This window comes from Vidua macroura, chromosome 15, assembly GCF_024509145.1.
Source record: "Vidua macroura isolate BioBank_ID:100142 chromosome 15, ASM2450914v1, whole genome shotgun sequence".
NCBI classification, from domain to species: Eukaryota; Metazoa; Chordata; class Aves; order Passeriformes; family Viduidae; genus Vidua; species Vidua macroura.
The window spans coordinates 3,567,412-3,851,340 of NC_071585.1; the positions used below are offsets into that span (position 1 = coordinate 3,567,412).

Below are 283,929 nucleotides of genomic sequence, written 5' to 3' on the forward strand. Positions count from 1 at the left end.
TGTGCCAGCGCTGGGACAGCGCTGCCTCCCGCCCCGAGTCGGGGAAACACGAGAGGCTACGCCCCATGCCTGGGACGGGCTGGGCACAGCGGCTCTGCTCCTTTCCCATTTTTCCTGATGGTTCTGGCTACGCTATGTTAGATGGAAAGCAAATCCCGATCCTGCCATGTGTGCTCCTTTGCTCTCTCTGATGGGCTCAAAGACCCAGCTCTTGTCATCCCTTGAGGTTTGCTGAGGGGTTTCCCTGGGGCCCTAAAGGCCCTGCGGCCATTGCAGTCTGTGCCCAGAGCCATCGTCCTTCTGCCTCCAGGTCACCTCCGTGGGATGGGACTGTGGCCGCTCCCCTTCAACACAGAATCCAGTGCAGCAACCACCGAAATCCCCTGCTGCTGCTAATTGAGCATCTCAGCTCCCTTCCGCACTGCCTGGGCAAAGCGAGGCTTTGGGAGTGCAGATGCTTCAGGATCAGCCTCGGAAATAAACCCAAACAAGCACCTTTTGGAGCTTAAAGCGACTCCTCCTGGAAGCCAATGCAGGGAAAAGCATTTGTTTATTAACGAGAGGCAGCAGGAATAGGGCATGAGAAGCGGCTTTGTCTCCTCGGCCACTGCGTGTTCCGTTTGTCTCTATGTTAATGTCTTTCCTTCAGGTGTGCAGGGAATCTCGGGCACAAATCTCCCAGCTCCATAAAACCATCGGGAAAAGAGGAATCCCCGGCTCCCAGGCCCTGCGCATCGCGGAACCCCCGTGTCACCTGCAGCCGCCCCCAAATGAGCGCATATTTGGTCGCCTCTGCGGGGAGAAGGGGGGTTCTGCGAACGCCTGGGGGCCTGCCGAGGGGTTGGCTCCATGGCTGGATGGAGGGAACGCGGTCTGCCTCCATCCCCGGGGGGCCCTAGGGACGCGGGGATCCCCGCCGCAGCGGGCATCCCCGGGGGGGAGTCCCCGGGCAGGGAATCACCTTTCCGGGGGGGTGCGGGGGTCAGCATCCCGGGCGCAGGGGCAGCTGAGGGATCATCCCGCCTCCTCCCCGCGCCGCGCCGCGCCGCGCCAGTGCCTGTGCCGGTGCCGTGCCGCGGCCGCGCCGCGCCAGGCCGTGCCGGTGCCGTGCCCTGCCGTGCCGCTCCGTGCCGTGCCGGTGCCGTGCCGCCCCGCGCCGTGCCGCCCCGCGCCGTGCCGTGCCGTGCCGTGCCGTGCCGTGCCGTGCCGTGCCGCCCCGCGTCGCGCCGCTCCGCTCCGCCCCGCCGCGCCCGCCGCGCCGCAGCCCCGCAGCCCGGCCCCGCAGCCCGGCCGCCGCCGCAGGGCCGGCGGGCAGCGAGCGGCAGCCGGCGGCATGAGGCGCGACCCGGCGCCCGGCTTCTCCATGCTGCTCTTCGGCGTCTCCCTCGCCTGCTACTCGCCCAGCCTCAAGTCGGTGCAGGACCAGGCGTACACGGCGGCGGTGGTGCTGGAGGGCAAGGTGCAGTCCGTGGGCCCCCCCGCCGGCGGCAATGACAGCCGCGGCGCCGGGCCCGCCGGGGGTGTCCTGGTCAAAGTGCTCGACCTGTGGCCCCTCAACAGCGGGGGGCTGCAGCGGGAGCAGCTCATCAGCGTGGGCTCCAAGGCGCCCTGCTTCAAAGTGAAGCGCAACCACCGCTACATCTTCTTCCTGGAGCCCACCGAGGAGCCGCTCGTCTTCCGCACCGCCTTCGCTCCGCTCGACACCAGCGGCAAGAACCTCAAGCGGGACGTGGCGCGGATCCTCTGCGCCGACTGCGGTACGGGCCGCGCCGCGGCGGCGGGGGGCGGCGGGGGGCGATGGCGGAGCGGCGGCGGGGGGCGATGGCGGAGCGGCGGCGGGAGCGCTGGCCCGCGTCCCGGGCAGCCGCGGGGCGACAGGTCCGTACCACTGGGACCTATGGGGGACAGGTGCCCGGCGATCATCCCCCCACTTCGCCCCCGGTGGGCCCCGGGAGCCGCGCCTGCACCGAGTGAGATGCAATGAGATGCGATGCGATGCGATGCGGTGCGATGCGATGCGATGCGATGCGATGCGATACGATACGATACGATACGATACGATACGATACGATACGATACGATACGATGCGCTCCGCGCGGCCCGGCCGCCGCAGCCGCGCTCCCCCCATCCCCCGGCCCCGGGGCTCCTCGCTCGCCCGGCTCAAGGTCCGGCAGCCCCGGCCCGGCGCCTCGCCAGCAGCGCAGACCCGGGCCCGGTGCGGGGAGCGCCCGCAGCCCGCGGCCGCCCGGCGCTCGGTGATGCCGCGCGGGAGCCCTCGGTCTCAGCGCGGTCCCAGCGCCCCGGTGCCTCTCCCCTCGGGGGCCTCGGCCGTGGCAGCCCTGCCGGGAGAGCTGCCGGCCTGCGGGGGCTCCGGTGACTCCGGCCGCGACCCCCGCCCCGGGCGCGTTCCCTGCTGCGGAGGGGGCCGGGATGCAGAGCTGGGACAGGGGCAGCGCTCCAGGTGTGCCCTAAGAGCCGGGAAGTTTTGCGTCTTCCAAAATAACGGCCTCGCGGGGGGGGAAGTTGTTTTTTCTTTTGTTCGTTCCGCGCATTTCGATGTCTCCGATCACAGCTCTCTCGCGGTGGCTTGTGCTGTTCTTCCAGCACCTCTGGAAACGCGGTTATGAAATGACTTCAACGGGAAGTGCCCGCCGGAGCGTCCCTGCTTTTGTGCCTGGATTTTCCTTGCTGTCTTCTGGCAGGTGAACACCTGCGAAGGGCTGGGCGGTGGGGACCGGGCGAGGACAATGCCTGCATTTTCCCAGGGTTTGGATCTGAGCTGACAAAAATGCACGGCTGGCCCTTCATCCAGCCTGAATGCTGGATACTGTGTCACAAAATCTGGAGAAGGACGGTGTTAACCCGGAGAGCTCTGAGTGCCGTGCCGTGCCCTCAGCAAGGGTTTGAATTCCTCGTGTTTGGTGTGTTATGAGGATATACAGGGTGTATCTCCAGGGAATCCAGGCTCCCCACTCAATGTCAGTACACTGCATTCTCATCAGGTTAATTGGCCTTTTGCCTCATTAAAAGCAAGGTACTTTGTCAAGTTATACTTAGCTCTGTAATGACCATATGTGTACTGCTCTGTGGTGGTTGTTGTGGTATTGACTGGGTGTTTCTGGGGCAAATACTCTGCCGTTCGGGACTGCTGACCCCGCATTGTGAAAGCTAGACCTGTCTCTTTTTTTAGTTATCCAGAAGATAAATTTAGAAGCTTGCGTTTCCTGGGAGAAAGGTGGAACCTTGCATATCATAATATGTTGTTGAGGAAAATGGGCTAGGACTGTGTGCAAGAAAACTAATTTGGGAGACACTAATTTCATGTGCATCTGTATATGGGCCATCGTGGACAGAGAGGATTTAGTGAAAGAGCTGTGGTAGAGACAAGAGGAAAGTAAATGGGGGAATTTCTCAGGACTGTGGTCTCATTGTCAGGGGAAAACACTGCAAAAGGTACGTGGCTTTTATTGCTTTTTGTTTTTTGGTTATTTTTTTTTTTTAATCAAAAAGGGTTCTGAACTTGTGCATCTCTGAGCAGCAGGGTTTGACTTTAAGGGGAATGGAGGCTGCTCCGTGGCATCCTGGCTCAGGCCCAAAGCGTTAATGTGTGGGCTGATGTAACAACAAGTTAAGGGTTGTCATTCTGTCGTGACACCTCCTCGGAGCTGATGCTTTTGTTTCTGTGTGGCTCTGATGGGCTGATTCGGCTCCCTGGCTGAGGGACACTGCAGATTGGTGGGTGCCTTGTCTCAGCAGAGCTCGATGGCAGATTCCAAAGGAAAAATAAAATCTGGTGGTTGGGAAATGTCATTGCTGTGGTTTGCTTTGGTGATGAAGATGAAATGGGAGCCTCATCTTGCTGAACTGGTGGTTCCCTGAGCACTTCATGCTCTTGGTCCAGCTGGGAGGTTACTTCTGAAGGTGACTTTCCTGGCAGGATCTTCTGATTTGTAGCACCCGAGCTGCTGGAAAGATATGTAAACTGGGAAACCACGGTTTGCCTTCCTGCTCTGTGGTTTGTGCTGGGAGGGGAGATCCAAAAGGGTGCAGGGGTATTTCCCATTCTTGCTGCTCACGGGGGTGGTGAGAATTCCAGAGCTGGCAGGGGGTGAATGTCCAGGCAGGAGGAGCACTCTGAGGGACAGCTGGGCTGCAGCTGTGTGAGGGATGTTACAGAGCTGGGGGACAGATGCTGGGGTCACTTCTGAGCGGGAAGGGAGGACCTTGTGGCTCTGATCACTCCAATCCCCCCACTCCCAAAGATGGAGGCCTCACAGGACCATCTTCTCCCTGCTCTGGCTCTGTGCCTGGGTCTGTTTTCCAGTGATTCATCCCCTTCTCACCGGCTAAGATGCTGTGTGTCTCCTGCTCTTGCTGCGTGCCGAAGTCCAGGATGCGATGCAGGACTAGAGTGTGATGGGAGCATCCATGTGTCTCTCCAAGGAGCAGTCTCTGCTGTTTGCACATCTCACTTAGAGGAGAGAAAGTGGGTGCTGAGACTCTGCATGGGACCCAGCCCCTCTCTGAGCAGAGCCAGGAGGACTGAGGTGAGAGAAGGATGGCCTGGGACGTGGGGGACAGAACAGGAATGCCAGTCTGCGTGCCTGGTGTGTGTGGGGTCTGAGCTGGCTGCTCCTTGTGTGCCCCCTGAGCAGAGATCCAGGGAGGGGGATTCTCACTTTGGCCATCTCACTGCTGGGCAGGCTCTGAAGGTTGGATCTTCCCCACCTGCAAACCCCAGAGGGGTGCAGTCTCTGCAGCTCTGCCCAGCCATGGTTTTCATCCCTCTGGCACACAGGGAGCAGCTGGTCCTGGGGCCTGGCATCCTGCAGGTCTCACCACCCACTTGTCCATCTTAAAACCTCTTTTGCACTGGGAGTATTATTGGCTTTTTTTCATACTGTTATATAACGATTCCTGTTATTGCTTCTCCTCCTGTCTCTTTTCTTTGTATCTTCTAGCTCCTTAATTTTGGATGGTCTCATATCTCCTCTGTGCCTACACACACAGATCAAGGAGGAGGAAATAGGTGCAAGACATGGTGCTGGCTCTCACTGGTGAAGGAGCTGGTGGCATTATCCCCACTGGAACAACTCCTGATCTGAATCCAGAATGGGGCTTGTGGTCCTCACCTTCCTGGTCTTTAGGGGTAGCTTGTGTCAGCATCTGCTTCCCACTCTGTATGAGTCCCCTCTACTTGTGCAAAAGATTTATGTGCAGATATTTTGCACACAGGAGAGTGGGGATTTAACCTGTCCAGGCTCTGATCTCTGCTTTCACAGAGGAACAAATGTCTTCCTGCCTCCATATGCAGCGAGTTGCAAAGTAGCTTTAATTAGAGCTTGTACGTCTCCTGAAGCACCTCACCGAAAACGCTGCTGAGCTCCAGGACGAGGTCTGCCACTCGCCTGTAGGATTAGCTAGCTTAGCCTGGGCAGGTAATCTGGTGGTGGCAGATCCCTGGGAGGATTTGCAGGCAGAGGACCTGTTGTTGTAGCTGGTACTTCTTGTGAGATGAGGTATTTATTTTATTTCCAGTCCAAAGGTGTCTTGGTCCCAGTGGGAATCAGGAAGGTGCTGAGGCAGTGGCATTGGCCTCAGTGGCCACATAATGCTGGGAGATGTTTATCCTGGAGCCAGGTTGGTTACAGCTGGCCTGTGAGGGGAGGAGGGAGGCCGGATTTTGAAGTGCCCGCTGGAAAATACAGCCCTTTGGATTACAGTGTAGGTGTTGCTGCCTGAAATAGCACAGGCAACTTTGGACCAGCAGCTCATGCAAAAATATCCCTCTTCACTATCCTGCAGATCATTGGAAGCCAGGCAGGCACAGGGGAGGGGTGTGGGTGGGCTCCAGCTGCTGGTGATGGTACTCTGCCTTCATCCCAGGACAGCTGTGGAGCACAGAGCAGTAAAGCTGGATTTTCTCACACACCACCTTGCTAATTAGAGCTGTCTGAAACTATTTCTCACCACCTTCAGAAAATCACACTTCCTTGGGTTTGCAGAAAAGCAAAAACTTGTTTCCTTCTTGCCTTGAGTTTCTGCAGATGGGGAATGGTCATTGTGCTGCACACAGCTTTGACCTCTCGCAAGGGTGGCTCAATTCTGGGCGCTCTCTTAAATCCTCTCATACAGGATTTAGTCTGGAGTGGACCTGGGGTGGCTGGGTCCTCATGGCCAGGTCAGCTCTTTGTCCCTCAAATGAGCCATCCAGGAACTGGCAACTGGAACTTTGCTCTGTCGAAGCTGCAGGTCCAAGTGACTTCAGTGGTGCCTGACACAACAGAGATTTTCCCTCTCAGACATGTGCCATGTGTGGAGCAAAGCCTGGCTAGTTTCTCAGTCCCCCTTTCAGAAATGTTTGACTAAATAAAGCATCTCCCCAAGGATCTCCATGAGTAAGATGAGACTAAAACAGCTTCTGTGTGATCCCAGCAGTGCTGATTTCTCTATCTAGGGCTGCTGCATGCCCAGCCCAGGCCCCAGCTGCTGCTGGTGGCTCTTTGTGCTCCACCAGCTGACAGCCCTTAGATATGGGCCCTGAGGCAGAACGCCCTTTCTAAATCACAGGCGACACCTTGACTTGGGTTTGGATCTGGATCAGAAACTGGTGCATGCTTGGGAGCACAGAGGCAATAAACTGCATCACCAGGCAAAAAGGGAGCCATGCTCTACCACAGCTGAGCTCCCCGCTTCGTTCGGGCTGTGTAAGGTGCACCATGGGCACCAGGGCCTGGAGCCTTTAGGCACTTGGCACACCCCAAAATCTGCTGCTAAGTGCCACAAGGGATGGGTTTTGGTACCGTGCTGCTGGGCTGAGGGTGCCTCTCCCAGCAGACTGGAGGGGGTGGCCGGTTCCCCTGCTCATGTGACACGGCTCCTACAGAGCGGCTGCTGCTCTGCCAGGTTTGGGGCACTGGATGCTGCTGCTGGAGCCGCCTCATCTCCATTCCTGTCCTGAGTCAATGTGTGACGCTGCTGAGTGTAACTGAGAGCTGTGCTGGCCCTGGCACGGCACCTGGGCTTCCCCAGGTCAGCTGTGCTGGCCCAGGGCAGGCGATGGTGCAGATGCAGGGAGAAGCACAGAGCTGAGTGACGCACTCGGCCAGGAGGAGCTCCCGGAGACTGATCCGTGGGGGCAGCAGGTTTGGGAGGCTGCGAGCCCGTGGGCGACTCTGGTCGTCTGAGGAATTGTCACTGCAGAGGAGCCTGAGCGACAAAGTGCTGGGAGGTGAGGAAGTGCCTCCGCTGAGCCGGGAGCTGCCGGGGCTGTCTGGCAGCTCCTGTCGGCGCTCCCGTGCCCGCTCCGTGCCCTGTGCGCAGCCTGGTCAGTGCTGCCGGCGCTGGTGGGAGCTGGGCTGGTGCAGCGGAGCTGTCAGCACATCCTGCCCCTCTCTGCTGCTCAGAGGAGGCTGCCAGGATGCGAGTTCACCCCCGCCCCAAGTGCTGGACCGCCCTGTCGTGCCCAAACGGTGCCGCTGGAAGGCGAAGGCTGTGCCCCGCTCCCCGGTGAGGCGCTCTCCGCGCTGTGAGCGGCTCTGTCCGGTGCAGATGGCAGAGGACGCGTGTCCTCGGCGGGGGCTCGGAGGATGCGTGCGGCGAGGGGAGGCTCTGGAGGAAGCTCATCTCCCTGGAAACTTTGGCAGCCAGGCGTCTGCTTGCCTACCGAATTGGGTGTGCAGCAGTCGAACCCCAGCACCTCTCAGCACTTAACGTCTCTGCCCTGGGGGGTGGTGGAGAGGTCTGCCAGATGCCCAAAATTTTGGGGATAGAGTACTGAGCTGGCAAGGGTAGTCTAGAGATGAAAAGGAAGATGAATCACCGTGCTGTTCTTTCTCTGCTGAATGACCATGCTCCCAGAGCTTGGCTGCTGCAGCTTGGGGCTGGGCTGTGTGCTGCAAAGGCTGGGCTGAAGGGCTAGTAAAAACTGCTCTTGTTGAATCCCCATGGTCCAGCTCCACCGTGGATATGACCCTGACCAGTCTGGAGGATGGAAAACATAAGGTACCCCAGAAGATTGGTCCTAGAGGGGAGCACATGATTTGCATCTTGAATGTTGTAGCTTGGGGACAAGGTTCTTCTGCCCACAGCAACTCTCCCTGGCCTGGACAGTCCTTGAATTCTCTTTGTTGCAGTTGGTGGCCAAAGTGGCTCTCTCTGTTCCTCCCACCTGCCCCACACCCATTGCCTGCAGCAGGACAGTGCCTTCCTTCCCTGTATTTCTGTCACTGTTTGCTGGTCTCTGGAGGGTAACTGAGTTCATCCTTGCAGGCTGTAGCATGTGTTCTGGTTTTGCAGGAATAATACTTCATTTTTGGTGACCTCTGGGGCAGAGCTGGCTGCTGTTGTCCCTGGGCACAGCACCTCTCTGCGATGGGACACACGTGCCTGATGAGTAGAGATGTGTCACACTTGTGACAGAGCACTCAGCTCCCACCCTGTTCCTCCCTCTCTCTCCCTGTTCTGATGTTGGGGAACTGTCCTTTGCTGTCTTGATGAAGGTGAGAACTCTGGGAAAGCCTTCCCAACGGGCTCAGGTGCTGGAAATGAGCCTGTAGGATCTGCGGGTGAGAGCAGAGCCCCAGGGCTGATGGAAAGCAGATCTTGGATGTGATGGTTTTCTAGGGCAGGTCTAGATGGGCAGTGCTGTGCCTGATGGCTTGTGGAAAGGCTGAGGAGGATGGGAATGCTTTGCAGAGCCTGTGGAAGGACACACTGTACTACTTAGTGGGAGAGCTAGTCAGGTCCTGCCAATGTGGGGTCGGAAGGCAGGTATTTGCATTCATTATAATCAATCACTGCTCGTCCTCTTTCTGTAATGGCTCGGTAATGACGGAACGCTGCTCAGGAGCCTCTCGGTGGTCTCAGGGCAGGCAGATGGCTTGGCAGGAGGGTAGGGACTGGAATTAGGTCTGTTTTCTGGGCTGCCTCAAAGTTGGCAGCGACGCACGAGCCCTGGCTGCTGCCCTGGCCGGAGCCTGTCCCCGCCGGACCCTGGCTCCCGCTGCCGCACCGGCCGCTCCCGCTGCTCGGGGTGGGCAGCCTTGGGGCAAGCCAAGGGGACGTCAGCATCAGGCACGGCCTTTTCTGCCAGCCTGTGCCAATGGGATGTGGCCTTTGCCGTCGTGCAGAGGTGTGTGGGTGTGTGATTAGCAAAAACACTCATTAGCCCTGGGAGTGTGACAGGGAGCAAGCGCCATAGGTCAGGATGCCTTGCCTGGGGGTCGGATCTTCCACAGGGGTCCATGGGATGGTAATAACAGCAAGGGTAGGAGTGAATGCTCCTGGCCCTTGTCTGGACCTGCTGCTGTAGGTGTTCCTCTCCCACCCCTCCAGTCCTCCTCAGCTGCCCTTCCATGTGTCTTGGTGCAGAGGAGAAAAGGAGCATGGTTGTGTTTGGCTGAGTCTCCCCATGGCTGCTCTCAGCCTTCAGCCAGGCTGGCACGTGCTGGGAGTCCAGCTGAAGTCACCAGCATCCCTGGGAAGATCCTCTGCCAGTGGGGTCTCAGCCACCTTCTCCCTGTATCTCTGCTGGGAGAAGGATCTGTCTTCCCATCCTGGCTGCCAGGCTGGCTCAGCCCCAGCCCTGGACTCCATGGGGAGCTGCCTGCTGAGGCTGGTGGGATCTGGGGAACATCAGGGACTCCTCTCATGGGGTGATGGGACACTCACTGCTTGCCTGGGTTGGAAAGAAGAAATTTCTGTCCTTGGAGGATCTGGCATGGACAACTTTGAGACTACCTAGAGACACTTTCTTACAGAACTGGAAAGCCTGAATCTCACAGATACATCCCCAAATATGCAGAGCTGAGGCAGCAAGAAGGAGCTGGAGGAGTTTCCCTGCCAGGTCCTTCCTGCAGCTCCTGGCTTGTCTTGGCACTCTCTGTGTGCAGCAGGAGGAGGCCCATTCCAACAGCAACACTCTCAGCCCTGCTGATGGGCAAACATCAAATGAGTGTTCCCAGTGATGCCCTGACCTTGAGCATTCCCAGAACATGCCTTGGTGTCAGTAAATGGGGCTGCAGCTGGGGTGGAGGTCTGGGGTACACCAGGATTGCTCTGCTCTGGCACTTTCTGCCTAGGTTGGTGATTTAAGCTGGTCCTCCTGGTGTGGGGGACACAAGAGGCTGGATGGCTGTTGGTTTGTGGGATGGCTGTCATTCTTCCTTGGACTTTCAGCAACTGCAAGCTCTGGCAAATGCTGCAGAACCCACAGGCCGGATGATGCCCAAGTAGGATTACAGGGAAGGAGGGGAAAACCTAGTAGAGGTCAGGTCTTCTAGTGGATTTGGGAGGCTCAGATGCAGCTGAGATTCTGGAAAAAGCCTTGAGGGTTTTGAACATTGGGTAGGATATAGCAGTGGATGTAGGATGGTTTGGATGGGATTAGGATTTTTTCTATATGTACAGAACTGTGGTGCTGATGGGAGGCAGCAGGCAGGGGGTCACCCAAAGGTCCTTCTGACACACAGAGCCTCACTGCAGGGTGCTGTGGGGCACGGAGGGGAAGGATCAAAGGGTCTCTGAGGCCATGCCTGCATGTACAGCAGGGTTGGGGTGCAGCTGCTGATTCTGCAGCTCCCCAAATACCTCGATGCTAGAAGGGATGGGCTGCACTGGGTGCTGAGGCGGTGCTGGGCGTTAGCCCCAGGAGAGGCGTGCTGTGATCAGTAATTTCTCAGTGCAGCCTGATCTCCATCACCTGGACCATGAGAAGGAGCTTTGTGGCACATCCAGCCCGTTCAGCGTAGGGATGTTCTGGGTGGGGGCTGCTCTCAGGGTGGGGGTGCTGGCCACACTCTGCAGCCAGGGGTGTTTGTGTGGCTTTGTGCTCTGAAGAGAGCCAAGGCAGGCAAGAGGGCTGTGCTTGGAGACTTGGTTCAGGTCCCATCTGTGCCACTGATCACAGGAAAGCTTCTTGGCATCCCCACGCTGTGATTCCCTGCCTGACAAGCAGGAAAGATGCTGCTTTGTATGTTCTTCTAGGGAGCAGGCAGAAACTGGTGGTGTGCTGGGTTCCCAAAAGTGTGTCAGTACCAGAAATCACCAGAAATGGAAACAAAACCCTCCCCTCCCTCCAGCGCTGGTCACTGATGCACCTCAGAACTGTCCTGGTGCAGGGCTGTCCCTCTGCCAGCTGCTGCTCTGTGGGGCTGGCAGACCTGGCTATAAAGGAAGCAGACCCTGCAGGGGTTCTCTGTGCACTTGGGAGCATCTGAGTTGGTGTTTGGGGTTGGAGGCCACCTGCCTTGTCCCTGAAAAGGGTCTGCAAGAGACGTGCAAAGTATCAGCCAGCAGAGTGTTGTCTCTCCTTGGGTGGCCACCTCGTTCGGGATGTTTCCCGGCCCAGCTCAGCTCCCAGCAGAGCTGTTAGATCCGCAAGGACAGAAACTCGCGGTGCCCAGCCCTGCCTCTGATCTGCAGCAGCACACTCCATCTGTGTGGGGGAGCTGTGACGTGTGAGGAGACGATTTCTGTCAGTCCATTCCTGGTGACATGCAGGCTTCTGGCATGCAGGCTGTTTTCCTGGTGCTCAGCACTAGCTGGGAGTACTGGCAGCAAGCACGGATCCCCGAGGGCACTTGATGCTGTATGATGGTGTGGAGAGAGGATTTCCCAAGCTGCTGGAGGGCTGAGCAGCTCTGTGGTGCTCGCTGTGATGAAGGATGCTCGGGTGAGGCAGGCGGAGCGGCTGCTCTGCTGATGCCTGAGAACTTCTGTAGCTGCTGCACGGAGCTGAGAGATCAGGGCTGTGTTTTGTGGCTTGAAATGACCCTTAGAGCTGCCAGCAGCACCCATTCCCCAGTCCTCTGGGATGCCACGTGTCAGTGTCCCTGACAGGTGATCCAAACCCATCCAGGCAAGGGTTTTCTTCAGCAGGCTCTTCCCAGGGAGAGGACAGACAAGTGCACTGTGCGCCCGTGCTGAGCCAGCGAATCCAGGGGCCCTCCTGCCTCGGGTTGCAGACGGCTCCCGGCCTCTCCTTCCTTCCCAAGCACTGCAGGCTGGATCACCTTCTGCTCCGTGTCGTCAGGGCAGGGGCAGGGAGCCCCGAGCTGTCACAGCAGGACAGCACAGGTGCGAGGAAGCGGAGGGAATCCTGCCTGCAGTGTGATACACCTGTGGAGAAAACAGCTGAGCGTGCCAAGAACACACATGACGTCACTGCAACCAGACAGGTGACAGGGAATAAAATCACTGCTCCTGCAGGAAGGAGGCTCCGGATGTTGCTTTGAGCAAGGAGAGGAAATGCCTTCCTGTGGTGAAGTTTGACACTGGCTGACGGGCGATGAGACCAGCAAACATCATATTTAGATGTTAAAGCATCCAGAAGAGGAGCTGGTAACTCCCAAACCATACTTACATGAAGAAGGTTCTGGCTTCAGAAGGGCAGATGGGCACGCTGGAAGGTGCACTGGGAAGCTGTGACCTTTTGAAACCTTCCTGCTGGGATAATGGCTGGGGTTTTCCCTCACGGGCTGATGCTGACAGTTGCCTGTTGTCCATGTTGGATGTTGGCTGCAAGTTTGCTGCTGCCAGCAGGAGCTCCTGGGGCTGGAGGAGGCTCCTCAAGCCATGGCACCAGAGAGCTCTGAGCTGGGAGAGGGGGCTGGTGCTCTGCTCTGCTCTGGATGCCGGGGAGGTGTGTGCTGTGTGTGCTCTGGAGCAGGGTGGCACCTCTGGGAGAGGTCACTCTGTCCTTGCCCCTGCATAGATGCCTGCAGGTCTTGTGACTGGGAAGAGGGATGCTGAGGCCTTGTGGATAGAGCTCTTCTCCAGCTGGGATGTTTCCTCATGTTGCACAAGACTTACTGAAAGCCTCGTGTGAACCTGCTGGGAGGGGCTGCATGGATGAGGTCCTTTTCCCATCATCTCTTCTGTAACTCAGTGTCCTTTCCCATCATTCGGCCTTCAGGGAATTTCCCACCCCTCGGGCTGTGTCCCAGAGCCAGGAGAGCAGCACTAGCCCCCTCCTCCCCTGGGCAGGCAATCCAGCCCTTGGTGCTTCCCTTCCTGGGCTTGTGGGGTGTCACATTAAACCTGACCTGGAGTGCAGCACAGCTGAGCTCTGATTCTGGCCCAAGGAGGCTGCAGAGCCCAAGGTGTCTCGTTCCAGTATGAAATGGGTCAGTCCAGGGGCCTTTCCAGAGATCCCAGCAGCGTGGGCAGAGCCAGTAGTGGAGCTCTCCTTTGGGCTGGGGTGTGAGGAGCAGGGCCAGCCATGTCCCACTCTGCCAGCTCTGCTGCCTGCTGCCACCAGAGGCAAAACCTGGTGCCATGGCACAGCTGCAGGCACAGAGCACCTGCAGCCAGGCTGGAGGAGGGACGAGTGGTCACAGGGGTGGGCAGTGCATGCGTGGGAGGACCACGCACTGGGCATCTCCTGCTAAACACTAAGTTGAACTGGGCGTGTGGTGTTCCCAGGAGAATTATCAGATCAGTGTGGAGCCTGTGGAACACACATCCGTGTCCCTGGGGCAGAAACCTGCCCAGCAGTGGGGCCTGGAGGTTTGGAGATGTTTGCTGTAGCAGACACACACCTGCCAGCAAGTGAGGCTGGGAACAGGATTTTATCTGGAGCAGTTTTATGTTGAACTCATCTTCTGTTGGAGAGTGGGGGAACAGCAGAAAGGGGGCTCATCTTCAGGCTGCTGCACCTGAGGGGAACCCTCCTTGAATTCTTATTTTCATGGATGATATTCTTCAAAATAATGGATTTTTTTCTCTTTCTCTCTGTAACGGATGACACGGGAAACCCTTCTGCAAGGAAGTAAATTCTGCCTGTCACGGTGGCTTTCATTTGGCAGTGTTGAATTTCCTTCCATGCTGCTGTTGTCTTTCTCTTTTCCCCCTTCTCTCCCGCCCACACACACTCTTTTCCATCGTGCATCCTCAGCTTTCAGAATGATAATTGCAGCTGAGTGAAGAAAACCCTAACATGTTTTGAAGGATGGCTTCAGTGCCTTTTTCTGCAGTGTTCTCTGAATCTGCACCCTGTTTGAAAATGTGAAGGTGTTTCAATGACCTTTTTTTCCATTTAGACCGATTTTTTGGAGGATATTTCCCACAAGTTCCTGGAAAGCTCCTTCTTTCCTTTTCCAAAAGCAGCTGAGTGAGCTGTGGGGGCTCAGTCAGGAGAAAAGGAGGCTCAGGGAGGACCTTCTTGCTCTCTGCAAATCCCTGACAGGAGGGGTGGAGCTGGGGGGCGTTGGGGGTTGGTCTCTTCTCCCAGGTAACAAGCGGCCTCAAGGTGTGCCATGGGAAGTTTAAATTGGGTATTGGGGAGAATTTCTTCGCTGAAAGGAAGGTCAGGCATGGAAACAGGCTGCTCAGGACAGCGGTGGAGTCATCATCCTTGGAAACGTTTAAAAAATGCATGGGTGTGGCACCTGGGAATGCGGTTCAGTGGTGAACACGGTGGTGCTGGGTTAAGGGTTGAACCTGATGGTCTTAGAGCTCTTTTCCAACCATGGCAATTCTGTGGTTCTTCTCATGGTGGGACTGTGAGCACAGCGATGCTTCTGCCCATGCACCGTGTTCTGGGACGAGCAGGACAGAGGAGCCTTGCCCAGCCTAAAGCTGCTGCTCAGACCTCTGTGAGCAGCTGCTGGGCCCAGGAGGTTTGTGCACAGGGGCTGTGCCCTGCTGACCACCATTGCCAGCCTGTGAGCTGTTTCCCCAGATGTTCCTAAGGCCCAGGCCCTGGGCCACGGGCTGTGTGTGCCCTATGCTGTGTTGTGGCCAAAGCAGCCCTTCCCAGCCCAACACAGGGGAAGTGCTTTGGGGAGCTGCCAGGCCAGCAAACCCACACTGGCCATGGCCATCCCGCACTCAGCAGCTGAGTCTGGCTTGGCAAAAGGTGCTGGATGCTTCAGAGAGGAGCTGGAGAGGGAGAAGTGGGAGGGGAGAGGCCATGCCAGGAAGGTGGCTGTGGTGTCTCAGTGCACGAGGGCTGCCCTCCCCTGCCACTGACCCTTCTGTGCCTCGGTGCTGCAGTGTGAGCTCCTTGGGGCTGTTGGCAGAACTGTGGCTGCTGCTTTGGCTTCGCATCCCTCTCAGTGGAGATCAGAGTCCTTGGAGAAGCCTTCAGAGTCTCATCAGTGTCACTCTGCTGGTAGCTGAGACAGCTCTGTGCTTCAGGGTGAGACGTGCTCAAAGGCAAAAATACCCTGGGGCAACCTGGGGAACAGAAGCCACCATCAGCTGGAGCTCTACAGTGTCGGGTGACCTTTTCTCTCCCTTGAGCAGTCTTGCTCCGAGGGAAGTGGAGGACCCTTGATGCTGAGATGGTGCACTGAGGCACCCAGCAGCGTGTTCTGTGTGTCAGAAGCTGCCTGCAGCGTGCGCGGGTGTTTATGGCAGGGAAATGAGGCAGCTTTGCCACAACCTGTTCCCAAACCTTTTCTGGTTCCACCTGGCTGCTTACCCAGCCGGCAGAGGCAAGGGAACCGTGCCTCCTGCCCATGGATGCGGGGATATTTCCCTCCCCTCCCCCTGCAATCAGATGCTTGCAGAGCAGAGCTTGCACTCCATCAGACGTGGGTGTCTATAAAAAGCCTCCCTGGGGTTGCGATTGGGTGGGTTGGCTGTGCCACGTGGTTTCTCGTAAGGCCTGTGTTGCTGAGCAAGTGGCATTCCGCTTATTTTTGGCATTAATAGTCTTTAGTTAATACATAAATTCAGCTTAAATTCTGGATGGAAGATAAATCCCAAGTGGAGGCTCTGCTAATAAGACGACAGACGCTTCGGGGAGCCTGGGACGCCTGTCAGCGGAGCGGCCGCGGCTGTGAGATCCGAGAGCAGCAACACCAGGGCCTGAAGAGTTACCACCAGTTGTCTGACTGAATTACACAAGGATTAGGCAGGTGCCTGAGGTGAACTCTAGCTTTAACTGCTGGAGCTGGACTCATTACAGCAAATGCCCCGGTGAGATCCCCCATCCCACCTGGCATGTGGAGGGAAGGGAGTCAAAGCCTCAGTTTAGGTCTGAGCACTGCAGAACACCCTCATCTCTGCAGTCTCCTGACAGGCAGACCTAGCCTGGGGTCCTCTGCTCTGCTTCACTCTTGCTGACCCCCTGTCAGTCCTCCCAGGCTTCCCCACATGCTGGTGCATCCCAGGGGACCTTTAGCCCAGATCTGGGTGTGTTGAGGGCTGCATCCCAGTGGCTGTGTCCTTCCAGGCTCATACATCCCTGTGAGGACCTGGCAGGGAAAACCATGGCCAAGCCTTGCACAGTGTGGGACCTTGGAGCTCTGACCTTGGCCTTTGCTCCATGGCTTGGTGCTGTCACCTGAAGGAGGGTCTGGAGGTGCCAGCAGGCTGTCCCAGGGTTTTGTGGCATTGTGTTCCCCAGGGCTGTGTCATGGGGCTCTGCAAGTGTGGCAGAATGGAGGGTCCCAAGCCTGAATTCACCATTCCCATGATGGTTTTGAGGGTCGATGTTGGAGCTGACTTGTGTCCCTGCCCCAGCAGGCCCCGTTCAGCAGCACCAGTGCCTGGTGCCTTGCTCACCCTCGTGCTGCCCACCACACCTACACAGGGGGCTGCTGATGGCTCTGCAGCCCGGCAGGGGAACAAACCCCTCCTCATGTCCTTCCCATGACCATGCTGGAGCTGTTTTGTGCCCGTCTGTCAGACTGACATGCCAAGAGGGATGTGCTCACTCCCATCACCAGCTGCCTCCTGAGCTCCTCCCCACTTTTATCTGACTGCTGTGAGATGAAATCCAGAATACTTTCCATGCTTTTTGAGAAATGCCCTTGTGAAGAAGCAGCTTTCCAGGAACTTTCCCGGGGGGGTGCTGCACTGATGGTCTGCCAGCCTGTCCCACTCCAGCCCTTCCCTGCCCCGTCCCTTCCCTTGGAGTTGAGGTGCAGGGTGTACACCACTCTTAAGGAGAGGTGTCCAGGTGACTGGGCCACAACCACAAACCCCATGGCTAAAGGGTGGCTTGCCAGCTCCTGACAGGATCCTTATTGTGTTTTCATGAATTTCAACTCTTACCAGAGCTAAAAAGGGAGGTTATCCAGCATTTAGAAGAACACCAGTTTGTCCCAGTCTCTCCTTCCTTACCTTGTGCATGAGGTCAGCCCCTACATGTGCAACACTTTAACCCCTTGCAAAGAAGCAAAGAGTTTAAAGAAATTTTTAAGCCTCAGATCTGAGGAGCTTCAGGTTTCAGTTGCAGTCAGGACTGATGTTCCAGCACTGGCCTCATAAAGTGGGGAGAGTCAGAGGGAATTCCTTTCCCCATGTTCCTTCCTGTGGATTTCCATCTCTTTCATCTGCAGTTTCCATCTGAAGGAGTGACAAGGGAAACCTCAGTTATTTTGTTTCTGGGCACAAGGGTTTGCAGCCACATGGTTTTCCCATATTTTTGGTTCAGGGGAAGCGGGGCTCATTTCAAAGCCTGTGTGTTGCAGCTGGGAAAGCCCTGGCTGGTGGGACTGGTGGTTACCCCTGATGCACAACACGAGAGGGTGAAGTCCCAGCTGCAGCCTCTGGGCAAGGTGTAACAACCACGAGGCTCTGTGCAGAGCTGTAGGTGGATGCAGCTATTCCTCTCCTCTCCTCTCTTCCCCCACATCTGTGTTCCCATCTGGGACCTGCCTTGGGGACGCATCACGCTGCAGTAGAAGCTGCAGCATGAGATGATGCGGGGGCGGCCCTGGGATGCTCCTCTCTGGGAGCAGGGGCCTCAGGGAAGTAAGTGTGTGTGTGTGTGTGTGTGTGTGTCCCTGTGCTTGTGCCAGAGGCTTCCTTTGGAGCCAGAAATGATCAATGCTGGAGGCTGGGGGGGTGGGAGGGAGGAATCCCAGCATTTTCCTACCCAGTAGCCAGCAAGTAGACTGTCAGGATTGGCCGTTGCTAGGCACAGGGCTGGCCAATGAGTGCAGAGTGGTCCAGGCACGGGCCGGGACATCCTGGCTGGGACTGGTGCCTGTGTCCCGAGAGGACAAACCGTGGCAAGGGACAGCAATGCACAGGAGGGAGCATTTGGCACGCAGAGCGAGTCCAGGCTGAGCAGAGCTGCGGGGTTTTGTGCCTTGGTTTCTTGCCCCCCAGCCACTGCTGCCCTTCTGGCCCCTTTGAATCCGAATCCCTCCATCACCACCCCGTGTATCCCGAGCCCTTGGGAGGGTCAGTGTCCTCCCCACACCTCTGTTCTGCCCCAGAGAGAGCTGACAGCAAGGTGGTTCTCACCTGGAAAAGCCCAAAAACAACTCTCTGAACAAACCAGCACTGAATAAGGCAGGATAAAGAGAGTACCTAGTGAGTAAATAAAACATCCCTCCAGATGATGGGCATGCACATTTGTGCAGCATCAGACAGACTCTGGGCAGATTTCTCCCATGTCTCAGAGCAGATCCAAGCCAGGGAGGGAAGTTCTCCCTTTTGGTCATTCATTATATAATTTCCTTCCAAGAAAACAGCTGTCAAGGGTGTTCTCACAAGGACTCCTTGCTGCACTGTTAAAAACAGGCAGGGCCACACAGGTGGTTCATCTGCTGTGCTTGAGTGGGAGCTGCCATGGGCTGCAATAGCCTGCTGAGCTTTTCCCATGGGCAAGGGATGTGTGTGGCACAGCCCAGCCTGGAACGTGCTCAGTTGTCCAGCACAGCCCAGCACAGGGCATGGGTGTGCTCAGCTCGTAGGTGCACCATAACTCCTCAAGGCACAGTGGTCTCCTGCTCAGCATCAATGCACTCCAGTGGCTGAAGCACTCCTGAAATGTGGGATCCCTTCTGACAAATGCTGGAGAGGGATTTTGGACAAGGGTATGGAGTGGCAGGATAAAGGGGAATGGCAATTGGGATGGAGTAGAAGACAAGCAAAGGATGGGAAAACAGCTGACAATTTTGGGAGAGAGCAGCCTCTGTGGCAGCCCCACTCCCAGCTTGTGATGGGTTTGGATTAGCCATGGAATCAGGGCAGGGGATGTGGGGAGACGCTTGTGCACAGGCAAGGCCAGCCAGTCCTGCTCTGCCTTCGCTCTGCCACTGTCCCTGCTCCGTGGGGCTGCACTAATCCCCGCCAGGAAAAGCAGGGAGGGAGCTGTGCTTTGATGGAGACAAGGAACGGTTTAGAGGGAATTAGAAGGGATTTATGTTGGTGGAAGAAAACACAGTAAGTGTGGCTGGCCTGGCCTGGGTCAGGGCACTGGGCTGTGCAGGGGGCTGGCCCTGAGGAGTTGCTGTGGTGGCAAGGGGGCTGCTCACCAGAGTTCTCCTTAAAGCCACCCTTCCCAGAGGTGTATGATTGCACATGAATCTTAATCATCTTGTAGAAGTTTTATGGCGACTGGAAGAAGCCTGAGAGGATGAACAAGCAAAGCTTATCCCATCTGGAGATGAGTGAAAATGTCCCAGCATTTATTTAGTATCTTTTCTGCGTGCTTGAAATTCACCTCCCAGCTTTAGGTTGTCCATCTCTCAGTTCTGAACTGCTTTGAACTAGCTACAAGAAGAACCCAAAAATATCTGTTTGCAGGTCTCACTGAAGGTTTCTCCCAGTTAAAGCTTGGTTCCAATTAGACCATGGAATGGGTGCTTTGGGTACCAATTCACCATTGGCAGCTCACAGTGTGCTGTGCCAAGGCTCTCCCGTGCAGCATTGTTCCTCCTGGCTGGCAGCTGGCTCTGCTGCATGTGATGAGGCAGGATGTGGGATGGACAGGCTGCAATCCACCGTTCTGGGAGCCTCCAGGGGCTCACAGGCATCATCTGTTCCTCTTGACTTGCCTGGACAGGAGGCAGAGGTGGTGCTGCTCCCGAGCGCTCCGGTTGCTGATGGTTGTGGAAACATCCTGCTGGCCCAGCAGGTCCTGGCTCTCACCCCCAGCTGTGTCTCTGCACCAGCAGCTGGGCCGAGTTGTTGGAGCAGTTTCGCTTCACAGCTCCGAGAACGCCAGGACGTGGCGGTGTCTGGAAAAACACAGGCAGGCTGCTCTGAAGGATGCAGGGACCCGGCGGGAGGCTGACAGCGTCTCAGCTGCCCTCGGCCTGCTGCAGGCACCACTGTCACCTGCCCGGGCAGAGAACTCCCCGCCTGGCAGGGAGACGTGTCTGAGCTCCCCGTGGTGTCTGGCAGGACTTGCTCACTCAGAAATCACAGGCTTGGTTGGTCCTAGCAGGCAGGGATTTGGGATGCAGCTGAACTGTTTTGGTGGTTTTTTTTGGTTTTTTTTTTTTTTTTTAAGGTTGGGGTTAAATGTATGAGATGGTATTTTCTGTTTGGACTTCGATGTTTATTAGTTTTTATTTACGTTACAGTTTTATAAACTGTGAGTTCTATCGTATTCTAATAAACTAAAAATGGAGTTGTGTTTTTTTTAATAAGGTTTTTTTAAGGATAGATTGTTTAATTAAGAAATGATACTTAAATTATTTTTATTTTTAACTTAATAAATAACTATTTGTGGTTTGTAAGTGGTCTGGGCTTGCACCCCAGTTTTGTGGTGCAGGGGCAGAGTCTGGGGGGTTCCCTGTGTCCAGCTGCTGGACAGAGCTGCACTGCAGAGTTTTCCTCATGCACTGAAAGGGATAGAGAGGGGAAGGGCAGGAACCTGCCACCAGGGGCAAAATCTGCTGTCATCTGCAGTGAAAGCTCTGACGAGGTGCTTGGAGGTGGCCCTGTGTTCTGCTCTGAGCACGAGGAATGCCCCTGCTCTGCTTCCTGCTGCTCTTCAGGCAGCAGCTTTGGGAAGAGATGGCAGGACAGGAAGGAAGAGAAAACGGGACAGCACATGTGAGGAAGCAGCAGAGACAGGGGTGCAGGAAAGCTGGTGGAGATGTGGTGGCGGAAGACATGGGAACCCAATGATTATTTTGGTCATGAAAATGATTTCCCCTGATTCTGCAGAAGGGTCAGCCAGGCAGTTGGAATCCTGGTGTGGCTCTCCTCAAGGTCATGAAGCCAAGGCTCCTTTAGAGGAAGTGCAGCCCTGGAATGCTGCTGGGCATAATATTTGGCTGAGCCCAATGCAGAGGGGCCTCTGCTTCCCTGAGCAGCCTCCTTTGAACACTTGTGTCCAGCACAGAGCCTCTGACAGAGCTCCAAGGTGACAGAGTGATTTGTCAGTGGCCCTGTCAGATGCTGAGGCCTTGTTCCACTGAGAAAGGATTTTAGGCTGTGACATGCACTCAGATTCCCATTTAGCTGCCAGCTCCAGCTGGCTGTTGTTTTCCTGCTGTTGGAGAATAGGGTGAGGGATGGACTGACCTGTGTTTTATTGGATCTACCTAATTTTTAAATGATTTATTTGCTGGAGAGAAAACAAACTGGGGCAGGAATTGGGCTGCTCAGATAGACACTTCTCATTTTTATTGCAGACTGGACTTGCTGGGGTTCCCTATGCTTCAGGATGATGGGGAAAACTTGGCTCTCCTGTCCCACTGTCTTGCTGTGGCTTATCTCAAAATTCCTCAGCTGCATTGCTGTGGGATTGCTCTCTGGCACAGACACCAACACACAGCTGTGGAACAGGACCATTGAAACAAGGCTACCTGCAGAGAAGGGTTCTTAGTCCTGTCAGCTTGTGAACTGTGACCAGGAGGTCTTTCAGCCCAGATGAAACAGTGTCAAGGCATCTGCAACACTGTGAGAGTGCAGATGCTCCTATTCCCATGCAGTTCAATTTACTGGTGTTGCTGTGCCTTGGTGTCTGGCTTTCAGGAGATCACAGCTAAGAGCAGCAGCAAGACTGCCCTGGGAGATGATGGGCACTGGCAGAGAGCAACAGCCTCTCCCAGCACATTCTTCTGGGCTTCCCTTCTGTGGGAAGGCTGTGGAAGCCCCAGACTGGGTCTTCCCTCTGCCCTCATGCCACAGGGCTGCAGGAGGGTGGGAAGCTGTGGCAGATCAAGGTGCATGGAAGGGCTTTCATGGAAAGGCTTCTCTATGGTGAGGACTTCAGAGTCCTTCCCTTCCACAGGGTCTGATGGAGGAAAAGCATCCCTGGGAGGGACCAAATTCTGCCAACAGGCTCCACAGGAGTGGTTTGCTGTGGCCAAGACAGAGCAGGAGCCTAAAGCTGACTTTGGGGGTGCTACAAGCTGTGCCCAAGGAGGAGCTGGATCTCCATCACATTCAACATGCTCTGAGGAGCTCACAGCTGGAACACGCTGTCCTAGAAAACGGCGCACGTTAGTCCCAGAGTCTCCAAGGCTTCGCTCCCGTGTAGTGACATCCAGCCGCAGTAAAGTGGGACAGGAGAGACCTGGTGACAGCTCTGACGTGGTGCCAGCTCGGCTGGGAGGAAGTGACGGGCCTGCCAGCTCCTGTTTGCTTGCCGGTCTGAGCCTGACGTGGGTTTTCCCAACGGAAAAGTCCCCATGGACTTGGAAAAACATGGAGGGGAAACCAAGGTAGAGAGAATGAAGGCCAAGCTCTCAAGCTCGGCCAAATGGTTTATTTTTCTATGCTTAAAATTTTTTCAGATCCTAGTTAAGGACCATTTAAGTGATTAGTGTCACTGTGTCTTAATTAAGGTTAAATAGGCTGTGGCTGTTGCTAATGGTGGGCCATGATGGTCTTCTAAAGTGACCTGTATCACCTCTGACCTGCTTGGGGTGGGGCCACCTTGCTGTGGAGGAATAATCTCTCTGAGATGGGATGTTCAGCTGTCACACAACTGCCACTTGGTGTGGGAGGGGACTCTTGGATTAAAACCATACCTGGCAATAATGACACGTTGCTTTGCACTTGGTTGGAGCAGCCCGGGGGTTGTGGTGAAGATGGGGGCACTTGTCCTTGCTCTTATCCCACCCCGTGGTACTCCCTACTCCCTCGGGAACAAATCTCTCCTCCATGTCCTGCTCTTCTTCTGCAAACCAAAACCACCAGGATGCCTTTCAGCTGGGGTAAAACTATACATCCCTAACACTCTTTATCATTAAACTGTTTGAGTTTTATGAATGTGTGGGAAATTGAAGCAGCCCTTGTGCTATTTCGATGGGAGTTCGTGCACAGTACTGTTCATTGCATCACTTTTAGCCCAGCTCTGCTTTGGCAGTGCAGACACCAAGAATCCAATGCCGGATTTTTGGCTTGCCACAGAAAAGGGCTGGGCACAGAACACACAGCTGCCTGCTCTGTGGTCATGCCAGTGCAGACCCCATAAATCTATATATTTTAATTATCATAAACAATGCCTTCGGGGAACACTGCTGACACTTTTCCTCCCAAAACTACGCTTTCTACTCTTTGTGTGGTTCCAAGGAATTTCCCATGGGATTGTTTTCCAGGGGAGGGAAAGCCAATGATGGGCAATTAATGTGCTGTCAAGAGCTTGCTGCAATGTCCAGCTGATTTCCCATTCCCCTGCTGTACAAAGTGGCCTTTGCTTGTCTTGATCGTCAGAGATATCCCATGCAGGGATGCTGATGAGTGTCTTGGTAAAAGACAGTGCTCAAATAAGTTGTAACAACAGAGGGTCTGGAGGCCTGAGAGGGCCCTGCCACAGCAGAGCAGGGCTGCAGCCCTCCTGATCCCCACTTTCACCCGGATACATGGAGGCTCCTTAGGCTCTAAGCTGCTACAAGATGAGGAACCCAGCTCAAAGCCAACTGTATCCTCTTACACAAACACCAGTGCTGGGAATTGCAAGGGATCATGGAGGATTGAGAGTGGCCAACTGAGGGAAGCAATGAGCTGGGACAGGGACTTGCAGGGACAAGGGGCTGGAGGGACCTGGAAAGGCAGCATCTGTTACAAGGGATCTCCCTGGATGCAGTCCTGTGAGAGGAGCTGGGAGATTTTGGATGGAATTCAAGAACGGCATGCGTGGAAGTGTTGAAAAGGCATGTGGATGTGGCATTTGGAGATATGGTTTAGTGGTGAACAGAGTGGTGCTGGGTTATCAGTTGGACTTGATGATCTTAGAGGTCTTTTGTAAACTTAATGGTTCTAGGATTCTATCTCTTAGCAGGCCAGACACTTCTCCTAAATTCAAGTTCAGTGGGGAAATAATCTGCAAAATAGGTGTCAAAAGGGATCTGAAGGGCTCCAATCCAGCCTCCCATCAACAGGTGCCTGGTGCAAGGTACAGCATCAGCTGTATCTCAGGAGAAATTAATGTGAAAACATTCACGTTGCTGGCCACAGTTGTAGGGTTTGTGCAAAGCCATTTGTACAGCCTAAGGATTTGGTCTGATAAGTTAGGGGAGACTTTGGGCATGGAGTAATAGCAAGTTGTGACCTGGGAGAAGCATTTTCCTGTGCTCTGGGATCAGGTGGAAGCTGCCTGGTAGGCTGGAAATACCTTGAAGTGTAGGGTGGTGATGGTGCTGTTACCTCGGACACCCTTCTTTTCCGTGCTGGGGTGGAAGAAGGTTTGGAGATAGGCTTGTCTGGGGCCCACATGCCTCATTTCTGCACATCACAGCAACTTTAAACACCCAAGCTGGGGCAAGGCTGCAGGACCCCTGCACAACCCATGTGGGAAGGCAAACTGCTTAGCTCCAGCTCCAGACAGGAGGTAAATCCAGGGCCTTAGCAGACTTACACCCTTCAGAGGCACAATCCCTAACCAGGGCCTCTTCTGCGGCATCTGCCGAGTCTTTCAGAGTTCTTGAAGAAGTCGGATCAAAAGGTCCCAGCTCTCTGGAAATGCTTGGACTGATCTGGTGCAGTGTTCCAGCCCTGTCCTGGTGGATGGGCTCCATCCACCCTCTTTTCCCCTCCCTGCTGGCAGTGCCCCCGGCCAGAGTTCCCCTGCTCCGGCTGCTCAGGCAGTGCTCGGGTGGACGTGGCAGCCAGCCCTGCCCTTTGCCGGCCTGGAGTTGCCAGACACGGAGCAGATGGTTCCATCTGCACCCAGACAAGGCTCCGTCTCCAGGGCTGACATGGGGGACAGGAGGGATGTGTGAACAGCTCCACGTCCCCTCTGCTGCTGCCTGCCTTCCCACCACTGTGCTGCAGCCGCTTAGGACTTCTGAGGGATAACGTGAGGGGGAAGCCTGGGGGTGGCTGAGGAAGCAGAGCCCCTTGGGCCCAGTCCAGGCCCGTGGAGGCCCGGCAGCAGCAGGGGAGAGGAGCACTCAGTGGCTGTGCTCAGCAGGGACTCTGTTTGCAGGGGTTGCCGGTCACACACTGACCGCGGCGTTCGCAGCTCCCGAGGGAGGGAGCAATCTGTGTCATCTCGCAGCGGGCTCCCTTAAATCTCAGCCTGATTAAGCAATGGCAATATGGGCCTGATATGAAAGAGCCTTCCCTGAAAAGGGCCGATTGTGTGGGCAGAAATAGCCTGTTTAATTGTTCCCAGCGCCCTGCAGTCGGAGGCACAGGAAACCACCGGATCCTGCCTTCAGTTGAGCAGGAATCTGGAGATGAATAGTGTCCATCAGTGGCTGGTGCTGCTTTGGGTACAGACCGACCCTCTTGGCCATTCACCTGAGAAAGCTGCGTTTGAACACTCAGGGTTTTGTTTTCAACCTCAAGATGTCTGAGGGATTTGGGGAATATCGACTCAGCTTTTGACCTTTTGTTTGTCCTTGAGAAAGCAGTGTGTGGCTTTCCACGGTGAGGCTGTCGACTAAAACATCTGTGGGGCACAGGGGAGTGCTGGGCCTTGCAGGGTGGCACTGCTGGAGGAGGAGGAGGTGGTGTTGATAGGTCTTGGGAACAGTTCCTCCTGGATTCCTGTGCTAGATTTTAGACCCACTTGCGAATGTGGCCAGTGGTTTTCCATCGACACATTTGCCGAGAGCTGTGTCAGAGCAGGTCTGAAAAGAGTTTGATACTGAGACATCTGATGAAAAACTGCTGTGTGTAGTTACGTCAGAGTTATTTATTCATTGCATAGAGATAAAAGCTTTTTTGATGGAGTGCAGTCATCTTAGCTTGTGGCTGTTGTTTTTCTTAGTTTCTTGTGTATTTTAGGAATCTAATTAATTATAGGGAGTGATTGATGCTCAGAAAAAATACACTTCAAGCTGAGCTGTAGTTTTCTTCATGATTTCTTTGACTTGATGCTCAGAAAGCAGTAAGCTAGGACCTACCTTGGCAGCAGGTCTTCAGTATTCAACAGGCAAGAATAAAACATTGCCAATTGCAAGAAGAGCAAGAGAGGGAGCAAAGCTGTTGGGTAGTGCAGGCATATCCACAGGGAGCTCAGCGATGCCTCAGGAGATGTCAGAGGGGGTTGTTTGAGCCCCTCTTAGCTCATAGCCTTGCCTCCCTGAGGAGCATTGCCCTGGACTGCTTGGGCATGTAGGTCTGAGGAGCCCTCTGTGTCCTTGGAGAGGTCTAGTTTGAGATCCCAAACTTATTTTGATGCAGGGACAAGGATCCTCTGTCTGGCAGCGGGGAAGCTCCTTCCTGCTTTTGAGTAATGTTGGGATCACCTGCTTCATTTCCCAAGACCCTTAAAGCCTCTCTAGAGCCAGATGGACAATTTCAATACCTGTTTTTGGGATTTAGATGATGATGTGTCCTGCTGAGGGACCCTGCATTCCATGCAGATGCCAGCTGTCACATTCAGGCATAGTGGCCCAGCCCTCTGGGCTTTTGCTGAGGGATGCAGGCTGTGCTGAGCTTGCAGCACTGGAGGCCAGCTGGGCTACCTGGCCTGGAGGAACTGCAAAGCCACTCTGGCCTCACTTATTTCTCTTGATTCCCTCTGCCCTGGGGACAGGCTGTGCACCAGCAGGGCTTGATTGCTGTGACCATCTGGGCTGCTCAGAATCTGGTGGGTCTCACTATCTCTGGGTGTTTCTAGGACCTGATAATCCCACCCCAAACACACCTTTCTAACAGCCTAAGCCCTGTTATGGTCACATCTTCCCAGTCTCCTCTGTCTTCTCCACATGTCCTGCCCACCCCTGCCTGCACCGAGCCTACCTGCCCTCGCTGCCTGCCCAAATCTCTCTGCAGCTCAGCACTGCCAGCATCTCCTGACAGATTGGCAAAATCTGCAAAATGAAAATATCTTCTACCACATTTTTCAGTTTTGTCACCAAATTTTGACAGAGCCAAGAGCCTGGAGCTGCTTCTGTTGCCCTGCGTGTGCTGGGTGACCTGGAGGGGACCTAGCCAAGTGTCTCCTTGGCAGTTCCCAAGCTGTTCATTCTCTCATGCAAGTGCTCTTACAAAAATGACCTGGTCCTGAGCAGCTGGAGGAGTTCAGCTGTGGCATTGATGTCTGCCCCCATCTCTTTCCCTTCTTTCAGACTGTGTTGCTCTGGGAGAAGAGGGCAGCTCTTGGAGGACACTAGTCCTGAGGAAGCCTGTTGGATAACCACGGCTCATTGGCCAACCCCAATCCCAAATCCTCCTGTTTGTAAAATAGGCAGTAGGCTGGCAGCTGGGATGTGTGAGAGGGAGGAGGTGAGTTCCTGGGAGGAGGGCAAGCAGCTCAGGGACCTGGGAATCAGCTGGTGTTTCCTTGGGACCCTGTGGATTTTTGCTGTAAATAGATGGAGCTGCCCCAGAGAGCAGGAGCTCAGGAGGCTGTGACCCCATAAATCTGTGGGATTGTCATTCGTCTTCCTGGACTATACCTGAGCTGCTCATCTGGTGTCTCAGCTTTGCACTGGGTTCCTGTTTGGAGAGATGTACCCAACCTGTTCATTTGCCCAGGCCCTGGACTGTACCAATACCCTCAATGACAGGAGTTTTTGGCAGCCCCTTCCTCCCCGTTTCTCTAAACTCGGTGCCTATCACTTTGTGCATTTATTTCCTCTTCCCATTTCTTGACTTGTCTCATGTATGACTGCCTAGCTGAGATCACCACCATGATGGGCCTTTGCCTTGATTTCAGGGTGGATAATAGAGCATCCAGCATCTGATTTAATTTTTGCAGGGATTTGAGTTCCCTGGGAAAACTCCCTGGAGAGATGCTCAGCTTAATCATGATTAAGGCCAACAAAAATCTGGTGGCTGATCCTCTGAGAAAAGAGGGGCTGTGCTTGATCAATAGGTGAACCTGGGGCATCTGCTGGAAACTGAGAGGTTTTGGGGGCCTTACTTGGTCTGCTTTCACCACCTGGGCTGTCCCACACTGGGAGACCTGCTGGAAATGCTGGTGTTCATGAGGGTGCTTCGATCTGCAGAAGGCTCCATCTATTCCACAAGGTGTCATGGTTTTCTCTTCAATATCTCCGGGATTGTTTTCAGGCTGGGGATGTGTGTGGAAGAGCCTGAGGATGCAGATGGAATGGAAGAAAATCTAAGTGATTAAACGGCTGTAGATGAGTAGAGATATGGCTTAAGAGATTGATGGCCCCCTGCTGGGTGGAGAGATGGAAGGAAAGATTGGATTCAAGTGCAGCAGGATTGCAAATCTGCCCCCCCTCCATGTTAAATTGCATTTGTTACTGGTTTTTAGCCTTCCCCTGGGTAAACTCCACATGGCTCTGTACCACACCTTTATGGCCACATCTGCTTTTTCCACCACCCAGAGTCTCTGGTCTGTTCTGGGGGGAAAAGCCTATAAAATAAACCTCGTGCAGCCACACAAGCTGTTTGCTGTGCCGGTGTTTTCTTTGCCTGATGTGAGTGCAACGCGTTCTGGTGTGTCCATGACTGCCTGTGTCAGTGAATGTGCACAGAGGGGGGAAGGTTGCAGGTAAAAAATGCATTGAGCATTGGTGTGTACCCCTGCAGATGCAACACTTTTGACTTTCTTACAAGAGTGGCTTCAGTGGTTTCTGGAGGCTGCAGCTCACGGCAGAGCTGTGGCTCTCTGACCAGCTCTGTGCTCACCCTCAGCAGGGTGAACACCCAGTGACTCGACAGGACTGGACTTGATGTGATTAACGAGCTGTACCTGGAGTAAATTCCTCCGTCCCTGCCCTGGTGGTGCTTTACACAACCTCCAGGGATGAGCGGGCGTGGGAGGGGAGCTGGCAGGTGGTGCCGGGCTGCTGCAGGGATCGGTGGGGATGGGGCTGCTGGAGGCAGGCCGGAGGTGGGGGAGGCTGACCGGGCTGGGAAGGTCTGCGCCCCCGCAGCACCCGGGGCTGGGGGACGAGTGGCCCCCGAGCGCTTGTTGTCCCCCACTAGGTGGCACTGGGAGCCCTGCGATGGTGTCCCTGTCCCCCAGCACACCCGGCCTGCCCCTGCCCCAGTCCAGGAGCAGAGCACAGAGGGACCTGCGCACGACGCTCCATCCCGTTCCCACCGGGAGCTGAGCACAATCTGGGAGCTGGGGTGACACAGTGCCAGTCATCCCAGGAACGAGTGATTCCACCTGTCCTGCGCTCCACATGCTGACCTGGCCACTCCAGGAGTCATTGCAGGGCGTTGTGTCTCCCGTGGAATTGATGTCCTCAAAAACCTGGTGAGAGTCAGAGCCTGGCATGTGCAAGAGCCAGGGCATCACCGGTAGCTGGTGAGTGCCACTGCACTGCTCATCTCCTGCTGGGTGTCACTGCATCCCCAGTGTCCTGCTGGGGTTTGGAGTGTCATGTGTCCTGTACTGGGAGCCACTGCATCCCCAGTGTCCTGCTGGGAGCTGGGCTGTCACCGAGAGCCTCGGCACTGCTCGATCCCTTGTGTTTTACTGGGAGCAGGTGCATGTTATGGGGCTCAGCCCCGCTGGGAGCTGGGGTCCATTCATCACATCGTCCTGTTGGCAGTCAGGGCTGGGAGCTGGTCCTTGCCCCATTAGCCCTGTCTGGCTGGCCATGTCACATTGTCCCCTCCTCTCTCTGCCAGGCTGTCACACAGAGCCCATTCCCCCAGTCTGGCCTTCTCCCACCAGCCCAGCAGACCTCCTGCTCCCGGGATAAGGATCAGGGACACCCAGCCACAGCTTGTTCTGCTGAAGGTCCTGTCTGCAGTGGGCACTGGAATGTCGTGGCACTGTGATTATGTTATTTTAAATATCTGTAGTGCTGAGAATGAAATGGCATTACATGAGCACGTCCCACATCCCCACCATCCTCTGCTGCAGTTCCCAGCAGCAGCAGCAGCAGGATTACAGATCTCACCATGCTGGTGTCTGCCTGTCTCTCTCCCACCCACCCAGCATGTCCTGTCTCTGGATCCTGCCCTGACAGCACTGCTGGCTCGGCACTGTGGCTGCATCCCCAACTGGCTGGGGCTTCCCCAGCCCTAGGGGATCCTCTGGGTCTCTCTCTGGGCCCAGCACTCCTTGCTGTGTGAGTGGGAAGGGATGGTGAGCGTGTTACTGTTTCTTACACAGGGAAGATTGAGTGCTTCAGGTTGGTATTTGCAAGGACATGACCTCGGGCCGATGAGAGGGGCTGGCAGGATGTGCAGACAGCTCAGTGAGGTGCATGTGTGTGCTCCAGACAGCTCTGGAAGGGGCTGCCAGGCATTGCTCTTCCACACATGGCTGAGCTCCTGGGCCAGGGGAGTCTGGAACCTTGGCAGGTTATTTGTTTGCATTGGGCGAGACAGGTAAAGCAGACATCTGGGTCCTCAGTACTGACAGCTGCTGGATGACTCCCCACAGTGGAATGGGGGGAGAATTGAAGGTAAAAGTGTGATAACTTGAGGGCTGAGATAAAGGCTGTAGTAGTCAAAGCAAAAGCCATACATGCAAGCAAAACAAAGCAAGGAATTCATTCACTGCTTCCCATTGCTGGCAGGTGTTCAGCCATCCCCAGGAGAGCAAGGCTCCATCACACCTAATGGTGGCTTAGGAAAACAAGTGCTGTAACTGTGAACATCACCCTCTTCCTTCTTCTTCACCCTGCTTCATATGCTGAGCGTGGTGCTCTGTGGTTTGGGATATCCCCTGTGCCAGTTGGGATTGCTATCCTGGCTGTGTCCCCTCCCAGGCTCCTGTGCACGCCCAGCCTGCTCACTGGAGGAGGAACGCCTCGGCACTGCCAGCACTGCTCAGCAGTGTCTCAAACAGCCCAGCACAGAATTGTTTCCAGCACAAATCCAAAGCAAGCCTTACACCAGCTACTGTGAAGAAAATTAATGCTACCCCAGCCAAGACTGGGGAAAATCAAGAAATAAATGACCTGTCTCCTCCTCAGTTATCTTCTTATGTTTATTCTTCATTGGCGAACATGAAGCCCTGTGCAGAACTGTTATGCACCAGGGTCTGTAAGATGTGAAGTGGTTGGAGTCTCTGTTTTCACCTGGAGCCCTGGGTAACCTCTGCCACCTGATGGTCTAGACTGAATAGAAAAGTGATGGTTATGCTAACTTCAATGTTCCTTTTGTTGTTTGCCCAGTTAATTTGCTTTTCTTACCCCATGAAGCTGTACTATCCATTTTTGCTTCTAGCTTATCCTGACTAGACACAAGTGTAACAATCTTCTGCCATCCCTAGAATGAATGCAGGAGCTGGAATGATGGTTTGAGCTCAGTTTTCTGTTACATAGCTGTTTTCAATTCTTCAATGTGCTTTTATTTGCTAAACGAGCACCAGTTGCAGAGTGCACACGCGATGACCCCGCTCAGGTGACCGCAGCTGCCCAGTGCTTTTACTTGAGGTCACTCTCAGCTCAGACTAGATTTTCAGTGGTGACTGGTGAAGCTCTGCAGATCCTCTTAGCAGCCTCTTGAGCTTGGAGAGACCTGTGTGTGCAGAGCAGCGGCCTCTGAGAGAGCAGCTCAGGTAGGTTCTGGTGTGCCCGAGGCATAAGAGGAAGACTGAGGTGACAGAAAGTGGGTCCTCTGTAAAAATGTTGCCTGTTGTGCCTAAAACCAGCACTTGGAGGGATGTTGCAAGTCACGGCCAGGCAGCTTAAACGTGCTCAGGTTGTCACTAGAGGGAGCAGCGTGTGATTTTTTTTTTTATTTTTTTTTTTTTATTTTTTTTTTTTTTTTTTTTTTTTTTCTTTTCCTAAATCTTGAAAAAATGACAGGATGCAGAGACTGAGCTGGTGGAGCGGTTTGGCAGGAGGGATGTAGGAGAGATGCTGCAGTACCTTTGACTTAATAAACGTATGTGTTTCTGTAATGCAAGGGGATCTCCTGTGCCACTCAGCCAGCGGGGTCTGCGGGGAGAGGCAGGAGAGAAGCACTTCATAAAGCTCAGTTTGCTAAATCGACTTCTTGGCTCTCCTTTTGGCTCTTGGAAGTGCCAAATTTTGAAGGTGGACAGGGCCCTGCCAAGTGCAAGCACTGTGTGCCCTGCAGGGGAGAGGGCTGAGTGGCAGGGATGTGGGATTTAGTTGGCTTTGCTGCTACTGTGAATTAACTGGCTTTGCTGTGTCTGTGAGGGGCCTGGTCTGACGCAAGCAGCTGCTGGAGACCTTCAGGAGCTCTGTTCCCAGATCCTGGTGCCACTGCAGGGCTAAGCTGTGTCTCTGTGCCCATCAGAGGTACCTCCCAGGCCCAGGGTCTAAATACAAGATGAGGAGCAAGGGATTAAGAGACAAAGCAAGGAAACAAAGAGCCCATAATGGTATCCTGCCTTGCCTTGAATTGGACAATTCCCCTATGACTAGTTGGTGGGCAGCAGATTACTCAGTGGGTGGAAAGGGGTCTGGAGTCAGTCCTGTGGACTTCATTCCCTCATTTGTAAAATGATGTTGTGAACATCTGGCTCACACATGGAGCGTGACACTTGGCTCACAGAGGCATATAAATGTTTTCAGATCCTTGAATGGCTGTTGCTGAAATGCGAAGGATCATCGTTAATGAAGTCTGCAATAACACTGACGGAGCATTTGTGTTTGCTGCAATTTGTAACCATGTTCTAACACTTGTTAACGAATGCTATTGTGGGTTGCAATGCGACCAAGGAACACTTGAGGATAAACATGACCAAGTGGTTGTTCCTGGTTTGTGCTACTATTTATCACTGCAGGTGTTGAAACATGTCATGTCGTGCAGCAGGGCTTTAAATGGGTGAGTATGGTGAGAGGGGAGACTCAGCTACCGTGACTTCCTTTGTGGTTTTTCCATCTGCTCCACTCACACAGGCAAATCCCTCCATTGCCCGGTATAAGTAGAGTGGCAGGGAGCTGGATATCCACATGAGATCAGGAAAATCCAGCTGGTGGACTGGAGGTTTGTTTTAGACAACAGCTTGGAGTAGTGACACTCTCAGACGTGCTGGGATTGTTGGGGCTGTCCTGTGCAGGATCAGGAGTTGAACTTGCTGATCCTTGTGGGTCTCTCCCAGTGCAGGGTATTCCATGACTGTGTGAATGCAGCTACTCTCCATCAAGAGACCTCACCTAGGTGAGGGCAGGAAGAAGCAGCAAATGTGTAAAGTCAAAAGCCTAGAACTGAGATTAACCAAAGGCCTTCATGGATGAGCAGTTTGGAGCTGAACTAGACATACAAAGGAGGCAGACAAGAGGTAGAGGCAGAGGCAGATGATCTAGGAGGAGTACAGAGCTGCTGTCTGATTTTGCAGGGATAAGATGACCTGGAGTTGAAGCTGGTGAGGAGTGTGAAGGGTGACAGAAATGATTCTGCAAGTACCTAAACAGCAAAGGGCAGAGTAGCTCAATGTGGGCCTGCTGCTGAACAATGCCAGGGACCTGGTGACAACAGCTGTGGAAAAGCTGAGGTACTTGGTGCCTTCTTTGCTTTTGTTAAAATCAGGCTTCAGCAATCACAAACCCCTGAGTCCAGGGGAAACATGTGGAGCAAGGAGGACTAATCTTCAGGCTCAGACCACTTAAGCAAACTGGGATCCTCAGTGTTTAGGTTAAGCAAGAGCTGAGAAGCTGGGACTGTTCAGCTTGGAGGAGAGAGGGCTCAGGGGCACCTTATCTGCGTTCTAGGTGCCTGAGGGGAGGCACTGAAGAGGAAGGAGTTGGACTCTTCTCAGCAGTGTGCAGTGACAGACCACAGGCACTGGGCACACAACACCTGAACAGAATGAAAGCCTTTTCTGTTGTGAGAGTGACCAAACTCTGGAACAACTTCCCTGGAGAGGATGTGGAGTCCCCATCTGTGGAGTTATTTAAAACTCATGAGGACTCCTGCCCCTCCTCCCCTGTGTCCATCAGTGGACATGGATCCTGTGCAGACTGTGACCCACAATTCCTTCTAGACCCTTCTTTGTCCCTTCTTTGCCCATGGGGATGACTGCCCTGACTCACTTGTTCCTTATTTCTTATTTCTTTTCCTGACTGCATCTCCCAGGTCCTTGAGATTGGTCTGAATCCAGCGCCTGTCCTGTGATATTCTGGCAGCTTCTTCTGTGCTGGCATCATCCATGTGGTGAATCAGTCCTTGTCTGTTGTCTGCCTGTGAGGAGAAAGGCTAGTTAGGACTGACCCAAACTTCATCCTGTGATCTCTCACTTGATTCATCTTCCACCAGACAGCAAGCCATTTATGTCTGCCCTTTGAACATGTCTTTTCTAGATGTCTTCCCATCATATGGACATTGAAGCTCCCTTCAGTACCCTATGAGACTGTCACCAAACAAATGTCACAAATCTTGCTAACATCAAGAAGTGATAACCATTGTTTTTTATTCATCTACAAAGTTCTTTTCCCTGGCTATCCAGAGAGATGGGTTGTCTGATGGAGTTGTGTTTGTTCCTGCACCCTTCCTTGCTTGCATCTCATGCTTATGGTAATGAAAGCTAATCTAATGGGTCTGTATAGGCCCAGATTTTATTTTCTTCCATTTTCTTCCTATTTTCCACTTCATTTGCCCTCTCTGTGACCTTCTAAGCCTACTTGGTTGTCTCTGGAGCCCAAACCCCAGAAACCTGCATCAGTGCCCTGAGACAGACTCGTCAGGCACATCTCATTGGAAACCCTTCCCACAGAAGAGCACTCCTTACTCTGCTCTTGCTGTGTCTGAGGGTTAAATCTTGTCTTCTTGCAGACACTAATAAATAGCTGTGCTGCACCTGCTGCTGCTGTCTCGCAGTGATCTTTGTGACCTTCTTCATGTATCCAAGACAGCTGATCTGAGCTTTCCAGCTCTGAGAGGTGGAAATGTCATGTCTCTCTCTCAACTGATGGACTAAGAACAGTTTCCCACCCTCCCTGTTCCTCCAGAGCGCAGTGTCTTGCCATTTCACTTTTGTCCTTTTGTGCTGCTGAGATTGCTTTTAGCTGCTGGTGGTTGTAATCCAGCCTGGAGTTGATTCCTACTTCTGCACTCCACAAGGATCTCATGGTTCAATGTCCTGGGCCCTTCCTTTCCCTCCTGCCTCGCCCTGGCAGCCAGAGAGCTTGTCCAAGGCCCTGTTCTCCACTAAACCAGCAGATCTGTTGCTGCTCTTTGTTCCTGTAGTTCAGCCTTCCAAAACATTCATAACAAAGCTCAGGGCTTATGGTTGTCTGCCTTTCTGAAATCAGCATTTTAACTTTTCTGGTGCCCCTCTGAAGGCTCCTCAACCCTTTTGTCTCAGTCACCCCCACCCATGTTGCCTTTCATGTTTGTGTTCTCCCCAGCCCTCCACACTGAGTCACTGCTGAGTGTGGGTCTGCAGTGTTCCTGTCCCAGCAGATCCTCCTCAGTGTGTTCCAGATTGTCCTTCTGGCCCCACAGCTGCTTCTTTGCACTGCTGGGACTTTCTGTAGGTCTGAGTTTTCTGTTCTCCCTGCAGCCCATGCCTGTGTCCTCACAGCACATAAACAGCATCCCTCATTCTCCCAGAACAGGCTGATACTTTTCTGGGTTCAGTTTGAGTTCTCCCAGACAATCTGTTGCCTCTAGTAAATCATAATTCTGATCACTTATAAAGTTCTCCTGTTTATTTTTAGCTGGCATCTCCAGGGCATTTGGCAAAGTGGTGCAAGGTTCCTTCTGCTCCTTCTGTGGCATGTGGGACTCCTCCATCAGCCTTTTCCTGTTGTCTGGACCTGTTGCTACAGCCACCCATGCAAAGCCCTTCAACTTTTTTTTTTTTTTTTTTTTTTTTTTTTTTTTTTTTTTTTTTTTTTTATCCTATTGTCCTTTGTATGAGGAATACCTGAACGTTCTCCCCTTCCTGGTTTACCCTGTGGAATGTAGTGGCTGCTGTAGAGCTGGCACACATCACTTCTCCAAACCATGGTCCTTTCACTGTGCTGACCAGATGACCTGCAGGATATTTGGGCTCCTTGTATGCACCTTCTCAGTGCTCCAGAGGATGCTGACATCAGGCTTGTGGCACTGAAAACTGCTCAAGGTCCCTCTAACCGTGCTGAAGACTTGACATGAAGATGTCTGGATCATGTGGCACAGTCATGGACCCTGGCTGGCACGGGAGGGCTGTGGTGAAACCCTTTATCCAAGAAATCCATACAAAGACAACTGGAGTTTTTCTTTTTTTTTTCCTTGCATTGGTGCTTCTGTTTTTATTCCAGTGTAGTGGCTATGAGGCTGGAATGAAGGGATGTTCAGCTCTGTGGGATTAGCAAAGACATGAACTGCTGTGCTGGTGTTAGTGGATCAGAAAGGCTGCTCTGCTGTATGTGGAGGGAGTAGAGATAATAAAAATCCTTCTCTTTTTCCTGGCTGTACTTTTTCTTTGAAAACCTGCTGGACCAGGCCAGGATATTCTGTGAGAGGATACCCAGACCAGTATCCTGGAGAGTGGTGATTACAGGGCATCTCATAATTTGCATCTTGGATACAGTGGAGACTGGAACACTGGGGGGGACCCCTGTGCTACAAGGATGCTTCTATGTGCAGTTCTTGTGTGCCAGCATCTGGATTTAGAAGTCCAGTCTGTGTCCCCACAGCAAAGACTCACAGGAGATGGAGCTGTCTGTCCCAGGGATGTCCATCTTGTGCCACTGCCTTGCTTTTTTCAGAAGGATTTCCTTCCTTTGAAGTCATTCATCCCTTGAAGCAGAACTTGTCTACTTGCTTTGACTTTCCTCTTATTTCATGAGCACTTAATGCATTCTCCTTCCAGGATGCCAAGCAAATTTAAAGTATGCCCATTTAGCTTGCTAGGATGACTCGATCCAATAGATTTTCTCTTATTCCATTAGACCATTTCACCCTCTGCCCTTTTCCTTGATTGAAAGCTTCTGAACCCTTCTTGCAGTTTTCAGTCCATCCCTTTCTTCGTCTCTGTGCAACATCCTGTTCTCTGTGAAGGTGCTAAGCACTAGGAATGCCATCCCTCAGATCCACAGACTCCAGGCTGGTGAATCTGACCCTGACCTGACTCCACATAAAGAGAATTTCTGCCCTTTTGTTGGTTGCTCTCCCTGTAAGGGACCCAGTAACTTTCAGTGCTGCTTTGGCTGCATACATCCCTAAGTTCCTGGGCATGACATCATCTAATAATGATAATAAATGTATAAAAGAGGACTGGTATTTTAGTGGAGGTGTAAGTGATGAACTTTTGTTTGGCTCTTAAGGTGGTTGGAGATGTGGCTTGTGTTCCACCACAAGCCATGGAAGTCTAGAGAAACCACTGCCCAGGGCCAGGGGGAGGATGAAGCTGCAGAGGAGATTCTATGATGAAAAGAGACCACTGGGCTGTAACTCCCAGGCTGGGATGGTGATAGAACAGGCCCTTCCCAGCACCTCCACAGCTCCTCACTGCACACTGCAGGGCTGATGCTCCTTGCAGTGTGAGCTGGAGGGGTTAACACGATACCCTGAGCTACTCCAAAGCAGTGTGAGTGATAATGCAGTTCTGACATCCTTAACCATAGACCTGAGATCAGGGCACCTTCTCTGCAGTCAGACCTAGGGATTGCTGGTACCAGCCACAGTTTATAAACTAATTCTGGCAGTTGGCTGTAAAACTGTTCCTTCCCATGAGACGCAGAGGCGTCTGGTGTCAGCCTGACACAAAACATTTCACCAGGGAAAGGCCTCTCTCCTGGTGGGATTGCAAAAGGGCTGGTGCTCTTAGTGAAGCCAGAAGTGTAGAGAGAGGGGCTCATAACCCTGTGCTAATATATATTAAATGCCTGTTATCAGGCCTGGCATTTGCTTTGTGGCTCCAGCTTTTTTGCCTGCTTTGGAGGTTATCCACTGAAGGCAACAGGTTTATCAGCAAGTTCAAGCATGTTTGGACTGCAAAGTCTCTCCTGGTGTCTGGCACGTGAAATTATCCTAATCTGCCTTTAATATCCCAGCCTGTACTCTGGGTGCCATGACACACAGTCTGTGCCCTGCACTTCTGGTTTGGGTTACTGCTGCTCACAGAGGGCTTTAATCCTCTCTCTCCATCTCTGTAAACATTGCAGTGTGCTTAGTCCCCCCCATCAAGGCAGGGTACTCCAGCCTGGGGGCTCACATGGCAGCAGAGAGTGAGGGGCTGCTCCGGGCTGCAGTGGGGGCTGTGCTTTCAGGGTGAATGGCAGCCCACAAATGAACGTGGTGGTGTTTCATCCCTGTGCTGCCCGTGCTGCCTCAGTGCTGGTGGCAGAGACCTGTGGAGTTGTGTCCTTCCAGCCTGAAGGCTCCTTCCCCACGAGGGTGGGATGGGGGTCAGCAAGGACCCCAGGGATGTGGGCATCTCCATCACTGGGGTGCAGGAGAGGCAACAAGTCTGCTGCAGTGTGAGGAATCTGAAATTCAATGAGCAGTTGTTGTAGAATCCTCTCTGGAACGCCTCTCCTGGGCCCTGAATCACCATGTGCTTGTGGATAACAACAGGAGTTTTGCCAGAATAGAAAAGGAAGGATCAACCCCTTTCTGACCTCTTGGCTCTGAGATGTTGAGCAGCACCCTGCTCAGGCAGTTCATTTACCTGTTTGCTCCCCGGGAATGCAGCTTCACTTCTCATCTCCAAACCGGGGACTGAGACCAGTGTGGTGGTTGCTGTTGGTCCCTCTCATTTCAGCAGCTTTAAAAAAGGAAACCAGGGGGGAAAGATCATATTTTTGATAAGGTTTTGTTATTTGGGTTTTGGGTTTTTTCCCCTGGCTTACTGGCACAAGAAGGCAAAACAAACCAGTCTGGAGAGTGGTAAGGTGACTTATTAAAACCCAAACAAAGTGACAGAACCCCACCAAGGCTAACAGGTCGCTAGTGCAGCTTCCTGTCTGAACGTGACTGTGCTTGTCTGTGGCAGGGCACTTGGAAGGGATTTTCATTGTTTTCCCTTCTATCTGCTGTCAAGGAAGATGGTGTTCTTGTTTTGCTCCATCTCAGGGTGTGAAGCTCTAGGAATGCTTGGGAGAACTCTGCCCTCACAGCCAAGGCAGCAGTGGTGGCTCCCATCTCAGCCCAGAGCTGCTGAATGTGCTCTGTTGAGAGGATCAGTGGCTCCTAGGGCTCCCCACCAGGAGAAAATGCTCTCAAACAGGGCCAATAGCCCACTGGAACAGACAGAGCCAGTTCAGAAATGACTCTGTGCTCTGCCAGAAGAGTTCAGTTGGGATAATTGCACCAGATCGTTAGAGAACAATAGGAGTGGAAAGTACAGATTAAACCACCACTATTTCTACTGTGCTATGCACAGAAGGGAGATAACAGTGTCAGAGGGACTCTGGTAGAAAATGCTTTTCAGACTGGCTGTGGGCAGCAGAATATTTGGACAGAACTGCTCAGAGATCCAGACTGCTTTGAGCCCAACAAGGGGCTGTTTGGAGCTGGTCAGGTGGGCAGGGGCTTTGTCCTTTCCTCCCAAGACTGACACTTCACTGATGCTGCTTATTCCAAGAGGCAAACAACTCAAACTTGATCTGTTTTTTTGTTTCTTTGCTAGACACCCCCTTCCCAGCTGGCAGAACAGAGTGAGATGTCTCCAGCTGGTTGTCAAGGTGCTCTCAGTATTTGCTTTAGTCCCTTCCCACGAGCTCCTCCTCCCCACCACGGCTGGGGATCTACACTGTGGATGTGAGGGTGTGAGGCTGTGAGGAAGGGTTTTGGGTCCTGTGTATCTCATAAGGGAAGAACCTTAACTGTGTGGAGCAAAGGAGGATCTGGTTGTCTCCTCAGAAGATGGCAGGACCTGCATTTAGCACTTTATAGTCCTCCTGCAAGGAAGCCTGGATTTATCTCAAGCTGAAGCATAGCTCAGCCATTAAATTACATACCAGAATCAGAGTCCAAGGCATGAAGAACATGTTTATATGTGCTCTGGCTGGAGGGACATGGCACTGGTGCTCAGACATGGAGGGTGACACCTGTGTTTCACCCCTACCAGCTCACCCTTATGCAAGACACATGCACCTGCAACAATGAAAAATACTTTGATTGCCCTTATTCCCCATTTCCAGGCCTGTCTTCTGCTCCTGGCTTCTCCCCATATCCCAGATGCAGCAGCTTAGAGAAGAACACATATCTGCTTGCCTGCTGTGCTGCCTCCAGAAGAGCTTTGCCTGTTTGTTGGGCCTCCTGCAACATTCACATGCCCAGCCACCCTCTTCTTGCAATGCCTCTTTAGCCTTGTCTGCTGCCCAGGACTTCCAGGATCTCCTGGGGCTGTTGCTGGTAGATCACAGTGCTCAGGTTGCCTCTTCCCATCGGATATCCTGGGCATTCTGCAGACACCTGTGCAGAGGATGAGTCTCAGTTCATTCTCAGAGATATAAAGAAAACTCTGTGCATGTCCTGTGCATGTCCCACGGAGCTGGGCGATGTCTCAGGGCTCTGTCTGTTGGCTCAGATGCTGAGCTGTGTCTGCTCATCAGGCACCACGAGGTACAGTGCAGGGGAGACAGTGATAAGTTTTACTGCAGGATTTGTCCCTTCAGGCCACTCCAAAGGGCACAAGCTGTTCCAGAAGCTCCCAGGGCATTACAGTGGGGGGAATCTGTACTCCTGAGGGCTGGATAAATGATTTCTGCTTTAGCTCAGCTCAGTACTCTTTTGCTCAGACCAAAAGAAGAAGTTGTGTCCCATACAAACAGGCTTTGACCAATCTCTTATTTCAAGGCAAAGCAGGAGTCAGCTGGGAAGAGGGAATGTCTGGTGATCTGGAATTCAGCATGGCATGGACCACTGAGGCCTGGCTAGCCAGGAAGAAGCAGAACAGGGAAAACTAGCCCCAGCTTTCCAAGGCCAGATTCAATGGAGTGACGGTGTGACAGCAGAGAGGACACAACTCTTCCCCATTGACTCCTTGGTCCATGTGATCCTGAGATTTCTTGTTACATTCAGTTGGCCTATGAGCGCAAAAATTATGTCATGGTAAAGGAATTGCTAGACCAGAACTGCTGCCTCATGTGAAGTTATTTAAGCGTATCTTATGATATATTTTTATGCGCTGGTAATTATCATCTATACCCAGATTGCCCTACTTATGCTTTCCTCTTGTGTCGTTACTTGTTCATGCAGGAGTGTTTTCCCCAGGGGGTGTCATCAAATACCTTATAAAAGTAGAAGACACTGAATTGTGTTACAGAGAACATTTTGCATTTTTTTTTTTTATAACTCGCTTGTATGCAATTAGTGTAAAGTACTTTATAATCAGAGGTTTCCTGGTGGAAGACATCAAGTGGCTTTGAAAAGTCCCACTGTCCCAGGCAGAAGTTCCACCAGGGGAGATCACACCAAACAGCCCCATTCTGCACAAACCTGGCATGACACAAGTGCCTGGCTCTGGAAAGTGCTCCCCGAACTGGGTAGAAGATGCAGGTGTCAGAAGAGATGCTCCCATTGAGAAAGGAACCAGAAAGAAGCAGAAGATACCATGGGAGAAGAGATGGTCTGCTCTGGGGACTGCAGGTCCCTTAGGATTGAGGAGAGGCTGCTCCCTGTCTGGCAGCCCTGCGAAGGCTCTCGCAGGCAGATGTGGATTGTACAGAAGTGCTGTTATTCTGTAGGTGTCAGGGTGCAGGTCTGGAAACACATTCCCCAGCCACCAGAGGCTGGAGAGGGTAATGGAGCATGTGGGGACTCTGCAGAGGCCAGTCCTGAGGCAAACAACACAGCTGGGAGCTGTCCCGAGGAGTGACAGAGTGGACAATCTCATTTTGTTGCACTTCTGGGCTGACAGGGTTGTCAACACATTAATATCTCTGTCATCCAGCTGTGAGTCCAATCCAACATCTCCGTGGCATTCTCACTGTTCCTGGCCTCAGCATCCTTCTCCCCATGCCTGCAGGTCTGTCTTATGGGAGAGAGACTTTTCACAAGGGCTTGGAGTGACAGGGCAAGGGGGAATGGCTTGACAATGACAGAGGGCTGGTTTGGATCCGAGACTGGGGAGAAATTCTTCCCTGTGAGGGTGGGGAGCCCCTGGCACAGGCTGCCCAGAGAAGCTGTGGCTGCCCCATCCCTGGAAGTGTCCAAGGCCAGGCTGGGTGGGGCTTGGAGAAACCTGGGATAGTGGAAGGTGTCCCTGCCCATGGCAGGGGGTGGGACTGGATGAGCTTTAAGGGCTCTTCCAATGCAAACCATGTGGGGATTCTGTGACTTCCCAGATGGCTGCACAGGGCTGCAATGGGTACACCAGCAGCTGAGAGACTGAGAAATTGTTCTGTAGGGTTGGGCACAAGTCCCTCTTTCAGTGGCTCTATTGACTTTGGTGTGTTGTGTAGGTGGTGGGTGTGGGAAGAAAGTCACCTAGAAATTTGTCCCAGAAGAAACTGTTAATGAGCACTGGGGCCAGTGGAGCCTGGCTTGCTCCAGGAAGGTCTCATGTGGGATGAGCACTGCAATTGGTCCTCAAGAAGGTTTCTCCATTAGGCAGAGAGTTGTTATTGGCTTTAATGAGCAGTGGTGTCATGGTGAACAGCTGCAGCACCTTCTCTCTCTCTGCTCTCCCTTGGTCCTCTCCAGAATGCTCTCTACAAGCTCCTTCTGCCCTGGTGAATTCCACGGACTGGGTACAGGTTTTTGGCAGAACTGGGGTCAGGAACCCAGAGATGAGAATGGATGAGGGTGTGTCACCTCTGGGGACAGCTCATCACTGACAGCAGACCCTGCTGGTTTGGCACACGCAGCCTCTGCCTTCACACCCTGCAGTAAATACCAGGCCACTGGACGAGTTGGAAAATCTCCTCGGATTGTTTTTTCTTAGTCCAGTTCAGGTGTTAACCATGAGCCTATGCAAACCCCCAGAAATGGGAGGAGGCTGCTTACCACTGGCTCTCCTGTAATGGTTTTGTACTTATAAAAGGTGTCAGAGCCAATCTGGGAGTTCTCACCTGTGGGAGGTACAAAAGGAAGAGAACAGCACTCCTTGGCTTCCTACCCCAGCTTAGGAGGGAAAAGCTGGCAGGAAGGCACTTGCCCAGGTTTCTGACTGGATGGGATCACACAAGTTGTCCTAACCCATATGGATTAGTGACATGCCAGATCCCCACAGCACAGCACAGGGACTGTGGGGAGACTGTGAGAGCTGCAGTGGGTGGTGGGAGCACAGACTGCTCCTCTGAATGGGACTGGCTTGTTAGCACCCCTGTGGGTGACCTCTGAGGGCCCTTAGAAGGGGAAGGCACGAGTGGGAAAGACAGGAGAGGTGCCAGAAGAGATTCTGGAGTAAATTGGCCGGCACAGAGGGAAGATCATGATGTGTAGAAAGGGATGTGACTGCACTTTTCTCGGGTTTCTGGACAGTAAATGGAGTGAACTGAAGGGGGCAAGCTTAGAGCTTGACTGCACAGTGTGAAGAGAAATCAAAGTCCTGGGTAGAGAAGGGGCCTGGGCAAGAGCTTTCTAGGAGGAGGGAGAGAAACTTTCCACAGTGAGATGTGTAGTGGATGAGAGCCAAGATTTTGAGGAGATGTTTAACTTGTTTCCCATTTGATAATTCAAAATATTTATTTCCAAATTTAAAATTTAAATTGTTCACATTTAAGTATCCAAGCCTTGGATAATCTCCTTCCTTAGTTTTTGCAAGCATCAAGGCCTGTCTTGTTTTCATCAAATCTCCCTTTCAGGCCACCACCTGGAAACTCTGCTTCCAAAATCCCTCGCTGGAGGTTCCCAGTCGAGTCTAGAGCACCTGCAAAGAGTCTAAATGTGTAACCATGGCTCTCCTCAGAGCAGACCCACATCCTGGGGCTCTGGGACCTCAGCTGAGGGGCTGAGGGGGGCTTTGGGCCCACGTTAAGGATGCTGTTGTACCAAGCAGAGCTGAGATCTGATGCAGAACTGACTCATTCCCTGTCTGGGGCATCGTGTGAACCTCAAGGTTACAGTGCCAGGAGGTGTCATCCTGCCATGACAGGAACAGGACCTCATCCCTACACCTGCTGACCTGAAGGAAAAGGATTTGCTGGTGCCTCCAGTTAGCACTGACAAGGCTTTTTAATGCACCTGTTAAAGAGGGTCTCTAATACTTTATGAATTCCTTTAGTTCATAAATCTCTCCCAAAAGAACCCATTAAAAAAAAGGGAAAAACTGCAAACAAGTATTTAGTGCTGAGGAGAGAGCTGTAAAACAGGGAAAAGTCTAAGCTAAAGGGCATGTTCTCTCCTTACCATAACAGAATTTTGTGCCACCAACCTCTAAAAGTCTAGTACAAGACTCCCAGACTTCTGCAGGAGTATCTTAATGGATAAGTACAGAGGAATGCATTCAGGTATTTTTATTGGAAGGTTGGGAAAATCCAGTCCCGAGGCATTTGAGAGCTATGAAGGGATTTTGCTTCTATGGTCTGCGTGCAGGTAACTGGGGTGGAAGTAGTGGGACAAAATCCAGTGGGAACCTGGCAGAGGAAAGAGAGGTCTCAGCGTGTCAATGACCAGTGGATGCATCACGGTGCTAATGGTTGTGTCTAATGTCTCTGCACACCTGGACCATGTTCAGCAGCGTATTTGGACAGCAGAAAATGTATCCTGGCAACTTGCTTTATTTAGCTACAGTGTGCAAACGTGAGGCTGTTCCTGCCTTTCACTCCTCATATGTCAGTGTGACTTTGAAGTGACAGATCTCTCCAAGATAAGGAAGTGTCAGCATGCCACGAGCAGCAGCCCAGAGCTCAGATGAAGCTGTGGGTGGTGATTTTTCTCAGCATGGATTTCTCTCACTGCAGAGAAACATTTCTTACCCTGTTCAACACATTTTGAAACAAGAGGCTTTTAAACGAGAGGCTGAGCATACTGTTATGGGAAATCCCCTCACAGACCTCTCCTATGCAGGTAATATTCTCTTCTCCTTTGTTTTTAAATCTCCTATGCCAGAGGTTTTTTCTGTCTTCCAGTCTCCTAACAGTGCTGCTCGCAGTTATGAACACTCAGCTTTGCCACTCCAAGGTTACAAATTCCGTGCTTGGGGGTCCTTCCTGAAGGAGACAAAGAGGTTTTTAGTTTTGCTGCTTTGGCCAGAGGTGGCGAAGAGCCAGACCTCCCCGAGGTGCAGCTTTTGGGAGGCTTCTCCCCGCGGGGCAGGAGCTGATGTTCACCCATCCCTTGGGCTCTGCTCGTGTGCGTGGGAGCCCCAGGCACGCTCTGCTCGCAAGGCAGGCTGGACGGGACACGCGCTCCCAGGCACAAGCTCCTGCTTGCTTCGAGGCACGGGAATGTTGCTCTGCGTGGAAATGGCCCTTCTTTGATTTCCTAGCCCTCCCCTGCCGCTGTCACGCTGGTTGCCAGCTCCTCCTGGCTGGGCTGCTCGGAGGAGCCGCTGGAGGAGGCAGCCCGGGCAGCCTGGCACCGCGGCAGCGGGGCTGGCACTCGCTGTGCCAAGCGCTTTTGTCTCCATGGCTTGGGGAGGTGCTGTGATTTGTGCTCTCGGTCACTGACAGGTCTCAGCTGACAGCTCCCTCCTCCTTTTGTAAAAATTACTTGCAGAGCAGCTAGTTGAGACATGACAAAGTTTTGAAAGAGGGAATTTCGTTTCCCATACGGTTTCATGGGAAAGGTCACTGTTCCACCCCCAGTGCCACTCTGGGTGAGCTAAACACACACAGCTGTGCTCGCTGCACAGGGAGGGAGCCTGGCACAGGGCACGGGATGCCGGCCTGGGGACATGGGACAGGGGGTTCAGGACAGGGGGCACAGGGCAGGGATGGGGCTGGGCTGGCACCAGGGGCTGAGGAGTGCAGCTGGGCTGGTGCTGCTGCATGTCAGGGTGGGCCTCGTATGGCAGCCCTGGGCAGGACTCCAGCAGCACATCAGCCCTGTGTGGCATTGGGCACCTCTGGAAAGGCTCTGGACTAAGTGGCACCAGATCCATGTGGTGCCCTGGCTGTGTGCAATGGAGACTTTACCTGCACGGTATCTGAGTGTCAACAAAGAGCCTTGAAGCTTCTCTCAGCTGGGTCAGCATCTCCATAAAAGCATAGCTGTTTTGAATGCTTGTAACCAAAGAGGGGAAATGGTCTCTGGTGTTTGTCCCCTGTACCTGGCTTGTTTCCTGGGTCTGTACCTGAGCAGAAGTCTGTCAGTGTAAATCACAAAGTGCCTTTAGCTTGCACGTGTAAATGGTTCCACTTGTGGGCTGCTGGTGGGGCAGCTGGTTCTGCTCTGCCCCACTGTGACTCGCAGTGAGCAGACCTGGCCTTTCATGGCTGAACTGGCTCCCAGAGATCGACTGGACATCAATAGTTGTTAGTCACTCACTCAGTCTGGCATGGAGTGAGTGATGGCTGCAGCCCTGGGCTCAGTGGCCAGGAGGGAAGATTCCCCTTCTCCAGCAGAGCTGGTCCCAGCAGGTATCCATGACACATCCCTGGATGCAACAAGGGCATCCACCCAAGGCAGCAGAGAGCCTTTGAGCTGAGGTTCTTTCTGGCCAGAAGGCCATTGCTTGAAACCCTGCTTGAGCAGGGAGGCTGGACCTGATGGCCCACTGTGGTCCCTTGGAACTGTCCCCATTCCGTGATGGCAGAATCTGTGATTGTGTCACCCTTGGCTCTGGGGAAGGCCTGCTTGCTTTGCTACCCTGCTTGAGGGAGGAAGGCTTTTTTCATAGTTGCTGCCTCCATGGCAAACCCACAGCGGCCACAACGCTCTGTGCTAGTTTTGAACTTGCTGCTTTTTCTGGTGGTGGCACCAAGAAAGCCACATTAACTCCAAAATGTGTCTGCCAAGTCCCATCCTCTAAAACTCTGCTACAAGCCCGTGGTCTCTGGGATGGTGTGGATTGGGGCCTGTGGTGCCTCCATGTTCATTGTACTCAGAAGACTTTAGATTGACCTTGGCTGGAACATGGGGGATAACATCAAAGACTCTGCTTGCAATTTTGGTTCAAATGGTTCTCAGATGCTCATGTGCTGCCAGCTGCCTCTTGCTTCCAGTTGCTTCAGTTGCCTAAAAAGGCAGCAGAAAACCCTCTGTTCTTTCCCTATGGCGCATTTTCCAGGTAAGGTGTGTCCAGAGGGCCATTAGCCTTCTGTCAGTGAAAGCAAAGGGACCTGCTGCAATAGGAAGCAGATGTTCTGGGAAGTCACATCGATTCAAGGGAGGCTGATCTGAGACCCAGTCCCACGTGTGTTTGTGCATGTGTGTGCCCTCTGCATGGTTCACTCTGTTGTCAAGGAGCAGGAGCTGAGATGAGCACCAAGGCTCCAACACATTGAGTTGGTCATGTTCCACAGCTGAATGTGAGGAGAAATCTCTTTGTCTTGTTGCCTTGAATGCACGGCCAAGTGAAAACAGCTGTGTCTCGTTGGCTAATCCCAACCCAGGTTCCCCAAGGTGATTTCTGCCTTTTGGTGTGGAGCAGCTCAGCTTTCCTTCTGAGGGAATTCTTGTAAGGAGGTGAAATGTGAACAAAGGAGCTTGGCTCCTTCAGCAGGACTGGAGCAAAGGGATCGCAGCGCTTGGAGAGCTGGTGAGTGCAAAGGGGGTGTGGGTGAATCAGAGAGCTTGGCCCCGGATGTCAGGATTAGAAGTGACTTTTATGCAAAGGAGGGGATGACTCAGATATATTTGAATGATCAGTTAAAAATTGTTTTTTTCTTCCTTATCAGGTACTGGTGTTAAAACACAGCAGGGCTTTAATCCTGTCACTCCTTTGTGAGCTGTACTACTGTTTTTTGTCCTTCTCACTGGAAAAACCTCTCAGTTTACATGTCCTTAGGACCCAGGGTTGTTAGAACTCAAAATAATTCAAGTCTGAGACTGAAATTGGCTTCCTCCAGGAGAAAAAGGCTTTTTTAAGACTTCTGAGCCAGAGTGGTGCAACTGTGGTGTCCCGGTTTGGAGAGACAACTCCTAGTGTGGAGAAGCTGCCCAGCAGCTCCTCTGGGCATCCTGGACTGTGAAACTACTCTTGTCATTGTTAGGCAAATGAGAGCAAAACATGGGTATGTGACTCCATGCATCCTTCTTTCTCACTGAAACAGCACTGTTGAGTAAAGCAAATACCCTCAGAAAGGGTGTCTGCTCTGGACAGTGGAAGAGAGATAGATCCATAGAATCATGGAGTCATATAATCACAGGCTGGTTGGGCTGGGAGGGACCTTAAAGCTCATCTCATTCCAATCCCCCTGCCATGGGCAGAGACACCTTCTGCTAGTCCCTATTGGCCCTGAACATTTCCAGGTATGGGGCAGCCACAATTTTCTGGGCAACTTGTGCCAGGGCCTGTGCACCATCACAGTGAAGAATTTCTTCTTGATATTTGATCCAGATGCCCTTGTTCATCCAGCTGGAATGATCTGGCTGAGCTCTGCAGTGCAGGGCTGTGCTGGGGGGAGATGGAGGAGCAATGCCCACTGGACTGGAGCAGGGCTTGGTGCTCTGAGCTGCTTGGCCCCTGGTCACCCCTGCCCACACAAACCTGGGAGCAGAGGCAATGGTCCGTTGTCCACTGCCAGCCAAGTGGGAGCAGGATGGGAGGTGGCTGAGCAGAGCTGTGGGTATTGTCACTCAGGTGTAACGTTACAAGAATTGTGTGGGCATCCTCACATCCCGCCGGGCATGTTTAGGCAGATGGAGAATTCAACGAAAGGCAAATGGAATTCCAAAAGAACATGTAAATTGCAGCACAATCCTCATAAAATGAGCTCAGCAGAGCTCATCAGAAATGCCCTGAACTCAGCTGCACATGGCTGGCTACGTTTGGGTTTTGTGTTGGGAGCATTGCAGAAGACATTGTCTTGGAGGAGTCAGTGATTTTGAACGTGCCGTGTATGCTCTACTGCGCCTCGTCCTCAGGGCTTGGGAAACTTGTATGTTATTAACATAATCTGTAACTTATCATTCCTCTGGACAGGAAAACTGCATGTGGATCAAGGGGTGAATGCAGTGATCCTGATCAGGAGTCACTGGAGAGTCAGTGATCCACGTGGAGAGTCAGTGATCCACGTGGAGAGTCAGTGATCCACGACAGAGTGACCTGTGCTGGGCTGTGTGGGGTGGCCAGCGTGGCCCCAGGCTGGGCTGTGCCACACAGATCCCGGGGCTGCAGGACAGGCACAGCCAGCTCCTGGTAACGGAGGAGCCCATGGGCAGCTCCATGGGGAACCTGGGATTACGCTGCCTGTGTGGCAGTGAACATCTCTTCTGTTTGGCAAGACACGTGGTGAATGGTTTTCATGTAAGAAAATGTAGCTCAGATGACCAAAAAGGAGATTTCCTCCAGGGACAGGATCTGTGCAGCCTTGTAGGAACATCCACCTGGGCTCTGTGGGATGATGCAGCAACGCAGGGCTGCCAACATCTGAAGGGATGTTGGATTTACTCACTAGCAATATTTCTCTTTAATTCTATCTTATTAAAGCAGCTGTTTAATTAAGGGATTTACTGTTGGACTTTTCTTATTGAACTTCAGACAGAGCCCTGCGTCAGCTCTCCACCTCTCACCTCACCTTGTGCAGAACAGGTTTTATAAGCCCCAAACATAGCTTTGCTATCAAGCCTGGAGGGTCAGCATGCACTGAAGGCTTGGGGGTGGCTCAGCTCTGGCTCTGCAAAGTATGTGTTTCAGAGGATTTGGCCATGCAAATAGTGGAAAGGAAAATGAGACAAGTTTGAGTGAACTTGGGCCTGGCTTTGTACTTTGCATAAAGTGAAGCTCATCTGGCTCGAGGAGACACAGGACTGGGAGTGTTTGGCAGCCCAGGTGAGAGGGGACAGCCAAGTTATGATTCCCTGCAGAAGGGAGAAGGAATGCTCTCCTGGTTGTCTGCTGAACTGAGTGGGAGTTTCCAAACCTGATGAGAGGACAAATGGGACCCTTGCTAGCTGTAGGAATTCCTCACTGGCACAAGGAAGGTCCTGAGAAAGGGGCTGTTCTCAGAATCTGTCCACTGCTTGTCACCCATGTTCCTGTCTGGGCCACGCAGCCTGCCCACCCTCGTGTCTGTGCAAATCCCTTGGGCCTCTTGTGTTCTCAGCAATTCCTCTGCCACTTCAGCTGTGCCCTGCTTCCCTGGGCTGAGGTTTCACTCTGTTATTGAACCAGCAGAGAGATGGAGTGAGGGCTCAGGAGGGGTCTGGTCACCAAACTGTCTGCAGCCACTCCTTGCCCTGTGTCTCCCTCCCCTCCGTGTGCCTGGGGAAGTGACACAGGTGCAGAGAAGCAATTTAAAGCAACCTCTAGACACTAAACTAACCACCCCCACATGCCCCAGCCTTGTGACGGTCACGCCTCATGTTGCAGCTCACAAGACGAATAAGAAAGTGTTTGGAACAGGCACCCTGGTCCTTTCAGGCTCTAGAGAAATCAGCCTGCAGAACCACTCGAGCCAGCATTGCCAACTCAGCCCATACTTAGCTGGGGAAGCACGAACTTGCCAGAGAAAGGCTTTGGTCATACCCCCCTTGCCTGGGTAATGTGCTCTCGGCGTTGAGCTGAGGCTGAAAGCATCCTGGGGCTCCTGGTGTGAGCATCCATCCAATGCTGCTGTTGCTTGTTAATTAGAGTTTGACTGGCTGGCTGCTCTCAGAGTGACTCTCCTGTTCATTAGTAATTCCTTCTTTGTGGTGGTTTGGCTTCTTTTTGTTGTTTGTGGGCTGCCCTACAGGGAGAAGATGCTGGCAGCACCATAAGTCAAGCTTGAGATGATTTACAGAAAGTTCCATGTTGGATCTGTAGCTGATGAGGATTGAAAATGGATTGTTCTGTCCTGTGCTAAACATAGTCTCTCCCAGCCAGATTTTCTAATTCTTCGTTTGACTGCCCTTGGACACCTTCACCACTCAGTGCAGTGTGTGCTCTCAGTGTGGGATGTGGACACGACTCCCAGCAGGCCTGCAGAGCCCTTGCACTGTCAGGACAGCACACCCTGATTCCCTTCCTGCCCTCCAGAGCACAGGCTGAGCTCTTCATAGAATCCCAGAGTGTTTTGGATTGCAATGGACTTCAGAGCTCACCTCATTCCACCCCCTGCTGTGGGCAGGGACACCTTCCACTGTCCCAGGCTGCTCCAAGCCCTGTCCAGCCTGGCCTGGAGCAGTTCCAGGGATGGGGCAGCCACAGCTTCTCTGGGCAGCCTGAGCCAGGGCCTGCCACCCTCACAGGGAATGATTTCCAATCTAAAAGTCCTTCTTTTACCTGCCTTATCTGTGTGTGCTGTAAACACACTGGATCTACACAGCCCCACTTGAAATCAGAGCTCCCTTGGAACTCTTAGATACTCCCAGAATAAACCTATACCCTGGTAGCAGCACAGTTCTCCCCAGAAATTATTGCTGTTTGCCCAAGCTCTTCCCAGGGAGTGCATCTCCAAGCCCAGTGACTGACTGATTTAAAGCTTTTCCTTAAGTCCAGGTTCCAGAGTCATCTCGTGCTGTAGTCAGTAGGAAGTCCAGGGGAGTCCATCGCTTGTTCCTGTGATGCTTTGGGGTGTGTGCAGCTCTGAGACCTACACAGGTGATGAACTAGTGTGTGAATAGACCTAGGGCAGATAAAAGGGGTTTTGACTATTGTGGTCTGGTGGATGCAGCTCTCAAACTCTTACCCCCTCTGCCACGTTCTCTTCCAGAATATATTATTAGCATTACCCCTGGCAATTAGTTTACCCATTGTCATAACACTGGGTTTGATAAGGGGGAACTTTGCAATGACTTGTAGGATCTGAGATTTATTAAAAAGTCTCACTTTTTTGGGTAACGAAGTAATTTTGATAGTAAAGTGCTTCAAAGGAGACAGAATCCTTAAGATTTCTGAGCATCATAGATTGCTTCATTCCTGGGGTTTTCAGAGAGCTGCAAACCCTTCAGGACAAAGGAAGGAACTGGCAAATTCCCAGTGCCACTCAAAAATCAGCTGTTCAAACATTCTTTCAGCCCTTTGCCTCCCAGTGCTGAGCAATGCAGGGGCTCTGCAGCCCTTGACTTCACAGAGGGTGATGAGAGGGTGGCAGAAAGGCTTTCCCTTTTCAGTTGGGACTTCTGTAATAAACTGAAGTGGGTTTCCCACCCTTTGCCCAAGTAAGTTTATACTCAGAGAACAAGTGTGTGAGTGCATAACCTCTAGGAAGATGCTTTGGAAGACTTCACTCTCCTATAGGGTTGGCCTGCACTGGGGAGCAATTAGATGTACTCTTTATTGGTCTTTATTTCATAACCTCCCCTGATGACTGGCTCTTCAGTCTTGTTCTTTTTGCATCTTCCAGCTGCTGTTGCAGCAAAGAATTGTGGTGTGACTGGCAAGTAGCACTTTTTCTCATGGTTTTTCCCTGCTCCTGGGGATGATGAGTTTGTGGAAAGATTGAGCTTAGATCCTCATCCCCAGTGAATTCCCAGAGTGCTGGATGAAAGGTGAAACCATGACCAAGTTGCATGAATTTTCCTGGAAGAAACCTGGATAGAGTTTTTTCCTAACCTTGGTCAGAGCTGATCTTTGGCTTTGTAGGCTCAAAGCAGGAGCTCAGCTTTCCAGAAGTGTTTATAAAGTACAAAATGAGTCCCACTGGGCTTTGCCCTGTCCCAGCCTTCCAGAATTACCTCTGCCTCCTCAGAGGGATTCATGGAGATGATTCAATGATACTGTCAGTAAGGGTTCCAGCAGGACAATCTGACTTAGCACCATCTGTGAAGAGGCAAAGACGTAAATTTCTGAATACTTTTGCTAAAAGACAAATAAATCAGCCTCTTGAATCCAGCATTGCACTTGCTGTCTTGGTTTTTAATGCTTTGTGCTTCTTTCTGTCCCCTGTTTGCTGTCACCAGAGTCTAACTCAGCCTTTTAGCTTGAAAACTGTCTTGTTCTCTCTCCTGGTGACTAAACACAGAATGTTTATTGTCAATATTTTAAAATATTTATCTACATAAATTGAAGTGGCCTGGCTGCTGAAGACTGGGAATGCTGGTTACAGCTACTGTAGCTCAACACCTCTGAAAACTGGGTTGTGTTGACATCTGTTAAAGTGACATTGCCTTTGGGTGCTTGGTCTGATGGAGATCAAAACCCAAGATGCTTGACCACTGCAAAGTTGTTTGGGAAGGTCTGGCAGAGCTGGGAGGTGAGTGCAGGCCCTGTGGCCCTCCTCTCCCTGAGGCTCTGCTGTGCCTTGCGGCACTGAGGACAGGAGGCAATGTTTACCTGTGTTTATATCTGCAGAACCCGTACAATTTTACGTAAGAATAAAATAAATATTGTTTGTTTGAACAACACAGAATGTCTGTTATTCCGGGAATTCGGGGGGAGGGGGTGGGCAGTGAAAAGTGCTGTGGTCAGTTTAAGTGGCTGGAGCTGTGTCTGGTCTATTTATTGTTGGATTGAATCACCCTGTGCATATCTGGACACATTTTGGGATTATTTGTTTACCTGAGTGAATTCCTGTAATTTGATTGTACTTTCTGATAGGGGCAGATTTGTAGGTCTTCATCCTATCAGATCCTGTGGAGTGTTTTAGTGCTGGGCTGCTCATCTTAGCCTTATCTCAGCCTCTGGCCAGATGAAAGCCTTGAGAAAGCAGCTGATCACTTCATCCTTTGAGATCCATTTATCACTGCTCCCCTTTGTTTTGTGTGAGGGGGAATTTCCAATACATTTTCCTCATAAAAGAAGATGAGGGAGATATAAACCAGCAATGATCAAAATCTTCCCCATAAAATGAAACAACAAAGGACAGTCAAATTGGCTGGGAGAAAATATGAAGTAGCTGGGCTGTGCAAGAGTCAAGACACAACGAGCAACTTTCACCGTGCCACTTAAGATGGCATTTTCTCAAGTCCAGGTTTTCTTACTGGGGCTGTTTTGGGATTCACGCTGTTCATTGGAAATGGGTTTGGGTTTGTGGCTATTACTGGTTTTGCAAAGGTTCCTAAGACCATATACAACAACAAAGCTATTGAAAAGTGACTAGTGGGGTTTGGGTTGTCTTTCTCCTTCTTCAAGAGGAATCCAATTTCCATATGGGGCTGGAGCAGATCTCCTCCCAGAGCAGAGTGGTAGGATGATGCATCTCCTTGGAAACCCCAGCTCCAACGCAGAATGTGGCCAGGGATGTCACTTGGACAAACACCTCTGCTTCTCATCTTGGAGCTGGCAGAAGTTCTTGGGATGATGAGAAAACATCCCTCACCCGTCTGGTGGACGATCCCTGCCAAAGCATCGTCTGCAGTGGATCTCACCCCACAGGGAGAACAGCTGCTCAGCAAGGGGCTGAGGGAAGCCCTGTGTGGGAAGGACAGATGAGGGGGTGCCTCTGTGCACCCAGGGCAGCAGCACTCTGGGCTCACCTGCAGCTACAAAGGCAGGGGTAAAGTGTGAGAGGCAGAGACAGGTGATGGCTCTGGTTTTGTTCTGAGCTCACTGCAGGGGAAGGAAACCAGCAGTGCTTAGGCAAGAGTGTCTGCTCTCCATGGAACCACTGGGGAGCCCAGCAGGGCTGGGAGGCCAGAGACAAGTGCTTTATGGATCTGTAGAGCTCCTGTTGTGTGGGTAGCTCTGAGGAGCAATCAGGAGACAGTATTTGGTCATCAACATCGTGTTTAGTCTCCATGGGTTCCTCCTTTGCTGATCACAGTTTAGTGCCCCATGGGGTAAATGCATCATTTCACGCTGCTAAAAGCCACCACAAATGGCTCCCCAGCCCAAACTCTTCTCCTTGCTTTTCTGCTGCTGCAGCACCATGGAAATGACAGCTACTTTCAGGGTTACAGAGAGGAAGCCAGTGCCCAGGGCTGCACACGGAGCTCCTGTGCATCCTAGTGTTCATCTCTTCCCCAGGCAATGCTGTCATACTCTCCCACAGCTGCAAGCAATGGCAGAGAAGGGCCAGGTGCATTTTTGGAGGAGTGGGGCAAGAATTAGAATGGCTTTAGTCAAGAGACCAGACCAGAAGACAGAATTTTAATTGACAGGCCTACTGAAAAGAGATATGAGCCCAGTCTTTCAATTCAGGCATGGCTGGAGTGGGAATTCAGATATGTAGAGAAGCAAAAGAGCTCTAAACCCAAGAGATGAGAGCCATTGCAGAGATGCCAACAAAGATCCAAGCCTTGTCTTGGTGTAAACTTGAGTGAATGCTAATTGGGTTAGGGAGTAAATTTGATTTAGAGCCTGGGATAGTGGGATGCAAAGGGGCCCACTTGTCTCAGGAAAGACAGTTTTTATGCAGACAGCAGCTTTTTACTTCAGTGCCCTCCCACACATTTAAGGACTGGGTGTCCTGCAGAGGTTGGTGCAGCAGCGGGTGCTGGCCAGGAGGGCACTGGGGCACGGGAAATGCCCGTTTTTGCCTCAGGGATGGGGCTGTTTTCAAGCTGCCGGTGCTGGTGGATTGTTTCTTTGGGTCATGGTGTGCCAAGTATTGTTTAGTTTAATAGCCCTGTTAATAGGATTATATTTGCCTGCACTATTACGTGAAGGAAAATGATTCCTACTTTGAAAGGAAAAGACACTTCAGTAGCGATGTTGCAAGACACGCATCTGTCGTCAGATGCTGCTACTGAGCTCAGATGTCTCTGGGCTACAGCCGAGGCTCCTTCTCATGCTGCAGCGCCTGGGCTGGGGTGGGACACGCACGCACGGCACAGAGCAGCCCGCTGGGAGCTCTGCACGCAGAGCTGGGGCGAGCAGTGCTGGAGGTCTGTGCTCCCTGTGGAGATGTCCTGGGGCAGGGGATGTCAGCTGCCACCAGGAGGCTGGGTACCACAGCTGGGATGGCACTGGTTGCCCAGGTAAAGCTAAGCCACTCTATACTGGTGACTTTGTGGCTCATGCAGTCTCTCAGAGCTCCTCCAGGGCACGAATTTACTGGGTGTTCTGGGACGGTCCGTGGAGCACAGCTGGGACCTTGGTGCAGTGCACAGCTCTCTAGCCTGAAGGCTGCCAGTCTTGCGTTCTCTGCCCGTGTCTGCCAAGAACATCTCTGCTCATTTAAACACTTGGCTCCATGTTTCTTCTACTTTACTCCTGCCACCACCCAAGCAGGGTCAGGCGGCTGCTGGCAAATGAGAACTGTGACAACTTGACATAAGGGGTAGAAAGTGCAATGAGCAGAATAAGAGCCTGGGAGAAATGCTTTTCATTTGTGGAGCTCTAGAAATGTTTTCCCAGTGGACTCCTGAGCAGCTCAGCTTCTCATTGATGAATTCTGGCTTTTTGGGCTATCTGCAACAGGAATCAAACATGGACAATTCCCCAGCAAGCAGCTGGAGGAACAATGCATCCTGGGATTTAGTCATTGATTTATGTCTAACCTTTGGAGCCAGGGAATGTGCGGAAGTCATTACCAGGCCCTCAGCAGAGGTGAGCCACTGACAAATGTGTCTTCTCAGCATGAGGCTGACCTGTTACTGCCTTTGTCCAGGACGGCAAGAATGCCAGCTAGGAGGCACAAAAAAACCCCAACCAACAAGTTCCACTGTGTGTTGCACTATCCAGCCTTACTCCATAAAAAGGAGCTAACAAGCAGCACCCTGAGGGCTGGCAAGCAGCTGGTGTTTCTAGATGGGTGAGGGTCTGCCAGCTCCCAGAGAAGGGTAGGGCATGCAATTAAAGAGTGAAAAAAATATCCACACCCCTTTCTTCAAAGGGTTTTTCTTCCTGGGAATTGGAGAAGGGCAACAGGCAGAGATGCTTTTAAACCCAAGCCCTTTTATCCTTCACAGTTACCCTGAGCAGCCTCGGATGGGATCTTCACTGGGGCAAGTGGTCAAACACAGCAGTGGTGGAAGGGCACCAGTTGTCTGGGTGTGGGCACTCAGAACTGGCTTCCACTTTTGAAAATACTGAAACTGGGCTGTGGGCAAATTCAAATCTGTGCAATACATAAATCTTCCATCTAGGCTAATGATTTTAATCTCTTCCCCACTGTCTTCCACCCAATATCTGAGTTTTTCCCAGCCCAAAAGTCCCTGTTGTTCTTTCTGTCCCTTCCAGTTATTCTGCTTGAGCCAGGAATCGTAAGTGCTAGGTGGCTTGTTCCTTGTGCCTTCCAGGGAATTCTTCCTGTCCTTCTCCTGCTGAACTTTGTATGGGAGAACATCATCTTTGTGATTTTTCTCCTGGTGTTGCCTCGTTTCCCTTTCCTTGGGCTGTGAAATGGATTGCTGGGCAAGCACTGCCTGCAAAATGTCACGAGCAGAGAGCCCTGCCTCTAACCCTCCTTGTGTCACAGAGACCGTGGCTGGGCACTTCATTTCACTGTGCCATCCCAGCAGGCTGTGTCCTAGCCCCTTCCCACAGAAAGGACAAGTATGTCTGGAGGATGATGTGAATCTGAAGTGGGCTCACCTGCCCTTTGGTGTGTCCAGCATGGACTTTGCATCACCTTGGCCATCTGGGATGGCTGGGAGCTCGTGTCTCCTGAGGACACCCATCATCCCTTGACTTCCCCACTGGTTCCCAGCTGCCAGGCTGTGTCGATGGCTTTATGTGGCATTGGCAGCTGTGACTCAAGGTGGAGAGCGACTGCTGCACAAAACACCCCCTGAGAAGAATCCAAGCAGGAAGTCCTGGATGTGGCAGATGTTGTGAGGGGGCTCTGAGGTCTGTGCTCAGTGGCCTGGCCACTCTATCCCAGATGCTGGGACGAGGCCATGAGAGGCAGGAAGGGCTGGTGACCGGGGGGAGATGGGTTTGGAGGAACACCAACAGGCTGGGAGGTGCAGAGAGCAGGGAATGGTCTGTCTGGCTCCATCTCTCTGCCCTGCTCCATTTGACTGAAGGAGCCAAGAGGGACAGAGATGGCTCTGAGCTGTGTCCTGTCACCCTGTGCCTCTGAGCTGTGGGGATCTCACTCATGGATTGGGACACTGAGGGGACACATGGGAGTCTGTGTTTCTCTGTGCTACGTGTGATGTCTCAGAGCAGGATGGGCCCTTGGGTTATTTATGCTGCCAACTTTGTCATCTGCATGGAATTTGCCTTTAGAACTGCCAGGCTACTTCTGGGGAGCTCAGAGGACAGGGCTGGGTGGTGGGATCACTCCAAGCTTTCTGCCTTAGCCAGAAGGGAAGCAAAGCATCTTGGCCATGCTCTAAACAGAGGCAGATGGGTCAGGCATCTCCACTGCTCATGGACCAAATTGTTCAGGGTCAGGGAATGTGCAGGGCCAGAGAAGGTCATTACTGTTTTGTTATGGCACAAGAGGCAGAAAAACCACTCCATTGTGTTAGACCAAAGAATTGCAGACAGAGTCCTAAAACAGAGACTCTGACTGGGAATGGTGGAAAGAGGAAAGCAAAGAATTTTTTCCCCACAAATGGGGAATGGTATGGGGTCAAATCTGTAATTTTGCCAGAAATTCTTCCATTTGTGCTTGTGTGCTTCATAGAGGAAAGTACTCATTTCTGTGTACATTCATCTGAGTTAATAGAAATATCTGAGATGAAGCAGAGCCTCTTCCATCAGGATAAGTGGATATTTAACACCATAGAAAGTTGCAAACACTGCCCTGTACCCTCTGAATCCCTAGTGTGCCAGTCTATTTCATCACAAGTCCTTTTGCAACATTTTTACACTACGTGAGCACTTGAATCATGTATTTGGTGCATCATAGGCTTTCACTTGAGACCCTGGTCCTCTCCCTAGGGTTCCCTCCTGTTTCCTCCATTTTTATTTATGCTCAATGAGGTGTTCTGAAAAGGGCTGCATCATGAAACTTCCCTTGGGGCTGACTGAGACCACTGGAGATGTGGCAGACTCATCAACCAGCTTATTTTTCGTCAGTACTATCAAAGCCAGCTTGTCAGCAAGGGCTGAGCAAGGTTGGCCAGGATTTTTGGTGCCTCCTACAATTTCAAATTTTGCCTTTGCCAGATTTGTCATTAACGGGGCTGTCATTAACGGGGCTGTTTGGTGGTTAGGGAACTGCTGGGACTTGCGACCTTGCCTTGCCCAGCACACGGGCATCTGGAGCAGGAGGGATGCCAAACTGCTCCATTTTATAATGCAGGTTTATATCTATATAAAAATGATAGCTGCAGGGAGCCAGAGCGAGTCTCCTGGTGGGAGTGCAAAAGCAGACCCATTGTGTGTGCTTGGGTTTCTCTCTCTTCAGCAGTGCCTCACCTGTGCTGGTCAGAGCCAAGCCCACAGCCCCCTGTGCGTGACCGTGGCCGTCACATCTGGGACTGCCGTGTGGACAGAATGCAGACCATAACGCATGGCCTGCGTCAGAGCCTGACCTTTCCTCCTGTAAACTATTCAGCAGATGTTTATAAATGTCTTTGTAAAATTTTTCTGAGCTGATCTTACCAGCTAAAGATTACAAACAGGAAGGAATATCTCAGTTCTTCAGTGGGTTTACTTGCATTGCATGATTTGTCCAGGTGTGTCTGTGAATGGTCTCCTGGCCTGAGAACCCCAAGATTCTGCCTTCAGATGAGTCCTAAGAAGTTAATTGACACAGCATTCCAGAAGAAAGCTCCTTTCATTTTGTGGTTTGCTATGAGAAGGATTTTTCTCAGCTTTAATATCTGCAGGGGGTAGTTACAAAAGCAGCTGTTCTGTCATTAAAGGAGGATGAAGGAGTCCTGTCTGACTGAGCAGCATATTCATTCTCCTCCATTAACTCTCTGCTGAGATTCACAGCTGAGCTGACCAAATGGTGTCAAAGTGGGGTGTTTTGGGGGGTATTCTCCTCTTCCCCTTTTATAAAGTCTTATCAACTCTTGGCGTCCAATGAAGAAGACAGGATACTAAGAGAAGAGACTGCTTTATGAAGTGTCTAGACTTAATGAAAGCAGAGAGCACCAGGCCTCTCATGGGAGAACCCCTTTCAGAAATATCTAGAGAAAGATGGTTAGAATTAAATTTTATGGGGACATTTAAATTCTCTTGTGGAATACCACGGCAGAGATAAACCCATGTGAAGCTAAATAACACATTTGGTCTATTACCGTGATCAACAGTTGTAACAGTTCTTATTGCACTGTGTCTGTGGCCCAAGTCAAACCAGCCAAAAGCTGTACTGGAAATTCAAAATGGAAATTAAGCCTGACATAAGTTTCCTCTGGATATCACCATTAGTCAGGCTGCCCACAGCATCCAGCTTTGCAGTAAACTCCAATGTATTCTTGCAGGCCTTTGGGGATCTCACAGTTTCCTTTGAGGGGTGAGGTATTTTAGGGATATGCTGGCACAAAGTGCTGCTGCTCAGCTGTGCTGTTTCTGGTCCCATCCAGAAAACAGCTGCTGGGTCTGGGGCTCTCCCCCCTTCCTGTGGTGGTACTGACACAAAGCAAGGCTCTGAATTTTCAAGAAGTCATATGGTGGCTGCCCTGGTGTTCCTCTAATTGCTCTTGTCTGCAGAGAGGGAAATTCTCTGAAATACCACTTCTCAGGCCAGGGAGATCTCCTGACATGTGCCTTGGGCAAAGCTCCCTCCAGCCCTGTTGCTGACTCACAGCAGACTGGCCTGGCCTTCCACAGCCATCTCCCACCTCCAGCACAGCCCTAGAGGAGCCACCATCCCAGGGACCTTTGTGGTGGGTCCAAAACCTCCCCAGCCTGCCCCAAATGTCATGTCCCCACTCAGCAGTGGCTCATGTCAGCTATGCCACCTTGAATCATCTGGCCAGCAGGATGTCCAGCTGAGTTTGTGGCCCATTAGCCTTTTTCTAGCTCAGGAGGTCCAGACTGGGGAGGTTTGGTGCTGACCCTGGTCACTGCAATGTAAGGAAGATATTAAACTCTCAGAGAGTGCCCAAAGGAGGGCAGTGAAGATGGCGAAGGCTTTGGAGCTGCTGGAGAGGTGGCCAAGGAAGGCACTTGATCTGTTCATCCTGGAAAGGAGGAGACTGAGGGAACACCTCATTGCAGTCTGCAGTTTCCTCATGAGAGGAAGAGGAGAAACAGGCACTGATCTCTTTTCTCTGGTGACCAGTGACAGGACCGAAGATTGGAGCTGTGTCAGGAGAGTTTTATGTTGGATATCAGGAAAAGGTTCTTCTCCAGAGGGTGGTCAGGCACTGAACAGGCTCCCCAGGGCCGTGGTCACAGCCCCAGGGCTGCCAGACAGCACTCTCAGGCGCAGGGTGGGATTGTTGAGCAGTCCTGTGCAGGGCCAGGAGTCGGATTTATTGATCCTTGTGGGTCCCTTCCAACCAGGATTCCACGACTCTGTGGTTCCGTGAATGTCTCTACCCACAGCGGGCAGGGATGCTGGGGGCACCCATGGCGCGGGCTCCTCCTCTCTGGAGGGGGCTGCTCTGAGCCCAGCCCCATGGCATGCCTGTGGCAGGAAGCTGAGCCTGCAGCACAGGCTTTAGCTGGTGTGTAATTGCTCAGACAGCCGGGCCTGGCACCCGGCAGAGATCCGGGATGAGCACAGAGCCTGCCTGTCTCCTTGTGGGATGGCTGAGCAGCGCAGAGCCGGCGGCACGGCCCCATGGCAGGGGGTGAGGTGTGTGACCCCCCAGGCACCCAGCGTGGCACAGCTCCCTGCCCTCTGCTCCGCTCCTGGGGTCCCCACAGCCCCCCGAGCCTGCGCATGGGCACAGAGCAGGGACGGGCTCCAGAGCAAAGGCACCTTCCCTGACCTGAGCCAGCCTGGAGACAGAGCTCGATCTGCTCCTGGCCAGAAAGGAGGGAGCAGTTGAGAAAATGAATACAGTATTTGCAAGGACTTCAGGAATTGTTCCCTTGTTAATAGAACTGCAATTTGTGGAAATATGATGGAGGGTGAAGGTCTGCAAATACTTAGAGGAATAATGAGCATTGTAAGCAACAAGCACCACAGGGGAGTATGAGAAATAGATTGTACCAGACAGGCCATTTCTGCATAATTACACAATTAGTGGACTGGGGAAGACAGCGGATAACCCTTCGCAGTGTGCTGTGGTGCGGCGCAGACCGTGCTGGAGACTGGAGCACCAATTAGCTGGAATAGCTCACAAAATGTGGAAGGGCTGGATGGAGGGAGGAGCAGCCGTGCTGAGCGCCCGTGTGGCACGGGGGAGAGGGGAGATGCTGCCCGGGAGGAATGGTCACTCCCCCCACTGGGTAACGTGGTGGTGATAACGGGGGACAGGCGTGGAAAACCCCATGCTGGGCTCTCAAAAGGTGCAACGCAAATGAGGGGAGAGAGCAGGGAATAAATGTCGGCAGGGAGGGTTTTGACAGCGAGCAGAAAAGGATGATTTTGGTAATAGTCTGCAAGAAACACAGCTCATACCTTTGGGCAACAGCAATTATAGGCAGAATTATGTAATGAGAAGGCGCTGCTTGGGAAGCAGTAATTTGGAGAGAGCCCTGGCTGTGTGAGCAGATCACGAGAGCGCCACGGTGCTGAGCTCTCCACTCCAGGCACCCGTGGGCAGAGGTGGCAGTTGGTGGCATCTCCCTGGGCCAGCTGTGGCCTTGACTGTGCCATAGTGAACAAGGCAGTGGTGAACTGGCAGTGACCCAAAAGGACAGTGGTGAAGGGTGGGAGGCCTTCCTCCTGCCTGGAGGAGCCAGAAGAGGGAGGGAATCAAAGTCTGGAGATGGCTCCTCTTGTGCTCCGTGCCTTCACACCTGCACAAGAGGCAGCGTGTTGGGGAGCACAAATATAATAACACAGATTTGCTGCTATTTCTTCCCTGCTATAAAGTCAAAATCGTTCTCCTGGGCTCTTCTGTCTCTGGATTTGAGGAGTTATGCAAGGAAAGTGCTCTCTGCATTGCCCTGATCCTAAGGCAGCCCGGAGCAAGACATAGATTTGCCACCCCCACTCCTGGTGGGACAGAGGGCTGCCTGGAATCCATGCGGGCTGATCTCACCTGCCTGAGTAGCTGGTGCTGTCAATTCAGGCTTTTTCATACTGAATTATTTCTGGGAATCACCAGGGACTCCCGTCTCCACCTCCTTCCCCACACATCCTGGAGGAATTCCCTCTGCAGCTTGTTTTCTGTGCTGACATCACCTGGCTTCCCCGGTTCCTACCCAGGGAAAGAATGTCGCTGTCTCACGGTTGCCCGAGCTCCCCCCTTCCCTTCTCCCATGGGCAGAGACAACAGCAGATGCTTTTCCCTGCCCATTGCTCTCCCTGGAGCACGAGGAGCAGGGCTGGCAGCTGTGGCCCTGCTCTGCTGCTGTCCCCTGGCCACCCAAAGCACGGAGTGTCCCAGACAGCCGGGGTGACAGTGCCAGCAGAGCCTGCCCGGGGGTACACAGCTCACAGTGCTGGGAACACCAGCACCTTCCCTGAACATGATCTTGGATGTCTCATGGCCCGGGCCTGGAAAGGATAAAGTTAATTTTCTTCACAGTGGCTCACAGTTGCCATGTTTCAGCTTTTTGATCAAAACAACACCAATAGCACACTAAGATTGCAGCTTTTGTTAGAGTAGATTTGGAGCTATGCAGTAGGTTGGGAGGGACACAGGCAGGCAGATGACCTGACCACAGAGATACTCCACACCATTCAACATCATGCCTGGCAGTAATTGGGTTAACCATCTGCTTGGGAGCTGGCTGGGCATGTCTACTCATGGAAGGGGATGAGTGATTGCCTTTGCATCACTTTTTTGTTTTGTTTTCGTCTCTTCTACTCATCCTTCACTTATAAAACTGTTGTTATTATTGTTATTTTTATCCTGACCCCCAATTTTCTTGCTTTTGTACTTCCTTTTCTCTTACCTCATCCCACTGGGGATGGGAAGGAGTGAGCCGGCATCTCTATGATATATTATGCTCAGCTGCCCACTGGGGTTACCCCCCAGCATCTCCTCCATGGATTCAAATGCAGCACATCCAATTACTCTGCTGCTTCAGGCACATTTTCACCAGGCAAATACAACACAGAACAACATGTGCCCTGCATAATGTACTTGTCCATCTGATCATGTTCTCCAGCCACAACATTGCAGTGAGTGATGTTGTATCTGCTTTTCTTGGTCTTTTAAGGTCCTGGAAGAGGTTTCTGGGAAAGAACCTTCATTTGGGTAGAGATACAATCTCTAATTGTTTTTTTAAGCATTTCTCTAAGGCAGAGCTCAGGTGTTCTGGTCAATGTCCTTGCAGAGGCTTTCCAAGATGCCGGTGTGTCACTGGCAGGACCTTGCAGCTGCACTCTCTGGGGCTTGCACACAACCAGAAGCAAGCTGGACCCATGATGAGGTGAGTCCTTCCTGTATGGACCCTCATGAGCTCTTACACATCTGGGATCTCCTACATGCAGCCTCCTGCCCAAGTTCAGATCTCTGGAAACTCCAAGAGCAGCTTCTGATCTTTTACTCCATGTGGTCGCAGTTCCTCCTGTCCAACCTTTATCCTGTCCAAGTTCTCTCCTGAATAGGGGAGCTAACACAAAAGATCTGCCTTTTCTGTCCTTGGCTGTGTAGCTGTGGTTTTGGATGCATTTTGTCTTGCAGACATCCCGTGGGTCTGGGCAGCCTGTGGGTGTAGGTGTGAGGAACTGATGGATGTGTGTGTCAGGGAGGGGTGATGCTGGCTCAGAGTGGTGGCAGGGAAGCAGAACCTCCTACAGACCTCTCCAGGCTGTGCACGGGTCTGGCACAGTACTCAGGCAAGATCACTCTTTGATCCACTCAGATAAGCAGCTGAGGTGTCAGAGTGCCCCTCGCACGGGCTCTGCCTCCACTTCCACTCCTCCAGCTCCAACTGACCCCATGAGCAGGCAAAGGGCTGAGCTGGAGAGGCTTCATGCTATCCCTTAAATATAAACATTCCTAAAAGCAACTTTCCCATTTCTCTGTGGGAGGCTATAACCTGCTGGGGCCTTCAGCACTTTAGCAGAGCTGCCTCTAGAGAAAAAAGAGACCATAAGAATTTATGGAATTCTCCACAAAACTTCCTAGCCTTTTCTGGCCAGACCTAGTTGAGAGGCTCAGGATGGAGGCATGAATGGAGGATGCCTTGTTTATGGATTTCACATGGAAATTGCTGTTATTTGCAGGGGCAGGAGGAGGAAATAAAGAGGAATTGTTAAAGGAAATGGCAAATGTCTCTTGCTGGGATGATAAACATCCAGGAGGATTTCAAAGGTGCTGAGGGCTGGGGTGAAGTGGTCAGCAAGGAGCTGAATTCTGCTTTTAAGGTGTCTGGGCTGGCTCATGGGCACAGACACAGTAACTTAACTGGAGCTGTCCCAGGCTGATGAGTGAGTTTGTGCCACTTCCCAGCAGGGCTGTTCTGAGCAGCCTCAGAAGCTCAGTTTGTGAGATGGACAGGGCAGATCTGTGATTTAAAGCCACCACTGAAGCCCATCAGCTGAGCCTGCTCACACACAAGCCCTCGGTGCTGCCCTTCCAAAGCAAGGATGGAGCTGAGTCCAAGTTCAGCATGTGATGGGCCAGGAGCACCCACGGCCACGAGGAGCGACCGACCTGGCAGCTGTGGGAGGGCACCCAGGCATCAAAGATCACCTGTGGGACAAAAGGGCCCCCACAGAGACACCCCACAGTGCCCATCTTCTCCACCAGTGGGGCCTGGTGTAGCCCCACTTCTCACCCACATGGAGCAGTTGCAAACAAGGGCTGGGATTTCTCTAAGCTGGTGATGACTCTGTTGGCATCAGAGTCCAAGGGATGGGCTTGCCGAATGTGTCAGCAGTGAGTTGAGGACACCTTCAGGAGCTGCTTCCCTGTCTTTCTGCCTGCTTTCAGAATTAAATTCATCTGGACTTTGACGAGATTTGGTAAAACGTTCACTTTTGTGAGCAAAATTGTGTATGGTTTTAAGACATAACTGCTATGTGATAAATCCTATGAGGATGAGGATTTGATTCCTTAAGGATGAAAGGGAAAGGGAGATGCCACGTGAAATATCCTACTTGGGCTGGCTGTGTCAGGTCTCTATCAAGCATCCACAAGACTTGTCCCCTTTCAGAGCTGCATGTGCAGTGGGTGCGAGGCTGGATTTGGAAAAATGCAGATGGGAAACTGAGAATGGCAAAAATGCCATTTGCAGGGATATCAGGCAGTGCTTGAGTGGAGCTTAGTTGTCCTTATTGGACAGTTGAACAGCTGTACTTGCTGAGTGGTTTTCCCCTTTTCCTTCATTGCAGCAAAAGATGTGGCAGTAAGAGCTGCAAAAAGAAGGGTGGCATTTTTAGCTCAAAAATACCTTTCCCAGCTTGTCAGTGCCAGCAGACAAACCTACCACACAGCTTGTGTTGAGCTGGTGGTCCAGCAAGTGCCAATATCTCATCTTCTGGCAGGGGATACTTGTGAGGGGATAATCCCCAGGGTCTCAAGCAGTGCCATGAGGGCTTTGCAGTGAGTTTGCTTCAGAAAACTGCAGGTGGGGCTCTGCTTGTCAGGAGCCTCAGCTTTGCTGCTTTCACAATGCCGAAGCCTTTTTGCCGAGTCTGCTGTGCCTTGTAGGGACGGGGTCATAGAGAACTGGTGTCCAGCAGATTGCACTGATAAGCCAAAGGGATGCTGACAGGTACAGTCCTCCTGTGCCTTCCTTTATTCCACATCTCCAGAAATAACGTGTAAGTATTTCTGGCTACTGCCAATTTTGGGCTGACTCCACCGTTAAGCAGGAGCTGGCAGTTCCAGGACAGTCCATGGAATGTGACACAGAGGTTCCCCAGAAGCTGATGGCCACCTCCTGGTGATGCCAGTGAAGGCAGAGTTAAGCCAACAGCGGAAGATTGTGAGAACGCCACGGTTTGAAATGGGTCATTGTGCTCCCAAGATTGCTGCTGTAAATGCAGCCACAGACGTGTGTGGAGCGTGCGCGCCTGACTGCGCTCCTGAAATTCGGAGACTGCAGGAGCTGGAGCGGGCTTGCCGTCTGGGTTTCAGCTAGTATCAAGGAGCAGTGATGGCTCAGAGCTTTTTTATTAATCTCCATCAGGCCGGGAGGTGTTGTATTAATTTCTTTCCAGATGCAAAGCTGGCTGTTTTTCCCTGGAGAGCACACTGCTGTTCCGCACGGGAGCAGTGCCTTCTGTCCTCCCAGAAGAGAAGCCAGAGTGCAGAGCAGCAGCGTCGCTCTTCTCCACGGACTCCGTTCTCCACCAAGCTCATCTGGGATCTATCTTTGAAGAAGCAATTCTACAGCATCAGATGGCAATGGATACTATGTAGGGGATGAGGTAGGGAGGTTCTCTTTTGCTTGATCTCTGTTCTGATTTCCAGGGGATTATAAAGGATCCCAACTTGTTGGGTTTGCATATAGGCAAATCCTAATGAGGGCAAGGATTCTCTGCCTGGTAAACTTGCCCTGCTGCTCAGAATTCTGGATTTCGTGCAAGAATTATCTGTGCTTAAAGTATAGCTCAGCTTCTTATATAACTACATCCCTCCTCTCCTTCAAGCCTAAAGCTGTACAGGAATTGTAAAGACTGAAAAACCCATGTGTTGATGGTGGTTTAGGTTATAGCTCTCCACGAGGCTGTTTAAAGCCATAAACATGAAAAGCTGTTTTAGAATGAAATATGAAGTGACTTGTGAGAGCACAGCCGTTAAAATGCGCACCGACCACCAGATGAGGCACCTGGGACACCAAGCTGGAATCCACTCACCATTGGAAGGTTTACTTGTGTCAGTGCAGCCACAGGAGGATTGAAGTCGAGTGCTGAATGTAGCTCCTGTGTGTGGGTGTTGGGATTGCTCAGGAGAGAGCGTTTTCCATAGGATCCATGATAAAGCTGAATCTGTAGGGGCGGGTTCCTACCCTGGGACAGGGGCCAGCCCGTTGGATAAGGTGTCAAGATGTACAAGATGTACACCTGCCAAGGTGTAAATCTGAAAATGTATCAAAATTAATCTGCATGTAATATTCCTCACCTGTCACAGGTGAGACTGGGATTGTGCCAAGGTACAAAAATAGCCACACTGGGTGTTGCTGGCGCTGATTCTTCCCATCACAAATCCCAGGCTTGCTCAGGATGGTGGGGCCAAGCCACACACTGCCACTTCTTCTTAGACTTAGATTTTCATTTTCTGATGCTGAAGCTGAGCTGTGCACAGCTTCGCCCTCTGAGCACCGTTCAGCAGTAGGGAATCTTTGATTACCCATTCATTTGGAAAAAGGGGCGGGGGAAGAAAAGGTAGGGCATCATCTTAGCTGCACTTGTTGCCTTTAAAAACCTCTGCTAAACACAAGGACTTTGGAAAGATGATCCCAAGAACATACTTCGTGTCTTTAACAGGAATGGAGGCAAATTTGCTGGAGTGGAGGAAGAGCTATAGTTTATCTTCAGAAATGGTGGGGAGGAGCTTAAAAATACATTCCTCATGTGAAGAAATTTGTGGGAAAAGCTAATTCAGGATGAAAATATAATTGCAAAAGAAAAGAAGGGAGGGAGGAAAATGTGTTTTTTATGACACACATCCATTTGGGACACACGTGCTGGTGAGGCAGCTATCCCTAGGAGTAAAATATAAAAGTCCCTCAAAACTTGACAGATTTAACACCAAAGCCAGGAGAACTGGGTTATGGATTTAGGTGGCTGTGTTAATTCCTCGTGGTTGGCCAGGCGACAGTGCTCATGGTGGGTTTCCATTCATACAAGATATGAGAAGGGAGCTCTAATAACACAGGTATGATCCACTCCTGAGGATTCCAAGGAACTGTTTTCCCAAGGCTGAGGAAAACTGGATGAAACTGGTTGGGTGTTAAAACATTCTCAAGAAAATGAGTAGAACTCGGAGCTCTTTGACCAGAGGCCAAGAAAGCTGAGATTTCAGAGTCATTAATGCAGACAAGGTTTATCCCATAGATGTCCTATCTTGGTAGCACTGAAAGCCACAACTGAAAGCAATAAGAAGATCAATAAATTTAGTAAAGAGAAATATTGGTAGCAATCCATATACATCTGGAATTATGATGTGTAGACAACAAGCTTAAAGACATCTGGAGGGAAATCACTTATCAAGTGAGCTCAAGTACAGAATTACAGGACTTTACAAACATGTTAGCTAAGAGAAATATGGTAATGAGCCAAAGAGTGGAATAACCATGTGGGAATCATCATTCATAATGACCCAGAAGACACTAACTGGTCAGTAACCACTACTGATGGACAACTGCTGTCCTGTGACAAGGAAAACATGGAAGGTCTGGAGAAGAGAAGGCTTCAGGGAGACCTTATAGCAACTTTCAGATACCTAAAGGTGCTTACAGGAGAGCTGGAGAGGGACTTTTCACAAGGGCATAGAGTAAGAGGATAAGGGGAATGGCCTTAAGCTGAAACAGAGTAGGTTTAGATTAGATATTTGGAAGAAATTCTTCCCAGTGAGGGTGGGGAGGCTCTGGCGCAGGTTTCCCAGAGAAGCTGTGGCTGCTCTATCCCTGGAAGTGCTCAAGGCCAGGTTGGATGGGGCTTGGAGGATATTGGGATAGTGGAAGGTGTCCTTGCCCATGGCAGGGGTGGAATGACATGAGCTTCAAGGTCCTTTCCAACCACAACCATTCTATGGTTCTAGGTTAAAACAATGTATATTAGGCTCCAACCCCAAATCAGCCAACTTGGGAGCTTTTCTGTCGTAGTTCAGAGCAGGTTTGCTCAGGTGTTGTCTGGTGTGCACATCTCAGCTTCTCATGAGGCTGTGCCTCAGTGCTCAGTGTGATGATGTCCTCTGCTCTAACTGCAGAGGGGAAGTGTTGGAAGGTCTCCTTTGCCCCTCACATACAGGTGAAGGAGTGTTCAACAAAGCCAATGCTGGCAGGAGGTCACTGCTCCATGAGGTGAGATCATTGTCACCAGCAACCTGGAGGTGAAAACGCTCATAAAATCAGCAAGAGACAGAGACTGGTGGGGTTTCAAGGGTCAGTGGGGAGAAGGAAGCTAGAGAGGGTACTCGGTGTGGCTTGGCACACTGGCCCATTGAAAACAAAATGAAGCTGCACCGCAGAGACTGGGGCTGCAGAAAAGCAAAATAATTCCTCTTGGTGACTCCGTCTGGCAGAGCAGGGACTTGAAAAGACCCGCAGTAGAAACACAGAGGGACAGATTTTCCATGTGAAGCCCAATGCCTGAATGTAGCACTTGGGAGTTAAAAGGCTGGGAAGGGGTGGCAGTAGGGATTTTGCCTCTGTATTTTCCTCTGTCCACAAGAGACAATGGAATAGCGCCTGGTTTTTGTGTTCTTTGCTTAAGTAGGATATTGCAAAATGGGATAGCCACAGATATGATCCTGAGCTGGAGAAAATGCCATACAGCAAGGAATGGAAAAGAAAACTTGATCTGTTTAGCTTATCAAAAAAGAAAATTGAGGGATAACTTGATTAGAGAGTGTAAGTACTTCCATGGGAGAAAATACCAGTTGCTGAAGGGCTTTTTAATCTAGAAGAGAAAACAAGAGTAAGAAACAATGGCTGGACAGTGAAGCCAGATATTTCACTTCAGAGCAGGCAGACATTGTTAACAATGAGGGTGATTAACCACTGGGAGAGGATCCCAAGGGGGCTGATACCTCGTTCATTTCTTGATGTCCACGCACCAGGCGGGAGCGCGTCTCTGGAGGACACGCTTTGCTCACCAGTGCGGAACTGGATTTGATTCATGGGTGACTGGATCAAATGTGCTACCCAGTGCCCTACAACTTCTGGCTCCTTTGGGCCTTTGAAGCCCTTAGCTGCTTCTGGGAAGGATTTGGCAGTTCTCTGGGGCTTTCCAGCTGGGGATCCTGATGGACTTTTGAGGTGATGTCAGCTTGGGCAGCCCTGCAGAAGGGGATGGGGCCGAGTCACTCATCACATGCTGGACTGTGGAAAGGGCTTGATTAACCCCCAAGCAGGTGAGATGTGGGCTTAACCAACCACCTAGAGCTCCAAGAGGTGGAGGACAGAGACAAGAAGTGCAGGTAAGGGCTCACCAGCTATTCCTAACTTTTAGAAAGACTTCCTGGGACAGCAAAGAGCTGGGTGCAAGGGCAGGTGAAGTCACTCTGATTTATGGTGGGAACAACATAAGAGGAGAAAGGCCAACTTAACCCCTCTGCAGTATCAAAGCAAAATGAAAATGGTTGGCAAACCTCTGCCCTTTTCTTTAGACTCCACTGCCTCTCTCATATCACTGTCTGAACCTCAGCAACTCCCCAAAAGACTCATTTCTGTGATGCTCAGAAGCTGTTCAGAACTTACTTTCAGTCAGAGACAGAATCAGCAAGTGGAAAACCACCTCTGGACTTCATGTGTCCAAGACTCTCCCGGGTGAGCTTCTCCTGTCCCGTAGCCCTGCTTCCCTCATCCTCCCACTGCAACCCAGGGCATCTCTTCAGCCAACTGGGAGCAGTGAGCAAACGGTTAAAGTTTTGCTTCTCCACCCAGTGGTGGGTGTTGTCTGTGTCAGAAACAATATAAGAACAGTCGGAAGTTGCAGCTGGCAAGTAACATTTGGAGTAGCAGTCGTGGGGCATATAGATCTGGTGTGGACTGTCTTTTCCTGAGACTGTAAACACTTGTGCAGAATGTCCGAGAGCAAGAAAAAAGGGAAAGGAAAGAGCAAAAAGAACAAAGAAGGGAAAAAAGGGGAAAGAGAACCTGACCCAGGAAAAGGTACTTCCCATTTTTAACAAATTTTACTTAAAGGAAGAAGAGACAAGCCAGCAGGAAAGTACTTGTGGGTTGCATGAGGGTGCAAATGCCAGGGACTGTTTGCCAGGCGAGCGTGCAAATCTCTGCATCTCATTCATATTTCATACTGTTATAGGTCTGCTTTTGTTACAGGTCTGCTTTCTTCTTCATCTTCTCTATTTTTTTCTTTCCTTCTTTTTCTTTTCTTTTTCTTTCTTCTTTTAAATACCCAAAGCCCCAGCACTTCAGGGCAAAATGCTCTTTCATGAACAGCAGCACTCAGCTCTTGTCATGGTGATAGGGGAATTGAGGGGGTTTGTGCTGATTCTCTGGGGGTTCTGCTGTGTGGTGATTCGCTGTTTAGTTGGTTATTTTCTTGCTTTTTCCTGAGGTAAATATCAAAAGTCATAATTTTGGAGGATCGCAGGTGCTGTTCCTTGAGACAGTCCAACTCTCAGGGATCTGATTTTAGTTCTAGCCTTGGTTTTTGAGGTAACTGCAATGAGCTGTAGTGAAAGGCACGTGGGCTCTGCTGTTATGCTGATATTCCTGAAATCAGGCTGTTCTTCAGAGATCTGACTGTTCCTTGCTGACTGGGTAAGGCAATATTTATGATGTTGCCAGGATTAAACGCTTTAACGGATACAGTTTGATTCCTGAGTACATGGCTAGTGCAAGAACTGTCTTGGAAAGATACAGAAGGTTTGGTGGTAATGCAGCCCAGTGTAATTCCTTTCTCTCTCATGGTATCAGGGAGGGATTATCCTGGGCTGTTTCTTATCTGTGGTTTATCTGGCAGTGCATTTGGAGAGAGCAGCAACCGTGTCAGGCTTTGTGTTTTATCAGTGTTAAAAGAGGCTAAAAGCTGGACCGGGTCCTGTCCTGAGCCTGTCAGTTCAGCTCCTCGCTTGCCTGGCTGCAGCTCTGCTCTTGTCCTGCTGCGGTGACATGAGTGACCGCTCTTGACCCGAGCAGGTTTGTTCTGCCTTTGCACTGCCCTCACTGGTGGCAGGATTTGCCCCTTCCCTTTTTCATCCCTTTACCCTGGGCATGGAGACCCTGCTGTGCCCAGAGCAGGGGCTCCTCCACCGGCTCTACTCCGAGCTGCTGGGGTGGCACTGGGTGCTGGTGACATCAGAACACAGCTGATGTTGCTGTGGGATCTGGGAGGAGGCTTTTGGGAAAGCTTCAAGATAGGGAGCTTGGAATCACCAGGGAGAAGCAACAGCTGCTCGAAGATGACAGGCTCTGCCCTGGGGGCTCAGGAGGGCACAGGGGTTGGGGGCTGTCTCAAGACATCACCAGCATCACCCTGCCCCTGCCTCTGAAATGAAGAGGGCACAGGGCATGCCTGCATCGTGGGCATCTCCTTTGCTGGGAGCAGGAGGGGCTGGTGCACTGGGAGGCACTGGCTTGGGCTCAGCGGGGACATGGGGCACACTGGGACTGCCCAGGGAGCAGCCACCTGCTTTGAGAAGGGCCAGGTGTGAGCTGAGGCTCAGTTCTGTAGTGCCACATCAAAGCCCTGCAGTAGTTCACTGCCCTGGAGAGAAAAAGGAAAGACCCTTTACCTGTCATTACTCCCACTGACAACCAAGTCCTCTGCTGAGATGCATTGTCAGCTGTTTCATCACGTATAAATCCCACAACTGGCCAGAGTGGAAAGCCCCCTTCTCCCTACTAATGGATCCACAGTAGAACTGGGGATGATTGCATTGATCATTGGGGATGATTGCATTGATCATTGGGGGTGATTGCATTGATCATTGGGGGTGATTGCATTGATCATTGGGAATGATTGCATTGATCAGGTGGTGGAGTCACCATCCCTGGAGGTGTTCAAGAAATTACTGGATGTAATTTGTTTCTCAGTAATTTCCCTCCTCTGTGCTCTGGTCTGGTTGAAAAGGTGGTGATTGGTCAAAGGTTGTACTTTTTGATCTAAGAGGTCTTTTCCAACCTAAATGATTCTATGAGCCTGTGATTCTATCATCCTGTCTGTTCCTCAACCAGAGAACTGAAAGTTTCTGTATTTGGCTTGCACAGCATCCTTTTATTTGCATTCCTTGTAAAGTGGATTTTTTCGATCCAGGTTCCCCGTTTGCCCTGTGTTGCTGCAGAGGTTGCCCTCTCTTTGCTCTGTGGGTCCATTAGAAGAAGACACTTGGTTGTCTGTGGTGTCCCTGAATCCAACCCCACTTTGGGCTGGGCTGGTCGGGTCCAATGGTACCTGAGAACACCTTTTCACATCATGGGTCACCTTTGCTATGTGGTCTAAGGAACACCCTAGCAATGGTTCCCCAAAAGAACCTTTAGGAGTCAGGAGCTCCTCCTCCAACCACTTCTGAGTGGATGCCCCAGTCCAGGTACACAGACCCTCACTCTGGGCAGCAGATCATCCTGTGGACCATTTCTTCAGCCTGAGGCTGGACCTCAGACTGCTCTCCAGCATGCCCAGGCTGACAGAAAAACCCAGCCCTGGCACACACCAGGACCCTGGCTGGGCACTGTCAGGGGGATTTGTGTTCTCTGTTTTCCCAGGCTGTAGAATTTCCCTGCAAATGGGATGTGCTGACCCCCCTGAAACCAGGAGGCAGAAGAGGCATCTACAAAACTCTCATGCAGTATCTACAGACATCAGGACAGGAGCACTCATGTGATTGTCTGTGCAGGGGAAAGTAAGGGAATGATGGCAGCATGCAAAGCCTTCATCCTTCACAGTGCATCCCTGAGCAGCCTCTCCTGAGGGCCAGACTTTGATCCCTATGACAATCCGACAGTCTTGATCTACCCTTGTGCTTTCAGGAGTCTGCATGGAAAATTGCACTCAGACTCCCCTTCGGGGTGTGCTCTGTAGAGCCCCAGGACAGCTCTGGCATGGCCAAGACTCGCCTGGACTTCCAGAGGTGATGTCCCAGCCCTGCCAGCTGCTCTGGGGGAATTGCCCCAGGTGAAGCTCTTCACTGCCAGTGAACCAGAGCAGCAGAATCACCTCTGGAAGGAACAGAGGGCTGAAACAGTAGTTTCAAGAAAGAGCATCCATGTGCCATGGGGTGTGCTAGATTTCCCATGAGGTCTCTAAAACTCAGGGGAGGAGAGGATTTGTCTTCCACTGCGGCTTTTAACACAATTGTTTTGGCTTCTGTGAATGTGTAAAAGAGGATTGCTGATCTCATGTGAAGGGCTAGCTTTGTTCTGAGGACAAGGACTATCTTTAACCTAAACTCACATTTTCATGCCTCTAGCAACTCAGCTGTCCTAAAGTGAGTGCCTTGGCTACAGCTTTAGCCAGTGGAAGAGCCTGTGAAGGCCTCCAGAGGGAGATGGTGTCCACCTATGAAAACAAACCATCAGCATCCCTCTTTCAGACGTTTGTGACAGACATTGAAAAGTAGATGGCTTGTGTCCCACCCAGCACACGTGGAAGGCACAGTCTACAGGAACTACATGAGCTGTGGGATGTAGGAACAGACCCACAAATTAATGTGAAATGCTCCCACAAAGTTCAGGTCTGGGAGAGAACTTCCTTGCTGCAAGAGAAGATGTATTTTGTCCTGTACTGTGCATGGCATGGGGCAATCAAAGTCGTGACAATGAGACAAGACTGTGAGTGTAAAAGCAGCTGCCCTGGCACATTCTGAAAGATTTGGGGTAGACTTTGGGGGAGTGGGACAAACAGACCAAGACCAATGCCAACGTTCACTGCAGAGCTGAGCAGAGCCAGAGCTGTGGCAGGGGATTGGGATGAGAAAAGGGCTGGAGGAAGCCTTGCTAGTGAGATAGGCAAGGAGCAAGTTGAAAAGGGTCTGCATTTCATCTGTACTTTCGTGAGGTCACTTGGGGAGAAAAGACCAGAGAAATGTAAAGCATTTGGTTGGTTAAATTCCCCAGCAATTCCAGGCATTCTCTCTTATTTTTATTTGGTGTTGAGGAAAACATGGCACGTGCTTCAGCTTTTTGTTGTTTGTCAATACTAATAAGCTGGCACCACAGGCACTGTGCTTTCTCTTGAATTGCCCATGGCAATTGCTAATGCTGGAAAACTACTCAGAGAGCAGGTGAAGAGCCTCTGCAGAGAGTATCTCATGTTTCAGTAGGAACTGGCCTGACCTCAGTTCCCAGATGAGTCAGGAATTGGTAGAAAGGTTGTGCAGAAGGGTATTGCAATTGAAACTCCCAAAGCTTGAAGGGGAAGGTGCCCCTGGGCACGAGCCAGCAGTGGGACTGTAGCAGAAGCAGGTGCACATTGCCCAGGTCTATGAGCCTGGGTGCTTTAGAGTGCTGCCATGTTACCACAGGGTTTGGGGAGGGAGGATGGGGAGTGAGGAACCCCCTTGCAGATGCTGAGTGCAGGCTGTATCTCGTGGCCTCAGAGACACTCAACAGCAGCACAGGCACAGCAGCTCCTTCACTGCCAGCCCAGGCACCTCCGTGTGGGCTGTGTCCACGCTGCAGGGTGAACACGCTCCTGATTTGTTCTCAGTTTTCTGCTCGCAGGAAAGACTCCAGTTCTGAGGAACTCGTAGAAATATTAGCCAAAAAGGGTTGTTTACAAGAAGAATAACCCACAGCGGATATCCTACAGTAGCAGTTCTGTTTTCTATAAACACCCAGCCACACAAGGTACCAGATGTCAGCTGTGCTCCAGGATCTGTCCACATGTGCGTTTCCAAGGGCTCAATCCATGGGCTGGTGTTCCATGTGGCTCAGAGCACACATGGGGACAGTTACCACGCACCGGAGAACGTGCAGGGACTTGCTCAGCTTTGGGAATGGAGGGGGTCTGACTCACAAGCTCCAGTGATTCATGCTGGGGTAAAGGAAGAGGTAAATCCCAGCTCCTTTCTGGTCTTCCCTGGAGCTCTGCTGAAGGAGGGATTGAACAGAGCATGCAGTTCTGTTCCTCCACTGTCCGTGGCTCATAGTCTCAGGTGTAAATACAAACAGGAGTTACAGGAGAGGGACCCAGCAGGGTTGAGGCATAACCCATCTCTCCACTCAGGCAGACTACAGGGCTGGGAACGCCTGGCAGAGGGGCAGGATGCAGCAGAACAGTACATTAGTAAGTAATCCCACTATGGATCCAAAAGCTGGTGAGTCAGAGCCCTGGGCATTCCATTTCCAATCCCTTTTTGGAGGTGTAAGTAACCTGGGAAAGGCAGTCTCTGGAAAGAGGAGGAACATCTGGAGAGGGGCTGAGCACAGCCTGGCTGCCGACCTTGGAGGTCATGTGCTCAGCTCATTCTCCTGCCTCATTAATGTGATGGGCTCCAGCTGCAACCTGGCTGAAGGAAAGCTGTGCTGCCATGAGCAGCCTGGCTCTGACATCCTTCCTCCTGCCTCTGGACTGCCAGAGTCCTGCTCTGAGTGCTGCTCTGAGCCCAAGGCTTGGCTCAGGGCTGAGCTCCAATGGAACTGCAGCCAAAAACTGCTTGGAGAAGGTGGCATGAGACTGTGGCAGGTTGTGCTGTGGCATAACTCCTGAGGCAGTGAAATGGGGGGAGATGAGTCTCCTGTTCCTCTGATCCCTTCTCATTTTCCCTCAGATTCCAATGAGAGCTTTCAGGGGGGATGTTCAGCATGGGGGTTGTGTGACTTGTGCCTTTTCCAGTGCCTGAGAGCTGTGTTACAGCTCTTGGAATATGCAATGAGTGGAGATTTGGGTAACACACCTGCTTGGCTGTGCTTGTTTCTTCTGGCAGCAAAGCTCCATTAAAAAACACAGTGTCTCTTGAAGAGAACTTGAAGAAATCAAGTTCAAGATGAGCTTGAGAGATGCAACTCATGCCTAGGATCCAAATCCAGGCTTTTTCCTTTGGCTGGGAAGTCACAAGACTGAAATCCAGTAAAGGTTGGATGTCTGTGCTAGAAACAGTGTTCAGAGCAGAGGCTGTGAGATAACCTGGAGCTTTCCTTTGGGAAAGCTGCACCTGTGTCACTGAGGATGAGGCTGGAAAGCTGGGTAGGAGCCTCCCAGCACTCCTGGCTCAGCCAGACTCCCTCGGGGCTGTGTGGAGCTCCTTGCCTGGCTCCTGTCAGCGTGTGCTGCCCTGGGGCTGGCCAGGGACGTGCTGGCAGGGAAGGCACTTTGGGAGGGCGAAGGCCTCTCCAGCAGGGCTGGAGCTCGGACATGCATCACCTGCTGTGCTGACCTCCTGTCCGGGGCAGACAACACAGTCACATGGCTCGGGAAGGGGACTCTGCCCAAGGGGAAGCTCTCACTGGACCCCAGGAGACTGGCTGGGGAAACACTGCCAGTTCTCTCCACATCCCACGGGAGTGTCCAGAGCAGGGAGAGGCGTGTGTGGCCTCCAGGCTGAGTCCTGCTCCTGGCTCTGGTGCTGTGCCCAGGCAACAAATGGTGTTTGAACCAATGTGACCTGGGATGGTCTCCTCTCCAACGAGGGTAGCGCTCCGTTGTTGCATTTTTGAGATGTTTCAAATTGTAACAACAAATAGAAGAGATAATGGTAAAAATTAAACATTTTAGGTAATTAATAACTCTGGTAATTAGGCTTGGCAGACTCAGGCATCAGTTCTTATAATGGATTTTAGTTCAGGCGTGTCTGGAAGGCAAGAGCTCCTCAATAGGAGGGAGAGGTGCTCTGCAGAGGAGATAATAACCACACATGGTTGTCTTCCTGCAGCAATGGTGTGATCAAACTTCTGAGGAGTCTGGTGGTCCTGGAGCTCTTCTACAACGTGCTTCATCCCTACTGTGCCCTTAGATTTTTGACTACAAATAGAAGTCAGAGTTTTTCTTACTAAATTTTCATCCATGATGAGGATGAGGAGCAGAAGGGAACCACATTTACTCTCCAAGACTGATATTTGGTGGCTGGCAGGTCAGAAAAAGAAAGACAGCTACAAATGTGTGAGATGGACAGAAAAAGTGTTCTTTAGGCAAGCAGTGAAACTTTAATTTACCCTAAGACTACACTAAAGTCAGTGCTTTAGTGTTTACTTAGTTTATTTTTTAAAAAAGACACCCCAGAAATCTGAACCAGATTTCCTACATCATTGACCGATGCTTGGAAGCCCTTCAGAGAAACTTCTTTTTGGTGTCAGAATTTGCACATTTGCTTAATTTGAGGGTAAAACCAGGTTGAAATCCATGCAGCAGGTTCTCAGCAGATGTTTCTCTGACCTATCTCCTCTGGCTTTTTTGGTGGATGTGTGATATGTACCAGCTGAGCATCCAACCCTCTGGCTTTCAACAGTTTTTGATTTGAAGGCTGGGACTTTATTCCCCTCCAAAACTCTGTGTGTGTGTGCATGTGTTTGTGCTCACGTGAGTTTTTTCTTCCACTTTGAAGTCCATAGGGCTTTGCAAGAATTCCCTGGTTCCTGATGTGCTCCAGCCCTCTGGGGGTGTGGAGATGCAGTTTTGGCTAGCACACTACTCTGGCAGAGCCTATCCTGACCCTGATGCTCCTTCTGTGTCTCTTGTACATCTCTTCCTCCAGTCACACCACTGACAAAACTCCCATGCTCAGCATCTCCATCTCTGGCTCAAAGCACCTTTGGTCCCTGCTCTTCCCCACCCCTTGGCTTGACCCAAGTGCTCCTGGAGGGAAATCTCCTTGTTCTGGGGGCAGGCTGGTCTTATTCCAGCAGCAGTGCAGGTGTGGGTTTGTGGAGTCTCCTCAGAGCCCTGGTGTTGGCCACATTCCTGCTGCGAGAAGGCAAATCAGCCAAGGAGCTCAGGTGCCAGCAGGGAACTGGGTTTGGATGCTCTTGGGAGACAATGGGCCAAGGGAGGCAAAGGTGCTCCCCTGAACCTGGCCACGTCCCCCCTGCCTGCTGCCTGCTCAGGTGCCTCTCTCCTGTGCCCATCTCCCAGCTCAGGGGAGTGGAGCAGGGCTGGCAGAGAGGAATGTGGAGTTTGGGCAGCGTGGAGGGAGGGAAGGAGGATCTTTCAGCTGCTAGCACAGTCCTTGTGCACACAGGGTAACCAGCTTCAGCTGCGCCCCTGCAAACCTGCTGCTCTCTGCAGGAGAGAAACCTCAGCTGCACTGCAAAGCAAAAAAAAAAAAAACCAAAAAAAACCAACAAAAACAACCAAAAAAACCCCACCTACCCCATTTCCATTGCAGAGCTTGGAGGCAAGAAGAATTCCGGTGGGGAAAGAGGCTTGGGAGACACCCCAGAGCCCACAGCTCGGGGTACATTGCTCCTTTTTGGGTAGACAGCTGGCAGTGCAAGGCGGGGCTTCCTCAGCCTGCCCTGCTCCGTGATGCCGTCATGGATGGGCACAGCAGCTTCAGCTCCACATCACAGCAGATCCCAGCACTGCCTCTGCCTTCTGCCACGAGCAGAACGAGCTGCGGGACTTGTGCCGTGAATTTGATGCCAGAAAAGGGCTGAGTGTTAAAGTGGTTTGGATCCAGAGAGCCTTGCCAACAGGTCCCTTGCTCACAGGATGCAGGGGTGGAGGGGCTGGAGCAGGGCAGGATGTCTCTGAAAGGCCAGGAGTCCCCCTGATCACTGCCCCAGGCACAGTTCGTTTCCCTTGCAGAGATTTTTCGTGCTTCATCTGCTCGTTCAGGCTTTTGCCTGAAGGGCAAGGACAAAGAATGCAATGAACTTCTTGGCATGGAAGTATATTTTGCTTCACATTTGTCAATAAATGAGATTAGGTTTCTGTATTTGTGCTGAGAGGCTGCGTGAGAGGCACGTTTAATGAATGCTAAAATAAACTCTCTGGATAGCTGTGGGGTAACAAACACAGCTAAAACTTGCATCTCAGGAGAGATCCTGACATTGCAGAGATGCCAGTTATATGACCAAGCAAAAACAAGTCAGCCCAAAGCTAAAATTACCCTGGATCTTTCATGAAATGATGACTTGGTACCAAAAGCAGCATGTGTATGATAAATGACCATGCTGCTTCTCTGCCTGAAAGAACATTTCTTACTCAGTCCTGAGTTACCTCTCCCAGTTCTTCCAGGTATGAAAACTCTTTGTCCAGAATCTGAACTTTTATCCTAAAAAGATCATCTCGGAAAGATGGGAGGCAGCATGAATTGCCTATTCCTGGGTGTCCTTCCCATTGCCCACCCTGATGAGTCCTGACTCCACCCTTCTGTCCAGCAGGGCCAGTGAGACCATGTAGGAATAAGGAAACTCTCTGCTGTCAGAAACAGACACGTGTGGGTCAAGGGAGAGTCCTGGATATCAAGGTTAAAGATCCATGAAGAAACATGGATGGATTTCAGGAGGGTCACCTTGAATCATAGAATCGTAGAATCACTGACTGGTTTGGGTTGGAAGGGACTTTAAAACTCTTCTCATTCCACCCCTGCCATGGGCAGGGACACCTTCCACTGTCCCAGGTTGCTCCAAGCCCTGTCCAGCCTGGCCTTGGACACCTTCAAGGATGGGGCAGCCACAGCTCCTCTGCGCAACCTCAGGTCCTCCCCCTACTCACAGGGATGACTTTCTTCCTAACATCCAATCTAAACCTGCTTTCTTTCAGTTTAAATCCATTTTCCCTTGTCCTATCAAATATCTTGGCAAATATGGTGCTGGCTGGGGGAGAAAATGCTAAAACTCTGGAGGAATGGCTGCAGATGATGGTGGAATGAGCACTGGGGTTTCTTGTGGGAGGCTGGGGGGGAGGGCAGTGCCACCCCCCCATGCTGTGGTGGCACTCTGGGCACCGAGGCTGAGGGTCTGACTCAGCTTTCCTGATTCATGGTTGTGCACTTCCAGGCATGAGGGTGAAAGGTTTGTTGGTAACCAAAGAAAAGCTGTCAAGAGTAAAATGTTCCTGTGAGCAGACAATCTCTCTGTTGTGGGAAACAGGAGAAGGGGCACTGCTACAGGAACGTGTCCTGAGGGGGTTTTGCTGTTGGATAGCAGTGCTGGCAAAGCAGCAGTAAAGGCACAGCACAGCTTGGGGCTGGGTCAGCACAGAGCCCTCCTGGCGAGTTTCTGGCTCTTCAGTGCTCCTCTCTCAGCTCATTCCTTGAGGAGGGTGCAGTGCTGCTGGTCTGCCCTGCTGGTGGTGTAGGCACTGCAGACCCAGCCCATGCCAAGTGACCTTGGCTTCCACAGGCCTAAAGATTTCATTCTTTCCAATGGTACTTCTGCCTCTTCTCCTGGCACGCTCCCAGACTGCCCTCCTGAATCTGCAGACAAGAAGCTGAGATGCTGCTCTTGTTGCTTAGGACTTTCCTAAGCTGCAATTCAGGAAATTACTCCTTTTTGTGGTCAAGCTTATTCATCCTACCTGCAACTGGTGGACAGAAGAGAAAGCAGGAGTGGCAGAGATTGTGGTACAATAGAAATATGTTGATAACAGCTTTTAAAACCTCTTGTCCATTGTACTGTCATGGCATGTATTTGGTTGGGGTGTTTTTTTTTTTTGGTTTTTTTTTTTTTTTTTTTTTTATTATTATTATTAGGACTTCTGGAGAGGTTTCCTTGTCTATCCTATATTTAGAAAGTATGGGCAGGCCATGCCATTTTAAGAAGCAGCCTTGTGTTGGCAGGGCCATTGCTCATTTCATGAGTTGTAACATTTTCCTGTTGGTAATGTTTTGAGTTGCTGTTTGAGGGAGATCCTGTGAGTCGCAGCTCTGGTTCTCTTGTGGGGTTAGGTAGGTGTCTTGTTCATTTTGGTGTCTTAGAAGGCAAGAAAGAAGCAGTTGAAATCTGAAGAACTGCCAGCAGTTTTGGTTTTATTGCCAGAGCTGTGATAATCTGGTATTTCCCGTAAAGCCCCAGGTGCTGTACTTGCTTTATTTTCTGTGACTCTCCAATTTCTCTTACCCTTTGTCACTGCAGGACAGAGCCACACAGTGTGTCCTGTCTGGGCCCCAAACATTCACAACAGCAAAGATAATAGCAAGCTCCAAACACATCTCTAGGTGGAAATCTCCTGTTTAGTCCAATATCACCATTTTCAAGAAGGAGAAGAGGCCCAGTGATTTCCAAATGAGCAGAGCTGCCTGTCTGGTGTCTATCTGTCCCCTCCTCTCCTCCCTTCCCCTTCTTTTCTTCCTGGTCTTTTTTGCAGGTCAGAAGAGGCACTGAATGTGTTCTCTGGGGATGGAGAGCCCATTTCTCTGGGCCTGTCCCATCTCTCCTGCCACATGCAGGCGCAGCAGCTGCCTCGCTGCAATCCTGGGGCCCTGCCTCACCAGGGTTTGGGTGCTTCCCCCAGCAGCAGCGTTTTTCTGCACTGGAGCCTCGGGGCTTGTCTGCACAGGGAGGCTCTTGCAAAACATGCTTGGCCCAGGGTGGGAATTTAAAGGGAAAGAACTGTTCTGCACCAGAGTCCTGCCTTACACCCTCTTACCCTGCAGGAAACCACTGCTGGTTTTGACTGTCTGTGCTTGGAGCAGCTGCACTCGACCTGGGCAGCCAAGGGCTCCTGTGGCAGCTCTGTTCGGAGCTGGCCTTGGGCTAGCACTGCATAGGAGGCGAGGGCTTGGCAGTGGAGGCTGTTCTCTGTGTACCCAGGAAAGGGGCAGCACTTCAGAGCAGAGCCTGCCTCAGGGCTTCTGGTACCCTCTGGAGGAGCCACGCTGAGCCGAGGCTGCGCAGAGAGCCTGAGCTGGCAGTCCCCTTCCTCAGCACTGCCCTTGGAGCAGCTGCCCAGTCCAAACCTGTCAGAGCAGCCGGGGGCTCAACTGGACTGTCCTGAACCAGCAGCCCTTCAGAGCTGGCTGGAGGGGCCTCTGGGAGGGTGTTTAGCTTTGGTCCTCACAGAGCTCTTGGACTGGTCACCCAGCTGTCATCTGTGTCCCACCCACGCCAGAGCATGAAGTTTCCTGAAGCTTTTTCCTCAAATCCAGTCCTCAAATCCAGTCCTCCAGCACTGTCTCAGTCCCACCATACCAAACCTGAGAACTGGGAAATGATGCTTTGGGGAGCTGAAGATCATCTGTGGGTGGACTGCCTGCTGAGCTAAGGTCTCACATCCCAACTCCTGGCTGTGAATTAAAGTCCTTTGCCTTTGCGAGAGCAGGGAGGGACCCTGAAACACCTTGGACCCCACAGGATTGAAACGTGAGGTCTCTGAAAGGAGAAGGGACACCGTGACAGTACAAAAAGTCATGGAAATGTAGCATTTCCTAGGTCTCTCTGAGGCCAAAGGTGGGAGCCCAGACATCCCTGGCTGCTCCTGGCCGGTTTCATCCCCTGGAAGTTGTCACTGCAGCCACTAAGGCAAGAGCATAGCAGGGCTGGCAGAAAGGCAGACATTTACATGAGGCACAGGCATGCTGTCATCTGGATAAACTCGGGAAAAACGCACACAGGGGTTTTGTGCCTCTGGGCATCGGGGCAGGAGAGCAGCCCTGTCCATGAGAGAATGCAGAAGACTTCCCCACTGGGAAGTATTCAGAAGCAGTAAGTGATACTTGCTGCATTAAGTGGGGTTCTTGTCTAGCAAGGAGCATGGTCAGACCCAGCATCTCAGCCTCCCTCAGCCTGGTGGTCCTCCCTGGCTGCTTTCTGTGCCTGTCACGAGTCCCCATGTGTCACCGAAGCCTCCCCCTGTTCCTCACTGCTGGAGTTGCCCTGCTAACAGAGTTGGCAGCTTGAGGACTCATCAGGGCTGAAATGATTTATTTCTCAGCCATTTATTGCAAAGGAACCATTGGAAGGCTTTCAAAAGCCATCTTCTCTTGACCTAAGTTCAGCTGAAATTTTAGCAGCATCAGCTTTACATAACATGCCAGTAGAGAGGAATTCTGGGGGAATAAAGTTTATGTTGATAAACAATCCTTGCTGACCAGGATCTCCCTCTCCAAGTTGAGTGGTTATTCAGAGGATCACTGAGGAGCTGGGAATTACAAACCAGCTGCCCCAGAAAAATGTGATGACTTGTGTGTTTACTCTGAGTGTCTGACAAAACCCCAAAATATCTTATGACAGCAGGTAATTCTTTGCCAACATTTAGATTTCAGTGAAACGTCTTGATAGAGCCCTAGCACCCCAAATTAATTCCAGTTGGTGAGGACAGGAGAGCATCACATGGGCTGAGAACTGGGTGGGGAGGACCATGAACAATGGATTAGGATAAACAGCAGTGTGTCGAATTGTCAGGGGAGTGAAGGAGAGCGCAGCCTTGGGAGCTGAAGCTGTGCCAGCTGCTGCCCTCCGTGGTGACTGCACAGAGTTAACCTCTGAAAGGTCTCCTTGGACCCTGCAGCACATCCAGGGAGCCCCCGAGGGCTCTTATGAAGTGGGATCTGTTCATTGTCAGTTACCTGGGAATGTTTTTTCAGAATATCCTTCACGGGGCAGGGCTGCTGTGTGATCCTGTCTGAGGTGTCCATTCAGCTTTTGTTCGTGCTCACAAAGACGCTCCCAGTTAATTAGCTGATATTTTGTCCAGGCATTTATTTACCACCAAATTACAAAGGGAGGGGCACAAGTTGAAAAATGAGGTGAGAAGCATAATAGGGTAGGCTGTGCTCAACTGTGATGTTCCATCTTCATGATCCCCTGGCTCAGGGTGAGAGCTGGGTAATTGCTGGTGTGGGTCCTTGCTGAAAAGCACCATTGGAAAAGCAGATCTGGCATGGATCCTTCCTCTACGTGTGCAGGGGTCCTGTGACTACAAAATCTGGGATGAATTCTTCCTCTGTACGTGTGCAGGGGTCCTGCAACTACAAACAGCATCGTCTAGGTGAGCAGAAAGGCTTTCTTCTCATGGGGTTCCAGGCCTGACCATTGGGCAGGGGGCTGCTGCTGCAGGGACAGGCAGGGCAGGAGGGTGACCAGCAGTTGCCTTTCATGGGCTGTGAGTGGAAGCTCAGCTTCTACATCCTGCAGCCAGGGGGAAAGTGTGACCCCACGGCCTCAAAGCAGCACTGAAGTGTCTCTGAGCTGTGTGTGACAGTGGAGCTCCCGGTGCTCCATCCCAAATAGCAGAAAAGCAGAAAAGCAGTGCCAGTGTTCAGGTGTCTGCCTGAGAGGGTGATTCAGGCCCTCTGGATTTCATGGAGACAAGGCTGCTGGGAGCTCTTCTGTGAGATGTGGGAGGTAGTCAGCATCTCTAGGAATGAAAGGAGGATGAGACTGGGGCTTAAGAGTGATATTCAAGGTTTTTCAAGATAATGGATTTTGCAAAGGAAAAAAAAAATCATCAACCTCACAGCCAAGATTGAGACAGGAAGGACAAAGAGGAGTGATTTTGGTTATCTATGGTTGGTGGCAGCTGGCATGGACAAGGACAAGAGAACAGGAAGAAGGGGTAGTGTAAAGGACAGGACAAAAGGAGAGATGGATTACATCTTTGGACTGATGGAACATCTCTTTTGCACCTGGGCACCAGAAGGGCCTCACAGGTCTCAGTAGCTGCCAGTGTGAGTGGGTTCCTCATCCCCTGCTGAGCAGGGCCCTGTACTGACAGCCAGGGCAGTTTCCAGAGGGAATCCACTGTTGGTGAGATTGTGAGGTCAGGATCAGCTGTATCCTAGAAGCCATCCAGGTCCTGGGGCACCCTGTGGGGTGCAGTGTGGATGTGCAGTACAGCTTGGTTGTGTGTCTGGATCCTGGTGAGGTGGATGGATGTTGCAGATCCCCCCTTGGGGCAGGGATGTGATCTACTCAATTTCTGAGCAGTTCTTCCAAGCTTATTTTTGTAATCCTGCAATTTGTTGTCCCCCCAAATCCTGTCTTTGGACCTTTCCAGGTTAGTTCTGTAGATCCAAAGGTCTATCCAGGCTTTTCCAGGGCAGCTCATCAGCACCACTGTACCTTCTACAGATTCACCAGAAACAAAGTCCCATGCATGGGGCATTTGCACTGAGCATTTCCTACAAAAATGTTCTCCAGAAGAGCAGACCCCACTCTGTCCGTCAGGTTTTCAGTGTTCTCAGGCCCCTGTTAATCCCTTTTTGGGTTCTAGGTGGTTGCATTTCTCTGCATGGAGCTGCTCAGGGGTGGCTTGGGGAGATGGTGAAGGGGGGCAGTGGGAGTGCAGAAGTGAAAGAGCAGTTCTGTAGGAATTTTTCTTCAGCAAAGGGTCTGAGTGCAGACCCTTCTTACCTGTCCAGCTCCACTGCCTCCTTACTTTTCCTTTGTCACTCCTGCACGGAGATGAGAACCACCCATGCTTACAACACAGGATGAAACCTGCATTGTGCCCTGTCTTTGCCCAGGTCTTCCTTGGATCCCAAAACTCCTTCCGCTTGTTGTCACTGCTGCTTAAAATTGGCATTTGTGGTGCCATCCAGAGGTCCTGGCTGCAGCATTGTTCCCCTTGTGCTATTCACAGCACAGAGTCATAACAAGAGCCAGTCCCTGCCCCAAATATATTAAGTGGGATCTTTGAGAGAGGAAATGGAAGCACAGAGAAGGGATGTGAATTGTCCCACTTTACGCAACATTTCTGGGATAAAACCCAGCACTATTAATAGCTTTTTGCTCAACAACCATCTTTTGTTCAGAACTCTGGTTTTCACCTTAAGTTGTTTGTGTTGTGCAGGATCTGCTGCCCAGTTTGGTGAAATTTCCCATTTTGTGACCTAAAGCTAGACATGAAGCAGGTCAATAAACCTATGTCCAGTTTGAACTCGGAATGATTTCCCTGCTTGGGCCATCACCACGTTGCCTATTGTCTCCTCTTTGCCCACATTTTGCTGCTGCATCGTTGGTCTTTGTTTTCAGTCACTTGTGTTCTGCAATGGCTCCTAGAAAATTACACCTTCCTATGTTCCTCTTCCCTAAATCTCTCCATGAAGTAGCTGGACAGTCAGCAAGGGCTGGCTCTCATCACAAAGTCAAATTTGCTTTACCTTCCTTCTCATTTGTTGCCTATGAATATTCTATAAAGTGATCTTTCTGCCAGATACATGTTTGTGGAAACAGAAACTGTTGATTAAATTTTAACGAAGAGTCACAGGAAGCAAATTTTAAAATTGCAACTGTATGTTTGTGATAATAAGAGCTCTGTCATTGCTGTCAGGGACTAGAATTGATGCAGGCCACAAAATCTCTTCATCCAACCAAAATGAGCCAGAGTTTCTTGATTTCTTTTTTTTTTTTACACAAGCCACAAACTGCTCATGAGCAATTTACAAGCCAAGAATTAGCCAGGATGGCTTTCCAGAGAATAGTTCTGAAGAATATCGCAATAAGCAATATTCAAATATAAAACGAGGGAAAATAAGGATAAAAAAATTAATCAGGAAGAGCTGACATCCTGGAGACTCCTGGCAGCTGTAAATCAGCTTGGTTGGGGGACATTTCAGTGGAAGCCACCCATTGCTGTGCTCCAGTGGGGGTCCGGAGCTGCTCAGAACAATGCTGGGAAGCCGCACTCTGGACAAGGCAGGAGACACGCTGTGTTAGTGTCTCCACTGGGCAGTGCCCAGAGTCCCAGTCGGAATTTACAGCTCCATTTGCTGCTTCCCTGCAGCCCAGGGCCGAGGGTGGCCCTTCTCCCTGGCTCCCTCGGCCGGGCTGGGGGATCTCTGCCTGCCGTGGTCTCTCCTGCACGGGTCCCGCTGGGTTCCACGGCGGGCTGGGCTCCATCCCGCGCCCAGCGCTCCAGCATGGCACAGACCCAGGGTGAACGGGGCACTGGGACAATGTTATAGTGTGGGGTGGTAATTCCATCCACGCTTGGTGGGATTTGGGCTCGTGGAAAGGCTGTCTCAGGGATGATCTTTAGTTTCTTTCCTGTGCTTGGATGAAAACCAGACCTGCGGTCACTTCTGGTACCAGTGCTTTAAAGCCTTTCTTCAACCAACAGCAAAACTTTTAATCTTTCTAATATAACATTACAGAGAACAAACAAGTCTCTAATGCAAGCCCTGGAGTCTCTTGTGGGGAGATCCCGATAAAAACAGGGCTTTCTGTTTTGGAAATACCCTCTGGTGGATTTGTCTCTCACCAGAGACAATGGTGAACTTTCAAAGTAGGCAGAGACATGGGAAAAAAATATTGTAATTAAGACTGCCAGTGGTTGGCTTTTGTCACGGAATACTAGAGAATATTATTTTATAGGTTAAAAATTAAACATCTCCACCTCAGTATTAGAGGCTTCTCACTGAATTTATTTATCCAGATATCAAAGTGCTTTCTCCTGTGAATCCCTACTTTGTGTGGCATTTCACCTGGTTGTGTGTGAAACATCAGGATGTTCTCTGGCCCAGAACTTCCTGAGAAGTTGAAATAGCAAAAAAGTTTTGCCAGCTGGGCTGTCGCATCTGACCTTCACTTGACCTCTGCCTGCCCTGGATTAACATCTTGTAACTGATCCCAAGTTTCTTTTATTTTTCCCGGCTTGCTGAAGTGAAGTATGTTTGAAAACACTCATTAAAGCTACCTCTCACAGGGAAGTCTGCTGGGGCAGGGAAGGAGGTGGATCCTCTGCTGGGATGGGGCTGCTGTGGGCTGGGGCTACCAGTCCCTCTGCTGATGCCTTGAGAGGCTGCCCAGAACAGAGGCTGGACAGTGTTAAAGGAATAAAGTAGGCATTTATTAAAAAGGCCTTCAAAGGATGCACCTTGGGCAGTGCAAGAGCCCGGCCAAGGCTACACCCAAGATGGACCCAAGATGGACAACAGGTCATGAGTTTTCATGCTTTTATAAGTTTTGGTCCATTTAAATATTGGGGTTAATTGTCCAATTACAGCTCCAGGTTATGAAGTCACATCCTCCCAGACTGCTCTCCTCAATTCCCTGTTTGCACTTTTTGGGTCTGAAGCTGCAGCAGTGTTCTTGGTTCTCGGGCTGGAAAAGGAATGTTTTGTGTGACTGAACTGTGAGGAGAACTTGCTAACACTTCAGATGAAGTTCAGAGTTATATACTAATGCAGTACAGAATCTGGAAAATATGAAAGCAAAAACTTCAGGCTTCACTGCAGTGAGGAGTTCTGTGGTTCCTGCTCTTCCTGACCTCAGATCTCTCACCTCATTAGTTAACCCCCTCTGTTTGAACACAATGTATTGAGGGAGGAGGACAGAGCTCTCCAGCAGTGCCGTGCTGCCCGAGTGCAGCCCTGTCCTTCCCTTGGACACCTGCCTGTGATGGGCTCGGGGCTGGGCAGGGAGGGACAGGCGTGCGTGGCAATCCTGGCACCTCACTCAGAGATTTGGTCACGTTCTCCTGTTTGCAGTGGCCCATGTCCTGATTTGACGCTGTTGAGCAGGACGGGAACAGAGAACTCCAGATCAGAAGGCTAAGAAAATGAACTCTCTCTTTATTTCAAATGTACCACTCTATATATAGAGAACATCGTGCAGATTAATTTCATTGGTCTTAGAGTAAAAACATGTCACACCATTGGTGTGCAGTGAATGATGCACAGTAGCAGAACATATCTATAAACAATGTGAATAACAAGATAGATTAGAGAATTATTTACATTCTTTCCCAACTGTTTCCCAGGCTCTTGCCTGGTTAGAAAACCTTTCTCTCTCTCTCTGACTGAGCTGAGAATACCCACACTGATTTACCTGAAGGACTTGGTGTGTGTGCTGTACCCCCACAATGCAGTGAGTCCTGTTTCTGCAGGTTCTCCTGAGTCAGAATCATCACAGAATCCCAGAATGGTTCAGGTTGGGAGGGACCTTGGAGACCATCTCATTCCAAGCCCCAGCCAGGGGCAGGGACACCTTCCACTGTCCCAGGGTGCTCCAAGCCCCTTCCAGCCTGGCCTTGGGCACTGCCAGGGATCCAGGGGCAGCCACAGCTGCTCTGGGCACCTGTGCCAGGGCCTGCCCACCCTCACAGGGGGCAATTTCTCCCTGCAGTGCTTCCACCAGTCCATGATGTCTGTCTGCTGTCCTCCCATCCCTGGGAGAGCCCAGGTGGTGCAGGCAGTCCCTGTTAGAGGAATTTCAGCTTCTCTCTAATTGAGCTGTTCTTCTCTATGTTTTAAAGCAACGGTCCTGTCATTCACAAAGCTGTAAAACATCCAGTAGGGTTTTGTTTTTTTTTTTTTCATCCCTTTCTAGAACCAATGACATTCCACTAATGGTCATTTGCATCTGCAAATTCTTCCCTGTAATCTGAAAGCTTTTAGCCTTTAGCTTTGCCATGATGTAAGGGGTCTATATATGGTTTCATGTACAGATTTCATAATAAACATTTAATGAAATGAGGGTTTTTTTTCTGCTAACCTAGATTGTTTTGTCTCCTGGGGTGAGTTTTTCAATCACTTTCCTTTGGTGATTGAAAGATGATGGATGCCACCCGGGTCTTTACCAGAGTTCTAGGGCAAGTAATTTGTGCTTAGTGCTCAGTGACTGGAACAAAGGATTAATGTATTTTAAAGTTTTGGATGCTTGGGGTAATTTCTTTGTTGGCTGGATCTGGACTGGCAGTCCACAAAGCATGGGTGGGCAATTTTTCTAGCTGATTGTGAAGATAGAGATAAAGCTATATTTTATGAATCGCTGTTTCCAAGGTCATCTGGAAATTGAGCAGTTCATAAAACATATCTTTGTTCAAAGATATATTTGATTATATAAAATATGATCCCAGAATCAATTGGGTACAAACAAGATGTTGCCTTTAGGGTTGAAAACACATTGTTAGAGGCATGAAGAGCAGAAATTGTCGCTGCTGTCTTTGTGTGGCTATTGTTTTTGGTCTTAATAGGAACAGAATGAATGACATTTTTCCACCAGACCACTTATGCTCAACTATACCTCCAGGACAACTTCCTGGCCAAAAATATTCAAAACAAACAAACACAATAGCAATTCTACTCCAATTACATTGTTTGCAAACCAGCTAGTGTTCATAGAGTACTAGGTTTGGCAAATCCAAGCACTTCAGCCCCTGGATTTTAATATTAGATATTTGCATGAGCATGCCTTGGAGGTGCTGTGCTCTTCAGGTGAGTGTTTGTGCATGGGCACCTGCAGCATTGTGGCAAAAGCACAGCCCATTTGTCTTAACAATTTGGGTATTGGGAAGGCATCCTTGCCCAGTGGCCAGATGCTCATTGATTTCAGTGGAGCTGAGATTTCAGCCTCAGGCTCTGCACCAGATCGTACACCAATTTCAAAACTTTCACTGGAAAGAAGAATAACTGGATTTTTAAGTGTGGGAAAGACAGAGGAGGAGGAATTTATCAGTTGCTCTTAAATATAAGTGGAGCCAGAATTTGTAAGACGAGGGTGGGTTTTCTGGCTTTGTGGCACTTTTTCGTAGAATCACGGAATCATAAAGGGTGGAAAAGACCTCTAAGATCCCATGGTTTGAGTTGCCAGAGGGATCCTATAGAGAGCAAACCTAAATCAACAAACCTGCTTGTAACTTTCCAGTCAATTTTCTTTGGTGATGGGAATGGTCATGAAAATAGAGATTGTTGTGACTCTCAATTTAAATAGATTTTTTTTAAATTATAATAGTGCTGTAGATTGGTGTTGCAGTCAGTTCTTCTCCCTGAGACAGAAGGCTACAGGAACTTAGTTATAGGAAAAGCAACTTGTGTGTTAGGGAAGGTATGGGACATGTAGGGAGGAGTAATGGATTTGTTCTGGCTTCAGCAAAGTGCTTTCCACGCTTCATTCCAGCCCCAAATCCACAGATCTCAGACTTTTCAGCATCTTCACACTTCCAGTCATCTGTGTCCTTTCCATCAGTGTCTGTTCTGTGTGAGTCAGCTGAGGGTGTCCTCAGCAGACCCTCCAGGACCCGGAGGAGTGGCTCCTGCGTTGGCACACCTGCCTCTCCAGCTCCCAGAGTGGGACCTCTCCCAGGAGCTCAGAGATGAGCCTCTGACTCCTGCTGGAATACCTCTGTGGGAGAGGCACGGCAGCAAGAACATCTCCCATGTCCTTGGAGAGCTTTGGGTTATTAACCCTTGCTGTTCCCTGCAGTTACTGCACAGGTAGTCCCTCGGACAGTGAGGTGTAAGTGTCCCAAGTGAGCCACATGGTCTAGTGGTGGCTCCTACATTGCAGTCCCTGCCCTCTGAGGGTGGGGAAGCCCTGGCACAGGTTGTCCAGAGAAGCTGTGGCTGCCCCATCCCTGGAAGTGTCCAAGGCCGGGTTGGATGGGACTTGACCCAGCCTGGGGTAGAGGAAGGTGTCCCTGCCCATGGCAGGGGGCAGAATGAGATGAGCTTTAAGGTCCTTCCCAACCCAAACCATTCTATGGTTCCATGACTTCATGATCACTGCTCATGGAGAAACATGGCTATTTGTTAATTAAAAGGTCAAACAGTGGTTACAGCAAAATGCTGCCCCTTGGAAATTTAAATTTGTCATTCTTGTTTACCTGTCACGTACCCCTGCTCAGCGCACCAAGATCTGACACAGTGGCTACAAAGGCTGCCATGAGAATGTCTGACCATGCTTTGGCATAAACGGAAACATAAGTTGCCTGAAGTATAAATCATATTACAGATATTATATTATGTTTATTACTCTGGGTTTGGAGCCTGTAGTTACCACTGGGGTAGAGGCTGACATGGGGCGATGTGTCAGTGTCACACCAAGGTTCTCTCCCGCAGGCTCTGGGCTGTGTGTGGTCTGTGCATGTTGTGTCCACCCATGCAATAAAGCCAGGGTTGTTCACAGCTTCACTCAAATCCAGCCCTGTTACCTCCAGGGGCACTGGAGGGTCACAGACTCTGAGGAGTCCTTCTGGCACTGCCACCAAGGAGCTGAGTCCCCTCAGAGTTCTGGCTGCACATGCCACAGCCTGCCTGGGTGCACAGCAGGGACTGCCTTTGGCCCTCTTCATAAAAACCTGGAAAAAAAGGAGAACAAACACCCAGCATGTTGTGAGTTTTTTTTTTTTTTTCAATCAGATCCCATGTTTCCATTCCTTCTGGCAGGAGGGAGCTTTCCTCAGAGTAGGTCCCTTCTTTGACAGTCTGGCATTTGCAGCCAGTATTGAAACAAAGTCCAGGGGATCAGGAGCTGCTGCTGAGCTTCATGTTTGTCTCCTTGTCAAATAAAGGCCAAATTAAACCCAAGGCAAAGAAGCATCACCTGTGATTAAAACAGTGGAGCCTGTGGGACTGCATCAGGCAAGAAGTGAGATGTATCACAGTGGGGAGAGTGCTGACCCCCAAGATGTGTCTGGTGTTCCAGCCTGCATGGTGATGTGCCAGGAACACATGTCCTTACTTTGCAGTAGAGATGACAGAAACGGGAAAAATTCCTTTCAGGTAGGAGTTGTTATCTTGGCAAATGTTTGTGATTGAATTTGGAGCAAGTTGAGGCTACAAAACAGATCCTATTGAAAAATGAATTCTGTAATTTTCCATGTTAGAGACTGTTGAAATATTCCCACCTGAGACACGTCTCCAGAAGGGGCCTAGGAACAACAGCCTTTGAGACCTGGCTTGGGTGGGTTTCATGCCTCCAGATCTTGTCCTTCAGTGAGGCCTGGAAGCCTCAAGAACTGTGCCTGGAGCATCCTTTGTGTGTCTGGGTTCCTCTGGGGAGAGCTGGGAGCTCAGACCCGTGGAGACACCGCTGGATCTGCAGCTTCTCCAGCCCAGCACAAGAGCCCAGTGGAAGCCCTGGCACCAATGTGGAAGGGCTGTCCCGAGACCAATGGCTTGGGCAGGCTGAGAAACACAGCTCCTTTCCAAGAGATCACCTGTGCACCTTCCTTCCCCCCACTCTGGCACAGGAGGGGTGTCCTGACCTGAGGACATTCGGGTGGGGCCTTGTGTGGAAAGCCATGGCTCGGATACAGGCTTGTCAAGGGTCACCTGTGAGTTTGTAGGTCTTAACTCTCCTTGCATCTCTTCCATTCCTATGAGAATGCATTTTTCAGCTTCCCTTTTCCATGCCCAAGGAAATTCAAGCTGAGTTGCCTTCTTCCTCAGCTGCTCAGAGAGACGCAGAAGGATCCTGTGCTCCCAGGTCTCCAGATCCACCTACCTAAACACTTTGCCAGCCTCCACGTGCCAGGCAGTGTGGGGCAGCCTCCAGAGGCTCACACTGCAGCCCTTGGAGGAGGCCAGGACGAGAAATCCCATCTGCTCATGGCATCAGCCATCCAGAGCTCCCAGATGTGTCTGTGTGGAGCGTCCCCACGGCTCGGGAAGCAGCGTCTGTGGCTGGTATTGCTGGCTGTTCCAGAGCTCATGGAGCACCTTTCCCAGGCTGACTGCTCCCGCTTTTTGCTGCCGAGGGCTTGTTTATGTAGGATGCTCTGTGGGTGGGATGTGGTTTTGTCACCACTCCATTGTTGGACTCTGTTTGGGCACTCTGCCCGAGGATGATTAATGATGTTTTGAGTTGAGGCTCTGAGGTGCTTGCAGGCATACTGCAGGTACCACAAGTGAAAGAGGTGTTGTTATCATCAAGGTACTTCAGTGTTATATCAAATGTAATCAGAAGTGAATTAATTAAAGCAGTGTGTACATGTAAGTCCTTTTATGGTGGATGTTCCAACAACTCATATTGTGTAGTTTAGAGCTCAGCATTTCAGACTTTTGTAACCCTCTCCTCTCCGTGAGAAGGCAGAGGATGCCAGAGCTGCTATCGGAGGACAAACCTCTGCTGCAAAGGTGTTTTTGTCAAACACAGCTCTTAAAACAAGTTAGGAAATTGTGTACATTTGTTGATCCTGGCTCCAGCATATTTCAGGGTTCATTTTTACAGCTCACACAACTAGTGTAGGATGGGATCTAATGGTTGCTTGGGTTTCACCTGACCTTGGAGTGAACAAAAATCTGTAGAAAAATTGTATTTATTGTTGGTCTCAGCTCCACCAGGATTAAACTTCCTTCTTGCAGCACAACATACCTTTGACGTGGTTGTCACTTAGAAAAATTGCCTGGAAATACATCTGGCTCTTCTGTCCAACAGCTCAGGCTTTGTGAGGCTGGTGATACTTCACCCCACAGAGAGGAAACACAAATTGTGATGGAGGAGGGGTTGACAGAATTGCAAGGTGACCAGAGATACAGATCCTAAGCTGTAGCTTCAGTCTGACAAGCAGAGTTAAACCCTTCTTTTTTCAAGTTGAAAACCCCTGTTTTGGTGAACTTGGCAGCAGTGGGGGCTGAGCTGGGGGTGTAGCCAGCCCAGCTGTGGAGGAGACCACAGCTGGCAGGGCTGTTCCATGGGAACCAGAAGGTGAGGAACTGAAACTGCAGCTTCAGCTCAGCCTGCTCCAGGGTGATGGACTTGATGGAAACGTAATGAATTAGACCTGGACCCTGCCTAGCACACATCTAAAGCTGTTTGCCCAGGATAGTGTGCTATTTTGATATGTGTGAAGCTAGTGACTTTGTTTTTCCAGCATGCTGGAAAAAGTATCAAACAAGGAGGAGATTAAAATGACCCCAAATGCTCAGAGCACTAAGAATGCTCAGGGCACTCAAAATCAGTCCTCTGATCTTTTTGAACTAAACTCATGGTTTTCTGAGCTGCAACTCTGTGATTTGGACAGGACAGAGATGGGAAATGGGTCAAAAGCTGAAAGTGTACCTAAATGTAAAACTTTGACATACTCCAGTATTAGCACTCCATGTGCTGCTCTGGTCTCTCAAGCTACTTTAGTTTACTGCTGGGGAAGGTTGAAAGGTGATTCAGTCATAGTTTACAAGTACCTAAAAAGGGAAGAGGTTTCTGGTTGCTAGATGGGATTCAAATTCACCAGAGAAAGGCAGAGATCTCTTGGCTGGAAGCCAAAGTTAGAGAAGTTCAGACTATGAATAAGAACTGCAGTTTAAACTTTTTACGAATGAAAACCAGAGGAAAGTCTTTGTCTGGAATTAAGCAGAGTCATTGGCAGTGAATGTCTCTAAATGAAGATTTCTGTGTTCTTCTGAAAGCAGCAGGAATTATGAAGTGAGGCTTTCCAGCCCAGAGCAGCCCATCCCAGAGACCAAGGCCAGGCTTCCCTTTTGCCCAGAGCAAGGCTCTGGATGCTGTTTCCCAGGCTTGGGGCTCTGCCTGCTCTTCCCACGCTGCTGTCCAAGCACAAGCCCTGCTGCACTGCAGCAGAAAGGGCACAGATGTGTCAGGGAGCACAGCTCTGCCTCTTCGTGCACAGCCCTTTTCCCAGACACAGTCCAGAATATTTTGGGGTTGGATTCCCCTTTCACTGCTCTGTCTGGTTCAGCTGGAGGATTGCAGTCCATGGAGTCCATGAAGTGTGGCCTGGAGCTGAATACACTGTCTCTTTCCCTCCTGTAGTGAGACACCAAAAACATGTAGACTGGGGTGGAAGGATGTTCTCCCCCCTTTTTCTGGGCAGGACTCTCTGCTGGGGGGGTGGGATGCCATGTGTGTGTGTCAGCTCTTTGGTTTTTTTGGATCTGCCTGCTCAGGAATGTCCTGTTAATCATCACTGGTGGCATGTGCAGAGTTTTAGGTGAGACATGATTCATTTTGGTGGGGAGACCATGGAAAGTTCCTTGCTTGTTCTTGGCCCTCTTCTTCCAAGAAGGTCTCTGGGGTTTGCTCTTCTCTTGCCAGCGTTTCAGTGGAGAAGGGCAGGACTGACACCCCTTTCTCCCACCAGCTTCCAGTTTATATTCCACTCAGGGTTTATCTTCCACTCAGGACTCAGTTGTTATATCAGTTTTAACACCAGTTGAACTTCTTTACATCCTCCTACTGGTTCTCACTCATACAATATCGGAATTCTTCACACCTGTGGCTTTTCTGAAATGAGACAGGAGTTGTCCCTTCAGTGACTGGTATCTCAGTCCAAATTGACTCATCTTATGTCCACATGCTGCCTGCTTCACAATTCTGCAGACCACCAGGCTGAATATAAAGCAAAGCAGATGCAGCCATGCCAAGGTCAGGACCTTCACTGTATTTGAGGTGTATGGATAATGTTGGCATGGGACAGGGTGACCTCGGGGTACAATAGGAGCTAACTGACACACATTCAGACAGAATAAATATTTGAGAGTCTATTTCTCTATTCCCCAAAATGACCCCTATAAAAGCAAGGTCCTGTTTACCTTCCTGGCTGTCTGTGCAGTGTTCTGAGAAGAGACCAGCTCTCTTCTCCCCTCCCTGCCTTCCAGCTCTTCTGGGCAACTCATTTCCAGGCAAGGATCAGGGATATGGGCTTCACAAAACCCAGGACACCTTGGACTTTCACAGAATTCCTAAAATTTGGTGAAAGCTGAGATAATTTCTGGTCAGAAGTCTCTGTCTGTGCCAAAGCACAGTGACCTGGGAAACAGTGAGAGATGTCAGTGCACAGCCTGCAATGATTGCCTGCAGCTGACCCAATGGTTTTGTGCTGTCCCTGTCCCATGAGAATCATGAAATGGTTTGGGTTTAAATAAACTTTAAAAACTTAAAACTTATCTCATTCCAACCCCCTACCATGGGCAGGGACACCTTCCACTATCCCAGGTTGCTCCAAGCCCTGTCCAACCTGGCCTTGGACACTTCCAGGGATGGGGCAGGCACAGCTTCTGTGGCCAACAGCTGCAAGGTCTGATGTGCCTGGGACCAGCCCTGCCACATTACCCACCCCCAGCCCTGGGCTTGCCTTTCAGTCACTGTGAGCTTTGCTTGGCTAACTCCTGTTACCCTGAACTGTTCCATTTCTATCCATGTTGGGATCCTTTTGGTTAAGGACAATTTAGCTTCTCATTCCCATCAGGAATAGGAGAGTGCTGAGAGCTTCCTGCCACAGGAGCATATTCCTGACGATTGCTGTGCTTTTTATTATTTCATGTAAGATCCCTTTTGGTGAGAACAGTCTTTAAATACTATCAACCTACACTAACTTTGCTTGGCATGAAGAACTAGAGGAGACATACAAAGGTCTGTAGAACAGTGATTGCTCTGATGAAACCCATCCAGTCCCTCCACCTTTGAGTGCTCTGCCATTTCGCAAGATCAGAATGCACAAAGCAATTAGAAGGTGGTTTGTGCATATTAGAAAGAGGAAATTCTCTATTTGTAACATACCTCAGACAAGGAGAAGCCATTGTTACCAATATTCTTAAGGCAAAACCAGCAAGTTGCTGTTTCTTTTTTTAAGGTTAGCGCTGAGAAAGAAAAAGGGAGCTAGAAGAGTGCAGAGCTGTCAGTTGAAAGAAAAATTGCAAGCCTGCTAATCCTTTCTTGTCAGGTTTAATATAAAGCCTGGCAGAGATTGATAAGAAGTGTCTCCCTCTCTGTCTGATGTTCCAGGTGCATGGTAAAAATCACCTCTCTGAAACACCCACGTGCAGGGCTCCAGGCTGGAAAGGCTGCTGGCCAGCCTGACACTGCTGGCATAAAACCATTTAAAATACCTATTCTTTCACTTTTCTTCTCGCAGCCTGAAGAATGGCTGTTCCTCTTCACTCCTTACATACGCAGGATTTTCTTGCAGCTCCTCTCAGTGGCTATTGCTCTGCTGATGTTGAGATGAACAAGGTCTCTGCAGCAGATTCGGAGCATCTGGGGCACAGGGGCCTGCTCCCCGTGACCTGCCTCTGCTCCATCTGCACTAAAACATTCTGGCTGGGGCTGCTGGGGCTGTGGGACTGGCAGCACACCCATGGCAGCCACAGAGGTCGTGTAGGTGTTGGCAATCTGCAGCAGCAATGGTCAGGAGCAGGGGAAAAATAGTCCCTGGGGAGCTTGAGCTCGTGCATGGTGGGAGAGCCTGGAGAGCTCAGCAAAGCCCTGCAGGGACAGGAGACACAGGGTCCTGCCTGCAGGGTAGGGCTGCTGTGGAGCCATCAAATCTGGTCATGTGGAGCCTCCAGAGCCAGGGGCTCCCTCTGTTCCCTGTGTGGATGTTTCTGACTCCATGCTCCTTCCCTGTGTGCAGATTTCCCTGGGCAGCTCCTCCCCATCGCCTCATGGCAGCAGGGGCAGCAGGAGCTTTGCCCAGGGGAAGGGGCTTGGGGGGTTCCTCTTGTGTGTGCACAGCTCTGAGAGGGGCAGGTTTCACAGTGTCCCCTTTCTCTTTTCCTAGCTGTTCCTCCCAAACTGAAGAAACTGAAAAGCCCAAATGTTCATGTGGGTGAGAAGATTTCCCTGAAATGTGAGGCAACTGCTGGAAACCCTCAGCCGTCCTACAAATGGTTTAAAGATGGCAAGGAGCTGAAGAAGAGTAAAGACATCCGGATCAAGTATGGGAATGGGAAGTAAGTATGACACAGGGCTGCTCTGCCTCTGCTCACTCAGGGTCTGGGTCTGGGGCCACCTGGCTGGAGGTGCTGCTGTGCTCCCCAAGTCTCTGCTGAGCAGCACTGAGGGCTCCCTCAGAGCCACAGGACCACGCTCAGCCCAGTTACCAGGCCTGGGAGAGTGAGCAAAATCCCCAGTGTCCTCAGAGAGTCGTGGGGAGAGGAGCAGGGCATGCACAGGGAGGGTGTTGGGTTTGTAGATGGGCTGTCCTGGGGTCAGGGACACATTGGATACCTGAGACAGGTGTCTTGTGACATGGGGAGGCTTTCCCTGGTAGCTGTGGGCAGCTCAGGTTGCCTGGGGTGACTCCTGCTCTGTGATTAGGGGTGGGATGCAGAAGGTACCCAAACCCAGCTGTTGCCCCATCACTCAACAGCAGGGCTGTGGGAGGAATTGGTTTGTTCCCTCCTGAATTTAGGTGGACACAGAAGCATCTAAGGCCACTGAAAAATCACAGAATGACAAATTAGGGCTGGAAGGGACCTCTGGAGATTATCCAGTTCAATCCCCCTGCCCAGGCAGGGTCACCTGGAGCAGGTGACGCAGGAACTTGTCCAGGTGGGGTTAGAACGTCTCCAGAGAAGGAGACTCCACACCCTCCCAGGGCAGCTGTTGCAGTGTTCTGCCACCCTCAGCGTAAAGAAGTTTTTCCCCATGTTGAGATGGAACTTTTCATGGTTTAGTTTATGGCCATTACTCCTTGTCCTGTCACTGGGCAGCTCTGAAAAGAGTCTGGCACCATCCTCTGATACCCCTTGGAGATATTGATGTGCATGAATGAGATCCCCTCTCAGTCTTCCTTCCTCTACACTGAGCAGGGCTGAGATGCAAGATTACCTCACAACACTGATCAGGGGTCATGGCCACATGCAGAGACCTTGTCTTGTGCAAATCCTTCCGTCTGTCCACCCAGGGCAAGCTCCCTCACATCTGCCCCAAAGTCCCCATCCAGCATAGCTCTCAGGTGGCTCTCAGTGACTGTCACCCTCAGCACCACCTCATTCAGGCAGGGCTAAAACACCTGCAGAAAGAGGCCCCAGTCACCAAGCTAAGGGGCTCTCACTGGGAATGAATTTAAATGAATCCCTGTTGATATTTCTCAAGGCCCGATATTTACATATGATGTATCATAAAATTATTCCATAATCATGGCTATGCTTGTATTCATCCATCCTGACCTAGCCAGCAAAAGTCAGCTTGCAACTGCCTGACCCCTTGGAAAATTTGATTCTAATTCTTTGCTAACATATGTTCTGGGTGTGTGAATAAAAGCTCATTGTGGACTTGTTAGAGCAGCAATTTTTAAAATTAGAAGCCACTACAGATCAGTTTGAAAAAATCACTCAGTGTTTGAACGGGGTGTTGCCAATTGCCTTAATTTAAATTCAGTCCTGTTGGGTTTGGTTTCAGAGTCACACCCAAGAGGGTTGACCTCCTTTGTAATAATTCTAGGACTTGTGGCTATTTTGGGAGGAGGCAGTGAGGTGGTCAGTGCACCCAGCATAACTGGGTGCTGTCTGCTCAGGAAGGGCTGTGTGGGCTCGCAGGCAGCAGAGACAGGGCAGAGCTGTGCCTGCCTCGCTCCTCTGCTGCTCTCACTGGTTTTGGTGGCCTTTGTCAGTCTCGTGGCCTTGGTTGTTTAGCAATGGCTGCCAGGGCTGGGATGCCCTGGAGAAATGTCTGCAGCATGCTCTGCAGCCAGGCGTGGGAATCCTGCCTGCCCAGGGTGTTGGGAGCAATTTCCCTCAGAGCTGGAGTGCACCCAGCCCCAGAGCAGACACCCAGCACTCCCCTGCTGTGCTCCCAGCTATCCCAGCCCTTCCTCGCCCCCTGGCACCCCGTGTCCAGCACGGAGCTGTGACAGGATGGCATCGCACCCCCAGCGATGGGGACACGCCGTCCCTGGGCCAGGGACAGAAACAAATGGAAGGAAGTTGGTCCCCTTTCCTCAGGACACTGCTGTCTAGTCATAATTTTGCATTTACCAGTTTCCATGGCAACGTGTTGGCTCTCCAGTGAGAGGCCAAAGATGTGTGGTGCTGGAAGGGCTTCCTGCTGGCAAAATAAGCCCAAGGAAAAACATTTTAAGGAAAGCAGAGCAGCTGCCTCCTCCAGTGTCTGAGACTCCCTCAGCAGCAAAGGTTTGAGCCCAAAGCGTCCCCAGAATTGCTTCCCATCCCAGCTTTTGCTCCCTGCTGCCATTAAAATGGGCCTGTCTTGTGCTGGGACCAGGCTGTGGAGACTGGACTCAAGCAGCTGTTGAGCAGGAACAAAAGGAAATGGCCTCAAGCTGTGCCAAGGAGGGTTTGGATATTAGGGAAAACATCTTCACTGAAATGGTGGCCAGGCATTGGAACAGGCTACCCAGGGAAGTGGTGGAAGTTCAAAAACTGTGTAGATGTGTCACTTGGGGACACGGTTCATTGGTGGCCTTGGCAGTGCTGGGGGAATGGTTGGACTCGGTGATCTCAGAGGGCTTTTCCAACCGAGATCATTCTGTGGTTCTGTGGGACAGTTCTGAGGTAATTACCCCTCAGTGAGCATTTGCCCCTTGTTTAGCAGTGCAGGAACACTTCCCTGAGAGGATCTGGGTGGGTCTGTGCACACCCACTGTGGCATTCCCACCTCTGTCCCCTGCACCGTGTTTGCTGGGCCCCAGAGCTGAAAATCTCGAGGCAGAGTGTCCACTGGCATTGGACCTGCCTCCCTCTGGTCTTGACCGCATGGAACAAACACTAAAAACTGCTCAGAGCAGGCTGAGGGCTGAGAGAGCCCTCATGACTTTGATGTCTTCATTATGCAGCTGGCAGGGCCAAGTTTAGTGGAGGGACATGTGATATGGGTGTAGAGCATTACTTCCAGCGTGTTGGGAGGGGACTCCAGGGAAGGATAAGCATCCCAAACTGTAAATCTCTGAAAGGACATCTTACTCTATAACGATTATTTTAAGAATAATGGGATTTATACATCTGGCTCCACTTAGAGATAACACTGGTCTCCAGATAATCCTCTGTGCCTCACTTCAGTTCAGAGTGGGGGTTTCGGAGGGCCAGAAATGGAGCACTGGGGAGGGACCTTCACAGGGAAAGAACACGAGGCAAAAACTTCTCAGGCTGTGCAGGACCTGGCCAGGTGCACAGGATCATTTCTTCAGAAGTGTAATCCAAAGACCTAATAGAGTTTTCTGCTGGAGCCAGGCCAAAAGAGCCCTCCAGCAAAGTGATGTCCACAGTGTTTCCCTTGGCCCTGTGAGGCCCTGGCAGAGCTGGGCACAGCTGAAATCTGCCCCCAGCACTGAGATTTTTAGCATGCAGAGGATTAGGATGGGAGACAAGAACATGGTTGCCCTCTGTGATTCATTCCTGGCTTTCCTCCCCGTGTGTTAAAAGAGCCTTGAGGTTTCTAACTAGAAAGTATGAGTGAAGCACTTTTTTTTTTTTGTGATTGGGTTTTTGTTTGATCCCTAGAATAGGGGATCTCTTTCAAAATAAGGGATGTATATGTTGTAAGGAGGAGAGGAGCACTTAACAGCACGTCAGCTCTTCAGCTTTTCCATCAATCATTTTCCCTATTCTTTTTAAACTTACCGGCAAAACTTTTGGTGCCATCAGGCAGAGGAGTCAGGTTTTTTTTTTAATGGATGTTTGCTGGAGGGAGGGGAACAATTCTGATTCTTCCTTTCTGAACTTCATGTTCCATCTGTAATTAGTGACAGGCTGGGGCAAGCCTGGCTTGCACGAAGGGGAAACCTCTTTAAGGTGAAAGAAATTATTGGCTGGAATTTTATCTCCATCTCCATTTAAATAAAACACAGTTGATGGGAAACCCAGAGAAACTACCCAGAAAGAATTGCCTGTGGTAGTGGAAATCCAGCCTAGTGAATGGCTCTCCCCCCAGGCTGCTAAAGTGATGCCATTTTTGGCTGAGTGTGTCTGAGGTCTGATTGAAGCTCCCAAGAAGTTCAGGTTGGGTTTTAACTTTCTGACTATCCTGGCAAATGGTCAAGTGCCAGCTGTGGAGGAAGCCAAGGGAGTTTTTGCTTGTGGAGGTGTAGAGAACCTTCCCTTCTTGAACTCATGCTCAAAGCTCAGCCTGGGACATGCGGATGTTCAGCTGGAGCCCAGGAGCCTGGGAGTCCCCGAGCTGTGCCTGTCCTTACAGCCCTTTCCCTTTGTGTGCTCTTCTACCATGGGACACTGCTGGGGTGATGAAGTAGGCGTATCATTAGATTGGAGAGGGTTGGCAGTTCAGTTTGGGACAGGCTGACCATATGACATCCCTTGGGAGTAGTGTCCTACTTTCAGTATCACCAGGAATCCCTATTGTTAGCCTGTAAGTGGAGCCAAGGGATACCCTCCTCTCCTGTTTCTGTACAGTAGTCCCTCAGGCAATGCCACTTGAGCAGATTCATTGCTGGGGTCTTCCTTGTAGGGCTCCCAATTGTAGATTATTCCCCACCCACAATGAATGGGGCTGTGGTCTTCCCTGTACAGCTCACTGCACTGGAATGAAGGCCAAAAAACAAAAAAAAAAAATAATGCCAAAGCAGCAGGGGAAAGAGAGTGCCAATAAAGATAAATGATTTCCTAATTAAGCCTGGAGACAAGGAGGGGCAAAGAGGACTGTTGAAGCCTTGTGGGAGCCAGAGTGAACCCAAGCAGGCTATACCACCACTCTGGCAGGGGTCTTTGGGCTGACATTTTTAAACAAAGGAAAAAGCTCATTTGACAATGGATCTTGCAAGAGCAATTCCAGATGCCTTGAAGCGAAGACTCTTCTCAAGCACCGGTGTTGTTATAATCACCAGGGGAGCTGCTGCCTTGCTAGCTCTCACGATGTCATTATAAGTCTCCGATATTTGGGATTTGGTTTTAGCTGCTGAAGGCACTTTATTGGAGGGGGGTGTGAAGGAGAGCATCTCCTTTGTTTGTTTGCTTGTTGTTTTAGAGGAGATGATGGACATCATCTTGGCCAATGCACCTGGGACTGAACCAGGGAATTTGAGAACTGAAAGGAGAAGCAGTTGGGTCTTGAGCTCAAACAATCCACAAACTTTGCAAGCTGGGGCTCCTGAGAGAGTCAGGGAATGGACATTTAATGAAACTTAACTGCATTATAGTTGCTAACAAGTCTCGGTCAGTTGCTGGGCTGCTTCAGCTGATGGGCTCTGCAAACTTAGAGGTTGAAGGAGCTTTATGTGCCTGAAATTTGGTGTGGTTTTTCCAGTCATGTTGGCTGCTTACAAAAACAAAATAAAAATCTCTCTTTACAGACCTTCGCCCACTCTGGTTGCAAAATGTCACAGATTAGGTCGAGGCCCTCACTGAGACATGAGCTGCAATCCCACTCATCCTGTTCAAGTTAAAATGTTTTACCTTCGGGGAGGAGCGCTGGGGTGAGGGCTGAGGCTGCTGGCAGTTCATCCAGCACAGCACATCACAGACCTGCAGGCACGGATTTGCCATGGAGTAGACACTGCTGAGGACCTATGACATGTACCAGCTGCAGAAAAATGGCCTGGGGAGAAAAGAATGACACGAGGAGACCCAAAACCTTATCTAGATCTCTTGCATGCCCTGTGTACGACCACGGTGGTGTTTCACAGAGATTTTGAGCAATAGTTCCCTGCCCATGTGAAGGTGCCATCCCTTTCCCATGATTTCTGTTCCCCAAAATGCTTCTTCCTGGTATCAGTATTTGCAGCCTGGCTCTGCTCATCTCCATTGCTGGGCTCTGCCCAGGGCTGTCCCCATGACAGCTGCTCTTGGTATGGTACCTCCCTCTCCGTGATTCTTTACAACTAATGTGCTTTGCTTTAAAGGTCCTCTCAGGCCTTCCTCCCCACTTCTGGCAGTCCCTGAAGTTTTTGTCCTGCCTCTGATTTGCCCATCACATCAACCTCCACCCAATATGTGATACACTTCCAAACGAGGACGTCTGTGCCTTCTCCCCAGCAGCACTGGCCCTCTTTTCCCTCCCTGCCACAGAAGCAGCTCATGGTTTGGTTGCTGAGGTAGTGAGACCTGGGCACCCCAGAGGGCCTTGTCTCTGTATTGAGGTCACACACTCTTTGGGATAACGAGGAATCTGTTCCACATTTGGTGCTGGGAAGTCCCTGGGAAGTCATGGGACTGCTCCTGTATGAGATCACAGGAAGCAGGGAAAGAACCTGCTGGGAGCTGGCCTCAGAGTACTGCTCCAGGACCTACATTTTCTCAAAAGAAATTAAAATTCTGGCACTGGGATTGGAGGAAGCATTCATAGGATGGATCAATTGCCTTGAATTCCAGGAGAAGTAATACAAAGGACCCTGCAGTGACATTGGGTCTGTGCATCAGGCAGAGCCCAAAACTCAGCTTTTACTCATTTATTGATGTCACACCCTGGCAGGTGCCACAGCCTGGCCTGGCACAGAGAGCAGCAGCATTGCACAGGGATTTGTCTCTCAGCACAGCAGCCACAAAGTCCACTCCAGGCTCTGGTGTGATTGTGTGTCACTGCCTGTGCTGCCCCACACCTCTTCCCATTTCCAGAACACCCCTGGCTGCATTTGAGCCTGGAGGGGGTTGCACAAGTGACCCTGCTCTTTGGAGCGTACTTATCGATCTTGTCCCCTCTTGTTGACACTGTCCAACCCAGAAGTAACTCGCCCTCACTCTGAGACCAGTGTCAGTGTCAGCTCTGCAGAGTGAGGACTGGGCGAGTCTTCCTCTTAAAATCAGCCTGTCCCAAGCCTGGGCACAGAGAGACCACAGCACTGCTGAGCACAGAAGGGGCAAATCTGCTTTTCAGGTTAGAACAGCACTTTAATGTTGGGGAACAGGGGTAGGAGAGAGCAGGCAGAGTGGGTCAGGGGATGGCTGGTCCTGTCCTGGGCACTGCAAGGACATTACCTGTCTCCCACCATCCCAGCAGGTCAAGCACAGAGCGGGTCAGGAGATGGTGCGAGGGGAGGAAGGGAGATAGAGAAGGGATGATGGCCATGCTGAAAACTCCAAACCTTCCTGTCTTTACCCCTCTTATTTGATTGCTTTGCTTGAGGGCATTTCTGTCCCCTTTCCCATTTGTTCTTTCCGTAGCTGATACTGAGCTGGCCAGATGATGCTCTGGAGCGCAGAGCAGCCAGCACAGGCCACTTGTTGTCCTCAAGCACTGCGAGCACAGCCGCCCTGCCCAGCTCTGCTGAGCACAGCTGGAGGGCAGGGAAGAGATCAGGGGGGCTGTGCAAGGGAGAGAGTGCTCCTGGCTGCTCCTGCCCTGCCAGACAAAGCTTTGCCATGGCCATCCCCACACTGCCTTTGCATTGCAGTGATTCCCTCTGCCTGAATTAACCCACTGAGTGCTGGGGATGATGGATGTATCCCCCTCCCCTCGAGCCCCTGCCCCAGCCAGTGGGGCTGCCCAGTGTTTGATGGCTGCTGGACAGCACTTGTGGTTTGTAAGCTGGATATCCTGAATCTTCTTGCCAATCATTAACCTGCTCTTTCAGGGCAAATGCAGCTGGGTGAGAGTGCCAGGGCAGCACGTAGGCACCAATTAAATCTCTGGCAGGATGCAGCAGCAATTGCTGGCGCTCCTGCTCTCGGCAATGCCAGTGTGCTTCCTGCTGCTGGCTCTCCGTGCAAACAGAGGGGAATGGAGTTAATGGGTGACCACAGCAGGGTATCCAGTGTGTCCTTTGCAAGAGTCATGTTTGGGAATTTCCTTTTCCTAGGGTTTCAGGTGTGTTTACTATGTGCAGTGCTCTTCATTGACAATTTTGGGGCCCCATATGGGGTAGTCTCCAAGTTCTCTTCATCAGCTCATTCCTTGGCTTCTTTGTTACTTATGTGTTAGTTACCCTATTTTTAGAAGACTAATAAACCACTACAACAGTAGTAATCCTAGAGCTATCCTTGTCCAGAACGATGCAGAAGTGGCTGGACTCACCCAGGGAACACGGAGTCCTCAGTGTAGGTGTCACGGGGCAGCTCATGGCAGCTGCTCTCCTGATGCCATGCTCTGACATGAATGGCCTGGTGAGGAGATGACCTGGGAAGATGGCCCCATTTCCACTTGGCAGTAGGTAAGAGGGGCAGAATGATTCAAGCTCAACCAAAGTGCTGGTGGGAACATGACTGCTGTCATGGGAAGCTCTCCTTGGCTCAGATGCAGCGCCTGTTTCTTCTCCTCTCACTGCACTGGAGGCCTCAGGGCCTGAGCTCACATTTAGATGTCTAAATTACAGCCGCTGAGGACACCCTTCCCAGCCGGAATTTGCCAGGATCTTTGTGTAGGTCCTGGCCAAGGGCTGATCTCCCTGTTTCCCATTGTAGTCTGGAGATTGGCACTGAAGAGGGTGATTTACTCATCCCTCCAAACTGCCCTCTGGGGGACTCTTTTCTCTTGGCCAGAAAGGTATTTTGGGGGATCTTCTTTTGGCCAGGCTGAAGGTCTCCTTGTGAATCCTATCCCTCAGAGCTTGCAGACAGCATATTCCCCGTGGCTTATCCCTCCACTGGCTCTACAGGAGATAATTAGTGCGTGGCTAAGTCATATGTGCTGAGGGTCAGGGAAGACAATGAGGCAGATTTTCCCCCGGAGTAAAGAGATGTCAACAGAGTTGCACTGCAGCGAAATGATGGGATCTGTCAGTGACCCTGGCCCTTTCACTGAGCAAACAGCCCGGGGCAGTGCCTTCCTCCAGAAGAATGGCATCGTCTGGCAGCCAGGCACCCTTGTGAACGCACACGTAGGGCTCTCCAAGGCCTGCTGTCCCCAGGAGCCTTCATCCCACACTCCCGTGCCCAGTGTAACTCCTTGGAGGCCACTCTTTGGTTTGTCTGTGAAATCAGCCCTCAGGAGAACAAAGTACCTGCCCCTGGGGACAGCAGGGCGAGGAACACAACTTGGAAAAGCTGATTTCCAAAGGAGTTTTGTGATATTTCAGGAGCACTTGGAGATAGTAAAATAGAACAAAGCCAGAGTGGTCACCCTTGGCACACACAGATCAGGCGAGGAATTGTCCCTTTGACATCCTTCAGCTCAGTTCTTCCAGTGCACAGGCATTATCCATGCTAATTAAAAGGGCCATGGTTAATGCTATGAAGCAAGGTATCTCTCTGGCTGTTTCAGTTCTTCTGGAACAGGGAAATTCTCTTTGCATTTATGCTTCACATGAAAGCTGATCCATATCTCCAGCCTTCATCTCCTTTCCCCTGAGTCTGTCATCAGACATTTATACAGCACAGTGTGGAGACCAAGAGGTGCCACACCATTGGCCTGGGCTATGAAAAGCAAGAAAAAACTCTTGATTTTTCAAGGGGATCTTCCAGTCCAGGCTAATTTCAACAAATTGTGATGGCAAAAATAAGATCTTCTGACAGTACAAGTCTTGTGCATTAAAACAAAGTAATCCCCTTTGGTTTCATCTTGATGTTGCTATACTCCAAATGCCAACATCACTCTTTATTCTGCTCACATTCCTCTCCAGTTCCAGGTAAAAGACCAAATGTCTCTCACCCTGTTGTTGGAGCTGAGTCTGTCAAGTGTGGCTCCTTTTGTGCCACTCCCTAACTCTTATCTTTGGGACTTACACCCCCTTATCTGTAAAAGATCACATACCTAGGTGATATTCTAATGCAGTAGTGGATTTTTCCAGTTGCTCCACCTGGTGAAATGTGCTGTGGATTGAGATTGCCATGCAGCCAGTTATCATTAGAACATCTGTGCTCTGGCAGCTGAAGGCAGCGTGTCCATTGATGCTCTCAGCTCTGCCCTGGCACAGAGCCCCAGTGTGCTGATGTGCCAGGGTGATGTTTTCTATGGACTCTGAGTTAGAGCTGTGCTCTTCCAAGCTGCTTTCAGCATGTGCTGCCTGCACTGCAGCCTGTCCGAGAGCTGGTTTGTAAAACAAATGGCGTATTCTGGCAGAGAGGGTTGAGACAGCTGGGAGAAAGTAATGGCTGGGCTGGGAGCAGTCTTGGAGTTGCATTCTGGAGCCATCTCGCTCTTTTGATGAGCATTTCCACACCTTCCTCTATGGAGGGAGTGGGGAGCATGCTCCTGAACTGCAGCCCAGCAGAGCCCAGGCCCCCATCAGGCACCCTTCGTCCCTCCCAGCAAGGTGCAGGAGCCAACAGGCACAGGGCAGCAACGGGCACTGGATGCCCTGAAATGTCCTTAAATGCCTCTCTCAGGAAACTTGTGCGTTACCTGACTCCCAAGGCAGCACAGCAGTGGGGGCCACGATGCCCAGGGCTGTCACAGGCTGTGCTAAGAGACTTGAGAACATTCAGAGAAGGGTGTTGCACTGGGAGTCAAGGCAGAATCGCCCCTCTAATTTAGGCTTCCATGTTGGAATGTGTTGGCCCAAGTCACTGCACAAATGGATTAGGGGAGACCTACAGTCAGAGGGATTCAAGAGGTCTTTGCATACTGTCAACATTCACTTAAAAATTGCTCCACATGTGGCCCCAGCTCATGCAATTGAGCACTTGACCGCATCCTGTAAAACAGGGCAGCGCCTGTTTCCTGGGAGCTCTACCAAGTCGTCTCCAAGTGCTTTTAATTTACTAATATAACTAGTGAGATGTTCCTGCTGTGTCCTTGCGCCGTGCCTCCCAGGAGAACAGCTTGTCAGGGTGTTAAAAAGATGCCAGTGTGCTTCTGTGAAGGGCTTCCTATGGACAATGATTTGCACATCCCAAAGAAAAGTCCTTCTCGGATGACACGTGTAACATTGCAACTATGTCCGAGGCTAATGATTATTTTCCACATAAATGGAATTATATTTGCCTTCAGCAACATCGGCCACTGGGACCTCTTTCTAAAGCTGGCAGCGCTTCCAAGTCTCTAAATAAAGTGACACAGACCTGAGGTAAAAGCTTGGGGTAGAAAGCAAACAGGGATGTTCTTGTGAGAAGAGCAGACAAGGTGGCTTTTGATAAGATGGCTAAAATGGAGGAAAATGTAGTAAACCAGAGGGTCTCGTGGGAGTCCCACTGCGGTCTCATGAGCGGCACTCAGTGTGTGTTGAAGGCTCCTATAGATCCCTGTTAAACTGGGCAACAAAAGGTTTTGCCTGTTAGTCAGAGCCATCCCGGAGAATGAGTCATAGCCAGTGGGAAAGGCGATGCTCCTTCCCGCAGCGCTGCAGAGCTCTGCCGCAGAGCTCTCCCTCTCCCACGGAGCAGCAGCACGGGCTGGGAGGTGGCACAGGCTGGGAGGTGGCACGGGCTGGGAGGTGGCACAGGCTAGGAGGTGGCACGGGCAGTTGTCACACCCACCCTCTCCTGCTCTTTCGAGGCATGTCTGGTTGGTAAGATGAGTGTGTGCAGCTCAGCCACACGTCTGTAGTCCATTGGAGTGTGGATTTGGGGGACACGAGGTGCTTGCCCTTTTTTTAGGTCGAGATGAAGCTGTCAGTGATGTGTCCAGGGCAAAACCCAGGGACTGGATGTGCAGGCTGGCAAGGGGTGAGTCCCCCTGGGTGCCCTGGGTGTTTGTGCTGAGTGTGTGACACTGCTGAACGCAGCCGGTGGAGCACTGACTGCTCAGCATCCCTGCTGAGGAAGGTGCAGAACAGGCATCTCCTCTCCACATCTCTGTCTGGCAGGCAGATCCCACTGTCCATCAGTAAATTGGCTTTTTTCCAGTGTGGAAAGCCTGTGCTGGAGAGCTGGGATCTGGGCCTCAATTCCTCACAAGACTTTCTGTGTGAATGAGAGCAGGTGTCAGACCAAACCACACAACACGCTCAGAGCAGTGGGTTCAGAGGGAGATGTTCACCTAGGAGATCTTGGGAAGGGATTTGTCCAAATCCTATCCAGGCTTGAGTGCCTATTCAGCCAGCTCAGGCAGCCCATCCTGTCAAGCAGGGGTGACCCTCCAGGCAGCAGCCCAGGGCCAGGAATGGTTGTCACTTCATGAGGTTGGTCAGCAATCGAGTAAGAAATGTCTGCTGTACTTTTCAACAGAAAGATTTCCAGACTGCAGTTCAACAAGGTGAAGCTTGAAGATGCTGGGGAGTACAGCTGCGAAGCGGAGAACGTTTTAGGGAAAGACACCGCAAAAGGCAGCCTGAATGTGAAAAGTGGTAAGTGAAGAAGCCAGCAAATGTCTCAAGCTGTCTGCCATTCCACAGAAAGGTTCTGCACGTGGTCTGTCTTGAATTTTGTTTCATGCTTTCAGGATATCGAGTAAAACAATCTCGGGAGATAAGAAAAATGCAGCTTAGCATAAATGTTTATCTTCGTTATCTGTCACTGGCAATGTGGTTAATTTACATTTTAAATAAACTTACAGTCTATGTATTTTTTTTTAAGAAGGGGTAAGGAGGAAAGAAAGCTGGTGGGCTTGATGTTTTCATTTTTTAAAGAATTTCTGAGAAGCAAAACTCACCAGAAGACAAGTAATTAGACCATAGCTTTGTGATGAGTGAAGTTGCTTCTGGTTTTCATCCTAGAGTGTGTGCTCCATCTCTTAGAGCTCAGCGGATGGAGTCTGAGGTTAGGTGGTTTTATTATTATCTTGGTCATAATAATTATATTGCTTAACACGATGGTTTGGATGCACCCTCCGGCTCAGAAAGTCCCTACAGTGGCTGCCAGAAGCTGGGAGGGCACAGCTAGGGAGGGGGTGACTGTATTTCCTAAGCTCTTCCTCCTGCCATTCACAACGGGCACTGTGGCAGCCTGGGCTGTGAGCGCTGGGCTCTGGCTCTGGGCTCTGCAGCCCTTTGCTGGGTTCCAGGTTTTTGTTCTCTCACCAGCCTTTTCCCAGTGTGAGGGAAGGTAGCTTTCTCCTGCTGCTTTCTGGCAGTATCTTCTCTCTCAACCTCAGCGTGTTTGCCATTCTGAGTCTTTTGTTTTGTGGAGTTGCAGTGTCACACAGCCTCCCCCTCGGTTATCCTGCCTGTTCAATCCCAGTGCTGGCAGGGTCAGGAGGAAAGCCACCCATGCTCACACCTCCCTGCCTTCATCCTCTGTGTCTGTCGACTCAGCCCTGCTGCTCTGCTAGGTTTGTTTCCAATTCTGATAGGAAAGGTGTTCCAAGTAAGAAACTGAGGCAGTGCTCTCCTTTTTTTTTTCCCTTGGTTCACTCTCTGGCTGTCCCACACCACATAAACTGCTCCTGTTTGATGGGAGCTGCATGTGCAACCTCCCTTCCCCATGTGCAGCCATCAGAGCCCTGTCTGCCTCCTCTGCTGCCCCTTCCCCAGCACTAGCACCCTCTCACAAGAGGAGGAGTGTGGTTGAGCAGTGCCTGCTGCAGGGCTCTGACCTGCACACCAGGTAAATGCACACCTGGCCAGGGCAGGGCAGGCAGCACATCCAGGGGTCAGCTCTCCCTGCTCAGGAAGGACCCTCTCAGCAGGGATGGCCTCCCACCTGAGCTGCCCAGAGATGTGTTAAGACCTGAAAAGCCTGGAAAGACACACAAAGATCTCACTGTGAATCTGGTGGATTCCCTGCCTGGATGAATCCATGCTCTCAGCTGCCTTGCCACTCTGCCCTTGGCTGGCTGCTCAGCTGCAGGCACACCTTGCTGCTGTTTGCAGACCACCTGCCAGGAGAGCAGGGCCAGCTGAGCCCCTGCAAAGGCAGCCGAGGTGATGCTGAGAGCTGTGAGGCTCTCAGGTGAGGCTTTTTTGCCCCTGTCACCCCTTTGCACTCTTTTTTCCTCTTTCCCCTGGAGCTACCCAGAGTTAAGCAGCCTTCTCCAGTATGCAGGCACGTGCTGTCCTGGAGTGTTCCTCTCCCCTTACTGCTGGGCCTTCCTGGGGCATTGCAAGCTTTCCTCACTTCTGCAAGCTCCCTTCTTGTGATACCTTTCAGTAGAAAACTCCTCAGGGCATCTGAATCCACACATCTGTTGTGCCCTGTTTCTTCTTCCCCAGGATCCTTAGCACTGATCCTGATCCTTCCATTGCAAAGTGCTCTCTGCTCTATTCCGATTCCACTTTTCAGTTTCAGAAAAGCAGCTTTTCAGCCTTACAGATCTGGTAAAACCACCACATCTTTAGAGAGAGTGGCTGCAGAGCAGAGACCCCTTGGCACTTAGAAAATGCCCCTCAGCCAAACCCTCGCCTCATCCCCCCTCTACAATTCCGGCATTCCCACAAAACTCCCAGCTCAGAAATAAATGCTTTTGCATTGGGAAACTTTGTGAGGGTGTTAATTTCTGAGGAAATGCTTCTGGACTTAGTCAAAATATACTGCAATATATTGCAGATTTTATGACTTTGGAGTAAATTAGATGCTTTCTTAGAAAAATGTCCCATTTCCCAGTTCTCAGGATTGAATAGTCTGATGTTGATATCACATGGACATGAGGGCACAGCTGAGGTGTCACTGTTTCGGATTCTTTTTATTCCTCAAAAAATTTCTAGGTATCTCCTCAACTACCCTGCCCCTTATCAAACGCTGCAGAAAAAAAATCAAGTTGTACCAAAAATTCTTTCTGCTTCTAGCTCTTTGTGGTGGTCCCACCCCTGTCTCTGGCAGGCACTGCACCCCCAGCCCAGGCTCCTGGGCATCCAGAGGGTGTGAGGGACTTCTCCAAAGGTGCTGGTGCTGTCAGTGAGGTTGAGTAGAGCTGCTGTCTGTGGGCATTGGGGTTCCCAGTATCCTGGTTAAAAGAGAGGAAATCACTCCCTGTGCTTGTCTCCCCTAATACCTGGGGTGCTGTCCTTCATCTGTTTCCTGTTCCTCCAGCTCTTGTACGAGCACTGAATTGTGCTGCAGAACTTCATGTGACCGTGGGATGGAGGCTCTTCAGAAAATCCTCATTTTCTTAAACTCCACGTTTTCCCCACTACCATGTCCTGCCATCCCATCTTTGCACTCTTGTGGCCATCAGGGCTAAGAAAACCTCTCACATTTTCGCTCATCTCCTGCCAGGTGAACCCTGAGCCATCTCTGCCTCTTTATGGTGACACGAGGCTCTTCACAGCAAGGGGACACTGTGCCCTGTGCCATCCCCTGCAGGGACACTCCTTGTCCTGCCTCTGTCACCCCAATCCCCTGCCCTAAACCATCACTAACACCGTGACAGCCCCCAGCCTGTGCCCCCCAGCAGCACCTGCCCCTCTGCTCCTCCCCACAGTAGCTAAGCCCACCCTGCTCTGCTCAAAAGAGATATTTTGTTCACTACTTTCTTACCTTAATTTCCCCAGGAACAACGAAAGCACCACAAGTCTTACCAGCCTCAGAAACTAAAATAGTTGTTATGGAAGAAGAGTGTAAGTACCTCTCCCCCACTCCCCCCATAAGCTGCTTTCCTCTAATTTGTTTGTTATCATGAGACATTTTGCATAAATGCTTTATTGCCTCCTGGAATCTTCTTTAATCGCTCTTTCTGTATGATTTTTCCCAAAGCCACTGGTCTTTCTTTCCCTAGATCTTTAAAAAAATCTAATTTATATTGCTGGTGTCGATCTTGGAGAGGGAGAATTTGATAATTATTGCAATGGCAGCTTGAAGAATATGCTACTTAAAATTGCGACTGAAGTTTAAGCATTCACAGCTCTTTCAATACATGGAGTTATTGATACTTGCAAGATGTGCTTGATATGGCCTTTGGTTTTTTTTTTTTTTTTTTGAAGGTAGTTGGTAAAACCAAAACAGGCTGTAGGAAGTACAAGAAAAAAAGACATGAATCTTCTAAGCATAGGTAATAAGAAAATTGCAGAAAATCCATCCATGCCCTGCCATCCCATTTTTTCTGAGTCTCCAGAAAGCAAGAACATATTTCCCCAAACGCTTAATTTGATTTAATGTGGCTGGAATGCTTTTTAGCATTCCCTCCTATTCAGTTGTCCCAAAAGCAGTAGAAAATGGGCACAGAGCAATAAAAGTCAAGGAGTGTAGATTAGAATCCTGGTGCCTGGACATTGGCTCAGCAATTTCTGGTGGAGGGTGTTATGTCTGTGTCAGGGGGTCTCTTCCCCCGTGGGAGCCCACCAGGATCCTGGCAAAAGCCCTGGGAAGGCAGGACCAGGCAGGGATTTTTTTTTTGTGTGTGTGTGTTTCCATCCCAGCTGCAGATGGCCAGAGCTGAGAGCACAGCTGGCTGTGCCTCACTGTTGGCAGTTCTGCTCTGCAGGTTTTATGGGGATGTTTCCTCCTTTAAAAGCTCAGTCTTTTATGAATTTAAAAGAAATCTGATTGCAGCCACAGCAGGCACTGGCCAGGTATTCTTTAAAAGCTTTTCTGATTAGAAAACTGCACTTAAAATGTGCTCCTGTGTAGTGCTTAGCCTTGCACTGCACTAGAGATACCAAGCTGAGATACGGCATCACTCATGCCATGGCCACACCATCCTTCCCCAGGATTTTCCCTTTGTTTTCACCAGAAGAGATCCATACTACTTATTTGCATCATATTAGATTAATGCTATTTTCTTAAAAGCCAAATCTCAGAAAGGAAAAATGGAAATTTCCCCTTCTGGAAAACTTCTTTCTTCTGTGGGTGCATCATCACTTTTGTTTCTCTTTCTTAAGGTGGCAAAATCCCCAGAGTTAAAGTTGTAACTCACTTTTTCCTTCACATTACTTTTTTACAGTATCTCCCAAGTGTTAACTGAATACCTCAGAATCTCTCTGATTTTTATGGTGATTGATGTTGTATCATAGAATTGCACGTGTGTACAGCATATGGGGAGGTGATGAAGATGTTGTGAGGTGGGATGATCTGGAGAGCAGACAAGTATCTCGTTCTTGTAGAAGTCTTGCATTTCTTTTCAATATCTGTATTCAGAGTCACCTGTAGGTTGTCCCTACTCTCGTTGTTTCACTGAAATCTTGTAAATCACTTGCTGGATTTTAAACACTGATGTCTCCAGTACCTGGTTTGTGAATAACATGAGGTTCCACTCAGCTTCATTTGTGCTGCAGTAGCCTCATTGGTGCTGAAAATGTGTTAAATGAGACACTTTGTTTTGTGCTTGTCACAGGCTAAGGTTGTGCAGTTGGGTGGTCACAGTGGCTCCGCTCACAGGCAAGAACTTGCAGGGATGTGGTAACTTGATCGTGTGCCCTGACGCAGAGAGAAAGGTCCTTTATGCTCATTTCAACATCCAGAGAGCTCAGAATGGTAAAGTGATCCTGTCACAGGTGCAGCATGAGGCAGCTAAACAAGGTTCAGGAGTCTGTGGCTATGGACATGCTGGGTAAACAGGACAGGAACCAGTGCTGATATCTAGGAACATTCTGATGGAGGCAGAAATGGAAGAAGGGTCAGAGAAATCTGGAGAGCATTCTGAGATGGAAGGTTTATGCAGGACAGAAATAGCAAAACCCTCTCAAAGTTTAATTTTAAAAAGTTAAGATAACATTTAAAGTCTCTGAGAAGGTCAGGTAATCCCTTGTGCTTGTTTTCTGCTGTCGAGTTCTCCTCTAGTTCCTTCCCTTGACTTCAACAAGCAGGTGAAGCCCTGAGGGTAAGGCGAGAACACAGGCCAGGTGGAGGAAGCGTGGTTTGGATTCTGTCAGGATACAGGAGGACGTGCCAGTGGTGGGCAGGTGCTCTAAACCAACATGTGGATCATTGCAGCTGCTCACCTGGACTCTGCTCGTGCTCCTTGCTCGCTCTCTAGCTGGGTGAGTGCCTGGCTGGGTGCTTTATCAGCCTCTGTGGGCTGTCAGTGCCCTTGGCTGAGGGAGCTCTGCAGCAGAGAGAGGCACGGGGTCTCAGGAGAAGGGGAAACAGGGAGAAAGAGCAGAACAGGCAGTGCTGAGTTCTGCTGGGAGCAAGAGGATTGGGGGGGGGGTAATATGAAGCACCTGAATGAAAGCTGGGCTCTGGGTTTAGTTTTGGGGCCTTTATTTCATCTGCTGGGGATCACAAGCCCTCCCTAGAGTCCCTCTAGAGATGCCTGTGGGAAGGGTAGCTGAAACAGTCCTTTTTTCTCCAGTTAAGTCTGACTCTCCACACACCAGTTTGGCTCCACAGATTTCATAGCTGTCATCTTGGTGATGCCATTGGGTTGTTTGTATCCTCATTGGTGTAGAGTCATTGAGGCAATCCCCTCCAGTTTAATCCCTTCCCTGCTGCCCAGCGTGGCTGGGTGTTGGAAATGTTCTCCTCACTTTGTCTCTCCCAGGTGAGCTTGGCCTCATGGTTGCAGTGGCTGTGCTGTGCTTTGTGAGTTACACACCCCACAGGAACATGTGCCACCTGGTTATGCTTCAACCAACCCCCCAAACCTGCTCTCAAATCCAGTCTGGCATGGCCTTTACTGAGTGACCATGGCAGACCTGCCTGTGAGTTGGCTGGTCTTACTCCTCTCTTTTCTTCACCTCCTTATTCCCTTCTCTTCCTTGTCCTCACCTCCTCCCTCCCTCCTGCTTTGTTCTCAGTCCTGGGACTGAAGACCAGCTGGAGCTCTGACCTGCTGATGGGTGAGCTGCTCTGCACCTGCAGAGCTGTAAATAAACTGTGTGTGAGATTCACTTCACCAGTGTCCAACATCCCAGATGATTCTGGACCAGGCATGCAGTGCCTAGTCCAATACTTATTCAAGTATTTGCAGTGGCCCAGGCTGATGGGGAATAGAGCTAAACACAAAGCAGCTTGTGAGTCTGGGAATGATCCCACCAGAGTGGTGGAAAGGCACTGGAATTTCCCTTGGCATCATGCTTTGAGGTGCTCGTGTGTGATCTGCAGCCACGTGGTGTCAGAGGGCCACACTTCAACCCAGGCACAGTTCACATTTTCTAAGTGAGACATTTTGCTTCCCTTTGTCCTCCCACAGAGCCTGGCAGGTCTCTCCATCCTTGCTCCCTAAATAGTTGCTCTCATGAATGTGAAGTCCCAGCTGGGCAGTCCCTGGCTCCTCCAGCCTGAGGCCACTGAGCTCTCCTGGAGCTCCCAGTGCTGCAGATGTGAGCACGGTGCTCTGGGCTTGGAGGTGAAGGGTGTCCAGCCAGCCCAGAGCACGGGCAGAGCAGACACACAGCTGGATGTGTGAACAGAGAAATTTTCAATGTTAGACTAAAAATAAGTCCTGGCGTGGTCTTTGCTCAGCTAATTTCAGCCCCGTTGCTGGAGGTGGGGCTGTAATTGAGCGGAACCTGCACGCACGCAGGCACGGAGCCTTGAGGTGAATGTGGAGATCTCACTGCCAGTCTGCAGAGAGCTGTGTGGTGCCTGGCAGCTGCCACATCCTGCTCACTGCTCATTTTGCACACTGTGTATTTTTAAGTCGTCACGCAGCTGCCACTCGAGATGTGGTGTAGAGACAGGCAGTAACTAAAGGCAAAGAGGGGCAGGATGAAGTGTGGGGTGGGAGCTGATGTCCCCTGGGAGCACTGAGGCTGAGCCCAGCCTTTAGAACTGGGCTCTGGACCAGGGGATCTGCTCTTCTGGCTCCATCCTGGGATCCTGGTGTGTTGCTTCACTTCTTGGGCTTCAGCTGCCCTGCCTGCGAAGCTTTCACGCTGGCATTGGCTCTGTGAAAGGATTTTTAGGTTGCTGAACAAATCCCTCATTGAAGTATCATGTTGCTGCTATTACAATTGATGATGGGGATTTGGGAAAATGAAATGCTGCACTGCTGTCATGTGCATTTTCAGACCCCTGTGGTAGAGAAGAGCATAGGAAGGGCTCCCTCGTAAAGCTGCAGAGATCATTCCAGAGGAGCAGCTAGAAGCTTGACAATAACACAGGACTTTGCCCCTGCAATAACTGCCTGTCCCATGGAAACAGGCAGCCCCTGAGTGCTCAGAAACCTTTAAACTTGTGTCTTAGTGAAACCCCCAAACAGTGCAGATGGGAGAGGTGGGGAATGCAACCTGTGCTGTTTTGATCAGCAGCATCTGATGCTCCAAGATGAGTGCCTTGTGGTCTGGTATTTTTATCTTGGGATTAACTCCTAGTCTGCAGCTATTGATCCTAATGATGCCCTCGGGAACTGGAAGCATGATTCCAGCAGGATCTATTTCAGTAAAATGCGGGGGTAAATATTTGGTCATTTCCAAATGAATAAACACACAGGAGCAGAATTTTTATGAGCTCCAGAGTCCCCAGTCTGCTGTCAGGCAAACCCCAGTGAGCACAGACCCTTCTGATTTTATGTACAGATAACAGCAGGGAGCATCCAGGCTCTGCTCAGGTTTATTGCAGGAGGAGGTGTCGTATCAGACATACAGAAATCTGCCACAGAGGGAATGGTGAGGATCACCAGCCCCTCCATGCATTAATCAGTGTAAATCATGGATTAAGTGTGGCTCACGCCAGGATTACAGTGCTACAACCAAGGAATATCTTGGCCAGACACCTTCTCATCCATGTTCTTCTAACAAGCAGTTGGATGAACTCTGTTGAGAGGAACCTCAGCCATTCTGTGTTTTATCAGTAAGTACATGAGGCATATACAGAGCAGGCAATCTGTATACACTCCCCAACCAGCTGAGTTCATCTGTCTAACTGAATGTCTAAATATTGAGAGAGTAAAGTGTCTGTACTCTATGAACCCACCAGCCAAAGTTATTTATAAAGAAGAAAAGGAGCGGCGAAACCATCGCTGTCTCCCTGCTCTCCTCGACAGTAGCTGTAGTTTGTGAAAAATTAACTATAATTTATAGTCCAAGCTGCATTAATTAACTCTTTGCAGGGGGAGTATTTCACCAGACTTCTGAGAACAGGCTGGTGAGCTGCCTGCAAAGGTTAAATGACCTGCATGGCAGGAATTGTGTAAGAATCCCTGCACAATCATTAATGGCCTTTCTGCGTAGATGGGTTGTGTGAAGGGAAGTCCACCTGGCAGAGTCACTGCCCCTGGCTCACTTCTCTGTTGCCCTGTCATTGATGATAGTCCAGAATAACTGAGGCATGTGGTGGAAAATAGACTCTCTGAATGACTCCAGTGCTCTGAACCTCTCATGTGTTTATGCTGCTCTGTCCTCACTGGCTGGGGCAGCAACAATAAAACGTGGCTGCAGATCATTCACAAAAACATCATCAAGAGGCAGCCCTCTCTTCCCTGTCCTCACCTCCTTATTCCCCTCTTCTCTTCACCTCCTTTTTCCCCTCTCTTCTTTGTCCTCACCTCCTCCCTCCCTCCTGCTTTGTTCTCAGTCCTGGGACTGAAGACCAGCTGAGGTCTGACCTGCTGATGAGTGAGCTGCTCCAGCCCTTCTCCCACCCTGCAGGGGCTTTCTGACCAGTTTGCCACTGTGTATCTCCGGGGCACCTCACTTATTCCCACTGGTTAAAAGGAAATGTCACCACTTGCTTGCCTCATGCACACTCCTGGTTTTCTGCTTTTAATTTGTTGAAGTACCTGGGGAGGTTCTTGGTTCATGACTGGTGTTACTGTACAACCCCCTCATCACGTCCCACTGCCGACATGAGTCCTGTGCCACCCTGCTACCACCCAAACTGCTCCCTTGCTTATTCAGTTCTCCACTCAGCTCAGCAATTTCACAACTTTCCGAGTCATTTGGGATAGATGGAGTTGTGTTGGAGGCTGAATGAAGGACTTATTCTGCCACACCAGCTGATGGGGAGTAAAATCTGCCTGGTGTTGGACAGCAGTTAATGTGAAATAGCTGTGGGAAGTAACTGTGCCTGTGGATCACCAGGGACAGCTGTGTAGTGTTTGGTACAGGGGTGAAAGTACCTGCAGAGCTGTAAATAAACTGTGTGTGAGATTCACTTCACCAACGTCCAACATCCCAGATGATTCTGGACCAGGCATGTAGTGCCTATCCAATACTTATTCAAGTATTTGCAGTGGCCCAGGCTGATAGGGAATAGAGCTAAACACAAAGGAGCTTGTGAATCTGGGAATTTTCCCACCAGAGTGGTGGAAAGGCACTGGAATTTCCCTTGGCATCATGCTTTGAGGTGCTCGTGTGTGATCTGCAGCCACGTGGTGTCAGAGGGCCACGCTTCAACCCAGGCACAGTTCACATTTTCTAAGTGAGACATTTTGCCTCCCTTTGTCCTCCCACAGAGCCTGGCAGGTCTCTCCATCCTTGCTCCCTAAATAGTTGCTCTCATGAATGTGAAGTCCCAGCTGCAGCAGCATCCCAGGGTGATCAGGCACCTTGGAAGGCTCTAGACTGTGTGTTACCACACAGCAGTGAGATTTCAGGGTTTTAAGAGAGAAAGATCTGTATTCAGTACATCAAACCTCAAAAAGAAATCCATTAGGAATTCCTATGAATGGAATAAATATACCATAAATATAATGTGTGCAGTATGGTCTCACTATTTCCAAAGAGAAAAACAGAACCAGGGATGACCCAAAAAAGAATAAAAAGAGATAATTGCTTCCCAGCTAGGGAGGGAGATGCTGGCTGTGCCTGTAATGCCACAGGTAGCACAGGGGAAACAAGTGGGGATAATGACTATTTTTTTCTAATACAAGAGCCAGGAAGGGACAGGTTAAAATAAAAGAATCAAAATGGAGATGTGGCCTTACATGCTGTGTGCAAAGCACTGGAACTCTTGGCACAAATATTGTGGATGCTACAAGATTAGATTTATTCAAACAGCAACTAAACATGTTGGTGGAAGTATCCAGCAAAGGGCTCTAAATGTGACAACACTGTGGCTGCCTGGGGCTGTCTCTGAGCTGCCCATCCTGCATGGCCTAAGGAAGATATCACTGATCTTCTTTCTAGAGCTTTGCCACTGTTGGGGCCAAGACAGGGCTTTGGCTTGCCCAGTCTTATAGTCTGAAATGGCCTCATTTCCTGATGCTCTCTTCTCCTCAGGGAACTGCCTCCCTCTGTGGCCTTTGCCACATCTCTGTGCTGACAAATGGACTGTAGTAAGATGATTCCGTGGCTCAGTTTTAAAACACTTTTTGCTTCTTTGGGATAAAAGGCAAGGTACTTGCAGGAAATAGGGCTTGAAGGATAATGACATTAGAAAGATGCTTCTAGTCGGGGTGATCAACCATGTCTTTTCCTGACAGGCACAGCTCTACTGACAGCCCTCCCCTAGAAGTGCCCAACATGCCCAGGCCTCAATCACGTCAGGATCTTTTTTACCCCTTTAAAAGGGACAAAACTGTTTCTATGGGATGAAGATCCCATAGAATCTCTGGCTGATGAGCACTGTAATCCTCCCTGTATCACATCACACAGCACTGCATCTTCCCATCCAATCTTAGGGTTGGGTATCTTCTTATCTGGGGTGTTTCCTACGAGGAGGTTTCTGGGCTCTGTTTTCAGTTCTCCCTTTCTGCCCCTCTCTTGCTGTGGCAAGTTGCTCCAAAATCATTCCCTGTAGGCTTTATGATGCAAGACTTTGCCAGATGGATAGTTTTGCTTGCTACCAAGTGGTGTGTTTGATGGTTGCAGGGGTGACAGCTCCCTGCAGCCTGTGTTTGTTCTTCATCCATGTGCCTTTCAATTTGCACCAGCTCTTTGGCTGATGAAGTTTCAGTGCTCCCTGATCCAATGGTACACTTGCAGAGACCCACACTTATCAGAGACCCACAGCTCTCCTCTCCTGAGTAGAAATGTGCTACTATCTTGTAAAAGTATAAAGTCTTGTCTGTATAATGAGTCTGCATTCCTCCGATAAATTACACAGACTCATAATGGCTTTGGCTTTTAGTTACCATTAATCTTAACTGGAAGGGAGTGCTGGATTTCCTGCAGAAGTGTGGGATTCAGATTTTTGAAGGAGTTTTACTGGAGGCTTGGTCAAGCCATCCTCTGCTCCAACACCCCAGTGTGTGGACACTGCTGTCCACATTTGGCTCCCAGCTGGCTGGCAGGATGTGTCCTCAGGGAGCAGCTGCTGTCCCAGGGCTGTGAGCATTTTGGGTCTCTGCTGGAGTGTTTTCCATGTCTCGTTAGCAGAGCACTTTGGGACAGCTTGCTGTGCCCTGGATAACTGTGAAAAGACAGAGCCAGAGGCAATGGTTATTCAAGGCAAAGCATGGAAATAGCTCTGCTCCGGCACAGCCCCGGCCTGTCAGTCAGTGGGAGGCATGCACTTCCTTATGGGAACGGGAGACAATGGATGGGACAGCACACGGCTTCAACAGACTGAGCAGGGAGCTGGGCCCTGCCCTGAGCCGTGCCCCGGTGGCAGCGTGGCTGCTCCTGCTGGGCACAGCCCAGTGGGAATCTGCTCTTTGGAGAGGCACAGCCCCCACGCCTGCAGAGAGTCCCAAAGGTGTGAGAGACAGAACAAACCTGTCCTGCTCGTGTGCCAAGCATCACCCACACGTGAGAGGCCTCACGAGGTGCTGGGAGCCCTCCTTTGCCTGGGAGAACTCAGATGTTCCCAGCAGGTGCTGGGCTGGAGCTGGAGCAGGGAATGCAGCCCTTGGCTCTGGCGTGTGGCTGCAGCTGAGGCAGCCTTGGAGCCCCTGCAGTGGTGGGATGAGCACAGGGGCTGCCCAGGGAATGGGGAGCAGCCCTGGCTCCCTCTGGGACAGGCCATGGCTTGCCCTGCTGCTCCTCGTGTGGCTCTGCCTGGCTCCTGCCTGGCTCTGGTTCAAGCTTTCTTCCTCAAGTCCTGTGTCAGTGAGGAGTTCAGTCTCAGTGTTGGTGTCACTAACCCCTCCACAAGGCTCATTTTTGATTTGGAAAACAGGATGGGAGAGACTATCTCCTCAGAAGCTTTAATTGCAGCCTGAAAGTGTTGCAAAGTAAGCAGTAGCCACACTACTGGAGGTATAACTGTGAAGGGTCTGAGCAAGGTGGGTAGTCCAGGAAAGAGAACAATTTTTAATGAGGTTAAATATTCAGCTGTAAAAAATCCATGCTTTTTAGTGCCCAGCACTTCTTAAACTTATGTGAAGATGGGTCTGCATTCCCCAAAACTGCTCGCCTTCTGTAACCCATATCAGTGCTCTAACAACTGATTTTTTTCCTTCCTAGAAGCCTTTGTTTTACCTTTGGAGACTCTGCTTTGGGCTGTAAGCTTATCAGAGTCTCTCAGAGACAGGAGTTACAGTGAAATTCTGCCGACTGCCTTCAGGTTTTCTTGTCACTTACAGGACTGTAAAGCTTTTCTCTAGAAAGAAGTTTAGATTTGGAAAAGCACCTGTATCCCAGGAAACTTGAGTCGTGCTGGCTGCCTCCCTGAGCACGAGCTGGGGCTGGCTGAGTGCTGCTGCTGCCCTTTGCTGGGGCTGTTGGGGCAGCCCAGTTGTGGCAGCACAGAGGAGAGGGCAGGGACAGATGGAGCTGTTCTTGCTTGTGCCAGACCTGCTCCTGGCTCTGAAAACTCAACTGACAGAGGTGTGGAGCAGTGCAAAGTCCCCTGCAGCACCTCTGGGTCTGGCTCCAGGGTCCTGAGGTGCTCAGGCCTCAGCAGCATGCCACTGGGACTCTGTGACTCTGCAGATCCTCTTCTTCCTGACCTCCTGCTTGCCTGCTGGCACAGCATTCTGAGCATGAGGGAGGGCCAAGGACAGTGGGAAAGGGGCACTTCCCTACAGCTTGCCAAAAAAATGATCTTGTACTACATGCTGGCTGCTTAGAGGAAGATGAGTCTTCAACTCCTCACTCACTTGGCCCCTTTTGCTGGGAAAGGAAGGGTCAAGTTGAAGCCCCTGTTGGGACCTGAAGGTGGGTCTGAAGGCACGGGCTAAGGTTTGTAGCTCTGGGGTTTTTACTTTAGCAAATGAACTCGTAGAAAATCATCTAAGGAAGCAGAACTGCCAAACAAAGGAAATAACAATATATCCTTTTTGTGTGTGTTTTTGTTTTCCCCTGCAGTAACCACAACTCTCTCCTCCTGGTCTGGGCATGCCAGAAAATGCAACGAAACAGCCAAGTCCTATTGTGTCAATGGAGGGGTGTGCTACTACATCGAGGGGATTAATCAGCTGTCGTGCAAGTAAGTGAGTGGAGTTCTTGTGTCAATATGGAAATTTCTTGGCTGAGGGAGAGGAGACCTTTGTGCAACTGCCAGAGTGGGGGGGAGCTCTGAAATTCTCCTGGCAATTGCAGTTTGAGCTGTGCAGGTTCAGAAAGGGGCACTAGAGGGGCAAGGGTGGGGGTGCAAGAGTTCGTATTTTCCTTTTTTGTGTGCGTGTCACTGTTCACTTTTCCTGGCTTTTCTCCCTCTAAGAATATGTTTGTTCTGGCTGTTTCTTTTCCCTTTCTCCCCTTTCTCTTCTGCAGCTTCAAGGAAATTTGGGTCCCTTTTGCTCTCCCTGAGCTGACACGTCCTGTCCTCCAGTCAGGGAGACTTTCAGGGGCACAGCCTCCTCCCTCCCCCATGACTGCAGGGGTCCCTTGCTGAGACCTGCCCCGACCTCTCCTGTATCTCATGGGCCCAGGGTTAACCCCCAGCTGTTCCCCTCTCTGTGCAGCTTTGTGGCCACTGTGGATGTTTGTTTCCCCCTTCAAACCTGAGAGATGTGTACTAAGTTACACTTAAAATGAGCTTTGAAGAGTTTGAAGTGGGGCTGCACAGCCTGAGGGATGTGGAATGGGATGTGAGGCTTTTTCACCCCTGGTTCAGAGCCTGAAAGCCCAATAGCATCTCACACCTCAACCCCCAAGCCTAATAGTGCCTGGGGACGAGCTGTGCAGTCTGATTGCCAGTGCTGGAGGTGTAGGTACCCAGAGCTCACCTGTACCTGCCCCTGGGCTCCTGCACAGTGAGCAGGACGTGGTGCCCTGGGTGTGCATTCACTGAGCAGATGGAATCCTCTTGTGAGCTCACCTGGTGACCCAGGCATCACTGCCCAGCTTGCAGAAGCCCAGAACTGACAATTTTCTCCCTTTGGAACCCAGAGACCTCTCAGTGGAGACACAGCCAAAGGTATTTACATCTGTGGATGTCAGCCCAGCAGCACTGCAGGATGTGATGCTATCAGGTACCTCAGCTCCTCAGGCCTTGGAGGATGCACTGAACACAACCCTCAGCCCCCGTGGAAAGCCTGTGGGCTGGATCCCACTGAGCACATCTCCTCCCTCGTCCCAGCTCTCCTTTGATTCTGCAGGGAGCAGCAGAAAAGGCCATGTGGAAGTGCATCCTGCTGAGCTCTTGTGTTCTGGTGTTCCAGTGCAGTTGTGGTGGAAGGAGCATCTCCCAGTTCTCCCAGACTCGCCCCTTAGACACAGAAAGAGCTGGGCAGGACAGAAACCAGAAGCTGCGGCTTCCACATTTCCCACGCAGGCATGGAGTGGGAGCAGCCTTTGTCCAGCCCAGCCCTGTGCTTTAGTGTAGTTGTCACTGCCATTGGCTTCTTGGTGGCACCGTGGGCTCGTCTTGTCAGTGGTCCCCACAGGAAACACAGGGGGGAAGCCTCATTTGATGGCTGAAGTCACAGCCACCGTTCTGGGGTAGCTGTAGCCCAGGAAGCCCCAGAAATTCCAGTCTTTCCATTCTGGGAAGGGCTGAACCCTTGAAGTGTGGAGGAGTGTATGAGTCAATATCTGTAAGCAATGTGGTCATGGCAGAGGCACAGATTTCAAGGCTATTTCTTTTGGGAAGAACCTAAATGGAGATGAAGATTCAAATGGGATCAACTTCCAATTACAACAAGAGTTACCTGAACTCCTACCATGCATAAGAATCACTTTTTCCTATTGAAGAATACTGTGGTAGTTGTCAAATGTCTTCAGCAGACAGACTGCTTTAACCAAAGCAATTCCAGCCTACCTTCCAACCAGGCTGCTCTGACAGATGATGAACAGAGGGAATGCTCAGTGATGGATTCCATTAAGATTTTATGTGCCACACCAAACAGACCTAATTATTTCATATCATTTAAAAGCCTGAGATCCTCACTTTGCAGATGGTAAAATGATATCCTTTCCTGATGAGTTCCAAGGTACCAATTGCTAAAACCAGATGGGAACTGAACAGGGCAGGAAAGTGTTACCCAGAAGGAGGTGCTGGGAAGGTGTGCACTGTCACTGCTCATCTGCCAGAAAAGGTGGCTCCATGTTCACAGAAACCCGGGATGCCTTCCACACAGCACAGTCACTCTGATCTTACTGCTTGAGGACATCCCTGGATGCTCATTCTCCTTGGGTGTTTTTGTCATTAAATCTCAGACTGAAAACCTGTCTTTTGAAGTGGTGTAATTTTAGAGTTTCTGGATTCTAGAGGATAATAGCTATTGAGGAATGCAGAAGCATTTGAACTGAGAAGTGTTTCCCATAAAACGGCTCTCCCAATGACAAGGGTGATTTTTGGGGAAGATGCTGATGGATAAACAGACTTCACCTTTGCCTGCAAACAAAGAGCTGCTATGTTCCACGGCTTCCTCGTTGCACCAAGACAGGTCTGCTGCTGTGGTTTGGAAAGATGCAGGAGGACAAAGGAGAGGAGGCAAAGATACAGGCTTCCAAGCTCATTTCTGATCTCTGCAACAGCAGCCTTGGCCCTCCAGCCTGACAGAGCCTCTGAACCAGGAGCATGGAAGAGATCAGTAGGTTCTGCTCACAAGCTCTTCAAATGCTCTGGAGATCAACAAGAGCCACGTGAGCAGCTCCAGCCAGGAACACGTGTCCATGTGCTGTTTCCATGTCACTCTTCCAATCAGAGCCAGCAGGGCCTTGGGGGATCATCTGGCTCCCTGTGCCAGCTTCCAGCCCTCCCTCACTGAATGCTCAGAGGGTTCTACCCCCCACCCCAGCACCCATGTGATGTTATCAGCCTTTCCAATACCAGCTACCAGAATTTTGGAGTGTTCTTGTTCACTGCCTGCCACCATCCTGCAATCAGCTTCTTGGAGTGGGTTCCATTCTTGCAGATGTCCAGAAGCACAGGAAATCCTTCTTGTAGATGTTCCCTCTAGCAGTCTGGACCAAAACCAGCAGATGAACTCTCAAAAAATTTCTTCTCCTGATGTGGTTCATGCTTGATTTGCAACAAATATTGCCTAAATTGGCAGCTGGCTTTTTATTATTATTTTATAACAGGCTTCCCAGAAACGTGTTCCTCCTGGTCTTTTAAATCCTGAGGAACAAAGTATTTGCTTGTAATCCCACTTCCTCCCTCCCTTTTTAATACACTCCAGACAGACCTTGGATAAAGCATTTTCTTCACTGAGGAAGGGCCCAGAATGGACTTGGATTGTTCCAGAAATTGTGTCTTTCTGGATTGTGTTCTTCCATAATTTTATCCCTAATTTGAAGTAAATTCTACACATGCTGGTGTCAAAGGAAAGCTGAACATAAAGTGATCTGTGCTGCTATCCTGGCTCTGCAAGCAGACCACCTGAAAGTTAAATGGGAGAAGTGGGACCTGTCTCAAATATTCTGCAAATTTTCTGCATAAACCTGGGAAATGACAGAGCCACGCACAGACAGAACTGACTCAGCAGCCCTTGTAAATTAAAAAGGCCCAGGCTCTTGACAGGAAGAATTTCTCGACGCTTCTCCAGATTATTTTGCTCAGAGAGGCCTTGGGAGCTGGGCTCCAGGGCAGTGACAGGTCTGAGTAGAGCACAGAGGGGATGCACACAAGCAAAGTCTCCAGGTTGGGAGCTGGGCTGGGGCACACAACAGTGGTGCCTGGTTTATTGTGTCCAGTCAAACAGAGCGCTGGGGTGACTGGCAGCCTCTGCTCTTGGATCTGCCTCCATCCTGGAGAGCCTTGGCACAACTTAGAGCACTTGGAGGCTGCTCTAATCTGTTACTGCTGGGTGCCCCACAGGGCTGTGCTATCCAAAGAGCAGAAATGCTCTTTTCCCCAGTTAGGTCTTGGCACACATTAAGTACAGTTGGGGTCTTCCCAGCCAAACAAAGCAAGCAAGTCAGGTCTCATCACTGCAGAGCCTTCTCTGCCCACTGAAAGGCTCTTCACATCTCTTTTGTGTGGTCAGTGGAGTCAAAGTGAACTGCTCTGGGCCAGGATCTTGTGTGGCATCAGAAGACTAAAAGAGTGTTACAGAGCAGCACCCCACATCATGTTGGACCAGCTGTGCTCACAAGAATCAGGCTGGATGCTGTGCAAATGCTGACAGATAAAACAGTCTGGGCTTGGGGTGACAGCTCTGCCTCACATGGGGGAGGCAGGGCAGAGGCCTGGACCACCTCAGGCAAAAAGTGAAAGTCAAGGAGAGAATGAAAACCAAAACAAAGCAAAAGGAGAAAAGATCAGATAGTTTTAAAATTAATTGATGAATCCAAGTCACCGATTTTCAAAATCACATGTTCACCTTCTCCAAGCGCATTGTTTTCTGCAGATTTTCCCAGGACAAGAAAGACCATCCTGAAGTTTTGGCCACACTGCCAGCTCCCCTGTGCTTTCCCAGAGCACCATCCAAGGGTGACTATCACAGGGATGCTGTATGGCTGTGGTCCTCCTGGCAGCACTGTTTGCTCAGCTGCCCTGTGGCATTTGGAGCTGTTCCACCCCTCCCAGTGGCATTAGGTCAGCACCAGCTGCTCATTGCACAGCCACAAGGACGTCACTGTGCCACGGATGTACGAGCAGCCCTGCAGGGAGGTGTTGCAATGTCCTTGGAAATGAAGAGCTAGGGGTGAAAATCTCCACATCCTGTTCCAAATCCCCCAAACCAGCCAGGACTCGTTCCTTGGGTTTCGCATGCTGTTTATCTTGGGTGATGAGATCAGGTACCTTTTCAGGTTCAAGTGGCCCATCTGTGCCTCCTGCTCAATGCACTGTGACTGCATCAGACCCTTGAGGCCCATCAGAGTGTGGAAGCTGATCCTGCAACAGCAAAGGCTCAGTGCAGGCAGCGACGCAGATCCTGCGGCCGCTGCCGTCACTGAGCCCAGCAGTGGATGTCCCTGAGCTTTGGACTCCGCTCTGCAGCAAACATGCCTTGGTTAGCTTCTCTGGAGAAGGCCTTTGTGTTTATTCTGGTTGCTTTCTCTTCTTCCCATCAGTGATTTGGTGGAGTCCAGCCTTTTGCGGCTCTCCAGAGCCTGATCATCTGGGACTGGTCAGGGGACAATGACAGAACTGTCTTCTTTTTCAGCCCTTCCCACGAAAAAGCAACATGCTTGAAACATTTTTTTTTCCCATTTGCTTACTTCAGTGCATTGTGTCCTTCTGCTACAGCTTGTCTTTATCATGTCATTTTGAAGCACCTGCTCATTCACATTTTTCTGCAGCATGGATTGCTTTATGAGAGCTACTGAATTTGGCATATTTTAATTAAGATCTGGGGGTGCAAAGGAAATGTGCCTGCCCTTGCAAGATTTAGAGCAACAGCTGGACAGAAAAGGTTTTGCTTCCAGCGGGAAGACAAAAGTAGCAAATAATAATTAACAATAATTATTACCCTGCCCCGATACAGGGCAAAATGTCGAAGTACCTTAATTTTCAGCAATAAGTGCCCAGCAAACATCATAAAAATGAGTCATTCCAACTATTTTGGTTTGTACTTTTTGAGATGCTTTATTTGACTGATCATCTTACTGCATTTTTGTTACCATGTAAATATCTCACTGCAATTCATCCTGAACCCAAGAGCAGAATTTTGCAGATGTTTTCAAAATGGGGTTATTAAAAAAATAAAAGATCTTAAGGTCAAAATTAAAAGAATGGGATATTTTCCAGCAATAATAGAAAACAGAATCTGGACAGAAAAATCCCTGACCAGTTTTATCAATGGCATTTGCAAGTAATTTTCAGAGGTAGCAATTAGACACAGAGAGATGGAGTTAAGCAAGGGCAGTTTTGGGAGTCTCCACTCAGGCTAGAGAGGGGACAAGGTGCTGTCTGCAAGAGGCTGGTGCAGCCTTGTCCTTCCCCAGGACCATTTCTACAGACACACCCTTGCCCACTTCCCTTGGCCTCTGGGGAGGGACCCATTGTGCCTCTGTGAGTGCACCATAAACTCCAAAGGTGATATTTGCAGGGAAGTCCACCAGCTGTGAAGTCCCTGCAAGAGTTTTCCAAAGAAGGGGGGACTTGGTTTTGCTGGGCCAGCCAGCCAGAACCTCTTGAGTCAAACGTGCAGGAAGAAGGATGCCATGATCAAAGACCAGCTCACAGCTCTCAGCTGCAGTGAGCCTTAACTTTCAGGTGTATCCCTCACTGCAGAAGAGCTGCCTTCACCACAGGCAGCAGATTTTAATGCAGAAGGGATGATCTCTACTGCTCTTCCTGTCCAGACTGGGAGAACCATGTGCCAAACACGCTGGAAATTTCTTTCCTTCAAGTCACATATGGGGCCACAGTAACAAATAATAAATCATCTTCAGCAGCTTAGAAGTTGGAGACAGGTTTTAAAAAAGGAACCAAAAGCACTGCATGCTGTCAAAGGTCTTCTGGTCACTGCTTCTGCCTGCAGCCCTGCTTATGAGGAGCCAGAACCCAGGTATACAGGGGTGGCACATTGTGTCTTGACAGCTTGTACACAAGCTTGAGAGGTGACAGAAGGTGCTCTTGTTCAGGGGGGTATTTTTCCTGTCACTTCTCCCAGTGCTGAATCACTGAGTAACTAAAGATGAAAATCCTGAGCTGTCCTAGACACAGAGAAGAGCTCTTCTCCCCACCCACGCTTGGCTGACTGCAGAGATCTGAAGATGGGCTATATGGTGGCTGTCATGGCATCAAAGCCTCTTTGACACCTTTTTGTTTTGCTTTTTCACTTCTTACCAATTCCTTTCTCTTGGCTTTTATTTCCTTCCACCAGTTTTCCCATAATTTTCAGTCTATCTTGCAGCCTCGGTCACACTGGAGTTCCAGCTTTGGCTGACCTCTTGCAGGTGTGCACCTGAGGTAATTTTAGCTCCTTTCTGACAAAACACCTCTTTTTGGGGTGGGTGGGACAACTGCTTCATTCAGCAGCACCCTTGAGGCCCTTTGGTGTGCTCACAACGTCCAGGAAATGTCAGATCCCAGAGAGATGGGAAGCACGTTGCAAGCTAAACTGGATTCCCTTGAAGACTCTGTGAAGAAATTCCTGACTCTATCAGAGGTGATGAATAAACTTCAAAAAGGATTGGGAAGACACCTTCTCTTTTGGATTCCTTGCTCAAAGCCCAGTGCAATCTCTGAAGGGTTTCTCCAGTCCTGCTTCCCTGGGGCTGTCTTTGTGAGTCTGTGCCACCCAGTTCCTCAGGTTTGTGCTTTTTGATTGACAACGGGGCATTTCCTTCACTTCCCAGCACCAGCTTCCTCTGCTTCATTGCAGGGAAGGTCACCAGGCCCCATGTCTGATGGTCACCCCTTGGGCTGAGCTTTCCTTGGGAGCTGGCTTGGTGTGGCTGGTACATCTCCCTTTCCTGCACCCCAAGATGAACATCCAAGAATGAGAAAAAAGTGCCAATTTTTCAAAGATATTTCCCTGATTAGGGAGTTCAATTTTCAGTTTCAGAAGTGACTTGGAAACTGAGAAACTGAAGTGTATGACTGGAGAGTTCAGTGCAGCCTCACGCAGAGCCATGCCCTGAAGTTCTCCATGAGCAGTTTGGGGTGCACAAATAGCCCAGCACTCCCACTTAGAGGTGTGAGCACAGGTCCCAAAAACCCAGATGCTGACCCACATTTGGTCATGGGCAGTGAGGGTGCAGCAGGTCAGGCCTACTCAAACTGCAGTGAAATCCAACAAGAAATCAAGTGCCAAAGCCAGGTCACTGTATGTCCATGATGAAGTACAACTACTAAAAATCAAGGTTTTCTGCATGGAGCCTGGACCTGGCCATGGACCTGGACCATCCCCCACCAGATGCACAGGCTGGGAACAGTTGCCTGACACTGTGCTGTGGCTGCTCCAACCTCCTGCTGTCCTTTGAAGTGGCCTGGCCAGGAGCTGAGCCATTGACATCAGATTTGGACTCTGATTCATCTGGTTTTTATGAGGTGTCTTTCAGTCCCTTCCTTGTTGACCACTTGCAGATCACTGTGGGACAGTGAGATCTTGTGGGTGGCATCTGAGAGTGAGGAAGGTCTGACGTGTACCAACTGCAGAGCCTGCAGCTCTGCTCACAAGAAGTTGAAAAACAGATGATAAAATGCTATAAAGATAAAATCCTCTTAAGCTCAGAGGAAAGAGAGGTCTGTTGAGAAGGGAGGGAGTTGTGGGACAGGGAGGTGAGAGCTGGGACTTGAGGAAAACTAGGGAACCTCTGCAGGACTGTCCAAGGAATATCCAGAAGAAAAGATGTGAAGTGAGGGAGGGAGACAAGTGCCTGGGGGAGAAGTGTTTGACCATGCCAGGCTGGGCTCCCATCGTTTCCCAGGCTCACCTGCAGTGGGTGACAATGCAGAGGGTGCAGGTGCTGCTCACCTTGGTGGTTCTGCAGCTCCTGCTGCACCCCTGCCCATGGCCCTGTGCTCCCCAAACCTGGCTCAGCTGGGGAGTGCTCTGGGGAGCTACTCATGGGCTGGTGCCAGTGCCTGGTGGCCCTTGACTGCAGGGCACCTTCCCTGCCACCTGAGAATCCTGTGAATGTGTAGCTGGTGCCCCTAAGCTGGCACACCTTGGCCCATCAGGTGATCCAGGCCAGGACAGAGCCTGAGAGAGCCTTGCATTTGGACAGCATGTGAGACCCCTTCAGCTCAGCTTTCTTCTCTGTCCCTTCCTCTCTGTTAACACAGAGACTCTGCACGTGCTTTCTCTCTAACCACCCCGAGAACACCCTGTGGGTACTTCTGGGGTCACACTGGGGAGATGCTTTCCTCACCCAACGCTTGCTGTCGCCTGAGCAGCTGCTCACTGCTTTTGGTGCCTCTTGCCAGTCTACAGAGAGCTCCAGAGAGTCTCTGAAAGTAGCATCCAGCCCATCTCAGTCTTCCTGCCAGCTGGTGCTTCTAGCAGGTGAGAAGGAAGGAGGCAGGCAGAGCAGGACAGAGCAGGAGGGGTTTGGCTGCCTGCTTGAAGACCCTGGCCTAAACCAGAGCTGGAACACTGATGTTGCAGGTGCCTGGTTAAAGCAAAGAGTAAATACGCATGTAACGCCTTTATTTTTCCATTCATCACAATGCACTTTTTATTTCTGACCTTAGCCTCAAGAACTGTGCCAGACATGTTCTGTGATTTCTCCCCTTTTCCCCTCCAGATGTCCAAATGGATTCTTCGGACAGAGATGTTTGGAGAAACTGCCTTTGCGATTGTACATGCCAGATCCTAAGCAAAGTATGTTTGAAGACAAAAAATGCACCACACTACTTAAAACCTCCCGGGCACAGCGGTGGATGTAGAGTGCTCTAGTCAGGGATGGCTCTTGGTGTCAGCTTTGGGTAGGGCTTAGGGCTGCAGGTAAGGGTGAAGGATGAAGGCAGACAGATTGGAGCCATGGAAGGGATCAGAAGAGGCCTCAGTTCAGCCTGTTTGGGTGTCATTTTGCTATCTTGTTTCTCTCTTTCTGGTTTTCTCTCTTCCGGTAGGTGTCCGATCGAATTCACAGGAGACCGGTGTCAGCATTTCGCAATGGTCAGCTTCTCCAGTATGTCTCTTTCTACTTCTCTCTCTCCTTGTTGTTGTAGCTCTGTGTCATGTCCTTAAAGCAGGTTCTTCTGTTCTCCAAGAGCCCTCTTCCTGTCTTGTGCACTCCCAGCTCTGCTTGGTACTAAGAGGAGCTGTGACCGTGTCCAAGAGGAGAACTGGGGCTCGTTATCTCCCCATTTGTTAGAATGGGCTCTGCTTTCATTTCTGATTGAACTGAATGCTGCTTGCTCTTTTCAGGCAAAATGCAGACGAGCTCATGTGGTGGGTGTGCTGTGTGAGATGAGCCTGTGCTGTGTGTGGGGCTGGGCCTGCCAGCATTGCTGTCCTGACATGGACTGTCCTCTGCAGGGCAGGATTTGGGCATTTCTCCCGTGTTGTGCAGGGCAGGATTTGAGCATTTCCCCCGTGTTGTGCAGGGCAGGATTTGGGCATTTTCCCTGTGTTGTGCAGGGCAGGATTTGGGCATTTCCCCCATGTTGTGCAGGGCAGGATTTGGGCATTTCCCCTGTGCTGTGCAGGGCAGGATTTGGGCATTTCCCCTGTGCTGTGCAGGGCAGGATTTGGGCATTTTCAACTGTGCTGTGCAGGGCAGGATTTGAGCATTTCCCCCATGTTGTGCAGGGCAGGATTTGGGCATTTCCCCTGTGCTGTGCAGGGCAGGATTTGGGCATTTCCCCTGTGCTGTGCAGGGCAGGATTTGAGCATTTCCCCCATGTTGTGCAGGGCAGGATTTGGGCATTTTCCCTGTGTTGTGCAGGGCAGGATTTGGGCATCTTCTCACCACTCCTGCGAGGGGGGTGTGAGTCTCCTTGAGCCAAAGGAGGAAATCACAGCCAGGGTGTGACTGTAATGAAATCACTTTACAGTCTGTGGCACAGAGGTCAAGCTGGAAGCCTCTGGGCTTCCCAGCCTGACTGCCATGCGAGATACAGGATAAACCTGCCAAGTGGGCATCAGACCATGTCCCTCTTAGACACAGAGGTGCTCTCTCTCCTAGGTGGTTGGACAGCCTTGCATATGGGATTGAGCCTAAGTACAGTGACTGATCCTTTAATGCTTTCAGTGGGTGTAAATGCCCCAAAGCCTTTGCACTTAGTGCTTCCCAGTTTCTAGTTTCCAGTTCCTACAGGTCTCACTTATAGACATAACTAGCTCATGGTGGTCAAGGCAGATGATTTTTCTGGGTCCCTATTCAGTCAGTGTCCCAGCATCACTGGGACCCTGGTCTGGGTAAGGACTGATCTGGAAGGAGATGCAGTTACAGTGCAGGAAATCTGTGACCTTCCCTGTGACCCTTCTGTGACTGTCCCTGAAACCCATCCTGCCTCCACGCTGGCTGGCTGGACCCACCACAAATGGTGGGTTTAAAGAGAGGCTTTTTAAAAAGAGCCAAAAAGAGGCTTTAATTAGTGGTAACCAGAGGAGAAATGCCTCTTCAGGATGGCTCCTTGATTGCCAGAACGCCTCTCCCACTGCTCTGTGAGGAATCCTGCCGTCCTCATCCTGAACGGGAATTGCAGGAGCCTCATTAGCACGTGCTAATAGCTGGCAAGTGCTGGAATTAGACTCCCTTGCATGGAGCATACAGACAAGATGCAAATGGACTTTGTGGGGCCCTTGGGACAGCTCAATGTTTTTACATTGCCTTTTGTTCCAAATTGGCTTCCGAAGTTGAAACCTCCATTGATTTATCCTCCCAGACTCCAATATCCAAGCAAGCTCTTTTTAAAATGACAACCCAAAATGTTCTATTTTGATCTTTCACCTGATGCTAAAGGGTTTCCTTCCCTCTTGGAAGCCCTGGGAGTCAGGGCCCTGGCTGCAGCCAGCAGTGGGATGCTCACCCCATGGAGCTGATTTGTAGCATGTTTCATGAGGTGGTGTCCACCGGGCTTAAACATTATTGCTGCCATGCTGCAAAACCAAAACAGGGGTGAAAATGAGTTTTATGTCAGGAAAATGCCTTTTGAGAGCATTAATGGCAGGAGTAAACAGCATGTGTTTTTTTTCCCCAGCTTGCAGAATGCAGCTTTTTATGGGGCTGAATTTATTTTCATTTTATTCACGTGTTAGAGGAACAATGTCAGCTTTAAAACTGACACATGTACATTTCCTTACCTCAAGTTTGCTTTAACCACAGCGTAGTAAGGTAAAAACAGCTTAACAATCCAGGCTACCTGTCTGAACTTGGATAAAATTCATATAAGAAGATGATTCATACATGTTTATAGCTGTTTTCACTTTCAGGTCACAGTTGGGTAATACAGATAGCAGCAGCATTGAAGAAAAGCTTGCACTGAACTTTCTGTTTTTCTGGGTAGGAAAAGCATTTCACTCAAGTATGGACCCTGCAAATGCTTACCTTCTACTTTGATCAACAATTAGGGCACAGGAAAAGTTGCTGATTTTCCATAATTCACTCAGTGCTTCAACCCATATGGGTTCTGACAGGTCAAAAGCTGAAACAGATTAAATGAGGTTCAGGCATTTCCACTGGAAATAAAATAGCTCTGTCCTGATTCATGTTTTGAGAACACTGCCAACATTTGACAGATACTTAAATAAGAACACCTATATTGGTGTTGTTTTAAATGTATTTGGGGTATTTCAGGTTTTCAGGCCTAGATTGGATCCTCCTGATTCTTTAATATGAATATTAAATATGACAATGACTTTTATTAAGTATATCCCAGGGCTGAGTGAGAGTCTCTGCAGAGTGAGCTAAATTGAAGGTGCTGTTCTGAAAAGATAGGGCAGATATTTTGCTGAATTTGGGCCACAGATGGAGATGGTGAAGCATCCCAGCATCATGCCAGATGTTGTGTGTCCTTCTTTTGGGAGCAGCTTCCTACCTCTCTGGTTTAAACCCTTATTCACATTTTGCTCAGGTAAAATTTCCCGTGTTCTCCAGGAGTTCAGGCTGTCTTTGTCTCTTTGACAGGTAGCTCTGGAGGTTTATTTCTCTCTGATTGCCCAAAACACCTGCTAGACTACATTAAGATGAAAAATCAGGTGTATTTAGATAGGTTTTCTCTCATGTGATGTTTCTTTATGTTGCTGTTACAACCACATGAGCAGGTGCCTACTGCCAGCCCTTTTGGATATATACACGTCTGCTTGAAAATGAAGAGAAAATGTTAAAGATGGGGTTTTGGTTTGTTGTGGTTTTGGTTTTGTTTTTGTTTGTTTTTTCGTTTTGTTTTGTTTTTTTTTTCCCATGTCAGGCTCACACTGTTGCTATTTTCTACCAGACTGGTGCACAGAAACTCACTAGGAATTGTATTAGTGGGGTAGCTCAGAGAACCCACAGTCTGTCCTGACTCTGTCCACACATAAGGCTTGTGGATAAAGTTTAGAAGATAATTTTGTTTAGGCTTTAAGTAACCTGTGAGAAGAAAACCTTATAGAGGGACATTAAAGCAACATTTAAATCAGTTGAAATTTAAACTGCAGGGAATTAATGGCAGTGAACAGAGGGGACGGTGATTGCCTGCAGTTGCTGTATGAAACTGAGGAATGCCCTGGCAGATGAGAACAGAGAGAGTTATTTCCATGGCTGATGAGTCATTAAATCCTCTTGCTAAAATGTTTTTCACATCAAGGTCCCCATGATTCTGTGTCTCCGTAGACAAGCTCGTGGGAGCAGCTGTCAGGTGGCTCCTGTGGCACAGGTACCTGCAGAGCCACACACCACAGGTGTCTCTGCCCCTGCTTTGCTGAGAATGGAACACCTCAGACTCTTGCTCCACAGCCAGAATTAATCCACAGCAATGGCATCCATGGACCATTTTGCTTCTGCAGACAGGTTTTCCTCTCCGCTGGTGCACCTCGCTGAAGAATGCAGCCGTATCCAAAAGGGTCAGGAATTCTCTCTGAGAGCTTCTGCTGGGTGCTGGAGGCTCACCCAGTGTAGAGCTGCCTCCTGGGTCCTGCTGCACGGGCACAGCTGTGGCTTGCAGCTCTCCCCAGGAGACAGAACCATGTCCAAAATCATCCTTCCTTCTAAGAAACCCTTTTTTGAAAGTTGTGTTGGCACCTGTGTTTCATAGCTGCCCATTCTACATCAGATCAAGATCTACCTCTTTCTTCTCTCTTCTACAAGCAACTTTTCAGGTCTTTGTTAAATCCTCCTGGGGGTTTACTAATAACTTGCCAGGCTTTGGGCTGGCTGGTTGTAAAGGTTTTGTAAAACATGTTGGCAGCTTTATCAGTCCTGGTGCAGCTGAGATCCTGAAAGTTAAACGTGGTCAGCAGGAACATTTATGTTTCCTAAGTCTGCACATTTGGATGCTTTCCACTTGTGATTTATGGAACAATTTAGAAAATTGGGATAAAGTTTTGTATTTATTCTTCCGTCTTGCCTGTGGAAACTGAAACTTCATCTTAACTTTGCTGTTTATTCATCTCCACAAATAATCATCATCAATCTGGAGAACAAATGTCATACCATTCATCTTGGTTAGTGAAACATTTTCATTTTCTACTTTGTGATCCAATTAAAATTGCAGGCTGTAGCCTGCCTGTAAACACCCTTGAACAGAGCTGACATTCATATGCAATGTCATCTAGCATATTCTCCATTTTTACCCCGTATTTAATTCTTGGTTTCTTTACAAATTGAAATCTAATTCTCAGTTGGAGCCTTCCTATTGGTCTGCTTGGAAACACAGAGCAGGATTTTCAGGAATCCCTTGGGAGAGCTGCTTTGTCTTCAGCCTGGTCCCACAGCAGCACCTGACCTGGCTCCAGTGCTGCTGGCAAGCCATTGAGGAGCAGGGTGGCTTCACTGGGTGAGAGGCTTCTTGTTTTTCTGGAGGATGGTCCCTTTCCCCCAGAACTCACCAGGCTGTGGCAGGGGTGTGTTGGTCACCACCCTGACAGGTGGGATTGACCCTCCTGGCTGGCCTCTGGAACCTGGCTCCTCGTGCTGAGGTGAGGTGTCCTCGTGAGCAGAGGGATAAATGTACCACTTCAAGCTCTTCTGGGAAGGTCTAGATCTGAGTTTTAGCTTCTCTGTTCACCTCCCTTATTCAGCAGTGGCTTCCTACCTGCTGTGACTGCAATACAAAAATGATGAATGAAAGATTATTTCTTTATTTTACCTAAATTTCTGCTTCTTCCTCCACCTCTCACTCATCTGACCCCAAACCAATATTTAGCAGCATTTTAAATTCCACAGACATTCTGCAGCTTCCATTCAGTGACCACTGAATTACAGGGTGATGGCTGTGCTTTGGTGTGGCTGGGTAATTACAGGGTGTCAGTGGTTTAGCATGGCAGGGTGATCCCTCTCCCCAGGACATAGCACAGGTTACCCTTGGGATCTCCTAAAGTTAATTGCATGCTCATCCACAGCAGATTTTGAATACTCTGTTGCTGTGTGTTTGGACTCTTGATGCTGACCAAATTCATTTCATTGCTGCAGTACTGGAGAAGGTGAATGGCTCTGGAGTTTGTGGAACATTTACAGACTTCCTGTTCCTGGAGATCCCACGTGTCACCCAGCTCTTAACACAGGCACAGTGTCCTCTGTCCCCATCGTGACCCCCTGTCTCTCATTGCTCCCTGTACACCCTGGGAAAAACCTGAATCAGAGTCCTGCAAGTGCTACTCTTGTCAACACAATTGATTAGCAACAAAATTATCATCAATTTATTATCTTGCTAGTCCTCAGATGTCAATTCTCCACTTTGTTTCCTGCCTTGGAGCATGCTCTGTGTCCCAGAGAGCATATTTTGAGGGAATAATGTGCAGTAACTAAACATCTTATTGACGTTCTTGGGCAATCTGAAGACCAAGTGAGCACAGCCACAGTTTTCACAGTTGTTTGCTAAGGCTTTTATCCTTTTCAATCATCCTATAAATCTACAGTGCAGTGAGAGTCATCTTGCTTGAGGTGTTACTCCTACAGGAATACTTTACATTAAATGTTTTTGTCTGTTCATCTTGTAAAATAACTACAATACATCATAGTCACAGAGTCACTGCAGATGAAGTAAATGCACGACTTGGTCTTTTGCCTGATGCTGAGAAAAAGCATTTTCAGAGAGATTCAGGAGGCACATTTGGAATGAGATTTTCCAAAAAAACCCTCATGTCCCCAGTTCAGGGAGCTTGGGGAGTGCCACGGCAGTTCAGGGTGCTCAGCTTGCCCTGACCAGGGAGGATGTGTGCAGTGCAGACACGAGGATGATGATGAAGGTTATGCTGTGCCCATTTCCTCAGCCTACAGCTGCCACCTCAGGGCTGTCTCACTCCAGTTTATTTGTGTGGTAGCCCCTGGATAAATCCCTTCCACTGGAGCTTGTCCTGTCGAAGCTGGAGAGGGCAACAGGAAATATGGAGAGATTTAGAGGGCTTGGAGTGACAGAACAAGGGGGCATGGCTTCAAACTGACAGAGAGCAGGTTTAGATTGGACATGAGCAAGGAATTCTTCCCTGTGATGGTAATGAGACACTGGCACAGGTTTCCCAGCCAGCTGGCTGTCTCTGCTCCCTGAGCCTGGGGAGCCAAAAGAAACAGCAGCTCTGACATGACAGGGGCAGTGGGAAGGCTCAAGCTCCTCAGGTCCTGCCCACCACCTCTGTTCTCACAGGCGTTCCTGACTTTGCAAAAAATCATGGAAATGTTTTCAATTGCATCCGTTTGTAGCTGCAGATGTTGCAGAAAATCCTGGAACAGGGAGGAATGTGTGTATGCAGATGGACCAACAGCTTAGATTGTTGGATGAAACTTGAGGTATCTCTACATGCATTTGTCAGTGTCAGGGGAAACAGGTGTGTGCAGTGGTAGGAAGACTTAGGAATAGGTCAGGGCTGGATGTGATAACCAGGTGGTTTAGGATGAATGTATTCTGTCCAGTTCTCTGCTGCCCACCGCATTATGTCCATGTCACTGCCACAAAATGTACAAAAGTGTACAAAATGACTCTGAAATGCTCTGTAGAGTTTGCCCTTCCTTTTATACAAATGTGAGATGTGAAGCAGAGAGCAGCCAGGTTTTGTGGCCTTTAAATTATACAAAATCTTAAAGAATCCCAAGTTCTCCCTACAAAAGCCCCCCAAACACCAGCACTGGTTTGAAGAGAAGAACCTGCTTTAGAACACGTGTTTACATGTTCTGTAACAATTAGCGCTAATTCCCCCCCGCCTAAATTTTGAACAGCACTGCAAAAGAAAGCCAATATTTCTGTGCAGCAAAAAGCACTTCCTATGGAAAATATAGTAAATAAATCTGGACATCTCCAAGCTGCAAATAATCTTGTGTGTATGGTGATTGGGAGCAGCAGAGCTCACTTTTGTGTATGGTGGTAAGTATGGAGAACTTTCATGTTTATGTAAGAAAAGCTGTCATTAGGTGATGTCTGTAGCAGGAAAATGACTACAATTCAGGATACCTGTTTTGCACTGTTGATTCATTGGATAGACTCCTGTGCTTAGCACTGTCTCTGCAAGATGAACTGCAATCTTACTTGTGCTGAATATGAATCTGAAAGCACATGCTCCGATTTGGGCTTCTTGCAGCTCACTAAAACAATGCAGAGCCACAGCAGAAGTGCAGTTTGGAGGGCCACAGGCTGGAGGGAAGCTTTCTGTGCCATTTACACCTTGAGATCCATTGCCTTGCCCGGGCACCTCATCCCTCGCAGCATCCGGGGTTGGCAGGGCAGGGCTGGCAGGGCAGGGGCAAGGAGGGCTTGTGCTGCCAGGGCTGCTGTGCCCCTGGGCTGGGGTGAGGGTGTGGGCAGCAGCACGGGGCTGGCAAGCCCCAGGCCCCAGCAGGAGCCCTCCCAGCCCTGTGCCCAGTGCTCCCCTCTGGAGCACAGCCCCCAGGCACGCCGGGGCGTGGGAGAGCAGCCAGGGCAGATTTGCCCTGTGCAAAGGGAATGAATGTTTTTTACCAGGCTCATGCAGTCTCTATGTGTTTTGACCTGTCAGGAGTTGTTTCAGAACAAGTGTACCTTTCCTATTTTTTTTTTCCCCCTGCCTAAACAGTGAATTCCATATCAGGTACTAACAAACATGGCTCATCTCAAAAGAATTCATAATTAACTGAAAGAATTCATAATTAACTTCCACTGCAATTTGTTTGGGTCTTTCTTTGCATAACATGTGAGTTGTGGTGGGGGTTTGAAATGCTCTGAAGCGTACAGTGTCTCTGTGTGAGTGCTGCTGAGCCTACCAAAAGCTAACCTGCTGTAACTGCACAGTGTGTGTGTTTGTATTTTAGAGTTCTCTGACAGACCTGTTTTTCTTTTTCTCTTTCTCTTCCTTGTCTTCTTTCTGCATTGGCAGAGCATCTTGGATTTGAATTAAAGGGTATGGAACAACCATTCATTTATTAACCAGAAGCCATTAAGAGCTTCCAACATTATATTTATGGCTTTAATGGGATGATTAAAAAATCAACTGTTCTGTTCTCTTCCCTGGCACCAAGATAAATGTTTGGATTGGAAAAAAAAAACAAAAACAAAAACACCAAACAAAACAATAACCAAAACCAAAACAAAGCAAATCACAAATTCTAAATGCAAACCTATGAAAATGCAGGTGTATTTTTAGCAGCACTTTTTTCTTTGTTCCAAGCAGCAGCGTGGTGTGTGTGGCATGACTGGGATGTTACAATTGCCATACATCTCCATTCAACATGCTTTTGTGTATTGAACTGAAAACCTGGGGTCTTGTGTCCATCCAAAAGGTTGCCAGCAGGCACTGCTTGGGAACAGGCAGGCATTCCAGGAATGGGAAGACAAGTTCTAGAAATATCAGAGCTGTTACAGAAATTGCCATCCCAGGCACACCAACCTCCACCAAATCCTGCAAAGGGTCAGGATGAGCTTTGCCATTCCTCCTCCAAAAATTTAGCAGCTCGTTTTGCCTCTTGAGCAGGATGAAATTGTGCCAAGAAAGATGGCATGAGACAAGTTAGTCTAGAAAACCATCCTGGGGAAGCCAGTAGTTGCCCATGAGAGTGGAGGGTGTAATGCTGAGCACCCCAGTGGCAAGCTTGGGAAAACAACACTGCAGTAAGTTAAATGCTTTTAAAAATATCCCCTTTGGGCACTTGCCTGCTCCTGCCCAGTTCCTCATTATCATATTATTTTCTTTCCATTCTCCTCAGTCTGGTTTTAGATATATATCAAGTTATCCCTTGAATAAGCACTTGGGAAATCAAATCCTCGAGGCAAGTTTTCCCTGGAGTGTGCAAGGCAAGAGCAGGGAGGGCTGGTCAGGGTGGAGCAGAGGGGTTGGGCAGCCTGGGATAGTGGAAGGTGTCCCTGCCTGTGGCAGGGGGCTTGGAACAAGATGAGCTTTAAGGTCCCTTCCAACCCAAACCATTCAAGGATTCTGTCATGATTCTATCATTCTGACAGATTCTGATCACTTAACCTAAAAGCATTGGCCTGGCAGTGCCAACCAGAGCAGATCTTCACATGAAGATGCTTCAATTCCCTTTGCTAGAGGTATGAGGACACCAGTCTTCCAGTTGTGGATCCTAAATTGCCTTCTGAGGTCCCTGAGGTGGAGGGACATTGACTAACTGAGGCTGGAGAAGTCTCCTCTAGTTTTTGCAGGCGTGATCCCCCAGTACCAGTGTGCATCCCCCTGGAGCAGAAAATGTGTGAATTTTATAGTCAGGGCGCTTCAGAGAAAGCGGTGCTGCTAATGCTAATACACTTGGACAAACCTAAAAATCGAGGATTTTTGACATCCCTTTTTTGTTGACCTTTTGTCCTGTTCCTCATCCATTCTCAGTGTCATCACAGGAGCGCACACATCCTGTTCCCAGTCTGCAGCCGTCTCTCCTCTGTCATTCGTCTGTCACTGTCATGCCCTGCTGTGACACCGTGGCTGGCCTGTGGCTCTGTTGGCATTGTGTGGCACCACATGGTTTGTTCTTGGTGTTTGCTGCTGTAAAAGATGCTGATGAAGATGTGTTTGTAGAGCACAGAGACACAAATGGACCTGCTCTGGGATCTTACCTGCTCACGTACAAAGTTACAGCGTGCACGCTCTCATTTCCTTTCTGGTGTTGTTGAGATGGTTTTGCCCCGAGTGATTAGTGGAAATGGTCCTTCAATTTGTCTCAGGGTTTCTGATTAAAACTGCAGGATTTTCTTTCAATTTTGCCTGTGTGCTGTTTGAAATGTGCCTAAAAATTGGCAGATTAGGTTCTGCAAATGGGCTATTCAAAACATTAAAAACACACAAAGCTTTGCTCAGCCTCATCTGAGGTGTTGCTTGGGCCATTCCCCCCTTCTGTTGAAGTGGGAAAAATTTCTCAGCAGCAGTGTCTCTGGTCACACAACGTGAAGATACTGTTATTGAGCATCAGCTTTAATGAGATGTTGGGAGCCAAGCTAGATTACTATCAGCAGATCATTCAGTTTTTAGTTTGCAGCAGTGATGCACAGCCTCACACTTCACTGCTTTGTGTAGCAGAGCTGTCAGCTCGAGACAGAGAGGCCAAATCTGCATCCAAATGTTTCTGATGAACTGAAACATTCCCCTGCAATTCAGGTGAAGGTTCAGGACAGTCAGACATGCCAGAGTCAGGGTCCCGTACTGGCATGACCACCAGAACAAAGGCTGGGATTTGAGCCCTGGCCAAAGAATTTTCTCCTGTTATAGGTAAAAAATCCCAGCCAAAGAAACAAACAAAAAACCCATAACAAACAACAACAACAACAAAAAACAAACAAAACCCTCCCCCATAGTTTTAATGTCTTTGCTCTTTCTTCCTCCTCCATGATTCAAAGGGAATTATTTCTACTTAGGGAAAAAAGTCTTTGTAGCAAAAAGCATTGCTATTGAAAGATTTTTGCTGAAAACTGACCTTCCTCCCAGCCTTTTTTTTTTTTTGTTAAAGTAGTTTTTGCTGAGTAGTAGCAAAATTCTTGCCCAGTGCCATCCACATAACCATGATATGATCCCATCTGGTTTTCCTAATTTGTATGAAATCTCTGAAACTCCTGTCTGAAGGAGAGAGCTGTACAACTGTAATCCAGGTTCCAAAAATGTGCAAGAGCAAGAAAACGTGTCTGCCATGGTTGCTGATGCCTGGAATAAGGCACCCATACCAAAGAAACATGTCACAGAAGGAGGAGTTTCACCCCAGAGTGGGCTCTTCCCCCATTCCAGCTCCACCTGGTTCCTTGTAGGGAAAAAAATCCCACAAGAAGGCTTTGTTTATTATATTTTGCATCTTCATGTCAGGGTTGTCCTTCTTGCCAGTCCTTGTTTACTAAACCTTTCTCCATTCCCACTTTGAGAATTGTAGAAAGAGGTAACCATTTTTCCTAGCACCTTTTTTTTTTTCTCAAAAAATGCTTTTTTCAGCCTAGAATGGCAAGCTGAAATTGTTCTAAATACCCAGCTGACTGGAAGGTTTCATTGCTTCCCACTCACTTTTTTTTTTTTTTTTTTTTTTTTTTTTTTTTTTTTTTTTTTTTTTTTTTTTTTTTTGCTAAAGTCTAGTCCCAGAGTTTTCTGGGACCAGACCTGTTTCTCTTCTGGTTTTGTATTTGGGTGTTTGGTGGCACAGGGGGTATCACACAGTCTGTTCAAGGTTATTTTGAGTGGTGTGAGGAAGCACACTGAGCACATCAGCCATGGCATGACTTTTATTGCTAATCTAGATGGAAAAAAAAACATTCAATGAATATTAAAGAAGGCACAAACCCCAAAAACTTTAACACATAGTGTGAGGGCATGAGGACTTTGTTCATAGCTGCTGAGCTGAAACCCTCATGACAGCTCTGCACTGAATCCTTCTCTCAGTCATCCAGCTGGAGAACCCAAATTGCCTCTGCTGCTCTTGGCTGAGGTTGCTGGATGTCACATCTGCTCTGGTGTAGCCATGGAGGAAGAGGTGTCCTTGCCATGGTGTTGCTGCCTAGGTGCAGTGCAAACGAGATCCAAGCATTTCCTGGGAGCTTTGGTGGATGGGAATGAACCACCTCACTTCCAGCCTGGTCTGGGTTTTGGTGCAAGTGACTGGCTCTTCTGGTTTGAAAGGTAGCCCGTGACACTTGGTGGTATTTGAGAGAGGCAGCAGCAAGCTGCTTACATTTTGTGTGTGCCTCTGAGCTGCCTGATGCAATGGTATGAATTTCCTCCTAGGGTTTCATTAAAAATCCATAACTGGTTCCTGTATTTTAATCACTCTGCTCCCTTTTCTTTGCCTGACACGCTATCACTTTTCCATCCTCATGCTGCTTTTTGACTGTTCCAGGATGTCCCTTTCAGCACCTACATGCTTTGGGGCCTGTTGTGGTCCTCCCACACCACCCTGCTCCGGGGCATGCGGCTGCTGCAGGCAGAGGCATCCTGAGCCAGGCAGAGCAGAGCCTGGGGTCAGGGATCATAGGGCGTGTGTGCTCCTGGGGAGTGGGGCATGCTCCAGGGCTCCTGGGCTAGCTGATCAGGGCACCAGAAAGGGGGGATCTGCTGGAAGGGAGAGGAGAGTCGTGGGGCTTTGTGAGATTAGTCACTGTGGGAAAGGAAGGGAAGGTGAGAAGTGTAAGTGCAGAAGGGGTGAGCTACCGAGTGAGAGAGGGCAAAGGCACAGGGAGACAAAAAGAGTCTTTGAGGGGTGAGGAAGGTTGGGCCAGCTGGGCTCAGGTCTGGGGCAGCCATCAGGCAGGCAGTGGATTGGTAGGAAGTCTGCCTGAGCCCTGTCCTCCGTGTCACCCCCATGCAGTGCTGGCTCCTGTGCAGCCAGAAGCAGCCCAGGTGCTGGAGCCCATTGGTAACTGGTTCCTTTCTCTCCATTTGCAGAAGCAGAGGAGCTCTACCAGAAGAGGGTTTTAACCATCACGGGAATCTGTGTTGCCTTGCTTGTGGTGGGCATCGTCTGTGTGGTAGCTTACTGTAAAACCAAGTGAGTATGGGGGTCTCACAGGCAAGAACTGGCTACAGGTTAGTGAGTGGCAGTGTTCATGTTCCACACATCCATGCTTTTCACCCAAATGCTAATTTTAGGACTTGATGTGCTGTGGTACACCCAGGAAGGTCTCATGCAGGAGACCAGTGAAGCTGTCTACCAGACTGTGTCTGAATAGATGTTTTCCTGGCACCATTTGCTTGTCCCCTGGAACATCATTTTGCCCAGCCAGGTGATGCTGTGTTACAGGGAAAAGCTGGCCCCCAAGCCAGCAGCTCAGCTTCTGCCAGCAGAAGCACACTGAGCTGTTGTGCAGGAGCTGTGGGCTCAGCTCTGTACATTGCAGGGACTTCCAGAGCAATCCTAATGGAACAGGAGACTTGGGAACCTCTTCTATGGTCAGCCTGGACAGCACTTTTCTCCCTACTCAGCCTGCACCTCAGTTCAGAGTGCCCCTGCAACTCAGTGGGTCTTGTGGAGCAGATGTCTCACTCTGGGCATGGGCAGGCTTTGCCACTTTGTCCTTCAGGCAGGACATGTCAAGTGCTTTGTCACCAAGGCTGGGTCAGGACTCGCTTCCCCTTTTCCTTCTCCCCACTTTTCTCCTCCACTGCCAGCTGGCTCTGCTACATTGTGCTGGGCCTTGCCTTGGAAAGAGGACCCTGGACCCAGCTTCCCAAATTGTCCATGAGAAGAAAAGTTGACCTTTTTTTTGGAAAGTGTTGAATGCCTTGTTTCGTGTTGTTTGCAAATACCATTGGCACATTCACATGTTGAAGACTTGCCTTCTCTTTCATCTCTGGGGGCACAGAGCCCCCAGAAGTGAGAGAAGTGTTCCTAATAGATTTTTTCTGTTCTAAAGGAAACAAAGAAAACAAATGCATAACCACTTGCGGCAGAACATGTGTCCTGCTCATCAAAACCGGAGCCTTGCGAACGGGCCAAGCCATCCACGTTTGGATCCTGAGGAAATCCAAATGGCTGATGTAAGACCTTTGCCTCCATCTCCCTGCATGCTCCTGAGGGGCTGTTTTCCACCAGGGGTTTGATGTGGATGTGTATCCTTACACACGCGTGTGCTTGTGTGTGAGGAGCAAAGCACAAACAAACTCGAGCAAAAAGAAAGATTTTGCATAGAAACATTTCCAAAACCAACATCTGAATGGAAATGTGATTTTGCTTTGAAGTACAGGATGAGATTCAGGCATTTGGGATAGGCTTGTTTTGATTAATCAAGTGTGACCCTGATTTCCACTAGGAGAGATGTTCCCAATGTTTCCTGTTTATTATGCTATCCTGTCAAGTCCCACTTTGTGGGATGACAAATGGGATCAGCATGGCAGTGACCGGAGTCGCCGTGGTGAAACATGTCGTGGTGATGTGGTCAGCTGTCCATCAGCCCACCTGCCCATGCCAGGGCTTCTGTCCTGGTGGGATGCCACTGTCACACCAATGAGAACAATCTAAGTCTCTCCTAGGGCAGGATCCAGAGGGCAGTTCAGCCACTCTCGTGACTTCAGTCATACGAGATTCCCATCAACCCCGGTGGACTCAAGGGCCATCAATGGGCTTAAGTGCCTTGCTGGACCAAGGCTTTGAAAGGGGTCAGAAAAAGGGAAGGGGGAGGCAGAGCCGAACAAGAAGTAGTTAGAAATTAGTCCAATAAATCAGCTGCAAGCTCTGTTGGGTCAGCCTTAGGATATTAACATTTAGCTATGTTGGATCCCAGCCATGAAGGAAGGGGAAAGGGAATTCTGAGAACCACAGCCTCTGGCCCCATAGTACTGACTCTCTCAGAGAGCTTAGTGCCCCTGTGAGAAGAAGGGCTGGTTGTTAGATGAAGGAATATCTCAGGGTAAATATTTGGATCACATCTGGAGTTTCTGTAGGACTCACTTCTCTGACAGATTTCACGTTGTTCTCTTTTTGCTGGTACTCGGTTGGGTGTAACCAGCTGTGGGCAGAGATGTGTCTCTGCTCAGTAGCTACACATGGTACCACTGTCCTCTGGGGAATCTCTTGGCTCTCCAAACCCTTCTGCAATCCCTGTGCCACAGCCCTTTCCCAGTGTTCAAAGTGAAGGGGCAGAGAAAAAGCTCCACACTCCTTGTCCCTTCCTGTGGGTTGCAGAGCTTCTGGGTTCACTCAGTCCTCACCTGATTTCACCAGAAATAATCAGGCCAGCTAAATTTTTCTTTGGCAGCATTCACAGACTGGTGGCTGATCTGTGTGATTCTTCTTATTTTGCAGTATATTTCTAAGAATGTTTCTGCCACTGAGCACGTGATCCGAAGGGAAACAGAGACAACCTTTTCTGGAAGTCACTCCTGCTCCCCGTCCCATCACTGCTCCACAGCCACTCCAACGTCCAGCCAGAGGTGATGTATACCATTTTCTCTGGACCTTTGCCTGCTATTTGCTGTAGGATGCTGTGAGATTCTAAGATTTTCCTTTCACCTCCCTTTCTGTTTTCACTTGATATTTGGCTCTGTAGTGGCATACAAGCCATGTCTACACTGCAGGACTCTGCAAGCACAGCTGGTTAGTGAGAGGTATGGAAAAGTGTGTTCCTTGGCCTGCAGGGAGGTGCCAGCAGGATCCTGTAGCACTGATATAGTTGGAAAACACGGGGAAATGAACCTGTGCTTCCATGCTTTGCACAGACCCAAACAGGAGGATGCGTGTAGGAAAAGGTTTTGCAGGTTTTGCAGCCACACTGGACATCTGAAATACTTCCTTAAGCACACACAGGTTATGTGTTTCATATTTAGAATGTATTTGCCTTGTGGGAGACAAAGTACACAAAATATCACCAAATGTTTTCAACGCTTCCTCAGAGTCAAGGTCTTGGACATTGCAGGTTTTGATCAGAAAGAAAATGCTCCTGTGCAATTTATCAGCCTTCACCTCAGGTGTTGGCTTCTCTTTCACTGGAAGTCATTCTGAAGCTTTTTGGAAAACTTGGTCTAGCAGGAAGGTACTAATAATGCTTTGTGACATCAGAATGAGACATATCTTTTATTTTCATTTCAAAATAACCACTGGGGGAAGAGCACCACAGCTTGGAACCTGAATCTTCTCAAGGTTTCTGAGAACATTTAAATGGCAGATGGACCCTTCTACTTTTATGATGTCCAGAAAAGTCTTTCAAATGCTCTAAAGCAAGTCCTGTGCTGGTTTGAGATTGGATGTTCTGGTTCCTCCTCTTAGACAGCTCTTGTGCTTCTTCCAGTAGGTGACAGGGGTTTTTCTTGGAGATAACTTGCCTTTGATATGTGGCTGGCTCATATCCTTCATTAGCCTGATGGGGTTGTCTCCATTCATCCGGGAATGCAGGAATTCTTTCAGCTGAAGCTCACAGATGGCTCCAGGCAGGTTTCCTTAGGTCCAGGCATTCCTCAGGGTTGAGCAAGTATTCTCAGTTACAATGGGCAAGATCAACTTCAGATGTTGAACTTGGATTTTCAGGTGAATTCCTCCCCAGATTCCTCTGGCTATACCTCCAGCAAGTAGAGAGGGAGCCAGGAATGACTTGATCAGCTGGGAATGATTCTTTTTTCCAGGGAAATCCACTCTTCCTGAGCTGGATGATATGTTCTCCAGGTTTTTTTGCATTCATACTCTTCAGCCCAGCCCTAGCTAGGTGTGTGCAAGCTTGAGCCAGGTGCACAGAGGCTCCTGTGCCTGCAGAGCTGCACCTTGCTGGCCTTCCATGCTCACTTCAAAGGCCTGGGCCATCCCTGGGCACCTTCTGAAGACACAAAGGTGTGTCTGGAGGGCAGCATTAGCTCATGACAGCTGTAGGGAGGAACCTACCTTGGGTAGCCTCTGGTCCTGGCTACCTGCCACCTCATTTTCCTGAGTCAAGTGCAGTGAGCAGGTGCTTCTTGAAGTCATGCCAGAGGCAAACTACTGGCATAATCAGGCTCCATTTTACTCCATCAGCGCCTCTAATGAGGACGCTGTTTGAAGTTATAAATGAGCATGTGCCTGGAGCCATCAATAATTAACAAGTTCTTGGGAAATCTTAATGAGGGCTGCTCTCCTCTGCACACCCCCACCCAAAATCCTCCGCCCACACAGCTCCATCTGGTGTGGTTTGGGAGTTCAGAGGGGTTGCTCTCATGGATCATGTATTTCTGCAATGGTGGGGCTCAGCATGGTGGCCGTGGCACTGGTGGGACCCCAGTGTGCAGGTAGCCCTGTGCATCCTGCTGAGTCCTTGTGGGATGTTCTCTTTGCACCAAGACTGGGGCTGGTGGGGCTGCAGCTGCTCAGCACATCACAGTCTTTGTCTAGCACCTTGGAAGTGTTTTCCTGCCAAAATCTTTGGTAGACTTTGCTCTGCTAATTTTGAGTGGCTTCTCCTGGCTCCTCTCTGGTAGCAATTCCAAAGGGGCTGTCACTTGGCAGTGCAGGTGGCACATTTGAAGGAACTTGGCTGACTTGCCTTGGCATAGCCAATGTGTTATTCCACACCCAGAACACTTTGCAAGCGCAAAGCAGAATTGCCCTGGCCTCCCTCCAGAGGCTGTCCCATCCTGCTCCCAGGCATTTATTCCGTGGTGGGATAAATACCTGCTATTGCACTGGTTTACTTCATTTGTCCTCTAATGGCATCTCCAAGAAGAAGCAAAGAAAGACAAATCAAAGGTAGGGCTGGGAATCTTGGCTTCCCTGGCCAGATGCATCCTAATGAGAGAGAGAAGGGGGACAGCAGTGCAGAGGTGCAGAGCTGAGTGTGAGCAGTGCCTGTGCCTTTGGAGGAGAGCTGGGTGGGGGTTCCTTGCTCACTGTCCACATGGGCTTTGCTCCACAGACATGAAAGCCACACCTGGAGCTTGGAGCGAACAGAGAGCCTGACTTCAGATTCCCAGTCTGGGATAATGCTGTCCTCGGTGGGAACCAGTAAATGCAACAGCCCTGCGTGCGTGGAGGCACGTGCTCGCCGCGGGGCCACCTTCTGCATCGAGGACCAGCGGAGGCCCACGACGCAGTACCGCGACTCGGTGGATTCCCTGCGGGACTCGCCCCACAGCGAGAGGTCAGACCCCACTGCTTGGTGCCAGCACAGCACAGCAGAGGCAAGCCATGCCTCTGTGCCAAGCCCAAAAATGTTTGCCTTTGCCAGCCCTAGAGCGGCAGTGCCATGGTAGAATTGGGAAACTCCAGCCCTACCAGAGGAAGCCCAATTCCCCCAGGAGGCCACTCAGGTCAGGGCAGCAGCCAGCTCTGCACCCCAGTGGCAATGTAGGTTTGGAGCACAGGGATGACAGGTGTGGAATATGCCTGCCTGCGGTCAGCAACTGGTAGAGAAAAACCAGCTGGGAGAACACCCTGGGCAGCTTGGTGGGCTGCCAAGCAGGGTCTGGCCCTCAGGTGCTTGGGGAAAAGGTGTCTGTCCTCAGCACAGTCCTGGATGGCAGGTGAGAGGGTGCTGCACGTGAGCACAGCCCTGGGACAGGACTCGGTATGACCCAGCCTCCAAGGAGCACAACTGCAGAGCTGAGACACCAGCAGCAGCAGTAGCAGTTGTTCTTTTCCCAGTCTGGTTCCTCACGGAGCAGAAGCACCTCTCCACCTTTGTTCGAGCCCTTTGCAGGTAGCCATGAGTGACTCTTGGTGGCCACGTGGCCCCTCTTGGGCAGTTACCCTTCAAGGCAGTGGAACTTGTCCGTGGAGCAGAGGAGAAAGGCAGCATCTCCTGCTCTCATTCCTGTCTCTGGTCCATTCAGGCAGACTGACCCAGCTCCTATGGAGATCTCATGCATCACAAAACACATGAGTAAAAAGGCCCTGGACAAGTGAGAGAGCCTGGGCAGGTGGAATTGGGCAGAGATACCACTGGGAAAATCAAGAGGAAATAAGATTACTCCTTAGAAAGAGTTGGTGCTGAAGAAAGTGTTGTTTGGAGACGAGCTAGACCAGGCCTAAATGACCACACTGATGTTTTCACTAGAGTAGATGAAAGTGGTAGATGGCTTTTTGAGACACAAGATTTTTGCTAAGCCAGAAAAAGCAATGCCCAGGGTTTTCCCATGTGTGGCCTGAGCAGGGAGAGGGAATTCCAGGGACCTTCCTCAGAGACAAGCCTGGCAGCTCCAGAGGGAACAGAAAGCAGCTGTCAGGCAGATGAGAGACAGTGAAGCCATGACTCAGCCTGCTGGGAGATGCTGCAGGGTTTGCAGCAATGCAGAGTGGGAATTGTGCACCGAGTCCCCTGGGAGAAGTAGTCTGGGGGAAGCTCAGCACGTGCTGCCCATTGAAGCCAGCAGCTCACCCTCCCTTGGCACAGCAGTGCGAGGTCCCTCCAGCTGATTCCCCAGGAGAACCTCCACGAGCAGGTTCACTGGAGGCCCCGTGGGTCCCTGGGCCAGGTGTTCAGCAAAGCGCGGGCTCAGCTGGTGGTTTTTGGGGTTGTTCGGTGTCCAAACAGAGGTGTTGCTTTTCCAGGTACGTGTCGGCCCTGACCACACCAGCACGCCTGTCGCCTGTTGACTTCCACTACTCGATGACCACGCAGGTGCCCACCTTCGAGATCACCTCCCCCAACTCGGCGCACGCCGTGTCCCTGCCGCCGGCGGCCCCCATCAGCTTCCGCGTGGAGGAGCAGCAGCCCCTCCTGCGGCGGTACCAGCTCCCCTTCCAGGACACGCAGAGGTACGACAGCTACTACCAAAGGAAGACCTACCTAAACGACAGCATGGGGAGCCTGCCCTCCAGCCCCTTCCGCATCACAGAGGACGACGAGTACGAGACGACGCAGGAGTACGTCACAGCGCTAGAGCAGCCAAAGAAAACAGCCAGCAGCAACAGGCGGTGGAAAAAATCCAAACTGAACGGGCACATCCCTCACAGAGCCAGAGCCGTCCGGGACTCCTTCTCCTTGAGCAGCGCCTCTTACAGCGAGTCTGACGAGGAGCTGGTGGCCGAGAGCACCCCGTTCCTAAGCACTCAGAACAATGAGGCGGCGCACACAGAGTCGCCGCCGCTGCACCGGCCGGGCGACAGCCGGACTCACTACTCGTGCCGCGGGCACAGCGCGCACGGCGACGGCGGCCGCGGCAGCCTGGCGCACGTGGCGCCCAAAGCGGACCCCGACCCTCTCTAGGCGCCTCCCGCGCTCCTGCATGGGTGACCCGCGTGGAGGAGGCCGAGAGGAGGGAGGCCGAGGCGAGACAAAACCACACAAACCGCAAAACAAAACAAAACAAAAATAAATATTTTTATTTTATATAAAAGAGGGAAAAACAAAAAATATAACAAATAAAAATGTTTTATTTTCATTTTAGCAAAGTTGTCTTATAATAGCTAACGACAATGACTTTTTTATAGGGAATCTCTATTTATATGTAATGTCTTGATTTACAGCTTCCGAGAAAAAAAAAGTAAAAAAAAAAAAAAAAAAGAAGAAGAAAAGAAAACAAACAATAAAGTTAAAAAAAAAGTGGGCCAATTTTTGACTACTTAAAAATAGAAAACAAAACTATCGTGGTGCCTTTTGCTGTATGCTAGTGCTGGGATTCATGCCGAGGATTCTGTTTCAGTAGCATTTTTAAGGTCATAGATTTTTGTTTGGGAGACAACCTGTCACAAGGGCGCTCTTCTGTTGGAAGAAAACAGCCTTGCCACTTTGCCCCGTACCCTGCTATTAATGATCTTATTCTTTAAAGTATTGTTTAAACACACATTAAGGACATGAGTGGGAGCATTTCCATTATCATGTCTAACGAGGATCTGTCTTGCCCTGTAAACTACGTGTATTTTCGCTTAAATCAGGAGAAAAAGAAACCCAACAGCACTGTGCTGAAATGCAGAAATAATGTTTCTTTTGCCACACAGGTAGGAGAAGAAAACAAAATCGCGCAGCAGCAGCAGCCCTTAAAACATAGCTCTCAACCTTTGGCCATCTCACCGGTGGGTCTGGAGTGGGGTTGGCACAGGTTTGTAGTGAAGCCAGGCAGACACCCCTGTGACCATGGTGGATCACACATCTCACATACCATTGAAGCCGGGTTGCTGAGCCAGCCCCGTTCAGCCGTGGTGCCCGTGGCCTCGTGGCCACCCCAGCGCCGTGCTGGCCGCGGCGTCCCCTCGGCTGAGCGGTGCAGCCGCCGTGCGGCGTTGGCCGCGGCCGGAGCTGTGGTGTCCTGCGTGACACCCTTGGCCGGGGTGCTGGTGGACACCCACAGGGTGGTCCCGTGGCGCAGACGGCCGCGTGTCACCCCGGACACGGAGCCAGGCGGTCGCCGGCCATGCTGCCCCAGGGGTCAGTAGGGCCGCGAGCGCTTTGGGCTCCGCTTGTCGCCACTGCCTTGGCCGGGCAGGGCCCTGCGTGGGGCGGCCCAGCGAGCGGATTCTCCCGTACAGCCGTGCCACGTGTTGTAAAGACAGTTGTTACCGTCACGTCCTGCCATCGATGACGGACGTCGCGTCCCCAAACTCGGAGCAGCTCTGGCCATCGGCTCTGTGGCGCAAAGAGACAGTCCTGCGTGTCCGGGCGGCAGAGCATCCCCCGTGGAAGTGCCCCCCTCTCCTCAGTTCTCTGCAGCAAACCTGTTTACATTGTAGCCTGACTTTTTTCTTTTTATATTTTTACTTCTGCATGTCCTTTGCATTTCAGATACTGTAGATTGGATGCATGGTGAAGCTGTGACTGAGAAGATAATACAACAATTGACAGTGTATTATTTCATTTAACTTTTAGCAATAAAGTAACTAAACCCTCTATTCCTCACCTATGATGGGGTCAGATAGAAAACTCTGCTAATTTGTCATAAGATGATTGTCAAAGTTTGCTCTGGATTGTCTGAATGTCAGAACTCTTGACTGTTTAACACTTGAACATTTTTTATATTATAAATAAAATAAGAAATAACAAGCTGTGGGCTGCATTAATCTCAGGCCCTTTGGGGGGGAAAATGGAGAGCTGTGACAGGCACCATACACAGAATCACAGACTGGTTGAGACTTCTTCCACATTTCCTGCACCACCAGCTCACCCAGAGTCAGCTGCCCCGGCCTGTGTCCAGTCAGGGTTTGAGTAACTTCAGGGATGGCAGTACCACAACTTCTTTGGGTAACCTCTGCCAGTGTTTTGTCCCTCTCAAAGCAAAAGTTTGTCTTCTTGTATTCAAACTGGAATTCCTTATCTCAAAGTTTGCATACAGATTTATACTGTGTAGGCCTTCTATCAAACCCTGAAAACTCTCTACAAATCCATTTCCCACACAAACTGGATTTACTAGTTTTTCATTTGGGCCCTTTGCCTCATTTACTATTTTAGGCCCATTGCCTTGTGTCCTGGACACTGCTGAGAAGAGTCCAGCTCCCTCTTTTTCACTGCCATCCATTGGGTTTTTATACACATGGATAAGGCCCCCCTGAGCCTTTTCCTCTCCAGGCTGGACAGCTCCAGCTCCCTCATCCTTTCCTCATATGAGAGACGCTCTGGTTCAGTAAAGATCTTTATGCCCATAAACACCCATAGGTGGGTGTTTTTCTACCTGGCATGGACATTTGACCTTCCCTGCAGAGCTCAGGAGTGGAGGCTCACTGAGGTGAGTGAATGTTACCCACACATCTCCCAGGGGTGCCATTCCTCCTCCAACTGCAGATCAGGAGATCCCCCTTCACTTGAACCATGGAAGTTTCCAGATGTGCCAAGAGAGGTCAGGATGCTTGGCATGTGCTGTGACCTGGCATCTATTTAGTGACTTCAGTAGAGTGGAGATGTGTTGGGCCCAACCCTGCCAGTACCATGCTGCCATGCAGCACTGACCCACCCACAAAACAGGTCCCTTGTTCAGCTCCTCCACGGGAAATCCGTGTCTCTGGCTATCCCCATGCAGGGACTCACTGACAACGTGGTGTGGTCACAGGAGCACAGCTCCTGAGGTGGCACTCCTGGCTCCACCCAGATCAGAACTCACTCCCCTGTTCCTGCTCAGCGACATGAACAGGTGTCCAAAAGCCCCAGCTGAACTCACTTAACAGAAGAGGGATCTGCTATAGTGAGTCGACCCTTTGAAATGGATAGGTTGGAACTAAGTGATCTGGTTGGAACTAGATGATTTTTAGTGTCCCTTCCAGCCCAAATCATTCTATGATTCTATGAATGCCCAGAGCTGTGAGAAAACTCCCCAGCCCTCACAGTGCTGCCCATGCTGGAGGCCAGGCTAAGCAAACCCACAGCCCAGGCTTCTCCTGCTCCAGCTCCCCTCGGATGTCCATTGTCCTGGAGCTGACCCAGCTGTGTCACAGGCCACCCCAAACATTCATTGCATGTTCTGTGGGGCCTCCAGACAGATCAGAGGCTCAGCATTCCTCCCTGAATAAAGACATCTCAACACTGGTTTCCCAGAAGGTTAAAGGCTGAAGGACTGTGGCTCCTGCCACAAGGCCTATGTCACCCAACAGCAATGTGCAAAGGAGGTGTTGGGTGACTAGACCTGGGATAAAGGTGGTAGGGTCAAACCCTGGTTTGGGTGACATTTGCCTTTGGACACATCGTGCCCCATTGCCAGCCCCAAGCCTCGCTGGGTGAAGGCAGCAGTGCAGCTCTCCACTCTCCCATTACTCTTGGGACATGCCCCAGCTCCCCATTGCCTTTGATCCATCTCAGCTCCTCCACTGGCTCCCAGAGCAAGGTGAGATGGACAGGAATGGGCAGAGAACACCAATGCCTTGGAAGAGACACGTGTAGACGATCACCAAGGCTGATCCCTGGGGAAACCAGACACATGGAAGAGAGAGATCAGGTGCCTTTGGCTTCAAAAAGCAGCCCCATCTCCCTGGCTCTCCTCAGGATCTGTGAGCTCCACTCGTGGAGAAGTCCCCCCCAAAGCTGGCACAGCAGCATCTGCATTACAAGAAGGTACAGCTCCCGGGTCTCCCTGGCATGCAGAACAACCGTGTGGCCACATCTCAGGGTGTGCTCGATGCAGCTGATCCCCACCAGGAATCTCTCTGGGTCCCTTGGAGAGGAGGGGTGGGTTTGCCCTGCACAGGGGGATATTTCCCTGCTCCATGGTTTGCAGGGATCCCTGGTGCTCTGCATCTGCTGAGACCCCACTAGCTCTGAGCCATGGCAGCCTCAGGATTCTTTGCGGTGATTTTTTTGTTAAACGTGCCCCTTGATTCCCATAATTGTGTTCTATATTTAGAGGCAGTTACGCTACTGCAATTTTCTCTCCAATTGCCTCTGAAGGAAGCCTGTATCTCTCTCTTTTTTCCCTGCCTGGTTTATTTTTAGACTCCTCATTTCCAGCCGTGTGTGCTCCTAGGGTTTTGCCGTAAATATTTTACAGCAATTTTCACAGGTGGGGGAGCCACCAGAGCCTCCTGACAGCTCTACTCTGCATGTATGGTGCCTTTAGTGCCCTTCTCAGAGGGAAAGGAATCGCTCTGCTGACACAGATGGGTGGCACAAGCAGGAGAGGAGTGTTGGATCCTGGCTTTGGGGTCACAAAGTCTCCCCCACCAAGAAGTCCCTCTAAAATGAATGTGGTTGTGTCCAGGACAAGTGGCCTGGCCGGGAGGTCAGGCTGAACCACCACTGCCAAGTGAGGTTGTGTGAGACCCAAAGCAGTCGTGGTGCCTGCTGGAGGGGCTGGCACAAGCTGGGGATGTGCAGAAAGTGCATCTGAGTAACTTCAGGGGGAGAGAAGGATGTGGCTGCCTAATTCCTCTGCGATGCTGCTCTTCTCTCTTAGTCCTTGACCTCCACGGAGGGAGAAAAGGGATGATAAAACCTATTTTCTTCCAAGTCACAAGCTGAGGCTGTGGATTGGTCAAACAAGGCATTTTTTGGCTCTGCTCTCATGTAGGTAAGATGCTCTCAACACATTTTCACGTGTCTGTGTACCTGGATCAGGACTTGTGCATGAGGCAAACTGCAGATACTTAGCAAGAGCAAGTTTAATATTCTGAGCTGTCTCGCCAAGTGTTGTCTGACATGAGCTGCCACCCCTTCCCACATCCATTGGGTGTTCAGTCTCATGGCTCTGAGTCTCTTTTCTGCTGCCCAGAGGAAATTTTGCAGATCTTTCTTTTCTCTGCAAGTTACTCCCAGCTGAGGATGGCAGTCTGGCACCTTCAACCAGGGGGCTGAGCTGTTCTTGGTGGCAGCTCAAACACACTGGAGATGTCACTGCCCGCTGGAAGGGATGTTCAGAAAGGGAAGACAGAAATACAAAATATTACCTGGGATTTTGGAGGCGAGGAGTTGGGCCCAGCTTTCCCCTGGACTTCCACTCTGAGAGTCTCAGCATCAGACACTTCATGTGTAGGAACATCTTGGAGGTCTTCGGTGCAAGGAATGTCTGTACAATACCTGACACAAAAGCAATGATGCCTCGGAGGAACAGCCACAGACTCCTCTGGGAACTGTAGTGAGAACATCTCCAGTCACAATGCACCTTTCTGCTCTCATGAATCTCTAGGCTGTATGTGGACAGACACACCTGGGATGCACCAGGTGGAGGGAAGAGTTACTTGAATGTGCTCCCAAAGCAGCCCATCTATCCACAGCTGCTCCAGAGCCATGCAAGAGGATGGGTGGGCTGGTACCCACGTGTGGGAAGGAGTCGATGTTTTCTGGTGCTGTCTGTCCATAGGATCCCGGCTTTTCTGCATCAGGTGCTGGTGCATATCTGAATCATCCTGGCCTTCTGGTGCTGTGAAATCTGGAATCAATCCAGCACATGGTGGAACGATGCTTCAGACCAATTCTCTTTACCAACAGATTCGGTTTTATTGTTATTCTTTTTTTACATGATTCTTAGTGCATCATTTCAAATAAACTATCAAACTGTACAAAGAAACAGAGATAAAAGAAGAGGCGATAAAGTTGAGAAGAGGTTTTTAGTGTCATGAACTGTCATGGAAAACAGTAGTCCATAGGCTCTCAAACATTGAAGGTCCAAATAAATCTTGTTTGTTTAAAAAATGCTGCAAAATATAAACAATAAATGACTGTAATTAGCAGCTACAAGATCCTTCAAAACTGGAACTTGATTACTGTGAACTCACCTAGGGGAAAGAAAAGCAATCTGAGATAAAGATCAAACGAAACAGTGAAATAAATAAAGTGTGGGAGGACAGTTGTGGCATTGAAATGCAGAGGAATCACTTCAGCACAACAGTAAATCATTGGACCACAGACAGCAGAAAGGAACAGAAACACAATTCCCACTTAAAAGAGTACAGCATGTGCATCGCAGGATGGAGGAGTACAGCAGGGACGGGCAGTGGGATCACTCCTGCACACAAAGGTTCCACCAGAGCTTGCGCACGGCTCCAGTTGTGCCTCGAACCCAGAGTGGTGGATCCCGTGGCTGCCAAACCAGCAGCCACTTGGGCAGTTTGTCTGAGTAAGCAGGAATGGGAGAGCGATGTTTCACAGCAAAGCCAGGTGGGATTTCCATTCGAGTAAAAAAAGGAGAAAAAGAAACAAAAAAGATAGATACACAGCTTTTCCATTTTTTTAGAACGTCCTGGTGGGCTGGTCAGACCCTCCATGTCCCTAGTGTCTTCCCCAGGCAGCTTGCCTTCACTTGCACACTGAGGTTAAAAACCCAGGTTAGAGTTTCCTTATATATATATATTTATTTATATATATTCATATGTATATATATATATATATATAAAAAGGATAAGGTGACAGAGGGCCCTTCAGGCTTCTCCTGCCATGGGCAGGTGATGTTCCCACGTTGCCGTGCTGAAGACGCCTCTCGCCCGCTCGGTGACCAGCTCACGACACCTGTCCTGTCACGTCGTGCTCCTCCTGGGGCAGGGACGGGCCCCTGCCACCCTGTGCCCTTCTCTGGGAGCGCTGGTGGTGCCACAGACGTCGTTTTGGCTCAGTTTCCTGCACTGCCAGGGACTGTGACCATGAACCGCTGGGGACTCCAGGGAGGGAAGGAGGGAGCCAGGGCTGGTGGAGGAAAGAGCGACCCAGCCCTTGAAGAACCAGCATATCCCTTTGTTGTGCAGGCTGCAGCAGGAGGGAAAGAAAAGCCACTGGTGCAGTTGGGAATGAAGAAGAGATGATGCTGAAATGCCAGAGCATTGTCAGAGAGTGTCAACTAAAGCTTCTTTGATTTCTTTCACTAGAGCAATCCCCATGTCATACATGTCTACAGTTTGCTCATATAATTTCCTAAGTAAAATTGTGCTCATCAATCTAAGTCCAGGAGCGCAGAGCATCGCCGGTTCATCCCCCCGTGCACATGTTCCTTGTTAAGTGTTCTGCTCTAAAATGTCCTTTTCTGCCTTACAGCTGATGGACATGTGCCCTTGGCTCAGGGAAGGGCTGGAATGCGTCTTCCGCAAAGCGATGTCCTCGGCTTCCACCTTGAAGAAACTGGTCTCGATCCTCTCCAGGTCATCCGTCCCCACTTTGATCTTCATGCACAGCAGGTTGATGTACGTTTCATAGCGGCTCTTCTGCAGGGAAAGAGGGAACAGAGAGCCTGGGAACAGGGACAGGCCATGGTGTGTGCGGCACACAGAAACAATTCCATCAGCTACTGCAGGAAAACCCATCCTACACCATCAGCATCCCACTAATCACACCCCACAGATTTAACCCCAGCACAATGCCTGGTCTGTGCACAGACTGATTGTTCAAAGGTCTGAGGAGAAAGGTGGGTGTGGGTCTGTGTAGGACTCTCCAGTTGTTTTTACAGGTCTTGGCTGCCACTGTGATTGTATAAGGAGGATACTGGGGGCAAAATGAGATCAACAGACCTGCTGCTTCCTGATTTAGGAGCTCGCTTTGATTGGTTAAAATACTTCTGCTTGTCATTGTTTCCATCCAGTGGTTCAGTTACTGCTGCTGAGCTGTGCCCCCAATGCTCCTCACAGAGCACAGGATAAAGGAAGGCATCCTCTCTGTTCCAATGCTAGATGGGATCTTTTGAGGACCTGTGTAATACCCATCCTTTCTCTTAACATCTCAGAGGCAGCCTGTGCTGGCTTCTTTGTCAGCACAAAGAAACAAGCATTTCTGGAGCACATCACATAAGACAGATGAGATGAATTATGCCCTGGAAGTGCCAGCTTCTCCTTGAAGACTGAAAAGGCAGTCCAGAGAAAAGCTCAGATAGAGACTTCTCTGCAGGCATCCAAAACCAGATGCAGGAAAAAGAGAGGCAGCAGCAACTATCTGGAAAGTTGGTCCAAAGACAAGGGAACCAGCAGCTGGGAGCTGTGGCTTTGGAGAATCAAGCTGAGTATTCCACAAAAGGATGGTGCAGCCCTGGCATGAGGGAGGTGGAATAATTCCATCCTTAGTGATTTTTGGGGCTCAGCCACTAAATGGCACACTCAGTCTGGGCTAAGACTAGGAATAATCCAAATTCCTACTGGAAGCAAGGCTAGAGGCCTCCAGCAGTCCCTTCCACTGAAACCTATATGGCAAGAACCACACCTTCTGCTCAACTCTCACTGGAACAAAACACCCCATTTCTCCCACAATTAAATGCTTCTTAGACTTTAGAGGGAATTAAAACTTATGTACATGCATCTTCAAAGGGTCTGTAATCAGCTGTAACACTGGGTTTGGCTTTATTTACAAAAATGGTTGCAGCAAAACAGGATTAATTCTCCCAGGGATTCCCTTTGCTTTTTATTGATATGGCTGAAAAAGACTGAGTTACACTGAGAACTGAACCACTCTCGTACTTGGGACCTGAGGAAATGTCAAAATTTGGCACAGTGAAGGAAGACTTTCTTTCTCTTGTCAGTTTTCCCCTCCTCTGGTTAGAAATCACAGAGGGAAAGAAATGGTTCTTATTTCTTTTTTCAGCTTCAGTGCAAAACAGTGAGGCTTGTTGCTGCCCCAAGACACCCATCCAGCTTGGGAACCCTTGTCCTTCTCTCTCCTTTCACGCTCTCCCAGACCCACAGCACCCACTCTGGAGTTCTGTTCTCCTCAATCAACCAAGGTACCATTTGTCACAGAAAAGATGAAAGCTCCTTTACCTCAAATATTAGGTAATGTTCTTTGAGTCTGTATTCCTCAGCCTCTTTTGACTTGAGGCTCTTCTCTACAGGATGTAATTTATGCTCTGCTAATTCGTCTGCAATCTGCTTCATTTTATTTTCATGAGACCTCAGCTGTTCCTCCTGCCGAGAGAAGCGTGTCAGGTATTAAAACGTGGGAGTGCAGCACCCAAGTGCTCCGCCTGCCTGTGGCTGGGGGAACTCTCTCTGCAGGGGCGTGAGCTCAGCTGCTGTGCTGGAGCCAAAGCTGTGCTGTGCACTTGCAAATTCATCTGATAAGGAGCAGCTCTAACACAGGTATTGGAGTAAGAGCAAAACTCAGGTATCTCAAGTGCCAAGAGTGGATTTCTTTGGCTTTGAGGCATCTTTGGCATCATAAGCACAAAATGCTCCTGTAACATGCATCCTGTGACAGCCAGGCAGAAGCAGTGCTGTCCCAAGAGTTGCTCATCCTGCTCTTTTCAGAGATAGAAGTACCCTCCCTCCCCATCTGGGCTCAGACAAAGGTGACCATCTGGCCACATCTGTCTCAGCAGACAGCAGCTGTGTCTCTGCCCTGACATTTCAGGCTGTCCCCCCTTTGCTGGGGGGCAGTGGCAGTGTGTCCCTACTTTTTGGAAGTGTTAAGGCATATTGGGCCTTCCCTGGAAAGGGAAACAAAAGCTGCTCTTTGGCTGGCAGCTGCTCTTGGTTAGCTGAGCCTGGTGCACCCTGCCCCCTTGTTTCCAAAACCTTCCCTGCTGACTGGAACTCAGACATCCCTTTTGTCTGTGGGTTTTGAGCTCTAGAAACAAGAGGGTGCCATGATATAAACCAAACCTGCTAGGCTCTGCAGCATCAACTTGAGCTATTCTGCTGGTTCCACTCCAGCAACTGAAAGGTGCTGGGATGTGACGGGCAAAAAAACAATAAACAAGCCAGAACCAACAGGCAGGTGTGTGCATAGGGCTGTTTATAGCCATTGCAAAAGGAGCACTAGCCAGGATTTTCCACACCTGTCCGAGCTGCCCACTCCACTCCCCTGTTCCTGCACTGAGCACCTGAGCGTGTCCATCAGGCAGGAACAGGGGGACCTGCAGATGGGCTCACCCTCAGCTGAAGGGCTTGCTGAGCACTGGGCACCCCTCACCACTCCTTCTCTCACACATTACCTGGCACAGCTTGGTCACGGATGAAGGCAGGAGCGGGCGGCAGAACTTCTTCATGGAGCAGATTGCAGCTGGGAAAGCTGGAGCAGAGAAAATGGCAGCAACAAGGTTGATCCGCAGGATCCAGGAAAGCATTTCTTCCTTACTTCTGTTATGGAGGAGGGGAGAAGAGAAGGGAGTCTGTAAATGCTCTTGAACCAGGACCAGAGAACAGCTGACAACAGCCCTAGAGCCACCCATGCTCAGGAAGGGCACTGGTGGCCTTGCTTTGATGCCACTTCTGTGCCAGGTTATGAAGAGAGGGAAGCACTGTCTAACTGGCTCCTCTATGGTGCCCTGATGATTTCAGGGCTGCTGTCTGCCTCTCGAAGCCAGGGCAGTCCTGCCCTCCTCCTCAGCTCTGGGTGCATTCCTGAGGAGCTGTGGACAGGCCAGGGCCAAGGATGTCCTGCTCACAGGAGAGCAAGAGCCACACAGCAGAGGTGCCACAGAGCAGGATGTCATTTATGTCATTTGTGAGACGCTGCCCAGGGTCCTTCACCAGATCTGTCCAGACACTGCTCCCCCAAGCCTTCAAGTGGGTGTTTGCTGCACTAATTCAGATGTCAAGCTTTAGCTTGACATTAGTACCCCAGCCCTACAGACAGCGTCACCTCTCTCAGCAGAAGACATGAAAAATGTGAGACAGAAGATGACTTCATCACACTTGACGTTACTAACACCATAACATTCCTCAGCAATGGACTCAGGTAAAACATCTACCCTGGCTGGGGAGACTGCTTTAAGGAGGTTTAGACAGTTTCCCCATCAAAAGTGACAAGGGAAATCATCACCTGCACCACACAGATGGTCTCCCTTCCAGAATACGCCAACAGAAGTTAGCAAGAGGGGCCCTTTCACTCAGCCCTGCACATCCCAGCCCATCCTCCTCAGCCTGCCTTGGTGACAGCTGGGAAGGACCTCAAGGTCTGGCACAAAGCTACCAAGAAACTGTGACCTAAGAGCAAATCCTTTGCACAGCCCTGCAGAAATGACCCTCAGCCCCTTCCTCCCCCCAGGTGTGCCCCCTAATGCTGGTCTGGCCAGGTCAGAGGGAGCCTGGCAGTGGCTGGAGGTCAGGCTGCCCACCCAGGCACTGCGGGGAGGGCTGGGACTCACGGGGCCTGGAAGAGGAAGACTCTCCAGTCAGCTGTCTTCAGCTTGAGCACGTTGGACTTCTTGCTGTAGTCAGAGGCTTTTGTGGCTAAGGCGTGGTGCACACGGATGGCGTTTTTCAGATCCACTTCAGAGAGGTCTTTGTCAGGTTTATATTCATCCTGTGAAGAGGAACGTTAATTGGATAATGACAACACTAACATTTGCGGGATGCTTTAATGAACCTGCCTTTCTCCCTGCGCTATAATCACAGAGTGCTGAGACCAGGAAAAGCACTGCTTTGTACAGTAAATGCTAGGAGCTGATAATGATAATAATTAACATCTGGCAACTGCTTCCATCATTAAGTTCACTGGGAAGATGTAAAGAAGGAGATGAAAGTTTTAAACATAATTATCAATAGTTACTTCTAACACAGCACATGCCTGAGGCTTTGTGGGGAGGCACAAGGCAGGGCCAGGTTTCTGCAGAGCTTCCCCCACAGTGCAGAGCTCAAACCAGGATGCAACTCCCAATCAACAGAGGATATCAACGAGCACCTGCCCTGGTGCTGCTTCTTCATAGACTCATAGAACGGTTTGGGCTGGAGAGGACCTAAAATCTCATCCCATTCCACCCCCCTGCCATGGCAGGGACACCTTCCACTATCCCAGGCTGCTCCAAGCCCCGTCCAGCCTGGTCTTGGACACTTCCAGGGATGGGACAGCCACAGCTTCTCTGGGCAGCCTGTGCCAGCGCCTCAATACCCTCACAGGGAAGAATTTTTTCCTTATATCTACATAAATTTCCCCTCTTTCAGTTTAAACCCTTTGCTCCTTGTTCTATCACTACAGCTTTGTGTGGAGGAAGGTACCCTGGAACAGCAGCATCCCTGCAACCTGTGCATCTCTGTACAGGTGAGGGGCCTGATGGGCAATTGCTACTCTGAGTGTGCCCCCCTGAACTAGGTTTGGTCTCCCTTTAGTACAGGTGCTCCTTTGGCATGGTCTCCCCTGCAATTCATTAGACTAGCACTTGCAAATTGCATTCCCTGTATTCCTGCTTTACTTTCTCCACTGAAGGACAACTTCACACTAGTAGGGAACGTAGCAGTAACTAGATGTGTTCATATTTTATAAAAAGGGAGAAAATACCAAACATGGGACTCTGAAATGATGATCTTGGCACAACACTTTTTAGAAAAAAAAGTTCAGTCAATCCTATGTTTACCCTTTTACTTTTGCAGTGACTTAATGCAATATCCTGCCTCCCACTCTGCACCCTTGCCAGCTCAGCCAGCTGGATGATGGGATGGCAAGGATGGACAGATGGATGCATGGATAGGTGAAAAAAGAGCCTCATGGAAGAACCTGGCCCTGGCTAAAGCAAACCACCACCCCAGCCATGTTAGAGGCCATGCCAGGACAGGGTATCCCTGGAAGGCCATGCCTTGCCCTGATGATTACAGTGCTACAGGACTAATGTGCTCACAGCCAAGGGCAAATATGATTTTGCTTTCCTTGACTGCCCTGGGCTGCCAGCACCAGAGCAGGTCTGTCTGTTGATGATGGTCTATACATCCCAAGCCTTCCTTAGCTTCCAAGCCAGAACTGTTCTGCAGATTTGCAAAACCATGACTGTTTTCTGTTTCCCATGTCCCAGTGGTACAAGTGCAGCTGTTCAGGGAAAAGCTGTGCTGCAGCCTCTGGGATGGTAACCCTGGGCAGTGAGGCTCTTCTCTGCTGTAGGGGCAGAAAGGTTTCCCCTCTGCTGCTCTTGAAAGCACTGAGGACCAGCACTCCCCAGCCCATGGATGTGGCTCACCCAGCTCTTGTTCCTGATGCTTCTGAAGTCTTTCTTCCCTCATTTTTCGAAGCAATCATCCTGTCCAGTTGCCATACTGTGCTCATCATCATATGATACTTGGTCTGGTACAAAAAAAATGCCACGGACCAACCCACAAATGTCTGGCACAGGATCCTGGGGATGGTGAATCCCAAAGAAAAGCCCTGGCTTTCCAGCAGAGGAAGGCTGGGTGCTGCAGGCATCCTGTGTTTGGGGAGACACTCAGGTGGGCAGTACAGATGATCTTGCCACCGTGGTGATTTCAGTAGCCAGAGGTATGGGCCTTTTTTGCAAAGAAAAACAAATGCTTTGCCTTGTGAAGACCTAATGTGTAACCCCCCAGTAAGAGAAATATTTGCTTGAGGAAGACATTGCTGCTTGGGCCTTACGTATTATAGAGAGACTTCAATTTGGGATATTTTTCCGAGGCTGAAGCTCTCTGGATTTGAATAAATCTGACTGTGCTGTCCGTGATCTCTTATTTCAAAATAAGCTTTCTGAAAATACAGTGCAAAATAGCCCAGCTTAATGGCGTGTGACAAGAGGAAGCTGCCACAGCTGCTGAGTGCTTTGACTAATGCAGATCCTCATCTTGAATGGAATCATCAAGTATTGCCTCCATGGATTTCAAGCCCTCAGGCATCAGTGTTGGCGTAAGGAAAAATCCAATCTTCTTTTTCCAGTAAATCAAGGTGAGGCTGAATGAAACAGGTTTTCTCTTCCTTCTGCCTTGCTGTTCGCAGGAGTGAGCAGTGCTGGAGGCTGCCTGCTTGGGATGGCTCTCCCAGGAGGCTCATCCCAATGCCAGCTGGTCACAACAGCACATTTGGCTGATAGTGCTGGGAGAGCCTGGTGCCTTTGGGTCACCGTCCCCTGCTGCCTACCCCTGCGAGCAGATCCATAACTTATCTCAAGGCTTGTTTTGCCAAGAAAAGGCTCTTGTGCCTGCCTTTGTAGGGCACCTGGATGGGGTGGGAGAGCCCAGTGGATCAGTTCTGCTGCCCTCTCCTCTGGCCTCAGAACCAGCCCTGGGCAGTGCTGGGAATATGGACATGGACCAACAGATATTCCTCATGCTCTGGCTTGTGAGTGGCCTTTCCTCTTCTTTCTTTTCCTCACCTCACATCTACCATCCTAAACAAACCATTTAATTAGGAAAATGAGCCCCTGTGCCCTTTTCAGCCTAGGCAAGATCTTGGCCTTCCCCAGAGCACCTGGCAAGGGTCTGCCTGCATGGTACAGGACCTGTGGCTCAGGGCTGTGCTGGGAACCCCTTCTTGGTTGGGGACAGAGCCTGTGGGAAGACCTGCACCCTTTCAAGAACTATAAAAGGTCTTTAAGGAGGTTTAGACAGCTTCCCCATCAAAAGCTGACAAGGGGAATCATCATGCTTTATAGATCTCCACCATTTTTCTTAACCCCCCTCTATGTGTGGTGATTAAGGGTTATTATCCCCATTTCACAGAGGTGAAGTAAGTTGCCAAAGGCCATGGAGTGAGTCAGTGCCCAGAGCAGATTAGTGCACAGGAGAGGTGTGCCCTGCTCCCAAGCCTGCATTTCTTCCTCCAGACTCTGCTGCATCCCTTTAGGGGATCAAGCAATTGCTTCAGCAGACTGTGCTGGAACATGCTGATCCAGCAATTAACACCAGCGAGTCAATGACATGAGACATCTCATCAGCAGCAGGTTTGTGGCTGCTGCCTGAACTGCTTCTGTCAGATTGACTTCTACCTGTCCACCCACCCTTCTGCCTGTGTTGTCCACCTCTCTCTGTATCTGGCCATTCCTCCTTTCTATACACCCACCTGCCCAGCCCCTCCTTCCTCCCACCTTCCCTCTACCTCTCAGTCTTATTTATACTCAACTTGCTCCTCAAAACCAAATGGAGTTCCCTGTTCAACTTATGTGAATTTACTATTAAAGCCTAGATCCTTAATTTGATCTGAGCAGAAAAGTGGAGCAGGCTGAACCTGTGCTCCATGACATCAGGTGGTTCTGAAGCAGGTACTTTCTCCTCTATCTTTCCATCAGAAAATCTTTCCCCACTGATTTATGCTCAGCCAAGGTTCTACCTTATTTTTATATGCACTTGTCTTCTGCTGAGAGCTTGGGAGGCTGGCACACCACTTCCTTCCTGTATTGTGCAATTCCTTTGTTCTGCAAACCACCCCACAGGCAAGAAATGACACCAAGGATCCACAGGGCAGGTGGATGTTTATCCACTCTCTGTTGTGGTGCTGGGAATGTTTGCAAGTGACAAGGCAAGGACTTTGTCTTCGTGTTCTCATCCTTCTGTCCTGTCTCTGCAAGCCTGACAGACGCTGTCTATAGCCAAGCCCAAGGAATTCCCTGGAGAGGATTATAATACAGTCTGGCAGCAGCTCACGAGTAAGAAACCCCTCTTTCCCCAAATCCTTTGCCCAAACATTCCTTTGGTTTATTTTTGTTGTTGTTCCAAATGCTACTTCCTTGGGGCATCCTTGGCAATTCTGGTCCCTCCTGCTAATTACACATCAGTCATGGCTCTTATTTATCAGACACTTTCATAACACAGCCAAATCTTGGGTGTTTTGTTCCTTCAGTCCTTGTCCGCAAAGAAAGCCCTCAGTCTCTCAACCACTTGATCCTGAAGGTCATTGAGATAAGAGCATTGATCTCCTCGCTGCCACGTCAGCCTTATCCCTGCTCTCTTTTAAAATCCTAAATACCTCAGACAAACATAATGAACTTTGTTAATGTGTGGTTACTGCTGCAAGCCTTGTACAGCAAAGAACCCCCAGCTCCTCTGCCCCAGCAGCAGCAATGACACTCAGTGCTGGCTTCACAGCTCCTTCTGCTGCCAGGGAAGAAAATTCCATCCTGAAAGGGTATTTCATTCTCAGTATACACCCTCTCAGCAGACTCATCCCAAGAGAAGCCCTTGGTAGAAAATTCATTTAGATCCAAATGGTTCTGTGATAGCTGAAATGTCTTTTTTTTTCCCCCGCAGAAAAAGTGTCATATAATGAAATGCTGATGGTAACTCTGCACAAGTTAAATCCTCATGTATAACCCATGGGTCAGCATGAGGACTCTGGTGGACTCCATGTGAAGATGTGTAATGACACAAGGACTGAGGGGTGAGAAGAGTGCTGCTGGCTTGAAGAACATCACATTTAGAGGGCTGGAGGAGATCTGGGCTCCCCCGTGTGCTGCAGCTTCCTTAAGCTGCAGGAGACAGTGGCACAGCTGTAAAAACACCACTGGGCTAAGAGCAACCCACACTGGGAGTTAGGATCCACTGCTGCCAGATTTCTGCTGGCTTTTGACGTGTGCCATAGGACCTGGCGAAGCACGAGAGGCATTGGGGTGTGCTACGAGCTCTGAGTCATAACTCCCTGCTGCCCCGAGGATCTTTCTGCCTCTCTTATATAATCCAATGTTTGTTTACTCTCATTGCTGTGGAGATAATGCTGCAATAGGCAGGAGCACTACCCACGGGAGTGCTGCTCCAGCAAGGTGAGTTCAATGGGTTACTGCACAGCATGTGCTGCTCAGGTAGTTCAGACTAGTTCAGTGGGTTATGTTGCTGATGAGCAGACGTTTGGCATCCTGGGCTGGCTCACACTGACATTCAAGTGAGCCCCTATCCAGTCTCCTTGGATTTTCCCTCAGAAAAGACTTTCCAGCAAATCCTCCAAGCATCCAAGTGCCAGAGAGCTGAATGCTAGAGCATTCAGGGAAGCTATTCCATGGTGACTTTGTGTCCCATGGGGACCTGGAAATTCCACTTGTGTTGACTGGAGGAGGCTACACAATGAACAGAGATGGAGAGAGGCACAAAGTGTCACTTGACAGCCCGTGGAAGGACCCAGGCCATCAAGGTCCTGAAGAATATAAATTTTCAGCATAGAACCATGGAATCACAGAATCTTCTGAGCTGAAAGGGACCCACAGAGACCATCAACTCCAACTCCTGGCCCTGCACAGGACACCCCAACAATCCCACCCTGTGTCTGAGAACCTTATCCAAATGCTGGGCCTGATGTCCCCAGGGCACAGATGTCCCTCCTGGCTGCCTGGGCACTGCTGATTCACATTCAACTGGCCATTGACCAGGACTCCCAGGTCCTCTTCCACAGCTGCTCTCCAGCCTCTCATTCCCCAGTCTGTCTGTGCATGCAGGATTACCCTGTCCCAGGTGCAGAATCCAGCACTGCCTTTGCTTAACTTCATACACTCGATGATTGCCCAGGCCTCTCCTTTGTCAGGGTCTCTCTGCAGGGTCTCTGCCCTTGAGAGAGTCATCAGCTCCTCTCAGTTTAGTATTGTCTGCAAACTTACTCAGTATTCCCTTGAGCCCTGTGATCAAGTAATTTATGAAGATGTTAAAGAACACAGGGCAGAGGATGAAGCCCTGTGGAACCCCACTAGTGACAGGTCACCAGTCTGACATCACCCCTGTCACTGTCACCCTTTGTGCCCAACCCCTGAGCCAAATGCTCACCACCACAGGATGAGTTTATCCAGCTGTGTGCTGGACATTCTGTCCAGAAGGATCTTGTGAGAGACAGTATCAAAAGCTTTAGTGAAACCCAAAGATGTTACATCAGCTGCCTTCCTGTGCCAGACTCAAGCTGTCCATAATCAGACCTATGCCAGCAAATAAAACTATAGGCAGGCTAAGACTGGTCAGATGCTCCACCTCTTCACCTTCCTATTTCATTGCTCCCCAGCATCCTATTTCACCAGCTCCATATCATCTGTTCATTCATCCTCCCCAACAGCTCCTACTTGCTGGGATCCTTCTGCAGAAATTTTTCTTTCCTCTTTCATGCTTCTTCCTCCAGGGTTCCCTTTGAGGCTGTGAACAGTGCCCTGAGCATGAGCACCACCACCAAAGATCAGAGCATCCTCCAGCTCTGGTCTCTGAAGGAGCTTTGTTGATGTCCATGCATGAGTTAGGACATGGATTCACCTCTGCCTGGGTGTGTGACTGCACGACTGCTTTGGAGGCAGCAGGAGACAGCAAAGGGGAGAGTCCCCCATGGTTACCTTTTGTAAATAAAGGACGGTCCCCTTAAGCACAGCATAAAATTTCTTCCAACCTCTTCTTCCTCTGGGAGCTAAAAAAGGAAGAACATTTGATTGTATATGTCTGCCAGTGCTGCTTGACTTTCCAGGCAAACCCAACCCTTCTCCTGACCCACCACGGGCACTCACTGATGCCCAGAGCCCCCACACCTCCAGGCTATTGCTCATGAGGGGTTTGTGAGCAGGGACAGGTGTTTGAGGGACAGTGGCTGGGCTCTGCAGCCTCCCAGCAGGAACACAAGCAGGTCAGAGCCAGACATGAGCTGGTACAGGGCTACCAGCGGACACCTGCAGGAAGTCTCTGCTCCTCCAAACCCAGGTTCATGTTCCTTGGACCTAATGCTAGGAGAGCAGAGACATTCCTTGAGCTCCTCTGCTTGGAACTGAGCAGCTGGATAAGGGAGCTTCTGCTCCCCTGAGGAGGGAGCATGACATCTCGATGGGCTTGGGGACAGAGAGCTTGGCAGAAGCTGGAGAGGGGTGGGAGGTGAGGGCCATCCACATCACCACCAGACAGCTGATCCTCCAAGCATGGGCTCTTAAGAAGGTGCTGGAAGCAAGGGAGGCCTTTGGTGGTAATCTCTACTCAAGACTTTGATCGGCTGCAGTGACTGGGCCAATTATATCAATTAGCAAAAGGAATTACCCAAGGTTTAATTAATCTCTGCTCATTAACAGTTCCCAAATACCTTTAATGTGCTGGTAGCAGAGCTATGGGCTGTTCTGCTGCCCAGCCAGCACATGGCAGGATATGGATAGGAGCAAAGCTTGGCAGGCCAGACTGTGCCCAGGGTCAGGGCTGGAGCGGACAGCTGCTGAGGAACCAGCCTTCCCCCACTGCTCAGGAACTGGGGGATGGAAGATAAGTCTGTCAGGGTCAGATTCCTTGTCAGAGAGAAGGGAACACTGAGGCTTCCTGAAAACACCCCTATCTACAAATGCCTCAAAACACCCTCCTTTTCCTCTGTGCTGGCACTTATGGGGATCTTTCCTGTGTTGCCTGGGATGTGGTGAGGAAATGCCTTCATCAGGAGAGCCAGGACAAGGCTCTGGGACTGCCTGGGGCACTTCTCCTATCCCTGTCCCTGGTCACTTACTTCTCTTCCCATCCATGTCTGCGTGGGTTTTCCGGGTGAGGACGCCGTGCTTGTAGGTGACTGCGTTCAGCGCCTGGGGGATGTCCAGGAAGGGGTTGCTGCTGTCAACAATCCTCGTCACTTTCTTTGCGCTGGCTCCGAATTTGTCATCTACCAGCTCCGAGAGTGATTTCCTCAACTCGTCCTCGTCACTTGGAAACAAAATCAGACAAGAGACTCAGTGGAGGGGATGGGGGTTTGGCCACAGTGCAAAGCAGCCCTATTTGCTTTGGGTTTAGTTTTTATTTACAGGGCTGGTCAGAGAAAGAAAAAGGAAGGAGATGCCAGGACCATAACAGAGAACAGAGTGCCAGTAGTGGTGGTCTGAGCTGGGAGGAGTGTCGGTGGCAGGTAACTGTCCCAGGGGTCCCACTGTGAGGTCACTCAGAACAGGTAAGGGACTTGGTGCTGTCTGAACCAAGAAACTGCAGACATCCTATGGTGAGGACTGCAAATATTTCACAGGAAAAGCCTTCAATTCTGTATCCTAAAGCCAGAGCTTAAGGAGGATTTTTGCTGAAGACCAAGGTATTACCAGCATTGCTGCTGAGAGGCAATGCCTGGGGTCTCCAAGACAGTGAAGTACCTTTAGGAATGTCCTCTGCATCTTTGAGGAACAGAAGATCTGCAGACATTCGGGAGATGAACCTACCCTGGAACCAAGAAATCAGAACTTTTATGGGAAGTGATAGCTCCCAGTGTCCCTGAGACATGAATGAGAAAGAGCAAACAGGGCTTTTCTGCCCTGTCTGACACATGTCAATGTCTAAATGGGATGAGTGGTCACCTCAGGTTGCAGATCAGCTTGGGACCAGACCTCAGCTGAGGGCTGACCCTCAGAGAATCCACTGGCTGGGATGTGAGCAGTAAAACACAATTCCTCACAAGCCCAAGCATCAGACACCTCTTGGAAGAGGCTCTTAGCCCTCAGCTCCCACAGGAGTCCTGGGGCTCGGGCAGAGCCCAGATACTGTTCCTGGGTGGGGAGTTTGTGGGGCTCAGGTGTTTGGGCTGCACCCCTCTGCGCTCCTTGCTGCTGGTCACATACCTGCCTCTCTGGGGGGATCTGTGGGCAAGGGCATCTCCTTCTCTGGGACAGACAAGGACACAAGGCAGAGGCCAGCAGAGAGGAGAGGGTCCTGGCTGTGCAAGGTGCCAGGGCTCTGACAGAAAACCAGGTACCCTGTGCCAGGGAGTCCCTGACCCTGGTCCCCCATGTCAGGGGGGCATCTGTCCCCCTGCAGAGGAGCTGAGGGCTCTGAGCCTGCAGCCCAGCAGGACACCCTGCAGCAAGGCAGGCCCCAGGCCGGCTGGGATGAGTGAAGGGATGCGGGGATACAGTGGGGTGGGTGAAGAAAGGCAGCAGGGATCTGGATGCCGCCAGCTGGAGCCGCCCCGCGGCAGCGGGACCCCGGCAGGGTGACATCCCCGGCATGTGCCCGAGCAGGGTGACATCCTCGGGACCCCGGCAGGGTGACATCCCCGGGATGTGCCCGAGCAGGGTGACATCCTCGGGACCACGGCAGGGTGACATCCCCGGGATGTGCCTGGGCAGGGTGACATCCTCGGGACCACGGCAGGGTGACATCCCCGGGATGTGCCCGAGCAGGGAGTGTGCTGGCGGGCGTTGTGTAAGCACAGCCCGCATCCCGAGCAGATGCTCTCCTGCTGAAGTGCCCTTACAGAAAGCAGCCCGCAGCTCCCTCTCGCGACAGAGCCCAGGCGCGATGGCCCCGCTGGCACGGCCGCGTCACCCAGGGAGTCACGCAGGGAGGATCCACCCCTCTCCTGATGCTGTTTTTGGTCAGGGCAATATGAGGAAGAGAGCAGGTGATGGGGCTGATGGCACGGGAGGTCCTGCTCTGTCCGGAGACAAGAGAGGTCTGAGATTGATGAGAGAGGAGGGGAATGTCCCCTGCCAGCTTGAGACCTCAGGTCTGCCACGGGCTTCCCCTCGAGACACTGGAGCTGGGGACCTCCTTGATGATCCTGGCTGTGCTCTGAGTGGCAGAGCAGGGGAGGAAGGACTGAGGGAGGTGCTGTGTGACCCTGTGATGGAGCCCACCCTGCCAGCTGTGTCCAGGCTCGTTTCAGGGTAACAAATTATGATCTTATCGAACTTGTGGATGGCTAAAAAAGAGGGGTACAAGGCCACGGCTGAGAGAGGGCCGGGAGCACCCGAGTGCTGCACTGGGGCTCCGGGTGATGAGCAGGAGGAGCAGGAGCAGCCGGTGTGTCCTGGCAGGAGCAGAGGGCAGGAGCATCCTGGGCTGTGTAACAGCGGCACAGTGAGGAGGCGAAGAGAAGTGATCGTCTGCTCTGCACTGCCTGCATCGGATCGTGATACAGCAAACAGCGCCGGGTCTCCAGCACAGCAAAGGGCATCAGCAAGGTGCGAGACTTCAGCTGAGGCCAAGAAACCTGGGGGCTGGAGCACTTGCAACGTAAGAAACAGCTGAGAGAATTGGACTCGTTCAGTCTACAGAAGAGATGGCTTTGGGGGACCTCATGGCAGCCCTGTGTGAGGGGGTTATTGAGAGGAAAAAGCTGGGCTCTTCACTGTGGTGCATGGCACAAGGACAAGAGACAGTGGGCAGAAGTCAAAAGAACAGAGACAAGACAAAATGCCACTCTCATAATGATAAAGTATTGGTTTGTGGATCCAGAGGGGCTGTGGGTTCCCCGTCCTTGGAGGGTTCCAGGATCAAATTGAACAAAGCCCCAGGCACCCTGGTCTGAACCCAGTGATGACCATAATTTGAGGAGGAAGCTGAACTAGACATATCACAAGGTCTCTTCCTTTTTAAGTGATTCTCTGATACTATTTCCAGAAAAAAAAAAAAAAAAAGCATGTGGGAGAGATGGAAAATCTCAATGACCAAAATAACCCCATATCGTTGCTTATGCAAAGCTTTCTGAAGCACCTGGAGAGGAACCAGCATTTTGCAAGTGTAATAGTAAACAAAGAGGGCATTCCCTTCCTTTGGGTCATGGATCCACAGACTGTCACCAACCTTCCCATTTGCCGTTGTGTCTAAGCCATAAATAAACTCCATTTGTCTGTCTGAAGAGGGACTTCAGCACTTAAGGGCTTGGTAGGAAATATTCTGGGGTTGAAAACATGACTTAGGACCTGGCAGCTACTTGGAAAGACACACAATCCCTTTAATGCTCAGCATATACTTACATGGCCCACTCCAGCTTCTCATTCTTGATGGAGTTATACAGTGTCTGAAAAAAGAACATGTAATTAGCTGTGTCTGCTTGTGGAGACATCTCCTCCTCCACACCCTGTGTTCTTGGAGATGCTTTCCCCGCTGAACTGTCCTGAAGAAGCATTTCCCAGTGAGCAGGATGGCTGCTGTCCTGCTGGACCCCTTCCTTCTGTGTGCCATGCTGGGTATTGAACTGGACACAGCAACAGCAGCAGCAGCAGAGGGCTCTGGCAGCCAGCCCTGCTCAGGAGCCTGAATATGATGGTTTTGGCTCATTCTGGGTGCTGTACCTAGTTCTGAATGAGTCCTGGCCTACACGCAGTGGTAGAAGACTCTGGGATATGCCACGACACCTTCAATGTCTTAATTAGGTGAAATGATGGGGGGCTTGAACTGAGTAGCAGGGGAGGGATGGATGACCTTGGAATCAGCTTTTCCAGTTCCTTCTGTGCAAAATTCTGGCTTCCCTGGGCCACTGGAAAAGAAGCAGGAATGGGCTAGCAGAGCAGAATGTGGAGGTCATCCTGACCATACATGGGTAGGATAGGGTGAGGTCTGCTGGGAGATGGAGATGTCACCCCAAACATGATGTGACACCCCTGATGTGGCACCTCTCGTTCCAACCTCCTTCCATACAGTGAAATTCAGGTCAGGCTGCTGGACCTGCAGCAGGTACAGACAGCAGTGGTGCTGCTAAACCATGTGGCAGGAGAAAATGCTCCCTTTGGGGCATTTAACCAGATCCCATGGTACTGCACTGGTTGTGTTGGAACATTGCATTTCATCACGTGGTAGTTGGAGGCAAAGAAAAGTTTTGGTGCTGGATGGTCGTGTTTTGGGGTGGGGAGTACCTTGCTTTGGGCATTATCTGAAATGCTGGGGGAAAAGGGCCCCTGGTAGGCTCTGAGGACAGGTATGCCACAAATCTGGATAAAACACCACCAGGGAACAGACCTATTTTGGCTCACTGCAAGTTAGCAGAGACATTCCTGGGGGTTACAATTCTTCTCCTGAAACAACTGAAAAATGCTGATTGAAGGGCTCAGGGTGTCCTAGCAGGATGAGGTGGCACTGCAATAATAATGACAGTATCCCACCATCTATTTATATCACATTACCTTCAGCAAATCCTTGGCAAAGTCCTTCCCATCGTTCAGCCCATCCAGGTTTGCTATGAACTGTTGGCACGACATCTTTTTGCCAATGTTCTGTAAGGCAAAGGAGCAGCTCATTAAACTTGTGGAGAGTTTTGACTTTATCAGTGTCTTTCAAAGAACAGTTTTATATCTAGTGCTGAAGCCTGGGCTTGTCCCAAGAGCTCAAAGGGCTTCTGATCTGATTTGCTGTTGGGCTCTCTACTTTATTTGCTCATGCCAGCATCCAAATGTTTCAAATGGCCTCTTTTTAAATGCTGTAAATCAGACACCTGAAAATAGCCTCTCCAGCTCTTGCTGGAGTGGTCCTAGGTACAGGCTCTGTGCCTCAGAACTCAGGACAAGCACTCCACCTGGTGAAATGACAATGTTTGGATGGGGCTCCAAGCCTGGTGTGAGAGAAGTTGTGTGAGCTTGCAGTGCCAGCACCTGGAACAGGCAGCATTGGGCAGGGGAATGCTGGTCCTTGATGGAAGCTGTTATTTTTGATTGACATTACAAAAAGAAATGGTCCAGCTACTGGTACTGTGGAGAGGGCAACACATGTACACTGGGAGAATCTCACAGCCTGGAACACACTCAGCACCAGCTAATGCAAACAATATTGGGGACTGATGCTTCCAGGCCACCTGGCACCCCTGATATCATGGCTTCACCATCTGTGGCATCTGCCTTCCCAAAGCCTTTATCCTTCACTTCCTCAGCCTGCAAGGGTCAAGGCAGGCAGCCTCTTCCCAAGCCTTCCCTGCAATCCTACCTCTCCAAAGGGATGGAGCAGAGGTGTGGAGGAGTCAGTGGCAATTACAGGGTTCAGAAAAAGGAGTTTGATGTCACAAAGGAAAGATGGGGTCTCCAGGGCCATGTTATATCCTTCACACCCTCAGTGTGTGGGGCAGGCCCCGGTGGCATTGCTTAGAGGGGGCAGTGGAGCCAGTGAGGACAGCATGAGCTGCCCTTGGTGGTCCTGAGGGTCCCAACACATCCTGACACTGTTGGACTCACATGGGCAGGGTGACCATCAGGAGGATGTGGGAGGATGGCCCAGAACAGCAGTCAGAGCCCTGCTCAGGGCTCAGTGAGGAAGAGGAAGGGCCTGAGTGGGTCTGGCAGGGGATGAAGCTGCAGCAGATGATACAGGAGATGCCCTGCAGGGTGAGATGTGTCCTCTGTGCAAGGAAATAACCTCCTAAAAGAGATAACACCAGAAACCTCTGCCCACAAATGTGCACTGCAGGTGACCTGGGGGCTTCTCCCCAGATGAAAGCATCAGGAAGAAGTGAGGCCTTGGGATTAGCTCACCGTGCCCCCCTGCACCCCCTGCCTTCCGTGTGTGCAAACACTCTCGGGCTGCGCAGCGAGCCAGGCACTGCCTTTGAGCAGCTCTGTCTGATACTCCTAATTATGCCTCCTGCTGGTGCCAGCTCCAGATGAGCTGGCTCCCTTGAGAGATCAAGAAAAAGAGGAGTAAAGCACTGTTACAAATCTGCAGTGCCTGGGGACGTGGTGTGGCACAACACAGCTCAGCCCCTGTGGCTTTCTCCCGGGGAGCTCCATTAGCCAGAGCTGCCAGCCAGGGTTCAGTGGCTACACAGGTTGCAGAAGGGCTCAGGAAATGAGCGGACATGCAGGGATTTCAGCAGAGAGGGGAGATTTGTGTGCTTGCTGGCCAGCAGGGAATTTTGGACACAAAAGATAAAGGAAAATTCCAGGAGCACAACAGAGCGTGGGTGGAGAAAGGGAGGAGGGCGAGGAGCCTCCAGAAGGAAGGGAGCTGGGAGGTGGGGCAGGTGCTGCCTGAGACTTTGAGGCACGGAATTGCTTTGCAGGGAGAAGGTTCCTATTCCCAGCCCTGCCCCGAGGCAGGGAAGCAGAATGCACAGCACTGGCCCCAGTGCCCAAAGAGTGATTTAGCACTGGATGCAGAGGCCAAGGCATTTTTGGAAGTGAGTAGATGCAGTGAGATAACACAAATCACCAGGCTCACAGGCCCTGTTTGGGGTTCCTCATGTGTGTGTCTGAGGCTCATGTTCATCCCATGGGATGCTTTCCTTTTTGTTGTGTGATCTGTCTCTGGTGCAAGAGACCTCTGAGCTCACCTGGGACAGCAGCCACACTGTGGAAAAGCAGCTAATTGCTGAGTAACTGATTTGGTCCTGGATGTGTTCTAGGCTGCAGGAACAAAATCACGCCCTGCTAGGAACCAACCTACAAATTCTGGGTACCAGTGAGCCCTGGGCCACACAAACCTGCTGTGGGCAGCCTGGTGTCACTGTGCAGGTGATGCCAGGGGCTGCTGGCACCTCAGAGCTCCCCAGCCCTCCCAGTGCTGCAAAAACAGCTCTGCTGCTGACACTGAGCCCTGAGCTCAGCTTAAGGACACCACCACAGGGTTTGTAAGGTTAATAGCGATGGACAAATGGAGTTAGGACCTGCCCAGGATCCCATCTCAGGCTTTGTTTGGTGCTCTGCTTTTTGAACAAATCCCATTATTACTCCAGAAGGTGGCATTTCCTAAAGGACCAAAATGCACCCATGAGTGCTGGTGATGCACTGGTGTTGATCTGTCACCGTCCTCCATGGCCAGGAGGGCCAACAGTGACAGTGGGAAAGGACACATCCCTAAGCTTTGTCTTGCTGGGGCACAGATGGAGCAGGGCAGTGCTTTCTTTGCCATAAGATCTCCTGGAGCTCAAACAGCACCAGCAGAGCAAGGCAGAAATTTGCAACAACTTGGATTATCCTACATGTATAGTCTTGATGCCTTAGGATTTAGCTTTTCTATTTTCAGATCCTGCACTGCTTTAGTGTACAGCTCTAAAACTCCATGGCCTGTCAGCTGCTGTTCTCCCATTTTATTGTGATAAAACAGTTCCTCTCTAGGCCTGGAACTCAAGGACACCTGATTGTCTCAGGCCCCGAGAGATGTAAATAACAGTGAATTGGGGGGGATAACTTGGAGTAAATGACTTCATTACTGAAGCTGTAATTAGAGGATTAACCCCAGAGATGTAAATGAACCAAACTTAAATTGTCTGAAAAACTCTGACCATTGTCCATCGGAGGCTTTTGACTGCCCAAGGTGTACCTATTGAAGGCCTTCAATAAATAGCTGCTTTTATTCTCTTAAGTTTGTCTAGCCTCTGTTCTAGGTAGCCACTCCAAGGCATCACTCTTGGAATGCTTGTTGTACTTGGAACGTTGTTGGCGACTGCTGGCTTTTAACACTAACTCCAGGTGCTTCCATGAATAGGGAATGTATCATTTGGAAGTTTTCTGGGTGGTTTGAAAACGGGGTCTGAGTGCACCTGAGTAGCAAATCAACAGTGCTAAGGCCAGGTGCAAATCTCCTGCTCTAAAGCTCTGTGTCAGGTCTTTGCTGGAATGGTGAACTAGACCATGCCAGGACACTGCTGCGAGGAGCTGCCCCTTTACAGACACACATCCACCCCCCTCTCCTCACCAAGGGCATTTCCCACTCCAGCAACGCACAGTAAAACACTGCAACACACGCACAACATTAAAAAAGAAAATAAAATCGGAAGTGACATGGAATATCATGGCAGCATCTCTAACAAGGCGGGGTGGGAGATCAAGTCACACATTCCCAGGTACATCACACTTTATGGGGGTTTCTTTACACCTGGAGCATTTCATGTGATGATATCAGCTGCTAATGGCTTGCTAAGTAGGGAAGAACACTGCACAATCACTTAAGATTCCAGACAAACAAAATTCCTTACTGTTTTTTAACACAATCAAAACAAGTCAAATGCCAGTGCTTTAAAGCAAAACACTAGAAGGACTGCACTTACCACCTGGTAAAGGGTTAAAGAGCAGAAAGAGAGGTTCCAGGAGCAGAAGGAAATTTTTTTAAAAATTAAAAAAAAAAAAAAAGGAGGAAAAGGAGAAGAAGAAATTAATGTTAAACATGCAGAAAAATAAAGAGAAGATTTTTCAAAGAAAAGCTCAGGCATTTGCATACCTGGTCAAAAGAAAGCTATTTTTTCTGTGCCTAGATATCATGAGAACATTTCTTCTTACCAGGCCTCTGAGCCAGCTTGTCAATGAAGAATTTTGAGTTTTTGAGGTTTGGGGTTTTTTTTTTGTCTCTTTAATTATGCCTATCTTCCCAGAGGCATATTTTTGATTTTTTTTTTTTTACTTAAAAAAACTAGACAAAATAAGATTATTTTGGATTGCAGTCACATAGTTTGCCTTTTGCCACAATGCTGCTTTTGCTGCTGCAGGAAATGATTTGATGGAAATAATTCCTTGGCTCCAACCATTCTGGCCGGAGGATGAATGCTCTGTGAGACTGATCCCACCACTACCCCACTGTATGCAGAGACAGGTCACTGGGAGCCTCTAGAAGGTGCTGAGAGATCTTCTCACAGCTTCTGTCATTTTCCAACCACTTTTTTGAGCACTGAGCTCTGCTCATTCTGCTCTTTTTTTTCCTATGAAACTCTCCAGTGTCTGCCTGTTACATCCTGGGGAAAAGGAACAGCTGGAACTCACTTCATGTTTCGGGAAGGAAAGATCAAATCTAGACCTGTGTAAACCCAGTTGCAGCAGTTTTTGGGGAGAGGTGTCTGCACCACAAGAAGGAGCAGCCCACAGGGACTCACTGAGAGCTCCTGGGACAGGGCTGAGCTGGGCAGCAGGAGAGGAAGCAGCACTGCCTGGCCCGGGGCAGGATCACTGATGTCAGCAGGACACGCGCCTTTGGTGTGAGTGTGCAGTGACACTCAGGTGTGGACTGTCCCCAGCTACCCAAAACTCCACCTGCAGCAGGTCAGAGAACTCTCTGCCAACCCATCTCAGTTGTCCAGCAACACACTGAGCACCAGGGAGCTCAGTGGGAAGGAATCAAGGAGGGATGCTCCTCCAGGGGCTACTTACATGGCCATGGAGGTCTGTGTTCAGCAGCATCAGGGCACAGGTGAGTGTGTGAATCCCATCTGAAACACACAACAGGCACACAGCTGTGGCTGGTTACTCCCCTTCTCATGCAGTTCTGGTGTTGCTGTCTTGGCAGCCCAGCCACTGCTAAACCAAGGCCAGTCGCTGCATCTGGGAACCTTAAAGAATATCTGCTGCCTTCAGCTGGGTAGGGTTTAACAAAAAAACCAAAACAAACAACACAAAAAGCCCCAAAGACATCCTCTTTTCCCTCAGGCTTCACCTTTTCCTGAAACAACCACCATAAAATTGGCTTCAAATCAATTTTCCTTTCAAAGACCAAACTTCCCACTTCTAAACCCAAAGCAGCTGCTTGTGAAAGTAATATTGCAGTCCCTGCCTCCTCCCTGGTGCTCTCTAGCCCTCTCTGGTCCTTCAAGGACCAGTCCATGTGCCAGAATGTGCATCTCAGTGCTGTGAGCTGAGATGGTCTGGCTCTTTTTGGGGGGGTCTGTCAGCACCCAGCATCCCCAGCCCCTCCCAGGGCAGGGACAGTGACCAGGGCAGCATCCCTGGGGATGGGAGAAGCTGTGGCTGTGTCTGCCTGGCTGTGGGTGGTTGGTTTTGCACTGAGCTCTGTGCCCAGGTGCCCTGTGGCGTGGCCAGGAGGCAGAGGAGAGGAAGCAGTACCTTCAGAGGTGCTCTCCTCGGGGTTGCACTGGCAGTAGCGCCGGGAGAAATGGATCAGCACCCGCTCCCGCTCCTGCGTCTCTCCCATCAGCGGGAACGCTTTCAAGAACGTCCTGCACAGAGAAAGGGAGGCTTGGAGATGTCCTGCTGGGCAGTGTCCTGCCTCAGGTGTGAGATGGAAAGGGGTCATTTATCCTCCCCCCAGCCCCACAGCCTGCAGAGGGGGTGCAAAGGGATCCGTGGAGCTGTGCAGGGGAATGTGCTGCCAGCTGGGATCTGATCCACCTCGGGTGTCATGGCACCAGGATGGGTTGCCCATCCCAAGGAAAAAAATTACTCCCACTTGCTCTGATTCTGTATGGGATGGGATTCCTGGGAGAGCTGCTCTCCACCCTGGGGAAGCAGGCTGTGGGCCCTCCTGTTGAAGCTCACTTTTGGAGGCAGCACCTTGCACCAAATGTGACACCAAAGATTGAGTGATAACCTGGATCTCCCCCCAGCCCCTGCTCCTCTCACATGGATGGCTCACACAGTGCTGGGAAGCCTGGAGGAAACCCCAAAATCCCACCACTCTCTCCATCCCAGAGCTCACCTGAGTGCTTTGTCAAGGGTCAGGCCAGTGAAGTCAAAGAAGCTGAGATACTCCTCTGCTACCAACTTGCTAAATTCGTTACTGTAATTAAAGAGGGAGTGGTCAGGCCCATTGTCAGGGAAGACATTGTCCACAGGAGGAACAGCAGAATGCTGTCTCTGGGCCAGCCCAATCCCAGCAAGACACTGCAGACATGATCTCAGACACAGGGAGAATTGCTCCTGGCCTGGAGTGCTGCTGGAAGACCTCCCTGATGCGCCCACAGCCAGCCCCAGACAGCCGAGAATGAGAGACCCCTCTGCACCCCTGTGCTGGGCTGCTGGCCAGGCAGAGCCTTCTCCCAAAGCAGCCAGGAGGAGCCATAGGGATATCCTGTGCTCCTCCAGCACCAGGTTCTCTCCCAGTGCTGGGTGTGTCCCCTCTCCCACTGCAATGTCCCTGCTCTCACCCACAGAGGCTCCCATCCCCGCTCTCAGCAGAGCCCCTCGCTCCTGTGGCAGATGGGTGCTGCTGGAGACCGGAGCAGGAGAGCTCCATGAGCTCCAGGCAGGGGCTGCTGGCTCTGCCAAGGGAACTGGACAGTGTCACAAGACATCAGGAGGCAGACAGACCCCTGCAAATAACAAATTCCTACATTTCCAGGGACCCAGTGACACAGATGGGACTCTTCTCCCTGAGCCCCAGAGCCAGTTACCATGCCCCAGGCCTTGGGATAACAACAGGGGCCAGGGCAAGACCCTGTCCCACCCTAAGATGGACTTTTGTGTTTGTTCTGGTTTCCTCACTCAGGAATTATCCTCCTCTGTCTCTGTGCCAGTGCCAGCCCCTCCTGCAGGAATGGGTGACACTTCCACCATGACGACAGAGACATTCCTACAAGGAGAGCAGGGCATTTCCCATGGGGACATTCCTGCCATGCTCTGGCTGGTGGCCCTGCAAGGCATTTCCTGTGGGGACATGCTTGGCATCCTCTGGCTGCTGCCCTTTCAGCCTCTACAGACCTCCTCTCACCTTACACCCCAGTTTGATGCTCTGTCCCTGTGCCTGCTTTGGGAGGGTCCAGGCACCAAGAGTTCTGACTGACCTGCTGGGTCACAAGCCACCCCAGGGGGACCCAGGGGCCCTGGCCTTTTCTCCCAGTCCATGCCCATGTGTCTGGACATGGAAAGATCTGTGATGTGTCACAGCCTGAATCCCACTGCCCTGCAGAGCAGGGCTCCTTTTTGCATCACCTGGGTCACTTCAGTTCTGTAAGAACTTGTGTGAGTAAAAGCTCATCTCTGGGGGCTCAAACAGGCCTTGTGCCCTCATGCTGCCCGTAGCTGGGACCCTGACAGACCCCACATCCCTGGGCACTGCAGTGCTGGAGCTGTCCTGGGCTGCTGCCACAGGGATTTGGTGAGCACAATTCTGGGAAACCCCACAAGGAAGTGCCTGGCACTGCCACCTTCACAGCCTGGGACAGTTCAACCTGCACCCAGCACAGGATGTGACTGTGGGCACTGGTGGAGCTGAGAGGGCCACAGACCAATGCTGGAACAAGAGTCTTCCATGGAGAGTTCAGTTACCCAAACACCTGCCAATGGTAATTTCAGGGTTTTAGGTTAATTTCAGAACTGAGGCAGATGGGAACAAACTGTGGGGAGATATCCAACCTGCATTTCTTTGTTTATCAAGCCTTTTCTGCCTGCTTGACAATGATGAATAGTTTTGGCTTTGGTTTACTTTCTTTTTTTTTTTTTTTTTTTAGAAAATTGCCAATTATCACAAAGAAAAAAGAAGCGATAAAATGAGATTTCACTTTTTGTACAGCCCTCCTACATAGAGCTGGTCTGAAAGCATCACTTAAACTTAGTCTGTTCCCAGCACTATAGGTTGGTCTTACATTGTCTTAAGTGAGCAAGACTGACTTAATACCTATATTAATACCTATAAATACCTATCTGCACCCTATTTCCTTTCCTGCTCTGCCAATCCACCTGCGTGATCCAAGAGTCTGCAGCTCTGTTTAGGTCTCATGTCAGGAAATGGTTCAGATGTCAAAACCCAGCTGATCAAAACAAAACTTTTGTTCCAAAGGCAGTGTGAATTCCCAGATGTGGGTCACCAAACAGCCTCCCGAGGCGTGAGGGTTGCAGGTGTGAGGGAGGACTGCAGGAAATAGCAAAGGGACAGACTCGGAAACCCAGTGGTTGAAAGTTCATCCCTCAGTGAGCTGTCATGGCAGATTTGAAAGAAAGGAGAAGGATGTTACACACCCGAGGCAAGAGCAACCAGCAATGCACCTGCTACAAGAACCTCAGCAAGGGAGGAGAATGAGGAATGTTGCCAGGTGATGCAAAGAGCCTCTCTAGGAGACAATTCCTGGGCTCCTTCTGTCCCAGCACTAAGCTGGGAGTCACAGCCAAGCCTGGGTATTGAAAGTGTGGCTGGGTATGTGCTGAGGGACAGGTGTGTTCTGCTGATCTGGGCAGGGGGGAGACAATCCAAGGGGAAAAAAAAAAAATCCCAGCAACACAGGTTATATCTGATCCAGGCAAAGGATGATGGGGATTGGTGCCTTCACACCCACTGGCATCCTAAAATAATCTGTTACTGCTACACTTGTTACTGTTACTCTGTCTCTTAGAAATCTCTGTAACTCTCCCACTTTTGAATATTTTTTGATTTCCCTTCTGCCTTACCCAGGCAAATCTACCAGCTGAAGAGCCTGGACCTCCCTGTGTGTCCCTGGCTCTCCAGCCAACCCTTCCTACCCTCCTACAGACTGGGTTGGGAGGCTCTGCAGCAAGGACATTTTGGGGTGCAGACATGAAAAACCTGGGGAGTGGCAGGGAGCCCAGTGCAGAGGCAGGTCTGGCACCCAAACCCTTCAGCCTGGGCACTGCTGTAGTCTTGCTGGGCTCTTCCCAAAGGCAGGAAGCTCTTGGTTCTGGTGGGCAGCAGCTTGTGACATTTACTGCCCAATACTACAGGCAGCTTGTAGCATTCGTATTTTAAGGACATTGGGCTTCCAGCTTCAACTGGAAAGATCTCCAGCAGCCCCAGCTCCATCCAGCACTCAGGCTCAGCCCTTCCTGCCTTTTCCTGCCCTCCCAGCCCCGTGTCTCTGTCCCCCCCTCACAGGGCTGATCCCACGTACTTCTTCCCGAGCTGTCGGGCCACGTCGCAGCGCTTGAAGCCCTCGAGGTTGTAGAGGCGCTTGGCCAACCTCTTGGCAGCCTCGCTGTCCGCCCTGCAGCCGTTGGCCAGCGTGTCCGTGCTGCCCTGGTCCAGCTGCTCCGTGCTGCCCATGTCCGAGTCCGAGTCTGACAGGGTGTCCTTCAGGCTGGCGTCGCTGTGCAGAGACAAGAAACGTTCAAGGAGCCGCAGCGTGACTCCATGAAACCCACAGAAAATGCCAGGTTTTGATTTCTTCTTGCTCTCACAAAAAAAAAAAACATGAAAAACCAGCAATATGGCTGTGAGCTGGACATTGGACAAGCCCTCCTTCATTTCAGCTCAAATGAAATAGTGCAGTGTAATTCCAAAGTGGTAGAAAAGGTCAGAGAGAGGGCAGCTTCCCCTTGAGAAATGAGGATGTATCAAAGTAAGCAGCCTCAACACCTTTTAGCTTCCTCTCTCCCCACTGGGGATCCCCAGCTCTTCCCAAGCCACGGACGTCATGGAAATCTTAGGGGCAGATGCTATGCTTTTCAGTTCAGGTTATTTGCTGAGGATGAGAAGCTGCACTTGTACAAATCATGTCAATGGCACTGGCACCAGACCAGCTTTTACTGGTGAGTTCTTCCCCTGGAGTTGCCTGCTGTGCCCACAGACAATGCTCTGAGCAGCCCTGCTGGCACCGTGTAGGTGGGCATACAGCCCTTTATCTGCCTGCCCAAGCCACTTACAGCACCAGTTCATGCATTTTCGAGCAGTGTGACTCACTGCTGGCCTGATAGCTGGACATACGACCTCGCTCCAGCTCTCCCCTGACCTGGTTGCTCATCACCTGGCTTCCTCATGCAGGGAAGTGCCCTATGGATGAGCTGCTGCCTCCCAGGGGTGATGCTTTGGGTCTGAGCTGGTCCAGAGGGTGAAGTCTCTGCTGATCTCCTCGTTGCCTGCAGAAGAACCTTTGGGGAGGCTTCTGCAGGGGCACCCTGTCCTAAGAGAAACCTTGAGGTTTCCCTGCACTTCAGAGGCATTTGGGAGGGCACCTGACCATCCCCAACCTGCCAAGGGCTGTGCAGGTGAAAGTTTTCCTGCTGGTGTTTGGTGTTTCTGCCACAACAGCACATGAGAGGAAGCACAAGGGGTGAAAGAGCAGTTCCAACTCAATCATGCCCACTGAGCCTTGCTCCTCGACTGGGATCCCATAAGAAAAGCAGCCACTGTCCAAGAAACTCCCTGCCTTACCTGATGGAGTTAATGATCTTGGTGGCATCTTCCTCTGAGCCTTCCACGTGGAACCCATTTGGGATACTCTTCAAGGACAGCCGGCTGAGCACATTCTCTGACCTGCTGCTGGTAATTGAGTGTCTGAGAGGGCTCCCAAAATCCCCCTCCGCTGGCTTGGCTGCCGCCTGCTCTTGCTTATCAGCAGCCATGTGGTGAAGGGCTTCTCTCTGCTGGGCTGCCAGTTTCTGCTCCAGGAGCTCGGGGCTCTCCTTGGCCCTTTGCTGGATCAGTGGGGTGAGGGGGGCCTCAAAACTGACACAGCTGTCTGTCTCGTCTGTGAGGGAGAGCACGTCCAAAGAGTCCAGGCTGCTGTAGTAGGTCCCCTTCATAAGGTCAGACTCAACAATCTTCTCGAAGGTTGAGCTGAAGCCATCCCTGATGTCTTTGAATTGGAAATGCTCCCTGTCATCATCACTGCAGCTCAGCTTGACATCTCCAGAAGCAAACCTGGACCAAAAGGAGAAATGTAGAAAATACTGTCAAGGCAATTCTTGCCCTGTTCCATTTGGAGCTGGGAGGCAAGAGAAGAGGCAGGAATGGCTGCTGTGATAATGGCCCTTGGGATCTTTCTATGGTATAACCTGCCTGATTCCCAATTTTGTCACAAGATTCCAGAGCTGAAAAAAACATTTTGTGATGAGCAACCCCAAAGGCCCAGCCAGCCCTTAATTTGGTCATGTTCCAGAAAAAAAAGCCAGACCTCTGAACTGGAGACTTTTGCATATGACACCTGCTACTGGATCCAATGCCAGAATAACCTCCTGGTTATCACCTAGCAGGTCCCACATTCCCAAAATCCCAAGGAAGACACCCTGATCTTTCAATACACTGTATAGAATCATTTCTATTAACTGCTCACACCACAGACCTCGTGTATTCCAGCCCTATACTCGTCCCCTGATGGCCCTACACTACCCCCATGTCCCTCTTTAGGACACTTCCTAACAGCTTTAGCTCTTTCTCATCTTGTGGTACCCAGAACTGCCCCAGGGCTCGAGGTGAGGCCACCCCAGCCCAGAGCAGAGTGGGACAATGCCCTTCCCAGCCCAGCTGGCAATGCTGGGCCTGATGCCCCCCAGGACATGGTTGTCCCTCCCAGCTTGCAGGGCACTGCTGATTCATGTTCAATTTGCCATCACAAGTTTGCTGTGCTGATGGAGTGCAGATCCTGCCAGAGAAGGACATGATGGAAACCAGAACTTTCTTGCCTCTGCACTGCAGTCTTTCTGCAAAGTTTTTCTGAAACTTTATTTGATGGAATGTGAATTTTTTGACAGCTATATGCTGCCATGGGAGGAAATGTGTGGGCAAAAACCGCAGTCCCAAAACTGCAGGTGCTGAGTGTGTATGCAAGCAAAAGGTGGGGATTTCTCTGTTAAAAATTTTGGGTTTTTTCCATGAGTTCATGGGGCTGAAAGTAGAGAGCATCATTCCCTGGTGGATCTTGCAGTTGGACTTCAGAGCTGTGACCTCCCTGAGATCAGCAGACCAGTGTTGGGGGTTTCTGAGAAGGTGAAAGACCTCTAGACAACACAGCCACAATGAAATGAAAATGGGGCTTTGACAAACAATAGGATAAATGGGATAAACCAGAAAGGGGGGAAAAGGGATTCAGGTAATGCAAACTGCAAAACAAACACTCAATCTTTGGCTCTATTTCCCTGATTTTTTTTTAACCAACCATTTCCTGCATAGATGCAGGAACTGACCTACCTTCAGGAGGAAAATCACGGGGTCTTCTCCAGCTCTACCATGGAGTTTTGACCTTGGATGACTTCCCCCTTTAATTCTCCATTCCAGTGGGAAGAACAAGACTCAACACCTTCTTGTAAAGTACTTTAGAATTCAGGGATAAAATGCATCATACAAGCAGCAACATGCAGATGATGACAAATTATTTCTCTCCAGGAACAAATAGTTGACTGGTCATTAGTAAAACATTGGACCAGGTTCTCCTATAGACAGAATGGGTCATTACAGCATTTCCCCAAAGGGGAGTAACGAAAAAAACGGGGAAACTCAGAGGTGATGCAGGATGACAGCAACTTCCTGGTGCCTTGCTCTGTCTGTCAGTTCTTCCTGACCCACACTGAGCCAGGAGAGTGGACAGTCCGTGTGGTCAGGGCAGAGCAGCTCCACGCTGTGCTTGGCTCAGCCACATGCTCCTGCCATTTACCCTAAAGATAGGTGGCCAAAGCACTGATGAGCTCCAATGCAGTCAGCTAACCCGATCTGCAGGCCCTAAGTGGTTTCCCAGATTTCAGCTGCATCCCAGAAGTTTTCCAGCTGCCCTCTGCTTTGAATATAGCATGTGACTTGCCCTTTGTGCATTCAGCCTCCCAGAAGACTCATTTGCTATCCAAGTGAATATGTTTAGAGCACGAGATCATGGACTCTGCATGCAGACCCCAGTCAGGCTGCATCATCTCCAAATCCTCAGCCTGCCACTTCTACCAATTCATGCCCTGGTACCTTAAAATAATTGCACTTCCAGTGATTGCAGCAGCATTCTCTGACCACCCTTGGTTTCCTCTTGAACTCGCAGCCTTTGCCAGGGAGCCACCTACCAAGCAAATATGATTCCCCTGAAACCTGAGAGACTTGCAGCTATCCAAGACCTGACTGCATAGCTCACGGGGCTCCTGGGACCTGCCTGGGGACAGGCTCCCTGAGCTCTCCAGGCAGCAGCAGCCTGCCCTGGACACTTCCTCTGCAACACCTTCAGCTGTGCTTTTTGAAGCAGTGCTGCTGCTTCTGGCTGGGGCTCTTGAGTGAAACAAACCACCAGCCTTTTATAGAGAAGCCTGTTCAACAGCAGAGAAACAAAGCAGGAGGGATGCCTGCTGTCAGCCCACGCCCTGCGTGGCTCCCCAGCTCTGCTGCCCACGCTCCAGACAGCGCTCAGAACGCGCAGCTCAGCACGGAGCCTGCACGGGGCTAGAGCTAGGAGGTGATCCCCAGGCCACCTTGGCCACCCTGTCCCTGCACAGCTCCTCTTCAGAAGGCCACGCTCCTCTGGGACAACCCCTACTGCTCTCCTTTGGCCCCTCCTGCTTGCACCCTGGGGTAGGTGCACAGGCAGGGCTGTAAAATTCACAGCAGGCATCAACCTCGGGTGGCTACAACACAGAGCCCTGGCTGATTTCTGGTGGCAAAGGGAAGCATCCATATCCCTCCTGCAGGAGTGGCACAGGAAGGACCTCTCCTCATCCCAGTGACCTGTCATTCCCCCTAAGCCCCCAGCCTGCACAATCCCATGGAGGTCTAGAAACCTGCAGAGGCATAAAACCAGCTGTAGACAGCACACCAGTGCGAGTGTCCCCCAGTCTGGAGAGTTCTCCTGTGAGCCAAGCTGTCAGAAGAGAGGACTCAGGGACTGAGGAACATTGCACATGTTCAGGTTTGTCATAGGCACTTGAGAATTGGATGACACTTGTACCTTTTGTCTCACACTGCTGTTCCTGTCACCCAGGTGCTGGTAACACCTGCCACAGGTGCAGTGGAGAGCAGAGCTCAGGGCTGTGCCCACTTTCAGATACACAGCTGCCACCTGCTAGCCCAGAGACTGCCAGAGCTAGCCATGCTGCCAGGGACTTCCAGGGGACACCAGCCTGCCAGACAAGCCTGGCTCTCCAGCATGCCCAGGCTGTTGTACTTGCCCTAAGTTACCCCAGGTAACTCTGCCATAAGTGCTACAGTTGAATGTCCAGCTTGCAAGTGGGACACCCCCAAAGTGAGCACAACCAGCTCCTCTCGAGATCCCAAAAGCTTCCCCTTCACTTTAGTGGCTTTGTGAGCAGACACTGGCTCTAACCACAGCTTTCTGCATTTGTAACAGGAAAAAAACTGTGTGAGAAGTCCAGAGAGAAAAAAGAGTAAAAAATTACACACAGGGAAAAAATGTGCGAGAAGCCCGAAGAGAAACAGGAGTGGAAAGCCGCAGTCAGCCATGAGAGCAGCTGCAGCTCCTTAAACTGATGAGTTACACACGGAGCAGAGTAACTCGAACCAAGGAGCCTCGAAAACAACACACACAAACCAGGACTGAGCCGACCTTACGGCGGCTCCGCACTCACCCGAACTGCTCCTCCGCCTCGTCAGCACTCAGAGCTTCTGAGGATCCCAGGACGCTGTGCCACCGCTCCTTGCTGAGGGCCCCGCTCGCTCTCTCCGGGCCGGGGGAGCCCCTGTCCCCCAGCTCGGGGCTGCTCCGGCCGGGTGTGTCCCCGTCCTGCGGCCGCTCCCGCCCCGCGGCCGGCGCAGCGTCCACCCCGTTGGCCAGCACTGCCCCGTCCGCACGGCCGCTCTCGCTGGCAGCGCCCGTCCCTTGTCCCTGCTCGCTGAGCCTCTCGCCTGGCTCTGTCACCGCTTCCAGATGTTCGTCCCGCTGCTCCCCGCGCTCCCCCTCCGCTCGGGAGGGCTGAGCATCGTGCCGGGGGCTGGCTCTCCCGCTGGCAGGCTCCGCAGGCTGGCTCGGCTGCTCGTCCCCATCGCTGCCGGCCGGCGGGGACGGCTGCGAGCCCGGGGAATGCGGCTCGCACTCCTCTGCGGCACACCATGGCAAGGGGCTGGTCTCGCTCATGTTCCGCTCGTTGTCCCAGCGCTCACGGGATCCCTCCCCGCGCTCAGCTCAGCCTCAACACTACCTACAAGGGAAAAGAAAGCACATCGTGGGCATCGGGAAGGGATGGAAAGGCAGGCTGAAGCCCCCACCCCACCTCACATCCTCAGTGTAAAAGCAGGGAAGGACTATTCTGGTGTTTGGTGCTTTTGAAGGCCCAGTGCTCCTTACTCAGGGCAGTGAGATGGGAGAGGAAAAGCTGCTGTTGTGGTGCTGAGCCACTGGGGCCCAGCACCCTCCTTTCCTGCTGCTCCCATAACCCCAGAGGGCCCCCGAACAGGGGACGTGTCCCACGCAGGCCGATAGTGCCCAGGGCTGGGGCTGCATTTCCAGACTCGCTGCTGGGATGGTGTTCCCAGCCCTCCAGAAAGAGGAGAAATAGGTGAAACAGGCAATAAGCGTGATTTATTCTTTTCTAACCGTTTTAAGCAGCTGTGCTGTGCCAACCTGTGTGATTCTCCCTGCTGAGATAGCATTTCTGCAGAGCATCTTGCCTGCCAGAGCACCACTTCTCTTTTCCCAACACAAAGTACTGCTGAAGGGTGTCACAAGCTGCCAGCTAAAACTCTGGCAAAAGTGTCCTGATTGAATATTCCCTGGGATGCTCTCTCTACAGGGCAAGTGAAGGACACTATTTTGCACTGATAGAAGTAGTTTTTTGACAAAAATGTGCTTTATAGGCAAATAGACCCATTGAGGCGAAGTCTGCAAGGTCTTAGAAGCACCACTGAGCTGTGAGCACTGATCCTGAGCCCCACAGTGCTGTGCAAGCTTTACTCCATCATAACCTTCCCACAGCTGCAGTCAAGTGCCACCAGAAATGATCTCTTCTGGAAGCAGGAGTATCCTGCATGGCACCCAGGCTGAGCCATTGTAGCAGCTGATTTTGGTTTTAAGCACTATGTGTCTCCATAGATATTTTTAAAATACTATCTGTCTTTATAGGTCTGTTTAGCCTGGACAAGAGAAAACTCCAGAGAGACCTTAGAGCCCATTCCAGAACCTAAAGGGACTCCAAGAGAGCTGGAGAGGGACTTTGATAAGGGCATGAAGTGACAGGACAAGGACAAATGGCTTCACACTGACAGAGAGCAGGGCTGCATTAGAGATTAGGAAGAAATTCTTCCCTGTGAGGGTGGTGAGGCCCTGGCACAGGGTGCCCAGAGAAGCTGTGGCTGCCCCTGGATCCCTGGAATTGTCCAAGACCAGGCTGGATGGGGCTTGGAGCAACCTGGAACAGTGGAAGGTGTCCCTGCCCATGGCAGGGGGTGGGAGGATAATCTCTGCGGTCCCTTCCAACCCAAACCATTTGGTGATGTGGCTGTGATTCACCTGCACAGGAATCCTGGCTAAGCAGTGCCAGCAGGCAGCCAGGACTCTGGGGTTTTCCCCCTAACTCAGTTCCTAATTCACATCTGAAGCAGATAACTCAAATTCCCTGCCTCAAGTTCCCTCTCAGTAAGCCATCACCTTTGAGCAGCCAGGAGGGTGTCCTGGTTCAGCCACACACTCTTAGTGCTCTCACTTGCTGAGCTGAAGCTTTCATTAGCAGTAAAATCCCTAATTGCTTGGCCAGGTCAGTTCTTGTTAACAGGGGGTGCAGAACTGCAGCTGCCTCTGCTCTTACAGAGCACCTCTCACTCTGTGGAGATGTCAGCAGCCCCTCCCTGCTGCTCCTTCCTCTGCACTGGAGTAAGGGAGAGGAGGGACTGGGACCCAAACACCCCTCTGTGGCCTGGGTAAGGGCAGATCCACATAGGTACATGCTGAGCTGCTCCTGAGCAGGCCAGATCCCAAGGGGAACCCCAAGTCCTGCCTGACTTTGCTCCCATCCCACAGCCCAGGCAATCCTGGATCTCAGATCCAGCCCGCTCTCCGTGTCCTGCTCCCCACAGCTGGGAGGTGTGATGGGCTGGGGAGTTCAGAGCCCTGCATGGCTTGGCTTTGGGGTGAAGCACTCCTTGAGGGCTGCACGTGCCACAGTCCTGAGATGGAGCAGGTCCCTCCTGGAGGCAGTGCTGGCAGTTTTACCTCTTCTCCACGAGCATCCGTGTGCATCCCTCGCTGTCACAGCGCGCGCGGCATCGCCGCACCTATCGCAGCCGGGCGCTCCCGATCCCTGCACAGCCCCTGCCTGCAACAAGGGATCAGAGAAAGTGAGACCCAGGCCAGAGAGGACAAACCCTGCTGGTTTCCTCCACCCTGCTGCTGCTCCTCATCAGGCTGTTTCCCAGACCCATCCTATGGCTCCTTGGCAGAGCACTGCAAGTGCTTTTTCCTCGGCATGCTCTGGTTCTCTGGGGTTTTCAGACATGGCAGTGCAAGAGTATTCCTTACACAGGGCTTCTGATATCTTTCATTACAACCCCCCCCCCCCGCCCCAGTCAGCTAAAGTGGAGCAAAGGGACTCTGTGGTTGCAGGTTTGAGGAGAAATTTGTCTATGTGAGTGCAGAGAATGTGCAATTTCACCCATCAGATCCACAGAGCGAGATACCTGAGTTTTGGACTGATCCCCCCAACAGCCCCTCCTCAGCCCCACCAAACAAGAGCCATGGTAAAGGTCTTTGGGCTACATGCAAGCAAATCCGAGCTACCAAAGTGACTGATGTAGCAACATTTCTCTTGCAGACTGTTTTGCAACAGGGATGGACAGTGATGTGTCCCCCTGAGGTGACCCCAGGCTGGGGGAACAGGTCACCACAGATGGTGTGTCCCCTTCAGACAGCAGCCTGAGCTCATGGGCCAGACTTGCATAGAGCTGGTGGAGACAGAAAGAGAGGCCCGCACTGCCTGTGTGCTGCTAGAGGTGATGGGTGGATCAGGGCCCAGATGTGCCACTGCACATCTGTTAGAAAGACCCCATGGAGCAGCTTGGCAGCAGATATCTGTGTTGAGTCCCTGCAGAGGCATCTGCTCATACCCTCTCTTGGGCTTGCCCTTGCAGGCCTTCAGCTTCATTCTCCACCAGCCTGACAAGAAAAAGGTTGGCCTAGACTTCCTGGGTCACCAGCAATCAGCCTCCTGTAGCCCAGAATCCCACCTGCAGGAGCTGAGCCCTCTCAAGGGAGGGCAAAACAAGCCCTTGGGACAGTCCTCAGGCTCACACATGTGGGCCAAGTCTCCTCAGCCTGTTCATTTCCATCCCAAATTAAGAGGGAAAAGCTGTAAATCTCTTTCCCACCAAATCCAGGAGAGAAAATCAGACCCAGGCCCTTGGTGTTCCCATGCACTGACAGCAGGGCCAAGCCAACTCAGCATCTTCCAGGAATTTACTTGCAAAAATGCCAACACTCTCCTGAGCATAACCACACTGTGATCTCAAAAAATGCTGAAAACCTAACATGGGCCAAATTTTTACTTTCTCAAACTGAAGGTATAACGCAGACATGTAAGACATGCAACACCAAGCCACTGCTCAAATCTTTGGAGGAATCTTTCCAGCAAAAATTTTGCTGTCCTTTTTCTTAATATGAGATGAATAATGTGGGGGCTTTGAGTAAAATTTTTAAAAAAACAGACAAAAGGCTTTGAGCTGAAATTCTCCACTTCCCTGCCATCCATCCAAAAACTTCAGTAGGAACCACCCAAGCTGAATTCCAGTCCAATAGTTCAAGCTTGGCACAGCTGTATGCAACCAGAAAACAGGAAACTAAAAGCAGTTAGGAGATGAGCCTGAGTAAGAAATGTTGGCAAACCTTAATATGTGTGGTGTCCCAGCCATCCTTCTAAGTAACTTTAAGTAACTTACATTATTTATATTAAAAGAAAAAAAACCCCACAATTTTTTATTACATATAAACTACTACAGTTGTTAAGCATTATACTACTGTTTCACCCTCTGTGAAGTCTCACTGGAATGTTTGTGGTCTGGAAGGAGTGCTGAGGAATCAATAGTTAAAGCCTTAGTCATGTTCCTCCTTGGCCTGTGCTCCTGCTGGAGAAGAGGCACCAGGGAAACCCTGGCAGGATGTGTGCACAGACTATTGCTGAGCTGGGAAGACCATCAGCTTCAGTGTGACAGCCAGGAGGAGAAATCCAGCCTCTTGCAGCCTCCTGACCCTTGAGAATTGTGTGTCTCCCATTGGATCCCTGCTCCGTTGCACACACCTGCTTGGGGGCTGCTGTGTGCACCCAAAGTCTGCAGCTGAGGGTGTAGCAACCCATAACAAACTCCCAATAAGTCACCAACTAATTCATTTTTGATTGCAGTGGCAGTCACTTGAAGCACACACAGGTTATGAGTGGCTGAGGCTTCCAGAATCCCAGAGGAACTGCCAGACTGGATTGTGACAGTCTGTGGCTCTGAGCGCAGCTCTTCATGGCGATGCCTTGGACGGGAGTCATGCAGCCAACTCCTGCCACACTCCCAGCTCATCCCGTGTCAGCTGCAGAGGGTCTCTCCCACCCTACAGCTCATCCGTGACCTGCTGCCTCCCCACCCGTGTGGGGAAGGTGGAAGAGCAAAGGGAGGAGCAGACAGGCTGGAAGACAGAGCAAAGGGAGGAGCAGACAAGCTTTTCCACAGCTTGGAAAACCTGGAAGACAAAACAACGGTGGAACAGCTGGTTGCAACTGTCCACATCTGCCTCCAGCAGACAGCTGAAAGGTCACCAGCTCTGGACAAGGCCCAGACCCAGACTCTCAACACTGCTCTGTTTGCTCTGCAAAGTACCAAAGTGCAGCCCAGCCTCTGAAGCTGCCACAGCTTCAACCAGGCTGTGGGGAGAGGACACACTGCAGCACTGGGGCAAGGGATGGGGGGGTGTTCAGAGGTCCCTTTGGGCTCCTCTGGCTGTCCCAAAGCTGTACAGCCTGGCTGCCTCGGGCTGCAGGCTGACATTCCCCAAGCCCCTCCCCATTTCTTTCTGTGTCTGCTTTGCAAAGTGCTTTCTGAAGCAGGTAAGGGTTGAAAAGTGGGATGTGGGTTCCCATCTGTGGATTTTCACAAGTCTTGCCCTTTCTGCAGGCTCAGGCACCCTCTCAAATGACTGTTCTTCCCTAGGTCCTGGGAATAGGGTGGGCACCCCTTGCATGTCCAGTGTTCCCAGCCTCCCACAAATGTAACTGGGGTTAGCACTCAAAACAGGGTCTGTCAGGAAAAGGGGATGACCTGGCACATAACCCAGCCAGGACTAGTCACAGATAATGAACAGATAATGTGGCCCTGCTGAGCTGTAGACAGTTGTTAAGCAGGAGCTCCATGATTTGGAGCAGAGCAGCTCTGTAAGGCCACATAAGTAGAAGAACATGGATTCTTGCTAGAAAGAGGACGTTATTGCTGGAGGAGAGGCTAAGGGAAGCCAAGGCATCCCCAGTCCATGGCTAACCACGGCCTTTCCATCTCCCTCCCAGAACTGGGGCTTGGTGGGAGAGATGGGACAGAGGCTGAAGGGACTGAGGACCCCAATCCTGTGGCCCTGAAGGGACTGAGGATCCCATCTCGTGCTGCCCTGGTTTGCAGGCCAGACTCAGCAAGCCAACAGCTATTACCTTCATTTATCAGAATTCCACAGCACCAGCTCATCACTGTGAGTTTCCAGTGCCACAGGATAGCAATTCAGGACAGCCACTCACTCCCTGCTCCAGCCCCACTCTGCCCCGGGTCCTGCACAGCCCCTGGACCAGGAGGAGACAGGGCAGGGCTGGCTGGGAGGGAAGGAGAGCAGATATACCCCATCATCTGCTTCGGGATGATGCTGGATTTGCAGCGGGGCCAGCGAAGCCAGGCTGGCATCCACTGCAGGGAAGCACTGGTCCCAAAGAGGCTGGGCAGAGATGCAGCAAAGTCTGCCCTGATTTTGTGAGGGGTTGGAAACCACACAGCAGCTCTTTCAGGGACTGGCTCTGGAAGTGTCCCAGCTTTTGTTGAAGCTGAATGGCTGGTGGGAAATGATTTATTTTTAATTTTCTTTCCTGCGTTAGGAACTGGAAAGGCTCCCTCTTCAGTTTTGTGTAACCACTTGGCTGCTGGGACACAGGAAGGCTTGGAGAAGAATCCTGCTGCTTAGTCAAGCATGAGCTTTTCCTCAAGTTCATGCTGAGCTGGGCTGCTTCCTGCAGCAGCCTTCCTTCTCCTTGCTGCTCTGCGTCCCGTTCCCTCCGGCTTAGTGAAGACAGAATCATGGAATGGTTTGGGTTGGAAGTGATGTTGGACTTCTTGGGCTAAAATGCCTGTAGTGACATCCTTTGCCGTGATGGACCATGTGCTCCGAGCTCCTGTCCCCTGTGAGCAGGAATGGAATGTGCCCAGCAGCCATTTGATGTCCAGGCTGCAGGACAGGGATGGATGTGCTTTTGTGCCCTGACTTACCAGTGAATTTATAAAAGGCAGGTGTCACACATTACCCTGCACATGGGCACAGTCAGGGCTCTTTGAGGAGACAATCCTGTAGAGACATGGAGAGATCACAGCCATGGTTCTTCTTTTTGAAGCACATTTCTTCCTTCTTATGTCTCTGCTTTGACCTCTGCCTTTTCAACATGGCTGAAAATAAAAACCTTCTACCATTCTCATTGTGAAAATCCTCATTTATTTTCCCCATCGGCTTGTTTTTTATATGATTTTGAAGACCTCATTATCATTCTCAGCCTCTCCTCTCCAGATTGTAGACCCTGCCTTCTTAGCCTGTTCTCAGAAGACATCTTCTCCACCCCTTTGAGTATTTTGCCTACCTTTTTCTGGATTTTCTCTAATTCTTTTACTTCTATCGCTCCGTTACAGCCTGAACACAGGGAAAGCAGCATTGTATAGTGAAGTGAAGATGTGGGCACACCAAAGATTTATGCAGCACCAAACTGCTCTGTACATCACCCCCTGCTCTGTACAGAGTCCCTCCCTGATGACACCAAGTTCTAAGTCACCTGCAGCATTCCTGGAGGCTGTAAGGGGCAGGGCTGAGCCCTGAGCCACACACTGATGCCAGAGTTACACTTCACAGAGCCCCTGGAGCACTGATGGTCATTGCTCATGGGCAATATGCTGTCCCAGTGGTTTCCATCCACCTCTGCCAGTGCAAACTGTAGGTCCTACATCCTTCACTTCCAATGTGCAAAAGAGGCTGTGGATAAAACATATCCCACAGACTAAAATAAACCAGCTACATGCTAAAAAAAGAGCCTTTGGGTAATCAGAAATCACTGTGCATGGAACATACTTTTTCTTGAACCCAAAACCTACAGCTCCTTATTTTGAATTTTTATTAGAGTCCCCAGAGCAATTAGGACACATTGAGATCCAAATGACTCCTGCTAAACTTCATCCTGGGGAAACAACAGCAGCTTTTTCCTTATGGGAAACAATAAAGCTTAGTCTTAAAAATCTTAACAGCTTTCCTGTTTGCACTCTTTTGCAGTTATTAAAACTGGGAAAAATAAAAGAATATATTTAGTATTTTTTATGTGTTCCTTTCCTTGTACTGACACCTTGGCTGGGCAGCACTTGGTGCACTGAGCCTTCCTCCAGCCCTCGGTGTGCAAACCTCACTGCTCCCTTCACAGGGGAAACAAAATCATGATCTCAAGCCTGTGAAAAGGGGTGAAAGCCTGGACTGTGTCCAGCTCTGAGCTTCTCAGGACAGGAGGGACCTGGGGCTCCTGGAGCAGCTCCAGTGGAGGCTGCGGAGCTGAGGCAGGGCCTGGAGCATCTCCGTGCCCAGGAAAGGCTGAGGGAGCTGGGGCTGCTCAGCCTGGAGAGGAGCCCCAGTGAGAGGGGCCTCAGCCCTGGGTGCCCCTGAGTGTCCCTGGGTGTCCCTGTGTCCCCTGTCTGTCCCTGTGTCCCTGTGTGTCCCTGTCTGTCCCTGTGTGTCCCTGTGTCCCCCTGTGTGTCCCTGTGTCCCCTGTCTGTCCCTGTGTCCCTGTGTCCCTGTCTGTCCCTGTCTGTCCCTGTGTCCCTGTGTGTCCCCTGTGTGTCCCTGTGTGTCCCTGTGTCCCCCTGTGTGTCCCTGTGTCCCTGTGTCCCCTGTCTGTCCCTGTGTCCCCTGTCTGTCCCTGTGTGTCCCTGTGTCCCTGTGTGTCCCTGTGTCCCCTGTCTGTCCCTGTCTGTCCCTGTGTCCCCCCATCTGTCCCTGTGTGTCCCTGTGTCCCTGTGTGTCCCCTGTGTGTCCCTGTGTGTCCCTGTGTGTCCCTGTGTCCCCCTGTGTGTCCCTGTGTCCCTGTGTCCCCTGTCTGTCCCTGTGTCCCCTGTCTGTCCCTGTGTGTCCCTGTGTCCCTGTGTGTCCCTGTGTCCCCTGTCTGTCCCTGTCTGTCCCTGTGTCCCCCCATCTGTCCCTGTGTGTCCCTGTGTCCCCTGTGTGTCCCTGTGTCCCCTATCTGTCCCTGTGTCCCTGTCTGTCCCTGTGTGTCCCTGTGTCCCTGTGTGTCCCTGTGTCCCCCTGTCTGTCCATCCCTGTGTGCAGGAGGGCAGGGCAGCCCCAGGCTCTGCTCCAGGCCCAGCGATGGCCCCAGAGCCCCGGGCAGGGCCTGAGCCCAGGAGCTGCCCCTGCCCAGGAGGCAGAACTGCTGCCCTGGGCAGTGCCAGCCCTGGGCAGATGGTGCAGAGGCTGTGGGGTGTCCCTGCCTGGGGACATTGCAGAGCTGTGAGCACACCCTGCTGTGCCCTGAGCTCTGGGATGGCCCTGCTGGAGCACGGAGGTGGCACCAGGTGAGCCCTGTGGCCCTTCCAGCCTTCTCTAACCTGTGGCTCCATGCTTCTGTGACTGCACCCTCACTTTACATCTTGGTGACGTGGTAGGAGTCACAAAAAATGGGCCAAAGCACAGGGACAATGAGCTGATGGGTCTCCCAGGAGAAGTGTGATCTTGAGGCAGAAGGTCCAGGATGTGGATGAACATGGACCTGAATGTCCTTGTTCCATGTTCCAGCATGTCAGGTCTGGAATCTTCCTGGAAAAGGCTCCTTTCAAATCCCAGCTTGACTGTGGGAGGACAAAGGTCCTGCTGCAGTCAGTGGGGTCTGTCTGATCCTTAGATCCTCCCTCCTGCAGAAGCAAACCCTGACCCCCTTGGAGACCTTGCAGGGCTCCCTGTGCATTGCTCCTGCAGAAACCCACTGCAATCCACAGGAATCCTCCTGTGGCTCAGAGAGAACCAGGAACCTCCAGAGAGGGAATAGCAAAGGAGGGCAAGTTTTATTGCATCCTGGGGGAAGGAGGAGAAAGGCAGCTCCCAAGGGATTTTGTTCCTGCCTCTCCAACACAATGCTCCCCACTCAGTGGGTCTGGCCAAGGAGGTTGTTTGCTGCAGGAGCCCACAGCACAGATCTCAAGCCTGCAGCTGTAAAAGGATCACAGGGACACCAAAGGATCCCAGCCAGCTCTTTCCTGGCATGGGAGAAAAGGTGGAGAAAAGGGGCAGAGGCCTTTTGTGCCCTGGCAGCCCACGTTCAGGCAGCTCCCAGAGCTCAGAGAAGAGCTTGAAAGCAGGATGCCTGCTCTGGGTAACAGGTGAGTCCCAGTGGCTCCAGCCTTGCCCTAGTGCAGAACAAACAGCTTGTAATCAGTCCATGCTGGGTTGAGTCCAACTCAAGACAGGAGTTTTCAGGGTTTGTAGGCTCAGCTCACAGTTGGCTCCATCCTCACCTGTGCCTGTCTGCTCTGGTGCTCACCTTCTCTGGAAGGAGAGTTTATAGTTTGATTATCTATATGGTTGGTTTTTTTTATATAAAACCGTGCTGTTTATGGGGCCTTTCCACTCAGTTCTGTGCAGCATCGTAATTGAATTTGTTAAAACCCAGCTTTCCCCACAGCCAGGGTTACCTTCCATAAAAATCCACAAGAGTTGCAACTGCTTCTCATAACCCATAAATGGAAACAGTTTCTTCCCCTCTTTCCCTCCCTTTGCTTGATCCTCCTTCCCCACATTCTCCCAGTACCCAAAATAATAAAACAGGGCTGGCAGCTGACTCAGACCCCAGAAAAGGAAATTCCTGCCATGCTGTCTGTCTACACTGAACCCATGCAACGCCTCGCTGCAAGATCTCAGGAGGCAGCAGACGAGCCCATCCTGCTTGTCCCCTGGGAGAAACATCCACAGGGATGAAGATCAGTACTGCAGAATGCAAGGGAGTTTTGGAAGGGAGGCAAACTCCCTTCACACTCCAACACATCCATAAACCTCGGAGATGAGGTTTAACACACCAGACTTTGACAGGGATCCTCTGACCACAGAAGCTGGTAGACAATGTGTGCAGACAGATGGCTCCAGCCCAAGGGATGTGGGGACCAGCAGCTCTGTGAGTCCAGAATGTGCAGAGATGGCTGGGCACTGGCTCTGGGCTCCTTGGGAGCCCAATGTGACCCAGAGAGCAGGGAGGAAGGTCTTCCTGAGCATCTCCCAAACCTGTCAGGAGAGGGAGATGACAGCAAACAGACTTTTGTGGGTGCTGACATCAGAGAAAGCTGGTTTGGAGCCAGCTGATGGTGTCCAAAGCTGATATCCAGCAACCTGCAGCAGCAGATAACTCCTCACTCATCAGTGAGAGTGTGAAATCTCCCATTCTCTCCACACAGCACTTCTTCATCCACAGGGAGCCACAGGAACAACCTGCTGGCATTAGTGTGAGTGAGAGAGCTGCTCTGGAAGCTGGAGGATGAAGGAGAGGATCCCCCTTTGAGAAAGAGAACAGCAAGCATTGTGGATGTCATTATACTCATCTACAGACATCTCCAAAGTTCTGCATTTCCACCCTGGACCATCTCCAGGTAAAAAGGAATAACTTCAGTCTCTGTGAGGAGGGTGACCAGGCTCCCTTGGCAGAGAGGAATGGTCCTTGTTTTGCCCAGCAGAGACTCAGCCCTGCTCTCCAAAGAGCTCTCCCTGCCCCTCAGTTAAGCATGATTTCTGCTTGCCAGCACAGCTCTGGGCACATCACGATGGCCCCCACATCCTCCAGAGAAACACCTGCTTCAAGACCCTTGGGTGCTCCTGAGTGTCACCATGGCAGCCTTGCAATGCCATGCTCCAAACCAGGAGCACTGCTACAAGGCACCCATGGACAGGTAGCAGAGACTTGACTGCTGAAGATGTCTGAGTCCAGAAAAGGCTGTTGGAGAGTCCAGATAGGACCAATTGCTCTGACTGATTTCAGCAGTAACACGGGATCAACCAGTGTCCACTTTGGACCTGAGGCGAGTCATCCATCTGTGAGGGGAACAGCTGGGGAACTGTCACACCAGGGGGGACTTTCTATTTTCATCTCAGTGAAGGAAGGGAAAGGAAGAGCAGCTTCCCTCGCCCAAATCAGACTGAGATGCACTTATTTGGCTTGAAAACACAGACTCAGCCAAGATTTGCTGACAGCCAACAGGGCTGAAACTTCCCTGCCTGAAATTAGAGGGTGTTAGGGCACGAAACGTGGCAATTCCACTAAAGTCAGCAGCTCCACTTGGGCATAAAGCTGTCTGCCCAGAGAACCTGCAGGGAACAGCCTGAGAACATGAGATCTAATATGAAGGGACTTTAATACGTCACCAGGACCACATCAAGACATTTGAGAGGCAAAGTGGAGAGAGGAAGCCACTACAGGGGAACAGAAAGGACAATGCTGTAGGAAAACCACTGCTCTCAGATGAGGATGTGAACATCAGCCCTTTTCCTAGTGAATACTTCAACCATAAGCTCACCTCAGCAGGCAGGTTTAGCCCAAAATTTCTACTTTTCTTTTCAAAACTTCAGCAAACATTCCTATAAAAGAAGTGTGGGCCAAGTAAATCTTTCCAAGGCAAACAGATGAACATTGACCTTCTGAAAACTGCCTGTTGGCTGTAGAAAACCAAGGTAGGACCAACAGTTCATCATTCTTCCATGTTGGAGGAGTCTCTCACTCATTCTGTTCTCTGGAAAGTGTGTTTCTTTTGCAGGTAGCATGACCACTCTTTCCTTTCTCCAGCGTCTTTCACTGAAGTAAAAACAATCTGGGGCACACCTACATTTTTGATGGGTCCATCACATCTGTGCTGTCTGCTCAGGCTCCCAGGCTGCAGTCAGCAGGGTGTAGAAATGGCAGAAAATATAATTGCATTTTTATTCTGAGAACTTACAGGCCAGGATGGAATCACTGAAGGAAAAGCAGGATTGCTCTGTTAGGATGTGTTGAGTTGCCATTATCTTTAACATGGCACAGGAAATGCTGCTCAGAACTTGGGTATACCAGAACTTGCTTGAATACATGGAAAAGCACTTTGAGTGAGAGTCAGCTCACCCAAATGTAGACATCTCCAGCTGAGCTCAGCCCCCAGGGTTCAGAGTCAGCAGAAAGGCTGTGTCTGATCTGCATCAGAAGTTTTTGTTAAAGCAGAAGAATTCACTCTGCTGTTCTCTGCCCCCCAGGCTGGGACAGCAGCCCCAGCTCTGATGCTTCTACTGCAAACACCCACATGAAAAACATGGGGCTGCTGCCCAGGCCTGCTGAACATATTTGGGCTGCAAACACTTCCACAGGAACATCTGACTGTGACATGGCCAGATCTGGCCTCCCTAAGCATGAATGCCTCTGAGCAGCCTGACATGTTGAAGCTGACTTGCTTTGAAAACACAGCAAGTTGCCCAGAAAGTGCAAGTGAAACCCTGGTGGAGCCATTTTGCAGTTCCTGTGCAGAGGCTGGATCTGCCCTTAATGGATGTGCTGGATAACCATGGTGAGAGCAGCAGGATTTCCCTGAGGAAGGACTCTAAGAGGCACTCCTAGACTGATGTAAAGGTGCTTTATGGGGACAAGGATGCTGCTTCTCCTCAGGGGAATTACAAAAAGAGCAAAAAGCTCATCAGGATGATGTAATTGCACCAGGACAGTGTTTTAACCACACCTGCTCTGGACCAAAAGGCTCTCCCGACCTCTGAGATGCCTTGCACTAGGTTTTGTGGCAAGGGTAGAGCAGAGCTGCTACACCAGCCTGCAGTAGGGTCACTGTGCCTCTCAACAGACTCTTTTAGATGTTCTCGGGGCTTTCCTCCTGCTCCTTAGACGTCATTACATTTGGGCATCAGACAATGACTTTGGGAACTGATGAATTACGTGCTGGTCTGAGACTTTAGTGAAGCACAGAGAGGCCAGAGGGGCCTGCCAGAAATAAGTGTGCTGTAAAGATGAAAGAGGTTCAGGAGCTGAGTGCTGCTCAGCCTGGTGCAGCCAGTGACCCAATGACACAGTGGCACACGAGGAGTGGCAGCTGGGTTTGCTGCAGGGGACAAGTGTGCAAACTGACACTGGGAATCTCTGATTGTTACAGTGTGCAGAATCAAAGGGACAGTGTCCCCACAAGGTGCACTTCTTGCAGTTTGCTGTTATCTGGAGAGCAGTGGATTTCCTGCTCTTCTGCTTTCAGGAAATCTCCAGCTCATAAAGCACAGGCTTCTGCTACAGAACCATTCCCTTCATCTACCAGGTGTTGCTGGAATTTTGTGGCCACTTTTCTTCTCCCCTGCTCTGATGGCAGTAATAGTAACACATCTGCATTTTAGGTGTTGCTATCAAGCTGTGATCTTGCTGTGATCCTGCACATCCAAACCTCCTGCCTTTCACCTGGGCTTGTTACTCTGCTCCTGGTCCCCAGGCAGTTCTGGATCAACATTCCCACCAGGCATTTTGGAATCACCCCCTCTTGGACTTACCCCAGCTCTCAGAGCGGGGGCACGCAGGAAATCCTGAACCTCTGCACACTGAACTCTCCCCATTCTTGCATGGAAAAATGAAAAGACTCTGGAGGAACCCTGTAAGGGTGAAAGGAGGTCGGTCCAAAAGTCTGGGATAAAAATCTCTTGCTCTTTCCAGACAGTCTTATGGTTTGGGGTGAGGGATAATGCCCTCCCTGGTGTCCCATGGCTCCTGCAGAGGCAGGTCCCTGCTGTGCATGCACCCTTTCACCATGCTGTGCTTTAAGGATCACCTACAGGAGAGGCACCTTCCCAGGCAGGGGGGGACACGATGGGCTCCAGTGCCACACACCTGTCCCACCAGCCCCTAGAAAAGCCACCAAAGGAAACTGCCTCAGCTGCTGCAGCAAATTAATTCTCTCCACTTCTGTGAGGAAAAACAACCCTGTGATTATCTGCTGCCTCAGTTTCCACGCCCATGCATGGAGAAAGCTGCCTCCTGGGTTCTGGGGAAGAGGGAGGGATTTCATGTTGAGGGAATACCAAGAGACCTGGATAAACTGCCTTGAAAGGACACACGATGTCCCTTCCTGGAAAGGAAGGTTAACACTCCCAGCTGCAGGCAGGCAGCTCCTGTTTCCAAGCTCAGGACTCAGGTGAGGAGTGGCTTGAATAGCTGCCCTTGCCTGGTGCTGCTAACTTAGGAGGCAAAACCTAAATACTCATTAAGGCAGCACTTGGCAGAAACCCCATCCTCAATTACAAAAATCAATTCATTTTTTTTATGAGTCTGAAGCCTTTGGGGCCTTATAATCTAATTAAATAAAGCTTTCTCACTTTCCTCTTGCCTGCTCCCCTAGCTTCTGTTGTACTGCTAAAGACAAATATATTTTTTTAATTTAGCAGAATTCCTTTGCACGTGTATCCCCTTCTGGCCAGAAACCCCTTCTGTTCCCCCCGTGCCTGTGTCCTGCTTGGGCAGGCTGCATCCACAGCCTGCCTGCTTTTGTTCCTAGGAAGTGCCAAAGCTCCAGGGTCCCAGTTCTCCTCCATCCACTCCCACAGGCTGGGTACCAGTGCCTGTTTGAGGAGCAAATATGCAGAATCTGGGAAGGAGCAGAGCCCCACACAAGGTGAGCTCAGCGTTGGGAGTGGTGCCTCATGTCACACTGAGGGCAGGACTCATCCAAGGCTGCCAGCTCTGTCTTCCATGGAATACCCTGAGTTGGGAGGGACTCACAAGGATCATCTAGTCCAGCTCCTGGCCCTGCACAGGACAGCCCAGCAATCCCACCCTGTGCCTGGGAGTGTTCTCCAAACGCTCCTTGAACTGCCAGGACGTGTGGTGAGGAGATGCTGCTTTAGGACATGCAATGGGGAGAGGCTGTGGGTGACCTGGAGAAGGGGCCACAGGATCCCCAAGTGGTTTGGTTGGAAAGGATCTTAAAGATCACCTCATTGCAAAGCCCTGCCATGGGCAGGGTCACCTTCCACTAGAGCAGGGCCATCCTCTCTTCCCGTGTCCAGCACCAGCCAACAGCAAGTGGCCGTGCACAGAGTGGGCAGAGATCCATCCCTGTGGGTGTGCCAGGCCCTGCTGTGGAGGAGGATGCAGTCAGCAGGGGCTGCTCTCTATATGGCAGCACCTGAGCTGGCCTCAGACCACCCAGTTCTGGATCAGGTCCTGGAAGAAGACTGGAAGGTACCACAGGGATCTCCCTCTCTACCTCTATGAGGCTTTTGCCCAGAATTGTGTGAATTTTTTTGGAAAAATTGTTCACTTGCTGAAAAGTGTGATTATAGGTCATCCAGACCTTACCTAGAGTTGTGATGCACTTGTTCTGAAACCACTGAAGAGCTGGATTTAAAACAAACAAAAAGTTGCAAAAACTGAGCTTTAAGCCTTGACTTTGGAGCATGTAAGCAAATCCAGAAAACAAAAAGATGCAACCCTTCAATTGAGTTTGGTATCTCAGCATTTCCCTACTATCTTACATTTTTTTTTAAGATTTAAAAGAAAATTATGTCAAATTTGGTCAAATTTGTTTTTCCATATCAAGAAAATAATAGAGAGACAACTGCACATGGGGGAGGAGAAGCCAGAGAGGAGGCTGAGCTCATGTTATTTTCCCTGGGCTTTTCAGTACGGTTGGTGAACCGTGAGCGTATCAGGCTCTGGGGTCTGATGTCAGTTTTCCTGCTTGATGTTGATCAGGAGAACTCAGAGCACATGCTCGAACCCTCAGAAAGGGGACACCACTGGGATTTCTCTCCTGGGCTTTGTCTTTTGGGGGGGAATTCAGTTCTCCATCCCAGGGCCACAGCAAGGCCACAGAGACAGGGGAGCTCAGCTGCATCGCCCGGAGGGAGACAAGGATGGGCAGTGACCGCACAAAATACCAAATCCAGCTGCGAGCCCCCAGCCCAGCAAACATTGCATCCCAAAGGTCACAGAGCAGCCCTGTCCCCAGCATGTCCCTGCCACCATCACAGCACATGGAAAGCTCCCAGAGACACTGGGGGCCTCTGCAGTGTGGAGGTGTCTGAGCTGGAAAGCAAGAGACACAAAACCAGTGCCAGACTGGGGCTTTGGGAGATTGTCCCATGTCCCATGCTGTAGAGGAAGGCAGAAAATCCTGGGATGAACTTTGGGCTCATCCTTCTTGGAAGGAAGCATTGCCCCTTCCCTGCCCCTGTTGAGGTGTCACAGCAGCCACCGATGTCAGGGCATCCCACCAGCACCACCTTTGCTGGCAGCCACCCCGCATGTCTCAGAGAAGAAGAGGACATAGCAGAAGATGAGGCAAGGCTGGTGGCACCACAGAGGTGACATCCTGAGCAGCTCCCATGGCACCCCTCAGAGTGGTGCTGGGAAGATCCCTTCAGGTGTGGTCTCTTCTTTTGGGACCCGGTGTGAGCACAGCTCCTGGCCAGGACATGGGGACATGGGGATGTGGGGACAGTTCCTTCAAACAGCCTGACAGCTGACAGCCTCAGCCACCTGCCAGCCCTGCCTCTTCCACAGGGCCTTCAAAACCACAGAGCTGAGAAACCATGAGGGGAGTGAGCTGATGAGAAGGTGGCAGATAAAGGATTGGAGGAAATGTGAGCAGTGGTGGTGAAGAGGTAGGTGACAAGCCGTGTGCCCAGTGCCAGGCTGAGGCCCAGAGCCCAGAAAAAGCATGGAGAGCACAAGAAGGAGCTTGGGCTCAGCTGCAGAATGTCTGCTGAGGCTGCCTGCAGCTCCTTACTCCCTCTGGCCCTGCCTGGTGCAAGTGAGGGAGCTCTGGGCCTGATCCAGTGATGGGCAGTGTTTGCTCTAGAGGAACCACCAGTGTCCCCAGCTGGGAGCTGAGCAGAGCTAGGTGCTGCCCAGGGTCAGGGCTATGGACTGCAGGGAAGGACCTCCCCGAGCATCTCAGCCGCTCCTGGAGCTCCTGCAGGAGCACAAAGGACAGCAGTGAGGACAAAGGGAGAGGTGGTTACTGTCCAGCTTGGACAGGTGCCTCTCCCCCATGAGCCCAGCCTGCCAGTCACCTCCCCAGGGTCACAGGAAAGAGGGAGGGAGCCAGAACTGACCCTCACAGCATAACCCCCACAGGGAAGTACCTGTGCAGAATCTACCCCTGAGCCACTCCTATGGCTCCATCCAGCCACTGAGAGCCTGGTTGCACTGAGCCTCCCATGGATCCTGTCCCAGCACATCCCTAGGAAAGGCATTTTCCTGGGGAAATGGGCATTTTCCTGCCAAAAGGACAAGGAGGATGATTTCACCTCCAGCAAATCTGGCAAAGAGGTGTGTCCACAGCAGAGACTGTCAGGTAGCAGAGCAAGCAGCACCCACAAAGGATGTGGCCACTTCCACCAGGAGATCACCCACTCCAGGGACTGCTCACACTCAGCCTCCAAGGAAGTTTCCCCTCAGCAGGAATTGCTGTGCCCATAGCCAGCACCTTGCTGGCAGTAGCCACGGCTCCCTCCCAGCTCAGGGAACATCCTTCTGGCAACTCCACCAACCTGTGCGAGTCAGCAGGGCCACACAGAGATGCCTGTGTGTGAATTGAACAGGAAATCCATTTCCTTCTGGCAACAAGGACCAGCTCCAGCTCTGTGCAGAACCATGGACATCACATGGGGCAACTTCAGAGTTCAAAGGAGACTTTTCACTTGAGTTGCTTTGACATGGTGGCCTGACATACCCAGCACTGTGTGCCTCAGGACAGGCACAGAACACACAAACTCATGGCATGGAAGCTTGTGCAACTGCTGGATGGTGGGAACTTCATTGCTGGGAAAACCCATGGAGGAAGAGGACAAAAAGGTGTTGGGTGGTGGGATTGAGAGCAGAGAAGTGATGGTACTCTAGGCTGAAGTCCAGGAGACCAATTCAGGGTATTTCAGCAGGGAGATGAGAGGTGAGGAGCACCAGTGGGGAGAGCGGAAAGCCAAGACACCCGCGAGGGCTTCATGTGAAGAGCCACGTGATGAGCCATGCAAGAAGGACAGCCTGAGGTCAGAAAGCAACTCCTCGTCTTGGACACCTCAGAAAGTGCTTGAATCCCTCTTGCCATCCTCTGTGGAGCTCTCATGAGTGGCCTCAGCAAACACACCCAGCTGGTCTCCATGAGCTGGAGTTACTGCTCCCCATCACCACCTCCCCCGTGCTAGCAGGACACTGAACAGGCCTGGTGGTCACACAGAGGTTCTTCCTGGCAGAGCTTCTGTGTCCCCTGCCCAACGCTGCCATTGTCACCTTGGCAAAGTCATTTAACCATGCCAAGCCTCAGTTTCCCCAGATAATAATCCAGCCACATCCTAGGGTGGGCTGAAGAGTGATAAGGTGCTGAGACAGGGAACTCAGTATTAATGCAGAACTACTTGGCTTCCAGCCTCACACCCCTAAAGGGATCTCCAGGGAAAACTACCCACTTCAACTCCACTTGTGCCAAACTTTTAGGGGGAAAAAAGGCACAGAATGAGAACCATCCATTTTGTGAATTAGCCATCTCTCTGACTGCCCCTCTGGACTCAGCCACCCACTTTCAGACTTTATCCATTGTTTGCTTGGACTTGTACAGGAAAAATCACATTAAGGAAAATCCTAGTTGAATCACAGACTTTGGAACAGTTGCAATGGACAATTTGACAAGGACATGGGGATTTAACATATTTTTAAAGCAAAAATATCTAACAATAACGTGCTCCACTCCTGGCTAAAAACATTATCTACTGGCATGGGGGGAATTAAAGCCATAATGCCAGCTACTATAATGCAGGCCTGGAACTCCATGCAAATATTATCCTGATCCAAGAGCTACAAAGCTCTGTTTATCCTAGTAATTAATTCTGTCTTATGTTTAGTGATACAATTAGAGAAACACTGCCATTCTGATGGGCTTGCTTCCACCAGTGTCTTTTACTATATTTACATGTCCACAATAGGCTTGGTCTCACAGAAAAGGGTGAAATTGCATTTATGGAGACAATGCCACATGCATTCCCAAAGCATTTCAGAGATGTAAAGTTAGGCTCCAAATTGCACGTTTATTGTGTGAACACACAATGAGCTTAGATTAAATATTGACTAAAGCCAGCCTAACACCCAAAATAATGAAGATGAGCACAATAGTGTGATTTACTCCCAGGCGCTAGAGAAATACACATCTGTAACATATAACATGCCCTTCCCACAGATATACTCTTTGTATTCTAGCTCGCCTTAGGCAGGAAAATTTCATTCTCATAAATTATGGATTTTCTTTCCCAACTGCCAACACATCCATATTACCAGTTGCAAAGCAAACAAATATATTAATAAAAAATAATAATTAAAAAAGCCATTCCCCTTACACAGTGACGAGCAGGTGACTGGCTCCTTGAATCCTCAAAGTTGAGGCAGCAAAATGGAAGATAAACATGGCTAAAACCAGAGCATCCTTTCCCTTTTGTCCCCCAAGGTGTGGGAGCCAGCAGGGAGGTGTGGGCATGGCAGGTATCCTTTCAGAAAGTACTCCCAGCCCTAGCTGTGTTCAGAAAACTATCTGTCCTTCTCACGCCTTCCTCCTTCCCAGACTTGGGGAAGAAATTCAGGGAGACGCAGATGTTAATAGAACAATTATGATAATAACCCAGTGCTGAGTGGGGGTAACACACACCCTTCCCAGCAGCTCGACCTCTAAATCCTCTAATACAGCACCGCTTCATTCAAGATTAAAAGAAATTGCAACCCAGCAGAGACAAAAAGACACAGGAGGCAAGGCAGGATCTCACTCGGCAACGAAGCCCCACTCCAGTCCAGATGCAGTCATATCACTTCAGCTTCTCTGTACCATCTCCATGACAACCATGTAATTTGGATGCAATAACCACTGCCGAATTGATCTTTAAATGTAGCTTTGCTATAAAACATAATACTGAATGTGTCAGGCTCAGGATAAAGAGAAGTAGCCCCCTGCTACTGAGGACTGTGATTTAAGAGCCCCCCCCTTTAATTTTCAGCTTCAAAAATTGCGTGTGTGAGTGGATTTTAAAGGCAGGAACAGCAAACACCATTTCTGTGTGTGTGTGTACGGCATGCTTTGGGGTAACACTGCGAATGAGACACCACACTGAGAGCTGGAAAAATGTGTCAATGTATATCCAGAGAATGGGCATCTTCCCACATGCACACACACACACACACACACACACACACACACGTACCAGTCAGTCTCCAGCCTCTGAAGCATACAGCTGATGCATCAAATAATCCTAATAAGAATCAAACCCAGTATAACTAAGCAAAATAGGAGGGGGGATCGATGTACAGCATGACAATGAGAGCCCGGGAGCTCGCACTGGCACTTACCCGAGCAATGAGCTGTTTATTTTTTGGTCCCTTCACAAATGCAGCTCCCTTTTCTCTTCAACAATCCATGCAAAATAATCTGCAGTCCCACCGATGGAGGAGTGGCCCCGTCCCTCCCCCTCCACCACCTTCCTAGACCTCCCTGTTATTGGCTTCCTTCTCCCTTCTCTCTTGCTCTCCCTCGCTCGCTGGCGATGGTTACACCTCCCAGCCTTCCCCCAAGGTGTCAAGAGACTGCTGGGGATCCGGCAGGCAGGGTGGGAGGGACGGGGAGAGGGGGAGGAGGCAGGAGGCATGGTGAAAGGACCAGGGAAAGGATGGAATAAAGCTCTGGCTGGCGAAGCCCCCGGCAGAGCCCCTGGCAGGAGCAGACCCGCCGCTGGCTGGGAGGCTCCGCTCGCAGCGCAGGAGCTGCCAGGGATGTCCCCGGAGTGCTGGGGCTTGTCCCCCCACGGGCACCTGCAGAGCGCTGAGGGATTGCTCTGCTTCCTGCCAGCAAGTCGTCACCCTGCGAATTGACACTGGCTTGAAGTTTTGGGTTGAAATCCTGCCAAATGCTCTCGGTGTCTTTAACAACCGATATGCTTCCAAACGCAGACGTGCAGCACTGGAAATGCCTCAAGGACCCACCTTGGTGCAGACCCCAGCACTGCAGGTTGGGTTGCTCCGTGCCTCTGGACACTCCCACCTGCTGCAGCTCCATCCCATCCCATCCCATCCCATCCCATCCCATCCCATCCCATCCCATCCCATCCCATCCCATCCCATCCCATCCCATGCTCCAGCAGCAGTGCTGCCTCTGTGCCTGCCAAGCTGCCTCCAGAGCCTCCCCCTCCACCGTGAGCTGGACCTGGTGCTGCTCACCACCACTGCCACATCTCCATCCTGACAGCTCTTGCATGCAAAGGCAATGGCTTTGTCCCCAGGCTTACCCAGGAGCCTGGCTCACCAAGAGGGCTGGGGATGCAGTGTGGGGTGGAGAGGCACAGGGACACAAGGCTTTTCCTGCTTTAGGGCCCTTTTACCAGACTAACAGAGCAGTGTTTAGGGCAAACACTGTCCCTCGGCCTCTTGGTGGCTGTAATACAACGGGGGTTTCTGTGGGTGCACAGGTGAGGGGTGGTGGGTGCTCTCTGGGTCAAATTGCCCAGCTGGAGCACGAGCCAGTGGTCCCTTAGCCTGGGCCAGCTGGGATAGTGGCCAGCTACAAGGGTCCTTCCCCCAGAGCTGGCACACTCTGTGCTGGCACCACCCATGTCCTGTGACACACAGGAACCAGGACGTGCACCCTGACTGCTGCGCAGGGATGTGGCGTCACAGGATCACAGAAGGGTTGGAAGGCACCTGAAAGACCACCTTGTTCCAGGCCAGGCCATGGGCAGGGCCACCTTCCACAAGACCAGGGTGCTCCAAGCCCCATCAAACCTCTGGGTGAGGAAGAAGGGTTGGGTGTCTGCCCCAGATCCTTTCCTGATTCCAAGGAGAAAACCTCTCCCTAGACCTCTGTCTCTTGGAAAACTTCTTCCAGGGGACCCACATTTCTGAATGAGCAGACAAATCCTGAACATCCCATATTAACAATACCATTACAACGTACAGCCATTCATCCCAACACTGCAGCACAGCCAGCAGGTGAAATAATGTCCTGGAGCAGCTCAGCAGAACACGGCCAGAGATCCTTCCGGCAGGGATACCCCCAGCACACACCCGGGGTTGTTTGCCAGGGATAGGATTGGTAATGAACCATGTAATGAGCACCCTGCAGCTATACTCGGGACTTTTCCAACAAATGCAAGCGGGAGTGAAGGTTACTGTGCTGGAGAGACACAAAAATGGACCTTGTGGCCACAGTCAAGAAGCTGGGCAAATCCAGGTGTGGGGCTTTTAACCTCCCACAGGGTGCCTTCATCAAAGAGATTTGATTAACACCATCATAAAAGTCTGTCCTGCTGCTCTTTCTGATCAACTCTAATGTATTTGTAACCAAACAATTATCAGGCTAGGGTGCTTTAACAAAAAAGAAAATTAAAATATAAAAGCACAATCAATATTTATCAGTCTGTTGTGCTGTTCAGTTCTGAAGGCAAGGAACAAAATCCAATTTCTGCTCAGTCAGTCCTAAGAAATGACATTTTGCAGCATGAGAAAACGAGGTTCTAGTTTCTAAGAATATATCCACTAGTGGGTTCCAAATAACTGTGTTATCAATCATTCTGCTCCTGGGAATGAGCATATCAACAGCTGGATTCAGGGAGAAACCTCCTCTCCTCCCTCTGGCAGGCTAGTGAGCCTGTCCCTGTCATTGATTGGGCATTCCTAGCAGCAACAGGCTACAGAGATTTCTCCTGGTACATCTCTGTCAGGTGCCTCCAATATGTCATAATATTTTCTTACAATTAAGAAAACTCCTAAACTACAGCGATTCTGTGTGTGCTGCTGAACTGTCTGGAGTTTTCACCACCTGCGACACGAGTTCTCTGAGGAAGAGACACCTTCCCTCCACCCCAGCATCAGTGCAGCCACCCCTCAAGCCCCCAAACAAGCCAAAGCACCCCCCTGTGAGCCTGCCGGGCAGCAGGGAACTGCAGGCACCACAAGTAAACACTGCCAGCACATCCAGACCATGGGAATGCTCCAGCGGGGCTGAGGGCAGAGGAAGACACCTGGAAAAAAGATAGGAGCATGTGGTCCTGAGAGGGTTCATGCTCCTCTAGCCCCATGGGATCCACCAAACCCGAGCTCCAAGGCTGGCAGCTCCACAGACTCTGCTCCCCGTTTGCTCTGAGTGGAGAAGACAGGACCACCTACCCTGCAGCCCCACAGGCTTTATTGACTTCCCTCACCATTTAAAAAGTGCCTTAACTGCAGCTTAATGCCTTTGCTTTTGAAGTGCTGAATCCCCATTACAAAGAGTTTTCCAGCCATGCCCTGCTCTTGGTGCTTGCTGTGGCACACAAGGACACTTCTGGGTGCTGCTCAGCCTGCTCGGTTTTTATTACGAAACCATTACGAGTGTTCTTTTGTACCCAGGAATGAGCATGCTTCCATGTCCTCACACAGCTGTTTTTCTCAGGAAATCCCTTGGATTTTCCAGCTGGGATTCACTAATTTTCAGTACAAGCCACTTTGCTGGAAGCCATAATTAGGAGAAATCTGTATGAGGGCCTTGCTGCATGCAGGTGGTGTGGACAGGGGCATGGGGAGGGGGATAACAGCCCCTCTGAAGAATAAGGCCAGTCCTTGGGAGCCTTTGTCTGCATTTCTCTTACACTTGAGATCAGTTCTTTGTCCTGGGTGATGTCTGTCCTTGGAGGTAAGGTGTGGCCAGAAAGTCCACACCTGGAATTTCTGCATCCAGCTGGGCTGTCACAGGTGAAGGCAGAAGGCAGAGCTGCACCAAACTCCTCACCCTGAGACAAACTGTCCAACAGCAAACTAACTCACAGGTGAAACAACTCCAGTCCCAGGAGCTGCACCTGCATACTGTGTCTGGGCTCACTCTGCCACCACTGGCTCTTCCTACACAGAAAAGCCCAGTGACTTCCAGAATGTTCCCCTGGGAGCTTTTCTTTCCCCCAGCCTGTGACCAGCTTCTCTTGTAACCTCCTCCTGGATATACATTCAAGTGAAACTTGTTTAGGGCTCCATAGGGGTCTGGTTTTCTACACCACAGTTATCCTCTGAGCTCCTCAATAACGTTCTGGCTGCTGGGTCAGGAGTCAGAGTTGAGTACCAGCCTGGCCAGCACAGCCACCAGAGCCCTCTGGAAGTCCCAAGGACAGTGTGCACTAATCTCCTGTGCAGGGATTAGTCACCTCTCTTGCCCACACTAAAGAAATCTCCATGTGCCATGGAGGATTTTGATTCCCTGCCCAGTGCAGGCACTTCTGCCTGGGAAATCCCAGCCTGGAATATGACAGTCATCATTCCTGGCATTTCAGGTTTTGGCAGAAGGTAAGATTGATGGTGCTGGATGAGCACTCTGCTCACTCTCCATCTTCTTTCATGGGAACTTTCAAATGAGTCACTGTCCTCCAAAACACCATCGTTCCTCTGCCCACGGGGGTTTCTGAGTGTATAAATTTGCACTTGTCTTCCTGAGAGCCCATTGCTGACACAAAATCAGCTCCCCAAGCAGACCTGACCACTCACAGCATCTGACTTGTCCTAATTTCAGTAACATTTAGTGTATGAAAACTGTATCCTCAGCAACTGATGAGAGTGAGCAGGTTCTCGGAGGTCCCACAGGGAGTCTGGTGTTCTTCTGACTGCAAGGGGTCTGCAGCATCTCTTCCATCTTTTATTATACCCCAGTGCTAGGAGTCCCTCCCTCTCTGCCATCCATCATCTCACCTAAAAAAATGCTATTTGTTGGCCTGTTTTGTTGGCTATTTGTTGACCAACTATTCTGTTGGCCTAACTTCATAGAATCATAGGATGGACTGGGTTAGGAAGGAGCTTAAAGCCCATCCAGTTCCACTCCCTGCCATGGGACAGCTTCCAGTAGCCCAGACTGCTCCGAGTGTCTGGGCTTGGGCACTTCCAGGGATGGGGCAGCCACAGCTTCTCTGGGCACACCCTTCCCCAACAGCCAGGTAGTGACATACATGAAATCATTCAAGGTAGTTTTTCTAGTCCTAGACATGCAGAAACATTTCAATTTACCAGTTGTCATTTAATGTGCTGCCTGGTTACTGCTGGAGCAAACATCTTTCCATCCCCTCAGTAGGATATGGACCCATCAGGCTGCTTTTCTCTAGAGCTAGGAATCTTTGACTGGACACCCTTTTCTTTTTTTCAGTATCAGAGCAGAGTCTTTTCCAGCTTCATCTAAAACCATGCAGCATTTATTTTCTTTCTGACATACATGCATATAAACACACACACATGCACACTCCCTAATAGTCTTTACTGCCACGAAACATAATTTTCATTGACTGCTCTTCCAGATTAGCCTTCCAGGTCTCTGCATTATGTAACAGTTAATTCATTGCTTTTGTTACCAAATCCCTTATTTTCCTGTTTGGGTTTTTATTGCTGTTATTATTTCTGATTTTCTCTTCCTTAACAATGATAGATTCTTAGCTAAGAATATCTTCAATGACTGCAGAACTGTGTGCATGCTGTGGAGGAGACAGCATCTATCAAAGTTTTCTTAAACAACCCTCATTTAGAACACCCATTATTTTTTCTCATTTTTTTTCCTCCAATCATTTCTTGTTTGCAATTGTTCCCAACTTAGTAAAATTGACCACTTTCAAGTGCCTTGCATACATATTATCAATTTAGGATCACATTCTGCTCAGAGCAAATGCAATTAGGGCATTTAAGTAACCATTAATTCTGAGTTCAGTAATCAATTCACCTTTATCTGTCCAACTGAGGCCTGATCCAGAATCACACCAAATTCACTGCAATACTTTCAGTGACAGAAAATTATCATCTGTCATTTTTAGAAACTGTGGGGCTGCGCATTGGCAGCAGCACGAGTCCTTCAGCATCTATCCCTGAGGCTGCAAAGCTGTTCTGGGAACATGGATTTTCTTTCACTCTGCTATGAAGCTGTTTAGGGAAGCTGTTTGTCCATCCCCCCCGTTCGATCCGCCAGTCTGCAGGGATCCATCTGTGCCGGGGCTGATCTGCCCCAGCCTGAGTGGAAGAGCAGCCCTTGGTGGAAGACTGGGACATGTTCTGCCTCCAGCTCTGGGATCCCAGCACAGGAAGGATGTGGAGCTGTTGGAGCAAGTCCAGAGAAGGCACCAAGAGGATCAAAAGGATGGAGCAGCTCTGCTATGAGGAAAGACTGAGAGGGTTGGGTTTGTTCAGCCTGGAGAAGAGGAGGTTTTGGGGTGACCTCATTGTGGCCTTCTAGCCCCTGAAGCATCTCCAAGAGAGCAGGAGAGGGATTTTAGAGGGTGTGAGGACTAATTTTGCTGGCTGTGAGCAGGTTCTGGAGCACTGATGTGAAGGGACAGAGAGCAAAGGAAGGAAAATTTGCTGTTACCAGAGACAATCCAAGACAGAGAAAGTGAGGATGCTTCAGCTGTGGGAAGAGAGGCCTGGATCTTCCAGGCCAAGGACTGCTCAGCCTGTAGGATGAGGTACAGTGACCAAGGGCAGCAGAAAACTCAGGCCAAGGCACTGGGGAGCACTGACTCTGGAGGTGCTGGCCCATCTACCCTCACCTTTAAGGCTCATTGTCTGAGTCACCTAGAGGCTCTGGTTTTTGAAAGGCTTGGGTTAGGGAAAGGGGGATTTTAGAAACAATTTTTGAAGTTATAAACCTGATTTTGATGATATTCATAGAAACATGGGATGGTTTGGGTTGGTAGAGATCTTAAAGCTTTTCTTGTTCCACTCCCTGCTATGGGCAGGGATACCTTCCACTTGACCAGATTGCTCAGAGCCCTGTCCAACCTGGCCTTGAACACTCCAGGGATGGAGTGTCAATAACTTCTCTATTGTCTATTAAAAAAAAAAAAAAAAAAAAAAGTTGATAAACAGACATTTTCAGATGATGGAAAAGGGAATTCAAATGATCTGATGCTCCATTTAAGCTCAGCAGTCAGGTCCTGGCTGGGAGAAATGTGGGACAGAAACACAGGGGTGCTGGGGCTCCCACACCTGGGCTGCAGGGGGAAAATTAGCAATGATGAGGTTTTACATAAGCAGAATCCCAGCACCTTCTTTGCTCTGAGTGTTCCTGAGTTGCCAGAATGGGTTCAATAAGAGGGACATTTTGGGATGTTGATGGAGAGATGACACAGATGCCAATGAGCTGCCATTAGCTCTGTGTGCCCTTAGGACTATTGCAGCATTTGGTCTTGTGGAAATGACCACTGGAACTGGGGCAGGAGCACCAAGGGCGAGACTGAAGCTGTTACAGACACCCAACAGCACTAATGGCACTGGAAGGGGCAAAAAGCAAATTATTCAGTGGCTGGGCTGAGAGAACAAACCAAAACTATTTCAGATAAAGCAATTAGTTATAGCCCAGTGTTTCACCTCTTTTGAGCTGGGGGTCAGGGCGGGATAGTGATCTTCTGTAAGTAGGGAGATGAAAAAGAGTTTGACAATTTATGAAAAAATCAATTTCAGCAAACTATCAGAAGACCATTCACAATGAAGAACTGCAACTGCAACTTTTATGACATGACTTTTTTTTCCCCTGTATGGAACTTCAGCAGGAACCTGTGAACTTGTCAAGCCAACAAAATATATTTCATTAGCAAAAAAACAATCTTTTTTTTCATTAATTTCACTTCCAGATATTTTTCTTCTGCTGAGCTGAATTTCTCTGAGGCACCACCAAGGGAGAGTTTACTACCTGGGGACTGGGAAGGAAGCTGAGGTAGGTCTGGAAAGGCTGCATGGGCACATCTGCTGTTGCCATCACTGATGGCATCAAGGGCACAGCCATAACCAAGCTTGCTTTCTCCATCCTTCCAGCCATTTATAGCTAACCTCACCAGGGCACAAGTTTTTTTCCAGCTTCTGGAGCACAGGATAAGTTCCCAGGGAGCTGGTGCTCCTGGGGCTGCTCCTCACCATGGCACGTGTCTGCAGCAGCGAGGATGGAACCGTGTTCCCAGAGTTCATCCCTCCTCAGCCACAGGCCGGGAGGGACTGAGATGCAGTTAAGTAGTTCCCCAGCCTGCACTACTTTTTAGCTCAATTTCCATTTCCTGAACCGCTGCTGACGTCTGTCTAAATAATCATTATCTCCACAACCACGCTGAGTTTTAGCTTTGCTGAGCATCTCACAGCAGATTTGGAGCTTTGGAAAGGATGCTGAGCTTAAGAAGCTGCTGCTCTGTGTGTCTGTCCCATCTCACTGGCTGTTTTTCCCAGTGCACACACAAACACACACCCTACGTGCATGTGTGCTCTCTTTCATGTGAGCTGCCTAAGTGAATACTTGCTGTCAGATCTTCCAAGCCACAGCACATTTTTAATCAGTCAGATAATTCAATCATTCATTTCAGACCTGCTCTGCACAGCTGTCATTTGCAGGCATCAAAGCTTCTCTGTCAAAAAACCACGCAGGCTGGGGGCTCATTCAGGCATCGCTGTTTCAAAGTGCTGAGGGGGGTGCAAAGGAAAAGAGCTAATAGGATGGATTAAATGAACTTATTAGAAATACTTCTGAAGCTACCATCCAACCGTCCTCAGCAGACAACAATGGCATGGCACAAGGGCAACTCAGGCATCTGCAGGATTTGTAAGGTATTTGCAAATCTCACTCTTATGTTGCAGAGTGGGGAGAATGGAGGCGGGGGGTGTCACATGCAGCTTCCTGCCTGAGATGCTCAAAGCCACCGAATGGGATTTGGATGTCTGCTTCTCATTAAAATTAATGGAAATTGGGTGCCCAGACCTACAGGCAGCTTTCAAAAGCTGTGTCTCCATTTATAATTAATGTTCCCAACAGAATGACTAAATATTTATACAATAGTTCACATTATATGCAAAGTGGGAAAGGTGCCTCTTGGAAGATCAGGGACCCAGAGAAGGAGGATCTGATGGGGTGTCAGGCTTAATCCACGTCGTCTCTTGTTTAAAGCTCTTCTACTTGCAAATCTCCAGCAGCTCCCATTGGATAAGCACCTGGGTGGTAGCTCAGCAACGATGAAGTTCTCAGGGTACAATGCAGCAAATTAAAATGGCAGATTAACAGCTTTCCTGGGTTCTTTTTCTCTCCCTCCCCACAGCTCTGACTTCCTTCATCAACTCATTTCATCTCTGCAAATCCCAATTTCCAGTATGAAAACTGCTCAGTGTTGCTGTAGGAGTGCAGTGGAGCTCAAGCCATGAGCACTGCCCTGGTCAGAGGTGCTGTAGGTGGGAGAAGCCAAGGAAAGGTGACACTGATGTGCCTCCAGGCATTAGCAGAGCCATGGCTGGATCTGCTCCACTGCATTTGCTCTGGAGGGATGGAGTAATGCAGGGTACAAAGCTGAGGGTGTTTGGGGGATCTGTGCTCTGGGGTAAAAGCTTGGCACTCCTGCAGGAAAAGTTCAAAGGAAACAAGTCCTGTCCTGGTTTGTCTGTCCCTGGAGGAAACCCTTCTTCAGCTGGACCACCTCTAAACTCTGCCCCAGCTGATCCACTGAGAGGGTGTCCATGGGAGCTTGGGCTTCATGTACCCAGCAGCCTCAGGTCCCCACTCAGAAGAGCTCCTGGGCTGGGCTTAAGACAAACATTTAGGGTGAGCTGGATGTGTTTTACAGTGCCTTAATCAAGGAGATTAAACTCCTCCAACCTTTGAAAATCAGCCTATTAACTCTTTTTCTTTGTCTCACCTAAAGCCACCAGATGGAGAAGCTCTCCTGACTCAGGGAATGTGGAGACATCTCCAATCTGCTCCCCTCTTGGGCATCTCTGGGTTTGTCAAGCCCTGACAAATATACTGAGAGCTCACATCTGTAGGTCCCCAGCTCCTAGGGTGTGAGTTGTAGCTCCAGCTTCACTGAAAGGACACAAAGCTCAGCCAAGGGACAAGTCATGTGCTCTGTGTCCGTGGACAAATACCTTGTGCTACAAAGGGTTTACTCCCACCCTTTAGCTTCCTTCTGGTCAGCTGGCTCTCCTCTACTGCACTGGAAATCATCAGTACTCATGTTGCCTTTCCATGTGACCTTGGGTGCCATACACAGGTCTTTCTCTGGTTCTCCTGACCCTCCTGACCATATCTCACAGCACAACATGGCCTGTGTTTGGTGTTGAGGCTGGCCCAGCACAGCTACACGAAGCTGTGCCCTGCAATCACAGAATATGCTGACTCGGAAGGGACCCACAAGGATCATCCACTCCAGCTCCTGGCTCTGCACAGGCACCCCAACAATCCCACCCTGTGCCTGGGAGCGTTGTCCAAACATTCCTGGAGCTCTGGCAGCCTTGGGGCTGTGACCATTCCCTGGGGAGCCTGGTCAGTGCCTGATCTCCTCTGGGGGAAGAACCTTTTCCTAATATCCAACCTGACCCCCCCCAATGCAGCTCCAGCCGTTCCCTTGGGTTCTGTCCTTGGTGCTGCCCCTCTGATTCCCCTCACAAGGAAACTGGAGGCTGCCTTGAGGTCTCCCCTCAGCTTCTTCTGCTCCAGGCTGAAGGAGCCAAATGCCCTCAGCAGTCACCCACGACATGGCAGTGAACATGAGCTGCAGCCACCTCCCCGGAACCTCACAGCCTGTGGGGCAGGGCAAAGGGGAGACAAGGCACCATTCCTCTCTGACAGCACGGCCAGTCTGCGTGGCATGGCACATTCACTGCTCCATGGGTTTGTTCTCCATTAAAACAGTTGGCTTGGCACGATAAAAACAAATGCAAATTCGAGGCTTAGAGCTGTTGTCCCCAGATAAGATGCCAGGAGAGCATCAAGGACACATAAAGAACAAAACAGCTTAATTTTCCCGGTGAATACCTGTCTGCTTATTTTTTAATTAAACAACAGCTGGGTGTAGACTTGTGAGACAGCAGAGGGATCCCAAGACAGAGGAGATTAGGTGATCTACACATGTGAGGATGTAAACCCTTCCTACCACAGAGAGTGTGGCAGCTGAGCCTGGCAGAATCTGCTCCATCACTGAACCTTCACTGCAACAAGCTTCTACAAAGCCCCCTCATTTTTTGAGCATTTAAACCCAGAAGCAATTACATACTCTGAATCACAGCCAATACTCCATCCTGTCAAACAGACAGGGGTCACGGGCAGGCATTTTAGGAGCAGGTTGGAGAAACCTCTGCTGGCAGTGGCCTACAAAAGAAATTATTGCATCTTCAGGCATGAACATGGACTAGGCCACCTCTGAAAGTTCCTGCCAGCCCCCTGCAGATCTGTCACTTGTTGATAGATGTGTAGGTAAAAGTCTGAAAGTTTGTATTTTCTTATCACACAGACTCAGGAACAGATTTCACCATCCAGAGATCCCTCAGGGCTTGGCCATGGAGGGAGGGCTGAGAACCCTGGCAGAATGTCCTGGCCTGGCTCCCAAGAGCCAAGCCTGCATCCCTCTGGCACATGAGTGGTTACAGAGAAAAGGCTGGGACCAAGGACTCAAACTGCTCAGCCCAGTAATGCCTCAGACCCCAAACCAAGGATCCAACCAGCATCCTACGTCACAGACAGGAGTCACAGAATTACAGAAGAGTTTATGTTGGAGGGACCTTAAAGATCAGCCAGCCCAAGCCCTGCCATGGGCAGGGACACCTTCCACTATCCAAACCCCATCCAACCCGGCCTGGGACACTTCCAGGGATCCAGGGGCAGCCACAGCTGCTCTGGGCACCCTGTGCCAGGGCCCCAGGGCCTGCCCACCCTCACAGGGAAGAATCCCTTCCCAATATCCCATCTAACACTGATCTCCTGCAGTGGGAGCCATTCCCTGTGTCCTGTCCCTCCATCCCTTGTCCCCAGTCCCTCTCCAGCTCTCCTGGAGCCCCTTTAGGCCCTGCAAGGGGCTCTGAGCTCTCCCTGGAACTTCTCCTCTCCAGGGGAGCACCCCCAGCTCTCCCAGCCTGGCTCCATGGCAGAGGGGCTCCAGCCCTGGGAGCAGCTGTGCTCCCAGGGAGAGCTGTGCAGGCTGCTGCACTCTCAGGCTGCCCTAGATTGGAGCAGGTAAGCTCCTTTCTGAAGGAAGATAATTGCTCTATTTTAAAACTAAGTGGTTCAAGGAGAAAAACACAGGTAAGAGGGCCCAATGCTGTGAGCTCGGGGTGGGAAACAGGAGGTGTGCAGGGGAGAGCAGCTGCTTTGCTGGATGGTGAAAGTGATGCATGAAAAGCACCAGTCAGGCTGTCCCTGCATCCCCAGCCCAGCCAAACTGGTGCTGCTGGAGAGAGCAGAGACCAAGGTGGGAGAAGCTGGTGCCCCTACTTGGAGTCCTGAGCTGCGAGGCTGAACACCCTTAAAATCCAGAAGGGAAAAGTCCCAGGTGGAACAAAGAACCTCTGTCTCCTCTCACCTGTCCCTTCCGCACCTGCAAGTTCAGGTTTTGTGGCCATAAAGGAGATTCCCAGAACACTCTGGCTCAGCCCTGTAGGCCAGGTCTGAGCACTGGCATTGAGCAGCCTGGCCACACAGAGGGACAGCCCCCACCACGGGGACAGCCCCCACCACGGGGACAGCTCCCCTGGAAGCTGCTCCAGGGAAAATAGTTGTTGCTTTGGCAAACCGTCTCCCAGAGCAAAGACCAACAAACAGGAGCAGACAACAGCAGAGCCATTAATAAGGGCAAGCCTGGCATGTCCCTGGACCCCTCTCCACTGTGATCAGAGATTTCAACAGGCAAGCACAGAAGAGGCCTCTTCAGCAGAGTTTTGTCTTTGCTGCTTAAAATTCCATAGCTCCCCTTTCCAAGTGGGCAGGAAAGAAACAGTTTTTGTACATTCACAGCCTGCCCCCCTTGTCCCCATTTGTATGGAGGAAGCTCTCTGGCTTGATCCTGGCAGGCTCTGGACTGCATGGGAAGGACACCAAGAGGCTTGAAGGATGTCAGCTGACTCCTAGGGCCAGCACTGGTAGGGACAGGTCCTGTCTGAAGGTCCCTTGGAGGGAGGTCAGAGAGGTCAGAGAGACACATTTGATGCTCAGCAGCCTGTTTTGCACCAAAACAAGCTGGCAACAGCTCCCAGCTTCCCCCAGGTGGGCATCCTTGCTGCTTCTCCCCTCCTCTCTGCACAGGGGCAGAGCCATGTTGCCGGCAGGTCTGCTGCTCATCCATCCACACACACAGAAAATGTGCACTTGGTGAGCAAAGCCATGGCTTGCCTCCAGGCAGCATCTCAAGACAATGATGTAAAACCCATTTTTGGGGAACCCTGTGACCTGGAAACAATGGTGGAAGCGCTCAGCTGGCCCCTCATACAGGACCTGAATATTATTTGTGCAAAATGTTGCTTTCAAGCCAAGGCTGGCTGCCCTGCCTCGTCTGAGAGCTATTTGCTGTCATGTCTGGTCAGAGTTAACGTTACTAAGAACGTTCATGACACATTTTCTCTCGCAGACAGCCAAGGCCCCTCTTCTGCACAACAAGAACCCAGAAGAAGCAGAAGGATGCAGTAAGTGGCCTGAAAAGCTTTGTTCCCCTTAAAATAGTTTTGCAGCTGAGAATGCACAGCTGTAACTTAGCACGAGTGTCTGGAAAAGAGAAGTCCTTGGGCCTTGCCTGGGTAGCCCCACCTCGTGCCCGTGCTCCCTGCAGCTGCTGCTTCCAGCTGCCAACCTCAGCTGGCCAAGCTGCAGAACCAGAATAGAGGAATCACAGAAGGGTTTGGGTTGGAAGGGACCTTAAAGGTCATCTTCTTCCACCCCATTCCATGGGCAGGGACACCTTCCACTATCCCAGGCTGCTCCAAGCCCCGTCCAGCCTGGCGTGGACACTGCCAGGGATGGGGCAGCCACAGCTTCTCTGGGCACCCCTGCCAGGGCCTCAGCACCCTCACAGGGAAGAATTTCTTCCTAATATCTAATTTGAACCTACTCTGTCAGTTTGGAGCCATTCTTCCTTGTCCTGTCACTCCAGGCCCTTGCCCAAAGTCCCTCTCCAGCTCTCTTGTAGCACTGCAGGTACTGAAAGGCCACAGCAAGGTCACACTGGAGCCTTCTCTTTTCCAGGCTGAACAATCCCACTTCTCTCAGCCTTTCCTCCTATGGGAGGTGTTTCTCTCCTGTGAGACACAGGGACTCTGCTGTCAAGCCCTGTCTGACAGCCACCCCTTCCCTCCCTGTGGCCTGCAGCCCCCGTCTCACAGCAGCTCATCCTGTGAGCCTCATCTTTGCCACACGCAACCTCAGCCCTTTGTGTCTCAGGACGGGGCTCAGAGAACGCTCCAAAGCAAACGAAGCGGGTCCATCCCCTCATTAACTCACGGGGCCTGTCTCCCTTGATTAGATTGTGCTGACTCTGCTCGCACATCACACTTGCTGCTCTAGATGCAGGGACACTGGGGCATTTCCAGCTGGGACACAGACAAAAGGAGGAGATAGCAGAGCCTTGGTTACCACCAGAGCAATTCAGGACAAATAATTAGAGGCTTTCATGGCTAATTGGATCTGTACTGTCAATCCAGGACAGGAGATGCCTTAACCCACACTGCCTGCCTGAGATTGCTAAGCAGGCCATAAATAAACGGCAGCACTGGCCCAAAGCTCGTCAGCCTTCAGCTTCCACCCTGCGTGCTCCCTGCCGGCCCCGCTACATCACAGCCTGGCCAACGGGGCACTCCAGCTCCCCTGCCCTTTTCCACGGCCTCCCAGCCATGGCAGGACACCTGGGGTCCACCTGGGCTAGCTGAGGGGCCTCCAACATGCTGACCTCAGCGTGGCATGGCTGGCTTGAACAAGAAGTTGCAGTTTTCAAACTGAAGTCAAAGGGTGAGTGAAGAAGAGGTTGGGGAAAGCCAGAGTCAGAGATCAGGGCTAGCAGGGACTGGCAGCCCAAGGTGTTTTCCAAGAAAGGCTTGTGAGCTGGCAGTACCCAGACTGAAACCTGCCTGTTTGCAGTTACAAGGCTCCATTCCCATTTCCCAGCTCACTCCCAACCTGAGAATGAGCTCAGTCCTTTCCTTCTCTGCCCAAACCTCCATTCCAGATCCTGGGAGTGCTGGTGCTTGAAGCTAAGATGTGCAAACAAGAACAAACACCTTCCCATGACTGCCAGGCACTCAGACCCTTCCCCCTGAGCACCTTCAGCATCTGATGATCTTCAAGGAGGCTGGCTGCCTGAGCTCATGCCTGGGTGCAAGGCTGGGGGCCGTACAAGGCAACACAGCAAAGAGAAATGGCTCGTGCTGCTTGGCACCACAACCTGCACAACTTCTGCCTCTGCCAGGGGAAAGCCGTGCACGGGGCACATAGGAAGGCAAAGTCACAAAAAGGACAGGGCCAGGCAAAAATAGAATAACCTACTTGAAAGTAGGACACCATCTCTGAAGAGTAGGACATCTGGTCACTGCAGCAGGAGGAGCAAATGCAGAGCAGGCGGCTTGGCCACGCACACGTCTCACCTGATGGAGACGGCCCAGTGCAGATGTGTGGTGTGCCCAGGCAAACAGCTGGGATGTGCAGTCCCAACCAAAGCAGAGCAGCTCTCAGTGTCTCTGAGATGACTTCTAGACTTGCTGCTGCCAGTCAGGCTGCCTGTCCTACCCAGAGCAGTATCCCAGCCCCAGGAGCCTGTGGGATGCGTGCCCAAACCAACAGCTGATCCCTTCTACCTGATTTGCTAAACATGGGGTTTTGCAAGAAATGATCACCAAAAAAATAAAACAGAAGGAGATTCCCCATGTGCCAGACCACTGACATGCCAAAACATGTTTCATGCTCCCTGCTCCAAGGCCATCCCTCCCCTGGCTCCAGCCCACCCACCTCTGCTGGACTCCTTGGCCCCCAGCGCCTTCCCCCAGCCAGGCTGACAGCTCCCTAGCAGAGCACAGTTCAGAAAGGACATGGTTAAGAAGAGATTAAGGTTCATCACTGAGCTTGTATTAGCATCTTCACAAGCTCCAGAGCATCAGGCTGCAGCTAGGCCAGGCAGGCTGGGTGTTCTGGAAGGAAACAACAAAGTGAGTGCTGCAGATAGCGAGCTCATCAAAGGAGCCTCAGTGCTCCTTGCAGAGGGGAGTTCACACCACGCTGCTGCTCCTGGGCCAGTTTCCTACCCAGCCTTGGCAGGACAGGCAGTTTTCTTGGCTTAGGACCCTGTGCTGGAACGGAAACTCAGAGCATCAGGTCTCAGGACACCATTCAAAGCCCTGCTCCTTGTTCCTGCTCTCAAAGGAGGCAGTAGGAAACAGTCCAGGTCCCTTTCCAGAAAGCTTTAAACCTCTCCCCTCCAGAGGAAGGTGTCCCTGCCAGGTGTGGTAAACTCAGACTTGCCAAAAGCAGTGTGAGGCAGCCTTGAGGTGAGGAGTGACCCACAGCATCCCCCTCAGTTGAGGTGAGTGTTTCTGGACTAACCTGATGGCTGTGCCCACCCTGAGAAAAGCCATAGAGATAATTTTGCCAGTGTCCCCATGTCAGACCCCTTTTAATCTGTCACCCACAATGACCTTTTGCTTGCCCTGCATGCAGCTGAGGAGCTCAGCCCCTCACTCAGCTGGGAGGGGGGGTCTGCACACCAGCCTGGAACAGAGCTGAGAGGTGAAGAAAGGAACCTCTAGTCTTTGCTAGGGCTGGTACAGTGGCTTTCAGAGAAGAAAAGGCTTTGGGGGTAGAAGGAGGGATCAGGCAGAGCAGGTTCAGGCAGCAGAGAAGCAGGAGGATGCCTTGCCCTGTGCTGGAGCAGATGTCACAGTCCTTCCCCAGGGACACCAGTGAGGGACACAGAGTGCTGGTGCTGGATGAAGCCCAGGGGTGACAGAAAACACAGGGACAAACACAGGAGAGACCACAACCTCCAGCCCAGGGCTGCCTGGGTCCCCTCTCTGGGGTCAGGGATGGGGACAGGATGATGCCTTTGGGCTCCCAGCAGTGAAATTCAGTTTTTCAGCAGCAGGGTGCAGGCACAGCTGGCTCTGAGCTCTCTGCAGGGGCACAGCCTGGCTGTTCACAGCCACTCACCCCCTCAGCCAGCCCAGGAAGCATCCCAGAACTACCACCTCCCTCACACTTAATCCAGTAACCATTTTCCTGCCACACTGCTGCCAGCTGCTGCCAGGAAGAAAGAACCAAAAGTGCTCAATGTGGGACAATGATTTTTAAACTCAGATTGTCTTTCATCCCATGCAAAGGCATTTTGACTGAGGAATCACCTCAAACCCACAGAGAAGAACTTAATTCTGATATGACCAACATTTTTCTTTAATTAAAAAAGTATTTCAGAGAAGCAACCTCGTTTGTCAAACATTCTAATTCACAGCCTGCCCTCTATCTCCCCCAAGGTATATCTGCAAAGGTGGCAGCAGATGGGTTCCACTCTCCTCAAAACCACCCACAGGGACTGACAGTGGACTTGAGGCTGAGGACACCTCATAGCACCACAAGGCTGCTCCTCACAGCCGGAGCTTCCCATCCCACAGACACAGCATCCCGTGCCTGCAAACCTGCCAAGACACTGCTCATTTTACTGCCTAGAAAGGCCTGACACCTTCCCAGGGCAATTGCTGTCCCTCAGACCAAGATGACCTGCAAGTCAGCTTCAGTGGGGTTGTCCCCATCACAACTTTCTGCTTCTCAGCCTTCCCTCTGCACCAGGGAGCTACAGCCAACACATACCTGAGCAAAGGAACGGGCATGCCAGGGAGGCTGCTCCTCTGGCTCATGTCTTACACACCCCTGCTTGAAAGGGTGTTTCTGACACCCAGCTGAGCCTGCTCCCTCACAGGGGAAAGCTGGAGACACACTGGACAAGGGAGCAGCTGGCCAGGAACCTGGGTGCAGAAAAACCCTTGCAGCAAACTCTCTGTCAGGCCTCAAATCCTCCAAAACCCCTGCACCAAGTCCTTCCCTGAACAGCCTGAGAAGAGTTGCAGCTTTGAGATAACATGAGACCACTTGAGCACAAACTTAATCCTGCAGTACTCCATCCTGGAAGCTCTCAGGGAAGAACAGCCACCTTCCAGCTCAGTTCCTGTCACTGCTCCCAGCAGCACTTGTAAGAGGATGGTGTTCCCACAGGTGGTCGCTCTGGGCTTGCAGCACCTTGAGCAGCCTGTCCTGCACCCTGCTGCTGATCCAGGGGATGGCATGGCCCCAGGAGCATCCTCATCCCTCCTGCCCGGGGGTAACACAGCTCGGGGTCACCCCATCCCTCCTGCCCGGGGGTAACACACGGTACACGGGGTACCCTAAAAACTCACCACTTCCTTTTTTATTTAATTTATTTTTTATGGTTACCTAGAACCAATGTAGTTCACACCAACTGAAAACTTCATTTACATTTCTACTTTTCCAGAAAGAAATACTCTTTGCCAGTGACTTACACCAAAAATGTCAATTTAGGGATGAATCCCTGGACAGCACTTTCCTCCTGGCTCTGCGGGGAGGACTTGGGCTGCAGTAGCACCCCCATCCCTCCTGCCCGGGGGTAACACAGCCCCAGGAGCACCCCCATCCCTCCTGCCCGGGGGTAACACAGCCCCAGGAGCACCCCGATCCCTCCTGCCCAGGGGTAACACAGCTTTGGGGCACCACCTTCCCTTTGGTACAGGCCATAAGGATAACACAGCCCGGGAACACCCCCATCCCTCCGAGGATAGCTCAGCCCCGGGAGCAACCCCTGCTCTCCGTCGCGGGGATAACACAGCCCGAGGGCACCTCCATCGCCCCTGGCACAGAGGATAACACAGCGGATAGCACGGGGGGCACCCATAACCCTACAGCACGTGGGGGACACAAGCCAGGGAACACTCCTATCCCTGGAACACGGGGATAACACAGCCCAGGGACACCCCCATGCCTCGAACACGGAGATAACACAGCCCAGGGACACCCCCATCCCTCGAACGCGGGGATAACACAGCCCGGGGACACCCCCATGCCTCGAACACGGGGATAACACAGCCCGGGGACACCCCCATCCCTCCAGGACGGGGATAACACAGCCCGGGGACACCCCCATCCCTCCAGCAGCGGGATAAGACAATTCCGGGGACACCCCCATCCCTCGAACGCGGGGATAACACAATCCAGGGACACCTCTATGCCTCCGGCATGAGGATAACACGGCCTGGAGGCACCTCAGTCCCTCCAGCACGGGGGATAACACAACGCCAGGGGATGGGGATAACACATCCCCATCCCTCCGGAACGAGGGACAACACAGCCCGGGTATCTCCCCCATCTCTCCGCCGCCGCTGTGCCATAACCCCGGCAGCACCTCCATCCATCCATCCCCCCCGACACGGAAGCCGGGAGCTGAACCGCCCTCCCGACGCCGCCGCTCCCCCCGAGGCCGCGAGGCTGCTCCGGACGGGGGGGCTGGGCTCGCTCACTCACCCCGTACCTCCTGGCCGTGCCCGCCCCCGCGGGCGGCCCCCGGGACGCGGCCCCGGCCCGCGGCCATGGGAAGCGGCTCCGGAGCCCCCGCGAGCGGCGCCGCGCCCGCCGCGCTGCAGCGCCCGCCGCGCCCGCGGGGGGGCGGCAGAGAGCGCGGCCGGGCCCGTGCTGCCCCCTGGCGGCGCGGCCCCGCGGCGGCCCCGGGGCGCTCGGAGCGCCTGGAGGGCCTTGGGAGCGGCGGGGGAGCGGTGCTAGAGCACAGGAGCGGTGTGCGAGTTCTGCAGCTCGCTGGTGCGGGGAGGGGCTCTGGGGAGCTCTGTCATGGGCCGCAGAGCAGGGCCGCGGTACCTGGTTGAGGTGACCCAGGACAGTGCTCAACCTCCTGAACCTCCGGCTCCTCCCAGGGTCGGAGGAGAAGGAGGCGGTGTGCGCAGGGGAGCTGCATTCCCTCCAGCAGCAGCCGCCCTCTGCCCTGTGCACGGAGCCTCCATGGGCCGATGGACCAGACGTGCGCTCAGCATGTTCCCTCGCGTTGCTAAGAGACGGGATCCCACGGGATGCGGCGGTGCCAGCGCCGAGCCCGGCACAGCACATCTGCAGGAGAACCTCTGGATGAGGGGAGCATGGTGGGGGAGATGGCACAAAAGGCTGCGGCAAGGCACCGTGAGAGAGAAAGCCCCACGCCTCTCAGGGAAACCTCTGCAGGGGGGACAAAAGGGTCAGGGCCAGGAGGAGGGCGAGCTGAGCATCAGCAGGATGACGGTAATCTGGAGAGAGGTCTCCGGAGGGTTTCAGCTCAGGGAGATCACTCTGAAGTGAGGGATTTCTGTTAGCAGCCCGTTCCCCTTCCTGGGGCCGTGGAGGCTCTTTGGCAGGAGCTGACACCTGCAGGAGGGGAGGCTGAGGGGGCACCTGGCAGAGGGGAGGGCAGGGGGGCACTGAGGGCAAGGATGGGTGCACCGGGAGCTGGGCAGTGCGGGGCTGCCCTGCCTGGGGCATTCGTGTTGCACTGAGAAATACTCACTTGGCCCCTTTTGTCTCCTCTCTTTTGATATGGCAAGGAATTCATGAGGGGTCTGAAAGCCAGGGAAAAAAACAGTCAGAGTTGATATAGGAGACAAATTTTCAGGATATTTCCCCAGTGCAAGTTAGGTGGAAAACTGTGCCAGAGCCTGGACTGGGGCAGTGGGGTGTCCCTGTCTGACACATGCTGTGGTTTTGCAGAGTAGCTGCCCCTCGATAGGCTTTTCTCCACCTCTGTGCAAGTCCTCTTAATGTTTTTCACAGTAACTCACACAAGCTAAAACCTTTCTTTGCTTTTTAGGTGTCCACCCTTTGTATCATGCTATTTAGGATTTTAAAAACATCCCATATTGCGATGCTGGCAGCACGAAGGAGGCCCCAGGAGAGAGCAGAAGGAAGCACAAAACAAAACAGACTGACCGTGCTGCTCTGCATCCTTTGGCATTCCCTGGCTGAGCACCTTTGATGCAGGTGCAAACATCAAGTTTAAAGTCCTGGGCTGCACTGACAAAGCAAACTGGGAGGTGGCTGCTCCAAGGAGACAGCTCAGCAGGCTCTCCCAGGCCTTTACACCCCCGCTGGGTTCCCCAAGCACTCCTTGGTGCTGTTACTGGTTGGGGGACAGTGGGTGCCACAGTCTGGGCTGGTTTCAGCCTGGAGCTGGGCAGGACTGTGGTGGTGGCTGGTGGAGGGATGGACCCCTGTCTGTCACCAAAACACAGGAGTCCTTCCATAGTTTGTTGAACCTTCACCCCAAGTGTTGGTATTTTTGATGTGATATTATTGGTAATTTAAAACTATGGACTCCTTTAACATCAATCTGGTGTCCTGGTAGATGACAAAAAACCGTGTTTTGTTTGTAATCCTTCCCAGCTGGCAGCTCCTCCCCCCTCATTACCCTTCTGTGCCCCCACCCACATGGGCCATGCTCTCCTTTCTCTGGGAGCCCCTCTCCCTGCTGCCCTGGGCAGTTCAGCATTTGGCAGGGCAGAGCTTCTGGACACACAGGGTCTTTGTCCAGAGAAGTGGATCACCTTGAACTGAGGCCCAGCTGGGTTAACACTTAGGTTCCAAAGGTGCTTCCAGTCAGGGGGACCATCTGAGAGACAGAAGGCTCCTGCTGGCAAAGTGAAGCTGCTAGATCAGCACAGGAGCAGCTCCTGCTTTCCTTGGCTCGATGGGAAGCTCTAAAACCTTCCAGCTCGCCGCCTTCAGCCACCCCTTGCCACCCAGTGGCCTGAGAGTGGCACTTTCTGGGCTGACACTCAGGTAAGGGGGCCTGGCTTTGCCAGGATCCAAACCCAGCTTCCCCAGGGGCTGTGCTGGAGCTGGGAGGTGCTGTTTGAAGGCAGCTCTTCCCTTCACAGCACTGCTGCAAATTCCTGGCACCAGTGTGGGCAGGTGCCAGCCCGTCCCTGAGGTGAGCAGACCTGAGCCACCCACTGGGCACAACGCTGGCCCCTGGTCTGCTCCAGGCTGCCCAGCCCTGGCTGATGTTCTCTTCCCCATAGCTCCTTTCTTGGAGGATGGGATCCAGAGGGGAAGAGTGAATGGCAGGTGTTGGCCCTACCAAAATCCACAGATCACAGGCAGCCCCAGCAGCACCCTGCATGCTCCATTCCTGCTGGAATTGGACACTAACGCATCCAAAGTGCTGATGGTCTGGCTTTGTCTGGGTGAACACCCCTGAACACCAGCCAGAGGACCAAAGAGATGCTGCTCTGGCTGGGCAGGTAGGATGCTCCACCCCCAAACTGTGCTGCACAACAATCATACCCTGCTGTCCCCGCCACCCCCTGTAGAAGCTGGACATCCCAGCTCTGCCCACTTGGAGAATGGTGCTTCAAATCTCCCCAGGAAGTGGCTTCCTTCTTCCCAGAAACACGCTCTGAGCTGCACTTTGAGGGCTCCCAGTCCCTGCCAGAGACATCCCTGCTCTCGGGCTGTCTCCCTCACTGCCGTGACTCCCAGTACAAGGCAAGCGGGGCCATTTGCCAATGTTTGTGTCTCGACAAACAGTCTGTCAGCATTTTGGTGTGTGGCTTCAGCTGGGATCAGCTCTGCCTTCTCTCCCCATTAAATGGCAGAGCTGTGTGCAAACACCCTGGCATCAAACCATCTGGGGCACGCTCGGGGCCAACTGCAGAACTCCCAGTGCCATGTGTCACGCACCCCCTGGCACCGCGGCCAAGGACGACTGCGGGGTCGGCATTCCCGCATTCCGGTGCCATGGCTGGCACAGGGAGCCACCCCTGCCCTGCCCACGGGGCTCTCCTCTCCCACCAGGACTGCCTAGCTGGGGCCCTTTGCTCCAGCCTGGCTCACAGGGCAGCAGAGAGCAGCCCTGAATGAAACAGGCTGTGGAGGAGCAGCAGAGATGTGAGAGGGGCACAGAACCGTGGAATATGCTGAGCTGGAAGGGACCCACAGGGATCACCAAGCTCAGCTGCTGGCCCTGCACAAGGATTGTTGAGTCCAGCTCTTGGTCCTGCACAGGAGAGCCCCAAGCTGTTGGTGGCAGCAACTTCTCATTGCTGATAGTACATGAATCAGCATGAATCCCCCTTCCCACTCCCGTGACAAGCTTCCCTGGCCTTCACTCCCGGAGCTGCTCAGCATTCCCTTCCTCCCTGGCTTGCTGGGAAGCTGTGGCCTGGGAGATGAGAGCAGGACAGACTGCATGCTAAGGTGGCACCCTGCTATGGCCCAGCCTTGCTTGCACAGATGCTGTTTGAGCCCCTTGCTAAGACCATGGATATATGGCTAGGTTCTGTCCAGGCTGGAGGGCTCCGGAATTGGTTTTTGGCCCAGAAACCTGGGATTCAGGTGCCTTTGCCTTCAGCCTGACCTCTGCTCTGTCCTCCAGCCTCAGCAGCCTGCACCAAGAGCAGATTTCGGTTTCTGCCCAGGGTCACATCCTGCCTTGGTCTGGCTGTTGCAGGAGAAGAGCAAACTGGAAGAGGAGGTGTGTGGTACATCCTGCCTGTCATGGCTGGAGGAGACACCCGTGCCTTGCAGCAGCCAGGGGTCTGCTGAGCTAGCCTGGTGTTCCCACCGTGCATCCATCTCCCCAGAGCTGTGTTTGTCCCCAGGAAGTTGTTGGCATGTTCCCCTGCCTTTCCTCAACCATTAGTTCCTCATGGCTGCTCTGTGAAGACCTTGAATGGTTCCTTGGAGAAGATTTCCACATTCCTGCTGGACACTGGTGAGACGCGGGTTCTCCCAGGCCCAGGGCTCCCCTCAGCACCTGCACAGTGAAGGCCTTGTCGCTCTCACTTGGCTCCAAATCAGGATTCCAGCTAAGGCCAGTAGTAGAGGTGGTGATTTATTTTACATATCTGAACCTCCTCTTGCTCGGAGAACTCTGGGTCACCATGGAGTGGAGCAACTCAAAGCTGCAAGAACAGGTGACACGCAAAGTGTCACTGGTGGAAGAAGGCACCCACCCCCTTGCTGGACAGTCCCCAGGCTCAGGGTTTGTGTTCTGGGGCACAATCCCAATCCTGGGGGTCCATTTTGGTGGTACTCCTGGTGATGTGTTCATTTACTATGTTCAATGCTATCTTCTTCCAAAATAACACACTGATGTTTCCTGAGGCTACGAGGACGGAGCAATCAGCATTCCCACCAAGAGAGGCCATCAGGAGCTGCAGATGATAAACATAGAACTGATCTAAGATCAGGTCACAACAATCATTTCCCAATTCTGCCGCTGACAGAAATATTTGTTGCACCTATGATTATCATTAAACTGCAGGGAAAAAAAAAAAAAAAAACCACCAAAAAAAAAAAAACAGACAAACAAAAAAACCCACGGTGGAAGCAAGATTAAAAACTGAGCCAGAGCAAACACAGAGCAGCCATAACCATTGCCCCATCACAGGAGCCTGATGCTCTTGCCATGCCTCCCCCAGCCCCCAGCAGGGAGTGCAGAGCTGGGAAGTCAGTGCCTGACTCCAAAGGCAGCTCCTCCCAAAATAGCACAGCCTGCCCCTGTTATCTGCTGCTCTTCTGGAGACCAAGAACATCCATAAACATCCAGCTCCTGGGGCTGGCCAGGAAGAGCAGGCAGCCACCAGATGATGCCCAGCACACGCTGGCTCCTCGCTGTGGATGCACAGAGTCCAGCTCTGGGACTGGGACGTGCAGGGCACAGCTGCCTGTCTGCCTGTCCCCCAGTGTGGGCTGCCTGGGACGCACCACAGGTGACATCCAGGTGTCCCCCTGTGGTAGTGCCCACCTGGGAATGGGCTGAATTGTGTCTCAGCAAGGTGCAGGGGCTGTTTGTTCCTGCTCAAATGTTCATCAACAAGAGTTTGGTCACAGCCGTGCTTGGGGGAATCATCACAGGGGTGGGATGTGCTCCTGGGGGAGATGCAGGCAGTCAGGCTTTTTCTACCCCTGCACAGGGAAGGAGGGGTAGGAATAGGGTCAGAAGTGTGGGGGTAGGGAGAGCAGGGGAGCTGGAAGAGGATAAATCAGTTTGGGATTAGAAGGTGGCACTGGCAACCTGCCATGTGACAGCCAGGCTTGCGCAGCCAGGAGCCCAGCTGTCAGCCTGGTGGCAGCAATTAAATGAGATATCGATTGAGGAATTGTTGTCTGCAGGGTTTAAAGATAAGATCGATGGAGACCAAAAGGTTTAGGCTCCGTTTACTAATTAGTCAGGCACGCTTGGGAGAGAAGCCTCCGGAGACACAGAGAGCTGAGCTGTGCACAGGCAGCACTGCCACTGTGCTGGGTGCCCCCTCCTCACATCCTCACCACTCCCGATTCTGCATTGCCAGGGGGTGAACGGGCAGCGGGTGCCAGTGCCAGGGATTTAAATCAGCTGCGTGGGAGCAGTGGGCAGGCTCAGGATTCTGTCTGCACTGGGATGGCAAGCTGCTTTCCTCCCAAGGCAGGGATGTGGGAAAGAGGGGCTGTGCATGTGCTCGGTCGTGGGGAGGAGTAAACCAAGAGGGGAGCTGCTCCCTTTGCATTGCAAATTGTCTGGGGGTGAATCGATCCTTTTCTTAGGCTCTGGCATTAGCTGAGCCTGAACACATTTCTCTTCCCCCTGCTCCTTGTGCAGCAAGCCCAGGGACAGAAAGGAGACAAATGTGGCACAGACTTGTGGCTTCTGTGCTGATTCCTGTGCTCCACAGAGCCAGGCTGGGGGAGAGCAAGGCGATGGCTTGATGCCCGCTGTGCTTTGTCCCCTCGCTTCCAGACGATGCCCAGGACATGGTCAAACGGGGACACGCAGGAAATGGGCTCGCCTGGATGTGGTTTGGGTGGCCTCTGAGAGCGTCTCCTTGCTCGTTCATGTGGGAGAAGGGGACTGTGGCTTCAAAACAGAGTTACCTTTAAACCAGCCGGGGAGCTGGGCTAGCCCGTGGCTCTCGGGATGTCTCAGTGTCAGCTGTGCCTTGGGAAGAGGCGTCGACGCGGCTCCCCCTTCCTGGGGCGGCCGGAGAATTCCTCCTTTCATCTCAGCTTACCAGGAACATTCCAGCCGGCAAACAGGGGGGGGTCAGGAGCTGTCCCGATGGGTCCTGTGACCCACAGCCGGCCTGGGGGCACGGCCACCTCAGTCATGGGTCACCCATGGGACCCGCTGCCCGCCCCGTGACACCGCCCCGGGCGCTGTCAGCAGCCCGGGGAGAGCATCCTCGGGGCTGCGTTCCCTGCACGGACCCGTCCTGCTGGTCCTGCCGGGCCAGCCCTGTCCTGCCGCAAGCCTTGTCCTTGTCCTGCAGCCGGGATTGCCGTGCAGCCCGGCCGCGCTGCCATAAAACAGCAGCGGGACGGGAAGAGCCTGGCAGCAGAGCCCGAGTCACCCCGAGCCGGAACGTGCCCCCGGGGCTGGCGGGATGAAAGGGAGCGATGGAAGAGAAAACAGAGATCAAGGACACCGTGACGCCATGTGGCTGTTGCAGGGTGTCTCATGCTTTCGCAGCAGGGCTGGGCAGATTTATGCCTTTGTCTTGAGGGTCTGGAGCCAGCCTCCACTTATTTCACATTTAGAAGGCAGTTTCCTTTGCTCTTCCTCTTTCTTTTTCTCTGGCTTGTAAAGCTGCATGTCCCACGCTGGAGCAGACCCATGTCCTTGTCCCCTGCATACAGAATCAGTGCCTGGGACAGATACTGTGTCCCTGCCAGTGCCAGACAGAACCAAACAGGGTCTAAGGGATCATTGTTTTCCTGCTCTTGTCACACAGCTCTGGGCCACTGCAGTGTCCAGGAACTGAATTTAACAATCCTTCTCTCTGGGAGACATGAACCTGGCAGCTGTCACAGGGCTCCCAAAGCTGTGATGTTCTTCCAGTGTGGATTTTCCTTTCTCTATTCTCCCCCAGCACTGGGGCTGACCACCCTGCTATGGCCACCTGTCCAGCTAAGAGGCAACAGGATCTCCTGTGGTTTCTGTGGGGTTTAGAGCCAGCAAATGTCCTTTAGACCCGCTGCTCCAGAAGCCATTTCAGCCCATGCCACCTTCTTCACATGGCTGTGATGGATGAGAAACACACGAGACTGACACAGTTCAGACAGCACATCCAGGGTCCTGGCTCGTGATGTGACTCTGCATGTTGAGCATGAGATCAGAGCGCTGTTTTCTCTTTCCTGGAGAGGTTGCAGGAAGCACCCAAGCTGACCCACTCTTCTCCCTGCTTTCCTGCTTTCCAGCATCTGCCCCTGCCAGGAGAAAGGTTGGTGGGTGGCTTATGCTGGGTACCCCAGTGCCAGCCTGACCTCCAAAACAGTTCTGGGCAACCCTGAGCTATTTTACCAGGCCTGGTTCTATGATAAAGCACTTGAATTTCCCAGGGGAGATGCAGATAAGGACAGATCCATCTGCAGAGAGATAAAAAACGCTCCAGAAACCAGTCTGGGTCTCCCAGCAGATGCAACAAGTGTCCTCCATAACTGATCATTTTGCATTCCAGGCTGCCAGAGCGTGCAGGAGGCACTGCTGCCTCCACAGGTCACCAGGACAGAGGGGACAGCAGAGCTACTCCCACCTCTCCTCCGTTGTCCTCGTGTCATCCGCTGCGATCCAGCAGCAGAGAGAACAAAGAGCAGGGTTGGGAAAGCTGTCACAGCTCTCCACTGGGGTTGCTGTGAAGCACCAGGGAGCAGGAGCAGGACTGAACCACAGCCTTTCCAAGAGAATCAGTGGAAGCACAACACCTTTCCTGGCCTCCCCATAGCCTCAATGTTGTTATTTCTCTTTAGCACAGACACTCGCATCTACAGGCAGGAGGTTTCCTGGCTGTGCACAGGAAATCTCCATCTTTTAGGCTCAAGGGAGACCTCATCCATGTGTATAAAAACCTAAAGGGAGGGTCCACAGAAGATGGGGCCAGACTCTTCTCTCTGGTGCCCAGTGACAGAACAAGAGGAGATGGGAGCAAATGGAAACACGGGAAGATCCCTCTGAGCAAAAGGAAACATTTTCCCCTTTGAGGGAAGCACTGGCACAGGCTGCACAGGGAGTTGTGGAATCTCCATTCTCAGAGGTGTTTCAAAGCTGTTTGGACATGGAACTGGGCAACTGGCTCTGGGTGGTCCTGCCTGAGCAGGGGGCTGGGCCAGGTGACCTTCAGAGTTCCCTGACAACCTCAACCAGTCTGGGATGCTGAGATCTTGCTGGAGGCAATTTTCCCTTGTTCTTCTTTCCAAGTCAAAGCCTTAGGTTCTTCTCTCTCCTTCCTACTAATTTGCCCAGGTTGATGGGTGTCGCAGATACCAAACTGACCTGTGTGGGGCCAGGTGGACGTGGATGGCTCTCCCAGGCAATGGAAAGTGTTTGCCTGCTCACCACAGGCTTGGGAAAGCAGCAGACTCCACCATGGGCCAGAGCCACCACATGCAGGAAACTTCACTGAGTCTCTCTGTGCCAGGAGGGGCAGGAAGGCTGGGAACTCCCAGATGACCTGGCCTTGGCCCCTCCAGCACTGGGATTGACGTGGACTCAGCCAAGAACTATTAGAGATGGACTCTGCACAGAAAGCAGGGCTGCCCCTGGGAGCACATCCCACACCAGGCTGTTCCTGCTGCCCAGGCTTCCTCCCACCCAGACTTCCCTTCCTCAGATCCAGGTCACTGCCTCTTGCCCTCCCATCATCAGGGATGGTGAATAATTCACTCCATTGCTGTCATTACCTTGAAGGTATTTACAGCACATGATCGGCGCCCATAGAGAATTCCCTCTCCTGAGCTCCATAAATTGCATTGTCTCTCCCTCTCCTCCCCACTGCCTGTGCTAATTGCTGCGTTGTGTTTGCTGACCTCTTGCATTTTGTTTGGTTTCTTGCATCCTTGGCCCATGGGGGCAAAGGCTCTCTCCTTTTCCCCCCTGGTTCTCCACTGGGGCCCCAGAGTAGCGGGCAAACGGATCCAGAGGTAACAGGGGCACGGTGGGTGCTGTGAGACTGAGGGTCATCTCTCTGCCTGCTGGGCATTCCATATGATCCCACTCGTGGGCAGATCCCACAGGGAGGAGAGGCTCAGCCAGGGTGGTGGGATGGGTTTTTTGCAAAGCAAGGGCAGCTGGAGCATGTGGTGAGCTCCTGCTGCTCGTGCAATGCCTGGATGGGTCATTGCTAACTCCAGCTCCTCCTCTGCAGGTTTTGGGGTCAGGAGATGTTGCAGTAAGGTAGAAAAATCATAAAGAAAGGCTTCATAAAATCAAGCCTGCTCTCCTAAAATCCGTGGCTAAAATCAGTAGCCCTTCGCAAGCTCCCATGTGAAAGCAATTCTGGTGTGAGCAGTTCTTTAGCATAACAATCTATTCCTGGGTGAAAACAACCAGCACCCGTATAAACTGTTTTTACACCGTTAGATAGAAAAATTAAAACTATTTCTCACAAACAACTTTTCCTGCACGTCTCCCCGGGGGGTTTGAGTGACCAATGAATACAGAATAACAACTTGTTACTAACCAATAAGTAATTGGCAAGAAAGCCACTGACCAATTGGAGTCACACACAGGCCTGTAAAATTGTGTAAAAAGGAGTTACGTGAATAAAGGGGCTTTTTCCACCATGAAGAAAATGGAGTCCGTGTGATTTATTCCCATAAGGAGCGACATAAGGTGATGGCTTGGTGTCCAGGGCCAGGTGGGATGGGGTTCTGAGCAACCTGGTCTAGTGGGTGGTACCTCTGCCCATGGCAGGGGTTGGAGCAAAATGAGCTCTAAGGTCCCTTGGAACCCAAACCATCCTGCGATTATTGAGGGCAGATTTCTCCCAGTAGTTTTTGGGCTGGGCCATGCTCCACTTTAGAGCTCTCTCCTCCATGAGGAACCATCCATCTCTCATGCCCATGGCAGGACTCAGTCATAAACAGGCCAAGTGTCACTCACAGTGTCCCAAACTCTCAGGGTCTGCCACCAGAGTTGCCCCAGAGCAATGTGTGGTTTTGAGCTGTCCCCCATGGCTCAGAAAGCACCACAGCACTGCAAGGCAGGCACAGACAGCTCGTGCTCAGGGGCACCTCACTGGTCTGGAGGTAAGCACAGAACCATGGAATCATTAAGGCTGGAGCAGCCTTCTAATATCATTGGCTCCAACCTTAACCCAGCACTTCCAGGTCCACCCCTGAACTCTGTCCCTAAGCACTGCAATCCAAGGTTTAGTGCCAGCTGGTCAGGGCTGGACAGCCCAAAGGGCACCCTGTGATGAGAGCCAGGAGAAGGCACCCGGCACGTATAGCACTGTGCCTGTTTTCCTCAGGGATGCAGTTAGTTCTCGGCAGTTGTATTAAATCTTTATTTCTGTATCCTTGGCTCCAGTCTCTCATGGCAGGGAATCCCACGGATTAGACTTTCGGGAAACAGCCTGCTCCTCCCCAGCTCAATGTTAATGTGGTTACTTCCAGAGTTGCTCAAGGTCGCTCTGTCCCTCCCATCCGAGGGAGGATCGTGAGCTGAGCTGTGCCAAGTCTGGCAGGTCTGAGCTGCTGGTGAGGCAGGATCCAGAGCTGGCCTCAACTGGGGCAGCTGCTGGTCTGCACCGGGGCCCTGGGGCGGCCGTGGGGTCCCAAGGGAGGGCACCAGTACCCCCAGCACTGGTGAAACTGGAGCAGATAAATCCCACAGGGTGGGCTTCGGTGCCTCACTGCCCACGGGACAAAGCACAGAGGGGGACGGGGCTGGAGCAGGTCAGGGAGGACACGGCTGCCCAGACCGCGGCTGATTCATCCCCTCTGCCCGGACCGGGATGGGCAGCCCGGGATGCTGCCCCCCTGGGCACGGGGCACACGGGGGCTGCTGCTTCACCTCCTTCCCAGGGCTGTCCCCACCGATCACCGACTGTCCCCCGGAGCGAGTGGGGGGCATCGCCGCCTCCTGCAGCTGCCCCGGGCCCAGAGCCGGAGATGCCCGGCTGTGCTCCGCTCTGCTCGGGAAAGCGCAGCGAGCGCGGCAGGCGGCACCGCTGTGTAGATGCTAAGCTAGGCCAGCATACGGTGCTGTAGGTCCATGGTACAGCTTGTGAGACAGCACAGTGACCTGGGCTCCGGGAATTGCTAGAAGTCAGCCCAGTAGCACTGGGGAAGCTTGTGGATGCTGTCTCCTATTTTACTTGTTTATTTGGGAGGGCAGATGTTTAAATCCTGAAAGGTCCTGGCCCCAAACTCCACAGAGCAGAGGATGAAATGTGGCTGGTGTGTTTCTGAAGTGATGCTGCTGCACTCGGGACCCCATACTGGCTCTGGGCTGTCGGTCCCACGGGGCTGGTGTGAGGAGCTGGCACACCCAGCCCGTGCCTGAACGGTGGGAGATGCTCTGGGCACAGGCCAGTGGGAGAGGAGATGGGTGCAGTGAGAAATCTCACTTCCCAAGAGCTGCTGTGCAGCATTTCCTGGCCATTTCCAGTTTTAGAGGATTTCTTCCCAAGGAGAACAAGGAGTTTGTCCCATGTTTCCAGGGACAACGTGCACTGTTTGCCTCATCCCACGAGTCTACTGGAAAAGAGTTTTGCTGAGCAGTTTTCAGTCAGTCACGTGCAGGGAACCACTGTACCCTCGCTGCCATGGGGACACCCCTCTGCCTGCCCCCACTCCAGGCACAGGCAAATTCTCACACCACTGCCATTTATATTCTTATCTCACAGGTGCAGGTTTTTACAAAATGGTCACCTGACCCCCATCAGTGTCCCCTGTGCTTTCACGGGTGCCCAAGGACGCAGCATCGTGCCGCCTGGAGCATGCCCTAGGGACGCAATGGCTCCAAGGTGGCTGAGTAAAAGTACCAGCTGCTGGAGGCAGTCCTGGGGCCGGCTCCACACCCCCAGCTCGATGGCCAGGTGGCAGGGGGTGCCAAGATGTGGAGCCCTGGCCCACCTGGGCCCCCAGGCACTGCACTCGCTCTGGCAGCACCTGAGAGCTTCCCTGTCCAGGGGGCTGCTGGTGCCTGCCAGAGCCCCCCTCCCAGGCTGGGTGAGGGTCACACCCCGGGCACAGACCCCTCGCCAGCCCCAGGCCAAGGCAATGCATCAGCCCAGCACAAGGCCACCCAAACCACCCCTCCCTCCCTTCCTTCCTCCCTCCCACGGTCTGCTGGCTCCCCAGCTCACAGCCCTTCCTCCCAGCATCCGAGGGGCACTGATGTGACATTAACCCTGTGCTCTCCGCAGCCTCCCTGCTGTTACAGCCCTGCCGGGGGGCAGAGTGCATGGCTGTTGTGTGTGGGTCAGCCTCTTCCAGTGGGTGCAGCATTGAGGTGTCACCCCGGACTGCTGGGACAGCTCCAGAGCCCCTCTGCTCCCTGCTGTCCCCTCCAGCAGCCCTCTCCTTGATGCTCTGAGCCCTGGGCTGGAAGCAGTGTTCTCCCTATGGCTGGAAGCAGTGGGAAAGGTGCTCCCTGCACCTCGGAAGGTGGGTGCACCCTGTCAGCTCAGCTCTTTTAGGTGCCCTGCTCCACACAGGGATTTAAGGCTGTGGCTGGAGCCTTCAGCATTTCCACATTTAATGTTGTCCTTTGTGTTTCTCAGGCAGGAAGAGCCGTGTGTACAAATAATTAAAGGGAAGAATCGGAGTGATTAGGGCAGATGATTATTGTCAAATTATGATTTATCTCAGAGGGAAATTAGTATCTCCCCCTCCCCCAGAGGGCTCAGCTTAGCACAGTGAATGGGCACTGGTTTTTTGATTAATAGATGCCTTTAGAAGGTCACCTACATCCATTGCAGATTAACTCAGTGGGAAAAGTTCTTTCAGTAATTCAAGCTGTTGTTCTCACAAGCTGTCAGCTCGCTGCGAATCGGGAAGGTCCATCCGTTACAGGGCTGCTGGGTTGGAGGGGATCTTTCTTTCCTCTGGACACACAGGCGTGATATATGATGCACAGAGACATGGATGACCGAGAAAACGAGCTGTGGAAAGAAAACAAAAACAGCAGTAAAGGGAAGCAAGGGAGCTGAGAGAGCTGGCCCAGGCAGCCTGGGGCTGGGACTGGAGGGACAGAGCTCAGCTTGAGGCTGCTGCTGGAGCACTGGCCCCAGAGCTGCTCTGCTCGGTGTGATGGAGGGTTGTACCCACCCCATGAGCTCCTCCTGATGCGGGGACAGTAACTCATCTCGTGTTGGCTCCACCCATGCCTGTATTTAGACGTGTCCATGGAGGTGTTGGGAAGGCTGGACCGTGTCCCATGGGATTTCACAGTCTCCTGTGCCAGTCTCTGGCAAAGATCCCACAGTGTCAAAGCTTGACTCTTCCCCACCATGGACCTGCCAGCTGGCTGAGGAGGAATGACCTCACCAGGGTCTAACAGCAGCTCAGGCATCTTCTTGGGGAAGGCAGGAACTGGTGATGGCAAAGTGGAAACATGGCCAGCAGGGCTGGGATGAGGAGGAGCTGGGACTTACACCACTCCTGGATGCTGTTGGCTCAGCACCCATCCACAAACCCGTGAGCAGTGCCCGAGATGCTCACACTGGTCCAAGCTGTTCTCCCTGTTGACCTTCTCCAGATGCTCTGTTGTAATTCCTTTGAGCTTCATAACCCCTGTGCTTAACCAACTCTACAGAAGGGACTTTTCCCCTCCTCATGTGTCCATCCCTGCAGGGAGAGACTCGGAGACATCCTGAGGTGACATCCTCCATGGTGACTTTGTGCCATTAGGTTCTGAACACCGACCAAGGCCCAGCGTGTCCTGTTGTGTTAGGAATGATGTGATGATGGTGCAGCTCCTGCCATGATCCTGTTTACAGGTACCCATTTTTAACTTGTGTGCATTTAAGACAAAAAGAGAGACAGGAAAACCATGCAAGTATCCTGAATTTTAAGGTGGAAACTAGGAGATGAAGATGACTCTGTTCCTTGATAAATAACCATGATGATTGCATTTAGATTTCTTTTCACAAATGAATGATATTTCATCACAGTCATCAAAAAATCCCACTAACAAAAGTTTCTTTTGCATCCATCTAGCCTTCATCATAAATCTATGTGCCAGGCATTAATAATATTTTCAGCAACAGATTGATTGACTAGAACATAGCTTGGTTTTCTCTAAACACTAAGGGGTTCTCAACTGATTTATCACTTACTGAAGTCTGCACATATTTATATGTGTACCATATTCCTTGTTATATACGTACCCCTCCTTTACCCAAGCTTTCTTCAGCAGATCCATCATGGTGGTGTCAATGGCTACTGTAGATCTGGGCATCTTGCTACCAAATCTACACCAGAGGCTTTGCTGGCCCAGTACAGCGTGGTTTTGATAAATAAGGCCAGAAGAAACAATTAGATCATTTTGAGTGGCATAGTCCAGAGGCTCTTATCCACTCACCCCTGCACAATGTCCAGTAATTTGAAGACCCAAGGTTTCCCTTCCAGAAAAGCCTTCTGTTTTGGGGCATCAAGAGATTGCTGGCTAGGCTGGTTTTAATGCAAGGCTTTGGATATTTGGAGGGTTTGGGGGCGTATATGAGAATTTTGCTTTGATATATTTTAGTTAGTTTGTGTCTTGCTGAGAAGAGCTTAAGCCTGTGGGCGACACTTTCCAAGGGCTTCAGGCTGGAGAAGAAATAAAAACATCTCCTGATGCAGTCTCTAAAGCTGTCCTCATCTAGATTGTGAGGGATTGGCCACTGAGTGCATCTTCTCTGGAACCAAGAGGTAGCTCTGGAGTTGCTCCCTGCTTCCATCACACACTAAGGACGGGGCACAACAAAATGGAAGAGGAGAGAGCAGCAGGACAGCGCTGAAGAGCAGTTTGCCCTGTAAAGCCAGGCTCCTGAACTAGAGCTCAGTCATCACAGGGCTTAAGAAGGCCAAGGGCAGGGGCAGGGACAGAGATTCCTGCTTCCAGCACACCCTGCAGTCTGATTTTGGGAGTGGGTGCTGGTGAGCTGATGAGAGGAGAGCTTTTAGACAGCCCCGAGAGCCAAGCCCCAGGTGGAGGGGCCCTCTGTGGCATGGCCACGGCATCCCCAGGACACTGCGTCTGTACCAACAGGAAGAGGCAGCTGGAGAGGAGACCAGGCTGAGAATTTTATTTGTCCCCCTTTGATATCCTTTGATGCCCTGGTAGGCACTGGGGGGACTGGTGGGTGCACTGCTGTGCCCAGCTCTGGTGGGGAGTCATCGCTGGTGTGCACGCCTTACAGCGGGCGCTGGTGTGACTGACTGGATGTCTAATGGGCTGTTACAGCACTGCAGAGCCTGTCTTGCTCTACAGGTGAACTGTGAGGAGCTGGGGAGATGAAGCAACGCTCCTCTAAATTGGGCTGTGCATTGGGAGCAGCAAGAAGGATCTCAAAAGATACGCCACCCTACCCTTTGCAAAATTTTCTTTTATCATCTTTCACAAGGGAGGTCACAAACAAATGGAGGAGATGCCAAGAGTCAAAAGGGAGTTTTCAGGTGGATTTATGGGGTTTTTTTCCTCCTTTAAAAGGCCTGAGTTGTTCAAGGCAGGTTTACTGCTCCTGGAGATTTTGTTAGTGCAAAGATGCTCAACTTCTGCTTTGCTGTGCTTAGTTTGTGCAAGGAAACCAGTGACTCAGGGCCTTTGCAGCCCTGTACATGAAGGTAGGGGTGAGCTTTTCAAACTACACATGTTTCTCACCAGGCACACAAATCTGCTGTCCCAGATGTTTGATATGAATCTCAAACACTTACTCTTCATTTCTAATGTGCTCACATGTCCTACATAGACACACCTGGTCTGTGTCCTTGGCTGCAAAATAATCTCTCCTCTCAACAGGATATTGTCACCAGGTTCATGGTGGCAGTGGCTGTGCTAACCCACAGCTCAGTGTCCCAACAGGGCAAGGGGCAGGTGGCCTCAGCAGTGTGGACCTTTCCTTCCCTTCTCAGGTCTTCACACAAGTCCCACCATGCAAAGCCAACCTGCGAGCCACAAGCTGGTGCAGCCCTTGCCCCAGGTGAGCAAGCCCACAAACCTGAGGGGTGAGGAAAGGATGATCTCCCTCCCTTGTGATGGGAAGGACTTGGATGCCAGAAGGCAGAGGAGTTTTGGCTGCAGCATCGCTTTGCAAGAGCAGACCCCCGAGTTCTCTCCAGCTGTGTGTGACTGAGGGCAGCCCTCCCTGGGGGAAGGCAGGAGGGAGGATGGAGGATCCTGCGCTGAGCCTGGAAGCAGCCTGCCTCTGGCTGGCTCCTGGAGGGACACGGAGGACCACACAGCTCCTGCTGTCAATGCCATGCGTGGCAGGAGCGCACTCGCCGTTTGTTCTGGCTCTCGGAACAGCAGGCCTTTGATTCCCTTGGCAGAGCTCATCTGCGCTTCTCTCTGGCCTCCTCCTTTCTCTGTGCCAACCACGTGCCCCCAGCCCGTGGGCTCTGCTGTCATTGTTGGCTGCTGGTTCCACTGGCCAGCTTACTGCATCTGTTTTGATTTGCTGGGCCCTGCATTCAGCCATCCGTTCAGCTTTTATTGTGGCTTTCTAAGCCTCAGCTCTGGGTGGTCATCGGCGGCTCCTTTCTCCCAGGCCGTGCACCAGCTGCATATGAATTGCTCCCCTCTCTCCCCTCCCTCGCTCCCTCCCTGTCTCACCATGTGGCATTTGTGGTTTCCAAACTTTGTGGGAGCACTTTGTGATCAAACCCGGCTCTGCCCTGGGTGAAGGTGTGAGGAGGGCTTGGCCAGCTCTCGCAGGGAGGCTGGGGTTACACCAGAGGCAAAGCTGGCCCCTCTCCTGCAAACCTGTGCTGGGAAAGCCTTCCTCTGATTGCTCTGTCCATCTGCTGGCCACTGGCCATTCCTCACCATTGGCTGCTGCCCGATGCTTTGTCCAGTCTAACTTCAGTATCCTGAGCAGTGGGGCTCTGGCACTTACTCTGGCTGATCAGGTCCATGCCAAGAAAATTCCAACTTCTTCATATTCTCCCCGAACGTGGAATCATAGAACCATAGAACCACAGAATCACAGAATCATGGAATCATAGAATCATAGAATCATAGAATTACAGAATCATACAGCCACCAAGGTTGGAAAAGACCTCCAAGATCATCAATGATGCTAGGAGGTTATCTTTCCTGGTGCTGCTGTGGTACTGCCTAGTGCCAAGCAGAATTTCACTTCATACTGTGAGATGTTGCACTGAGAGAAAAAATAAAAATGAATGCTCGTGCTCACAAGCCTGAGCAGGCTCCTTCCACCCGGCCTTGCGCTGCTCCTCTGGGCTACAGCACTTTGGAGACTGGGCTGTCTTGAATCATGAGCCTGCCCTGGCTCTGAAGTGTTGTGTTGCTTAATGACTGATGATAATGTCTCTGTATGTAGGCTTGTAGCCTGGCTATCCATCTTTAAATTTCAAAATCTTTCCTCCTCAGCCATTACCTCCACCCCCGTAATCATTCCTGTTGCTCTTCTCTGAATTCCAGCTCATTTGTCCTTGTTTGAAGGTAGAGCACAATCAAACCAGCCAGTCTGGGAGCCTGGGTGGGGGCTGAGGTCCCAGCAGGGTCAGGACCGAGTTGTGAGAGGGGCTGAGGCCTCAGAAGGGTCTGGGATGAGGTCCAAGAGGGGTCCACCTTCACTCCTTGGCCCTGAGCTGCCCTGAGGTCAAGAAGGTTCATCAACAGCCCATCCAGCTGTGTCAGCATCAGCTGACCTGGGAAGAAAGGTATTTCTCCAGAGCTTTATGAGGACAGAGCCTGTAGGCTGGAAATGCTTCCAACATTTAAGCTGCCTGTGCCTGTATGTGCTCACCTCTCTCCACGAAATCATTACACAGAAATGGCTCTGTGTTTTTAGCGAGGTCTGCCTGCCCACAGGAGCTCGGTGGAACAGATAATGGCACAGTCTGCCAGACTGGGACATGAAATTAAACATGGAAAGAGAGTCCATCTCTTTGGAGGTCTCTGGTCCATCCTGCTGCTTGGAGCAGCACTGTTGGCAGTCAGATGTGGCTTAGTTTGGCCAAGTCTTGAGAATCCCACACCTCTGTGACCCAGCCAGGGCAGCACCACCCACAGGGGGAAGGAGATTTTTTCTAACACCCAGCCTGAAGATTCCACCTGCAGCCATCACCTCTCATTATCCCATCCACCACTGCTGAGACCTCACAGGTTAATGGCACTGGGCAGTGCTCTAGAGTGGTAACTTCCTGTTTGAAGGTGCAAGAAAGCCAGACTGACTCCCCAGTGTGTAAAAAAGGGCTCCTCTCCCCCATATGCAACTCGCCATCGTCCATCCGGGCCGGCTGCCGCTGCCGTCGCTGCCCCAGACCATGGCATTGCTCCTGGGCAAAGATGGGGCCTGGCAGCTCTGCTAAGCCCCCAGTTTCTTCTGCCTGGAGTAAGACTGGCACTTTTTCATCCTAGCAGGAGAACCGTGGTATCCAAATTAAGCACAAGCTGTGGTGTTTGAAGTCTGAGCAATGAGCTTTCCTTGGCAATGGGTGGGTTTCTGTCATGGGGGTAGGGAATTCCTCATCTGCCCTTGACTTCACTCCCAAGAAATTTCTGTTCCGTGTCCTCACCTCTGTTCATTTGATGGGTTCCAGTGGAATAAGTGGATCACAATTAAAGCCACAGTTAGGGCACCTGGCCAAAATATTTGATACGAATTTACTTACGTTGAAAGAGTGTCCCTTTTTAATAAATAAGTGGAGTTGGCATTAATTCAATTTGACATTTGCCATATTCTGCAGAATTATGAGCATTCACTTTTTTCAGAAGCTGTATTTAAACAGAATGCTTTTGGTTGATGACAAATTTTGAACAGTTTTGGGGAAGGTTTCAGTAAAAATAGACAATGTGTTAGCAAACAAAAATCAAGGGGTTTGTAATTCCCAGGGGGACCTTGGGTGGTTCACAGGCAACCATTCCAACCATTTTTCAACTCAGGAAAGCTGATTTGAAGAAGCTACTGAACTCCTTGTGACCATTATTGTTCAGACAAAGAGGAACAGCTTCAAACTGACAGAGTAGGTTTAAATGAGATATTAGTAAGAATTTTTCCCCTGTGAGGGCGGTGAGGCCCTGGCACAGGTTGCCCAGAGAAGCTGTGGGTTCCCCATCCCTGGAAGTATCCAAGGCCAGCTGGACAGAGCTTGGAGCAACCTGGGATAGTGGAAGGCATGGAAGGGGTGGAATGGAATGATCTTTAAGGTGCCTTCCAACACAAACCATTCTGTGGTTCCATCATTCTCTGATTACTGAGATACTTTCAACCCAGTGCCTCTTGGACAGAGATGATCTTGCGCCTGCACACGGCTTCAAATTTCCTGTGCAAAGCTGCTTCTTGCCAGCTCTTGCCATGGGCAAGGAGGCCCAGCAGGATGGGGAATGTTGATGTGTTGTGCTATAAGCAGAGGGCACATGTCTGGAGTCTTTTCTTTGGTCTGTACATGCACACCTGGCCCCAGAGTGGGGCCTCCTCCACGTTCTCATGAAAGGACTTTGCCATCTCCAGCCCCAGGAAGTGGGATATCTTCATCTCTTAATTTAAAAAAACAATTAGCTTTATCCACCAATGCAAAACCTCCTGACTTCAGTCCCAGCAGCATCAAAGCTCTTCCAGCTGCAGGTAACTTGGAGATCTTGCTTAGCAGTTGCACTTGGTTTGGACAATTTCTTCCCATATAGAGGCAGCCTGCACAGGGCTCAAGTGGCACTGCCACACGGTCAGGTCCTGCCAGGAACAATCTGCTTACTCTGCCTGTTGGAGCCTCTCCCACTCAGCATTTGAGCAATGTCTGCAGTCAGGACATGCTCCCAGCTGCCTGAGTGGTGGGGCTGTCGGTGCAGGCTTTTTTCTGAGAGCTTCCTAAAGACCTCATTACATCCCTTCCCTGTGGACACACTGATGGGGACACACTCAGAGCGACACCTTTAGCAACACCTTCCTTCCCTTCCTTGTGTGATGTGGTCCTGTGGAGGTGAGAAGCTGATCGGTCAGTGCCAAGTTAAAAAAAGAGCCATGGCCACAAGTTGGGCTTGAAAAATTCTGGTTAAAACATGTTTTAGCTGTATGGGTGTTTCTTCCCTGGACAGGTCACCAGAGAAGTGGGGCTCTCAAGAAGCAGTTAGGACAAACCACAGCTGAGCTGGCATAGCCCTGGCCAGCTCTGAGCAGATTGGACTAGAAATCTTCAGAGGTCACTCCCCATCAACATTTCCTTGTGTCTTTGATGGATGTGGATGGAGAAGCCATTGGTTTCCCTTTTGTTCAGTAACAAAGCTTGGGTGCATCCTTTTCCTTTATTGTCTCCTTGCCGTGGACCTCTACTGGATTGAGAGACCTTGTTTGTGCAAAATGTAGAAATTATATACGTAGATCACAGGGTAACTGATTTACCCTGATTTAGGCATGTTCTCAGTCAGCTTGAAAGTGTGTGAGGATCTCTCACACTGGGCCCAAAACTGGGCTGGTCCTCAACTCACAGCAGACTTGACATGGAAACAAAGGGTGTGGGTGAAACCCTTTAAGAAGCCATAAGATCCTGGATTTGCTCAGCAGATGCTCTTTTCCCCTTCCCTCTTGAGTGAAGTATAGACAAACAGCTGGGTCAGGGACAGACATGGCATGGGGAAAAGGGGGAACTGGTCTGCCCCATGCTCCAAAAGCCATGAGTTATCCCAACTGGCTTCTCACACCCCTGAGCTCCTTACCTGAATCACAGCTTGGAGTCTGTGCTTTGTTTACAGACAGAGATTGAGCTGTCCACTTTCTTCTGCTGGGACAAACTGGTCTCTGAGGAGAGATCCCCCTTCCTTACCGAGGAGATCAGATCACTTAGACAAAGAACTGTTGTCACTTAGGCAGCTGCTTACTGCTATCACTTAGACAACAAACTTTTAATTTTATAAACTCAGAATCCACATGGTCAGGGCAGCAGAACAAGACTCCCCAGCTGTTGGGTAGGACCAGGGTGGGATCCCTGTTTTACCATGCTGTTTTCTGCTGGAGGGTGGTGGATACTTCTCCCAGCTTCCCTGGGAACTCTGGTTGTGTCTTATCAAAGGCCAGTGGTCCTACACAGCTTTCCAAATCCACCTTCCATCCAACAGTCCCTTTGTGCTGTCCTGCCTCCTCTGCTGACAGTTCAAGGACTCCTCCTGCTCCCTGCTGACTTGTGTGTCTTTCTGGAGACCTCTTCAGCAAGACATGTCAGCGCTGAGGCCCAGCTTTCCATCGGGGATAGCAGGAGATAAGAGAATGCAGTGACTGCTGTACATCCCCCTCATTGATATGCAGCACGTCCTGACCCTCTGTGCTCAGAGTTTGATTTGCTGAGACACTGTAAAAAAATACTGTGAGAAAAGTCCAGCTCCTGCCTGGAGAGCGACCGTGTGAAAATGGCACCTCCTTACTCAACCCACCAGCTCCCCTGTGCATCAGCCTGAGCTGGTGTGGTAATGACAGGAATGAAATCGTGCTGCCTGCCATGACTCACAGCTCTGCAGAGCTGGGCTGGCTACAGAGGAGGGAGCTAGCAGGATGCATTTTCTGCGGAATCGTCAAAAAGTGCATCCTACCCTTAAAACACGTGCAGAACCTGGCACAGGCCATGGAGCAGCCGTGCTCCGATGGGCACAGAAAAGAGACTGGCTCTTTTCCCTCTTACACCCATCTTCTCTGTCTTGGAAATGGAGGAATGGTGGCAGGGGTGGGAAGCAAGGACTAGAAATCCTCACTTCCCATCCAGTGAGGACGTGGGCTGGGACACCCTGGGAAGGACTGGCCCTGCCTGGATAACTGATGCACGTGGGTCACAAAGGCAGGGTCTGCTCCCACGCTGCTGTAGAGAAAGAGGAAGGTTTTTCAGCCCTGGAGCTGCACACAGCCTGGCCCTTCCTTTGTGCAGCCACGCAGCCACGAAAGACTCTCTGTGCTTTACTTTCTCTTGTATGGCCAGTAAGGGATAATCAGCATGGATTGGTCTCACCACAGCACTCAGGCTCCCCTCTGGGAAAATAACAGTGGTTCTTTGTGAGCGTGACTGTTCTTTCCAGCTGTCTGAGGTAAGGTATAAAGAGGAACTCTAGCTCTTCAGTAAACTGTGGGGAAGCGTAGCCAGGTAGCCCATTTTCAGTGGGAAACATCTCCAAGAGACCTGGAGAAAGACTCAGGAGTCCTGTAATCAGACAAATTCGTGATATCTAGGATTGTTGAGGTTACTGATTTTCAGCTCTGCATCCTAAGACAGCATCTGCAGGAAAATGGCATGAGCAGACCTTTACAGAAGGACTCACAGGGCAGCAAGGGGCTGAGCAGGTGTTCAGCGAAGTTGGCTTTTATCCCAGAGAACCTTTGATACGGGTGGAACAAGCAATGGAAAAAAAATCAGAATCTCAATTTCTTAGTGAGCTGATGGGATGGCGAAACATCTGTTAGCTTCAGGCTGCATGGATTTGATGTAGGATCCTTGCAAACTGGAAGTGGGAGGCACCTTGGGTGAGAGCAGCTGTGAGAGTTCACAGCTCTGAGTGGCAGGAGAGTGGCAAGAGAAAGGCAGTGGGCTTGGGAGGCATCTCCTATGGCCTTGGAGAACCAGGAGGGGACATCCCAGGAGTTAAGGGGGACTTAAGAGAGGAGGGCTGCTGACACTTCCTTACAGAAATGATCTTAAGCATACAGGTACAAAGGAAGGCATGGAAACACAGCAAACAACCAAAACAGCTGATTCCTGAATTACTTACTGTGCTGAAACTTGAGAAGGAAAAAAACAAACTGCGTAACTACAGCCAAGGAATGGATAAAGAAGAATATGAAAACATGGGTCAAACTCAGAAAGGCTGAGGTTCAAGAAGAAGCACAGCCAGCCAGAGGAGAAGACAGCAAAGTCCCTCCTGCCTGCCTGGGCACATGCCTGCTCCCCACACTGAGAAGCCCTTATGGGCGAGTTCATGATCCAGTTCTGTATTCCAGACTGCTGGATGGACACAGTGGGATTATTGCCCACCTCTGCCAGCACAGGATCAATAGTGCCACTAGTGACTCACTCCAGAGCTCTTTCAGGACCCTGAGGCCGAGAAGGGACCCTGTGGTGCAGAACTGAATGACAGTGTCATCCAGCACAGTGCAAGGCAGTGTCTGCCCAGGGCTACCTGGTGCACCACCTGGAAGTGGTTCAGCTAAAACCTGACTCAGTCCCCATCTGGATGCTTGGAAATGAGTTTTGGTGGGTGAGACCGGCTGCCTGCTGAACGCTTGTGCAGAGATGTGTGTAAGTCAGTGCCGACCCAGAAAACTGGCAGGAGAGTGGCAGTGATGCTCCCTTCTGGCTCTGCTTGCATCTCTTTCTGTTTAGTTCAGGATTACGAAGCTAAGTCCCATTTTATATGAAATACGGAGATCTGAGCCATATGTTGTGCAGGTTCAGATCACATCTTGTGGCACAGATCTGCAGGGAAACTTCCGTGAGTCTTGAACCAAATCGGTCGTATCCAGGTGGAGGTTACATCTTGTGGAAGAGACAGCTCGAAGATAAACAAGGTCAGGGAAAGGCTGACAAAATATCTGTACAGCAGAGTGATTTTACACAGCCCATCAGCCTCCCTGATGCCCCTGCAACACCACCAATCCCTGGGACACAAGTGCTGCCAGTTCTGCCTTGGGCACTGGGAAAATGAGGCACAAGGAAGGAAAATTACTCAGCCCTTCTTCAGGACATCTAAGTGAAGCAAAGGTCTCCTGGTACCTATCCTACACCAAAGGAGAGCACTCTCCAGGCCCCTTGATCTTCCCTCCAGCCTCAGGCTGTCTCTCCCTTTGGATCAAAAGAAGATTTTCAGGGGAAGATGATCCTGATGGACCTATTTCTGTATGTGGCATTTTAGAGCCCTGAGAAGTTTTTGCCAATGGCAGACAGAAAGTGCTGCCCCAGGCACAGGGAGCCTTTGTGGGCTGCAGTTTTGTGGGTGCAGTGGGTCTGGCTGGGATGAAGCTCATTTTCCTCCCAGCAGCCCGTATGGTGCCGTGGTTTGGATTGGTGACTAAAACAGTGTTGATAACACACTGGTGTTCTGGTTGGTGCTGAGCAGTGTCTGCATTGTGCTGAGGATTTCTCTGTTCCCATTCCACCCCCAGGCATGAGATTGGGAAGGTACAGAGCCAGGACAGCTGATCCCAGCTGACCAGAGGGATATTCCAGACCATATGATGGCAGCAATAAAAGCTCAGGGAAAGGAGGATGAAGGGTTGTTTGTGGTTATGATGTTTGTCTCTCCAAGTATCCATCATGTGTGCTGAAGCCCTGAACTGCAGGAAGCAGCTGGACATGTGCCTGCTGATGGGAAGGAGTGAATGAATTCCTTATTTCCCTTAGCAGGCACACAGCTTTGTTTCTTTACCTCGACCCACGAGTTTTCTCACTTTTGCTCTTCTGATTCTCTTCCCCATCCTGCTGTGGGGTGGAAGCAAATGAGCAGCTCTCTGGGTGCTCAGCTGCTGGCCACGGTCAACCCACCACAACAGGCCGAAGATATGAAAAGTCAGACTGATGTGCCAAGTCCACAGCAAGTGCTGCCATCCCTCTTTTAGGGAAGGGGAGCTCAGGGGTGGTATCTGAGGTGGGGCTGACAGGCTGAGCTCCTCAGGTCTCTGCTGGATTCGTGAACCTCAGGTGCCCACCACGTTCCAGCTGTCCATGAAGGGATCATTTGCATCAATGCCAAGTGTTTATCTCTCTGCCTTCAGTTCCCGGCAGCCTGAGCACTATTGAGCTGTGGCTTCGGGGACGGGTGACACGTGCGTGGTGTGCATTTCTCCAAGACGGGCCTGGGGGCTGCTCTGACATGAGGACACAGATCAGCTCTGTTGTCCCCATGTCAAAAATCATCCTGGGCCTTCTTTACCCTCCTTCCCAGCACACAATGCTGATGAAAACCAAAAGTAAGTGGTGTATTTTACCTGAGAACACAGCTTGCTCAAAGTCATCAATGCATGGACTTTTGGGTTATGGATTTTCACATGCAAAGTGCCACCGATTTCCTATGGATCGACGGGAAGAAGCCAAGCAAAGAGGAAAACGTCCAGAGAATGATTTATCAGCCTTTATCAGTCACTCAAACAATATCTCCCCATTCTCTATGGAGTATTTGTTTAGCTTTAATACAGTGACAGTGCTTTATGTGTTATGGGGAAGTGCAGGTCCCTTGCAGGGGGCAGGAATCTGAGGTTTCCAAGCACCTCAAGAACTGCTCTGGGAATCAGAAAGGATTTTGTTTTCCAGCTCTTGTGATGTGTTGCAGCTGCCCACTGACTTTTTTGTTTCCATCCTTGGCACGCAGGAGAATTTCATCACCACACTCTTTATCATGGAAACATGTCATTCAGTGGCATTCGTACATACTGTTCACATCAAATCAGAAGGTTGGCTCCAACCCCTGCAGAGATGGGACCTTTCCAATTGAACCTGCCTCCATAGGTTTGGTGCCGGGCTGAACGCAAAGCCAGAAGGAGGCCGGTTTTTTTCAGACAGGTTTTCAGAGACGACAGAAGATGCATGGAAGCCTCCCAAGAACCGCCTACCCCATGAGATGTTCACCATTCAGGATGTTGGCAAACTTGTCAGATCAGAAGGTTGTGCAAGATGCCAGCCGCTCAGGGCCAGAAGTGTTCGTGAAGTTTTGGGGACTGTCAGATTTTCGCTGAAGAGCTACCTGAGGCAGCCGTATGGCCCAACACCAAGAGCTGAATTGAATCTAGGTCTTCCTCAGGATCTGACGCCCGCTGCTCTCTTTCCCTGCTTGGGATTTGGAAAGCCAGACCTGGAACAGGATGTGATTTGTTCATGTTGGTCTGCGTGATGCCAGCTGAGGCTACTGGCAAATCCTGCTCGCTGAAAAATTATCTCATGTAGATGAGGGTCAGATGATTAACTTTGATGAATCTTGCCACAGCTGAAATTACTGCCAGTGCTAGGTATGAGAAGGAAACATTGGCAGAGCTGTCTCCCTGCCATGGGAAGGATCTCTTTTTCTCCTGGAAAGTAAAGCAGGGGTGCTGTAGCTGCTTTAGCTGGACTCCTCAGCCTTGATGAGAGAGAAGGGTTTAGTTTCAGCCCTGCTTCAGAGTCTTTCCTTCTGAAGTACTTACACAAATTAATAACTTTTCCTAGGGAAAGAGTCCCTGGAGAAGAGATTTTCATCTGGAATAAACAGGACAGTGGATGGCATTTCACAACAAATTCACCAGCTGCCATGAATGAGGCAAGGGGATGGGTGGGGATTTCTGCATTTGATCATGGGGTTTTTTCATCTGTTCTGCCACCCAAAAAGTGCCCTGACAGAGATAGCAACGGCGAGATGTGCTTTGTCTGGCAGACCCCAAAGCCCACGCCTGTCACCAGCTCTGTGGAGGCACTGCGGGTCCTTTGGGGGGGCAGCACAGGGGCAGATGTGGGGACTTCTTGGTTAAGGCGGCAGCCCTACACAGTTACCATCGAATCATGGAATATCCTGAGCTGGAAGGGACCCACAAGGATCATCCAGTCCAACTCCTGGCCCTGCACAGGACATCCCAACAATCCTATCCTGTCCTGGGGAGCATTGTCCAAGTGCTCCTGGCACTCTGGCAGCCTTGGTGCCCTGACCATTCCCTGGGGAGCCTGGTCAGTATCCCACCAGCCTATGGAAGATTAATCTTTTCCAAACGTCCAACCTAAATCCCCCTGACACAGCTCCAGCCATTCCCTCAGGTCCTGTCCCTGGTCCCAGGGAGCAGAGGTTGGAGCTGCTCTGTCCCTTGAGAGGAGCTGCAGCCCCTGGGCAGGTCTGACCTCAGTCTCCTCTGCTCCAGCTGGACAGGCCAAGTGCCCTCAGCTGCTCCTTGTGTGGTCCCTCTGGGCCATTCTCCATGCTCATGTCCCAACTTTGGACACTCTAAAAGCTTCAGTTGTCCCCAGTCAGTTGTCACCCTTTGAGGAGGGTGGAGGAGGATCCCTGACTGCTATCAAATCATGTTTGAAAGATGCAAACAAATGAGGCAAAAAAAAAGATGTGCAAGACAACCAGAGCAACAGCCAGTAGGTTTCAATCACCACAGTGCTCCCAGCAGCCTGCACAGACCCCTGGGAGCCAGCAGTGGTGGCAGGGGCTTGGACTGCAGTCACACTGAGGCTGCTGCTTGTCCTGCAGCAGGTGGCTCTTTGTGACAACCAGGGGGCCACCCCAGAGGGCTTCAGCTGACAGGAGGTTCTGCAGGGCAGCTTCCTGCAGTGGTACCAGCACCACGTCAGGTCGCTGTGGGATGTCCCAGTGCAGCTTGGCCTGCTTGTGGGACCACGAAACCAGCAGGGCCACGGGTCAGGAGAGCAGAGAAAGGCAACGTGCACTGGCTGCAGCCAAAGGCAGCTGGGCTCTCACGGCTTCTTGTTAAACATCAACCACTTCTTGTGATGACACCAATCAAATTCCCATCCGGTTGCCTCACTAGGGGCACCCAAAGCAAGAGCAGACAGACAGATGAATCAGCCATAGGTTTGCTTGCTGGAGCATTCCTGTTGCCAGTAGATTTCCATGCTTCCAAGAGCAAGCTCAAAGCTTAGTTCATTTTCTGAATAGAGGGATGCTCTACCAGATTGTCTGCGGTTGGAAATAGACTCATCCCAAACTTCCAGGCTGGGCATCTTTTGGAAAACCAGACTTCAGCTCAACTACAAGTTCACTGAGCATCACCTATGAAATTTGGGGTGAGATGATGTGCCCTGTTCTGCAAGAAATCTGATGAGGCAAGGAGACAACTTCCCCCAGGTGAGTACAGCCTCTCTCACAGAAACCAGGGCTTTACAATTGCAGGATGAGTGGGTGTTTTCCAAAGCAAAATGGAGCAGTCATCTATCCTGTGAAAGCAGTGTCCCAACTACAACCTGTGCTACGCCCATGGCAACCAAACCTAGATGAGGAGAGAAATTCATGGAGCAGCCACCCATCTCCAAATCCACATGCCAGAAATGTACTGCAATTAAAAGGGATAGGGACACTGCTGCACAAATATCCCAAATAGAAACCAACCTGTCAGGGGACAGAGAGCAACCCACTGAAATCATGTCAGAGACAGGCAGAGACAGCACTGATTGTGTCACCATCACTGACAGGAGACAGTTGTCCAGAAATAACAGCCCTCCTTAGCTTGGGAAAATGGCACACAAAGGACTTGGAGGAAGCTGATGAGAAGGTGGTGAGTAATCCACAACTTGTAACTCCAAAAGTCATCCAGAAAGAGTAAAGAAGGAACAGGCAAGCAAAAAATCTCTGAGGTCCCCAGTGCTGCTCAGTCATTAAAACACCTGACAGAGGCGTGTTTACATCAGCACAGAGATGTGCCTGCACCCCAAGTGAGTGACACCCCATGGCTGCAGTTCTTGTCCCGTGTCTGACCTTCACTCATTAGAGCATGGCAGCCATAAGCACTAATGGACCAGGAACTGTTTCTTTCTTTAGTTTTGGGAGGAATCTCTCCTTCCCCAGCATGCACTAGCAAACACTGTGCTTGCTCTGTCCCAAGCTACTGTCCTTGCTCCATCCAGGGCAGGGCACAGGTACTTGGGCTTGTGGGAGAAAGAGGGAAGGAAGAGAGGGAAAACCAGGCTGTGTGGATTTCAACCATCTTTGAACTACCCTTGTTTCTGCTTGACAACTGGGGTCAGTCTTGGTCTGCCTGAAAGGGCCCTGTCTGAATGTACAGGATGGATGGCAGAGAAATCTGACAGACAGAAGGTGAGAGGAATGTTCCCAATGATGGTTTGAGAATGAACAAGACACCAAGCACCAGAGAGCTGTCACTTCCCCAACATCCCACCCTGCCAGGGGCGTGTGACAAGAGAAATGTTCAAGCAATGTCTTACATTGTCTGGACACCCACTATGGAGACAACACAACTAATGACCAGGCACATCTCCCTGACTCTGCCATTCATCAGGGTGGAACTGTGATCGTTTCCCTGCTGGGTTTCCACTCTCACACTGCCTTTAGTCCCTCCTCAGCTGCAGGGACCATTCCCAAGGGAAGGCAGCGGATCATTCAGCCCACACCATCTCCTGATTCTCACTGTCAGTGCTGAAGTCCCCCTGGGGTTGCCCATTTCATACGTGCCAACTGCACTGGTGACAGACCCGCTCACTCGTTTTGTAGAGGTGTTTTTGTAGAGGTTGTTTGTCAGAGCCCAGCCTAGATCTCAGTCAAGGCTTTTGTGTGACACTAAAAGTAATAATGGAACAAATCTTGGAACAGAAAACAATGCAGAATGAGGGAAAATGCTGTGGAAAGTGAGAGCTGGTGGAAATTATCCTGAAGGAACTTCTTCCAGAAGAAACTGCAGCGGTGCTGCTGGGAGGCAGCATCTCTCATCATCCTCCTGGGGCAGGGGGTAACACATCTGTCCCAGGCTGCTATTGGCTTCGTGGAAACGCAGAGTCATTAATAACAACCGTAAGGAGGGCTCTGGAGAGGCTGCTCCTGCACAGCGCTCTCGCAGCAGCGCTGCCCGAGGCAGGAGCAGCAGCGGCGCCCGGCGGATCGGCGGGGGCCGGCCCAGCCCGGAGAATCGGCCACTCTTCAACACTCGGGTGGGAAATGGGAAAGGGATGTGGCGGAGCTCACCGCGAACACAGAGCATCCACTCGCCTCTGCCTGTGCAGGTGAGGACGAGCCCCTGTCCGGTAGCAGGCAAATCCCCACAGATTTGCAGCACCATAGCAGGGAAGAGATGTGAGGAGTCCATCGTTCAGAGCAGCAAGGACAGAAGAGGATGAGGACGCTGCAGCTGTGGCCACACAAAAACCTGACACAAAGTCCCAGAATCCAGGAGGAGATTCTACTGGACCTGATACTTGGGCTGACCCATGGCTCTCCCACTGGGGCAGGACCCTGGTGAGCAAATATGGTGATGCCAAAGGATGGGACACACAGAGAAGAGAAAGTGTGACACAAGAGAAGGTCAAAACCAGTGCATTTGGGATGAATGAATACCTCGTCACCACTTTGCCTGGCAGAAGGTTGTCCTGCTGCCATGGCAGGAGGAGACCAGCAGCTGGTGAATGCTCTGGCATGGTCCCTGTAGGAGCCCATTGGCCCCACGGCTGCTAAGCCCACTCTCACCCCATGAGGGTCCAATGCCCTGCAGTGCTGACAGGGCCACGAGCTCAGTGCTGTGCTGGTGGGACTGTGGGAGATCAAACTTGTATGGAAGCACTGCAGAGACTGACAGAGGTGGCTGAGTCACCCACCCGGGACGGCCACAGCCATGGCTGGAGGTCGCCTCTCACAGACTGCAGCTTTGTCACTCTCCATTATTTAATTGATAATTTATCATGCCATTCCAGACAGAGACGAGTTCCCGTTCATGCCACTGTTTGTTCCCTGTCACATAGTCAATTCCCCAATCCAATATACCAGTTGTACTCTTATTTTATGAACCATACCTTAGGGCCTAATTAATGCAATTAATCAAACTTTTACTTAGGCAGGCATATCTTCATTTCTCCACTGACTGTGTGCTTGGACAGCTGGGTGTGTTGTCTGCATAGTATTCATCATCTTAAGCCATTACAATGCTCTGGAGCGCACTGAAGAGAACGGGGAGGGGACCATTGGTGACTGAGCATTTCTGATCAGGTCTCAAATACAAACACCAAGGGCAGATCCTGCTCTCTCTGAAGCCAGGCACCACGAGGGTAAAAAACAACAACCAGGGAGCTGGGGTAATGCAGAAGTTGGTTGTGGAAGTGGTTTCATGAATGTTACTGAGGAACATCAGTGGGTTTGCAGGTCACTTGCCACAGCAGAAGAAAATGTAATGATAATTGGAAGTGTTAGCCAGAAATATAATGGTGATTTTGTGACTAAAAGGCTCATGAAATGGAGTAAACTGACAAACTGGACAATTTCTTAAGAAGCCATTTCACATTAGATATCCCAAAAGATCACTCGCACAAGACCCAAGTAACGTTTCCTATAAAAACAGCTTTTTGCTCTCTAATTATCTCTAAGAATCTAGAAAGTGACTATAAGAAACCAAAACATTGTCATCCTCCAGCCCATCTTAAAAATAATAAATAGATGAAACTGTGAGGATAATCTTTTAAAGTGTCTTGGAAATGAAGTGAACACTTGGCTGAGTTGTGACTCACAGATAAGGGTGGACCTTGGTGGAGTTGTGGCTATCAATAAACTATGTCCAGCCCTCAACCTGGCATCCCAAGATGATGGGACAAGGTTATCTGCCACATCTGTGAACACTTAAAAATGTGTCAGGACTCACCATTGTGCTGAGTGCTTATCAATCAGATACTCTTGAAAGCACTGCCAGGAAATACTAACACCAGAGATCACAGACTCGGGGATATTTATAGTGTTTCCCCAAAACTGGCATCAATTCCACTGTCAAAACAAGAGTAAAAAGAGCTCTTTCCATAGCTGGCAAGTGGTAAGGGAGAACTTTAAAGAGCCAAGCAAAGGAGAGTCATAGCTAAAACCAGTCAAAGTGTGTCATGTCACCACAACATCTCAAGGATTGTGCCCTGTAACGTGGCAAAACTGACACTGGGACATTTAGTACAGAAGTGACAGCTCCAGGCCCAGGACATCTGCTGTGACAGCATCTGGACCCAAACTAGCAGCATGGCACTTCTTGACACTTCTGTGGTTTTAAACTAGAAAATTAAGACCTGCTATCTAGGTATGGAAAGGGCCAAACTGATGTCCACTGGTCATGAAAAAGCCACTGGTCTGTGCATTAATTTGTTGTTACATGGTTTTGTTCTTTGCAAAACAGGGTAGGCATGCAGAGTGTGTTTGACAACATCACTGCTGCCTCGATAAACCTAATGAGCCATTGATGGAAATCCTTCAAAGACTAAAAATACACCTCTCAGGTTTTTCCTGCAACACCACAATGGTCCCTGTGGGCTGGAGCAGCTCTGCTTTTCACAGTCAGGAACATTCACCTGCTCCTGCAATAGAATTTGTGCTCACCAAGCAGCCCTGCCTGTGTCTGCGGGTTCGTGAACATCTCTGAAATACAAGTGTTAGTCAGAACTGGGAGGAGAAGGAGAGGTGAAAGATCTGTAACAGACCACAGATTAAGAAGAGGAGGTTCTTAAAACATCACTTTCCAGAGCTTTCAGAAGCAGTTCCAGATTTAAAAGGTGACTTTCCAACTCTCAGTCCATTGTGGCAAAATATCAGTAAATGCTCCATAGTGTCCAGCACAAGAACCATCTGTAAACTCCCAGAGCCATGGTGTGTGTGACACCATGAATTTCTGGCATAAACTGCAAATATCTAGTTATCCCAGAGGGGGTGGCTGAGGGACCTGCTGCTGTGTAGCTGTGGGACACAGATTAAAAGGCAGGAGCTGACAGGTAAAGCCACACACACACACAAAATTGTACCAAGTTCATAAGAAGCTGAAGCAATTATCGCTTGTATTCAGCATTAATAAACCTGCAATGACAAGCATTTAGCGAAGCCTAATTTTAAAAGATATACTGCTCTCTGGGAATTCAGTTTCTGCTCAGATTAAACCCAACCTGTGTGACAGCAGTATGATATAATGATGATATCCTACTACATCATTCTAAAGGAGCTTAAATCAGTCAGCATCCAGGCTCAGTCCGTGGCTGTGCCAGACTCCGTGTGACCAGACACCCACAATGCTGTCAGAGCACTCTGAAACACCAGCATGGAGAAAGACATTTTGGGGGATTTCAGCACTTTTCACTATGCAGGAAAAGCGTTGCACTTCCCAGCAGTAATGGCAGATGTTCAGGCTGGTTTTGGACAAGGAGGCTTTATCCATTGCTGAGAACACAGACACAGAGGAACAACCACAACGAGATCTAGGCCTTGGTGAGCCCACTGCCTGGCATTTAATGAGAACAGGAGCTGGAGGGAAACACTCAGTGTGGCCAAGCACAGCCCCATGCAGATGCCTGACAGGGAGAGAGCAGAAGAAGACAACCAAGCTGCTCTCTTGTTGTGTTTGAGGCTGCACTATTTCTGTCTCTTCCTGTTCTTGTCCTTCACCTCCCACCTTCAGCTGGACCTGAAACTTGGTGGAAACCAGTTGGTTTTCCCCAAAGATGACAAATATGAAAGTTAAAGGTGAAATTCCCCCTGTGGTGTTTTCACTGTGGGCAAAGTGAGGTTTCAGGGTAGCTCTCAGTGTGACAGGCACCTCCTTGAAGGCAGACACCCACTGTGATACAAGCACCAGGAGTCTTGGGAAGCAGATATTCCCTGCAGGGCTGTAGCAAGGATGTACAGGGCACGTGGGAGTCTCTGGAATAACCAGCATCACCTAACTCACGAGGCAGAGGGGGAAATCTTCAGGAGTGGAGCTGTATTCAGAGATAGCTTTGACTTTTCCTTGCTGCTGCCAGTAAATGATCTGTCTTTTCAGCAGCTTATTACCAAGCACACAGAAAACATCTACACAGCATGAGCTATTACATGATAGCGAAAGCCCAGCCCCACCTTGGGGAAGCCTTGCCATGGGTGCTGCTTACAAAGGACGGGTGGGGATATTTCCAGCTCGTGTTTTCAGATGCTCTGGAAGAAATGAGCTGTCCTTGCTGGAAACCACCTTGTGGCAGATTCACAAACCCACACAGCTGCCCTGCTGCTCCCCAGCTTCCCCGCCCCAGGGGTTTATAAATCACCATCTGACAAGGGAGGGGATGCCAAGGATGGCACGTGTAGGGGCCAGGGCTGGGTCTCCACCCCACTGCTGTGGGAGCTCACCAAGGAGGCAGCACCACTGCTGGTGGCTCAGGGAGAGGCAGAGCTGCTGTGGCAGCACCCCTGGTGCTCCCCACAGAGCTGATCCCAGCCCTGCTCCTGCCACCATGCGCTGTCCCCCACCACGAGGGCTGCAGCAGCAGTGGAGCTCAGGCTGGTCCCAAAGGCCTTGGTGGTCTTTCCATCAGTTTGGCCAGCTCTGGCTCAGCCCCAGAGAGAGCAGGTTTCCGATGACTCACAGCTCTGGCCAGGGTGAGATCATAGGAAAAGTGGCCAACGTGGCCCTTTCCGTGACGGAGCACACGCAGGCAGGCGCCGGGCAGGACCTGGGTGCGGCCAGGGGCTGCCAAGGTGTCTCCAGGCCGGGCACGTGAAGGTGCCAGCTGCTGCTGCTGCTGCCTCCTGGCTCCCCTGCAGCATGGAAATGGCTCCCTTGGAGCGTGCAGGGAAAGCTGCATGCAGGGAAACACGCTGCATATACTCTCCACGGGCTGGGAGAGCGCTGGCAACGCTGCCCCGGCTGAGCTGAGAGCTCACAGAGAGACTGCCCTTGGGAAAGGTGAGGAGATCCAGGGGATCCTGCCATGCCACCCCAAACTCCTCATTCCTTACCGTCTCCCTGGTCATGAAGGAGTCCATCTCTTTCAGATGGAAGAGGAAGGCTCCTATTGCATCTTGCCTGGCTTAGGACAGCCATGGGAAGCATGGCATGTCCCTGCCACAGTTTCCAAAGTGACAGTGGCATGTGCCAGAGCAGCTACCCCTGGCTGCTCCCTTGTGCCCCAAGTACTGACAGCAGTCCCCACATCAGGCTGGGATGAAGGGTATGTTTTTAGCCCACGTTTCCAGGAATTTGATCCTGACTGCCTCAGAGGGCTTTGGCCAAGGAGTGTCTTGCTTTCTGAAGAGCAGAGCTCAGTGGCTAAGAAGAGGTTGTGTGCAGGAGCATACATGATTTATGGATGAGCCTGACCAGACTCCTCCCTGTAGGACACCTCCCTGGTACTGCTGCTCCTTCTAAAACCTTGCTGATATTTTCTGGTTTTTTCCCCTCTCATTTTGCCCACTAACCTCCCAGTCTGGACTTCCCAGATGGCCTGGGAACAGAGATGCCTCTTTCCAGAGATCTCTTCCCAGAGTGCCTGATGAACACACAAGGCACAGTGCTCATGGGATGGAGCTGCAGGAGCCGTGATCAGGAGGGAGCTGCAGGAACCATGAGCTCACCACTGCCTGGGGGCCAACACCTCGTGCCGAGAGCCCCTCTCCAGCAGCACGGCCTCCCCGCCGACCCTGGCGAGGCTGCAGTGCGGGAACATCCGTGCTACAGAGCCAGCAAGGGCTCGGGTCCCACAGGGTCCCCCTGGCTGGCCGGGCAATGACTATTTTGGCGCTGCCCCACGGAACTGGGTGGGTGCCAGGTGCTGGCGAGGGGTCCGGGCAGGGCTGCAGGATGGGGGTCACACTGTCCCTGCAGAGCCAGCGGGGCCGGGGGCCTGGCCCCGAGGAAATTGCCTGCCAAGGACTGCGGAGGGCAGCCGCCACTCGCTCTCCATTAGCATTCGCGGCACTGCCACCGCGCGAAGGAGAAAGCCACCCTCGTAAACACAAGGAGAGGAGATAAAAGCACTTAGCGCGGGCTGGTGAGCGAGACAGAGGCGCTCCGGCTCAGGTGGCTGGCTCCTGGTCGGGCTTTTGTAGTCTGGCTGCAGCTTTCCACCGCGGCAGGTTCGCGCCCCATCGCTCGGCACGGCGGAGCCGCGGCTACGCCTGAGCGGCACTGGCAGAAGTTCCCCAAAGGTTAATTGATGCTGCAGTGCTGCAGCCACCCTGGAGACAGCTGCCTGCCAGCAGCTTCGCCCTGTCAGCGCTGTGCCGGAGCCTCTCCTCCCTCCGCAGCATCCTTCCCCGGGGTGGGTTTCCTCCCGGGCCAGCGCAGCGCTCCCACCCACGGGAGGCAGCCGGCGGGCTCTGCGCCTCCCCCTCGGGCGCGGGGCTCCGTGGACTCCGCACTGGGATCCCTCCCAGGACCGAGAGCGCTGCCAGCAGCAGGAATCATCGTCCCCATTCCCCCTCCTGCTCCTGTCCCCGCAGACAGCAGTCTGGCAGGCTCCGTGCCCCGCGCTCCTCGGTAGCAGGGGGGACATGGAGCCCCAAAGTCTGCATCAATGCTGTCCCCACCTCACTGCCACGGTCTCCACTCTCACATCCCCTGTCTGATGGGCAGGGGCAGCCCCCCTCTAGGAGCACAGCCTGATGCTGAAGCCCGCAGCACATCCCCTGGTGATTCCAGAGTGCATCAACAACAGTATTTAACCCACGGGGGGACAGAGGATGGGGTTCATATTTAACCCAAGGCAGGACAGAGGATGGGGTTCAGCGTGCAGTCTGTGGGGGTCAGCCCCCCTCCCTTCAGACCCTGTGTGTGTGTACCCAGTGATGAGGGGGTGCAGAGATCCTGGGCTGCGTGTCAGGGCAGCCTCAGAAGACAGAAGCAGGCTGTGCATTTCTACTTGAGCAGCTTGCTGGGGGGCACAGCACCAGCCTCTGGCAGGGAAGCCAACCATCCTCAGCGGCCTTGAGACCAAACTCAGCAGCCCTGCCTTGGTCTGTACTGGAGCCACCATGTGGGAGGCCTCTCCTCAGCTGTATTTCTAAAATCTCACGTGATATCAGCTTGTTTCCCCGTCTGCAAGCTTTAAAATTAAAAAAGACCCATGTATGAGATGTCATCCTTGCTCTGTCAATATTTTAATTGTCCTGGACTCTGCCGCCCTGTTTACCTCCTCAGAGCTGTAAAATAAATCACTCTGGCCTTTCCCCTTGAAATCAGAAGGATTTTCCTTTGTTCTTCCCTCAGGGACCAAAAACTTTTACTTGTGAGGAGATATCTACGCTACAAAGTCCAGCAGTCCCCTCCCCACAGCAAACAAGGTCAAAATTCAAAGCAGGATCTTCGTGATCCTGATCATTTATACAAGCACAACGCCCTGGATGGGGGTGGTGTGACAGCACTGCCCCTCATGGGGCTGTCCCCATGTCCAGGAGCTCACAGCCTCACCCCTAGACAAGGGCCAGGCAGAAGGTGAGCCATGATCCATGGCAGCCCAAAGCAAAACACAGCACTGGGGTGCTGCTGTTGAACAGCAGCACCCCAAAAATATGATGGAAAACCATCTTTTGCATCACCAGTGACCAAAAACCAGGACTGAGGAATAAAGACACTGGTGCATCAGCAGCCTCAGGTGTGTGCAGAGCCACAGCTCCCCGTGACCCAGCTGTGTCCCTCCTCTGGAGAGCTGCCAGGCATGCTGGCATCTGCAGGGGTGGCTATGGCCATGCCCAGGGGGGCTGTGGGGTGCAGGGGTGCAGCCTGGGGTCCCCACTGCGAGACTTGAAGGGGAGTCTCCCTCAGCTTTTACACCCATGACGGGTACAGAGCATGGCACATCCCCCTGCCCCTGGTGGCACACAGGGCTTTCCAGTGGGCCAGCAAAGATGCATCCCTGGCTGGACAGCCAGATTCCAGCACAGGAACTCCTTGGGGAGGGTGCTGAGGTGCCAGTGTCCCCATTCCCTGGCAGCCCCCTCTCAAGGACACATCCTGCTTGCCCTCTGCTCTGCTCTCCCTGGGCTCTGCAGCAGAGCAGCTCTGGGCCAACTGGGATCAGAAACCCTGCAAAAGAGGCTTTGTAAACCACACAAACACCAGCCAAGGAGCCAGTTTCTTTCTTCTCCTTTGTACTCTCAGTGCAATCTGGCAGGGAGCGGTGCGTGCATGGACTGAGGGCTGCAGCTGGCGCTGGGAGAACTCGATCTCCCGCTGAACCACCCGCAGCTCCGGGGCAGGACAATGCAGCAAGTGAACAGAGCACACAAATGTTCTGCAGCAAGCAGGCCCAATCCTTTTGCTAGGGGAGAACAGCAGCGAGCAACTGGAAAAATCAAAATTCTCCTGTAGAACTGAGCCCAGCCTCACCTCGCACAGGCCACCGGGTGAGTCCAGGGATCTGTTTCAGGTGTCCTGGGAGTGTGAACCTCTCACAGGTCTGGCATGGGCAAGGTAACTGAAAACTGGGACAACCTCAGCTTGGAGAGCCCTGAGTTTCCTTGAGAGGGTGTCCAGTCCCTGAAAACAGACAGCTCCCAGGAGATACAGGAGATCCCAGGTGACAACCCAGATATTCCTCATACTACAGTGGGAAAACCACCCCCAGAACCTGAGGGCCTCCTTTGGGTGGGAGAACCCCCCACTTCTTGTCCCTAACACTGTTTAACTCTGTGTCATGGGCCCCGTGCTGGCAGGTAGCTGCCCTTGGCTCCAGCATCTCCAAAGCACTGGAACTCAGACCCACGAGATTTCCTGCCAGCTCCCAGATCAGGCACTGCTGCAGGTCTTGTTCCACCTGGGCTTTTCAGAGGTGCTGCTTGATACTGTGGCTGAGCAGCACAGACCTGTGAAGCAGGTCAGAAGGGTCTGATCCATTTTAAAGGTGGCAATCAGAAGCACACAGGGTGGTTCCTTGGTTATGATCAGAGGAGGTTTCACGCACAGAAGAACTGAAGCAGTGATGAGCACTCTGGAAAAATCCCAGCCCTCCTAAAGGCCACATTTGGTCTAGAACAGATCCCAGACCTTCAGGCTGCTAATTCAACAAAAGCCACAAACCTCCCGTTCCTTTAGGCAATGGGAAGTGATGCTCACTCCTCACAATCCTTTGAACATTTTTGCTGTCCCAATGGGAGTCAAAGAATTGATATTCCCTATTGCATGGGATCTCCTGGGATATTTTTATCACAGAACATGTTATTTATTTCTAGGCTTCAATTTACAGACCCTGCCTGAGCCATCCCAGGTCAGTGGAAGGAGCACCTTTGTGCAGCAAAGGGGGAAGGCACCAGAGCCCTCCATTCAGGACTGACAGGGCTGTGGGGAGCCTACCCAGGGAACTCAGCAGCAAAAAGGATTATCACGTTGTCAAGGGAAATTGTCAACGCAATGACCAAGGAAAACCTGCAAATGAGGCAGTCGCTTATGGCCATGGGAAGGAGCTGAGGGTTACAGTCACTGGGAAGAGGACTGAGCACATGGTTCTGGGAAGCACTGAGCGCCTAGACTGGGTCCTAAACTGCATCCTGGGTTTTGAGTCTGTACTCAAGAAACAGGATCTTGTATTAGTCATAATAAAATTGATTGACCCAATAGACCCAAAGTTATTAATATCTTTCCCTGCCATAAAAAAAAAAAAAATTTTTAGGAACCTAAATATTATCTGATGCTTCAGTTCAAAACAGAAAGGACCAACAGTTCAGACACTAATGAAATGTTGTCTTTAGAGCTGCTCTTTAGCCTGTATTAAGTTTAAAAATTTACACTTATTTGCTATATGAACTCTTCTGTACATGCTCTTCAGTTGCAGAAGAGCCCTGCTGCCTTGTGACAGCCTTTTAGGGCTACAAGAAGAAATTAAGTCCTGCTTCATACTGGAGTAACACGAGAAACTCAGACCAGAATATCATACATGACTCAGTTAGGGCAGTGTGACTGGCTCTCTCTTCACCAAGCAGAAATGGTCTGATGTGGCTCAAAGCCATCTTTCCACAGTCAAGGTAAGTTCACCTCCTGGAGGATCTCATTCCTAATTGCCTGTTTTGTCTCAAAAAGCTTTTGGAAAGAGTAGTACAAATAGTAAAAATAGTAGAAATTAGTATAACCCCCTTTTTGTGTTTTTTTTGTGCTGGCTATGCACTAAAAGGAATATACTGCTGGGAGGGAGGGAAAAGAAGAGTTGGAGGTTGCCTTTAAGCGTTCTTAGGCCAGTGAGAGGAATAGTGGTGACGATTTTCCTGCAGATATTGCAGTATGAGCTCAGACTCTGTTTCAGACTTGTTACCAAGCTGTCAGACTGGCAGGATGAGACAGGGATAGAGGGAGCTGGCTGTGGAAGCTGGCCTTTCCCACTTGGAGGGATGTGTTCCTCCATGACATGTACAGCACAGACCCCACAGCACACCTGGTCTGCTGCCCAGGTGTCTCCACTAAATTTCTTCTTGAAAAGGAGGAGAGCAGAAAATGTAGCAGCAGATCACAGATGGAAGGGGAGAGGCAGCAGCCAGCTCCCTTCTTAGTAATTTTAGGGTAGATTTGGGGCTTGCCTTAACTTGGAGCAGCTGAACCAGACCAAGAAGAAGGAACACTCTCACTTGCCCAAGAGGAATTAAAATTTTGCTGAAATGAGGCAAAATCTTCAGTGAATTAGATGCAGTAGCAAGGTATGGGCAGATCCTCCTGTTCAGAGAGGACACCACACCTTCAGCACTCTTTTTGACACACCTCTTGAGACTGCTTTGCAGATGTGGGAAGTAAAGATTTTGTTCAACTGGGTGATGTCCCAGCTGTGCCATGGGCTGTGGAGGGAAAGGCTACAGTGACAGTGCAAGAGGGAGAGCACTTCTCAGCACTGCTGGCAGAAAACCTATCCTTGCTTCCTGCACACTCCCAGCTCTCTGTCCCCTCTGCTCCTTGTCTTGTTCTTCAATTCCCAGCTGAAGTCCTTGCAGCAGGGACCAAGCCCTGGACAGCTCAGGGCACTTCAGGTCTGAGAGAGAGGCTGCAATGGTGGGGAAGAGGATGAGGAGCTGGACAGCCACACATGGAAACATCAGAAATGATCACTTGAGGAAGCCCAGAGGAAATGCAGTTATCTTCTAATGATGGCAACAGACCAGAGATGTGGACACACGTCATGGTTACAGGACAACCCATGCAGGGACCCCTGATCACAAGGATTTGGGGACTGCAAGTCCTCCCTGAAACAGAACAGCAAGCTAACAGCCAGCTACTGGGCTCGAGCAACTTCTCTTTGTAAATTCCTTTGCCATGGTAGAAAGAGGCCCAGAAAAGAGACCTCAATTCTTTGAAGTGAGCACTGAAATTATTGCCAAGGACTCATGGCAAAAGATCGTGGGAAAAGACTTTCTATTGATTTTTTTTTTAATTAGTTACTTAAAGCTTCCTCATCTTGGCCAAGGAAATGTAACCATTCACTATTGCCTGCTGTTCAGAATAGCTCCTGCACCCATTCATCATGTACTAGGAGATGTAAGCTCCTTGTTCTAGGCTTGTAACTCCTTTGGGAAAGTTTTCAGTTAAGGCTAAGGCAGCTCTTCAGTTTTGGTTAGATTATATATGTCTTTTTAAATACTCTAAAATATCTTTGGATCTCAATCCCTTACGAGCAGTTGGGGCATTGCAGGGGCCAGCACCAGCTGCTGAGAAGCAGAGGTGAGAACCCTGCTGGAAGAACTGTGGGACAGATGTCCCCACACATCAGGTCCCATCACAGTCTGCACCTGGCAGGGTTGCAAAGGGGAAGTTCATTTCCTAAACTGTCTCTATTGCTTTTGCTGGGAGATTCTGGGTGACTGTAGTTACGTATGTGAGAGCCCAGAGGAGTCAGAAAAACCAGCATCAGGATGATTTAGGAGATCTGCACTGTCAGCCAGCTGGAGTGCTTGGAAGTGCCCACCTCTACCAGCAAGATCCTGGGGTTGTTCTGGATTCCTGGGAGGGATTTTAGCATCACCAGTTCCTGTGTGTGTGCTGTGATTCACCCCCAAGCTGCAGTGTGAGCTGTGGCCCCAGGAACAGCCTGTTCCACTTCACCCAGGAAAAGGGTCTGCAGTGACCTTGGTCAGCAAGGACCAGCGATGCTGATGGAGGAAAATGTAGGAAACTCTGTTCTTCTGTGCAGGGGGTACCTGGATAGGGACAAACCAGCCTGGGAAAGTAATGGTGAAAGAAAGTGTGGATCGTGTGCCTGGCTCAGCCAGTCACCTTGGGGAAGTGACCTTGGCCTTATCTACACAGAGACAACCAGGAAAATGAATCTGAATTAACCTTTGCAAATTGGATTAGCTAAACTTCATTAAACTGTCTATGTGGACATTCCTGTTCAGAATTCAAGTAGCCTCCACTCATCCTGGCTTACCTCATGTCCACAATAAGTGAGAAGAAAAGAAACTCAGCTGGTTTTTTTCCACTGTGAGTAGGACTGTCCACACAACTGTCCTAAGTGCAATTTAACTAAGCCACTGCAACATCCAGCTTCAGACTAATGATCCCTGGTGGTCTCATGTGTCTTTGTCTTCCTACCACCCTGTCTATTTGCACAAGGAGCTCTAGAGTCTCTGGATGAAGGACAGCTCTGATTGTATGCACAGATCATGCTTCCTGCAGGATCAACACAACCTGTAGGTGAAATGTAGCCTCAAGCTGTGCCAGGGAGGTTAAGTTGGACATCAGGAGGAATTTCTTCAGAGAAAGGGTTGTCAAGCATTGGGTTGTCACCATCCCTTGGAGTGTTCAAGAAAGGATTGCACACTGGTCTAGCTGACAAAATGGTATTAAGCCACGGGTTGGACTCCGTAATCTCAGAGGTCTTTTCCAACCTGAAGGATGTTGTAATTCTGTGATTCTGTGACTCTTTCACAGAAGTAGTACTGGTGCAATTGTAAAGCTGTTGATCTGGGTAGGAGAATGTCTATCAGAGGTGAGTTGGTTTGAACCCAGCAAAACAAAGGTCACATCAAACCTGATGAACCTGACTACCTGGAAAGGCAAGAAAACTGGCTGTGAGGATACAGGGTGAATGGTGGATAAGGGAATATTGAGTGGTTTCCCTTGGCTGTAGTAAAGCTTTCAATGCTCACTCTCCCTAGAGCCAGGCTGGGGAGATATGGGCCCAATAAATAGGAAAGAAGGAAGCTGGAGGATAGGTTGGACTGTTGCACTCACAGAGTGATGATCAGAAGTACAGAGCCCACTTGGCAACTCGTTGCTGTTGAGATCCTGGAGGGGCTGGTACTGATGGCCTGGAAAATTGGGCACACTCTCAGGAAGTTTTCAGAAGCCACCAAAGGAAGCAGCGGGGAGGGAAGCACTTGACACCCAAGAGGCAGCAGCTGCTGTTCAGAGGGAGTGGAGAAATGGGCAGACAAGTGCACAGTCCTAATGGAATAACCTCACAAGGGAACAGGACAGGCCAGGGGACAGCTGGGCTGGGAAGCAGCTTGATAGAAAGCAGCTTTGTGCAAAGGGAGGTGGGGTTGTGGGTGACTCAGGAACTGAACAGGGGTCATTGCTGTGCTGCAGCAGAGGTGAGCTACACCCTCAGCTGTGTGAGCAAGGAGGCAGGCAGCACATCGAGGGAGTGAGAATCCCCTTGGTTTGGCCCTTCTGAGATTGTTTTGGAAACATTGGGTCCTGTTTGGGGCTTCCTAGGACAAAACCAGCATTGACAGATTGAAGCAGGGCCAGCAGAGGCCACCAGTGGATTGTTGAGGTACAAGGAGAGGCAAAACCAGCCAGGTTTGTTCACCCTGGAGGAGAACAGGAGGAAGATCAGACTGCTTTCTGCAGCACCCTGAAGGAAGGGATAGAAAAGACAGAATTCCTGGAGGTGCAGAGCCAGCCTGGGTTCTCTGTTCTATGGCCTAAGTCTGGGCTTTGAGTGCCAGGCTCAGCTGCAGTTCCTCAAAGGAAAGGGGTGCTCACACCATGATGCCAATCGACTTGAGGGTTTGAGGATGCTCTCTATCATCATGTTTGGGCATTGCTGGTGAGGGTTAGAGAAGTAGGTCCTCCATATTTCTATAAACTGGATTAGTAGAGTAGTAAGCATACAATAAAGTAATAATAAACAATTCTAGAGTGATTAATCTAACCGCTAATTGAGGAATCAGTCTGATCTCACTTCATATGCAAAGGTGTGCTCCTTGAACTTGCTTATACCTTTCCCTCTGTGGTTCCACATTTTCCTTTAGAACTCCAGTGAAGCCTGTGAGAGGTGGCACTGAATTTACCCTTGCACACCAGGCAAGAAACTGAGGTTCAGAGAAGCCAAGCAACTTGTTTGGAGTCATGGTGAGCACTGTGTTACGTAGATCATCAAAACATTGAATGCACCTGCCTGGCGTCCCTGCCTCAGGTGTTTTTCCCCTTGCTTTTTAAACCTGGACATGCTCCACTCTTGCAGCTCAGCTGATGGATGGTAACTCATTAAGCAGGAGTAATGCAAGTGGGTTTCATCCCAGGAAACAATTCCCTAAGAACACACAGCCTCCTCTACTCACACAGAGAAAGTGCTTTTTATTTCCCTGACTGTCCCTGAACCTCTTATTACTCCCAATTTCAAGTCCTTTCCTAGGGCACTTTCAATAGGATGGCTGGAAAAATCAGGCTTTTCTAATCTGTCTTTTTTTTTTTTTTTTCAATTTAAGGACATAATAATTATGGAGATCATTGTGTTGATGCTCCAGTAGACAATCAGAGAGGCTCAGCACCGAACTGCTGGCAGCAGGTGGACTGTGAATCACTATCTGCTCCAGTCACCTGCCAGGAGTCCCCCACCCCTCCTCAAGCAGATCCACTGATGGGTTGTTGTGTATTTTTTGTTGTTGTTGTTGATTGCTGACATAAAAGAAGCTGAAGCGACACCGTTTTAGGCTGAATATCCAAGGCGACCTCATTAACATCTCTGCAGAGGAGCCCTTTAAAAAACATCAGTCACGGTGGTCCTGAGTGGAACAGAAACTGTTCTGTGTTTTCTTGATCAATTGCTTAAAATTCAAGGTCGGGGTGCAGAGCAGGGAGGGCTCCCCGCCAGTCACTGCGGGGCTGGGCTGAGGGTTTTTTTGGAAAATAGTGATGCTGTCGTACTGGAGAAAATCCATGTGCTCCCTCAGAGGAGCACTATTGGGAATAAATGCTGGAAGCTGTTCCACTTGAGCAGATGGCTGAAAAACTTTGGCTGAGAAATAAATTGAGTATGACGGTCTGAGGGCCAATCACAGATGGATGAAATTCTAGTGATGTCCCAAATGTCCTGAACATAGAAGGTTCTCTTCTTTCCCCTTTTGTGCTAAAAAACCATAGTAGGATTTTTAATACAGACTGAAAAAATGTTGATGGAGTGAGACACAGAGATAACGGTTTAATGTCTTCTGGATCAGCAGCACATTTAGGGCAGCCCCGAGGTTGTGCCACCTCCAGGTCAGTAGTGGAGGAAAGTGCTGATGGTGCAGGGACCATGATGGAAGGGCTGGGAATGCCCCTGTGCTCCTTCAGACACAGCCTGGTGTCCACGTGCAACACCAGACGTCCAAATATTCCTGCTGAATTCAAGTCGTGCAGAACCCAAAAGCAATTTTTTTTTCTTCAAGTTCTTTCAACCCAGCCTCGGGGTAGACTGGAAAACTGTGCTTTAACTGGTGTTAAATGGAGAAGTCACCAGGAGCTCCTTGCCTTGGTTTCAGGCCATCTCCATAAACACAGGGGTGACCCTGGAGGTGTATAACTTTAACAATCACTCACTCTCCAGTGCAGCTCATAAAAGGAGCCCTGAGCCCTGGGTTTCAAATCACGGGCTCTGGGATCCAACCCAGTGCAGATCCCAGATTTCAATTCATCTCTGCTCAGGCTCAGAAGGGAGATGAGCCACATTTCAAGTGGCACATGTCTTGCATGTCCTGAAAACACCCTGAGCCCAGATCCTCCCTTCCCAATTCCTCAGCTGACAGGCTGCCATGAGAGCTGGTGAGACATCAGCTGCGAGTTAGGTTAGTGTAGCCTGGCAATCAGCAGCACCCGAGCCCAGTGTGATTCCACAGGGACCCAGTCCTCTGCAGCGTGAGGACCAGGGGACAGAGCAATCCTGTGCCTTTTCTAGCAGACAGATGAGGCCACACGCACACCCTGTTTTCCTCTCCTTGAACAGCTCCTTCCCATCCATTATTTCTCGTGATGGGACAAGCTCATGCAGGTGAAGGCTGTTAGAACCCAGCCCCAACATTGAATCTCATGGGGTAACATCAGCAGCTCCCAAGAGAAAAGATCTGTGGTCAAGTGACCAGCTGGAATGATTACATGGGATTTAATCATTGCTTCAACCATACAGGACACCATAACCCCACAGAGCTGCAAAAAGGGTCTGTGCTGCCTGTGAAACCTTGGTGCCAACTTGCATTTGCTTGGGTATCAGCTGGTGATCTATGGCCGGGTCAGTGACAGCTCTGACATGTGAGACCACACGGTGGGGACTTGTCAGGACTCACTGAAAGCTGCAGGAGAGGTGGACAGGGTTACAATATTTCCTGGCAGCCCTGTCTGAGAGTGCTGCCTGTGGGACTGGGACAGATATTAAAGGCTGGACTTAGCCTGCATCTGCAGTGCCCAGCAAAGGCTTTATCAAATGAGCTTATCAGCAATGCTGCTTATTCCTCTCAGCCAGTGGCTGGTATGTGCTGTATTAACCACCCTCAGCCCTTTGTGGCAGATGCCCCTTTAAAACCCATGAATTGAAAACAGTCGTTGCATCTCAGGGATGTATTTGGGGTTTTAAACAAACATACATTCACATTCATATCATCTATGTGGGTTCAGTAACACAGACAAAAAAAAAAAAGGGAATGTGAAAAATTCCAGAGGGAAGAGGATGTGAAGCCTGCACTGTCAGTGCAGAGAGCAGGACCCCCCCACACACACACCCTTGGGACTTTAGGCCAACCTCACTGCACTTTATGTTTACAGGTTGAGTCTGGCACTCAGGGTGTCCTGCTTGGTCCCACAGCAAGCTGGCAGAGGAATTTTAAATACTGGATAAGACTGTCCACATAAAACAGAGGAGTTTGGGCTGGTGTGGAAGAGGTTTTACAGTGACTTCCGTGGGCCAGAGAGAAGTTTGATAAGAGGATCCATGTTTGATAAGAGGTTCCATGTTTACCCCTGAAAGAATTTCCTACCAAGGTTGTTGACATAGAAACCAAGAAAGAAAGAAGGATAAATAAGAGAAACCTGCAGCTGCCTGTTCCAATGAGCACTTTGTTTGTCTCTCATGACCAATGAGTAAATTTATGAGTTTTGTAAGAATGTATAAAGAGCAAGCATGCTAGAATAAAACCAGGTTTGAAGCCTTCTGAAGATGGAGTGTTGCTTTGTATTGTCTCTGTCTCAACTATGACAGGCTGGGCCCTGCTTTTGCACTGTGGTTGAGCAGAAAGGCAGAGTCCAGGTTTGGAGATGTTTCTGTTTGCAGATTCTCCAGGTACACAGGTGTAGCTCCCACAGGACATGGCCAGTGCAAGCAGAGAGGAGGGGTGGGTGACACACACACACCAAGCATGGTGTTCCACTCCCTGTTTCGTGGTACATGGCAAGGGCACTCTCTGGCTCCACCATCAAAATCTGGTAATTGATGTCATGGCTGTGGTGTGACACAGTGGTCCAAAGGCTCAGCTCCTGTCCCCACCACTGACCAGTACATAGGACAGCGTGATCGTGCTCAGACACTTCCCCATATCCTTCCAGCCTGCAATAGTTTGTGCTTTAGAGACTTCCTGACCTGGAGTTAAAGTCCTTGTATTTAGTCATCCTCAATTCCTCAGTGGTTTTCTTTTCCATGACCTTGTTTGTGAGTTTGCACCCCCCAGTAAAGTCAGAAATTCAAGTGCTTCGTTATAAGCATTTTCTTTACCATTTCCTGATTAATCATCCCCGCCACTACGGTCATTACAGCGGTTCCTAGAGACCCAGCAATTGTAGGGCTCATTGGCCAGGCAGCAGCAGCACACAGCCCTCACCTCGGAGGCTTCCACAGGGTAACTGAGCAGAACCAGCTCTGGGATGGGGCAAAGCCACAGCCCCAGGAGGAGGGCACAGGAGGGATCCAGCTACGAGGCCACAGAGCAGCGAGGGACTGGAGGGGTGGGGGAGGACATCGGGGAAACAAGACAATGGGAATAGAGAATTGAAGCTGGAGATGCAGATGGATTAAACAGTTAATCTGCATTATAAACAGCACAGGTGAGAGTCTGCTACTGAATCTCTTAATCCAGTTATTACCATTCAACGCTGTCATTTCCTCCCGTTCTGATGCACCACTCATCCTTCAGGTTTGGAAAAACAGTAGCATCAACAACAAATAAAAAGAGACACAAAAGAACTTCTTGTGTGCTTGTGCAGTTTGGGATTTCCCTCCTATAAAAATGTATCAGCTCTTTTAACAGAGAACATCTTTGGGAAGAACAGGGCTACATCACCCATGTTTTGATGACAGTGAACGTTCCTGAGTAACTCATAAGTGACAAAGTTGATACTTAAAAGCAAATCTTCTGGGCTCCTGTCAGTCCTGTCAGCAGGGCAAGACAGAGCAGATGTGACCTCATGAGAATGTATCAGATGCAGATACAGGGTGTTTGAGTGGTGGTGCTTTACCCCACAACCCACACAGGGCCAGCAAAGAGGGGACACTGTACATGAGGAAATACAAAGGGATGGTTGGAAGGATGGAGGAAAAACATTGGAAGGATGAGGGCAAAGAGGCCTGGACCTGCTCACAAGCAATTTGTGACTTAAAAGGAGGAGGCAAAACTCCTGGACTGTGCATCCCCAGCTGCTGATGCCTCTACCCATCCTTAGGCAGACACGAGTCCTTCCCAGCGCGGGAAGTGCCAGCAGTGCCATGGCAGGTGGTGTCCCACGCCCGTGTCACAGCGAGATAGCGGCGTTACCGTGATGGTGCCGTGGCTGTGGGAGAGCTGACCCAAGTGTGACCTAGCACCTCTGAAAGGCAGGAATGGGAGAGCCCAGTGCCTTCCCCAGGGCCGTGTGAAAATCAAATGAAGCCTCTCAGTGTAGGAGAGGGGTTGTTGGCTTGGGAGCGTGAATCTATCTGACACAAAAAGCCCTGAGTCCCTGTTCTGTCTGAAGCTCACGGAGCCATAGGTACCTGTGTGGAAAGTGCTGCCCTTGATTTCCCATCCAAGTGCTTTATGTCTCAGTTACGTGCCGCTGAATATGCTAAGACCCTCATTTCAGAAGAGAGCAAAGCAAGGATGTGCTGATCCTGGAGTTTCAGCCAGCTCTGGAGGTGTGTTTGAAAGCAGCAGAGATTGCCTTCTAGCCCAACACAGAGACAGGGACTTGAGGTCCAAGATGGAGCAGAGCAGATCCATCCAGTAAAATGGATTCAGACATCAATTTCAGGAAAAAGGACTGGATTCACCTGCTTTTTCAGAAACCACCTGGGATTTCAGCAGGCAGATTGATTAAATGGGCTGGAACTTTCTCCAGCTGCATGGAATCCTTCGATAAGCTGCCCCAAGAGTGCACAGGACAAAGAGGTGCAGGTGGCAGGGACAGTGAGCCCTCTGATCCTCAGAGCACTGGAAGGGGCTCTAAGGCCTCCTTGGAGCCTTCTCTTCTCCTGGTGAACACCCCCAGCTCTCCCAGCCTGGTCCAGAGCAGAAGGGCTCCAGCCCTGGGAGCATCTCCATGGCCCCCTCTGCCCCTACTCCTGCTAGTCCAAGTCCTTCTTGTGCTGTGACCTGGATGCAGTCTGAAGATTTCCCTTAGTGCCTCCTCTGGAGGAAAAAGGATGCAGAGGACAATATTGTGCTAAAGCAGAGTTGTAGGTCCCATTCCTTTATCACATGACTGGAAAATTGTGTTCTCTAAAAAAAAAAAAAATAGAAACAACAAAAAAAAACTGACAAAATCAACAACAAACCATAATTATCTGGAGGCATTTTCTCAGTACTGCACGGAATATTTGTGACTTAGCAGCAGCCACAACTTCTTATTTTACCTCCACTTAGCAGCTGATGTGGTTTTATGAGTCCTGCAGAGATTGCACAGTCCTCCTGGAGGGGCGAGGACCTTCTGCCTCCAGGAGGAGTGTTGAAAGCCCAGCCTCCAGAAGAGATCTCTGGCTTCTCTCTGTCAGATTTCTGCCTTTGTGTGTAGGATTGGGAAGGGTGTTTTCCTCCTGAAGGCCAAGGGATGCTATCTGGGTGTGACTTCTTGAGTGACTCTCTGAAACAGAAGTTACCAGAGGTGCAGAACAAAGAGAGGAGAAAGTCACTCCCAAAAGAGGAGCCCAACCCAGCCTGATTCCTTTAGAGAAAAGCACCTGCACCATCAGCCAAACACCTGCTGCTGGCACTGCCTAGAGCTCGCAGGCTGAGTCACTGCAGCAGAGCTCTGGCAGCAGAGCAATCCATCTCCTGCCTTGGCTGGCCTCGGCACAGCCAGACATCCCCGGCCGTTTCTCCAGTACCTGCAGGCTCAGGAAGCACTGCTCTGGGTGGTGGTTCTGTGACTGATGCTGGAGGAAGGGATGCTCACCCTGTGCAGCACTCATCTCTCCCCTCCTGCTGCTGTGCAGGGTAAAGGAACCACTCAAACCATGAGAATTGAGCCCAGCACTCATCAGGCTTCTGCTAATCAGCTCAACGTATGCAAATTGTGGAAAAAGTGGGATTGGAGAGACCCCTCCAGCACAGGAGGGGAGTGAAGGGACAACACTGCCCCAGGCTCCTTTCAAGCCCCAGAGGACTCAGTGACTCCAGTTTAGGCTGAAGATGCTAAAATGTCACAAGCTCTGGGGAGGGTCAGCATCGGGTGACACAACTTCTGGGACTGAATGGATGGTGCTCAGAGGAAGAGACCAGCAAGGGGCAATATGGGACTGCACCAATTCTTGCCTCACCAATGTCACTAGGAGGAAATTCTTCCTTGGGAGGGTGAGGAGGACCTGGCACAGCTGCCCAGAGAAGCTGTGACAGCCCCATCCCTGGCAGTCCAAGGCCAGGCTGGATGGGGCTTGGAGAAACCTGGGATGATGGAAGGTGTCCCTGCCCGTGGCAGGGGGTAGAATTGAAGGAGCTTT

At 51.1% G+C, this 283,929-nt stretch overlaps 2 protein-coding genes across 6 annotated transcripts; one reads left to right on the forward strand and one right to left on the reverse strand.

Moving 5' to 3' along the window:
• The first annotated feature begins 1,297 nt into the window (after positions 1-1,297).
• Positions 1,298-156,580, forward strand: NRG2 (neuregulin 2). Of its 2 annotated transcripts, XM_053990833.1 has the most exons (12): positions 1,298-1,757; positions 99,310-99,481; positions 111,482-111,600; positions 114,682-114,747; positions 125,200-125,320; positions 134,753-134,811; positions 143,109-143,132; positions 147,594-147,696; positions 148,562-148,685; positions 149,950-150,077; positions 152,519-152,743; positions 154,153-156,580. In XM_053990833.1, the coding sequence occupies exons 1-12, from the start codon at positions 1,334-1,336 to the stop codon at positions 154,808-154,810; spliced, it is 2,223 nt and encodes a 740-aa protein (XP_053846808.1). In that variant the 5' UTR covers positions 1,298-1,333; the 3' UTR covers positions 154,811-156,580. The 2 variants fall into 2 exon arrangements, with proteins under 2 accessions (XP_053846808.1, XP_053846809.1); XM_053990834.1 differs by lacking the exon at positions 114,682-114,747.
• A 4,713-nt stretch (positions 156,581-161,293) lies between these two features.
• Positions 161,294-233,130, reverse strand: PSD2 (pleckstrin and Sec7 domain containing 2). 4 transcript variants are annotated; one of them, XM_053991362.1, is made up of 16 exons: positions 233,036-233,130; positions 195,692-195,794; positions 193,116-193,685; positions 188,998-189,486; positions 187,739-187,933; positions 184,597-184,677; positions 184,005-184,117; positions 183,315-183,373; positions 178,377-178,466; positions 177,231-177,274; positions 174,005-174,195; positions 172,869-172,939; positions 166,014-166,171; positions 164,859-165,003; positions 163,687-163,830; positions 161,294-162,147 (listed from the first exon to the last, which is right to left on the reverse strand). In XM_053991362.1, exons 3-16 carry the CDS (start codon positions 193,619-193,621, stop codon positions 161,941-161,943), a joined length of 2,493 nt encoding a protein of 830 aa, XP_053847337.1. In that variant the 5' UTR covers positions 193,622-193,685; positions 195,692-195,794; positions 233,036-233,130; the 3' UTR covers positions 161,294-161,940. The 4 variants fall into 4 exon arrangements, with proteins under 4 accessions (XP_053847337.1, XP_053847339.1, XP_053847336.1 ...); XM_053991364.1 differs by having other exon boundaries at positions 233,029-233,130; XM_053991361.1 differs by lacking the exon at positions 233,036-233,130 and adding an exon at positions 214,095-214,747.
• Positions 233,131-283,929: the final 50,799 nt, after the last annotated feature.

Excerpts from the sequence above, each read along its gene's own strand:
- NRG2 (XM_053990833.1), top strand. The coding sequence starts at position 1,334 with ATGAGGCGCGACCCGGCGCCCGGCTTCTCCATGCTGCTCTTCGGCGTC. Across the intron at positions 111,601-114,681 it reads CAGCCTGAATGTGAAAAGTG|GAACAACGAAAGCACCACAA; the intron begins GTAAGTGAAGAA and ends TAATTTCCCCAG. Across the intron at positions 150,078-152,518 it reads ACTCCAACGTCCAGCCAGAG|ACATGAAAGCCACACCTGGA; the intron begins GTGATGTATACC and ends TTTGCTCCACAG.
- PSD2 (XM_053991362.1), bottom strand. The coding sequence starts at position 193,621 with ATGAGCGAGACCAGCCCCTTGCCATGGTGTGCCGCAGAGGAGTGCGAG. Across the intron at positions 177,275-178,376 it reads TTGCCAAGGATTTGCTGAAG|ACACTGTATAACTCCATCAA; the intron begins GTAATGTGATAT and ends TTCTTTTTTCAG. Across the intron at positions 174,196-177,230 it reads GAGAAGCTGGAGTGGGCCAT|TGACGAGGACGAGTTGAGGA; the intron begins GTAAGTATATGC and ends TTTGTTTCCAAG.